This window comes from Bubalus bubalis, chromosome 3 (assembly GCF_019923935.1).
Source record: "Bubalus bubalis isolate 160015118507 breed Murrah chromosome 3, NDDB_SH_1, whole genome shotgun sequence".
Classification (NCBI taxonomy): domain Eukaryota; kingdom Metazoa; phylum Chordata; class Mammalia; order Artiodactyla; family Bovidae; genus Bubalus; species Bubalus bubalis.
This window is the reverse complement of record NC_059159.1, coordinates 1,777,365-2,049,263: the sequence shown is the minus strand read 5'-3', so window position 1 is coordinate 2,049,263 and position 271,899 is coordinate 1,777,365. Positions and strand designations below refer to the sequence as shown.

The following is a 271,899-nucleotide window of genomic DNA, read 5'->3' as shown; positions in this document are numbered from 1 at the left end:
ACCGCTGAGTCACCAGGGAAGCCCCCAGGAGAGCCTGAGGCGCGCCGTTTCCAGCCACCTGGGCGCCGGGTGAGAGCCGCCGGCGAGACGGGAGCGCTTTCGGCCACCAGGTGGCCCCAGCGCGCCGTGCCGCGGGCCGCGTCCTCCCGGTGGAGTCTGCCTGCGACGCGGGACACCCGGGTTCCATCCCTGCGTAGGAACGTCCCCTCCAGAGTTCTCGCCTGGAGAATCCATGGACAGAGGGGCCCGGCGGGCTCCAGCCCACGGGGTCAGAGAGCGGGACTCGACTGAAGGGACTTGGCACGCACGCGTGCAGGGACACGACTGAGCCACTACCACTAACTAACGCGGGGGCCCAGGAAGAGCCCAAGCTGGAGCCAGCGAGTCAGCCTGGACGCTGGAGGCTGCGTCCCGCGGAGTGAAAGCGTCGTCCTTACGCTAGTTCACGTGGGAAAGAGGCGACCCAGGGTTCAGAGCGTCGGAACAAAGGACAAGAAAAGCAAGGGAGCCAGAAGGCGCCCCAGGCATCCGTCAGAGGGAAGGGGCGCACAGCCAGGGCGGGAAGGACCCCACTCGTGTGCGGCCCATCTCTGGCCTTCAGTTACATCGTCAGCGTTGATTCCCCTCCTTAGCTTTTCTCTAAGGAGCCGCGAAATAAAGCCTTCCAAGTCCTCTGGGCAAAGTCCTCTATGTTAGACACTCCAGTCGTGTCCAACTCTGCGACCCCCTGGGCTCCTCTGTCCATGGGATTCTCCAGGCAAGAATACTGGAGTGGGTTGCCATTTCCTTCTCCAGGGGATCTTTCCGACCCAGGAATTGAACTGGAGTCTCCGGCATTGCTGGCAGATTCTTTATGTCTGAGTCACCAGGGAAGCCCTGCTGAAAATCCTCTATCATTGTCTCTTAAACAAAAGTGAATTTTATTGATAACTAGGAGGCAGATGGGCAGAGACCGTAAAACAAAGCCTCCAGGAAATGAGTTCTGGGGGAGTCGTTGGTAATAAAGATATGATCACAGCCTGATTTTTACTGCTTCAAATAGTAAAACTAGTGATACATACTTGAGAAAACTCAGAATTTTTTTCCCATATAAACGAGGACTTAGGGATGTTCATGATAATTTTCAGATGGGGGAAAGAATCAATATGAGTCAGAAGTGTCACTTTATTGGAATATTTTCTTTGATCATTTAAAAAAATTATTTGACCATGCCAGGCCTTAGCTGCAGCGCTGGGGATCCAGGATCTTCAGCTGCAGCAGGAGGGTGCTAGTTGCCCTACCAGGGATCCAACCTGGACCCCCAGCGTTGGGCGTGTAGACACTTAGCCACTGGACCACCAAGGGTCCTGTGATGTACTTTTGCGTAAGAAATCACCCCAAAATGTAGCATCTTAAAACAATAAAGATTAACCAGTTCACAGTTTCTATAGGTCAGAAATTAGAGCATAGCTTAGCTGTATGCTTTTAAAATTAATGACCAAACAGGAAAAAAAAAGAGGCAATTTGAGGTAAGGGAAAAATGAGGAAGGGAATATCAAGGATAAAAGATGTAATACAGAGCCACAAAAGGAAATAGGAGATTATTAAAAAAAAAGAGAGAGTCAGAGGATGAGACCTACATCATGAACGAGTCCACTTTATCCCAGGAATTCAACTTCAGAGAATTGTAAGGATTATTAGAAAACAGAAATCGTAAAACATTAGAAAACAGAAATCGTAAAACTGTGTCAACACAGATGAACATATTGTTTAGAAAATTCAAAAAAAATCTCCAATGATAATAAATAAAAGAGCTCAGCAAAATTCAAAGTAACATGCAAAATTAACCCTGCTCCAATGGCGACCTGCTCCAGTATTCTTGCTGGAGAATCCCACGGGCGGAGGAGCTCGGTGGGCTACAGTCCACTGCTCGCAAAGAGCCGGACACAACTGAGCGGCTTCACTTTCACTTTCTAGACAAGTAGCAATTCATTTGTTTAGTCACTGGGTCCTGCCCAACTCTTTTGTGACTCTATGGGCTGTAGCCTGGCCAGACTCCCCTGGCCATGGGATTCTCCAGGCAAGAATGCTAGGTGGGTTGCCATTTCCTTCTCCAGGGGCTCTTCCTGATCCAGGGATGGAACACATGTCTCCTGCAGTGCAGGTGGATTCTTTACCTCTGAGCCACCAGGGAAGCAGTAACTAATTAGAAAATGGGTTTGTTTTTATTTTTCTTAAAGATCCTATCACGTTAGTAATGGGAAGTTTACACTATGTACCAATGCGTCTTGCAAAAGACAGGGAATAATTTTAGGGTAAAGTATATGCATTTTATTGAAAGACATAAAAGTGACCTCAAAACAGAGTTTCATCATATTAGGAGAGGGCACATTTAATATGATAAAGAAGTAAGTTCTCCTACAATTCAGTTATAAATGCAAACATCAGCTCTTGGTAGCAGGATGGGTATGTGGTTCATCAGGAGGAGATGACGGCTGGTTGAGCCCCACTTCGCGAACCTTCCACGTCCCATCCCTAGGAGTGGGGGAATGGGCTGCCTCCTTCCTGCTCCCGGGTTCGGGTTCGGCCCGTTTGGTTCCAAGCAGAAACTCGGGAGGTCGTGACCAAGCAATGACTCCGTGGCCACACGGCTCTCACTTTACTGCGCTTGGCAGAAACTGCAGTTTTTTTTACAAACTAAGGTCGGTGTGACAGCGCCGCAGCCCTGGGGCGTCCCTGCCCCGCAACTGCTGGTTCTCGAATGTTCCAGGCCCTGAAGGCTCAGCGGGCGGTTAGCCAGACTTTAGCCATGGAGTCGCTAGGAGTTGGACACGACTGAGCGACATCACTTTCACTTTTCACTTTCATGCATTGGAGAAGGAAATGGCAACCCACTCCAGTGTTCTTGCCTGGAGAATCCCAGGGACGGCGGAGCCTGGTGGGCTGCCGTCTATGGGGTCGCACAGAGTCGGACACGACTGAAGCGACTTAGCAGCAGCAGCAGCAGCCATGAAGTGACCTGATGGGTTCGGGTCTCCGGCTTGAGTTTGGGGCGGGGCGGGGCGCTTTCCAGGGGACCTCGCGTGCACCCCAGAGCAAAGGTGCAGACCAGCGCTCAGGGCCAGAGAGAGGAGAACAGGGGAGATTAGAAAGAGGCCAGGTGAGGCAGCCTCCTGCGTGGGCCTGTCACCTGGTGCTGCTGGGGGGCCAGCAGGGAGGGGCCCAAACACGGTCGCCCTGTGCGCGTGCGCGCAGTCGTGTCCAGCGCTTCCAGACTCTGTGGACTGCTGGGTCCCTCTGTCCGTGGGATTTCTGAGGCAGGAATGCAGGAGTGGGTTACCTATTCCAGCGGCCCTTCCCCACCCAGGGACCCCACCTGCCTCTCTTCCCTCTCCCGCCTTGACCGAGGGTTCTTGACCACCACTCGCGGCACCTGGGAAGCCCAGAGGCGTATATTGCAGAAAACTGTTATCTCAAAAGACACACGCACCTCCCGTTCATTACAGCTCTGTTTACAGTGCTCATTACAGCTCTGTAATCATCAAGAGCTGGGAAAAACCCGAACGGCCATCAACAGACCAATGGCTGAGGAAGATGTGAAATGTGTGTGTGTATATACACGTGTGTGCGGGGGAGGATATTACTCAGCCATAAAAAAGAATGAAATATTGCCATTTGCAGTAACATGGATGAACCTGGAGATAATTATACTGGGTGAAGTAAGTCAGAGAAAGACAAATATTACATGATGTCCCTTACATGTGGAATCTGAAAAATGATTCCCATGAATCCGTACACAAAACTCACTAAACAGATGCACAGACATAGAGAACAAACCTGTGTTTATCCCATGGGAGAGAGAATGGGGGAGGGATAAATCAGGAGTGTGGGATAAACAGATGCACACCACTGTATATAAAATAAATAACAGCAACAACCTACTGTATAGCATAGGAACTATATTCAATATCTTGTAATAACCTATAAGGTAAAAGAATCTTAGAAAATAGAGATAATCGAATCCCATTGTTGTATACCTGGAACTAGCATGATATTGCGAATCAACTATATTTCAATTTTAAAAAGAAATATAAAAAATGGATCTATGAGAAGTGGGGTGATGAGGGCTGGGTTGATATCACATAGCACGGTTACCCATAAACCCCAGTTTGGCGGATTTCGGAATTGTGACCCCGTAGTAGAGCTGCACTGTTACCAAGGCAGAGAAGCTGGACACAGAATAAGTCGGAGCCTCTTATAAACGTCACCTGTCCAAGGCAAGCAGCCGTGCGTGACAGAATTGCAGGTCTCAAAACACCTAACCCTTAAGCGCTTCACTGCACCATATTGGGGACCACAGTCCTTAAAATTATGGAGATGGATGCATTACCCTTTCAGTGTAGGTTACCAAGAAAGCGTGGGTCTATTATGACACGACTTTGGTTGTTTTTCCCATCCATTAAAATAAATATTGTCATTCATGTCTGGGATTGGAACCAGGTTAAATATTTGGTGTTTTCTAGTTCAGGGACTCGTACTTCCAGCAAAGAACGAGTGGGGAAAAAGGAGAGAAGTGTGACTGACGACAGGGAGGGGTGAAACGAAAGTCAAATAAAATGTTTATTTCCATATTCTTTTAAAAAAAAAAATGTCGTTTGACTGTGCCAGATGTTAGTTGGGGCATGCAGGATGTAGTTCCCTGACCAGGCCTCCTGCACGGGGAGTGTGGAGTCTTAGCCACTGGACCACCGGGGAAGTCCTCATTTCCATAATCTTAATGAAAAACGGTAACAGCTGCAATAGTCTGAGCGCCCCACCCTCTCTCTGTCCTTCACTTTTGTGAGTGGTTATTGTGTACACATCCCCAAGAAATGTGCTGATTACAGTTAAAATTGTGAAAGGAGATTTTCGGGGTTGATAAACAGGGGTTTATTTACAATTCTGAGAATGTCCAATATTTTTGTAGCTTAAAAAAATAACCATTCTGCCCATCTAGTCTAAATTATTTGAATTTACTAGCTTTTATTTGAACATCTGCAAATAATGTCACCTTTGAGTTTCCTGTTTCTAATCTGTGAAATGTGTAAAAATATCCTACCCACCTCACAGGTTTGCTTTGAGTGTAAATGAAATAATTCATTGTAAATCCTTAGCATGCTTTCTAGCAGCTTCCCAGGGGACGCAGTGGTAAAGAATCCACCTGCCCGTGCAGGAGACATAGGAGATAAGGATTCAGTCCCTGGGTCAGGAAGATCCCCTGAAGGAGGAAATGGCAACCCACTCCACTCTTCTTGCCTGGAGAATCCCATGGACAGAGGAGCCTGATGGGCTCCACAGTCTGTGGAGTTGAAAAGAGTCAGAAACAACCAAGCACGCTTGCACACGCATGCATACTTCCTGGCCCATAGGAACCAGCCCACCACAAACACCACTTAGCTGCCGTGCAGGAAAGTCTTTGCTCACGTTTTTCCTGTATAAGTTACTCTCATTTCTGAGATCATTCTCACGGCCTCCGTTCAACTTCCCTTCTTTTAAATCTGTTCTCTTCTGTGTTGGCTCTCGAAGTTTTAATCATTCAGAGTTAATAGAGACGTACTCAGGCCTGGGTTTTTAAAAAGCCCTTTTGGAATCTGATTGCTGTTTTGCCTATGCCAGAAAGATAGAGCAATAAGCAAGCACACGTGACAGCCTTGGGCACGGTCCGTGGCTGCAGCCTCCCTGTGGCACAGTTGGACGGGAGGAAAGACTCGGGAGGAAAGCAGCTTCCCAAGTAGAGAATGTGTCTGGCAGGCGCTTTCCATACAGACCATGGCCTGTTTGCAGAAGCCAGACTGAATGAAGACAGCTTTAAGGAAAGCTCTTGAAGGATTTTTTAAACTCTCCCGGACATAGAGAAACCAGGGCATCAAAGGTGCGTCTTAGTTCTTCACTCTTACTTTCCTGACAGTAAGCTGAATGTGTTTTTACCTTTCGTTCCACATAAGGTAATGAGGTACAAAGGGCAGAATCAGGGGCAAGCGTCTTGATTGACATGGTTAAAATTATTATATAGTTGTGATATTTCTAAATTATTCTGTTTTATGTGGTGGACCTGTTGAGGAGTTTCACTTTCTCAACTCAGTAAAATGGTATTGTAGTGTGATAGTGAAGTGCAAGGTAGATCCAGAAACATGTGTAAAGAGTATTCTTTTTCTGTGTCGGGTTTGCCTTGTCTGGTTGGCCATTTGAGAACCTGCAGAGTTTTGTTTCTTGGGACTGTGCATGCAGCAGGACAAGCTGCTTCTCCTCGTGGTTTTTTCTATTTTCTTTTCATGAAGATGAATGTTTTCCCTCAGAAACTTTCTCAAGTTAGAATTTAGAGATTATTTTGGCATTTGGTAGCTTTACCTTTTCCTTTTATCAAGAAAAGGAAATCCAGCAAGTTCTATAAATACTGCAGTTTGTATGTAGCATCAGCATTTATTCGAGTGCATTTAAGTCACCAGAGCTGTGCTACCAAATGATCATCTCTGGCATTTTAAACTGAAAACACAGGACATCCCTCTGACACGTGTGGTGGTTTACACACATCAGCAGCGAGTCGCACTCGCTAGCCGAGGCTTCTGGTTTCGGGCTGTATGTCTGACAGACTTAAGTCCTAAAGGGGGACCCGTGAGTTTCAAGAGTAGAAATGTGCCCTGGGTCCCTGAGAAGGACTGTACAGTGATTGCCTTGGTTTCCTGTGTGTGCGCTCAGTCGTGTCTGACTCTGTGCGACCCCACGGACTGCAGCCCACCAGGCTTCTCTGCCATGGGATTCTCCAGGCAAGGACACTGGAGTGGGTTGCCCTTTTCTCCTCTAGGGAATTATTCCCCACCTGGGGATTGAACCCATGCCTCTTATGTCTTCTGCGTTTGCAGGCAGATTCTTTACCACTCAGTAAGTTCAGTTCAGTTCAGTTGCTCAGTCGTGTCTGACTCTTTGCGACCCCATGGACTGCAGCACGCCAGGACTCCCTGTCCATCACCAGCTCCCGGAGTTTACTCAGACTCATGTCCATCGAGTCTGTGATGCCGTCCAACCATCTCATCCTCTGTCTTTACCACTAGATGTCATCACATCAGCCTCCAAAAGTGTGCCTTTCAAAGTGCAGATCTCCAGTGGACAGAAAACTGGAGGAGGTTTTATTCCTGTTATACACTTTTAAAAAGTACTAAGTCAAGGGCAAATGTGTTTTGGATCCTAAACTTTGTTGTTGTTCAGTCACTAAATCATATCTGCTCTTTGTGACCCCATGGACTGCAGCACACCAGGCTTCCCTGTCCTTCACTATCTCCCGGAGTTTACTCAAACCCTGTCCACTGAGTCGGTGATGCCGTCCAACCATCTCATCCTCTGTTGCCCCCATCTCCTCCTGCCTTCCACCTTTCCCAGCATCAGGGTCTTACATTGCTAATGTCTTATTCTCTGATTTAATTTATTTTTACTGGAGTACACTTGATTTACAATGTTGTGTTAGTTATTTGCTTTAGATTGTTGCAAAGTCAGCATGTGGCAGGAAAATTTGCTTTGGGGACAAAAAGGAAAAGAGCTCCCATACCACAGCCCTTACCTCGTTCATAACCATCGAGCCTTCAGAGAAAGGTCAGCTGGCAGGACATTTTACATTTGTTACCACTTTATACTCTTTAAAAAAACTGCATGTGTGTTAACAGTAATGTCAAATGAGGCATTCAGCCAGGGCACCTGGGACTGTGTGTTCAGGAGCTTTGCTTTAACTGGGTTTTTTTTTTGTTTTGTTTTGGTTTTTTTTTTGCCCTTTTTCTTGACTGGCTGTTGCTGTGTAATATTGATTTTGTCTTCTCTGTTGATGAACAGGACGAAATGATTAAAAAAGAGAGGAGCGTGTGTCAACAAACTTTGGCCCTTCTGCACAAGAATTTCCTTAGAAAATGGAGAATGAAAAAAGAGAGCATGTTGGTATGTTTCACAAAGAAATATATATCTTTCCATATTTAGTGAATGAAAATCCGTCATTTCATATTATGCCATTTTTATTGCCTTTTTATGTTCATAAATTCTGTGGGCTAGTTGATTTGGAGTTCCCGAGGTAATGTTTTGCAAACGTTGCACAATAGGATAATATTTATGGCAAAAAGCGCAGGCTCATATGTTTGCTCCTAAAAAGCAAAGTAGATAACTTTTTATTGAACATAACTAGCCATTCACCAAGTAAATAATCCACTTGAATCTTATGGAGTTATCCTGATTTACCCCAGGCCAACTTTAATGTAAGAAAAAAAGGTTGGGGGGCGGGACGCAAAATGAAGTAGATTTTAAACAGGTGAACCATAGCACTCTACTGGGGCTGTTTTGACAAGATTCTGTGAATTGTTTTTGTTTCATTACGAAGTCCTGTCCGACTCTCTGCAACCCGGTGGACTGTAGCCCACCAGGCTCCTCTGTCCATGGGATTCTCCAGGCAAGATGACAGGGATGGGCTGCCATGCCCTCCTCCAGGGGATCTTCCTGACCCAGGGATCTAAATGGGTCTCCTGCCTCTCCTGCTCTGGCAGGCAGATTCTTGACCACTGAGCCACCAGGGAGGCCCTTGTCAATTCATAGGACTGGGGAAACTGTCTTTGAGCAAAAATTTGGGAACTCTGGGGGATTTCTTTTGAAGATTATGCTTTTGCAAACGTGGAGTAGTTTCAGGGAGCCAGGTCCCTGGCTGTCAGTGCCTTTGCCCTCTGTTCAGTCTCTAGTACAAGGTCAAGGCCATCGAGATGAGGATCTTTGCTGTATGTTCTCACAAAATACACCTGGAGCTGCCTTGACCCCACAGAAACTATGTTCTGCTGAAAAACAGCAGTTCTTTTTTTTTTCTATTTTTAAATTTTTTTATTTAAATTTTTTATTTTTTATTGAAGCACACGGGTCATCCTTAGCTCTTGAAGCATTCAGTTCTAATATTTCAGTTGCTGTGTTGATAAAGGGTAACCTTTACAGTGATCGTCCAAGTCAATTTTTAAAAAGCTTACAAAAATGTTTAAAATCTCAAACGTAGGATTACTGGCCCAGTGAACTCACTTCCTGTCCGGTTCATCTACAGCCTGGGTTTGACACCTGTTAGCATCTGCCATTGTGGCTTCATCTCTTCATCTTCCTCAGCTCCTCTCTTAACACATATGACACGACCGCTGAGGCTTCCGCTAGCATCCACGAAAATTAAGGACAGGCTCCTTCGTAACCGCAAGTGCGCTTCAGAAACTTTGCGGTAATTGCATATAGTCATCTAATTCCATGTCGAAATTCAGTTTCCTAAAATTTCCTCTAAAATATTTCGTAAAACATTTTTTTGACTGTGCGGCCTCTGGAATCAAAGTGGGACATAGCGCCTGGCCCCTGAGGAGACGCACGGAGCCTCAGCCACTGAACCCTGGAGAACTCCCCGGAATGTCTCTTAACGTTGGTTTGCTCAAACCAGGGAGCCCAACACTGTCCTCCTGTTGAATACCCGTGTCGTGCGTTTGCCTGGCGCTTCTTCATGCTGTCATTTAACTCATTTCTTTACCATTTCCATTCCTTTTTTTATTTTTTAACTTTTTTAATTAAAAAACATTTATTCAAGTATAGTGAATTTACAATAAGGGCTTCCCTGGTGGCTCAGTGGTAAAGAATTCGCCTGTAATGCAGGAGACCCGGGTTCAATCCCTGGGTGGGGGAGATCCCCTAGAGAAGGGAATGACAACCCACTCCAGTATTCTTGCCTGGAGAATGCCCACGGACAGAGGAGCCTGGCCGGCTACAGTCCATGGGGTTGCAAAGAGTCGGACATGGCTGATTTACAGCCATCTGCATTTCTCGTAAACAGTATTTACATTAAAAAATAGATTTTTAACTTCAGGTTAAACCCTTTGACAAAAGTATCTCTTATGGGATGCTGTGTACTTATATTTTATTCATATGAGGGTGAATAATCGGGAGTATATGAGGGGGCTATGATTCTAGGTTAAGATTAATGGACATACTTGGCATTATCTCAAAGCTATCTTTGGAGATAAATCCATCCCATATTTGCTACATACCTCAAAGCTTTTTTGGAGATTAAAAGGTTTTTTTTTTTTAATTGGTGTATAGTTGCTGTACAACGTTACATAAGTTATTACAGGGCTCCAACCTAGTGATTCACAACTGTAACACTCCACTTGTTATAAAATATTCGCTATATTCCCCGTGTTGTACCATATATCCTCGTAGCTTGTTTTATTTTATTTTTAATTTGTTTTCATTTGAAGGATAGCTGCCTTACAGAGTTGTGTGCGTTTCTGCGGCACATCAACATGAATCGGCCTTGGGTACACACGCGTCCCCTCCCGCCTGCCTCCCTCCTCCCGCCCCTCCCGTGCCCTCGGGTGTCACAGGGCCCCGGGCTGAGCTCCCTGGGTCAGGCTGTCGTCAAGTGAAATGGTGGTCTGCTTAACAGACGGCTGGTAGCTGAGAAAGGCAGAACGTGGGCGAGTGAAGTGAAGCCGAGCTCGGTGATGCCTCCATCTAAAGCATGCTCGCCTGCCCCTCCGTGTCTGAGCGCCCATGATGACTCAGCCCCTTTCTCTTTTGTGCGCTGCAGGAGTGGACCATGGTGCTGTTCCCAGGGCTTGCTCTCTGCCTCCTTGCAGAACTCTTCAGAGCTACTCATTTCCTGGAACAGCCGCCTCAGGTCCTGGGACGTGTGGATGAGTTTAATGACTCCGACCCGGTGCTGGTGGCCTACACCCCCGTCACTAACGTGACCCAAAACATCATGGATAAGGTGGCTGCAGCTGCCTTTATGAAAGGTGTGTTGCTCCGCGGCCCATGCTTCATTATTATGCAGCCTATTTGCATTTAATTTGAAGTCTGTTTTGCAAGTTGAGTTTATTTACCCAGGCTGTGAGTCACTGGTTTTCAACTGGGGCAGGATCCTCATTTCACATGGGGTGGAGGGCTTGGCGTGAAGCTCCAAGTAAGGGTAGGTCTCAAAGAAACATAGATTTTGTTGTTCTTGTTCAGACACTGTCATGTCTGACTCTTTGCAACCTCATGGACTGCAGCACACCAGGCTTTCATGTCCTTCACCACCTCCCAGAGCTCGCTCAAACTTATGTCCATTGATGCCATCCAACCATCTCATCCTCTGTCGCCCCCTTCTCCTCCTGCCTTCAATCTTTCCCAGCACCAGGATCTTTTCCAATGAGTCAGCTCTCTGCATCAGGTGGCCAAAGTATTGGAGGTTCAGCTTTAGCATCAGTTCTTCCCATGAATATTCAGGGTTGACTTCCTTTTGGATTGACCGGTTTGATTTACTTGTTATCCAAAGGACTCTCAAGAGTCTTCTCCAATACCACAGTTCAAAAGCATCAATCCTTTGGCGCTCAGCCTTCTTTATGGTCCAGCTCTCACATCTGTACATGACTACTGGAAAAACCATAACTTTGACTATATAGACCTTTGTTGGCAAAGTAACATCTCTGTTTTTTAATATGGTGAACTCATTCATTATAAATGTTGTATGAGCTTAATTCTTAAGATAGTGTCCTTGACTCCAAAGAGCCTGGGTGGGTTCTAACTTTACCTCTGATTTTGTACTCTGATTCTTTGTGTGCTGTTTATTACTTCTGGTGTACTATCTTCATATGATAGAAATCTGCTTATAATCTTGGCAGAGAAAAACCCCACCAAATTCTGAAGTACTTTTAATTTTAAAATTATTTTAATTGCCAAAGTAACAGCCAGCCTAAAACAAGTTAAGCAGTACAAACTTGTCTGAAGCAAACAATGAAAGCTTTTGCCTTCATTCAAGCCACCATTTCCTCCTCTAAAAATTCGTGTGTATCTTTCTAGGATAATATGTACACACATACACACACGGTCACATATGTAGGCATGCGTGCACATAGACGCACAAATTCAGTTTTTCTTCACTTCAATGGGGATTATGATTATGCTAAATTATTGGGAACTACTTTGCATATAGAGGAAGCAGGATTCCAAGTTGCTCAGCTAAGATTTTAACAAGCGGCGGAGGAGTTATGTCCAGGCACCCTTAGCTCTAGGCTCTTTGCCCTCAGCTAGCATTCTCAGATTTAAAGATGCTAAGGTGAAAGAGACCAGATGCTTTTTCCCCTCAGTGGACACAGTAATCTGATTTACCCTGACCCAGGCCCCACTCTACATAACTGAGGACCAGGCGCTGTTTTGGTTCTGCTCCAGATTCAAGTCCTGGAGGGCAGTCTGAGCAACAGCACTGTGAAGGCACCAGCCTCCGAGCCACAACGTTAGGGAAGCGAATCCTTAGATAAAGAAATGGGCCCAGATGCTGATGCTCCCAGACATCCCTAAACCCCACAGCAAGCCAGGACAGCTCTTGCTTGGAAAACACAGTAGACGAAGGAGCCTGGTGGGTTACGGTCTGTGGGGTCTCAAAGAGTCAGATACAACTGCGCACACACATACAACTGCTTTTTTAAAAAGAATGTGGTTGACCCCTGAACCTCTGCAGGGCTAGAGGAACCTACTCTTCAGGAAGTTGAAGACCCGAGTAATTCCTGGTTGGCCCCTGTATCTGTGTTTCCTCAGCATCTGAGCTCCCTCCATTCAGGGTTCTGCAACCTCACATTCCACCAGTGCCTGGAGAGTACAGTAATGCAGCATTTACTTCTGGGAAAAACGCACATATGAGGGGTCCCATGCAGCCCAAACCTCTGGGGTTCAGAATCAGTGGCATATCATTCACATCTTCTCACGTATTTACATTGAGCCTTAAACAACAGGAAAGACTTTCAGCCCTTAACTTAGAGGTACCTACTTGGTGATACCATAATATATGGCACCAGTGGGCTACCCCAGTGGCTCAGAAGGAAATGCGGGAGACCTGGGCTGGGAAGATGCCCTGGAGGAGGGCGTGGCCACCCTCTCTGGTATCCTTGCCTGGAGAACCCCATGGACAGAGGAGCCTGGCAGGCTGCAGTCCATGGAGTCATAAAGAGTCGGAAGCGACTGAAGAGGCTGAGCACACACGCACCCATGGCACCAATAATTGTATGGGAAACCTAAGCGATTGCTACTGGTCTTGTGTCCTCTAGTAATAAAGTTCATCTAATCAGTCATATTTTTCACACCTGGCAGGAAGAACAATACTTGGGATCCCTAATGAAGACGCCATGGACAGAGTACGCCCAAGAAACGACTCTGAGATGGTGGGAATTGTGTTCAATGACACTTTCTCATACCGGCTGAAGTTCAGCTGGGGACACAGGGTCCCGATTGTAAGAGAGCACTTCGAGTACTCAGGTAAGTGCCTGAGAACTGACTGAAATGTTCTTTGCTGCTTTGTCCAGTCCTCTATGGGAAATGCCTGATGGGAACGTTAATAAAGTCAAGAAAAGAAGCAATGTGCTTTTCATTTCTGAACTTCAGGATGTTTTCCTTACAGGAGGAGTCTCACTATTTTGTCAGCCATGTGATGCTGTGCTCCTTTGTTGCTGTTTTGCTTTAAAAATGCTCTGGATTTGGTCGTCATGGACTTTGAGCAGACACTCAGATAGTTCACTTTAGAACCGGGGTTACTGTTTTCATTCCGTTCATTGATTCCCATTGCGTAATGATGTGCATGTTTTTCTTCTTTAAAGACCACTGTTGGGCTCTACGTGATGAAGCTTTCTGTCTCTTGTCAATATACTGGCAAAACGGGTTTGTGGCTTTTCAAACTGCAATTAATGCTGCAATTATAGAAGTAAGTAAGTGCCCAGCCTCCTAGACCTGTTTGAAATCTTCTGTACTTCTGCCCCGCGTTTCGTGCCTGCCCCCTCCTCCATCCTGCCCTCTCAGGAGAGGCTGCTCCGTTTCTTTCCCCTGTCGGAGCGCACAGCCTCCCGCTTCCCAGCATGAACGGTGCGGAACCGCCCTCCGCCGCCCTCCCCCTCCGCCCGGTCCTTCCGGCCCCGCCTCAGCGCCCGGGCTGGAAACACGATCTTTGCGCACAGTGTCAGGAGCGTTGCGCGATGGGTGTTCAGCGCCGGGGCTGAAAACACGATCTTTGCGCACAGCGTCAGGAGCGTTGCGCGATGGGTGTTCCCCTTCACAACCTCTTTCTTCAGCTTCCCCTTTTCAACAGCATTCTTCTCTTCAGTACTTACAGTGATCAGTTTCTTTCCTTCTTATCAAGACCTTCTCCCATTCACAGTTCCTCCTCAAACAAACACCCTCTTTCCCCTTAACATCTTTACTTCTTGAAAGCACTGGCTTCCTTTGAACTCAACTCAGCTCACTAAAATTTCTATTCCCACCATGCCACCAAAATGATTTTTCTGAGGTCAGTAACAACGCTCATGTCAGTAACACTTGACATTTTCCTTCCTTGTCTTACTTGGTCTTTTAACTAAACATCACAGCATTCACCTGGTTTTCCTTCACTTTTCTAGCAATTCTTCTCAGTCTTCTTGCAATCTCATCCATTGTTACACTCCCACCTCTTTCAATCTGTGGTTCTCAGGTTGTATTCAAGGCATTTTTCTCCATATTCTCTACACGGTGTCATCCTTTATCATACATTTATTTACAGTTTACATGCTGATAACTGTAGGAACCCTGCTTTAATTGTTGACCAGTAAACTTGTCCTTTAAAGGACCAGAGAGCAAGTATTCTGTGGTCTGGGGGCCAAACAGTTTCTGTTGCAAATACTCAACTTTCCATTTTTAATGTGGAAGCACTCATAAACCAATGTGCGTGGCTACATGGCAGTAAAACTATTTACAAACACAGCTGATGGACAAGGTCTGCTCCACTGTAGTCCTGAGTAGCTGACTACTTATTTTGACGCCCTATAAACAATTCAGATTTGTATGTTCCAAACTGAAAGTGGGTGTTTTTTTCTAAACGTGACCCAGTCTTTAAAAAATTTTCTCCATCTCATGCATGCATGCTCAGTCACGTCCAACTCTTTGAGACCCCGTGGACGGTAGCCCACCAGGCTCCTCTGTCCATGGGGATTCTCCAGTCCAGAATGGGTTGCCATCTTCCTGACCCAGGGATTGAACCTGCGTTGGCAGGTGGATTCTTTACCCACTGAGTCACCTGGGAAGCCCTTTCTCTATCTCCAGTGAATGCCAAAGCCAGTCACTTAACTGAGGAGTTATCAGAGATCACATCCTCTGCGTCAACATTACATCTTCTCTCTCATCCAGCCCTGTTAACTGTAACCTCAGCTCTACTTACCTCTCTTCAATTCTGCCACCAGCGTTTATTCAGGTCATGGTCATCTCTTGCCTGAACTGTGAGAGTCATTTATGTATCCAGCCTCAACTTCCTCCCTCCACCTCTATCTCACCATATTTTAAGCTGCTCAGTTCAGTTCAGTCGCTCAGTCATATCCGACTCTTTGTGACCCCAGGAATCGCAGCACGCCAGGCCTCCCTGTCCATCACCAACTCCCGGAGTTCACCCAGACTCACGTCCATCGAGTCAGTGATGCCATCCAGCCATCTCATCCTCTGTCGTCCCCTTCTCCTCCTGCCCCCAATCCCTCCCAGCATCAGAGTCTTTTCCAATGGGTCAACTCTTCGCATGAGGTGGCCAAAGTACTGGAGTTTCAGCTTTAGCATCATTCCTTCCAAAGAAATCCCAGGGCTGATCTCCTTCAGAATGGCCTGGTTGGATCTCCTTGCAGTCCAAGGGACTCTCAAGAGTCTTCTCCAACACCACAGTTCAAAAGCATCAATTCTTCGGTGCTCAGCTTTCTTCACAGTCCAACTCTCACATCCATACATGACCACTGGAAAAACCATAGCCTTGACTAGATGGACCTTTATTGGCAAAGTAATGTCTCTGCTTTTCAATATGCTATCTAGGTTGGTCATAACTTTTCTTCCAAGGAGTAAGCGTCTTTTAATTTCATGGTGGTAATCACCATCTGCAGTGACTTTGGAGCCCAAAAAAATAAAGTCTGACACTGTTTCCACTGTTTCCCCATCTATTTGCCATGAAGTGATGGGACCAGATGCCATGATCTTCGTTTTCTGAATGTTGAGTTTTAAGCCAACTTTTTCACTCTCCTCTTTCACCTTCATCAAGAGGCTTTTCAGTTCCCCTTCACTTTCTGCCATAAGGGTGGTGTCATCTGCATATCTGAGGTTATTGATATTTCTCCCAGCAATCTTGATTCCAGCTTGTGCTTCTTCCAGCCCAGCGTTTCTCATGATGTACTCTGCATATAAGTTAAATAAGCAGGGTGACAATATACAGCCTTGACGTACTCCTTTTCCTATTTGGAACTGATCTGTTGTTTAAGCTGCTAGAAATATATAAATTCTTCTGTATGAAAATGAAAAAAACAATAAATGTGGTTTTCTAGTCTATTTCTTCTATAGTTAACCTAATGCATTTGTTTGTTAACATCCCAATTTAGGTCACAACGAATCATTCTGTGATGGAAGAGTTGATATCAGTTGTTGGAATAAATATGAGGACACCCCCTTTCATTTCTAAGGGAGAAAGTATAAACGAATGGTTCATTTTTATTTGTATTGTTTATTTCTCCCCTTTTGTGTATGTTGCATCATTAAACATTACAAAGGAACGAAAAAAATTTAAGAAGCTGATGACAGGCATGGGTCTTCAACAGTCAGCATTTTGGTGAGTTAACTGTGTATCCCACATTAATACCTGGGGGAACTCATTGGAAAGGACCCTGATGCTGGGGAAAGATTGAAGGCAAAAGGAGAAGAGGGTGGCAGAGGATGAGATGGTTGGATAGAAGCGCTGACTCAAAGGACATGAGGCTGAGCAAAGTCGGGGAGATGGTGGAGGACAGAGGAGCCTGGAGTGCTGCAGTCCACAGGGTTGCAAAGAGTCAGACATGACCTCGTGACTGAATGACAGTGACAATGTTATTTTTAACCTTCATTTTGTGTTTGTTAAGATAATTTTAATAATTGCTAGGCAAAAGTCTTCATGGGCATTATTTCATTGAATCCTCAAAACAACCATATGAGATAGTTAACACAATTAATCCCATTTTACGGACGGAGTGAGAAAAGAGGCTTGCCCCTGATCACACCACAAGAGTGCACAGAGCCACACGTCGATAATAAACTTGACTCCAGTCTGTTCATTCCCGGAGTGTGCGCCCTGAACTATCATATACCGCCTCTCGCATGTTTGCGGACGTGCGACATTCTGAATTAATCCTCTGCTTCTACCGTAGGCTCTCCTGGGCATTGATGTATGCTGGCTTCGTCTTTGTTGTGTCCATTTTCATGACTCTGGTCATAAAATTATTCCAAATGGTTATCCTTACTGGCTTCGTGGTGGTAGTCTCTCTTTTCACCCTGTACGGCCTGTCTTTGGTGAGTTGGCAAATATTCATTTCTCATCCTTCTTCAAGTCTCAGATATGTGAGCCCGTAAACAGCACCCCACTCCAGTGTTCTTGCCAGGAGAATCCCAGGGACGGGGGAGCCTGGTGGGCTGCAGTCCGTGGGGTCGCTAGGAGTCGGACACGAATGAGTGACTTCACTTTCACTTTTCACTCTCATGCATTGGAGAAGGAAATGGCAACCCACTCCAGTGTTCTTGCCTGGAGAATCCCAGGGATGGGGGAGCCTGGTGGGCTGCCATCTGTGGGGTTGCACAGAGTCGGACACGACTGAAGTGACTTAGCAGCAGCAGCCATATTTCTTCAAGGTATTGGTAGCCTAGAGCTTCTCATTTTGTACTCTGGTTTCTGTATGTTTTTGAGAAAGTTTTTGTTCACGTGATGAACGAGTGAATATTGCTATTCATGATTCTCAGAGGGAAAAAATACACCTTCTGGAACTTTCTTTCTCCCTTCAGATAACACTGGCTTTCCTCCTCTGCGTGCTGATAAAGCGGCCCATCCTGACTGGCGTGGTTGGCTCTCTCTTCACTGTGTTTTGGGGCTGTCTGGGCTTCACTGTGTTGTACAGACAGCTTCCGTCGTCACTGGGATGGGCTTTATGTCTGTTTAGCCCTTTTGCCTTCACTGCTGGGGTGGCTCAGGTAAGAACACAGCCATCTAGTGACTATTTATTAGAGTTTCAGCATTACTGAGACAGTTTGGTACTTCCTCAAGCTTAATGATCAATCACCCTGAATCTTAAGAAATTATGCTATTGAAAAGTTAAATAAAAAATATTATCGGGACTTCCCTGGTGACCCAGTGGTTGAGACTTCAGCTTCCAGTGCAGGGGGTGCAGGTTCCATCCCTGGTCGGGGAGCTCGGATCCCACAGACCTCTCGGCCAAAAGAAGAAAAGCAAAAAGAAAGCATAAAACTAAAGGAATATTGTAACGAGTTCAATAAAGAATTTGAAAATGGTCCACACCCCAAAAAAATCTTTAAAAAAGATCTTATCAGAGTTATCAAACAGATCATTTGTAAACTCTTGGGAAATTTAAATGAGAAAAATAATTGCTCAGGACCTGAGCTGGGCTCAGGGCCAGGCACCAGGAATTAGGCTCAGTTCTGTCACTTCCCGCGGAGTCACCTTGGGCGGGTCACCGGGCTTCTGCAGTTTCTCGTTGCTCGTCTGCAAAGTCAGGATGTTGGAATCGAGCTCACGGGTAATTGTGCTGTTATTTATGTATGAGGCTAGAACAACGTGCTGTGAAGCTTAGCTATGATATTTGTGATCTGTTTTATCTTTATTACCCTTAAAATCAACCTCTTCAAGTCTTCAGTACTTACGTAGTGTTTTAACACATCTGCAACATATGAACACTTGGGGTTTTCATACTTCCTTCAAATGGCCTCTCACTTCCCTGCCATCTCTGGGTTTCTCTTCCCAGAATAAATTATTTTTGGTTGCTTTCCCACTTCTCTAAATCCCCTTCCTGAAGATTTCTGATTAATGAATCAAATAAGTTTCTGTTCTTCAATTGTCCTACCTTCTCTTAGAGCATTTCCCACTCGGTGACAATAATTTTATTTGTCAAAAGCAACATTGCTACTCACAACTTCACGATGCAATTTTTAAGGAAAAGGAATATTAAAATTAAAATTGTATTTGCCTATGCAGCATCATTAAAAGAACTTCAGTTTTATCAGTTTGTCTAACTTTGACTGTGTTTTATTCTTTGTGGTCTCAGATTTCGCATCAAGAGTATCACGTGAGTGGTGTTGTTTTCCCTGATCCCTCTGGGGAGTCATACACAATGATAGTGATTTTCTTCCTTCTGGCATTTGACACTCTGCTCTATTTGACATTAACATTATATTTTGAGCACGTTTTGCCTGGTAAGTAATAGTGTAATGTGATTAGAGTTGAATTTAAAGTAATTCTGTGTCTTGAAATGTTGTTGACCTGTCTTTTTAAAAGCATTTCTGATTGCAGAGGAAATGAAAAACATCCAAAACAGTAGGATTTCCTCATTTGCATCTCACTGTTTAATGATCTGAATGGAACTATTTTGTTGAGACATTTTAATGAAAAACCACTTGCATTTCTGTTGGTTTATATCTTTTATAAAAGTAAGAAGTAAGGAGTGTGTGTGTGTGTGTGTGTGTTAACGGGAGAGGAAAGGAGACACCTAAATCAACCATTAGAGAACACTGCTTCTTAGCACTTGAGTTCACAGCCGTAAGATAAGATAGCTCATCACATCACTCCTGCTAATATTTGCCTCTAGTAAACTTGTTCTTCTGCATCTCAAAATATTAACATTTACAGTGCAAAGTTAACAGATAACTTCTCCCTTTTGTGAAAAAAATCAGTCTAACGGGAATGCTTTATATAATGTTCTACAAATAAAATAATAAACTCTATAATCAACTTTTAAATAATTATTATAAAACGCAAGTGTAGTCTACACAAATAACCCCAGGAACTAATATACCTGTATTCCCTTTGTGTGTGAGCTCAGTCACTCAGTCATGTCTGACAGTTTTGTGACCCTGTGGACTGTAGCCCACCAGGCTCCTCTGTCCATGGGATTATCCAGGCAAGACTACTGGAGTGGGTTACCATTTCCTCCTCGAGGGGATCTTCCCGACGCAGGGATCAAACCCAGGTCTCCTGCATTGCAAGCCGATTCTTTACTGTCTGAGCCACCAGGGAAACCCCTTGGTGGCCCAAACAATTTAACTATATGAAAAAATTTTTTCTCCAATACTTCCATCTAGAATTTAATTCCTATTTTAATAGGTGGCATTTCTGTTCTTTCTTATTAAGTCCTCCACGCGTTCATAATTACTATGCTTTTCTTCTCCGAATGAAATGAATTCTCGTGAAGATGCATGTATTTCCCAGTTTTCGTTTCCCCGCTTTTCCTGTTGCTTTTGCGCAGCGCAGCTCCCCTTTCTGGCCGGCTCACCTCTAGCTATTTTCGGCGCAGGTTCATCCTTGAGCCTCTCCTCTTGCCCACATTGAGTTTCTGAAGGCTCATCGCTCCCTCCTTTCTGTCTCTCTCTGCAAAGACCCGTTTTCCAGCTCTGCTTTTCCCTTATGTTTCCTCCACGTCCCCAGCATCTTTCTTTCCTGCACGCGGCTCCGTGTGTATCTCCCCCGCATTGGTCCCTCTCCTGGCGTGGCCCCTGTGTCTGCTCACAGTGCTGGCTTGCAACAGGGCGTGACATGCAGAAGCTCTGTGCTGCTTTCGTTCTCCTATGGTCTCTGGAAAAGCCTATTGAATTTCCTCTTCTTGTCACCAGTAAATTCATGTTCCGTGGATATATCATTAAAGTTCCATCTCATTTTATTTTTTCTGATGCTTTAGATCCAGAGCTGCCCTTTCTTTTAACCGTTGCCCTATATTCCTGTCTCTTATCATTAGAATATAAGTTCATTTAAATGTCAAATATTTTAATTGAGTCTACCATTCATATACAGGGGTATATGGAGGTATGAACTTCGCTGGTGGCTCAGTGGTAAAGAATCCGCCTGCCCACGCAGGAGATGCAGGTTCGATCCCTGGGTCAGGACAATCCCCTGGAGCTGGAAATGTCATCCCACTCCAGTGTTCTTACCTGGGAAACCCCATGGAAAGAGGAGCCTGGTGGGCTGCAGTCCATTGGGGTCATAAAGATTTAGACACGACTTAGTGACTAAACAACAAAAACAGCAAAATGGAGCTATATGCAGGGAACGGGAGGAAGGCAGTCAGGAAGTATGAAATCCCAGTTATAAATAAATAGTGTCCATGCGCATGATGACTGTATGTGACATGTGACATGCAGAAAAGCTGTGAAGAGCATAAATCCTGAGTTCCCATCACAAGGAGACTTTTTTTTTCCTTCTTTCATCCTATCTCTCTGAGATGAAGGATGTTAGCTGAACCTATTGTGGTCATCATTTCACACTATTTGTGAATCAAACCATTATGCTGTACTCCCTCAACTTATATAATTATGTATGTCAGTTATTTCTCAATAAAACTGGAAAAAATGAATAGAAGTCATTCATGTGTAGAAAAAATTGCCGTCAAGCTGCACTATGACAGGTGTAGTTCTTCACTGATGCTCTTTGCTTGACTCAACATGGAATCATGTCTTTATGGCTCAGATGAAAATGGCCAGCGGCATTCACCACTGTTTTTCCTGAAGTCTTCCTTTTGGTCCCAACACAAAAACACTCACCGTGAAGTCTTCGGGAATGAAATGAATTCTGAGCTCTCCTGCGATGATTCTTTCGAGCCAGTGTCTCCAGAGTTCCATGGAAAAGAAGCCATAAGGTGACTTAACAGTTTATGTGACTATGTACATGTTTAGGTAAATGCGTGATAAGTTAACTTGCGGCAAGGACGACCACAGGTCCACTGTTATGGATGATGTGGTTTTTTAAGATTTATTTATTGGTAATTGCAGGATAACTGCTTTACAATGGTGTGTTGGTCTCTGCCATACATCAGTGTGAATCAGCCGCAGGCACACACGTCCCCCCTCCTGAACCTCCCTCCCACCTCGCACCCCATCCCACCCCTCTAGGGTGTCACAGACCAGCAGGTTGAGCTCCAAGTCATGCAGCAAGTCCCCACTGGCTATCCACCCATTCTACACAGGATCCTGTGTGTGGTCAGAGCCACTCTCTCCATCTGCCCCACCCCTTCCTTCCCCCAGTGGGGCCACAAGTCTGTTCTCTGCATCTGCGTCTCTGTTGCTGTCCTGCACATGGACTCATCAGTGCCATCCGTCTAGATTCCACATATATGCGTTAACATGCGGTATTTGTCTTCCTCTTTCTGACTGACTTCACTTTGTATAATAGGCTCTAGAGTCGTCTACCTCGTCAGAGCTGCCTCAAATGCATTCCTTACAGCTGAGTGATATTCCATTGTATGTATGTACCAGCGCTTCTTTATCCATTCGGGATGATGTGCTTTCATTCTTTTAAAATTTTTTTTTAATTAGAGTATAATTAGTTTATCATATTGTGATGGGTTTTGCCATACATCAACATGAATCAGCATTAGTTGATGATGTGTTTTTGAAAGTTCCTTTCTTTCAGATATTTTTGCTTTCATCCTGAAAGACTTCTTCTTAATTAGTGGCTCCGTGACTTTCTGGTAAACTCTGAGCTCTCCAAGCCTCATTTCTTCCCAAGAAATATGTGATGTAATTCCATAGTACAGTGGGTTCTTCTTGAGTCAGTGAGATAATTAAGCAATATGTCTGTTACATAAAAGGAAGTGTGTACAAGTCAATTTATTATCCATGCGGGTTTGATATCCATGTACAGATATATAATAGAAGGCTGAGTTCATAAATCTGAAGCTTTGAAGAAAGATCTAAAGACACAGACTTGACAATGAGAATTTTTGGTAAGAGAGGAAGCAGGAAGAGGGGGTGATACTGTATGGCAACGATCTGAGAATAAGAAAAATAGCTGGTTGGTATAGAGTCCAATTTAAGGAGTCCATAAGGTATGCCCAGAAGGAATATTGAGAATGAGGTGGAAACCAGAAGCGAACAGAGCTGAGGACAAGAAGACAAGGGTGTGCAATTGTCAAGTCAGTGATGAGGTTTATGAAATAAGGGCTGAAAAGTGACCGCTGGATGTGCTACTTAGGACGTCATGGGTAACTTCATTGAGAATGGCTTCAGAAGCGTGGTGGAGTCCCAGGCTCTGTGTCTTAGGCTGGGAATGAAGGTGGGGAAAACAAATGAAACAGAGAGCAGAAGCCACTATTATTTTGATAAATTTGCCCGAGGAAGAGAAGAACGATCGAATAATCAAGAGAGAGGAAGCCTCTCTCCACTGCTCCCCCTCCTTGGCTTCTTCCTGGCTTTCTTCCAACAGTAGCTCCCCTTCATTTGCTAACGCAGCTGGAAGGCATGAAATGCCGGCTTGGTGTCCGTAGAAATCGCCTTTGGGCCAGGCAGGGGCTTTTGCCCTCCTCTTCCCGTTAAGATGGATCCTCTTACCAGTTTGTGGGAAGCGGGTCCCACCTCCACCCCCTCGCTCAGCCGGTGTCTCCCTGTGCTCCTGAGAACTCCGACAATAAATCCCTCCTGTGGGGAAGGTTACGGTCAATCATGAGCAGTAGTGTTGGCCGGCGGCGTCATCTGCGTCATCAGAAACTGTAATCACCTCATAGTCTTCAATCTTCTTTCAGAATCAGAAATCTTAGAAAAGAATATAAAGGAAAGCCTGAGAAAGTAGAAGCATTGCAAGGTAAAGAGAACAACTCCTTGTTTTGATGTTTCTGATTTTAAATGTTTTTCATTTCTTGAAAATACAAATAGTCATAATGGAAAATTAGAGAATGAATATAGATAAAAGGAAACTTTTTTTTTTTAATTTCTACTATGAGGCATAATCACTAATACATATTTTTCTATGTATGGATGAGACAGTTTAAGATATGGGATTGTACTAATTATGCCAGTGTGTAATCTTTGACACTAGCTTGGAGCATCACCAGATTTGTTGGTGTTAACATTTTCATAGGGCTTTGCATCATCTGTTTTGGGCTGTGCTTTGCTTTATTTTTGATTCTCTTACAATTTAACCCCACGATTTACATTTTCAGAGAGTCTCTTAACAATTCTGGGATGCTCATAGAACTCTTTGCTGCTTCCCAATGGAGTTAGATAATTTCTCAAATGTTAAAACACTGTCAAATCATAAGCATGCATGTATGAGGATGCCCGTGACGTGTGCTGGAGCCCAGCAGCCCTCTCTGAGGCCACGCCCACACTTGTGAGACGGGTCAGAAGCTGACTGCTGCCAGGGAAGCTTGAGCACCCTGTCCTTACCGGCCCCCTTCCCTACTAAGACAGAGCAGACAGCATACGCTGCTCCTTTGCCTCTGGCTCTGGCTCTGGGACCCTCAGTGAGACTGCTTTTTAGTAGAAATGGAGACTTGCCTTTTCCAGGAAGTATTAATACATACTCTGCTTCCTCTGTTTTTATCCTCATATCTGTGGCTATGTTTTCTAATATTAACTGTATATATCCTTTGACATTCAAAGTATTTGTGGTAGGGAGGAAAGTGGGAATTTATATTTCCAGTCTTGATCTAATTTCTTCAGAGGAAGTGAGGCTTTGTCTTCATAAATAGACACAAGTAGATATATAATTGTAAAAAGTCATATTAAAATACAGTGAAATGAAATGAAGTGCGGAGGTACACTTTACTCTTTCAGTGTTTTTTTTTTTTTAAGGCCCACTTCATTGGAGTATAATCCAAAGTCTAACTTTCAGATTTTATCCGGAAACAGGCATATGTCTTGATGTCTATGAAGGCCAGCTCACAGCGATTCTTGGCCACAGCGGAGCTGGCAAATCCTCTCTGCTGAGCATTCTTGGCGGCTGGTCTGCTTGCACTGAAGGTGAGAAGAGAATTTTACAAACCAAGGTGGCTGCTGAACAGCTTCCTCAGTCTGATTATGTGAAAGAAAAATGTTTCTCAGAAAGAGGCTTTTTGCAAAGTTGAGCCATTTAAAATGGGAAATATTTATTTCGTGTTTACATAAACTAGAATGCTTCTCTCTTTTTTTCACTATTATTTGTCATTCTGTATATATTTTGCATTGCTTTAGACAATGGTATTTATGTCAAGAATATTCTGCATCTTTTCAATGTATTAATTACATAGCTATAAAATGGGAGTTTCTTCAATGAATATCGTATATTATCACTCTGCATAGAGTTAATATCCTGGTGTTAAAGACTTACATTTTTTTATCTATAGGATCTGCCACTATTTACAACACCCAACTCTCTGAAATAATGAACATGGAAGAAATCAGAAATTACACTGGATTTTGTCCACAATTTAATATCTACTTCGATTTTCTTACTGTGAGAGAAAACCTCAGGCTATTTGCTAAAATAAAAGGGATTCCACCGAAAGAAGTGGAACAAGAGGTAGATGAACATATTAGAATTGATGACTTTGGAAATAATGTACTTAGTTTGCTCCTGATCATATTTTTGTTCGACTTTTACTCTTTCATAAATAAAACTTAATTAATGGAGTTCTAGAATCAATTCCTTCTAACTATTAGCAAATTAAGACTGCTTCGGGTAAAATGTTTTCTATTAATGTAGTTTTTTTGATAGGTAAAAGGCATTACGATGGAATTAGACATGCACAATATTCAAGATGTCATCGCTAAAGAGTTAAGTGGTGGACAGAAGAGAAAACTCACATTTGGGATTGCCATTTTAGGAGATCCTCAGGTAAGAGATAAAAATATCTTTGAGATGAATTTGGATTGAAGGATGTAAAATGATTGTTAAAGTCCAGACTGCACTTGAGTTGCCAAACGTGAGAGTAAATTTGTAACACAGGGCCACACGAGCCTGTTGGGGATCCGATGAAGGGCTCTGTTTGAACGCAGACGTCATACTGGGTTCCGTGTTGTTTTCGGAAGAGCCTCTCTCTAAACAGAAGGTGCTTTCGCGTGCTCTCCACTGCAGGTTTTGCTCCTGGACGAGCCAACTGCTGGACTGGATCCTTTCTCAAGGCACTTCATGTGGAACTTCCTGAAGGAGCGGAAAAATAACCACACGATCCTTTTTAGTACCCAGTTCATGGACGAGGCTGACATCCTGGCTGGTGAGTCTTGGGTTCTTTATACTGACTCGGTATTCAAGGGCTTAATACGAGAGAGATTCTCTCTAACTTCTGTTGGAAAGAAGAGAGTCTCGTTTGCCATGCGTCTGAGAAAGGGCATCTGAAAGTGGCACTTGGTGTCCAGGCATTCTGACCCCCTTGAGTTCTCAGACTCACACTTTATGTATCTTCCTGTCTGTAACTTTCTGGGCTGTTTATATTAATCACAAGTGCATATTTTTAAAAATTTGAAATGCCAGTGTTACTTTCTATGTGTGTGCGTGCGTGCTAAGTAGGTTCAGTCGTGTCCGACTCTTTGTAACCCCATGGACTGTAGCCCGCCAGGCTCCTCTCTCCATGGGATTCTCCAGGCAAGAACACTGGAGTGGGTTGCCATGGCCTCCTCCAGGGGATTTCCCTGACCCAGGGATCGAATCCGCGTCTCCTGCACTGGCGGGCAGGTTCTTTACTACTAGCACCAGCTGGGAAGCTCTATTGTGTGTGTGTGTGTGTGTGTGTGTGTGTATATGGGTATACAAAAATATGTGTCTTCCCACTGAAGTGACTTAGCACATGCACATACAAAAATATATATTTTTTGTTGAGTAGAAAGGAATGTTTAGCTGGGAAAAACTCTTTTTTAAATTTGCAGTCCTTTGTGCCTTTCTAGGGAGATCCTTTCTTTACTGAATGAGGTGTCGGGTGTGAAGTTGGGAGAATTACAGAGACAGCAAACATTTTGCCTCGGAAATCTTGGCATGTGGGGAGGACAGTTTCAGTGAGGCCAGAGATCATGTAGAGAAGGAATCTGGGGAAAATGAGGTCAGAAAGGGTCTCAGGGAAGGGAGAGAAATTTTTGCTGTTGATGTGCCTTGTAAGAGTATCTGAAGTTTCCCGCATGAAATCGAGGTTAGATGCACTTTATCTCTTGTGTCAGTTGTCTCCTGCCTCAAAACTGCTGTCACAAGCCATCTCGAAGCTCGGTGCCCTAAATCAATAGGCATTCACTTAGCCCGTGTGTTGCAGAGTTGGCAGTTCAGCTGGTGGTTGAATGGCCATTGGCTTTTGCTGTTGTCGCTTAGTCGTGCCCGACTGTTTGCGACCCCATGGCCTGCAGCACGCCCCGGCTTCCATCCTCCGCGGTCTCCTGGAGTTTGCTCATATTCGTGTCCACTGAGTCAGTGATGCCGTCCAACCATCTCATCCTCTGTTGTCCCCTTCTCCTTCTGCCCTCAATCTTTCCCAGCATCAGAGTCTTTTCCAATGGGTCGGCTCTTTGCATCAGGTGGCCAAAGTTTTGGAGCTTCATCTTCAGTATCAGTCCTTTTAATGAATATTTAGGGTGGATTTCCTTTGCGAGGGTGACTTAGGTAACTCGGCCCCCTGTAGGTGTATTACATCTTCTAGGAGGCATGGTCCAGGCAGGTTCTCATGGCATTGACTGAGCCCTGAAAGTGCAAGACCCAGTGCATCAGCCCATCTCATGGTCCAGGCAGGTTCTCATGGCATTGACTGAGCCCTGAAAGTGCAAGACCCGGTGCATCAGCCCATCTCATGGTCCAGGCAGGTTCTCATGGCATTGACTGAGCCCTGAAAGTGCAAGACCCGGTGCATCAGCCCATCTCAAGCCTCTGTGTGCCCAGGTCACCGCTGTCAGTCCCAAGGTGGAGACTGGTGTCAAGTAGCAGCATCTAGGAACTCAGTGGTACCAGGGTTGCATTCATCCTGAAAAATCCAGCCAGTTTTGGTCTCCAGAGAGAATGTTCTATACAAGGAGTTTACAAAATTTACTCTTTCTCTCTTTCTACTCAGATAGGAAAGTGTTTCTGTCTAACGGGAAGCTCACATGTGCAGGGTCATCTTTGTTCCTGAAGCGGAAATGGGGTATTGGATATCACTTAAGGTAACGTATTCTGGGTGTGATTGTTGTTGATAAGACTGTATCCACATGAGGGGTGACCATATTGTAATTCCATGTAATCTTTAGAACTGTAAGAAAAGTCAGCTTCATTTGGAGAGGGGATTGATTTACAACAGACACTACGAAATATCTTGTTAACATTTTCTTATTGGTTACACCTTGGTTTTAAGCATGCACATTTCTAAAAATGTCTGTATCTTTCAATACAACATTTTTGGCAATATTTATATAGGAAAAATCTGCAGTTGTGTCCCCCTAAAAGCAGTCGATCATTTTTAATAAAACGGTTTGTCCTAAAAGTCTAAAATTGTATTCCAAATCCACTTCCTAGAATGTCAGAACCGGTTACTGATGTTCGCAGGGTATGCCTGTAATATATACAGACTGTTTAACCAAAAACTGTCTTTTAGTGATGAGTCATATTGGAGAAGAACTTGAAGGACTCATGCCTCTTTTGAAAATTTAGTTTACACAGGAATGAAAGGTGCAATACGGAGAGAATCACATCCCTCATCACACAGCACATCTCAGATGCCAAGTTAACAGCAGAAAGTGAAGAAAAACTTGTGTATACTTTGCCCCTGGAGAGGACAGACAAGTTTCCAGGTAACAGACTGTGTGACCACGTAGAGCACGGCCCCTGGCCCACAATGACTCTGACTGCATTTTCCACGGCTCCCCAAGTCCTGCTCCGAAGCTTCTACATGAAAGTATCCATAAGCACGCTCCCTCCCATGTCCAATGTAATGAAGTGTGTGACTTGGACATGGTTTTGATGAGAGAGCATCTAAGTTTCCCTGAATGTAGTCCACTGAGAAACTCGGGTTTGCTCTCTTCATCAACGTTAAACGAAGCTTTGACATATATCTTTCCTGAAACAGCAGAAACCTTTCATTTCTGTTTGAGATACAGGCTCAATAAACCTTATTTTTAAAACATTTGCAAGCAGGTCTATAGTTTCTTGGTAAATTATAATTTTAATTATGAATGTAAGATACTGATTATAAAAAAATTTGGAAAGTACAAAGAAGAAAATTCAGTTTATTCCATGCTGCCTGAATGTTTACTTTGAAGTTTTTTGAGTTTTTAAATAGACATACAGATACAAACACACACATGGCCATAGAAATGCAGGAGATTTTAAAGTTTATGAAACTATAATAGAGATGTAAAATAACAAAAATGATTTGAAGGACAAGAGAACGCCTTATGGGAATGTTTTCTTGAATTGCTGGCATCTCTAATGTGAAAATATTTTCAGATTTATCTATCCTGAGTAATTGTTAGCAATTAGTATTTTAGTGTACTCTTTACCAATAATAATTGCATTGTTTTGTTACTTTGCTTTTTAGATCTTTGCAGAGACCTTGAAAACTCTTCTGACCAGGGCATAATGAATTTTGGTGTTTCCATGACAACTCTAAATGAAGCATTCTTGAACCTAAAAGGCAGATCAGCAATTAATGGGCCAGGTATAAAAATGTGTGTCTAGCAGGAAATTAAGGAGAAAGAAAATGACCATGTGTTAATTCATATTTATAGATTTTTCTGTGGAATTCTAACTAGAAGGTGAATTAGGCATAAAGGGGGCCATCCACCTTTTAAGGTATCGTGAATGTTTTATAGTAATGTCATCAGGCTTGGGGCCAGACCCCGCTCCTTGTGACGCTGTGCGCCCCCCTGTCGGGTCTAACCTCTTCCCTCTGCAGTGCCCACCACTATCCCTCAGTAGCTCTCTGCTAACGTCCTAAATCCAGGTTTGTCTCTTTCTTGCCATTCCCTGTAAGAATGTTCTGTTGCCTAGCTAACCAACTCATTCTAATTAACATATTCATGGCAGATAATTAAATAAGATGTTATCTTCTCTTACTTTACAGTAATAATAATTTGAAGAATTTAGAAGCCTACTATGTGCCAGACATAATGCTCAACTGTTGGATTCTGTTGGGTTTTTTTTTAAACCTGATTTTATTTTTATTCTTTAAAAGTATTTATCTATGGCTGCACGGGGTCTTTTTTGCTGTGTGTGGGCTTTCTCTACTTGTGGCGAGAGGGGCCTGCTCTCCAGCTGTGGGGCACGGGCTGCTTCTGGTGGCAGCTTCTCTTGTTGCAAAGCATGGGCTTCGGGGCACACAGGCTTAATTGCCCCAAAGCTTGTGGGATCTTCTCAGATTGGGGATCGAACCCGTGTTCTCTGCATTCCAAGGCAGAGTCTTAATCACTGGACCACCCAGGAAACCCAGGATTCTGTTGTTCTTAATCCCCATAAGTTATTTTATTTATATTATGACGTAGGTGAGAAAGTGAGATTTACACATTTGAGCGATTAGCCGTAGTCATACGGCTCACGTGTGGTGTGGGTGGGACTCAAACAGGGGATCTTCATGGACTTTCTCTTACTTAACACCATGGTGGCTTGAAAAAGTCACTGAATGTCAACCGTCAGTGATAAACTGATCCTCTGGAGAAGACAAAGGAAGGAGGAGAATTTTTAGGAAATTCGGCTGTAGAAATTTATCATGGTGTTTTTGCGTAAGACACGCTCTGCACAGATCCCTCAGTGAAGAGCTTTCGCTACAGATACAAATGAAGTCATGCTTCTCTAGACGCCTAAACCATGCTCTCAAACTGACTCCCTCCCTCCCCGAAACTGCATCCATTACATTTGTTTGAAGGAAAGATTTGAATGTAAAAGTTATGGCTATCAGCAGTCGATGTGTTAGAAGTGTTGTTTCAAATAGTCTAACATCATTTCTCAAAGTTTCTAAAGAGAAAATGTAAGTAAAGTAACCTCTTGTAATAGTTTATCACATGGTTACAGATCCCGGTGTCGGGGGACCGGCGGAAATCGACGCGACCCAAGACCCTGGAGCGGAGTCTGAAGCCCAACAGGCTCTTCGTTCCCTTCCGGAAGTGAAACAGGCCGCCAGTTCTGCAGCTCTGTGGAGACGCCAAGCCTGTGCGGTGGCGAGACTCCGCTTCTTAAGGCTGAGGAATGAGAGGAAGATTTTCTTGTCCTTGTGAGTATTGCACTTTTTAAGAAATTTTTTTGTTTTGTTATTTTAAAAATATTTATTCACTTACTTTTTCTTGTCTCCGTGCGGTCCTGGCTGCAGGGCGCGTTCTCTCCCTGTGGCTGGCATCTCTCCAGCTGCAGTGCTCAGGCTTAGTTGCTCCAAGGCACGTGCGATCTTAGTTCCCCAACCTGGGATTGAACCCGAGCCCTCTGCATTGGAAGATTTGGTCTTAATCACTGGACCACCAGGGAAGTCCTTATCAGACTCTTCAAGTCTTTAGTCCATATATGCATGCTGCTGCTAAGACGCTTCAGTTGTGTCCAACTTTGTGCAACCCCAAAGATGGCAGCCCACCAGGCTCCCCCATCCCTGGGATTCTCCAGGCAAGAACACTGGAGTGGGTTGCCATTTCCTTCTCCAATGCATGAAAGTGAAAAGTGAAAGTGAAGTCGCTCAGTCGTGCCCGACTCTTAGCGACCCCATGGACTACAGCCTACCAGGCTCCTTTATCCATGGGATTTTCCAGGCAAGAGTACTGGAGTGGGGTGCCATTGCCTTCTCCCCATATATGCATAAAAGGTCCCAATGTCAAGAAAATAAGTCTACTGATTTCTTCATTCATGTAATGGATTTGTTTTGAGTGCCTGCAGTAATGGCCTGCGGTAGTAAATACCAGTGAAAAGGCCTTGAGACGGACGATCTTGTCAGGGAGAAAAGCACCAATCAAGTCACTGCCCAGTAACCATGCTGTTTGTTCAGTACACCACAAATCTTTACTGAAGCCTGTAAACTGTTCTACACGCTTTGATTAGATCTGTGCCCTTCTGGTAGTGTTTACCTTCTGATTGGGGGAAAACGTAAACAATGATAAATATAAAAACTAAATACATTATATAGTAGTTTATACAAAGTAGAGTACACCAAGAAGCTGGGGAGAGAGCTAGGGTTCATTCTCGACAGGTGGGTCAGTGTTGGTCTCATTGAAATGCTCACCTTTGAGCCAAGACTAGAGAACGGGAAGGGATTAGCAGACAAGTGGTGGAGGATGACGGCTCAGAACCGAAAACATCTGTTTTATTTGGCAAAAGGGAAGTCCTTCAGGTTTTACGAAGAGAAAGCCTGAAAGTAGATAACGCTTGTGAGGTGCTTGACCACAGAGGGAATTTCTACTGTTCTATGATCAGTAGCTGAAGGGAGACTGCAGTCAGAAGGAAATTTCATTATTTCTTTATGAAGAGAGAGAGAACATGCTTTAGGGATGATGGGAATGAGCCAGTAGCAGGGACATCACGGGGGATGAAGGAAAGATGAACTCAGTGTGGGAGGTCCCGGGAGCGGGGTGGAGCAGGTCCAGAGGAGCACTGAGGCCCGGCCTGTGATGCGAGCAGAGACGTCGCCCATGATACCAGAGGGGTGGAATTGGACCTCGGGCGCGTCCTTGGATCTGTCTTCTTTGTCGTTGATAAGACCGGAGGGGAATCCTCTCTGGTGGGCTTCGTTGTTCTTTCTCTAGGAGCCTCGAGGCTGATAGAGCCTGAGGTCTGATAGGAAGGGGATTGTTGAAAAGAGTGGACGCACACACTTGCTAGCAAAACAGAAAGACGGCTTGGAAGTGTTTTACTCACGGTCGTTGGAGTGAGTTCTAGGATCTGAAGCTGGCGTATTCAGTGCTGCATCTGGGTTCCTCAAAGTTAAGATACGTGTCAAGTAACAGCGGGCAGAAGCTCAAGCGTCCCTTGAAATCGTGCTCGTGGCGCACTTGGAGCCACAGCGTGAAGCACGGCTCCTTGCCCTCCAGAACTCCCGAGACAGGCCCTCTGACTCCATCACACTTTTCTATATCGGATAAATCTTTATTGTGTTGAATTGGTCCATAGTGCTTTTCAGGTCTACTGTTAATATATCCTACTTTGCTATCTATTCTGTTCATTTTTGAGACTTTTAATACTGAAACCCCAGCTAAAAATCTTAATTTATCTAGTTAAAAAGTAACTGTAATGTATAGTGGAGCTATATGTCACTTTGTATTTTCCAAATCTCCTATAAATGTGTTGTCATGCTTTTATAATTTAAAAATAAAAATGAAAGAAGAATGAAGCAACAAGAGTAAAGAGATATTTTAAAAGCACCCCCTAGGTAGGCTGTCTGAGGTCCCGCAGACTCTTCCACACGTCCTGGTGAGCCAGCACGCCCGCGGAGGAACCTTCTGGACCTCACCTCCTCCGCTGGCCCTCCGTCCCCCTCGGACACCTGGCAACGTGATAGGAATCATGCAAAAATGTGGGCCCACTTTCAGATTAATCCCACTCCGGGTTTCATTTTGTGTAACTAAATGGCATATCTGCGTGTTGAATTTCCATAGGTTGGCCTTTAAAGAGCGTGTCTGTGACTTAATCAGAGGGAACCTGTTTTAGATTCACGGTTTCATTTTCTCTGACTTAGGTTAGTGGTGTTCGGAATTGCCTTAATCCCCACTATCTGTGAGAAGATCGTGTATTCAGTGTATTTTCGTGATCATCGCTGGGAGTTTTCACCCGGAATGTACTTCCTTTCTCTGGAACAGCTCCCTCAAGCGCCTCTGACCAATCTATTGATCATCAACAATACAGGTGAGAGACAGGCCTTCAGTGCAGTCTCAGTGGGTTTTTTTTTTTTTTTGGCTATGCCATGCAGCTTGTGGGATCTGAGTTCCCTGACTAGGGATTGAACCCATGCCTTCAGCAGTGAGAGCATGGAGTCCAAACCACTGGACCAGCAAGGAAGTCCGTAGTCTTCAATTTTCACTATCAAAGAACTTTGAGGAGTGCAAAGTTGAGAGGTGACAAACCTGTCTTGACAACAACATGAGGGGCGGAAGCAGTGCCTGTCTAGCCTGCCTCATCTTCAGGTTGAGGAAACTGAAGGACTTGTTTTCAAATCAAGAGAAATAACGGAAGAATGGAGAATATCAAGCTCGCTTGATTCTGTGCCGGTCTCGTGACTCAGTCACCAGGGCTGTAAGCATCGTGCTAGGGTACCCTAGTCCCCACGTCTGGGTCCTGAGGGGGGGATTTTGTGTGTATTCTTTGTAATTACAGACATTGCGGAGTTCTGGAAAGTCTGTAACATTCACTAATAAAAAGTTTTATTTCCGTGAGAATCACAGATTTCTCAGGAAATAACTAAGAATTGCAAGAGAATGAACACTTTCTGGAGAGGGTCGAGAGCGTAGGCTGGAGTCTTAGGTCCCAGAGTCTGAGTGCGCTTCCTGAGCTGGGAGCGTGCCGGGGGCTGTACCGGGACAGGCGCACTATTCCTTCACAGAAGAGGAAGCTGTTATCCTAAAGCTTCGACACTGACCTTCCTGGTCTTGTTCTGCCTTCTTCTCGGCTTCCTCAGGATCCAGTATTGAAGATGTTGTGCAGTCCCTGGAGCACCAGAATCTAGCTTTGGAAGTAGATGATGCCAGAAACAGAAACGGCTCAGACGACCCTTCCTACAATGGAGCCGTCATCGTGTCTGGTGGCCACAGGGTACGTTTGCCTCCGTGTACTTTTTTAAAAAGATTGTCAAACCAAATTTTATTTTTAAATAGATTTTAAGTGGGAAGGAAAAAAGATCTACTTCTGTTTACCACTAAGTACCTTTGTCTAAAAGACATACACATTCAACAATTCAAATTATAATTCCAAGGAAAATAATATATCTGAATCTTCTTTTTTTTTTTTTTGCCTCCATGTACTTTTTATCATGCATGGATTTTTGCCACATCCAAATACTTGTGAATCATAGAAAAGCAGCTCAATTATTCTATAATCAATACAACTTGAACACTGCTTTGCCACTTTTAGAAGAAGGTATGAAATTTTAATCCTCTACAGGGCACAGTTTCCACCTTCTTTAATTCTTAAAAGGATCGTTTTTAATTAATAAATTTTATTATTATTATTAATAAAGTTGTTTAAAATTATTTTATTCATTATAAAAGCAAAGTGTCTTTTGGGGACACCATGGATGAGCCTGGAGGGCATTATGGTAAGTGAAATAAACCAAACAGAAGAAGACAAATACTGCATGGTACGACTTAGAAGTGGAATCTTAAAAAAAAAAAAGACCATCAAGCTCATAGAACAGAGAGTAGAAAGTGGCGGCCAGGGCAGGTGGGGGAGTAGGACAGCGTTGGTAAAAGGGCCCAGGCTTTTAGCTATAGGATAAATAAGATCTGAGCTTTAATGTGAGTTTGTGACTGTAGCTGGTAACAGTGTATGGTGTAATTAAAATTTGCTAAGGGAAGAATTTAAATGTTTTATACACATATGAGATACTTCCCTGGTGGCTCAGACGGTAAAGCGTCTGCCTACAATGTGGGAGACCCAGATTCAATCCCTGGGTCGGGAAGATCTCCTGGAGAAGGGAATGGCAACCCACTCCAGTATTCTTGCCCCCCCAACAAAAAGCGGCTCAAAGAAATATATACACACACTCACACACATATACATGTGCAGTATGGATGTGTTAGTTAACTTGATGGGAGGAATCCTTTCACAGTTATATGGGTATCAAGTTGCGATGATGTGCACTTTATTTATTTATTGGCAGAACTGCGTGGCTTCAGGGATCTTAGTTCCCCGACCAGGGATTGAACCTGGGCCACAGCAAGGAGAGCACACCACTAGACCACCAGGGAACTCCCACTGCAATGCACACTTCAAGTGTTTTAAATAACTTCAGTTTTATTTGCCAATTATACCTCAATAAGCCTTCCTTGATAGCTCAGCTGGTAAAGAATCTGCCTGCCATGCGGGAGACCTGGGTTCGATTCCTGAGTTGGGAAGATCCCCTGGAGAAGGGAATGGCTACCCTCTTCAATATTCTGGCCTGGAGAATTCCATGGACTGTATAGTCCATGGAGTCACAAAGAGTCGGACACAAGTGAGCGACTTTCACTATACCTCAATAAAGCAGAAAAAAGCAATACTGTTTAATAGATTAATTCAAACGTTACTGGAGTATGTCACATAGAAGGTAAAATTCTCTTCATAATTCCATTCATTTTTCCGTATTATATTCATATTAATGCATTTAGTAATTATCTTCTACACTCTTTTCCTTTATAAAAACACAACTCACTATGTCTAGAATGATCTCACGTTCAGAAACATATTTTCTAAATTGAAATCATATTAGACAAGTCCTACGACTTCCCTTGTCACATAGAATCTAGATCTTTGACATCTTTCCATGTTCGTGAATGTCCATTTATTTCACGTATAGAATAAGTCACTTGAATTACAAAAATAAGGCATTCTTGTACCAATTCCAGTAGGGAGAAGTGTCAAGGAAAAGCTAATTGTCTCCCTATCATAATTCCACCCCGATAGTTTACAGACTCTGCAATAAGGGGATTTACTCTACGAATTTAGAGCGTATATTTGTGTGCCTTTTTTTTTTTTTTTTTAAGGATTACAGATTTTCAGTTGCATGCAATACCAAGAGGATGAACTGTTTTCCTGTTCTCATTGGGATTGTTAGCAATGCCCTGCTAGGAATCTTTAATGTCACGGAGGTTATTAAGACGGAGAGAAGCACGTTTCCGCCCGTAAGTAGAGGGGTAACTTCTGTGAGAGGCAGTTCAGCTGGGACGAAGGGGCAGGGGCACCAGAGCCTGTACCTGAGCGTGCAGCCTGCTCCCTGCGAGCCCTCCTGCTTCCTGGGCCTCTCTAAGAGCGGGATGTCCTCACACCTCCTGTGAAGCTGTGAGGGTCAAGTGAATTTATTAGGTGCCTGCCACAGAGCCTGGCATGTACCGTCTTCATTCCTTCTGCAAGTGTTTCCTGAGCGTCTGCCAGGACTGGCTGCTTCTAGATGCTGGAGATACAGCGTACAAGGCACAGGAAAAAAAAAAATCCACCTTAGGAGGGAGTTACATTTTGCAAGGGGAGAGTAAGCATTAGATACATGCTTGCCATTATTCTGAAAGATAAAGAGTTTTTCAGCTTACTTAATGTTTAGCAGAGACATTATTTTGGCAACAAAGATCCGTCTAGTCAAGGCTATGGTTTTTCCAGTGGTCATGTATGGATGTGAGAGTTGGACTGTGAAGAAGGCTGAGAGCCGAAGAACTGATGGTTTTGAACTGTGGTGTTGGAGAAGACTCTTGAGAGTCCCTTGGACTGCAAGGAGATCCAACCAGTCTATCCTAAAGGAGATCAGTCCTGGGTGTTCATTGGAAGGACTGATGCTGAAGCTGAAACTCCAGTACTTTGGCCACCTCATGCGAAGAGCTGACTCATTGGAAAAAACTCTGATGCTGGGAGGGATTGGGGGCAAGAGGAGAAGGGGATGACAGAGGATGAGAAGGCTGGATGGCATCACCGACTCGATGGACGTGAGTTTGAGTGAACTCCAGGAATTGGTGATGGACAGGGAGGTCTGGCATGCTGCGATTCATGGGGTCGCAAAGAGTCGGACACGACTGAGCAACTGAACTGAACTGAGTGTTTAGCCTCATTACCATTTTTAAAATGTTTATGGGAAAATGTAAATGTATAATAGAATTCTAGTAAGTCGAATGTTCCCTATTGTTTTCGACCCTTTAAGTGGCTCTGTTTCTCCATTCATTTACCACACTTAATACACTATCATGCTCTATCACGGGCCCCACTCTTGCAGTCTAAAATTGTGTCTGGTTAAAAATTACAGCCAGCTCCCTAAGACATAGTACCTGAAAGGGCCAAGATCCTAAAGGACATGGAGACGTCAAAAATGACAGAGAACTGTTAAAGAATCATATTAGTAATTTGGGCTTTCTTTGGTTCATAGTCTGGAATAGCTTTTTATACTTCTTAGGTACCCAATACATATTTTCTGAAATTAATGAATGAACAGATTTTCTTGGAAAACCTAGAACACCCAGAGAAGCCTCCAACCCAAATTCTTAATCTTATGTCAGATTTCCCTGGGGGAATTTACTGAGCATTTCATAGTTGCTGATTAAAGCAAGTGTGGAATGTGTGGTCCAACCCTGAAATTACGATTCTTTTTACAATTTCAGTGTTCTCTCTGTCACTTTATATATTACAGTGTCCTTTGGGGTCTTGGTTGTTTTGTCTTTTATATCTTGTGGAGTACAGTGCAACTTTTGATCACACATGATTTTAATAACCACTTCTCAGCCTTCAAGTGTTTCCTAACAGAAGTGTTTGATTATGGTAGATATGGAGCTAGTGGTAAAGAACCTTCCTGCCAGTGCAGGAGACATAAGAGACACAGGTTCGATTCCTGCCTCGGGAAGATCCCCTGGAAGAGGAAATGACAACCCACTCCAGTATTCTCGCCTGGAGAATCCCATGGACAGATGAGCCTGGAGGGCTGCAGCCCATGGGGTCGTATAAGAGTCGGACACGACTGAAACGACTTAGTCCTCATGCACCAGATACAAATATGCAAGAGAAACTGTTGTCTGTCTTCTTAACACAGGCGTGTAAAATTCAGATTTTAAATTTCTTTTCAAATCGTGCAGTTCCTGGGAATGGAACCTGCCTTTAAGGGTAACAAACATGTTTGCGTTTTGTTTGCTTCTTAAATCAGGTATATCCTTCCATTCGGACATTTTCACCCTTTCCCTAAATGTATTTGATCCTTGTGTTTGATTGCGTGATTGGTAACAAGCGCAGTAGCTTACGGATGTGTTTGGAACTTGCAGGATCACCCAAGATGGGGAATGGGCCTTTTGGATTTTCTTTTGTTGCTCATCGTAAACTGCCTTTCTCCTTACATTGGGATGAGCAGCGTCAGTGATTACAAAGTAAGAGGCTGGGTGAGGGTAGGGGGCGCATGGAGGGTGGGTGGAGAAGGAGAGATGATTCTCTCTGGCTTCAGTAAGCTGGAATTTTATTGTCTTAGACAAGAAAATGTTTACACATGAATTGTATTACTCTAATCTAAGTATGCATTTTATTAAATTGTTCATCGTGATGTCAAAGAGGTGAGAAAGTTCATGACTGACCACAGTAAAGTAACATTGGTTTTAAAGGGACTCACCCTAGGGACTTTGCTGGTGGTCCAGTGGCTAAGACTCTGCACTCCCAATATAGGGGGCCCAGGTTTGATCCCTGATCAGGGAACTGGATCCCACATGTTGGAACTAAGAGCTCACATGCTGCAACCAAGACTCAGCACAGCCAAATACATACATATTTTTAACAAGGGAATCGCTTCACATCAACTTCAGAGGTGAAAATGCACTACTTTTTGACTTGTGTAGTTAATCTACAATTCTAAAGGGAATTGTTTAGTGTGAAATATAAGATATGTCATATTTCCTGATTTTTGACTCCATTCTTGTAAAGGGGGCACAGGTCAGACGCTTCCTGCAGGGCCAGTGGTGACCCCATCCTCCTGCCCCAGCGGGATGGCAGGGATTTTGGAAAATGCTCTTTCTGGCCACGTGCCATCTGTGCTCAGTCGTGCCTGACTATTTGCGACCCCACGGACTGTGGTCCACCGTGGTCCTCGGTCCATGGGGTTTCCCAGGCAAGCACGGTGGAGTGGGCTGTCCTTTCCTCCTCCAGGGGATCTTCCCCACCCAGGGCCTGAACCTGCATCTCTGGCATTGGCAGGTGGATTCTTTACTGATAGCACCAGCTGGGAGACACGCTATTTTCCCTGGGATAGTGTTAGTGTCTTAGTTGTCCTGTGGCCTGCTTCCTAAACCCAGGCTAGCAAATTCCTGAAGGCAGATTTGCTATATAAAAGAACATGGACTTTTCACCAAAAAAAGTAGCTGCTGCAGCATACTACTTCTAAAATTTACTAAAAATTAACATCTTCACAGAAAAAAAATACCTCTTCTACCCACCATCTCAGCCTCACCTATATCCCTTCTGTTTCTTCACCAGCAAAAAGCCCAATCTCAGTTACGAATCTCAGGCCTCTGTCCTTCAGCATACTGGTGTGGACAGGCCCTGGTGGACATCCCATTTTATTTCGGAATTCTTGTTTCGATACATTTAATGTACTACATATTTTCGGAATCCACAATTGTACTAGAATTCATGTTTGCTCTGGTAAGTGATCATTTTCCCCCAAACTCCCCAAATATGATAATAGAATCAAAACAAAAAAATTCATTTTCGTTAACGCTTTGTCCTTAACAAAAGGCATGTGCAAGAAAATTGCCTTTGACAGCTTTGGGACCTGGGATCCGATCCTCTGCCTGCCCCTCACCCCGTCCGTGACCCCGTCTCTAACCTTGCTGTTAATCTTGTGTGGTCAGGTGGTTTGCGTGGCCGGCTGTGCGGCGTGTCTCATACTCCTCACGTACGTGATTTCATTCCTCTTTCCCAGGGGAAGGAAAAATAACGGCTTTTGGTCCCTCAGCTTTTTCCTTGTAAGTATCTGAAAATGTACACACATGCATATTTATATGAAGTTTTCCTGAAGTTCCTTTTCTAAAACTGGAGAGTTAGGCATAAATACTTAGGAGGAAGAGGAACTACTTCTTTCACACTTTGGTCATTGTTTGGCCATGTTCGTGGTTTGACGTTTCAGTTCATTTTCTTCTTTTTTTTTCTTTTTTCTGTTCTCAAAAGTCTCTTTGGCACTTCTGTTTCTTTGGAAAGAGATGAAACAGCTATAGAAATCCTGACGTGTCCTAGCTGAAAGGCTAGATCACTGCGGTCAGTTCCCTCATTTGATAGAGTGGGAGAAACTTTAAAGGATTAGACCTGAGCCCAAGCCTCTCAACTCAGGGAGGTTTCCTCCTTCCTTTATTAAAAAAAAAAAAAAAAAAAAAAAATTGTGCTAGGTGGCCATTGACTAATAACATAAGCAAACAAGTAAACAGAGAAAAGTTTTATTAAGAAATAAAATTATTAGCCACGTCAGGCATATTCTGCTCTGCCTCCTCCCCCAGGCCTTGCTGGCATCTTGAGCAGGTCAGCATGCCTTTCTGACCGTTTGGGATATTAACACAGTCTTGTTTCCTTGCTTAAGATTTGCTTTAAGTACTAAAAAAGGCCAGTCACGTCCAAAACGCAACTTTAATCTTACAAACAATGAAACTTTCCTTCTCCAGCTGCATTTCAGGCATGCCCTTAGTTTGAGGACCCTTGGTGAGAAAAGGAAAGATGTTCTATCCTTTCTCTCTTTCTTGTGGACTCGCCTTTCTCCTGTCTGTTTTGGGGACGAGGTGGAGGGATTGGGTCAGGAGACCAAGGTCTTGCTTCTCTAAGGCCGTGAGAGCTATGCTGGTGGTCGCTGTGGGTGGTATCCAAAGATTGGGCTTAGTGTGGGCAGAAATGTCCAAACACAACCAGTTCGAGAATTCATTGCAACAGTAGACATCCTAAAGGTGATTGAGTTGCTTCTGAGCTTCTAAATCTCATCCCTGTAGACCTGTAATTCTGAGTCAGTTTTATTGGTGGTTGTGATAGTTTGATTGGTGGTTAAATGTCATAGCACGGTAATATCTCCTTAACCGCTGGAACTGGTCTTTATCTCATTTTTTTCCTCATGCATCCCAATAGAAAGGTAGATTTGTCGGTTTTACCCTCTAATTAATGTTGCCATATATGTTTTGAGACTATTTTATTGGGTATGTTTAAGTCTGGAAACTTTATGTGGTGATCCTGTTTATTCTAACAGCGGCTTTATGACCAAAAACCATTCGACTGTGTCTAAATTATCTTTAATCTTTGGCTGATTTTTAAAACCTCAGTTTTGCTTTTCAGAACTCTGCTTCTGTTTCAAATTTCCTGAATTGTTCCTCACAGCCTTTGGTTACTAGTTTGTGTTTTTTTTTAATTTCACATGTAATTTATGTGTACATTTAATTGAAACATTTGTATTTGTTGTTTGATAATTCTAGTAGCTAAAGTCTTCAGATAGTTTTAATCTGTATTTTTTCCCCTTCTCGACTCACTCTTAGTGGACTGTTGCCTTGCCTGTTTGATTTTTTTTCTTTTAATCAAGAGTTCATATTTGGTTGACCTTTAAGTACGGAATCCTAGGACTTCCCTGGTGACTCAGATGGTAAAGAATCCGCTTGTAATGCAAGAGATGTGGGTTCAGTCCCTGGGTCAGGAAGATCCCCTGGAGAAGGGAATGGCTACCCACCCTTCAGTATACTTGCCAGGGAAGTGCCGTGGACAGAGATTGTACCTATTGCTGCTTGTTGGAAGGAAGAGTTAATGGAAGGATTATTTTAATTTTTCTAATGGGTTAGAAACGATGGATGAGCTAATTTGTGCAGTAAGAGAAAAAGAAAGGGGCCTTTCCAGTGATTAAGAATTTGCCTTGCAATGCAGAGGACATGAGTTCAATCCCTGGTCCAGGAACTAACATCCCACAAGCCACAGAGCAGCTCGGCCTGTGCTGCACAGCTAGAGTCCCTCAGCCCCAACGAAGACCCGATGCAGCCAAATAGATGATTCTTTAAAAAAAAAGGTATAAGAAAGGGATGGAGAGGAGGAAGTAGGGTGGTGAAAGGTAAGTTCTTTTCCTGCACTCTTAGGTTAGAGAGCTTGGCTGCAGGTCTCCGTGAGACAGATGATGCGCTGACACACGTCTCACTAAAGCAGCGCTTCTCATAACCGTGACGGTATGGCCAGGGAACCTTTCAGGAGATTCTGATTAAGGTCCTAAAATACGCTGATGAACCCTCAGATTATTTCCGTTTATATTGCTTTTTCTATGAGAAAATATTTCTTGTGCTTGTGGAGAGAACACTTTAAAGAGTTTTTTTTTAATTCTATGATCAGTTTCATATACTTAAAATCTTGGTACCTGACGCATTATAGGTTGACTCATTGACTGGATGTGTGGACAGCTGACTCATGCAATATCTCCTTAATTTTTTTAAACTTTTGTTGTTGTTCAACTGCTCAGTCGTGTCTGATTCTTTGTGACCCCATGGACTTCGACACACCAGTCTTGCCTGTCCTTCACTAGGTCCTGGAGTTTCTTTAAACTCATGTCCATTGAGTCAATGATGCCATCCAACCATGTCATCCTCTGTCGCCCCCTTCTCCTCCTGACCTCAATCTTTCCCAGAATCAGGGTCTTTTCCAATGAGTCATCTCTTTTTATCAGGCAGCCAAAGTATTGGAGCTTCAGCTTCAGTGTCAGTCCTTCCAATGCATATTCAGGGTTGATTTCCTTTAGGATGGACTGGTTGGATCTCCTTGCAGTCCAAGGGACTCTCAAGACTCTTCTCCAACTCCACAATTTGAAAGCATCAATTCTTTGGCTCTCAGCCTTCTTTATGGTCCCACTCTCACATCTGTATATGACTACTGGAAAAACCATAACTTTGACTATACGTACCTTTGTTGACAAAGTGATGTCTCTGCTTTTTAATATGCTGTCTAGGTGTGTCATAATTTTCTTCCAAGGAGCAGGCATCCTTTAATTTCATGGCCACAGTCACCATCCACAGTGGTTTTGGAGCTCAAGAAAATAAAGTCTGTCACTGTTTGAATTTTTTCCCCATCTATTTGCCATGAAGTGATGGGACCAGGTGCCATGGTCTCAGTTTTCTGAATGTTGAGCTTTAAGCCAGCTTTTTCACTGTCCTCTTTCACCTTTGCAACCAGTGCACGTCTGATGCATGAAGCAGGGCCCCCACACCAGTGCTCTGGGACAGCCCAGAGGGATAGGGTGGGGAGGGAGCGGGAATCAGGATTCAGGTTGAGGGGGACACATGTATACCTGTGGCCGATTCATGTTGATGTATGGCAGGAACCATCACAAGATCGTAAAGTAATTATCCTCCTAGTAAATAAATTTTAAAAAGAAGAGGTTCTTTAGTTACTCTTAACATTCTGCCATTAGAGTGGTGTCATCTGCATATCTGAGGTTATTGATATTTCTCCCGGCAATCTTGATTCCAGCTTGTGCTTCATCCAGCCCAGCATTTCGCATGATGTACTCTGCATAGAAGTTAACTAAGCAGGGTGACAACTTATAGCCTTGACGTACTCCTTTACAATTTGGAACCAGTTCATTGTTCCATGTCCAGTTCTAACTGTTGATTCTTGGCCTGAATACAGGCTTGTCAGGAGGCAAGTGAGGTGATCTGGTGTTCCCATCTCTCTAAAAATTTTCCATAGTTTGTTGTGATCCACACAGTCTAACGATTTAGTGTAGTCAATGTAACAGAAATAGATGTTTTTCTGAAATTCTCTTCCTTTTTCTACGATCCAACAGATGTTGGCAATTTGATCTCTGGTCCCTACCTTTTCTAAATCCAGCTTGTACATCTGGAAGCTCTCAGTTCATGTACTGTTGAAGCCTAGCTTGAAGTATTTTGAGCATTACCTTGCTTATCATGTGAAAAGAGTGCAGTTGTGAGGTAGTTTGAATTCTTTGGCATTGGAATGAAAACTGACTTTTTCTAGTCCTGTGGCCACTGCTGAGTTTCCCAAATTTGCTGGCATATTGAGTGCAGCGCTTAGCAGCAGCTTCTTTTAGGATTTGAAATAGCTTAGCTGGAATTCCATCACCTCCACTAGCTTTTTTCGTAGGAATGGTTCCTAAGGCCCATTTGACTTCGCACTCCAGCATGTCTGGCTTTAGCTGAGTGATCACACCACTGTGGTTATCCAGGTCATTAAGATCTTTTTTGTATAGTTCTGTGTATTCTTGCCACCTCTTCTTAATATCTTCTGCTTCTGTTAGGTCCACAGCATTTCTATCCTTTATTGTACCCATCTTTGCATGAAATGTTCCCTTGGTATCTCTAATTTTTAAAAAATATTTATTTATTTGGTCATGCCAAGTCTTCAGTTCAGTTCAGTTCAGTCGCTCAGTCGTGTCCAACTCTTGCGACCCCATGAATCACAGCACGCCAGGCCTCCCTGTCCATCATCAACTCCTGGAATTTTCTCAAACCCATGTCCATCAAGTTGGTGATGCCATCCACCCATCTCATCCTCTGTCGTCCCCTTCTCATCCTGCCCTCAATCTTTCCCAGCATCAGGGTCTTTTGCAATGAGTCAGCTCTTTGCATCAGGTGGCCAAAGTATTGGAGTTTCAGCTTCAGCATCAGTCCTTCCAATGAACACCCAGGACTGATCTCCTTTAGGATGGATTGGTTGGATCTCCATGCAGTCCAAGAGACTCTGAAGAGTCTTCTCCAACACCACAGTTCAAAAGTATCAATTCTTCGGCGCTCAGCTTTCTTTATAGTCCAACTCTCACATCCATACATGACCACTGGAAAAACCATAGCCTTCACTAGACAGACCTTTGTTGGCAAAGTAATTTCTCTGCTTTTTAATATACTGTCTAGGTTGGTCATGACTTTCCTTCCACGGACTAAGTGTCTTTTAATTTCATGGCTGCAATCACTATCTGCAGTGATTTTGAAGCCCCCAAAAATAAAGTCAGCCATTGTTTCCCCATCCATTTCCCATGAAGTGATGGGACCAGATGCCATGATCTTCGTTTTCTGAATGTTGAGCTTTAAGCCGACTTTTTCACTCTCCTCTTTCACTTTCATCAAGAGGCTCTTTAGTTCTTCTTCACTATCTGCCACAAGGGTGGTGTCATCTGCATATCTGAAGTTCTTGATATTTCTCCCAGCAATCTTGATTCCAGCTTGTGCTTCTTTCAGCCCAGTGTTTCTCATGATATACTCTGCATATAAGTTAAATAAGCAGGGTGACAATATACAGCCTTGATGTACTCCTTTTCCTATTTGGAACCAGTCTGTTGTTCCATGTCCAGTTCTAATTATTGCTTCCTGACCTGCATACAGGTTTCTCAAGAGGCAGGTCAGGTGGTCTGGGATTCCCATCTCTTGAAGAATTTTCCACAGAGGCATATAGTATCTTCAGTCTTCTTGCAGCATGCAGAATCTTACATTGCAATTTGTGGGATCTAGTTCCTGGGCCAGGGATTGAACCTGGACCCCCTGCATTGGAAGCAGAGTCTTAACACCTCCAGGGAAGCCCCCAATCTCTTCTTATAAAAGTATGGAGGGTAAGAATTTAGGCTCTGAAGTCAGACAGCCCAGGTTTGGATTCTAAGTCGGCACTAAATAGCTGTAAGATATTGGGCGAAGTTACTTCAGGTTTTTGAGGTTTAGTTCTCTGAACTCAGAGAATGTGTATATAAAGCAGTAGCACTTTACAGGGTTAGGACTGAGTCTCTCCAAGAGCATTCGCTATCACAGTGCTGGTAAATTGCTCATCAAAGTACTTGGTAAATAGTAGATGCTAAGAGAAGTTTCTATTCCCTTCTTTATTCTCTTGTTATTCCTAAAACTATGGTGCTACATGTACCATTCGCCAAGAAGTTAACTGTGTGCTAGTGCTGAAAGCATATGAGGATTGGCGTTCATAAAGCAAAATAATGTTATAGTCCCTTTTTTAAATGGTTGCTGCATGTCCATACCAGATAGCGCAGCAGCTTTTAGATGTTTATGTCAGACTTTAACTGCAATCATGTGTTTCAGTTGTAATGACGCTTTGATGCTTCTTAAAGAGGCGGTCTTCTCGATGTTGTTGTACGTAAGGTGAAAATTGAAAATAGGAATATCTTTCTAGGAAAACAGATTACTTATAGAGAACATCTTACGTTAAATATGACTGAGCAAATTATGTCTGTGGATTTTTTCCCCTTTAGATCTCATTATTTATGCTCATCCTCCTGGGACTAACTCATTCTGAAAATATTGTAATTATATGTATAATTTTAATACCTTCGTGCACTTCAGTTTTTTTCCTTGCCCAAATGATAGAGGTAAGCAGTTTTACCTACTTTATTTTTTACCTTGACCATGTAGCTTGTTAATTAAATCTTTTCTGATAGGGGAGCAGGTACATTTAATAAAATTTTAGAAATTATTCAATTGCTGGTAAATTCTGAAAAGAAGACATGAAAATTGTATGAAGTTAAAAGTTTCAAATACCCAGAACCCATTATTCACACCCGGAAGGAAGCAGGTAAATCCATTAAGAAATGCAACAGGAAACCCAACTGTGGTTTATGAATTCCAAGAGGGGATTGTAACTGATTATGTTTTTCCCACTGTTACAGAACTCTCTCTTCTCACCATGAAGTGGAAGTTTCCCATTTCAATTTTGATAAATATCTGAAATTATTTTTGTGCTTAGCTCCACCTTTCCCTGTAACAGAGGACTACAGGGAAGATGTGATGTTTTATGCTCTTTGTACCACTAAGAGTCAGTAGATTGCTTTGGGGGTGAGTGGTTGGTGCAGGAAGGGAAGCAAGATACTGTTAGGAACTTCTGGGAGGATCCAAGTACCGCTGAGAATTCTGGGGACGTGACAGCAGATTTCAACTACTTCACATTTGTGTGTTCAGTCACTTCCACTAAAAAGGAACTTGTGAATCCCTACTGCACAGACCTGGGGCTTCCCAGGTGGTGCTAGAGGTAAAGGTCTTGCCTGCTAATGCAGGAGACATAAGAGATGCGGGTTTGATCCCTGGGTCAGGAAGGTCCCCTGGAAGAGGGCATGGCAATCCACTCTGGTATTCTTGCCTGGAAAATCCCATGGACAGAGGAGCCTGGCGGGCTACAGTCCATGGGGGTCACACAGAGTCGGAGACAACTGAAGTGACTCAGCACATTTGCACTCACGCTCTGCACAGAGTCAGAGTACAGAAAGTACTGGAGATTATAACCAAGGAAGGGTGTCACCTCCCGACAGATTTTAGTGTCATAGAACAAGTCTTGTCCCAATTCACGGAGCATTCCCTCGCATCCTGTGAACAGCAAGTCATGTGATACAGGTGTATTTAGCATAAGAACGTTATATTTGTGATGCAGAGAAATTTCATACAGCCCTTGCTTTTCTTCAACAGTTGTCCTCTATGTATCACAGAAGGTCCGAGAGTCAGGACTCTGAGAAGAGTGCAATTGGTGAAATGATTCTACCAATCTTCATAGTAAGAAAATATTTCTATCTGAATATATACTACATAGGATTTATAGCCACATGATGCACTTGCTCTTATTCAAAGAATGGCAAATTGAAATGCTCGCCCAAATACCTGCTCTTCCTGTTTCTACGGGCTTCCCTGGTGGCCCACTGGTAAAGAATCTGCCTGCCAACGCAGCAGACAGCCCACTCCGGTATTCTTGCCTGGGAAATCCCATGGACAGACAGAGGAGCCTGGCGGGCTACAGTCCGTGGGGGTGCAAAGAGTCGGACGTGACTGAGTGACGACCACTACCATCACCACTGCTGTGTTCTATAATCAAATATACCTTTAGGTATATTTTTCTGTATAGAGTGTATTTTTCTATATAGAGCGTATGCTTAGTCATTCGGTCATGTCTGACTTTTTCGGACCCTGTGGACTGTAGCTCACCAGGCTCCTCTGTCCATGGGATTTTTAAGGCAAGAACAGTATAGTATATACCAGAAATTCTAAAGTCTAGATTGCTGTTATTACTGCTATTACTATACATTGCTGATATATGTATCCAAAGACAATTTGAGGTGGTTTATAAGAAATACCAAAGGTGCTGTGTGCCTAAAAATCATTTCAATATGGATTAAAACAGAAGATAATTTGAATAATGAAGAATAAAGAGAGAAAAGTAAGTGGAATTTTCTACTGGGAAAAGATACTGAAGCAAAACGTAAATATTATTTCTGTGTATTATGGTAAATGAGGAGTAGGGGGAAAGAGTGGACCACAGGCTTCTTGTTTTCTCTTTATGGCAGAAAAGGAGTTTAACAAGGGAGAACATTTTCTAAATTTTTATAAATTCATAAATGTATAAAATGTATGCATTGCACACAGATGTTTGTATACTGAACGTTTCTTCCTTTTATTTCACCGGTGTGCACGGAGACACATCACACGTGGTGGTCTTCTGCTGACCGTGAATAATGCCAAAGTTATGCAATTATCTAACCTCCACATCGTTGTGTTTTTTTGCAACTTTTCCCCTTATAGTTGATTTCTAGTCTCAGAGAGTCATGGTTGAAAAGGATGCTTGTTGTGATTTCAGTTTTCTTCAATTTCCCAGGGCCTGCTTTTTGGCCTAGCATGTGCTCCGTTCCAGGAATGTTCCATGTGGGCTTGAAAGGAATATATTCTGCTGCTTTGGGATGAAATTTATATGTATATATAAAGTCCAATTGATCTAATACATGACTTAAGGCCAATGCTGGTTTCTTTGTTTTCTGCCTAGATGATCTGTCCATTGATATAAGTGAGACATTAAAGTCTCCTGGTCCTGGGGATTCCCAGGTGGCCCAGTGGTCAAGAATCCACCTGCAGTGCAAGAGATGTAAGAGCCGTGGATTCAATCCCTGGGTCGGAAGATCCCCTGGAGAAGGAAATGGCAACCCCCTCACCCCAGTATTCTTGCCTGGGAAATCCCACGGACAGAGGAGCCTGGCAGGCTACAGTCCACGGGGTGGCAAAGAGTCAGACACGACTGAGCACGCGTGCATCACATATCACTATTATTGTGTCAGCTTCTCCTTGTGTGTCTGTTAACATTTACTTTATTTAGGCGCTTCTACGTTGGATGCCTATATATTTACAGTTGGCGTCTCTTCTTGTTTGATCGATCCCTAAGTCCTGAATGTCCTTGTTTGTCTCATATCACCGTCTTTGTTTAAAGTCTGTTTTGTCTGATGTGAGCGTGGCTGCGTTTGCATGTGAGCCGTCTTTGCGTTGCAGGGAATACCTTTTTCCATCCCTTTAGTTACAGTCTGTGTCTGTCTTTAGCTCTGAAGTGAGTCCCTTGTAGGCAGCATATATATAGGTTGGTTTGATAAACTTCTCCATGTGAGAAGCATTTTATAAGACTTTTACCAAATTTGTAAGAAAATGATCAAATCTCCTATGGCAGAAGGCATATACCGCCCGTGGAGCTTGAATCCCAAGATGATACTAATATTCTAATCATTTTTCATTGCCTTTAGCCGTACCTTCAGATCATCATTTTTCTTTTTATTATACGGTGCCTGGAAATGAAGTATGGAAAAGAAACAATGAGGAAAGATCCATTTTTCAGGTTGGGAGAACATTAACATCTGAATATAATTTAAACATGTAATGTGTATAGCAGTTCTTTTAACATCATTTTATTAGTATGGATTTACTATCCAAACTCTTGGCTAGGCCCACTGGGAAATATTATTCTGAAAAAATAAAACAAAAACAAAAAAAATGAGGATTACTTTGAATGCAGTAATACAGTTTCGACACAGGTCTTGTGATTTTAGGCAAGTTGGGTGTTTGTCATGTGAGCTGCTCACGCAGTGGTTAAGCATCAAGCATTGTTTTTTCTCCCACTTACGGGAAGAACAGGTCTCTGAGTAGAAGACGCAGTAATGAAAAATGAGTTCATTGTGAAATGTTCTGAAAAGGCGAGAGAGGCCAGTTTTGGTGATCGTTTATGATGCAACGGGATGATGACCTAGATGGTAACAGACTAAAAAGACTAAGTCTGTATTTGAGAGGATTTAAAGAGCTGGTCAATGGATGGGATAAAAAATTTTAAAGAGAATAAATAGTCAAAGAGTATTTCATGGGACTTGGCTACTGGAGGGAGTTATTACTGTCAAGGAGAATCTTGTATGTCATTAAGTAATCATTTACATTCTTGTAAAACAGAGAAAAAGAATTAAATCATTGAAGCCATATTCTCCTGGTAGTGGTTGTACAGTTAGAATTTCATTTTAATGTTTTTATTTTCTCTGTAGAATCTCTCCAAGAAGAAGGGAATATCGTCCAAACCCAGAAGAACCGGAAGAAGAGGATGAAGACGTTCAAACGGAAAGGGTGAAAACGGCGAACGCACTCACTGCGTCCAGCTTGGATGAGGTGAAAGCAGGCGCCTGAGCCTCTGGTGAAGTACTGAAATGGTCAGCTTGTCTTGTAGAGTGGACAAAGTGTTGGCTTGTAGTGTGAAAACCTGCGATTGCATCCTCAATCCTTCCATTTGTAGCTCATATTCAGGTCATTACCTTTTGAAGAATTTATCTAGTCATCACTCTTAATTTTCTCTTCTTCCATTTTTTTGGTGGATTTTAATCTTCATTCATCAGAGCAGTTCAAGAATTCTGATATTCTTTATCAATGTTTAACAAAATCCCACACCTTGAAGAGTTTCAATACCATTTTGCTATATATTGAAATTGTCATGTCAATAATTCTAAATAGCGTATGAAAAAGAGTAGGTGAATTTATACTGCATTAAAATTAATAAGAAGGACAATTAATGCCAAAGGCTAGGTTAGCGTAACACAAAGGAAATACATTTGCTTAGGAATTAGTTTCATAAGAAGTTGATAAAGAAGTCCTCAATTGTAAATGTACATTTGAGAGTTTTATTTGAAACAAGAGGCTGAATTACTATTGGCACAAAAACCTGGTTAAATTCATAGCGTAGGAAATGAAAGGTGAAACATGAATGCACAAAATATGAAATATTTAAGAGGAAAATCATGCTCTCCCATGTTTTCTAGAAGCCAGTAATAATGGCAAACTGTTTACACAAGGAATATAAGCAGAAAAAGAAAAGGTGCTTTTCAGCAAGAAAGACGAAAACAGCCGTTCGGAATGTTTCCTTCTGTATTAACAAAGGTTTGGATAATGTATTGTTTATCAGGATGTTCCTTATTCTCTAGTTTTAGCACTATGAAGGGAATGATTTTCCATTCTTTCAGTCTGTTCATATATCTCAGTTAACACGTAATTATAAAAATACTTGACTTGCTGGCAGAGAGACGTTTTTATTTCAAAATCCTGTCCCAGATCAAATGTCAAGAAAACCAACTGATCTTGGATCCAGATGTCCAAATTCTTCTCATGTAAATCCGCAGTCTTTTCATTCATATATAAATGACAAAGATGCTGTCTGAAAATGCTATTTTATTTCAAACATTCCTGAGCTAAGTGATTTTACGTTAGTCAACTTTTTAAGAACAAAAAGTGATGGTGAGCCTTTTTCCAGGTGAAGTGCTGGGATTGCTGGGGCACAATGGAGCTGGGAAAAGCACTTGTATTAAGATGATAACTGGAGACACAAAGCCGACCGCGGGAGTGGTACGTGGCGTGGGGGGCGGCCCAGCTCACAGCCGGGAGAAATGTCCTGTTCAGTGTCAGCGGCCTCTTCTGTTGTTCTCATCAGTCAGTCAAATGGTTTCTGTTTTACTGAAGTATAGCTGATTTAGCGTTGTGCCGATATCTGCCATGCAGCAGTTCCGTTCAGTCGCCTGGTCATGTCCGTCCCTTTGCGACCCCAGGGACTGCAGCACGCCGGGCTTCCCTCTCCAGCAGCATGACTCAGTTATACACACATATGCATTCTTTATTTTTTACATGCTTTTCCATTATGGTTTATCACAGGATGTTGTATATAGTTCCCTGTGCTCCAGTAGGACCTCGCTGTTTATCCATCCTGTGTATATATTTTTATATATGTATATAGTTTGCTTATTACCAACCCCAAACTCCCAGTTCACCCGCTCTCTCCCCACGTCCTCCTTGACAACCACAAGCCTGACCTCTATGTCTGTGAGTCTCTAGATAAGTTTATTTGTGCCATATTTTAGATTCCACACATAGGTGCTACTGTGCAATATTTGTTTTTCTCTCATGACTGACTTCACTTAGTGAAATAATCTGCAGTTGCATCCATGCTGCTGCGCATGGCATTCTTTCGTTCCTTTTCGAGGCTGCACATCCATCGTACGTGCGTGCCCCATCCTCTCTATCTGCTCCTCTGTTGATGGACGCAGAGGTTGTCCCTTGTCTTGGCTGTTGTGACTACTGCTGCCCTGAACATAGGGCTGCATGTATTTTTTTTTTGATGATAATTTCATCTGGGTATACGCCCAGGACTGCAATTGCTGGACCACATGGTAATTGTCCTTTATGTTTTCTGAGGAGCCTCCATACTGTCTTCTGTAGTGGCTGTACCAGCTTGCATTCCCACCAGCGGTGTAAGAAGGCTCCCTTTTCTCCACACTCTCTCCAGCATCAAATGATTTTTTTAAAAAAAGAATAAACAGATGAACTTATAAACCCCTCTTGCATGCTGAAGAAGGGCTGTGGCTGAATGGTCGTTTCTCCCTCCTTCAGCAGTGGGAGGAGGGTCGCAGCGGCAGGCAGGTGACGCTGACGTTCGCTGTTCGATGCAGGTGGTTTTCAGGGACAGCGGAACACTTCCGACACGACAGGCAGACAGCGGCTTCAGGCATCTGGGGTACTGTCCACAGGAGGACGTGCTGTGGCCCGACCTCATGGTCCGAGAACACCTGGACTTGTACTCGGCCGTGAAAGGCCTGACCAAGGAGGAGGCTGCTCTCAGCGTTTCAAGGTGCAGCACAAAGCCTCCAGCACGCGGTTTGTAGCTGGAGGAAGGGGGGACACAGAACTTACTCAGGAAACATGGAAAGGAGATGATGAACCGTGCCTCTAACTTCCATGCAAATAAAATGATTGAAAATCTGAACGAGAACCAAGTCATGACACGTATTGTTTGGGGCTCTGTGAATGAGGCTTCATGCACATCTCTCCGACTGAAAGTGCTGGGGTGCCCTAGACGTTTTGGGCACGGACGTAATCAGAGTGCTTCCCGCAGGCTGGCGGACGCGCTGAAGCTACAGGACCAGATGGCACTCCCCGCCAAGGCCTTACCCGAGGGGGCCAAGAGAAAGGTAGGACCGGGCCGCCCCCCGCCCCCGCGCGTGCCCAGGCCAGCGCCAACGCGGCTCCTTTCTGTTGCAGCTGAGCTTCGCACTGAGCGTCCTGGGGAGCCCGGCCGTGCTGCTCCTGGACGAGCCGACCACAGGGATGGACCCCGAGGGGCAGCTGCAGATGTGGTGAGGGGCGTCATACGAAGTATCGGTGCCAACCGTCTGAGTCTAGAGCGATGGCTCATTGAGTTTTCATGTTTTCTCCACTAACCTTTGAGGCTCAGACCCTCTATTGTTTGATTCACTGAAACTCAACATATTGATGGCTCAGATGGTAAAGAATCTTCCTGCAATGCAGGAGACCCGGGTTCTATCCCTGGGTCAGGAAGATCCCCTGGAGAAGGAAGGGCAACCCACTCCAGTGTTCTTGCCTGGGGAATCCCGCGGACAGAGGGGCCTGGTGGGCTACGGTCCATGGGGTCACAAAGAGTCGGACCCGACTGGGCAACTACCACTCACTCACTCAGATTTCCTCAAGGAAGGCAAAAATTGACATTTTAAGAATCAAATGGACTCTTGAAGGCACTCGATCGACTTCTTTCTCTTGCTGGTCCTCCCGCTGCCTCTTTCTTCCTGATTTGTTTTTCAGTTGTTGAAAACCCTGCAGTGTGGTGTTCTCCTGCTCTTCAAACAAACACCGAGTCAGGCACACTTTTAAGACATCTGCTTTTCATTCTAAGAGCCTGTTGACGTGATGATATAATTACCTAACACATGACAATTTTTCTTCTTTCTCTCCAAAGATTTTTTTTTTCTTGCAACGTAATCTAAGCATTCTCTGTTGAGCCTTCCTTGGTCATTCCCGTTCATCTATTTTCCCAGATGACTTTTGAAGTGCAAACAGTCCCTTACTCTGTCTCTAGGCAGGCAATCCAGGCCATTGTTAAAAGCTCGGCGAGGGGTGCCCTGCTGACCACCCACTCCATGGCTGAGGCGGAGGCCGTGTGCGACCGCGTGGCCATCATGGTGTCCGGGAGGCTGAGGTGGGTGCCTGGGTGGCGCGCGGACCCCTCCCCCGCATCCGCAGGGGCGGAGAGCCCAGGAGGCGTCTCTTGTCTTTCAACTCTTCTTTCCCTTCCCTGGACCAGGTGTATCGGTTCCGTTCAGCATCTGAAAAGCAAGTTTGGCAAAGACTATTTACTGGAGGTGAAGGTAAAGGCGCTCACCCTGGTGGAGCCTCTGCACATGGAGATTCTCAAGCTCTTCCCCCAGGCTGCTCGGCAGGAGAGGTGAGGGCCGCCCCAGGTGCGAGGCCTCCAGCACTCACGGCCTCCGCTCGTCCAGAGGGCGGGAAGAGGGAGCCCCGGCGGCCTGTCGGTTACAGACAGGCTGTGGAGGGGCCACTAGGAAGGAGGAGGGGCCTCCCTGGCCGCCCAGCCATAAAGAGTCCGCCTGCGATGAGGGCTTTGATCCCCGGGTCGGGAAGATCCCCTGGAGGAGGAAATGGCAACCCTCTCCAGTATTCTTGCCTGGGGAATCCCATGGACAGAGGAGTCCGGCGGGCTACAGTCCATGGGGTCACAGAGAGTCAGACACAACTTAGCAAATAAACAGCAACAAGGACGCACAGGAGACAGACAGCAACTGAAAGTTATTCTCAGTGAGTGTTTCGTGTTAACGGGTGGACAGTATGCATGTCCCTGTGTGTAAACTGTGGAATGACAGAGATTAGGGGGAAAAGTACAAGCTTGATCAATTTAATGGTTTTTTTAAATAGACAATGAAAATTCTGTATCAGTCTATAACATTTTACCAAATACGAAATTACACCAAGAGCTCGAACAGACTCACATGCCTCAGAAAGGCTGACTTTACCTTAATGGGGGTTTAAGATGTCCCTGGGGATTCTGCAGGCGGGAACGCTGGAGTGGGATGGTTTCCTGCTCCAGTTGGGGTTTGGATTTATCTCTCCCACTGACTTCTTTGGCCCCATCAGCTCTTAGTCACAGCCCACAGGCTCTTCCCTGACTCACGTGGACTCTTTCCTGTGGCCCGCAGACTCTAGCTTTGGCTCGTCGGCTTAGTTGCTCCTAGGCATGTGGGATCTTAGTGCCCAAATCAGGGATCAAACCTGAGCCCCCCTGCATTGCAGGGTGGATTCCTAACCCCTGGACCACGGGGAACTTCCCTGACTCTATCTTAAATTAATTGATTATAAATCATTTGATCCTCCCTATAGTTCCTTTGGGCTTTGCTGGTGGCTCAGATGGTAAAAAATCTACCCGCCATGTAGGAAATCCAGTTCCTATCCCTGGGATGGGAAGATCCCTGGGATGGGAAGATCCCCCTGGAGAATGGAATAGTTCCTTTGAAGTTGTGTGAGGTCAGCTGTGAGTTACAAATAAAGATAAGCAAACCCAGGTGAATAGCAGACTGAGCCGGAATTTCACTGAAAGGTGTACAAGGTTCTTACAGTGCTTGAGGCCTTTTGAGGAAAAAGTATTAGCAAAGGAAGATGCAAATGAATGAGGGAATGACATTAAGGGCGGACTTTAAGGCTGAGCAGGTTTGGCCGGTGGAAGGATGGGGATGAGAGTCACTCTTTTGAGAAAACATCACGTGTAAACGCTCAAGTCAAGAGTAAGCTCTGTGCGCAGAAGACGGAGAGAAAGCTCACATCCATGATGTGTAAAGAGATGTCTGTACATTTGTTCTCTACCTGTGTCCCTGTTTCTGCTCTGCATATACGTGTCTGTACACTTGTTCTCTACATGTGTGTCTCTGTGTCTGCTCTGCAAATAGGTTCATCTGTACATTTGTTCTCTATATCTGTGTCTCTGTTTCTGCTTTGCAAATAGGCTCATCTGTACCATTTTTCTAGATTCCACATACATACGTTAATGTACGATATTTACTTTTCTCTTCAAGGGGGAAGGGGCTGTGGGGTGAATCAGGGAGATGACTGATAGTATGTATAAAATAGACAATTAATGAGAACCTACTGAAGATCATGGGGAACCCTACTCAGTGCTCTGTGGTGATCTAATGGGAAAGAAATGCAAACCAGAGGGGATAGTATGTGTATCCATATGAGGCTGATTCATTCTGCTGCACAGCAAAAACCAACACAACAGTGTAAAGCAACTGTGCTCCAGTAAAAATTAACTTAAAAACCCCTGAAGACATAATAAATAAAAAGGAGAAAGTTATTAAGTGTGTGTGAATTTAATTCTTTTGAGAAGTCTAAAGGAGAAGGACCAAAGAATGCTCACTGAATTGTGCAACACGAGGTCCTGGATGAACATATTTGGGAAGGCTAGAGGTCAGGGAAGAATTTTTTAAAGGGAGAGAGCGATACAAGTTTTAATTCTTGTACAAAAGATCGAAAACAAGAAAATTTGATTAAAAGGTTCCAGGGAGCATAGAAAGATTGGCTTTTGAGAGGAAGAAATAAAATATAAAAGAAAGACACCACAGGCTAAGTGTGAAAGCATATCAGAGTGATTTTTCAGAATTTATGTTGAACAGTAAGTTACGGGCAAGCAGATTTTTGTCCTAATCAAATTTTTATGACGAAAGATAATTTTTTGGCTCAGATTCATACTTTATCAAATTAAACTATTTGCTTTTTATTTAAAGGAAACTTTTTTAAAATTCTTGGGTTATTTTAGCTGTCAAGGCCTTCCCAATATTGTAATGTTGAAGGATAGTAACTCTCACTCTTTCCTCCTCCCAGATATTCGTTCGTGATGACATATAAATTGCCCATAGAGGACGTTCACCCTCTGTCTCAGACCTTTTCCAAATTAGAGGCAGGTGAGTTTAGACTGTTGAAACTTAATGTACTGTAAATATTTTCATGTGGAATGAATATCACATAACTTCAAGTACAAAATGTATAGCATCAGTCAAGCCTTGGAAAATTTCCCCTGGAATAGTCTTAAAAATCTTAAAGGGAATGCATGGGCGACCCTAGACTTGGCTTCACATCACCCAATTCCCCCTCTGCTCACGAGGAAATAAGTCAGAACACTCTGTCCTGGTTCCCTTGCATACCATTGGAGCATAATTATCGTTGTGGCATCCCAAAGAACACCAAGGCGAGCTTCTGGCAGCTCCGGGTTTGTCAAAGTCAGAGGCACAAGGAGCAGAAACTTGGAGCCACAGATTCAGTCTAACTGTGAATACCTTCTACTCCACTGATCCGTGTGCTTATATCGGTGTTGGGACGACTGAAAACACGCAGGGACGAGACTGGCGAGTCAGGGTCGGAGAGGCGATTCTGAACTGGTTTCAGAGGCGCTGATCACAGCTCACGCTGGGTGTTTCTGGTACCTTGACATGTGAGAAGCATGGCGTTTACTGAATGGGGACCGGCAGGGAGTACACTCCATGGATCTGTAAATACAGACTGAAGGAGCAGAGCCTGAGGTGGTTAGATGTATCACTGACTCACTGCGGGAGACAGTGAAGGGCGGGGAGCCTGGCGTGCTGCGGTCCACGGGGTCGCAAAGAGCTGGACACAACTTAACCGCTACACAACAACAAAGCGATGCTCAGCAGTTGATTTGGAGGCCAAAGCACACAGGCACAGAGACTCAGAAGGCTACACGCTGAAATAGCACACACGGTTCTCGGTAACGAGAAGGAGGCTTACAGGTCATTTACACGTGAATGCAGTGCTCTTTTGACTAGCCGTATCAGCACTCTTTAATTTATCCTTCAAGAAAATTCAGTTTACTTGGCCCATATCTTAAAGTATCTCCTGGATTCGAAATTGCTGTTAACGTTGCCGGCTTTGAAAATACTTCTGATGACAAATGTGCCGGTCCTAACATCAGCCCCTTTACTCGCAGTGAAACAGGCCTTCAACCTGGAAGAATACAGCCTTTCCCAGGCCACCTTGCAGCAGGTGAGGTTTTCAACCCTCGAGCATCAACCTAGGGCATCTTTGTGTAAGTCTCTGGGTACTCCCACCTTTCAGAAACACCCTGACATGGTCGTTCCCTTCTTTATTTTCTCCGACTTAGGTATTCTTAGAACTCTCCAAAGAGCAGGAGCTGGGGAATTTGGATGATGCCGTGGATACGACAGTCAGATGGAAACTTCTGCCGCAGGAAGGGTCCTAAGACCCTGAACCTCCTCGTGTCAGATGTGAGCTCTCACTGCATCCTCAGTTCCCGTAACTGTAGAAGAAGCTCTTGTTACTGAAGTTAACAGAGCATTCAGTAGTTTAGACATTCAATAATGGTTAAGGCTTTTATATTTTTTTATTTGATGTGGACCATTTTTAAAGATCTTATTGAATTTGTTACAGTACTGCTTCTGTTTTATGTTTGGGTTTCTTGCCCCTGTGTCACATGGCATATCTGCTCCCGGGCCAGGGATGGAACCCACACCCCCTCCATCGGAAGGAGAAGTCTTAACCACTGGATCTCCAGGGAAATCCTGTGATTAGGGTTTTAAATGGCTTTTTAAATTTTAGAATGGAGAGCAGAGGCAAAGATAGGGAAACGCAGCAGACAAAGTTAATGTAATCAGACGCTACACTGATCAGGCCTGTTTTGTGTTTAATTCATAAATCACATGATGTTAACATGTGCTGTGTTGTTCAATAAGGCTGACTGCTCAGCACGTGTTACAAATAAAATCTTGTAGGCTTTTTAACCCTAGACTTTAAGCTTTAATCTTTTTAAAGCATTATTTACTTAAGTGAGTGAAGTTGCTCAGTCGTGTCCGACTCTTTGCGACCCCATGGACGGTAGCCTACCAGGCTCCTCCATCCATTGGGTTTTCCAGGCAAGAATACTGGAGTAGGTTGCCATTTCCTTCTCCAGTGATTTACTTAAGTACCAACTTAATGTGATACGGACCGTCAGAAGATCTAAAAAGCTGATAGATAAAAGGACACAGCTTTTAGACTTAATCATATAATCTGATTATAAAATGAATAAATGCTGGTTTCAGGGTGTATAGAAATTATGTGAGTGAAGATAACAGGAATCTGTAGTAAAACCACAGTAAATATTTTGGCTGACTTATGTTCAACATGCTTTTCAGAAATACTTTTTCGAAGTTGGCATCAGTGAGCCTAGTAATTCTTTATATTTCTCACTTACCATTTCCGGGATGTCTCCCATGTCGTTATAACCCTTCTGCATTCTGTAGCAACTTCATGGCATTCCTCTGGTGATCTACCATGTCAGCCTTTTTCCTGTTCCCTGACAGTCTGGTTCCATGCACATTTATAAATAAAGCTGGGATGACCTGCGTTGAAGTCTCATTTGATATAGTCTTAAGAGTATGGAGCTCAGATATCAACTCTTAGCTCTCTGCTCTGTGAGACTTTGCTGTCTGTTCTCTGACTCATAGAAAAAGTCAGTGTCCATCCTCGGCTTGCAAGCCAAGGAAGCAATAGGAACTTTTCATCTCAGGCTCCTTGACTCTGACTTTGCTCACCTGCTGATCTCTCTTATCTGCTCTGTGGTCAGCTCCTTTGTCTCCAGCTTGGCACTGACCTAGAGGTAAGATTTGTCCCCTTACCTAGACTCTTACAAACGGCTCTTTCCACCACTATTGGGGGGATTTGTTTCGTGGCTGTGATGGATCATCACCATTGGTCAAACGAGGAGCTCAGTGAAGAGCAGCAGCTTCCTCCTGACCCGGGAGAGTGCTCAAAGTGTGCGTAAAAATTTGACATGTATTTCAAGCCAGATGTTATTTCATATACATTACAGTTAGTCCCCTAGACGTGAATGAGTTCCATTCCAAGAGCATGTTCGTACATCCAATTTGTTCAAAAGTCCAACACAGGTAGCCTAGGTACCCAACTAACACAGTCATCTGTACAGTCCTGTACTGTAGCAGGTTTATAATACTTTTCACACAAATAATACATTAAAAACAAAAGTAAAGCACTTTTAATCGTACAGCACAGAACGTTGAAAAGTGCAGCGGTACAGTATGACAGCTGGCACACAGGCTGCCATCAGTGAACGGGCAGGACGAGCCACTGACTGGGGACACGGAGGAGGGGACGGCAGAGCTGAAGGGTCGCCAGCAGCAGGAGGCGGGGGCCGAGCTGCAGTGCTGCCCACGCCTGTTGGTGGCACAGTGTCTGGTTCCTTAAAAGAGGAGCCCGGCGAAAAGCAGCACCCGCCACTGTCCACAAATGTTCTCACTCCAGTCGGATGGGAAATGGTCAAACGAGATGCAGCAAGCTGGGCGATGTCCTCGGACGCAGCTATTTGCCAGCCGACACCGTCAGCTGTCAGAGAAAGTCACCTCCTCTAGCAGATTTCTTTAGCTGCTTTGAGCAGGGTGCCCTGGACTTTGACTTTGTAAATTTCCTGCTGCTTTAAATGGAGACCATGCAACTCTGCTCAGCTTCATTCCTTCTGCCCTTACAATGGTGCCTTTCCGGCCGGTGCCCATGGCCACAGAGAAGGCATGGTAGGACCACCAGGAAAGCACAGTTTGGGAATAGTAGGTAGAACTTCTCCATGTTTTCAGCACAATGTCTTAACTAATTGCAAAATCCTCACATCCTTGGGGATTTCATATTTCACAAATGTCTACGCCTGGTAGCATTTCCTGGGTTCCTGGGTTTCTCCAGTGGCAAGAACTGGACTCACACTTGCTGACTCAGGTAAGGAGGGGCTTGTTGTAATCCCAGGCGTAGCCCAGAATAGCAGCAGGCCTCTAAGAGCCGTCCTGAAGGTCTTCCTGCAGGCAGATGCCCCCGTGTGTCCCTGACTGGGAGCATGTGCGGCCTCAGTGGCGCCCCCCAAGCCTTGCTGTGCATCATGACAGGCTGACCTCCTCCTCCAGGTGCCCAGCTCAGTGCGTCTGCACCCAGCCTCCTCCTGCTTAAAGTCCTTGTTTACTTCAAGTCTCACCTTACGCCACGGCCTCCTCTGTTCCTCCTGCCTCCTCGCCTCTCTCCGTGGTCCTTGGCTTCCTCTGTTTCCCGGTTCTCATCCCAGAGAGCTGAAGCTTGAGGTTGGCTTTGCTTCTACTTGGACTATCTCTACAACCAACAGCACACAGGCTAAATGCGAGGCCTCGGATCCACCGTACAAATGACGGTCAGCCCTCCGTTAAGAACGACCCTGGGGCCTTCCCTGGCAGTCCAGTGGCTGAGACTCCGTGCTCCCAACGCAGGGGGCTCAGGCCCCATCCCTGATCAGGGAACTAAAAGTTTGCACGCCGCCACAAAGATCAAAGATTCTGAGTGCCACAACTAAGAGCCGGAGCAGCCAAAGAAATGAATAAATAGATGTTTTTTAAAAGAAGCGCCCTGGCCTTGTGCCTCCAGAGGGCAGTGTCCCCTGAGGCAGCTCTGAACCACTGTGTTCATCATGTTCAATAAAACCCATCAGAGTTCAACTCCTACATAGAGTGTGTGTCCGTCCACACAGCCCTCCCTCCCATTGCAGATGCATGAAATTTCAGGTGAAATAAGACAAAACCACTTCAATACCTTAAGTTCAATAAGCTTCAGCCTGTGTCGCAGGGACCCAGCATCATACTGAACCCAGATATCAACCACCAAGAGTGCGAATAGAATGTGTGTGCCCACCTGAGACGCAGTGGTTTATCGTGGGTGAGAAGCAAGGACTTAGGACGATTCTGCATGAAGCCGGCTCCTGTGAAAGGCCACTCAGGCTGGGGCAGGGGACGCCCGCCACCTGGGAAGCTGGTCCAGACACTGGCTAGAAAAAAAGTCCGAACTGTACTCAAGTGGCAGGACAAGAATTTATCCTATCCATGGGGTCCAGGAATCCCAACTGAAAAAGCCAACCTGTGTCATCAGAAACACGAGTTAACAAGTATTGGCGAGGATGTAGAGAGACGGGAGCACCTGTGGGCTGTGGTGGGGACCTCAGCTGGGGCAGCTGCTGTGAAAAACAGGATGGAGTGGCCTTGAAAAGTCAAAGCCAGAACAATCGTATGATCCAGCAAGCCCACCAGAGGTTGCAGATCCAAGGGAACTGAAAACAGGATATTAAAGAGGTGTCTGCCCTTCCCCGTTCACCGCAGTGTCATTCACAAGAGCAATGATGAGGAAACCACCTGAGTGCCCTTTCGCAGATAAAGAAGGTCACACACACACACACACACACACACGAGGAACACTACTCAACCACAGGACAGCGGGATATCCTGCTGCTCGTGGCAGCATAGAAGGAACCTGAGGGCATTATCCTAGTGAACCTAGAGAAAGACAGACCTGTGTGATCTCACTTAAATGTGGAGTCTAGGGAAGCCAAGCTCACAGAAGCCGTAGAGCGGTGGTCTCCAGGGTGGAGGGTGGGAGAAATGTGGAGACACTGGTCAAAGGATGTAGACTTCAAGTTATAAATGAATACTCCTGGGGATCTAATATGCATCAGGATGACCTTCGTTAACAATATTACATTCTTGGCAGTTGCTAAGAGGGTAAATCCTAAACAGTCTCACCACAGAAAAGAAATGGTAATTATGTGACGTCATGGCAATTGCAGGACGTTGTGTTAGCTAACACACATCATCATTTTTTGATACAGGAGTGTATCAGATCAGCACTTTGTATATCTTAAAAACGTACACAATCCTGTATGTCGGTTACATGTCAATAAAGCTGGGGGGTAGTCAGCCTAAAAGGGGCCAGTGGAACAGCTAGGAGGCACAGGAGGTCAGGCAGACAATAAGGTTAGGCAGACAACAAGGTCTGTGCAAAATGTGGCTTGTTCCCAAAGCAGCAGGAGAGCCGACCGACACAGAGGCCTCTCTGAAAAGAGAGGAAGCAGTGAGATGGCAGGCTGGCCGGAGGCAGAGCTCACGGGCATTGCCAACAGCCAGATGTTCGTAACACGCAGCGTTTGAAGCAGAGCAGATGCTGATGGGTTGAATACAGAAGCCAGTGCCTCTGATGATGTAGCAGGATGGCTCTAGATGGGACTGAAAATGCTCACGGTCTCCATGGAGCACTGAGCTGAGCTCCCTGTGCTGTGCAGGCTCCCGCTGGCTGCTTTACACGTGGCAGTGCTCATAGGTCTGGGGGTGAGGGTGGGAGGGAGCGCCACGAGGGAGGGGGTGCGTGTACTCACATAGCTCACTCACGTAACACAGTACCTGACACAGCGTCGTGAAGCAACTCTACCCCAGTAAAGATATAAAACGAATGGCTGCGGATAAAATGAATGGACATTTACTGCCTAGACATTCTCACTCCATCTGGTTTTTAAAAATTGGTGTAAAATATATGTATAAGATTTGCTTGAAATAAAGTAGACACAGGTATTATAGGAATAGGAACATTTATAGGAAATACCTAGAACAGGCAATTTCACAGAAGTGGAAAGAATAATAAAGGTTCAGGGTGAATGGGGAGTTAACAGTTTCAGATTTCCTGTTTTGGATAATGAAAGAGTTTTGGGACCAGATAGTGATGACCACTGCATGACACTGGGAATGTGATGAATGTCATGGAATTGCACACTTAAAAACGGTTCCGATCGCACATTTAATCCTGCTTTCTAAAATACAATTTAAAATAATTCTGACATAATACATGATTGCTATAAAAAAAATCGTACACTGTAAAGCCGTCTAAGCTATGGAAATTCTCTTGCTTAGTTAATACATTTTTCTATCCTATACATGTAGGATAATAGAAACTCACTTGTTTTGAAATTGTCTTATTTAACAACATACTATGAACATCACACCTTCTCATTTGATTGTGTTTGTATGTCATTGCTCGTGACGCCTGTGTGTTAGTTCAGTGTTTGGATGTACCCACAAGGTTTAGTTGGAAATTGATTGAAAGATATTTAGGTTCTTTCTAAACCTCCCTTTGTAAATAACGCTGCAACTAAGGCGGTTGCTCGTGGTCTTTGGTGACCGTCCTCCTGCTCCCTTGGAGTCTGTTGCTGGAATGCCTGGGTCAGAAGTTTTGTCGGTGGCTAGGCTTTCAGCCTGAGGCTCCCCGGAGTGTCTCAGGTACTCTGCAGACAGGTGCCCGACTCTCCATCGAAGTCAGCCCCTCTACAGCAGCAGTCTCCCGATAAAGGAAGGGATTAGAATCTGCTGGCGATCAGGACAGCTCAAGTGCCCATTTCCAGAGCTCACTTTGCTGTGTTTGTTGTTGTTATTGTTGTCTAGTCGCTCAGGCGTGTCTAACTCCTGCGACCCCCTGGTCTGCAGCCCGCCAGGCTCCTCTGTCCATGGATTTCCCAGGCAAGAATACTGGAGTAGGTTGCCATTCCCTTCTCCAGGGGATCTTCCTGACACAGGAATCGAACTCAAGTCTCTTGCATTGGCAGGCAGGTTCTTTACCACTGAGCCAGACCTTTATTCTATTTGCTATAGATAAAATGAAAAAAAGAAACCAAAAAAGATGGCATACATAGATTGCCATCTCCGATAGATGAACGGTGTGATCGGTGGAAAGGGAGTGGCATACATAGATCGCCGTCTCCGATGGATGAACGGTGCAATCGGTGGAAAGGGAGTGGAATTTGAAAACCCCTGTTCTGTTCTCCCTCCTTGGGGGAGATTCCTGGAAGCATGAGCAAGCTACGGGGACGTCCCACCTGGCACTGAAGCGAGGTGCTAGGAAAAGAATGTTCCTTCTCCCAGGGGCATGACACTGTATTTCTCCCTCCTCAGAGCCAGCCTGAGGATCACACGGAGTGGAAAAAAGCGTCTCATCAGTTAACACCACCACTGCGATGACCACATAGCACATAATGAAGCTACAAAAAAAAGGAGAAAAGTAACCATGACCAAATCGGCTTCCAAGAGGGTCCACGACAACTGACTGTTGTGCTGAGCGATCTAGACCTCTGTGTGATATGGAAAACTTATTGGCCAGAAGAGGAGAATTCGACTAGAGAAAGATTGAGCCTTAGTAGAATAGTCAGCAAAGCTCTCTACAGAGACGAACACAAACTCCAGAAGCAGGGACATTCTTAAAAAGTGCTGTTGTGAACTCTGCGTGAGTCACATTCAGAAGCGCTGGCTGAGCTCACATCAGTTTCCCCTTCTGCGGGGCTAGCTTATCTCCTCTCGTCAGGCTCACGGGCTGGGCCCATGTGACTCCAAACCGAGGATAAGAGAAGCCTGGAGTGCGGCCAAGCCCGGCCAGAGCCCCCCAGAGGTCCGAGTGAGCGCTGACGTGCAGGCAGCTGGGGAGACTTAACAGACGCACCTACAAGCGCCTCGTGCTGAAATTCTGTCCTCGGGCAAAGCTGTTACAGTCCTGACACTTGATCCTAGAGATTCCGGCCACAGGTAGGTGTCTGTATATGTTCTTCATAAAGCAGGTAAGCAAAATGTGGAAGCGTGTACGAGAAAAGGCAGAAAAGGAGAAGAAGTAGACGGATGGCTGAAGCGACTGCTGCGGCTGAAATTCCAGAAACCCCGTGGCTAGAGCTAACAGGCCGCCAAGGTGCTGAGCTCTAGTTTACTCGAAAGCTTCTTTATTTAGAAAGTGAGCCATGACCACGTATTTTGTTTTGCTTCATTCAGGTTCGTTTATAATCTTGGAAAACCAAGCCACCCAAAGCTTACCCTCTTTCTGAACACACGGAGAACACTCTCTGCCATGAACCTGAAAGCTTAATCTGGGAGCCAGCGGACCAAACCACGCTGGTAAGAAAGAAGCGGCACCAACCGTCTCCACGTAGGGGTCCCCCATGAGGAGACCCTTCCTCATATAGACCTTCAGTGCCTGGCCTCTCATTCTCTATCACAGTTGCCAGGCAACACCCCAGTTTTGGTTAAACCTGTACGACGGAGATCAGCACTGGGAGAAAACAAACGTGAACAAGATGAATAAAAGGACTCTATTTTTTGTACTTATTTATTCATTCATTTGGCCACATTGCATCTCGTCGCAGCAGGCAGGATCTTTCGCTGCCACGCGTGACTTCTCTAGGTGTGGTGCCTGGGCTCAGTGGTTGCAGTGAGTGGGTTCTCTGCAGTGACTCATGGGCTCCGGAGGGCACGAACTCCACAGCTCTATGGCATGTGAGATCTTAGTCACCCACCAGGGATCGAACTGGCGTCCCCTGCATTGCAAGGCGGATTCTTAACCACTGGGCCACCAGAGAAGTCCCCCAAAAGCCTCATTTTAAGTGAATGAATGTGCCTTCATGTGGAGCCATAGTCTGCCTGCCAACTCCACTGCACCCCCCGACATAGTCGCTCTTTCACTGAATTGGATAACCAACTCAATGACTTCGTCAAATACATTGCTTCTCAGACTCAAACACCTCATTCTTTTCTTAAACTCTCGGGAGAAGACATTGTATTCCTCTTGACTGTGAAATGAAAGCAATCACAAGAGAATGTCTTCGCATACTTTCACAACCTCAGCATCCAACCAGGCTTCCTTGGGCTTCCCTTGTGGCTCGGATGGGAAAGAACCTGCCTCCAATGCAGGGGACCTGGGTTCAATCCCTGGGTTGGGAAGATCCCATGGAGGAGGGCATGGCAGCCCACTCCAGTATCTTGCCTGGAGAATTCCATGGACAGAGGAGCCTGGCGGGCTACAGTCCATAGGGTTGCAAAGAGTCAGACACGACTGAGCGACTAAACCCAGCACAGCCCATTGACTTTCTTCCCATTAATGTGAATATCATTCCCGTTCGTGTGGTGAAAAACATTCCTCCGTTTAAGGCCAAGATCCACACCTGGGCTCCTGGCCCCACCACATTGCCGCCCCCTGCCCCCCTTATTCAAGCACATTCAAATGCCCGACCACCCACAAGGGCTGCTTGTTAGGTGAAATGGAGATTCCTAGTGGAGGACAGTAACCCAAATAACTTTGGGTCCCCAAGACAACCTAAGGGGAAACAGTGGCATGATACACACATGAAATCCTGTTCTTGTCCATTCCTATGTCAACTTCATCTGTGGTCCCAACTAGCAATTATAACTCTACAAAGTCATAGAAATCTCTAAGATTCCTAAATCTCTAAGAATTTCTCAGATTCTAAATTGCTAAGATTCAGCAGATCTGAGGAAATGTGTAGTGGACCAAAAGCTCTGCTTCCTCTTTCACAAAATTGTTTACAGTAAATGAATACTTTGTTGTTGTTGCTCAGTCGCTAAGTAATGCCTGACTCATTGTGACCCCATGGACTGCAGCCTGCCAGACTTCCCTGTCCTTCACTATCTCCCTGAGCGTGCTCAAACTCATGTCCATAGAGTTGGTAATGCCATCCAGCCATCCCATCCTCTGTCGTCCCCTTCTCCTCCTGCCTTCAATCTTTCCCAGCATCAGAGTCTTTTCCAATGAGTCAGCTCTTCGCATTAGGTGGCCAAAGTATTGGAGCTTCAGCTTCAGCATCAGTCCTTCCAATGAATATTCAGGGTGGATTTCTTTTAGGATTGACTGGTTTGATTTCCTTGCTATCCAAGAGACTCTCAAGAGTCTTCTCCAGCATCACAGTTTGAATGCATCAGTTCTTCAGCACTCAGCCTTTTTTATGGTTCAACTCTTACATCTGTACATGACTATTGGAAAAACCATAGCTTTGACTGTACAGACCTTTGTTGGCAAAGTGATGTCTCTGCTTTTTAATATGCTGTCTAGGTTTGTCATAGCTTTCCTTCCAAGGAGCAAGCATCTTTTAATTTCATGGATCAGGAAGATCCCCTGCAGGGGAGCATGGCAACCCACTCCAGCATTCTTGCCTGGAGAATCCCATGGACAGAGGAGCCTGACGGGCTACAGTCCATGGGGTCGCAGAGAGTTGGACATGACTGAAGCGACTTAGCGCAGCACAGCACATGTTTTGAAAACTCACAGCAAAATAGTTGTTGAAGTTTTGTTTGTTTTTAGTTCTGCATAGGATACACTGATATTCTAATCTGAGGACTCACATCTTCAATTCCACAAAAATATCATACCTGTGCTTATTTATTCCCTGTATGTTCCCTGTTATAAAATGCCTCCTGAGTACTGTACAGTCCTGTGAAGCTTCTCGATTCATGCAGAGCCATGCGGTCCAGCTTTATAACCTGTGGCAGACAGGGTCAAGGTCATGGGTATGGACGCACCTCTTTGGACTCTTGTATTTCTGAGGTAGCATTCACAGTGTTGACTCTAAGTTTTCTCATTTTTGCCCGGTAATGATGTGCCTCCATTTCTTTCTGTTTCTTCTGATTATTCTTCCTTATTTTCTTCTGTTTTTTCTTCTCTTTTAAAGTTTGGTTATACATCTGAACTTCCATGTTTTATTCTCTATTTCGATGTGTTTCTGGCTGGAAGTCGGGCCTTTCCTCATCACAGTAGGCCATACTGACAGTGACTGACTCAGGTTTTAGTAAGGAAAATAGCACCCCTGCCCCAAATAAAAATAAATCAGAATAAGGATGTCAAGAAAGAGGAATAGAAAGAACACTCAAGAAGCAATGATAAGAAGTGAAACCAGTAAAATACATGCAACTAATTATTGATACTGTAGTTGTGAATCTTAACGTAACTGTAAGAAGTGAAGTGAAAGTCACTCAGGCGTGTCCGACTCTTTGTGACCCCATGGACTATACAGTCCGTGGAGTTCTCCAGTGGGTAGCTGTTCCCGTCTGCAGGGAATCTTCCCAGCTCAGGGATCGAACCCAGGTCTCCCGCATTGCAAGGGGATTCTTTACCAGCTGACCCACCAGGGAGTCGATAGGATCTAAAACAACAAAATTAATAAAAATCCAAAATATATTTCAGGCGATTTAAAGGAAACTTAGATTTTTTGTGTGTGTGGGTCATTGATCTTTCATTGATACAAAACTTTTAACAGTGTTTACAAACTTCTACCCCATCCCCTTTCCCTGAAACATTTAGAACATCTGCATTTCTATGTTTTTGCCAGTTTTTAGTGTAAAAGACACATACTATTTCACTGTTGACTATTTTCAAAACCAGAGCTAATTACCAAGGAGAGAAATGTCTATACAAAATATCATGACTTTAAATGTTTGTTTTAAAATTATACCTCTTTTCTCCAGAACATATCTCAGATTCATGAATATGAACATCTGTGCCTTGGGAGCTATGTCAAATATTTGAGATTTCCCAATTCACAGACTTTGCTCTCTTGTTTTGTGGTTTACTTTGGCGGGTCAAGAAAAGTTTGTCACTCTTTACAAAGATAGACGATATAACAGGAATTGAATATATTTCAGTTTTTCCCCTAGCTGTCATGTATAAAAATTGACCTGAATCTTTTCCTAATTTTTTTTCCCATCTTTAGCAATCCACTTACTTTTGTTTTGCTCAGATGCCTTATGAAATCCTGTATCCATGATGCAAGGAGCAGGAGAAAGGAATTCGTTCATAATTCTTCCTTAGTCCAACTTAGATGTTTCTCCAAGGCAGACTATGGATTGCTTAGCAATCCAATTGTTTTTTAGGGAAAAAGAAAAAACAAAACAACTCAGCTCCCGCGTGTTCTGTAGTGCGTGTCAGTCAGATATGTCAATGACAACTGTGTTTAGGCATTAGTAGTGAAAAGAAAAAAAAATAAAACGGCTAAAGATTTCTCATACAAGTTTAACCATTTTGTGTGGTTAGTTGCTCGTTCACTGCCTTTTATCCCATCTTGGTCTCATCACAGTAGCAGAGCTAATTTTGTTTTCCTTGCTTACTGTCTCCCCTGATCCCTGGAGTCGAAAGGCCAAGCGAACAAACACAGGGCTTTAATTCCTAACCAACCACTGACAGTCATTTCCCTGCAGGATAATTGGCTTGGGGAAGAAAAGGCAGAAAACAAAACAAGCTCATCACATGCAGCTTGGTCTGGCCCCGCCCCTTCTCAGAAACCAGCTTGGGCAAGAGCTGCTGGGAGCATGCCTTCATTGAAGGAACATAGGAAGAAGTGGCCATAAAGACATTTAAATTGTTGCCTCAGGCAAAAAGAACTGTGCTTTGACCCTGTTTCCAGGGCATTTTTTCTCTCATTATCCTGACAGTAAGTAGAGCTCCGTTTTGTTGTGTTGTGACAAATATTCGGGTGGACGCTGCGAAAATCAATCTATTTTCCAGATGTTTCCAAATACTTGTGTGTTCTGTACTGAAGACCTAACAACAAAACGTTTGTTTTTTCCCAGCCAACTTTCATTGTGTAGATAAAATAATAGAACATAGGAAAACAGTAGAATTTGCTTCTGTACCAGCTAAGGGAGACTCATCTGAGTATTTCGATATGAAAACTGAAAGATATTTTATTTGCAAACATTTGGGCAAAATTACTTTGTGTGATTTCTTTCCTCTTTCTCTCTGTTTCTTTTTTCTCTTTCTCTCTCTCTTTCTTTTTTCCACTTACTTTATAGTTGTTTTTTCGTCAGTTATTCAAGGACTTGTGAATTCTGAAAATTGAGGTAAATTGTTTTATGCTTCCTGTTTATCAGAATCAAGCTTCAAGTCATTTGAGTCTGGATAATTGTTCCATGGCATAACTCTTTGGATGAAAGTTGCTCGATTCAATCAGGAAGGTAAATATCAAAAGAAAGTACTTCCTTGGGATTGCTTCTAATAGACTTAATTATTTAGATGAATTTACGTTATCAGAATTTTTGTTAATTAGCTATGGAATTTCTTTTTAAAAGAACAAAAATTATAATTCAGATGAGATACTATTCAACTGTTCTATTCATATAATTGAATTTCTTTTATAGAATGTCAAAATGGGAAGCATCTTACAGGTTCAGAATTTAATTCTGTGTTTTCCATTGTAATACTCAATGTTATGGTAAAATTGTGTAAATGGTCCTCTCTACTTCCTTACCAGTACTCATCTCCCAAACAGCATATATTTGATGTAAAATTTTATAATCATGATTATTGAACTAATATTTTAAATCCTTTTTTGCATTTCCTAAAGGCAGGAAATATTTTCCCTCAAAATGTGACCAAGGCTTTTTTCTTATTACATTTATTTTTCTAGCTTATACTCCACCATATCTACTTTCTCTTTATTTAATGAACAGGCTAAATGCATATGAAACAGAAAAGTGTATACCAGCAAACTCAAGCACTTCTGTGCAAGAATCTACTGAAGAAATGGAGGATGAAAAGAGAGACCTTGCTGGTATGTTTGACCGTTTGATCCTTTTCACAGTTAGCAGTATTCTTTTATTTCATTGCCTCATGGTTCTCTTATATTTTAAGTAGCAGACTGCATTTATTTTGTTTTTTTGAGGAGCTGTAAGGATGTATTTTGTTTTATTGAATGAAAGATTCTTTCAATTCTATAGTGCTTTACAATTGTCTAAAGGTTCACACACACAGTTTCACATAACCCTATTTGTTGTTGTTCAGTTGCTAAGTTGTGTCTGACTCTGTGCGACCCCTGGACTGTAGCATGGGTTCCCTGTCCTTCACCACTTCCTGGAGTTTGCTCAGACTCTTGTCCGTCGAGTTGGTGACGCTGTCCAACCGTCTCATCCTCTGTTGCCCCTTCTCCTTTTGCCCTCTATCATTCCCAGCACCAGAGTCTTTTCCAATGAGTTGGCTCCTATAATAACCCTTTTTTTCTCTCACCCCTATATTGCCCCTACCCCTTCCCTCTCCCGACTGGAAACCACCAGCTTGTTCTCTGTATCTGTGAAAACTGCATTTATTGACTTTGAATTTCTCTCCAGTTATCGGAATTGAGAGACTCACAGTAGTCTCTGAAAAACAACCCAGAACTGCAAAGACAATGTTTTCCTCATTTTTTTTTTAAAAAGGAAAGTAACTAAAATCTAATTATGTGGTAATTAGATTATAAGCAATTATTGAGCTTCCTAGGTGGTTCAGTAATAAAGAATCTGCCTGCCAATGCAGGAGACCTGGGTTCAATCCCTGGGTCGGGAAGATCCCCTGGAGAAGGAAGTGACAGCCCACTCCAGTATTCTTGCCTGGGAAATTCCATGGACAGCGGAGCCTGGTGGGCTACAGTCCATAGAGTCGCAAAGAGTCAGAAACGACTGAGCGATGAGCACATAGCAACTATCAAAGCTGCTATCATGGGCAATAAATTTAGAGTCAAGAAATACTAACCACAGCATCTGCAAAAATAGAGGAATTTTAATTGGGGGCATTTATTTTCAAGGCCATAAATTTTCTACACAGAGATTATTTCCAAGAATTATGACCAAGTGACCCCACTGATTGTCAGCGTGCATTAAAGCCCCGTATCTCAATAGCTCAACGCAGCAAAGGTTTGTTTGTCACTCTTTGCAGTCTAAGGTTGGCAGGGAAAGGGACGCAGGTTGGGTCGGCGGAGGGACACAGACACGCAGGGCCCCAGGCTCCTTCATCGACCGACTCCGCCACTGATCGCGCGAGACTTTGGAGATTGTCCCTGGACCCTCAGGACGCGGAAGGACTGAGACAGGCAGAAGGAAGCTTGCGCGGGGCTCCATTAACCAGGCCTGGGCCCACATTCCAGTGCCAGAACTCAAGCGTTTGGTCCCACTGACTTTGCAGAGGCGGGGAAGGCCATCTAGCAACGTGCCAAACAGGAGGAGATGATGGATGCCGATGAGCCACTAGACAATCTCTACCACTCTGCCCCTTCTCATGGATATGGCGGGAGTGGTAATGGTTTAGTTGCTAAGTCAAGTCTGACTCTTTGCGACCCCCACGGGACTGTAGCCCACCAGGCTCCTCTGTCCGCGCGATTTCCCAGGCAGGAGTACTGGAGTGGGTTGCCGCTTGCTTCTCCAGGGGATCTTCCCAACCCAGGGATCAGACCCGTATCTCCTTGGCCTGGCAGGTGGATTCTTTACCACTGAGCCACAGGGATGCCCGTGAATATGACAGCTGACAGACTGTTGCTCTTTGCCCTCCTGAACTCCTTCTGGGGGGCCCTGTGTCTTATAGACTCTGGGACCACCTGCCTGTGCATATAAGGAGTGTTGGCCTGTTCGCTATCCTGGTGGGCTCTGGAATGGCTTCTGCAGTAGTTCATGATTTAATGCAGGACTTTAGTTCCAGCGTTAGAGAATGACCTGTGTGTCAGCTGTCGTGGTGTAGATCTTTGGTTGCGTCCCATTGCTCTGAAGAGTGACGGCAACGAGAAGCCAACTACGTGGTGAAATTGGAATTTGTCTTCAATTGTTCTGGTCTGTTGACTGAGCTCCTTAAGGGATTACAATCTAAATTTGTTCTCTCTCTTTTTTAATATAGGAATGGGGATTCCCGATACTTTTAGCACTTTATATGTGCATATTTTCACATTTAAATGAAAATGTCCATTTTCCTGGAATGCCTCCCCAGAACCTGGGAAGGGTAGATAAATATAATAGGTCTTTTATGGATGTTGTGTACACACCAGTCTCCAACTTGACCCAGCAGATAATGAATAAGACGGCATTTGCTCCTGTAATGAAAGGTAGGTGTGCTAATGGCCAAAAAGTATTACTGATTTGATTATTTTATTTTTTAATGGAAGTACAGTTGATTTACAATGTTGTGCCAATCTCTGCTGTACAGCACAGTGACTCTGTTGTACACACATAATCATACCTTTTTTCTATTCTTTTCCATTATGGTTTATCACAGGATTTTGAATATAGCAGTATGGTAGGACCTTGTTGTGTATCCATCCTATATATAAAAGTTTGCGTCTGTCAATCCCAAACTCCCAGTCTGTCTCTGCTCCATCCCCTTCCTCCTTAGCAGCCACAGGTCTGCTCTCTATGTCTGTGAGTCAGTTTCTACTTCACAGAAGGTTCATTTGTATCCTTTTTTATATTCCACATATAAGCAATATCACATGGTGTGTGTCTTTCTCTTTCTGACTCACTTAGTAGGAGCATCTCTGCATCCACATTGCTGCAAATGGCATTCATTCTTTTTATGGCTGATCCACATTCCATTGTATATATGTACCACATCTTATGTTTTTGATAAAATGTATGCATTTTTAATTTGAAGCTACAGTTAACTATGATGCTAATTATCTAGATAGCAAGATAGCAGAACTTTGGCAGTTCTTTCTCTCACTTAGCCTGAACTATCAGCCTTTTAAACCCTTCTGGTTTGATGAGGATCTACTTCGGGGAGGCCTACATTTCTATGGGAATTTAAATAAAGGAATAGCTTTATAATTTCAGATTTGCAGAATACTGCCTAGGAGAAATATGTTATTGGTGAGTGTGGGTGTTTTTAACATGGAAATATAATGATTAATATTTATAATTTAGGAAAAAACATATAAATAAAAGAAATTAGATATGGTTATTATAACATTAATTTCAGAACTGGGAAAATTAAGGGTGAATAATCTAAGGATATTCTGTCTGCATATGGTGTAATTTGTAAACATCTTTAAAGTCCTTCATTCTAGATTTTTGCTGTTTGGCTACACCATGCAGCTTGCGGGATCTTAGTTCCCAGCCAGGGATCAAGCCCATGCCCCTGAGTGGAAGCATGGAGCCCTCACCACTGGACTGCCAGGGACGTCCCTAAGGGCTTTCGTTCTAAATGAGGCCTCTGTGTAACTGATAGAACCAAAATGTGCTTTTCACTCATGGGCAGGCTGGGTGCAGTCTGGTTATCTACTCTTAAATTCTGGATTTGAACAGGTAAAATTGCTTGCTGTTAAAGTCACTTTGTGTTCTTGGTCACTGTATAAGACAAAGACTATATGAAGTTCGTTTGCTTAGTAAAGCTAAAATCTGGAGTCCTTTGACCACATAATAACTGCTACAGTTACCTCTATTTTTGTACCCCGATTCTCTAATACATACTTATTTCTTGGCATAATCATTTTATATACTTAAAATTTGCCCTAATGCCTGTCATTATTAAAGGAAAACTGTTAAGTCTCATGCATATCTCCTGATTTTAGAATCTAAAATGACAACAAAAAATTCCTTTTTTTTTTGTTTTGCCTTTTGGATAAATTTAATTTAAAGGTAGAATGATTTTAGTTGATTCCAATGGAAAATAGGTGATGGCAAAGTTGAATATCACATTCTGTTTTGGTGAAACTCTAACAATCCTCTGTGTCTTTTTTTTTTTACCATATAATTCACAGGAAGAAGAATTATTGGGGCACCAGATGAGAAATCCATGGATGAAATAATGCTAGACACTTTCTCATACAGTGTGGGAGTCATCTTTAATGACCCTTTCTCTTATAAGTTAAAATTTTATCAGAGATATTACGTTCCCATTTTGAAGGAGGATTTTTTCGCAGGTGACTTTCCATATAAAGTGTGACTGTTGCATTTTTCATGTTTTTGACACAAGGAGTAGGGTGGGATAGGCGGCAGAGGTACCCGCGCTAGCACCAGGTTCAAGAGACGACAGACCCTGCTGACCTTGTTCCAAGCTCAGTCGTCTCTTCCCCCTTGAGGACAGCTCTCAAAAACCCAGTGAGTCATCCAGCAGATAAGCAGTGAATTCCCAAGGGCATGTTGGAAAGCATGCAGAGGTGATTGAGACTGAGGTCCCAGCCTCAGGTGAGTGTCCAGGGTTAGCAGGACAGGCCGCCGGTGAGCAGTTAATGACCAGAGCAAGGAGAGGTGCTCGGGGCAGTTAGACCAGGGGCTCCCGAGAAATCCTGTGATGAGAGAAGCTCTGCCTGGAGAAGTGATGGTTCAGTGAACCCCGGACGGGGTGGCGTGTGTGGGGAGCCAAGGACTTCACCTTCCAGAGAGTAAAGGGGGTTGTGGATGGGGGTGCTGGGGTGGGAAAGAGCATGTGGTATTCGACATGGCAGAGGAGCCGTCCTGTGTAAGTGGACAGAGCGCACAAAAGGGGACGTGGTGGGAGAAGGAGGCTGGCACTGCTTGAGGGCTGAGGCGGTGGAGAGGCATCAAGGTGCTTTGAGCAGGGCAGACGCGGTTAGGTTTCCAGGCCTGAGGGAGCGCTAGCCCCTCAGGGAGAATGAGTGAAATGTACTAGTTCTGCTTCACAATGAGATGTTCATTTGTCACTGCTTGTTTTATTTCTCCCCACTTACATGTTTCCTATCACTCAATGTTACAAAAGAGAGAGCAAAGCGTAGGATTTGATGGACAGGATGGGCCTGCAAGGGTCAGCCTTCTGGGGGGTGACTGTTGCAAGCAGTGAATAAACAGAGGAATTCTGATTTAAACTCCATGTGTTCCCTAGACCAGAGTGATGTCCTCTTTCTGGAGGCCAGGAAAGGCCTGTGTGACGAGTTTACCTTTGTAGAGAGACCAGAAGGACAGGGAGGCGTGAGCCCTGGACCCTCCTGTAGGGAGAGCGTTTGGGCACGAAGCCAGCTCTGGTGCTGCAGTGCCTTGGGCGTCTTGAGACAACGAGGTGCCCAGGATGGGCCAAGCAGAGTGTTCGCTTCCGTCTTCTTTTCATTTTCTGAGACATCCTGTGCATGCCACGGTTTCCATGAGTAAAGTCGCCTTATTTAGAACTTTCATTTGCTCCTTTTTCCTGTGGTTAGAAGTCCTGCCTGTTGAACTTTGGGGTATACGTGTCTCTTTCAATTCTGGTTTCCTCGGTGTGTATGCCCAGCAGTGGGATTGCTGGGTCATATGGCAGTTCTATTTCCAGTTTTTTAAGGAATCTCCACACTGTTCTCCATAGTGGCTGTACTAGTTTGCATTCCCACTCAGGAGGGGGAACACATGTACACCCATGGCCGATCATATGAAGGTATGGCAAAAAACCACTACAATATTGTAAAGTAATTAGCTTCCAATTAAACTAAATAAATTAAAAAAAAAAAAACAAAACCAAAAACAAAAAAAAGCCCTGCCTGATGAAGGCTCCTCTAGAGCAGTTTCTCTTGGATTCTTGTATCTTATTTTCCAATCACCTTACTCCCGTACTGTTGGTCCTGCTGTTTCCTTTTATTTATTTTTTTGAGCCGAAAGCTCATTGCTCCCCCTCCTCATTTCGCTCAGTCATGCCCGACTTTTGCGACCCCATGGACTGTAGCCCACCAGGCTCCTCCATCCATGGGATTCTTCAGGCAAGAACACCGGACTGGGTTGCCATTTCCTTAGCTCATTGCTAGAGTACAGATATTAATGACTTTTCCTTCCATAATGTTGGTTCTGCTTCCTTTGTGTGTGATTATAGCTTACTGCCAGCGTACAAATATTGATGACTTTTCCTGTGCACTGGAGAGATACTGGAAAGGAGGATTTGTGCCTTTACAAGCTGCCATTAATGCTGCTATTATACAAGTAAGAAAAGTCCTAATAATTGAAGTGAGCTAATTCCAGAGGCATCAAGGTTTGATAAAAGATGGTGTCTACTCAGGTCTTCATGTGTTTATATAATGAACTGGGTATCCAAATGGTAAAACTGACATTTAGGTGAAGGAGTACATTTTTTTTAAACTTTAAATTTTCAAGTAGTTTTAGAAACACAATATACAGGGAGGCACCCCCCTGTTCTTCATCTAGTTTCTCCTGAAAGTAACATCTTGCATAACCACAGAACAGTATTTAAAACAGGAAATGTACTGGGGCCCAAGCTCCATAGCTTATTCAGATCTCAGCAGTGTCTATACTTTAATGATTGTGTTCATTTGCATTCTTCTTTAGATGACAACAAATCACTATGTGATGGAGGAGTTGATGTCAGTTACTGCTGTAAATATGAAGACGCTACCCTTTATCTTTAAGGAGAACCTTCAAAATGAGATGTTCATCTTTTACTGCTTGCTTTACTTCTCTCCACTTATATACTTCCTATCACTCAATGTTACAAGAGAGAGAAAAAAGTATAAGGATTTCATGAACTTGATGGGTCTGCAAGATTCAGCCTTCTGGTGAGTGACTAATTCAAGTAGTGCAAGTGAATAAACAGAGAAATTCCGAAGCAGTGGAAGAGTATTACTGTTTTAGAACACTGGAACTTAAACTCGATGCAATGCCTACTTTGTTGTTGTTGGGACTTTTTTATTTAGTTCTTATTAAATTTTGCTATGCAAGATAGTGATTATACTTTTCTGGGCCGTTTTTTTGTGCCAGCATATATTAAACCAACAGAATGATAGAGGTACCGTTAAGATCACAGCAAATAAAAAAGAATTACCCAGTGTCAAAAGGAAGATGTGTACCAGACCAGGTGGTCTAATTTTTTAAAAATTTTTATTGGAGTGTAGTTGATTTACAGTATTGTGTTAGTCTCTGCAGGACCACACGGTGCATCAGACTATACATGTCCACATATCCACTCTTTTTTAGATTCTTTTCCATTACAGAGTCTTGGGTAGAGTTTCCTGTGCTATACAGAAGGTCCTTATTAGTGGTCTATTTTATATATAGTGTGTATATGTCAATCCCAGTCTCTCAATTTATCTCTTCCCCCCATCTGTCTTCCCCTCTGGTAACCGCAGGTTTCCTGCGTCTGTGACTCTTGCTGTTTTGTAAATAAGTTATTTTGTACCATTTATTTTTAGAGTCCACATATAAGCGATATCACACGATCTTTGTCTTTTCCCTCTCTGGCTTACTTCACTCAGTACAATGATATCCAGGTCCGTCCTGGCATGTTTTCCTCCCTTTTGTGTAACTGAGTATTCGTCATGTATGTGTGCCACACGTTCCTTATCCGCTCCTCTGCTGATGGACACTTAGGTCGCTTCCGTTTCCTGGGTCCTGCGGCTTTAGGCAGCTTCCGTTTCCTGGGTCCTGTGGCCTTAGGTCGCTTCCGTTTCCTGGGTCCTGTGGCTTTAGGCAGCTTCCGTTTCCTGGGTCCTGTGGCTTTAGGCAGCTTCCGTTTCCTGGGTCCTGTGGCGTTAGGTCGCTTCCGTTTCCTGGGTCCTGTGGCTTTAGGCAGCTTCCGTTTCCTGGGTCCTGTGGATTTAGGTCGCTTCCGTTGCCTGGGTCTTGTGGGTAGCGCTGCAGTGAACGCGGGGGTGCGTGCATCATCTTCCGTTTTCTCCGGAGGTGCACCCAGGGCCGTGTGGTATTTCTGTTTGTAGTTGTTTAAAAGGAATCTCCACACTGCCCTCCGTGGTGGCGGCACCGACTGACATTCCTATGAGAAGAGTAGAAGGGGCCCTTTTCTCCACACCCTCTCCAACATTTATTGTGTGTGGATGCTTTGAGGGTGGCTGTTCTGACCAGTGGCAGGTGATACCTCGTTATAGTTTTAATTTGCCTTCCTCTAATAACGAGCGATGCTGAGTGTCTTTTCCAGTGCCCTCCCACCTGGCCCACCCAGGATTATCCTTTAGTTTCTCCCCACTTCCTTCTATGAAGAAAGTACAGGCTTATAATAGCTAGTTTCTGTTCAGAGACTAAGTACCAAGCACATATTTTTTTTGAGCAACTAAATGCCGTATATTGGATTTGAGATTGCCTGGAAGGGTGCCCAGTACAGACGCTGGCAGGTAGGAAGCACTTGATAAGAGCACTTGCTTCTTACATTGATATATCTCGCCCCATTTCACAAATGATTTAATGTGATTTTAAAATTTATATTTCAACATGATTATCATATATGTATGTATGTCTCTATTTGTGTATATATTATAATAGCAAATAATAATTGAGTAGAAACAAAGGTTTAGCAAAATAATGAGTAAGATTAACAGATGAATACGCAGATCATACAATCTGCGTGTTAAAAAGCAGAGACATCCCTTTGCTGACAAAGGTCCATATAGTCAAAGCTATGGATTCTCCTGTGGTCATGTATGGATGTGAGAGTTGGACTGTGAAGAAGGCTGAGCGCCGAAGAATTGATGCTTTTGAACTGTGGTGTTGGAGAAGACTCTTGAGAGTCCCTTGGACTGCAAGGAGATCCAACCAGTCCATTCTGAAGATCAGCCTTTGGATTTCTTTGGAGGGAATGATGCTGAAGCTGAAACTCCAGTACTTTGGCCACCTCATGCGAAGAGTTGACTCATTGGAAAAGACTCTGATGCTGGGAGGGATTGGGGGCAGGAGGAGAAGGGGACGACAGAGGATGAGATGGCTGGATGGCATCACGGACTCGATGGACATGAGTCTGAGTGAACTCCGGGAGTTGGTGATGGACAGGGAGTCCTGGCATGCTGCGATTCATGGGGTCACAAAGAGTCGGACACGACTGAGCGACTGATCTGATCTGATCTGATGGATTCTTCAGAATTCATGTACAGATGTGAGAGTTGGACTGTAAAGAAGGCTGAGCACCCAAGAACTGATACTTTTGAGCTGGTGCTGGAGAAGACTCGTGAAACTCCCTTGGACAGCAAGGAGATCCAACCTGTCTATCCTAAAGGAAATCAGTCCTGAATAGTCATTGGAAGGACTGGTGCTGAAGCTGAAGCTCCAATACTTTGGCCAACTGATGAGACATGAGTTTGAGCAACCTCTGGGAAACGGTGAAGGACACGGAAGCCTGGAGTGCTGCATGGGGTCATGAAGAACTAGATACAACTTAACGAGTGAATATAATATCTAAACCTCTAAGAGGCCAAGACTCTTAGAAAATTCTGTGATACCATCAGTTACAAAATTCATACTGTCTAGGAAAAGAAAAAAAAAGAAAAATAATCTGTTTGCTTTACCCTAAAAGAAATTTAGCATTTTTCAGTGTTGAGTCCTGGGAAATATTTCTCTGTATACTCCCCATAGCAACAAAATGCTATTTATGGGTATAGTACTTATCTGGAATGGATGAAGGACTACTTATTGAACAGCTCTTTACAAGAAACTTACTTGCTGAAATAAAATTAACATCTAGGAAATTTAAAGTTTCCTATAAAGTATATTTTATTAACAGTAAGAGTTTTAATTTTAATATAACTGAATTATGAAATAACAAAAGGGGAAAGTGGGTCTTGAAATTTAAAAAAGGAAAGTAATGTTTGTTCAGTGAAACCTTGGGAAGCAGAAAGGAGTAAGTGGTGTTTGTCAGGAGGAAAGAGAGAGAGGGGAACTCTGTACAAATGGCAGTGTCTCTGCAGCTGTTTTAGGACAGGGAGGCACAAGCCAACTCTAGGTTAAAGCCAAGAAGGTGCTGGTTGTTTAGATATGGCTTCATTCTCAGGGTAAATGCTTCTTAGTATGCATGTAACCTAAAATTTAGCAAAATGGATATATGTTCTTAAAACTAACAAGGAAAAGAAAAATCTGAAATGTTCTTATTAAGAACACAATGTCTCATGGTAATAAGTTTTACAACATTCCCACTTTTTTTTTAACTAAGGCAAAAAATGTGAAATGCAGTCAATACTTACTCTAATGATGTCTGAAATTGCTTTGTTTTATCATGAAGTTTTTCATAGATAATTAACATCCCCCCCAACTCCACCCACAACTCCCTGCTATAGATTCCTTTTCTAGAAAGGTTTAACTTCCTTAATCCATAGTCCTCACACCCTATGGCTTTTCAGTTCCTACCTAGAGCAGTTCCCTTCTGTACTCAGGAAGTGAATTCTGTAGAATGTGGCATGCCTCACCAAAAATGCTGATTGTCTAGCACAGTCCAGATCCTTGTAATGACATAAAAGTTTAAAAACAAGTCAAATAAGCAGTAATTAAACATGCTCTGATACACAGAGTGCCTGATGAACTATGGACAGGGGTTCGTGACACTGTACAGGAGACAGGAATCAAGACCATTCCCAAGAAAAAGAAATACAAAAAAACCAAAATGGCTGTCTGGGGAGGCCTTACAAATAGCTGTGAAAAGAGACGTGAAAAGCAAAGGAGAGAAGGAAAGATATACCCATTTGAATGCAGAGTTCCAAAAAATAGCAAGGAGAGATAAGAAAGCCTTCTTCAGCAATCAACACAAAGAAATAGAGAAAAACAATAGAATGGGAAAAACTATAGATCTCTTCAAGAAAATTAGAGATACCAAGGGAACATTTCGTGCAAAGATGGACTCGATAAAGGACCGAAATGGTATGGACCTAACAGAAGCAGAAGCTATTAAGAAGAGGTGGCAGGAATACCCAGAAGAACTGTACAAAAAAGATCTTCACAACCCAGATAATCACGATGGTGTGATCACTCACACTCACCTAGAGCCAGACATCCTGGAATGTGAAGTCAAGTGGGCCTTAGGAAGCATCACTACAAACAAAGCTAGTGGAGGTGATGGAATTCCAGTTGAACTATTTCAAATCCTAAAAGATGATGCTGTGAAAGTGCTGCACTCAATATGGCAGCAAATTTGGAAAACTCAGCAGTGGCCACAGGACTGGAAAAGGTCAGTTTTCGTTACAATCCCAAAGAAAGGCAGTGCCAAAGAATGCTCAAACTACTGCACAATTGCACTCATCTCACACGCTAGTAAAGTAATGCTCAAAATTCTCCAAGCCAGGCTTCAGCAATACATGAGCTGTGAACTTACAGATGTTCAAGCTGGTTTTAGAAAAGGCAGAGGAACAAGAGATCAAATTGCCAACATCCGCTGGATCATCAAAAAAGCAAGAGAGTTCCAGAAAAACATCTATTTCTGCTTTATTGACTATGCCAAAGCCTTTGACTGTGTGGATCACAATAAACTGTGGAAAATTCTGAAAGAGATGGGAATACCAGACCACCTGACCTGCCTCTTGAGAAACCTATATGCCGGTTAGGAAGCAACAGGTAGAACTGGACATGGAACAACAAACTGGTTCCAAATAGGAAAAGGAGTATGCCAAGGCTGTATATTGTCACCCTGCTTATTTAACTTATATGCAGAGTACATGATGAGAAATGCTGGCCTGGAAGAAGCACAAGCTGGAATCAAGATTGCTGGGAGAAATATTAAGAACCTCAGCTATGCAGATGACACCACCCTTATGGTAGCAAGTGAAGAGGAACTAAAGAGCCTCTTGATTAAAGTGAAAGAGGAGAGTGAAAAGTTTGGCTTAAAGCTCAACATTCAGAAAACGAAGATCATGGCATCTGGTCCCATCACTTCATGGGAAATGAATGGGGAAACAGTGGAAACAGTGTCAGACTGTTTTTTTGGGCTCCAAAATCACTTCAGATGGTGATTGCAGCCATGAAATTAAAAGATGCTTACCCCTTGGAAGGAAAGTTATGACCAACCTAGACAGCATATTGAAAAGCAGAGACATTACTTTGTCAACAAAGGTCCATCTAGTCAAGGCTATGGTTTTTCCAGTGGTCATGTATGGATGTGAGAGTTGGACTGTGAAGAAAGCTGAGCACCGAAGAATTGATGCTTTTGAACTGTGGTGTTGGAGAAGACTCCTGAGAATCCTTTGGAGTTCAAGGAGATCCAACCAGTCCATCCTAAAGGAGATCAGTCCTGGGTGTTCATTGGAAGGACTGATGCTGAAGCTGAAACTCCAAACACTTTGATCACCTGATGCGAATAACTGACCCCATTTGAAAAGACCCTGATGCTGGGAAAGATTGAAGGCGGGAGGAGAAGGGGACGATAGAGGATGAGATGGCTGGACGGCATCACCAACTCAATGGACATGAGTTTGAGTGAACTCCGGGAGTTGGTGATGAACAGGGAGGCCTGGCGTGCTGCAGCCCATGGGTCACAAAGAGCCGGACATGACTGAGTGACTGAACTGAACTGAAACATGGTCTATTGGGACATATTCATGCAAATTCCTGATTTTAATAATTTCACTGTTTTCTCCAGCTGTTTCTTATTAGGCAGTTTTGTGTACAAGGAAGAGCTCTGAACTGACGGAAAGCCTACAGCTGCTCTCTCAGTTCCGTTACTGATTTACTGTGGCGACCTTGAGTAGGACCCTTTATCAGGAAGAAGAACTGCCATTTACTCATCTGTAAAATGAGAAGCTTGGGCTAAAACACTCTCCAGGTTTCCTAGATCTAAGACTGACTGCTATTTCTAATACCCACTTCATAAAAATGTGAACACCAGCACATCTATAGCAAAACAGTGTGAAACCGTAAGGGTGTTGCCATAATCTATGTTCAGTCGTGTCCAACCCTTTGTGACCCCCATGGACTTATAACCCCCCAGGCTCCTCTGACCATGGGATTCTCCAGGCAAGAACACTGGAATGTGTTGCCATTCCCTTCTCCAGGTGATCTTCCAGACCCAGGGATCGAACCCGTGTCTCCTGCATTGCTGGGGGATTCTTTATCCTGGAGCCACCTGAGAAGCCCACCATAATCTACATCTGTTTTCAGAAAGAAATGCTGAACAGGAGCAGCAAGCATGCACTGGGCTCAGTGTGGTTATGAGATTCCAACTCTCTGTGGGAGGGCAGGCGGGGCTGCTGCTGGCTGCGGTCCTCAGGAGCGACCACATCATCGGTTGGCCCCCGGTACATCCACGGTCACTGATGGATCAGCAGCTGTTGTTTCCTTCCAGTTTTATAATGAGGACACTTTGGTAATATATAACAAAGCTGAAAACACAAAATGCTTATCTCCTGGAATTCAGCAATTTCACCTGAAAGAAAAATTGTGTGCACTTTCCCCAAAAAAGGCAAAGGCAAGAATATTCTTGGCAACATTGCATTAGAAAGAAAGTCTGGAAACGACCTATGTGGCCATGGAGAGGAGAACACTGAGTTGTATTCACACAGTGAAATATTACGCAGCAGCGTATGATAGCTACACGTTGTGAATAAAGGCAAGTTGCAAAAGAACACAGGCAAGGTGACGCTCCTGATGCTTGTTCATGTTAGTCATGCAGTATGAACACCAAGTCAGCGTGTAGCATGACACCAGCATGGCCATGGTAGTATTTTAGTTTGTTGTTGTTCGGTCACTAAGTTGTGTCTGACTCTTTTCCATCCTACAGACCGCAGCACACCAGGCTTCTCTGTCCTTCACTCTCTCCAGGAATTTGCTCAAACTCATGTCCATTGAGTCAATGATGCCATGCAATTATCTCATCCTCTGTCACCCCTTCTCCTCCTGCCCTCAATCTTTCCCAGCCTCAGGGTGGCGTCCAGTGAGTCCTCTCTTTGCATCAGGTGGCCAAAGTATTAGAGCTTCAGCTTCAGCCTCAGTCCTTCCAATGAATATTCAGGACTGATTTTCTTTAGCATGGACTGGATGGAACTCCTTGCTGTCCAAGGGACTCTCAAGAGTCTTTTCCAACTCCACAGTACAAAAGCATCAATTCTTTAGCACTCAGTCTTCTTTATGGTTCCACTCTCACATCCGTATGTGACTGCTGGAAAAACCTTAGCTTTGGCTATACAGACCTTTGTTGGAAAAGTGATGCCCCTGTTCTTTAATATTCTGTCTAGGTTTGTCATAGATTTTCTTCCAAGGAGCAAGGATCTGTTAATAGGTGGCAGGTACAAAGGTAGCCATTGTGTTATTCTGTAAGTATTTTTGTATGTTTTAAATATTTCATAATGAAGTTAAAACAACTGAAATATTGTCTGTGCTTTTTAGGCTCTCCTGGGGTTCCATCTATGCTGCCTTCATCTTTGTCACTTCCATAATCATCACAGTCATAATAACATCTACTGAAATTATCATCCTGACGGGCTTCACGGTCATATTTACTCTCTTTTTCTTGTATGGCTTATCCTTGGTAAGTTCGTACATTTGCTACCACGGTCTCTGCTTCCGGTCTTGGTTACATGTAACAGAAATAATGTCTGAGCAGGCTCCTGTAGCCCCTTCCTTCACTTTGTGTGTGTGTGTGTGTGTGTGTGTGTGTGTGTGTGTGTGTGTTTGCTGGAGAAGTCTTTATGAGTATGAGAAAATGATGAGACCTAAATAAAATTGAAACTGTTTTTTTTGCATAAAGGTCTGAATTAATGAAAGGATGCATCAGAAAGAAAGAAAATTGTTTTGACTCTAAAAAATACCTAAGATCTTTATAGATTGATGAGAATGTTCTTAAGGACTGGACCCACCTTTTCTTCCCCAAAGGTTCCCTGTCGGATGGCAGCTTTTCACATCTCATCTCCTTGTAACACCCACCCTGGTCTGACTGCCCATGTCACCCTCTCTTCCTTCTCTGAACAGGCTCCTCTGACTTCTTCCACCTTCCAGGGGGTTTTCTGCAAAACACAGTAGACACTCTTTGGTAATATATTAACTTAATTTCTTTCCCTCTTTCCAAGACTGCACTTTTATCCTTTTCTCAGCTCTTCCTGCAGGCTTTCCAAGTAGATAAATGGTTAAGAATCCGCCTGCCAGTGCAGGAGACATAGGTTTCATCCCTGGGTCGGAAAGATCCCTTGGAGGAGGGCATGGCAACCCACTCCAGTGTTCTTGCCTGGAGAATCCCATGGACAGAGGAGGCTGGTCAGCCAAAGTCCACGGGGTCTCAGAGTCGGAAGAGGACTTAGCTGCTATACAGCAACAACAGCTCTTCCTGCAGCCTTTCAAGCCCAGCATTTAAGCAGGCAAATAAAGATTCTCCTTACAAAGAGGGTGAGCAAAATTATCCCTTACTGTTGCTCATCACTGTGTCAGTGATAAATATTCATGTTATGGTACAAAGGTCCTTGTTTTGAGGTGGTACCACTGACCGTCAGCCTGTGTCGAGTCTTGGCTCTTTCAGATCGCTCTGGCGTTCCTGATGACCGTGCTGCTAAAGAAAACCATTCTCACCAGTCTGGTCGTGCTCCTCCTCACCCTCTTCTGGGGGAGTGTGGGATTCAGTGCGTTTTACCAACAACTTCCTTCACCTTTGAAGTGGATTTTCAGTATCTGTAGCCCCTTTGCCTTCAGTGCTGGAATTAACCAGGTGAGATCAGAGTTAATTCTAACCTTGTCATCATTTCTAAGAACCTAGAAAAGACTCTCTTGAGAAACAATTACAACTTAAATTCCTATTATTAAAACATTGTATTTTTAAAAATCAGTGTTCCTTTCTAATATTGCTTTGATTGCTGTAAAATAGAAAGTTCCCCTAAGCGCTTCATTATGAGGGCTTCTTAGAAAAACTGCTTAATGAAGTGGTAGTTCTTGCTGCTACACTGAATTATTTTTAAGTATTTATTATTACTTTTGTTTGAATCTTAGATTATCCACCTGGATTATACTGTGAATGGTGTCATTTTTCCTGACGCTTCTGGAGACTCATATATAATGATAGCTACTTTTTCCATATTGACTTTTGATGCCCTTTTATACTTGGCATTGGCGTTATACTTTGACAAAATCCTACCCTGTAAGTAATTACGGTTTTTTCCTGACCTCTGCTGGTAGTGATCACATTGAAGATGTTTTTCTTAAAGTTATATATTTTAAGAAATAAGGAATGACAAGCATTTCCCATAAAAGACTGAATGATTTCTTTTTCTCTGCTTCATAGCTTTAACGGTCTAAAGGAATTGCTACCTAAAAATAATTATTCTTCTGAATGTGATATAGTGATACACATTATAAACATACGATGATGATCATTTAATTATATTTTAATTAAATATGTTTAATTATAATTATACTTTAATTGTAATTATAATATAATTACATTGTATTATAATTATGTTATAATTTATAATACATTTTAAATATTATACTTATATTTTAAATAATGCTACATTTTTCAAAGATCACTGAAAGTGTTTTCAAAGAATGATATTGCGGGTTTGTATCAGGACAGGTGGGAATAAATTAGTTCTTAAGATGGTTTTGGTTAGCTTAGGGACCTTGCATAGTGAAGTGCCTCCTAACCTTTGTCATGTATCGCTCGTATTTACAGAAGTGATCCCCTGGAGGAGGGCATGGCCCCCCACTCCAGTATGCTTGCCTGGAAAATCCCATGGATGGAGAAACCTGGCAGGCTACAGTCCATGGGATCACAAAAAGTCAGACATGACTGAGTTACTTCACTTTATTACCCAGTTAGATTTTCTTTATCTTGAAAACAACTTAAAATTCCACATAAGTCTAGAATTCCTACACACATACCAGAATCAGGGTGCTTTTTTCCCTTGCATGATCCATTTATATATTTTATTTTGTATTTTTCTTCCACTTTGACTGGATTTAAATTTGTTCTATATATTCCTGTGTGTTTATTTGTATGTATGTCTGTCTCTTTATCACTTCTGGTTAACATCTGAAGACCCTTAGTAACAAATGCTATTCCATTTTTTTAAATCTAGGGAATGACCATAGGTTCATCCTGAACAAATTAATTTCTCCATGTACTTTTTATTGATGTACCATATAGATTTCAGTATTTTGCTCAGTCATACTGTTGAATCACATGATTTCTTAAGTTCACAAACATATTGAAAATTATTTTTATGTGCCATGTTAAGGCTTTTCCCGCTCAATATGTGATTTAATCATTATTCTAAACACATTTCAGAAAGCAATTTATTCAAGCCTTTAATTTATACCTTATCAAGGGTTCTATTATATTGTTTACCTTTTGTAATAATATGTCGTTTCTTTTTAATTTTCATTGTTTCCTTCACTCTCAAAACTTCTCGATAATAGGGAGTTAGAAAGCAATATTTGTGATGCTTAAAAGTCCAAGACATTCTGCACTGCTCTAAGGAAGGCTTATGTGCTCACGTTTCCATGGTACTGAACACATGTTTTACCACCTCTTAACTAGATGGAAACGAGTCCCATTATTCGCCATTGTTTTTCCTGAACTCGTCACCTTGCTTCCAACGCCGGAGGACTGGTAGTCATGTCGCCTGGAAAGACGCGGACCCTGAGCCCGCCCCCGATGAGCACTGTGAGCCCGTAGCCCCAGAATTCCACGGGAGAGAAGCCGTCAGGTAGTCACACGTGTACTGAGACACGGGCACGAGGAGATGAGCTTATTGAAAAAGTTTATTTAAGTATAGCTGGTTTATAGTGTCCTGTGGATTTCTGCCGCACAGTCAGGTGGCTCGGCTACGTATTCTTTCCCACGGTGGCTTATCACAGGATGCTGAATCGAGTTCCCTGCTCTACATGGCAGGGCCCTGCCGCTTATCCGTCCTGTTTGCAATCGTTTGCCTCTGCTAACCCCAAACTCGCAGTCCTCCCCACCCCTCCTCCTTGGCAACCACGTCTGTTTCTGTTTGTGAGTCTGTTCCTGGTTCACGGGTTTGCTCATCTGTGTCCCATTTGAGATTCCACACGTGAGTGATGCACGTGCTGTCTGTCTTTCTCTTCCTGCCTGACTGCGCTCGGTCGTCTCCAGCTGCACGCCTGCTGCTGCAGTGGCAGTCCACCCCCTCTTACGGGCGCCTGACCCTGCGTGCGTGCGCGCACCGCAGCCCCATCCGCTCGTCCGGGCGCCTGACCCTGCGTGCGCGCGCGCACCGCAGCCCCATCCGCTCGTCCGGGCGCCTGACCCTGCGTGCGCGCGCGCACCGCAGCCCCATCCGCTCGTCCGGGCGCCTGACACTGCGTGCGTGCGCGCCCCGCAGCCTCATCCGCTCGTCCGTCAGTGGGCACGGAGGCTGTTTCCGTGGCTCACCTGCTGTCGACACTGCTGCTGTGAACGCTGGGGTGCATGCATCCTTTTGCATTAGAGTTTTCTCTGGATATATGCCCAGGAATGGGATTACTGGATCATATGGCAACTCTATTTTTAGTTTATTGAGGAATATTGCATACTGTGTAGGGCTTCCCTGGTGGCTCAGACGGTAAAGAGTCTGCCTGCAATGCGGGAGACCTGGGTTCAGTCCCTGGGTCGGGGAGATCCCCTGGAGAAGGAAATGACACCCACTCCAGTACTCTGCCTGGAGAATCCTATGGACAGAGGTGCCTGGTGGGCTGCAGTCCCTGGGGTCACAGAGTCAGACAAGCTGAGCGACTCCACTTTCACTTTCCATACTGTTTTCCATAGTGGCTAAAATAAATGGAATATTAACCAGTGGCAGCAGGGTGAACCTGAAGCAAAATACTGAAGAACAGATTTGTAAATGTCACTGAACTCCTCCTCTGTCATCACCTACAGTGTCTCGTACGATAGTGAAAGTCCCATTTGCTCAGCACCGTGCAATGTCGCCGCTTCACCCTCTGTCTAGGCTCCCCCAGCTTCTGTCTGTCCGCTCCAGCCTCTGAGTTTTTGCTCGTCTTAGGGTCTCTGAATCTTTTCCTTTGTACTTTTGACTGGCTTCTACTGTCTAATGGAAGAAGTAAGAAATTTGGAATCAGCGTGTCTGCTCCAAACACTGTGGTTTGTCATCTTGAAATCCAAAATCAACCAGCCTCTCCCAAGTGGAAGTTTATGTATTAAAATAAAATGCTGAGGTCCCACACCCATGGGGTCCCACTATATCCAGAAAGGCAGAAATAAAGTATCTTCTTGGATTCAGCAGCTTTGACGCCTTTTCTTTTAAATCTCCAGACTCTTTGCTCCAACCTGCCCACCGCCAGCATTCCTGGTTGATAAATGTCCTTACCTTTATTCTCATTCAGGGACAGAAAGGAGGGTGAAGTTTCCCTTTGAACTCGAAGATGCATTGCATGTGGTCTTATATGGTCCTGACATTGCTCATCTGTCTGAGCTTCATTCTTGCTTTGCCCTGTATGTGTTGCCTTTGAAATTTTAGTGTGTATTCAAACTTGGTGACCACTGATCTAGAAGTGTGTGTGTGTGTGTGTGTGTGTGTGTGTGTATTTGATGAAGTGATCCCAGATGACACAGTGCTAAAGAATCTGCCTGCCAATGCAGGCAATAAAAGGGATGCGGATTTGATCCCTGGGTCAGGAAGGTCCTCTGGAGGAGGAAATGGCAAACCATCCAGTATTCTTACCTGGAGAATTACATGGGCAGAGGAGCCTGGTGGGCTACGTCCATGGACCTGCAAAGATCGGACATGACTGAGCACACACACACATTTATTTGGCTGCATTGGGTCTTGGTTGTGGCATGCAGGATCTTTCTGTCCTTCTTTGATACACGTGGGATCTATTGTTGTGGCGTGTGAAGCTTTAGCTGTGGCTGTGGGATCTGGTTTGCTGACCAGGGATGAAACCCAGGCTCCCTGCATCGGGAACCTGGAGTCTTATCCACTGGATCACCAGTGCATGCTCGGTCGCTAAGTCGCATCTGACCCTGCAGTCCCATGGACTGTAGCCCACCAGGCTCCTCTCTCAGCCTGATTGTAACTTTCTAAAGGGGCTCTTTAATTTTCCCCCTCAGGGGAAGCGTTTAGTCTGAAATAAGTCTTGGTCTTTCTGAGTAGATTGTTATGTCCTCTCTTTTCACATGAAGTTGGCTGCCTCCCTGTAACTCAAGTTATTCATGATCTGTACAATTTTTACTTTTCTATTGGCTACCTAAGCACCGATTATTTTTTCATTTCAGAATCAGAAATGTTAAAAAAGTATATAAAGAAAAGACTGGAAAAGTGGAAGTATTGAAAGGTAAAGCAAAACTTTCATTGTTTTCATTGACTTCTTAAAAAAATGGAAAAAGTTCAGTGTAAAAAATTACAGATTATATGTAAGCAAAACAGAAAAAAGTACAAACAGCCTACCTCCACTACCTGGAAATTCACCACGATTAAGAACTGGATGTAAAACCCTTCCAGATGTCTCATGGATCTACTTATCTACGAAAATGGAGGCATACAAAGAAAAATGCCACTTCATTTTAAAAGATGACTTTGCTATTAGCAATATTTCATTGTATTTGCACTGTAAGGAAAGAATGTCTAGACTTAACATGGATAAATTTTTATACTAGTCAAGGAATATACATAGCTCATATGTATTGGTAAGATTAACATAAGACCAGGAACACCTTTGTTGTTGCTGTTGTTTAGCTGCTAAGTTGTGTCTGACTCTTTGTGACCCCACGAACTGGAGGCCACCAGGCTCCTCTCTCCAAGGAATTTCCCAGGCAGGAATACTGCAGTGGGTTGCCATTGCCTTCTCCAGGGCATCTTCCCGACTCAGGATTGAACCTGGGTCTCCTGCTTTGCAGGCAGATTCTTTACCACTGAGCCACAAGTCAGTATCCAACAATAACCGTAGTTTATGGTTTCTAGTGAACTGACATATTTGAAACTGAGTATTCTCACAAATATATTTTTCTGTAACAAACATTTAAGCAAGCATCAGAGTTAGTGGTGACATTTCATAGAGGACAGCTTGCTGTTACGGATAATTATTTTTAGGAGGAATATTTTAGAAGAGACAGAAGCCTTAACAGCTAAAAAAGGAAGAGCCGTCAACCCTCCCAAGGTTGCGAGTTCTCAGTCCACTTTGCTTATGTTACATTTATTTTCTAACAAATGCAGATCCCTTAGCTCAATTTTACTTCTTCCTTTGAGAGTATGTCTTTGCTTTGAAAATTTAATGTACTTGTGTAAACATGTTGGGCTTTTTCCTAGTTGATGAAAACTGTTGTTATTATTCACATTCCCTTCTGCATCTTTTAAAAATGTCTCCTTATATTATGCATTTAAGATGGATAAATGGAAAGACTCCCACATGTATTTCTTCCTGACAGTTGATGCTTATTTTTATCCAATACCATCTAGACCTGTGGTTTCTTTTTTAAATTATAGCCAAAGACATGTTAAAGTATTTTTAAATATCTCATTTCAATTTTCAGAGGCCAGTATGAACCACTTTTGCCCTCATCAGTATGTCTAAATAGTTCCAACTTCTGCAAGGATTTGTTCTATTTTTAAAAGTAGCAAAACCTTAAAAAATGTTAAAGCATCAAACATCAATAGGTGTAAAAATATATGAAACAACCCATTGGAGTTGCTCTTCGGGAAGTAAAGATGGTAGCTGTCCCTCTTGTCTTTCTCCCCCCGAGGCAACTGATTCATGCGGCCACTGGGAACGCCTTTGAAAACATGGCCTTGAAATAACTTGTCTGTAGTGAAGGACAGGGAGGCCTGGCGTGCTGCAGTTCATGGGATCGCAAAGAGTCGGACACGGCTTAGCACTGAAGAACAGCAACAGTCTATAGAGTTAAACAGCATTCCCTTCTATGGATACCATTATTTACTGAACTCACACACTTGTGTATGAAATTCAGTTGTTTTCAGTTTCTACACTGTCATAAAAACACTATTGTGAACATCCTTGCTCAATCTTTGTAAAGATTGTTAATAACTTCCTGAATAAAAATTTCTAGAAACAAAATTATTCAAATGGGTCCATATTTTTAAGATTCTTGGTTCAAGTACCTAAGCATTTCCTTCCAAGATTATAAAAATTCATACTCCCACAAGCAGTTATTAACAACAGAAATAATAGTAGCAACGAACACTCAAGGTTTACTGAGCACCTAGTGTGCTGAGAACAATGCTCAGTGACACGCCTGGACTTTTTCCTTTCACCCGTGAGATGCTGACTTCTCTTCCACTTTACATCTGAGGAAACTGAGGCTTCCGTTTCTTTTTTCAGATCATTTGTGTAATTAGCGTCACTTTTATCCTTGAAAACACTGACCTTTCCCCTTTAAAAACAACAAGCATAAGATGTGTTAGTGTGCTTCTTTAGTTTTCTCAATATTGTTTATTAATTAACTCATATTTTTGACAGATTCGAAAGCTTGTTTCATTGATTTTAATTTCTTATCTTGACTTTGGTCCAGTTCAGGTTTCTTTCTGATTCTATTGGTCAGTGTATTCTAGACCAATAATATATTATTTTATTTATTACATTTTCTCCACTGGTAAAACTAATATTTTAATTATTATGGTTCTCAAGTATATTTTAATATCTTGCAGCCAAGACTGATCTGTTACTATTCTGTAGATTTTCCTAATCATTTGAGTTTATTCTTCCAATGACCTTTAGAATCTTTTAGTCAAATTGCAAGTGAGGGTTTAATGGATTTGATTACAACAGGAAGAATTTTCTCTTATAATTATTTTTACTAGTATATTTAATAGCTGAGTAAATTGTCCTTATAAAGTTTTGTCTATCATCTAGATAGAAAATAGATGAACTGAAATTTCAGTCCAGTCATTAAATTCAATATTATTAGAAAGTAGGTCACTTATTTTAATTGAAAGAACTTGATCATTTAGACACAATATTTTACAAGATTCTTAAGAATTTCATCTTGCTCTGTTCAACAACTTTCTGTAATGAAGTTTGGATTTCACATGGTGGTAAAGCAAATAAAGAAAAAATAATATCTCAAAGAATTTTTAGCTAAATGATTTTTCTATTGACATGAAAACACAATACTTTTAACAAAAGAATAGAAAAATGGAGTTAAGGTGAAATACAGATTTTTGGTGAATGTGTTTTAAAAGATAATTAATGCTATGAAAAAGGTTTATGATTAAATATTTGAAAAGGCAGCCTAGAAAAAAATAGAGTACAAAGTTTATAAATATATTTACATATTCATATATGCAAATATACACATGATGCAAATGTATTATAATATGGCTATTGGGAATTATGGTTGGTTTTTGTCTTAAGTGATTGTATTTATTTCTCAAATATTCTACAGTAAAGATATTATTTTAGCAACCAGAAAAATACTGAATATTATGTATTTTAAACTGTTGAAATGCTTCAAATACACAGTTAACATAAAGTGTCTTGTTCTGTTTTTAGAAACAGCCCTATCTATTGCCCTCTTATTTATAATGCTGATGTTTTGTTCTGAAAATAGGCTTGTCCTTTGACATCTATGAAGGTCAGATCACGGCAGTTCTGGGTCACAGTGGGGCTGGCAAATCGGCGTTGCTGCGCATCCTTAGTGGGTCGTCTGTTCCAACAGCAGGTGCGCAAACGATGCTTCCCAAAGGCGGGCAGCCTGAGCGCAGAATGAGGCCTTGTGTGCCTTTTTTGTTTTCAGGTTGTAATTTAACCGCCTTAGAGGAAGTGATGTTCGTTTATCTAAAGCCGTTTACCAAAACTACATGATTTTATATATATTTTCAATTTCCCAAATTTTCATGAAAATCCTGATCTTCAATGCTGTGTGATATTTCAGGGGAGATATTGTGTATACAGTATTCTCAACATCTGTTTATGCTGAGAGTAGTTAATGGTTGTTAATAAATTATAAAATCATCATTTTAGATACTTCTGAATATATGCCAATATTTTCCTAAATAAGATCTACAGACGTTAATAAAATGTATTATCTCACCAATGTTAAATTATTTTTAACTTCTTAGGATCAGTTACCATCTATAATAAAAATCTCTCCGAAATGCAAGACTTGGAGGAAATCCGAAAGATAACTGGTGTTTGTCCTCAATTCAATGTTCAGTTTGACATGCTGACTGTAAAGGAGAACCTCAGGCTGTTTGCAAAAATAAAAGGAATTCAGCCAAAGGACGTGGAGCAAGAGGTACACGGGTGTGCTCAGAGTCTCTGAACTGCCGAACATTTGCCAAGTTAAATCAGTGGTTTACTGCTCTCTTATAAATGAAATGCAGGCAGTGAGACCCTTTAATATATATTATATATATGTATATGTGTATATATATATATATATAGGCTTCCCTGGTGGCTCAGCTGGTAAAGAATACACATGCAATGTGGGAGACCTGGGTTTGATCCCTGGATTAGGAAGAAGCCCTCGAGAAGGAAATGGCTACCGATTCCATATAGTATGAATCATCTTGGATTTCAAGCTTTGTATATTTCTTGTCTAGGTACAAAGAGTTTTACTGGAATTGGACATACAGAACATTCAGGATAATCTTGCTACACTTTTAAGTGAAGGTCAAAAAAGAAAGCTGACCATTGGGATTGCCCTTTTAGGAGATCCTCAAGTAAGTGAGATTATACGTGAGGATTGCAGAGTGAGCGTCAGGACAAGGTCCAGCTCGTGTGCGTGCGTGTGTGTGTGTGTGTGTGTGTAATAAAAACATTTTACTGTATACACAGATGATTCCTCCCCCTCCTCCTTCTTCCTCTTCTTTCTCTCGTCCTTCTTGAAACATAACTGACCTACAACACTACGTGACTTCCAGGTGCCCGGCACAGTGATGTAATATTCCTGTGCATTACACAATGACCACCACGATAAATCTAGCCGTCTGCCATTGTGTAAAGTAACTGAAAGATTATTGACTCTATGCCCCATGCAGCACATTTGACGGGGCTCATTTACTTTGTAACTGGAAGTTGCTGCCTCTTAATCTTCCTCGCCTATTTCATTCATCCCACCCCGCTCCCTTCTGGCAACCACGTGTTTCTTCTCTCTACCTGTGAGTTTGTTTCTGTTTTGCTCTGTTTGCTAGTTTGCTTTGATTTTTAGATTCCACATGTAAATGAGATCATGCAGCATTTGTCTTTCTCTCTCTGACTTCTGCTTAGTGCAGTACCCTCTAGGTCTATCCCTGTTGTCACAAATCCAAGCGTTCATTGTGTGTTTGACTGAGTAATATTCCACTATATATATATATATATATACACACACATATATATATGCCACATCTTCTTTATCCATTCATCTATCGATGGACATTTAGGTGGCTTCCATATCTTGGCTACTATAAATAACACTGCAGTGAATATAAGGATACATGTGTCTTTTTGAATTAGTGTTTTGGGTTTTTTTTGTGTTTTTTTCTGGAAGAATGCTGAAGTAAAATTTCTGGATTGTATGGTAGTTCTATTTTTATTTCAGCTTTTGAGGAAACCCCACACTGTTCTCCACAGTGACTGCACCAATGGACATTCCCAGCAGCCGTGCACAAGCGTCCTGCTTTCCCTGCGTCCTGCTTTCCCCGAGTCCTGCTTTCCCCGCGTCCTTACCAATATTTGTTATTCACTGTCTTTTGGATAATAGCCATTCAGACAGGTGCGAGTGATATCTCATTGTGGTTCTGATGTTCACTCATTTCCCTGATGGTTACTGATGTTGAGTAGCTCATGTGTCTGTTGGCTATAAATATGTCTTCTTTGAAAAATGTCTGTTCAGATCCCTTGACCATTTTGTAATCAGGTTATTTTTTTTTTATGTAGAATCGTGTGAGTCCTTTGTATATTTTGGATGTTAATTTCTTATTGGTCAAATCATTTGCGAATATCTTCTCCCACATGGTAGGCAGCCTTTTGGGTTTTTTGTTAGTTTCCTTCCCCCTGCAAAAATGTTTTATTTTGTTTTTATAGTTATTTCAGTTATCTATTTTATTTTAGAATTTATTCTTATGTATTTTTTAATTTTTTGGCCACACCACATGGCCTGTGAGAGCTTGGTCCCCAACCAGGGATCAAACCTGTGTCCCCTGCATTGGAAATGCAGAGTCTTAACCACTGGACTGCCAGGGAAGTCCCTGCAAAAGCTTTTGAGCTTGATGCAGTCCCATTCATTTACTTTTGCTTTTGCTTCCCTTGGCTGAGGAGGCATATCCAAAAAAATACTAAGACCAATGTCAAAGAATGAAGCTCTTCTTTCACCCCTGAAAGTGATCGAGTTTTCATTATAAAGTATCCAGAGAGACCATACTGTGTGTAGCCATGAGTGTTAATATATTGGATACAAGTGGTGGGCAGTCATTATTTGGCACGGTTTTTATTGTTTCCCATGTTCTACCGTGGAGACAATTAACAAGGTCAAGAGAAATGGTGTCTATATCTTCATCCACTGTAGGTTTTGCTATTAGATGAGCCAACTGCGGGATTGGATCCTTTCTCAAGGCACCGAGTATGGAACTTGCTCAGGGAGCGCAAAGCAGACCGCGTGATCCTCTTGAGCACCAACTTGATGGATGAAGCGGACATGCTGGCTGGTAACTGTCACTTTTACCTCAGTCTGACGATGAAGAATTTGGGAGACATGGATTCCCAGGGCAAGATTGCTGCTCTTGTTCCCTCAGTGTGTCTATATTGTACAGGAATCCCGGGAATGACTGCCATCTAGTCCCACTGTAGAATTCCTCACCAGCTCTGCATATGCTGGACTGTGAGCGCTAATGAAAAACCGTGTTGACAGCTTTTCAGATCAGCTCTTGATTAATTTCAGCATCCCAGTCTTTTATGTCTATTTGGTTGAAAAATGTCCACTCATTTTTTATCATTCATAGTAGAAAATATGCTTATGGAATTTATGGTTTGTTTATTTTTTTTCAAGAAGTATCAGAGGCCACTGAAGTAGACTGCAATGCAGAAGCTCATTTTTTTATTAATTTAATTTTTTAACTTTTTTTCTTCTATTGGAGTATAGTTGAGCAGTTTTGTAATAGTTTCAGTTGCACAGCAGAGAAATTCAGCCAAACATATCAGTTCAGTTCAGTCGCTCAGTCGTGTCTGACTCTTTGCAACCCCATGGACTGCAGCACGCCAGGCCTCCCTGTCTATCACCAACTCCTGGAGCTTGCTCAGACTCATCTCCATTGAGTCAGTGACGCCATCCAACCATCTCATCCTCTGTCATCCCCATCTCCTCCTGCCTTCAGTGTTTCCCAGCATCAGGATCTTTTCTGATGAGTCAGCTCTTTGCATCAGGTGGTCAAAGTATTGGAGTTTCAGCTTCAACATCAGTCTTTCCAGTGAATATTCAGGACTGATTTCCTTTAGGATGGACTGGTTGGATCTCCTTGCAGTCCAAGGGACTCTCAAGAGTCTTCTCCAGCACCACAGTTCAAAACATGCATTTATCCATTCTCCCATGCAGAAGCTCATTTTATTTACTTTTAACTTTATTTTATACACAATAATAGTTTTAAATTTTTTTAAACATTGAGATCATTTTGTGTTGGGGTATAGTCGATTAACAGTGTTGCGATAGTTTCAGGCAAACAGCAAAGGGACTCAGCCGTACATACACGTGTATCCTTTTTCCTCCAAACCGCCTCCCTTCCAGGCTGGCAGAAGCTCATTTTAAATGCGTGCATTTCAGTGCACGTTTCATGTTTTTAAAAGCCCATGAGATGGAGTTAGGCCCCGCAGGACACTTCTTCTTTGGAAATCTGAGTCCTGGCACCGCCCCCCATTTTTTCCACACAGTGAGAAGGTGATGACCCCATCTTCCCTCTCTCGCTTCTTTCTGCTCAGATAGGAAAGTGATCCTGTCCAATGGGAGGCTGAAGTGTGCAGGCTCGTCTGTCTTTTTGAAGCGAAGATGGGGTCTCGGCTATCACCTAAGGTAAAGGCACTGGGGGTGGCCTGGCTCTGTAGACACATCTTCATTGATGGGCTGTCTCCAAGGTAGGCCGCCCTGAGAGAGACTGGGATCTCACGCTTCAGCTCGCTCAGCTGGGTTGGTCCGTGTCTGCCGCGTGCTCCTCTGTATTCTTGTCGCCTGCATCTTCACCAGCGCTGAGGACGGGGCAGATTTCAAAGGGAGAAGCCCTGGCAGACTGATGACTGCCTCCCGGACCCCCTTCCAGGCTGAGACTGTGGGTGGTCTAACCTCCTGGACCCCCGTCCAGGCTGAGGCCGTGGGTGGCCTGACGTCGTGGACCCCTGTCCAGGCCAAGGCCGTATGTGATCTAACCTCCTGGACCCCCGTCCAGGCTGAGGCCATGGGTGGTGTGACTTCATGGACCCCTGTCCGACTGAGGCTGTGGGTAGTCTGACCTCCCAAACCCCTGTCCAGGCTGAGGCCATGGGTGGTCTGACCTCATGGACCCCCATCCAGGCTGAGGCCGTGTGTGGTCTGACCTCATGGATCCCAGTCCGGTCTGAGGCTGTGAGTGGTCTGACCTCCTGAACCCCTGTCCAGATTGAGGCCATGGGTGGTCTAACCTCATGGACCCCCATCCAGGCTGAGGCCGTGTGTGGTCTAACCTCATGGACCCCCATCCAGGCTGAGGCAGTGTGTGGTCTAACCTCATGGACCCCCATCCAGGCTGAGGCCGTGGGTGGTCTGACAGGCCTTGACCTTTTCCTGCCCTGAATCTCCTCAGCTGACCCATGCAGTGCTCGGGTAGATGCCATCCTTTCACAGGACACGAAGTCAAGTCCTTCTAGAAGCTATCGTCAACAGGGAGGAAATCTGGAGACAAAGAGTGGAGACAAAGACACTCCAACCAGCAAGTGTGTCCAGGCCAAACCAATACTTTTTGGAAAAAACTTTGATGATGAAACAAAACATGTGTGAAGGGCAGATTTCCCTATTAGACACTAGTTTTCTAACATCTGCACAGTCTGGTGTAATAATTATTTTCCCTAAGAAATCTCCTGCCTAATGTTCCTGTCTGTCTGTGTTTCTCTCATACTTGATATATCATTTTAATCGCAGTATTTACTTTTGTGTACTTGGAGTTGTTTTGAGCTGATATGTCTCTGTATATATAGATCCCAAGATTTTCCAAACTGATGACATTGTTATTACTGTTGTTATTTCCTCATTTGTTTGCTCCCTAAAGCCAAGTAAACTAATACACAAAGGCTAGAAATCTGACAAGAGCTCTGTTTTTGTGGCAGCGGTAGAGAAAACACAAATGAAATGTCTTTCCTTTTACATATTAGTTTGTACAGAAATGAAACATGTGATCCAGAAAAAATAACATCCCTCATTAATCACCACATCCCTGATGCTAAATTGAAAACGGAAAGCAAAGAAAAGCTTGTGTATACATTGCCTGCGGAAAGGACAAATAAATTTCCAGGTAATTTGGTACAAGTACAAGGGGACGAACGTGGAAACAAGTGCTCACACCGTTGTTACAGCCTTCATATGTGGTGGATTTGGGTTTTGTTTGGGGTTTGGTTTCTTAAGGCGCTGAAGCTGAGATGAGAACTTCCAAGTGGAGCTGTCCAACGGCCAAGCGTATAGCTGGTTATGGGATACAGGAATTCAGAGAGCAGAGTGAGAGCTGAATCTGGGAATCACTCATTCAGTGATTTGGGTTGAATCAATTGAATCTGCATATTAGATGGATTTAATGCAAGGGATTGGATTACTGAGAAGGTGACACAGGACTGAACCCTCGGCAGAGAGTGGAGGATGGGTCAGAGCGTGGTGGAAATCCGGAGCACCCCAGGGCAGTTGAAGGAGAAACAGGAATTTGTTCTTATTAACTCAAGGGAGAAAATGTTTCCAGAAGGAGGATATAGTCAACAGCTTTGAATGTCACTAAATTTTAAAAAGAGGGAGACCAAGTTAAAAGAATAAAAACAAACAACTCCCCCTGCCAAGAAAACGTATGCATTGAATTAAGAAGAAAATTGGAATCACTGATGCTTGAAAACAATAGCTTCTGGGCAGGTGGCAGGGATATAAGGGTAGCATTTGGGTTTGTGTAGGTTATGTGTTAGGAAGTCTTCTAATTTCATTCTTTTACATGTAGCTATCCAGTTTTCCAAGCACCATTTACTGAAGAGGCTATCTTTGCCCTGTTGTATATTCTTGCCTCCTTTGTCAAGAATAAGGTACCCCTAGGTGCATGGGTTTATTTCTGGGCTTTCTATCTTGTTCCATTGGTCTATATTTCTGTTTTTGTGCCAGTACCATACTGTCTTGATGACTGTAGCTTTGTAGTATAATCTGAAGTCAGGAAGGTTGATTTCTCCAGCTCCATCCTTCTTTCTCAAGACTGCTTTGTCCATTTGGAGTCTTTTGTGTTTCCGTATGAATTGTGAAATTTTTGTCCTAGTTCTGTGAAAAAATGCCATTGGTAATTTGATAGGGATTGCATTGGAGAATGGAGAAGGCAATGGCACCCCACTCCAGTACTCTTGCCTGGAAAATCCCATGGACGGAGGAGCCTCGTAGGCTGAAGTCCATGGGGTCGCTAAGAGCCGGACACGACTGAGCGACTTCACTTTCACTTTTCACTTTCATGCATTGGAGAAGGAATTGGCAACCCACTCCAGTGTTCTTGCCTGGAGAATCCCAGGCACAGAGGAGCCTGGTGGGCTGCCGTCTGTGGGGTCGCACAGAGTCAGACACGACTGAAGTGACTTAGCAGCAGCAGCAGCAGGTTATGTGTGAATAGGAGTGACTAATGGAAGACTGCAGAAGAGACCGATCTTTGGAGTAATGAATGCACTCGTGTGGGAGGGGCAGAGTCTGTTTGTTTCGCTGTTGCTTGTCGTGTGCATGCACACGCGTCTCTGCTCAGTGGGTGACCTTACAGCATTTGGGCGTGTGATCTGGGATGGCCTAGTACTTGCAGACGCTGATGATGCCGGAGATAAAAGGAGGAGGTAATTGGGGAGGTCCCTGAGAGCCCCAGAGGGGAAGGGGTTCAGGACCCAAATCAAAGAGGCGGCCTTGGGTGGGAGGAGCTGCAGACCACCCGGAAGGAAAGTCAGGAATAGAGGCAGAAGCGCACGGTGTTTTGAGGAGCCATGGTGATTTGAGGGGTGATGGTCATTTGTGCGGTGATGGTGATTTTAGGGGGCATGGAGATTTGTGGGGCCACGGTTATTTGTGGGACGATGGTGATTTGAGGGGCCATAGTAATTTGTGGGGCGATGGTGATTTGAGGGGTGATGGTAATTTGAGGGGTGACAGTTGATTTATGGGGCGTTGGTGAGAAGGTGGTGCTCTCTCTGATCGCTCATCTTTCCTCGAAGTTTGTGGGTGCATTGTGAGCTGTAGGCAGACAGTGGATGCAGAGGGTTTGTGCACGAGGTGGGCCTCCCTCTTCATGTCACAGAGGGAGTGCACCCTGCTGAAATTTTGCCTCCAAAGAAGGGGGCTTCTGCACAACATTCGGCATCATCGTTCAGATAGTGTCCATTCACTAGGCTTAGTTGTCGACGTGGTATTCAGATGTCTCTGTCCCCTCCTGTTGCCTTAGACCTTTTCAGTGACCTTGATGAGGATTGCAGCCTGGGTGTGATGAGTTATGAGGTTTCCACATCAACTCTGAATGAAGTCTTCACGAAACTGGAGGGAAACTCAATGGCTGAGCAAGGTACGTCCATTCGTATGCGTCATGGGAGACCAATTTGCAAATGGTCGTGTGTCAGCTTAGTGTCTAGAGTATCTTGTGTGTGGCTCTCACCAAGAACGAGGCACAGTCCAGATCTGATTGTGCTGTTTGGGAAGGGCTGTCAGCCTTTTCCTCACGTAATCACCAGGACTAAACACAGGTCCCTTCTTGGCGCATCCCAGACTTCCCTTCAGAAATGAGTTGCTTCTTCTTTTAGCTGCTGTCTCCTCTCCCAGAGAATCCCTGCTTCTTGGATTCTCTGAGGATGTCAGAGGCTCTCCATCAGGGTCATGAAGTCTGAGCAGATATTTCTTGTCAAGATTGCCCTTACCTTGTTCATATGCAGAATTTCATTGAGCCTTAATGGGGAAAAGGATTCAATAATCTCCTAAGGTGTGTTTTGGTGGTGGTGGCGGTTTATTCGCTAAGTCATGTCTGACTCTTTGTGACCCCATGGACTTTATGTAACCCACCAGGCTCCTCTGTCCATGGGATTTCCCAGGCAAGAATACTGGAATGGGTTGTCATTTCCTTCTCCAAGGGATCTTCCCAACCCAGGGATTGAACCCTGGGTTCAATCAATGGGTCTTTTGCATTGACAGGCAGATTCCTTACCACTGAGCCACCACGGAAGCCCAACGTGTGTTTTAACAGACAATGACAAAAAGAGCTGTCATTCTGCAGCCTTTATGGCAGACACTTTGATGGACGTGTGGCTATATTGCAATTACCTTCCTATAAGAACTTTTATGGGCTTTTCAGATGGCTCAGGGGTAAAGAATCCTCCTGCAGTGCAGGATGTGTGGGTTCAGTCCTGGTCGGGGAGATCCCCGGGAAAAGGAAATGGCAACCCACACCAGTATTCTTGCCCAGGAAATCCCATGGACAGAGGAGCCTGACGGGCTACAGTCCTTGGGGTTGCAAAGAGTCGGACACAACTGAGCGACTAACAACAAAATAACCTTTGTGACAGATGCCATGGGCACACTTTTACACGTGAGAAAATCAGGCCAAACAGCAGGTAAATGGTTTGTCCCAAATCATGCTGCTTGTACGGCATGTATTTGGGAATCAGGTACCGATCTGGTGGTTTCAGATCTGACAATTTTTCCGCATAAAATTTTAAGTAGATATTTAGGCATCCATGACTGGGTGTTCCTGTGGAAGAGATTTCTTGAAATTCCTCAGAATATTGTCACATATGGGACCTTCTCTGTCTTTTCAAAGATTGGGCATACTGTGATCATCTTTCCTGAGTTCCACGTTTGGTATGAATTCACCGTATTTTCCCCACTGAGTTTATTGAATGTGGGCATCATGCACCTGATTTGCTTCCAACCTTCTTTGCTTTGTAACCACAAACATTCTAAAACCATGTTTAATATTGTTACAAAGAGAAAGCTGTGGTGCCCATGATGCCGTTAGTAATGTGTGTGTATTCTGTGTGTGTGCACGTGTGTGTAGATTTTGAACAAGTGGAGATGAGCAGGGACACAGGACGGCTGCATGAGATGGATCCACCTTGCCCTTCTGCCCCCGAGATGCAGAAGGCCATGAGCGTCGCTGGCCTCTGGAGGCTGCAGTTCTGGGCGATGGCACGGCTCCGTTTCTTACAGTTAAGACGAGGAAAGAAAGGGCTTCTGACCCTGTGAGTATAGGGGCACGTGGCTTCTTAGACAGTGAGTGTCAAGAGAGGGTTAAACGGGGGGGGAATCTGAAACTAGAATATGATGAAATACTACTCAGCCATAAAAAACTGAATAATGTCATTTACAGCAGCAGATGAGCCTAGGGATTGTCGTAGTGAGGGAAGAAAGTGAAAGACAAATATACCATATCACTTATCTGTAGAATCTTCTAAAAGGTACAAATGAACTTATTTACAAAACAGAAGCAGAGTTTGCTAACTTGTTACAGTTAGCAAAGGAGAAGTGTTGGGGGTGGCGGGTAAATTGGAGCTTGGGATGAACACGCACGCAGTACTACATGAAACATAGATGACTGATAAGGACCTGCCATGCAGCCCAGGGAGCTCTACTCTGTAATGACCTATACTGGAAAAGAATTTTAAAAAGAACAAAAATTAAATTGTTATTTTGGATCTAAAAAAGCGGACAAGCAAACAAAAATCCTAGAACACAGTACCCCCAGCAGCATCCCTGCCAGGGGACAGGTGAATGTCGAGTTTGGTTATACCCACAGTGGGAACACCTGACGTTAGGGCTTGAGCAGCCTTCTCCACATGTCCGTTTAACTTTCATAGTGGGATAGCCTGTGTTTATATCGCAATGCCAGGCTTCCCTCGGGGCTCAGCAGTTAAGAACCTGCCTGCCAATGCAACAGACTCGGGTTCAGTCCCTGGGTTGGGAAGATCCCCTGGAGGAGGGCATGGCAACCCACTCCAGTATTCTTGCCTAGAGACTCCAATGGACAGAGGAGCCTGGCAGGCTACAGTCCATGGGGTCACAGAGAGTCAGACACGACTTAGGACTGAGCATGCACCCACACACGGCATGTGAAGGTGTGACTTGCAAAATTTTAGCACCAATTATAGATGGCACTCAACAAATACTTGTGAAATGTCTGGCTGAATAAATAACACTGTTCTGTCACAGTGGTGTCCATATGGTAATATTGCTGTATTTATAGACTGTTCGTGTTTGGAGTTGCAGTGTTCCCTTTGATAGTGGAAAGCATATTCTATGCTGTGTTGAATGAAACCACTGATTTGGAGTTTAAACCTGAGTTGTATTTCCTCTCTCCGGGACAACTTCCCCAAGACCCCCGTACCAGCTTATTGATCATCAATAACACAGGTAAACAGGAAAACAAAATTTAAATCCATAAAAAAGTGATTTTTATTGTTAAATAGCACAGGTAGGGGGAAGCAAATTATAAGAAAGTAAAATGGGCGTTTAAACCTCACTATGGAAAAGAACTTGGTGAGGGGTGATGCGTGTCTGTGACTTTGGAGCTGCTGGGACAGCCGGAAGGAGACTGAGTTGCCGTGTAACTCATCTGACCTGCCAGTCTGTCCGCCTGAGGGTCCTCAGCTCTTCTGGGAGATGGAGACGGGTTTCTGTACTCACAGAAGCACTCGGTTTTCAGGTCTCTGTGTTACAGCAGCCTAACCCACGCCAGAAACTCTATACACGCCGACTGATAACGTGACAATGGCATTGTTATACACTATATGCCCCTCCAACAAAATCGAGGAAGATTCTTTAAGACCGATTAGAACCCATGATCTTGTTACCCTAAATGATGGGCAATTGGTTTTGCCTAACTGCTTATTTCAGGCGTCTTCCGTGGCTCAGTGGTAACAGAAGATAGTGGAATGGCTTCTCTTTCACGGGCCAGTATTATTATTCCTTTGCTGCCCACAGAGACACGCCTTTACTCGGCATTCTACAAATCTTGACTGTGTGTGTGTGGTTTATTTTTTAAAATGGTCACACGTGTTCTTGCTTTCTGTGGCCTTCTGTTCTGGATTTCATGCTAGAATCAAACATTGAAGATTTTATACAGTCACTGAAGCATCAAAATATACTTTTGGAGGTGGATGACTTTGAAAATAGAAATGGCACCGAAGATCCCTCTTACAATGGGGCCATCATCGTTTCTGGGAAACGAAAGGTATGCTTGCCGCTTGCCTCTTGTGTTTGCTTTTATGAAAACAAGCTAAAGTGCTACATTTTAGCTGATTTAAACACTGTGAAAAGTCAACCCAGCTAGTATACAGTGACAACTCAGAAACACGTGGGGTTATCATTGAATAAACTGTGACATTTAAATAAGTTGTTGTAAAACATCTTTATCTTAAATTTTAAATTAGAAGATTTTTTACATTTGAAGGTACCTAGATGTCATTGCATTATTCAGACTCAATAAAATATTAGACCTTCTGAGTACCAACCCCTACAATTTTGAATTTAAAAAATCCCATTTAATGATGAGCTACCCAAATGATATTTTTATATATTGAGAAAATACATTAAATACTATAATAATCACATGAAATCTCTGGGAGGAAAGTGCTCTCAGTTTATTATTTAATATTTTAATATGTTTCAGTTTGGGTAACAGAGTGCAAGTAATAGAGACCCTCTCACAGGAATAAGACTGTTGAAAAATACATCCCAATCTTCAGTAAAACTCCGAGTTTACATCCCAGTGGAAAGCTGGGGCCGGATTCCATGAAGCTGGCTGTTTCTTTCTTGCTACAAGGGAAATAAAGCAAAAGTTGTTGAAGATGAATCACTAGATCTCCCGACAGCAGGCACTTGGGAAAATGTGTAATCTCTGTGCCGACTCGCGGGAACTCGGCTGCTTCTCAGCGGCTTTATTTGTTCCTGATCTCAGGTGTTTGCTGTGTGAACGACGGGTAACATTGGACGATGCAGGAACAGTTTTAGAATTCTGTGTGTCTCTGGCTGTGCTGGGCCTCCCCTGCTGTGCACAGGCTTTTCTCTGGGTGCAGCGAGTGGGGCTCCTCTCCAGACTCGGCTTCTCTTGCTGGGACCACGGGCTCTAGGTGCGTGAGCTCAGTAGCTGCGGTTCCCGGGCTCTGGAGCACAGGCGCTATAGTTGTGGGCTTAGTTGTTCCGTGGAATGTGGGATCTTCCCGGACCAGAGATCGAACCTGTCTCCTGCATGGGCAGGCGGATTCTAAAGAATCCACTGAGCCACCAGAGAAGCCTGCGTGAGCATCTTTATAAACATGAAGAACATAAAGGTGGTCTCAGAAAGTGTGAAAATGCTTCATTGGCAGTGTAATCCCATGCTTACCTCCTACCCAGAAAATCAGGGTTCCTTTGCTTGGTCTCTGTAAGCTTAGTGTCCCCTTGTCGGGGCCACTGTTAAATCCTGGTCGATAAAACTTCCTCGTAAGCAAAATGAGAACGAATGATTTCAAATCAGTAACACTGATAAAAATGCATATTGCAAGCTCTGCTATCTGCTCCACCAGAACCTAATGTACATGACCTCATTTAAGCCGCGTCCCAGCCCGTTCACTGCCACCCCACAAGAGAAAGGCGATGCTCAGAAAGGCCAGTTCCCTCAGGCGGCCACACAGCCAGATGCGCCGCTGCTACGCTCCCTCGTCTTCAGCGGCGTGGAATCGTCACGTTGTTTGTCTTTGTCTCCCGGGAAGGACTACCGCTTCTCAGTCGTGTGCAACACCCAGCGGCTGCACTGCTTCCCCGTCCTCGTGAGCGTCGTCAGCAGCGCGCTGCTCCGGATGCTTAATCAAGCACAGTGCATTCGGACCGAGAGAAGCGCACCCCATTTGGTAAGCGCTGGGTTTGCTCGTTTACCTTCTTGGGCTGTTGAGTAAGTCCTACGGGTCCTCTGGATCGTCAGAACCATTTCGTCTTAATTTTTCAAACAGACTATATTTAGCAACGTATGATTTTTCCTAAGTTATTACTAAAGGATTTGCATGAGGGGATATTTTTCAGTATTCTGTCATAGTCTCCTAGGGAATCTTCTGAAAAACTACAAGGTTGACTGCAGAAGTGTCTTGGAGACAGAGAGTGAGTGAGTGTGTGTGTGTGTGTGTGTGTGTGTGTACAACGGGTTGGAAGTTGGGAGCCCTGGTAACCAGCTTTAGAATCGTGTAAAGCCAGTATTACTTGGTGGTGGACCTTTCATTGACTCCACGGGTAGCGGATTGACTGAAATGAAGGAGAATCCGCTGGCTCTTGGGCCACCTTCCCTTCGGATCCATCCCTTCACTCATCCATCATTGCTCTGCATCACAAGGGTGTCTGATAACCAGAGCCACGTTCTCAGGGGTCTTTGTCAGCCGGCTCTAGCCTGGATTTAGACAGCAGGAAGCAGAGATTGGAGCCAGGAGGGCAGAAAGGTCGCACACCGTGGGCTTTGGTCACATCACCTCCCCTTCACCTTCTAACCCGGAAGGAACAATGGCTTCCTTACCCTTGATTCCTCCACTCTCCCCACCTGCATAATCTTTGCGTGATTGACTTCCCTCTGTTTTAAGTACTGAAGGTGGTGAAGACTTTCTGATTAGACCCCCACTGGTACCCTAGAGGATCTCCTGAAGTGGACCCTGACTATTCCAAACCAAGAGGTTGCGAGAGCAAGAAACGCAATTGGAGACAGAGCCATCAGAAACATGAGCCCGATCTGTGACAGAGGGCTGAGCTCGGTCTGGGCCTTCACTGCCTTAGTGGTGCTGGGTGCACACATGGGGGAGACGGGGAAGACTGAGCTGAGCTGAAGCTGCCGCTGTTCGTGAGAGCGGGGCAGTGGCCGGACAAGGGGGTCTGAAGGGATCCTGTCAACAGAGGAGCCGCTGGCTAGACTGGGGGGGCTGCAGCCCCTCTTGGTCATTGACTTTCCTCATTTTATTGCTTGTTTGTACAGGATCAAAATGGACCGAGGCCCCATGGTTATTCTCTTAGACATCCCCAGAGGGGCATACCTTTCTCCCTTCAGCCATTCTCAGAAAGACGGTGATGCGTTCTCCCTGCTGAAACATTAGAATTTGTAGATGTAGCTTCCAAAGCCTGAAGGAAAGTTTGAGAATGATTTTGAGACAGGCTACTGCCCTGGCCTCCTGTAATTAATCCTGGAGGCAGCCCTGTACCTGGGTGTGCTAAGTCGCTCAGTCGTGTCTGACTCTTTGTGACCCCACGGACTGTGGCCCACCAGGCTCCTCTGTCCATGGGATTCTCCAGGCTAGAAGACTGGAGTGGGCTGCTATGCCCTCCTCCAGGGGATCTTCCGGACCCAGGGATCAAACCCAAATCTCTGACATCTCCTGCACTGGCAGGCAGGTTCTGTACCACTGCGCCACCTGGGAAGCCCGCCCCGAGCTTAAGGCCAGACTCAGACACCGATTTGGGGGAAGTGAGTTCAAGTTTCTCTCTTTGATGGTGGGCTTAGTGCAGCGAGGTTTCCTTTCAAGTCTGTGCTTCAGAAGCTCCCACTCAGCTACCAGTATCTTCACCTCTTCTTCATCACTAGGTTTGCTGGGGAAGACGTTTGCTCAGGCCTGAATTATCTACTTCTCTCATCATTCCTTAATTATTAGTTTTTGTATTGTGGTTTAAAAAAAGCCCCATAACACAAAAACTTACCATCTAGTCATGTCTTACAATGTCTTTATTTTTGATTGAAGGACAATTGCTTTAAGGTATATTGTTGGTGTCAGCACGGAGCAGCCGTCGGCACACATAGACCCCTCCCTCCTGAAACAGCCCGGCTCCCACCCACCGCACCCCCGAGGCTGTCCGCTCTGTTTCAGCTCCCTGAGGCACACAGCAGATTCCACTGGCTGTCATTTCATCTAGGCGTTTTTAAGGGTACACTTCGGAAGTGTTCAGTATATTCACACTGTCGTGAGTCACATCTCCGGAACTCTTCTGTTCTGCAGAATTAGCACTTTATCTCCATCAAACAAGACTCCCTGCTCCCCGCCAGCCATGGCCCCTGCTGACCCCCGTTCTGTGGCTCTTTCTGGGAATCTGACTCGTGTCAGTGGATCACTTACCAGCACTCGTCTCTCGTGCCTGGCTTCCTTCCCATTTCCCTGACACCCCTCAGTTCACGCGTGTTGCAGCATGTGACAGCGCTTCCTCCTTTAAGGGTGAATGATTCTGCTCATGCATACCCATTCATCTGTCTGAGGACTTGTGGCTGCTTATGTCCCTTGGCTCGTGTGAACAGCACTGCTATGAACAGTGCAGACAGGTCTCTGCTTTCAGTTCTTTTCGATACACGCCCTGAAATGGTTCTGAGTCATTTTTCACTTGTCTTTTTTTTCCCTCGGAGTTGAAGCTTCACGTTGAGTGATCAGGAACTTCTACCCCTCCCCACCTCCGTGGGTGGAGATCGATGAACCAGATGTGCGTGTTTGATTTTTCAGTACTTCCAGAAGCACGTGCTTTTGTGAAGATGGGTATTTCTTTGCCTTTTTACAAATGCTCACTGGTTTTAAGCACTTTACTATATGGATGTGGTTAATGAATTGTTTTGTTGAGGTGGCATCGACTTAGAGCGTTATATCAAGGTTTTCTGGTGTGACACTATGCTTCTGCTCGTGTGCCCCACCAAGCGCATCCTCTGTCTGCAGGGCCACATGCTGCTCCGGACGGGGCTCCCCCACGGCTCGTTCTTCTTGTTTCTCGTCACGTGCAGCCTGTGTCCTTACATCGCCATGAACAGTGTCAGCGATTACAAAGTAAGAAGAGGGAGGAGGGAAGAAAAACGCGGGGGCCTCAGCCAGTCTGTGTTCAGTGCTGTGGGTTTTCTCACAGGAAGACAGTGTAGCGTGTTTAACTCAGATAATACAGTTCGATATCATTTCTATCAAGTCAGAAAAGTTCAGAGAAGGCAATGGCACCCCATTCCAGTACTCTTGCCTGGAAAATCCCACGGACGGAGGAGCCTGGTAGGCTGCAGTCCATGGGGTCGCTAGGAGTCGGAAGCGACTGAGCACCTTCACTTTCACTTTTCACTTTCACGTATTGGAGAAGGACATGGCAACTCGCTCCAGCGTTCTTGCCTGGAGAATCCCAGGGACGAGGGAGCCTGGTGGGCTGCCGTCTATGGGGTCGCACAGAGTCCGACACGACTGAAGCGACTTAGCAGCAGCAGCAGCAGCAGAAAAGTTACTTCTAAGAACACAAAGTGCTTGTTACTTCAAAATGATAGGAAAAGGACAACAGTCTGGCGGGCACTCAAATTAATCTAAGCCTTCAAAGGAGAATATGATAAAATTTTCAACCACACTATTTCCTAACCACAGGGAAGAAATCATTGATATTGAAATCGAGGACCACAGTTAAGACTTTAATCCACTTGCCATTGTGCAGAATACAGTTTTTTGGTTGTATTTGTGTTGGGTCATGCCCATTATGGAGGCAAGATAATCCCATCAGATTTAACAAGTCATCTCTTACCATCTGAGTCAGTAATTATCCAGGAGCATATTTATATAATGGAGAATTTACTGTTCTTCAGATGACAAAATAGCATTTCTTTTGAAGGAGACTGATTCAGGCTTTGATCATTAGGAGGCTACTGTTCTATTTATTCTTCAAACCTACCAGATAAAACAATTCTTATGTTTAAACGTCCACCGTGATGCAACTGGCTCTTTTGTCATTGGCCTCCTAAAAGCGGTGTACACGTAATTAAGATATTGAAAAAGTGAAAGTGAAAGTCACTCAGTCCTGTCTGACTCTTTGTGACCCCATGGACTATACAGTCCATGGAATTCTCTAGGCCAGAATACCAGAGTGGGAAGCCTTTCCCTTCTCCAAGGGATCTTCCCAACCCAGGGATCGAACCCAGGTCTCCCGCATTGCAGGTGGATTCTTTACCAGCTGAGGCACAAGAAATGCCCAAGAATACTGGAGTGGGTAGCCTATCCCTTCTCCAGCGGATCTTCCCAACCCAGGAATTTAACCAGAGTCTCCTGCATTGCAGGCAGATTCTTTACCAACTGAGCTATCAGGGAAGCAGATTAAAATATTAAAATTTTAAAATATTAGACTTTTAAAAATTTTAGGGACTTCCCTAGTGGTCCAAGTGGTTAAGACTTCGCCTTCCAATGCATGGGGTGCAGGTTTGATATCTGGTCAGGAAGCTAAGATCCCGTGTGCCTGACAGCCAAAAAAACAAAATATGAAACAGAAGCAGTATTGTGACAAATTCAATAAAGTCTTCAAAGAATGGTCCACTTCAAGACACTTAAACCTTTTTAAAAATGTATTAGAATATTAGATTATATTTACCTTTGAAAATCACCTGATGTGGTTTTTTGTTTGTTTGTTTGTTTGTTTTGTATTTGAATTCCAACTGAATCCATGTATCTGCTGTGGTTTTCCATCAGAAGAGAACCAAGTCCCAACTGTGGATCTCTGGCCTCTTCCCCTCTGCGTACTGGTGTGGGCAGGCGCTAGTGGATGTCAGCCTCTACAGTCTCATGCTCCTTTCCATGTATTTGATTTTCTACCTAGCAAACAGAGAGCACATTTATCTCACAAGTCAAGTTGTATTTGCTTTGGTAAGTAACAATGGCACAGACAGTATCTTACACAGCAGTTCATGGTGAACTTTCACACTGATGCAGTTTCATACAGTCGTGACGTTTCCATTCTTAGTTTGTCACACACCCAAACAGAAACCATGCGGAGAGCATGTGTGACGAGAAGCGTCAGCAACGCTTGTAACCTCTCCCTCAGTTAATGTTTCATTTTTTTGACTTTGGTGTTTCTTTGTATTATCTTCAGGTTGTCCTGACGCTTGGTTATGCAGCTTCACTTGTCTTCCTGATGTACGTGATAGCATTTATTTTTCGTAAGAGGAGAAAAAATAGCGGCCTCTGGTCATTTTGCTTCTATATAGTAAGTATTTACACAAACAGTTCTTTTTCAAACTTTCAGTGTAACATTAAACACAGTCGCGTTTGCCTGGAGCAATGGGGACAGTCAAGACCTTAAAATCACACCCGAGAAAGGGGAGCGAGTGTAGCATGTTACAGTCAGTGATGTTCCTGGAGAATTCGTGTACGACCTTGACTCGAATTTACAGAGAAGGTTCGTGTGCTATGCCTGCTAAGTCGCTCCGTCCTGTCCGACTCTTGGTGACCTTGCTGTGGCCCGCCAGGCTCCTCTGTCCACGGATTCTCCAGGCAAGAACACTGGAGTGGGTTGCCATTCCCGTCTCCCCTATCCAGGGATGGAAACTGTCTCTCTTGCGTCTGCATTGGCAGGTGGGTTCTTTAGTAGCACCACCTGGGAAGCCCCTGGCGTCGCAAAAGAGTTGGACATGACTGAGCAACTGAGCACGTAAGATCACTGAAAACTTGGATGGAAATGTTTATCAAAACTCTGGGGTTGCCTAATCTCAGCATTTCAGGTGCCTTTTAGTGAACTCCTCAGCTGCTGGTGGAATGTCTGTCTTGCATACACAGCTCTCAGTTCTTGGAGTAGGAGTCTTGAAATCACAAGAGGAACCCAACCAAAGTCCACCTGCTAAGAAAATGTGCATGATGTCATCCACTGATTTCTGTAAGAAGTTGGCAGCGGATTGTCCTGGTCAGCAGCTAGCTGTTGACTCACCCTTTCTCAGTGGACAGCGTTCTGATTTGGCATCTCTAGGTAGTATTGGGTTGGCCAAAAAGTTAAGATGTTATGGAAACACCCAAGCGAATCTTTTTGGCCAACCCAGTATTTCTCGGTATTCAGCTGGTAGTGTCTGTAGAGATACTTTTATTTGGAGGACTGATTTTGAGACAGTCATGAAAATCTGGTGCACCAAAGTCTTTCCATTCGTACTTTGCCATGAGAACTCTTTTTTTCCTCCCCCTCCCCCAGCCAACAGACTTAATAATACTGCACAATGTAAACCCAGAAGCTGGGTAAGCAGAACAGATGTCAGTCTGACTGACAGTTGATTTCTTTTTAGCCCGTACTCTTGGTTTGCATACGTCCAGAAAAGATGGACAAAAAATTTGTGCACACACTTTGTGTTTTTTTGTCGTTTCGGCTGTGAATAAAGTCTCTTTCAGGGCTGATGTTCAAGCGATGTCAGGGTTATTGGCCAACAGGGCCTCTGATAGGTCTGCTCCTGTCAGAGTGAGTGAGGACCCAACTATCCTGGTGTGAGCAACCTCGGAGACACTCTTTGAGCTTACTGGTCTTCAGTCCTAAGTCATCAGCAGCCCGGAGTCGTGCTTCCTTTTTCTTTATGTCTTTGCCCACTCACTCTGTTGGCTCTCGTTGAGCAGAATCCACTCCAGGCTGAGATTTAGTAAATGCTGCTGCTGCTAAGTCACTTCAGTCGTGTCCGACTCTGTGCGACCCCGTAGACGGCAGCCCACCAGGCTCCCCCGTCCCTGGGATTCTCCAGGCAAGAACACTGGAGTGGGTTGCCATTTCCTTCTCCGGTGCATGAAAGTGAAAAGTGAAAGTGAAGTCACTCAATTGTGTCTGACTTATAGCGACTCCATGGACTGCAGCCCACCAGGCTCCTCCGTCCATGGGGTTTTCCAGGCAAGAGTACTGGAGTGGGGTGCCATTGCCTTCTCCGTTTAGTAAATGCACTTCTAGACGAATGCCCGCTGCAGTGTGTCGAGTGAGAAGGCAGCCGCTGGGTTACCAGGCACTCCCCACTCACCCTGTCTGCACAGATCAGACAGCCTCTCAGATGAGGACTCACTCAGCATCTCCGGTAGAACCACGCCTCCCCCTCAGCTTTCGCTGTGGGAGTGGGCCGGGGAGGGGCTTTCCTCACGGATGAAGGCTCTGCAGTGATGCTTTCAGTTGGGAAAAACGAGAAAGAATTTTCTCAGCAGATTTCAAAGTGCGTCAACTCCAACAGCAGATGACAGCGCTTCCAGAGCTCGAGACGTCAGACTCTGCCGGAGCAGAGCGCCCGTGTCTCTCCACTTAGAGAGCAGAGACCCTCCCCAGAGCGGAGCTTCCATGTGTCTCCACTTAAAGAGCAGAGACCCTCCCCTTGTCTCCCCGGCTCTCGCCCGGTTCTGTACATAGTAAAGCATGCAGGGCAGGTGAGGGCAGGCTTCCTCCAGCACCTAGTAGAAGCAGACTGGAGTCTGCACCGTCTTACTGTGAATTCCTCCTGCAGAATTCCTCAGCGGCAAGTGAATAAATGAACAAACAAGGAAATTTGGCTTTGTCATTTCTAAGGAGAGTCATGATGATACCAAGGCGTTTTCTGTTAGGTTTGTGGATTAATATGATGACTAAGACATTCCCACTCTCATGTGAATAAGTAAGCCTTAGCAAATAAAGAACCACAGCACAGAACTGAACTTTTGACACTGAAAAACTACATTTTTCAAATAAAAATATATCTATAAATTATTGGAGATCTTTTTTCTACAAATGATTGGAGATCTTTTTTCCCCTTTATTGCCAATTAATTTTAAATTCATTATGGATTAAAATAAGACAAAGCAGTATTGCAAAAACAAAGCAAATTTTGCAAACTAAAAATTTCTTTCTTCACAATATAAAAAATACACCATAGTGTTACAGTGTCATACTTGTTTATGTACTTTCGGATTATTTTCCTTTTTCTTTGCATTTGTCAGTTTCATTTTTTATACCACTGAAAAGTAACCACATATTTACGGAATATTGAAATGCCAGATTTGAAAAATAATTAAGATTATCTAATATAATTCTCCTCATTTTATGGAGGGAAAAAATTAAGTATTCTGTTTTTGGATTTTTTTTTCTTTGATGCTTTAATCCTTTATAATTTCTTTTTTTTAATTTTTTATTGAAGTGTAGTTCATTTGCAGTGTTGCGTTTAATTTCTGCTGCTCAGCAGAGTGACTGTGACATGTGTCCTTCCTTTCCCGTTGTGCTTGATTGAGGCACATTGACTGTAGCTCCCTGTCCTCTATAGCACGACCTTGCTTATCCGTCCTGGACATAACAGTTTGTATCTGCTAGTCAAGTAACCTATTTAAAGTCACACAAAAATTAGTGACAGACTCGGGATAAAACTGAGGTCTCAGTGAGTCTGTTTGAACAATTTAGCTCTCACTTTCGTCTCCAGATTTTCCCTCTAAGAATTTCCTGTTGGGAGCGGAAGGTCATACACTTTCTGATAACAAAATCTCCTCCCTTCCCTTCTCCCTTGGAAAGGAGTGTGCCTGCACGAGGTGAAACTCCCATGTATTTGATCAGAACACCCGCATCTCACGTATTTCCTCAGATATCAGTGGACCGAGCGTGTGTGGCGCTAACATGCTTCCCCTTGCCTCGTAGGTCACGATCATCACATTTGGCATCATTGTGCTATTTGGCTCAGGCGTCCCTGTCCTGATACCTTGCATGGCTTTAGCTCCCTCAGCAACCTTGATTGGATTTATAGCTTTTTTGCAAGAGGTAAGAAATGTTATCAAACGTGCCATTAATTTTGAATGTGCAGCCCATTAAAGTGCTTTGCCTAAATCTACGAAAACAGACAGCAGGCTGGTGTTTTCCTGGAGCCGAGGTGGGAAAGGAGTGGGTGTCTCTTTGGGGTGGTGGAAATGTTCCTAAGTTAATTGCGGTGATGCTCTTGCAGCTCTGCGAATTTACTAAAAATCTTTGAATCGCACACTTAAAATGAATGAATTTTATGGCATGAGAATTTACCCACAATAAAGCCGCTTTGAAAGCTTTGCTGGGAGTTCCCTGGCGGTTGGTAGTTAGGACTCAGCACTTTTGCGGTGGAGGGCCCAGGTTCAGCCCCTGGTCAGAGAACTAAGATCCCGAAAAGCACACCAGGCAGCCAAAAAATAAAAATAAAAGCTTCTGCCATATGCACTTTACAAAAGGTAAACATTGTCAAATGTATTTAAAATGAATGCCAGATGGAAGCACGTTGTCTGATTCCATGGTATTCATTATCCAGTGTGAGCATATACTCACATACAATAACACTTACTCACTGAGAAACAGAAGTAAACTGATGCTGAAGCGCCAATACTTTGGCCACCTGATGCGAAGGTGGTCATTTCCAGTCTTTGGAAATGACCCCGATGCTGGGAAAGATTGAGGGCAGGAGGAGAAGGGGACAACAGAGGATGAGATGGTTGGATGGCATCACCAACTCAGTGGACATGAGTTTGAGTAAACTCCAGGAGTTGGTGATGGACAGGGAGGTCTGGCGTGCTGAAGTCCATGGGGTTGCAAAGAGTCAGACACGACGGAGCGACTGAATACCAAACAATAACAGCTTTGCTATGCGCTGTCCCAGTAGTTAAGGCACCACAGCAAGCAGGGTAGCACTGGTCTTCCTTTCACAGTTTAGTGGAGACAAAGACAGAGCAGCCTCAGCCAGTCAGCGCCAGGGGCCTCGAGGTTGCCAAGGAGACGGCGAGGGGCGAGGGGAAGGTTCCGAGCCCAGCTGGGTCCCTGGGGAGCCCGAGGACCCTGCTGGGTCCTGAACAGTGGGCGGGGGCGGGCGGGGGAAGCCAAGGCCGGGGTGCAGGAGAGGGTGCATGGGGCACTGAGGAGGCAGGGGCACTTCACGCAGAAGAGCTGCACGGCGAGGCGCGCAGAGAGCTCGGCCAGGAGCACACCGTCTTCCAGGAAGTGGTGGCTTAAAGGGAGTCGGAGGGCTCCCCTGACCCCGTGTGCTCCCAGGGACCCGGGAAGTCGGCTGCAAAATGTCCTTTCCCTTCACTGGCACTGCCTAGAATTCCCTACTGCAAACTCATTCCTTCACGCAAAGCGTTTCTCTCCTGAGATGTAAGTCGCCCTGTCAGGCGAAATATACCAACCCACGTGTGTCACGCACGGTTGGGAAGGAATGAGTGGTTTCTGAACGTGTCGCTGATGAAGAAAGAATCACAGGATGGGACTAATTATTGTGGTGGAAACAATCGCCCCTGGGACCCAGGACAGCTCCTGGGGCCATTTAGGGCAAAGAAGGTGGAGCCCTAGAATCATTCACACTGTAGACCCCTCTGTCTGTTATGCTTGAGTAGACGGTCAGCAAACATTAAACCAAAATATCAAGGAAAAATAGAAAGAAGAGATGGACAGACTTAGGTCACCTCCTTGGAGAGGCAGGCAGGGTTGGGTAGGGGTCCTCTCTTTTCTCTGTGAGGAATTGCTTGTCACCAGGGCACAAAGGGGGAATCAAACTTAATGAGGGAAATCTCCAATATGTAAAATTCCGTGTTAATTAAATGCAAATAAGAATGCTGATGAATTTCCATTGAGCCTTTTTTTGTTTTTTTTTTTTTTTTTGGTCTTTGCAGAGAATCCGTCGATACTGGATAAAATATCAAGAGGCAAATTACGACCTGAGTGCAGCTGACTTTCTAGTGTGCCTAATAGTAAGACGGCTTTTCTACCTCATTGCCTACTTTTTTGGGGGGTTATCATTTACTATAGTAAATCTTTGATCTTTTCTGAAGTGGGCCAACTTTGAAAGTGTTTTTAATATAGTCTTACTCCAGTACTCTTGCCTGGAAAATCCCATGGACGAAGGAGCCTGGTAGGCTGCAGTCCATGGGGTCACTAAGAGTTGGGAACGACTGAGTGACTTCACTTTCACTTTTCACTTTCATGCATTGGAGAAGGAAATGGCAACCCACTCCAGTGTTCTTGCCTGGAGAATCCCAGGGACAGAGGAGCCTGGTGGGCAGCTGTCTGTGGGGTCCAACAGAGTCAGACACGACTGAAGCGACTTAGCAGGAGCAGCAGCAGAGAAAGCAATTACATTCAGATACGATTGCTTCTTATATGCATGAATAGACTGTGTAAATCCAGGATGCAGTATAAAATTAGATTTTCTTATTTATCCTATCTACTTCCCCCTCCAAATTTGGGAATTTGTAAAGAAACCCATGCAATACAACTTAAATCCTTTGCAATTAGAGATAAACAAAGCAAAAGTTAAAAAAAAAAAAATGAGAAGGGAAAGTGATTATACTGGTGTATATCGGCTGAAGAAAATTAGTGTCTTTGCATATGTGGCAGTACTTTTCTAGGCATACATCAAAAATAGTAGTCCTTGCCCTCATGGGGCTTAAATTCTGGTGGAAGGAGGCAGATAATAAACTAAATAAATAACATGCTGTGTGAGATGGATGGACTTTAAAAATAAAAACCCGCAGGAGGCAAGGAAGCGAGCTGTGGGGACATCACGGGGAGGAATATTCCCCAAGTAGCAGGGAGAAAAGTGACCCTGGCTTGATCCAGGGTCAGGCAGGTGGCCAGGTGGTTGGGGCAGGGTAGCCACAGGGGAGAGTGAAGGTCACAGAGAGAACCGAGCTGAGTGTGGGTGAGCAGAGTGGGTGGCTCGGTGATCCTGGGTCACGTCCAGGACTTTTATCTTCCTTTGTGAGAGCCAGGAGCCAGCGGAGTTTTCAGGCAAGTGCTGTGATCTGATCTATGCTCAAAATACAGCTCCCATTGCTCTGTTGAGAGTAGATGTTTGGGGCAAGGGAAGAAGAGAGACCCACAACCAGGGGCTGCGGTGTTACTGTCAGTGATTACGGCCCAGCAGGGTGAGGGGCAGCCCTAGGTTCTGGGTAACTTTGAAAAGAGAAGCAGGTCACACGTGCTGCCAGACCGGATGTAGGTTGTACAACAGGAAGAAAGACAGGAGGAGGGTTCCCCGAGTTGGATTGTTACTATAGAACTGATCTGTATGAATGCTTCACGCCTGTTTTATCTGAAGACAAAAGACCCAAACTATGATTCAGATGTTTCTGATGTGAACTCATCCCTCCGTGTAACTGTTTCTTTGCTCCTAGCCTTACTTCCAGGCTTTGCTCTTCATGTTTGTCCTGCGATGCCTAGAAGCAAAATGTGGAAAGAAAATAATGCAAAAGGATCCTGTTTTCAGGTTGGGATAAAAGTCAATTTCATACTTAATATTGCATTTTAATATTTCTAGGGAGTGGCTGCACCCCCAACCTCTTAATGCTGACTTGTATTAACAGTATAAATAGCATGGTCAGTGGATTTCTGGCTGAACTGCCAGGAAACGGGACACCCAGGCAGAGGCTTCCTTTGTAGCTCAGTTGGTGAAAGAATCTTCCTGCAACGCAGGAGACCTGGGTTCGATCCCTGCGTCAGGAAGAATTCCTGGAGAAGGAAACGGCAACCCACTCCAGTATTCTTGCCTGGAGAATCCCAAGGACAGAGGAGCCTGGTGGGCTACAGTTCATGGGGTGGCAAGAGTCGGACACAACTTAGTGACTAAATCACCCCCACCAGGCAGAGTTCTGCCATTAATCAGCTGTAGGGAGCTTTCAAGCTCTCAAAATTTTAATGAGAACTCAAATACTTGTTTGACCTAGTATGAATAGAATGCTAGATTTCTAACTAAAAAAGATAGATATTCTATAAGCAAGAAAGGTTTACTGTATAGCACAGGGACCTGTGGTCAATATCTTATAATAAGTAACAAGGGAAAACAATCTGAAAAATAATATACGTATGTACGTGTAACTGAACCACCTTGCTGTGCACCTGAACCATTGTAAGCCAACTGTACTTCAGTAAAATATGTATACTAAGAAAGCGTTTTAGTGAGAGCTCAGACACACCCTTTCCCACTCAAGAGGATCATACGTGCCTGACCAGAGCGACAGGATGGAGTTGGTTCGGCAGCACGACTCAAGTGTTTTAGCAGGGGGAGACTCTAGTAAGGGTCAGCAGTCAGGACAGGAATCCTGGAGTGGGCGGTTGCCATTTCCTTCTCCAGGGGTCTTCACCCAGGGATCGAACCCAGGTCTCCGGCACTGCAGGCAGATCCTGAGCCACCAGGGAAGCTCCAAACAGGGAAGGGTAGCAGGCAGATCCTGGGCGTGAGTAACACGGGCTCAGAGTCAGCAGAGAAGAACGCAGGGGACCACACGGCTCAGCATCAGCGGAGAAGAACGCAGGGGACCTGATTCTTAAAGCAGCGGCAGTACTTGCTGAGAAATTTGAAAGGGTCAGAGACACTCAGGAGAACAGCAGCAGCACCGAGAAGGGGATTCGTCTGCAGGGGTGGACGTTCCTGGCAAAAGAAGACTTGCCATTCACAGTCAGCCTCATCACCAGTTTGTTGAAAGGACCATGGTGAAATCACAGAGAAGCTGATTTTTTTTTTAGCTTTTCACTTTGCATTATGGTGTAGCCGACCACAATGCCATAGTTTCAGGTGAGCAGCAAAGCGACTCCACCCAGCACGTACCTGTATGTATTCCCCCTCAAGCCCCCCGCCTGTCCAGGCTGCCACATGACGAGGAGCTCCTTGTGCCTGCAGTAGGAGCTTGCTGGTTACCCGTTTTAAGTATAGCTGGGTGCACAAGTCTATGGCGGGGAGTGGAAGGGATAGTTAGAGAAGCTGATGTTTGATACATCTTTGACACCTAGCAAAAAAACCCACATGCTGTGTATTTCATCTTTTCTGCAGAATTTCCCCCCAAAGCAGAGACGCTCATTCAAATGCAGACGAACCTATAGGTGAAGACGAAGATGTTCAAGCAGAAAGAATAAGAACAGCCACCGCCCTGAACACATCAATAGAGGAGGTAGGGATGCAAGTGGCAAAATGGGTGTTAATTAATGCTCAGGAGCTCAGGAATCGAGGTTGATGTGCTGGGTTTTGTTTAGAAAGTCTGGAGTTGGGTGTGTGTGCGCGCGCTCAGTGGTGTCTGACTCTGCGACCCCATGGACAGCAGCCCGCCAGGCTCCTCTGTCCCTGGGATTCTCCAGGCAAGAACACTGGAGTGGGCTGCCATGCTCTCCTCCAGGGGATCTTCCTGACCCAGGGATTGAACACGCATCGCATGTGTCACTTGCATCTCCTGCACTGCAGGCGGGTTCTTTACCACTGAACCACCTGGGAAACCATGCATTTAAGTAATTCCTAAATATGCAGGCACTTCTTTTGAAGTCCTTGATGCTCAAAGAAGAATGCAAATCACACTGGTTTCATCTTGTTTGTTTGAGAAAAATGGCCTTGGATACATAGAGCTGCAATTTCAAACCCCCAGTTTCATGAGTCAAAGAATTTACGTGAGATTTGTTATAGAATGCCGGGTAGAGATTAAGATTTTAAGGATTACTCTTTGATTTTGATGTGGGAGGTGTTCACATGAGTCTAGATATTTCTGTTACTGGAAGACAAGAAGCCAGCCTGAAATGATGCTGTTTACTCAGTCCATTTATTTTTTGTTTGTCTCATAGATAAGTTTATTTGTGTTATAGTTTAGATTCCACGTATAAGTGATCTCATATGATACTTGTCTGTATCTTTCTGACTTAACTTCACTTAGTGTGATCATCTCTAGGTCCATCCATGTTGCTGCAAATTACCTGATTTCACTCTTTTTATGACTGAGTAATATATATATATATATATTCTTTATTCATTCATCTGCTTTTAGCAAGAAGTATTGTCAACATCCACCAGCATGTTACATCTGAGACAGGTAATGTGGATTGCCCTCGACGCAAATATGGATTGGTTCATGACAGGGCCAAGAGAGGTTCCAGGAGGCAGAGCATAGAAATGAAAAGTGACTGCTGCTTAAGAGGAAAATCACTCTGTTCTCTGTTCCAGAAACCGGTCATAATTGCTAGCTGTCTTCACAAAGAGTATGCAGGCCAGAAGAAACGGTGCTTTTCAAGAAGGAGGAAGAAGACCGCAGTGCGAAACATCTCCTTCTGTGTTAAAAAAGGTCTGGAACAGTCACTGCTTAAATTCGCCGTTATTTTTAGAGATACCCACTGAACATCGAGGTTATCGACACCGTTGTACTCGCTGAAGCATTCATTCACTCATTCAGCATATGTTTTTTGAGTGTGCCAGGGGCTGTTTAAGAATCCGGAAATATAATTATGAAACAAATAGACAAACGCATGACCTCATAGCTTTTACATCCCCGGAGGGGTCAGCAAACAGCAATGACTTATCAAGGAGGTTTCAGATGTCACACTGGCCGGTTCTGTGGGGAACATTCGAATATGTGAAATGACCTGAGTGGCTCAGGGCCACATTCACTTATGGTTGGAGTCTGAAAGCCTCAGCTGCTCAGTCGTGTCTGACTCTTTGTGACCCCATGGACTGTGGCCCACCAGGCTCCTCTGTCCATAGATTCTCCAGGCAAGAATACTGGAGAGGGTTGCCATTCCCTTCTCCAGGGGATCCTCCCAACACGTGGATTGAACCCAGGTCTCCTGCATTGCAGGTGGATTCTTTAGTGGGAAGCTTAGGCTTAGGGAAGCCTTTTCTTGAGCAGAGACAGTTAAGCCAAAATCCAGGTGATAGCAGGCTTCAGGCTGATGTAGTGGTAAAGAACCCACCTGCCAATACAGGAGACATAAGAGACTTGGATTCAGTCCCTGGGTCAGGAAGATCCCCTGGAGGAGGGCATGGCAACCCACTCCAATATTCTTGCCTGGAGAAACCCACGGACAGAGGAGCCTGGTGGGCTGCAGTCCTTGGGGTCACACAGAGTCAGACACGACTGAAGCAACTTGGCACAGCTCAGCACTGGGCGATAAGAAGGTACCAGCAATGTTAGCATGCAGAGATAAGAGCATCCCAGATGGAGGAAACAGCGAGGGCTCAGACCCAGGCATGCCTTTGGAGTGGGTGAGGCGCTCAGAGAGGCCAGCAGATGCTCTGTGAACAGAAGGGATGCTCTCAGAGGCGAGCAGGGCCCACGGGATCCAGCGTGAACAACAGCAGAGTTTAGATTTCAGGCCAGTTGAGCAGAATGCCTCTAGTGGGTTTTTGTCACCATTTAATTGATACTTTGAAAAATGTTTCACCCTGGCTATTATTTGTCCATGAATTTGGGTAGTGGACAAGTTAAGAGGCTTTCATATCATCGTACCATCTCAGATGAAAGATGATAATGACTCAGACACAGGTGGTGGAGTTTGAGACGGAGGAAAGGTGCCTGACTCCCTGGGTTTAGGAATTGCTTAGGTCCTCAGCAGGCCAGCCGTCTGCCCTATAAAAAATTATGGGCACCTTTTCCCACTGGAAAAGTAATCTGAAAAAGGACCCATGTATGGACAGCAAATGTCAGTCTCTAAGCTTTTTTTCCAAAATGTTTTATATAATTATAGGGGCTAAAGAACATGTTTTGGCAACACAAATTACATATATAAATTTCAAAATGGCAATGGAGATGAACATATATCTCAGAAAGTTGCTGAAGAAGCAGATTTATGTTATTGTTTTACTTCAATACTGATGGCGGGTGCCTCTCTTTCAGGAGAAATTTTGGGGTTGCTGGGACCTAATGGCGCTGGTAAAAGTTCGTCTGTTAGAATGATATCTGGGATGATGACGCCAACAGCTGGACAGGTAGTGCAAACGAAGATGAGGTTTCCGTTCCCCAAATAGACGTGCTATAGTAGAGGTGATGTCCTTGTGAGGCTGTACTGTGAGTAGTTTATATAGTTTTCTGTAATAAATATACGGGGTAACTGCTGTAATATTTCTTCCATGTTCACAAACTCGAGGCATTCATTAGTCACAAGTCAGTTTCTTGAGGAATCACGTGGCTGAAGACGGGCTTGCACGTTTCTGAAACCAGCACACTTTCTCAGGTGGAGCTGACGGGGTACGGTTCGGATCTGGATCAGCAGGGGGACACCAGCATCCGGTTCCTGGGCTACTGTCCCCAGGAGAACGTGCTGTGGCCCAGCCTCACCACGCGCGAGCATCTGGAGGTGTTCGCCGCCGTGAAAGGGCTGCGGCGAGCGGACGCCCGCGTGGCCATCTCACGGTACTGTGCGCCCATGAGGCTCCTCTGTGCTGTCGCTGATAAGGAGTGGGGAGTAGGGGGACATCTCCATCTTCCGGGAGCAGCAGGGGTCGAGTGGGGATGGAGGCCAGGGGCCAAACCCTGCACCCCCGGCTGGGGAACCTTTAAAAGTTAACGGCGCAGAATAGTTGTCAGTGTTCAGTGATACATAGGGTATCACTTACACGTGGAATCTAAACTGTGGCACAGATAAACTTACCGAAGAAACAGGAGCAGACTCACAGAGAACAGACCTGTGTTTGCCCCGGGGAACCCGAGATATGGAGGGATGGAGAGAGAGTCTGGGCTTGGCAGGTGCAAGCTCTCACACATAGAATGATAAATAACAGAGTCCTACTGTGCAGCACAGGGAACTCTATTCAGTATCCTGGCTTAGACCATAAGGGAAAAGAACATGACAAAGAAAGTGACAGGTATAGCTGGTGCACTTTGCTGTACGGCAGAAACTAACACAACATTGTAAACCAGCTACCCTTCAACAAAATAAATTGAAAAAATGGTAAGTGAATGAATAATCATCTATTTCATGAGAATTCAAGTTAGTTTTAAAATTTTTTATGAGATGTAAATCTTTCATGTTCAGAGTAAACTTTACTCTCTGATGGTTAGATTTTAAAATTTTTTTTTAAATTGGGGGAGAATTGCTTTGCAACGTTGCGTTGATGGTCAGTTCTGAGAGTGACGGTGCTGAGGAGGGGACCCAGGGCCGTCACCCCTGCGTCTGGTCTTCCTTCTCCCCACATCCTCTCCTGATCTCGCCGTCTGACCCTGTTTCCCACCAGGCTGGTGGACGCCTTCAGGCTGCACGAACAGCTGAACGTTCCTGTGCAGAAGTTATCAGGAGGGGCCGCCAGAAAGGTGTGTGTGTCCCTCGGGCTTCCTCTGCGGGTGGCGGGCGGTGGCAGGAACAGCCTGTGTCTCTGCCTTGCAGCTGTGTTTTGTGCTGAGCCTCCTGGGAGACCCGCCCGTCCTGCTTCTGGATGAGCCGTCCACAGGCTTGGACCCCGCGGAGCAGAAGCAGCTGTGGTGAGCAGCCCCCGCAGGGCCAGGAGGAGGGGCCTTCCGTGAAAGGAGCGTTTTTAAGCTGACCTTGGAAAAGCAGATCCACTGACCCCCTACCTGAGCGGAGACAACTCACAGTACCAGGGAAACCAGTGTTTAATGAGTAGATTCTCTCGGGGGCTTCCCTGGTGGCTCAGCAGTAAAGAACCCGCCTGCTGATGTAGGAGACAGGGGTTCGGTCCCTGGGTCGGGAAGATCCCCTGGAGGAGGGCATGACAACCCACTGCAGTATTCTTGCCTGGAGAATCCATGGACAGAGGAGCCTGGCGGGCTGCAGTCCGTGTGGTTGCAATGAGTCGGACACGACCTAGCAACTGAGCAGCACATCCCCTCATAGGGCACCAGCTTCAAGCGGCATTCGCGTGGGGTTAGAAAACCTCTCAGGATCTTACTGGCATTTTAGGTATTGCGATTTGGAATGTAGATTAATTTTGCCAGTTATTGAGATGTCTGTAACTTTTTCCTTAGAAACTATTAGCTTGCTAATACATTTTCCTCCTTTGCTTCGCCCCCCGTCCTCCGCTGCCTTTACCTAACCTGTCAAATTTGTTGATATAGATTTTCATTTAATAGTTTTTAAATTCTTCTTATGTTCCTATCGAGGACTTTATATTTGGAGTTATAAAATCCTCCAACCCACTTTCATATTTGTGTCTGTCCAGTATTTTCCCAACTTTTTAAAAGAACTTTGTTATGGAAATTTTATACAAATGGAAAGAGAATCATGTATGACTCTATTAAGCCAAATGTTCTCCATGTAAGGCCAATCTTTCTTCATCTTTGCCTCTACCCACTTCCTTTTGCTGCTTTCCAATTATTTTGAAGCAAATACTAGGCAGCATATTCTTCATTTATAAACATTTTGATTAACTTCTGCTAAAGAAATGAAACTTTCTTTCTTTTAACTTAACCAGAATGCCATTAACACACCTAAAAACACCTAAAAACTTTTATCAAAACCTTCTAAGTAATCACATTTTCCTGTTTGTTTTTTTAAATTTAGGATTTAAATATGATTCATGAATTGTATTTCATCCATAAAATTTCCCTTCCATCTCTCTTTTTTCTCACCCTTTTAAAATACGGCATTACTGTTGGGGCTCATTCAGGCAGACGGTCCAGAGAGCCGTTAGAAACACGGCGAGGGGTGCCCTGCTGACCACCCACTCCATGGTCGAGGCGGAGGCCGTGTGTGACCGCGTGGCCATCATGGTGTCCGGGAGGCTGAGGTGGGTGCTGGCCAAGCCTGCCCTGGAATTCTAAACGAGACTTGCTGTGAAAGGGCCAGGCTTGCCCAGTGGCTCAGCGGTAAAGAATCCGAGATGCAGGTTGGATCCCTGGTTCTGGATCATCCCCTGGAGAAGGAAATGGCAACCTGCTCCAGTATTCTTGCTTGGAGAATCCCATGAACAGAGGACCCTGGCGGGCTACAGTCCATGGGCTCGCAAAGACCTGGACACAACTTAGCAACTAACACAGCAACGACATGAAAAGGGCAAAACCACTGTAACCAGCTGACACTCTTCCCCCCTCCCTCAGGGACCCCTTTCCCTACATCTGAAATTTAAGAATAACAGGACAAAATCCTAGGGGCAAGATTTTCCCAGCGTGTCTTCCTTCTTGTTCGCAGATGCATCGGCTCCATCCAACACCTGAAAAATAGCCTCGGCAAGGATTACATTCTGGAACTGAAACTGAAGGAGGCTTCCCAAGGGATGTCAGTCCACACGGAGGTCCTGAGGCTGTTCCCTCGGGCCGCCCCGCAGGAAAGGTGAAGCCGCTCTTGGTTGTGGAGGAGTAGGTTGGCTTTTTCCATCCGCGGTTCCTTCTCTGCTCTGTGAGCACTTCAGGGCGATTAGACTTCAGCATCAAGGGAGGGACCTCAGAAACAGATTTAAGTCTTCCTGATCATAGGAGATTTGTGAGAGTCCCCAGGAAGATGAGTTCCCCCCAGGGAGGCCTGGGGACACCGGCCTGGGCCTCCGCGGCCACCCAAGGCTGGTCCTCAGGTCTGGAGCGGGACTTGGAAAAACCGGAGAGGAAGTTCTGATGACCTGAATCTGCACAGAAGCACAGCCAGCCCGGGACACCTTCCCCAGGCTTCCCTGTAAATATTTAAAAGATATAAATATTTACCATTTTAAAGATGCAAGTGTTTAGGGTGAACCAGCCCCATCAGAAACAGCAATCGGGATCATCAAAGCGTGTGCCTTTAGTGGGGTTTTCCTGCCTCACAATGAAGAACGGAAGGGAATGTGTCTGTGAGCATAGAGGCAGAGGGGTGTGGTTTTTTAAGGGGAGGGCAGGGAGCTGGAGCAGGAGCTGAATTTGAAATTCCTTGTGGGGAGAAGCCATGGAAGAAGCAGGGCGTAACCCCCAGTACAAAGTAACGGAATTATCTAGCGGGGTGCAGGGACACGGACTCAGTCCCATTCCCAGACCCTCAAGCCGCGGCTTTGATGTAGATGAAGAGGCAGGAGAGCCAAGCTGGGTGGAGACCAGAGTCTGAGCGGCTTTGGGGCAGCCGGGGGCTTCACAATCTGTCGAGAACGAGCCATGCGTGGGGCCTGAGGTCTCAGCAGAGGTGGGACAAGGGGACCGGGGCAGAAATCAGCCCCGGCACTTCCTCTCCTTCAAGCTGGGTCAACTGCAGGTTGGCAGAAGCCATCGGGCTGCCTCCCTGCGGACCTCCAACGCCCCCGAGAGCGTTCCCAGGGGGAGGGCAGGCATGCGGCGTCTGTGCCCCTGGGAAACAGCTCCGGGCCTCAGATGGTTAGATGTTCTCAGGAGCCCATTTTACGAGCCCAACTCTTGCACCTCCCCAAATCTAGAAAAGCACCAACCTCCTTCATGGCGATGACGGCTCCTCGTGGTCAGCAGCAACTGTCACGAGACCAGCGGAATCCTCTGCAAAGAAACACGTGCCCGATTGCACGTACCCTCCCCTCCACCAGAATCACCTCCATACTGGCCTTGCCCCTCGGCCTCTTGGGAGCAGTGTCTCAGCGATCTCAGGCGCTGTCTCTCAGGCTACAGTCCTCATTCTGCCCCAAATCAAACAACTCACAACTCTCACGTTGTGCTTTTTTTTTAAGTGTAAAGCCGTCTCAATCCCTCACTATTATGACCCTCACTCTCAACCATGTCTCTTGCCTTCGCTTTCTGGTTACAAGGATGAAATGTTGGGATTAGTTCTAAATTATTCAAACTCATCAGAGGGATTCATTCAGAATGCCTATGTTCCACGAGAAATAGGTTTGAATAAACTAAACTGAGCATTGTGTTGCTCAGTTGCTAAATGGTGTCTGACTCTTTGAAACCCCGTGGGCTGCAGCACGCCAGACTCCCCTGTCCTTCACTATTTCCTGGAGCTTGCCCAAATTCATGTCCATCAAGTCGGTGATGCCATCCAACCATCTCATCCTCTGTCGCCCTCTTGTCCTGCCCTCCGTCTTTCCCACCATCAGGGTCTTTTCCAATGAGTCAGCTCTTTGCGTCAGATGGCCGAAGTATTAGAGCATAAATGTGATTAGAATGGATCATTTCCAGGAGAATTATCTCCAACCGCCAGCCAACAAAGCCACTACAAGAAATATCTATTGAAATTTATCTTATTGTTTCATATTGAAGCCAAATGTTAATTTGTATTCATTTTATCTGTTAATAAATTTTTTAAAATAATAAAATATGTTTACTAACTTTTAACATCAGCATTTATTTTGATGGTCATTTTCCCCCTTGAAACTCAAGATGAAGCGTGACCGTGTTTCTGTCTGCAGGTACTCCTCCTCCTCGACTTACAGACTGCCTGTGCAGGACGTTCAGCCCCTCTCTCAGGCCTTTCACAAGTTAGAGACAGGTAAGCATGGCCATTTTTAAATAAAACCTTTGAAGAATTAGTTCTTACCTTAATTATGTTCATTTTTCAATTGATGTACAGCTGATTTACACTATTATATTTGTTTCAGGCATACAAATTAGTGGTTCAAAGTTTTTGTAGATTATACTCCATTTAAAATTATTATAAGATGCTGGCTGTATTCCCTGTGCTGTACAGTATATCCTTGTAGTTTTTACTTTATGTGAGATATATATATATACACAGCACACCTTCTTTATCCGTTCATCTGTAGATGGGCACTTAGTTGGCTTCCATATCTTAGCTATTGTAGACAACGCTGTTTTTGAACATTGGAGTGTATGAATCTTCTTGAATTGGTGTTTTCATTTTCTTTAGCTATATATCCAGGAGTGGGATTTCTAGATCACAGAGTAGTTCTATTTTTAGAACAAGCTGCAAGCTAGGAGACGTTGGTAAAGCTATGTAAGCCCTGTGTGTCTAGATGGCTCGTCTCTAAGTGAAAGGTGGTGTCAGTGGCCACTTGGCAGGATTACTAGGAGGACTGAGTAACCTCACCTGGAAGAGCCTAGAATGGTGCCCGACTCCTCATGTCTGAGACGGAAGAACTCTCCGGCTTGCTTTCTTGCTCTTCCTAACACACCAGACACAGCTGCCTGCCCCTGCGCAGGGCTTCACACTCCGATCCTTCTTCCTGGAATTCTTCTCCTTAAATGTCCAGGCTGTTCCTCACTTCTCTTAGGTTTATGCTCAATTATCACCTTATTACTGTGACCTTCCTTAAAACCATCCTGGAAACATCTCTTATTTGCTAGATGTATCTTTTCTCCAGAGGAGCTACTCTTATTTACTTTATTACACGTGTAAGTGCTTCTTTAGAATGCAGACGGCATGAAGGCAGAGGTTTAGGCTTTGCCTGATCTCTCCTGCTCCGTCCCTGGCACCCAGGAGTGGCTCGTGCATAGAGGATCCTCAGTGTGTAAACGGTGAACCGTGCACCCATGAGTGTGTGTGGAGTGCATCTGATGGCCGGTCTCACGCAGATTTGCTGGTGGGGAAGCCCAGTAGAGAGACGGGCCTGGAGAGGAACTGGCTGTAGCACAGAGACGCAGGACTTTGAGATCTTTTTAAAGGGAATGAGATGGAATTGCAACCTTCCTCTGTGTAAGAATGTATCAGTGAGTTCCTCAGTCCCTCAAGGAACTTAGCTGTCTCCCCAAGATACACCTGCTAATAGGTTGGCTATGAAGTTCGTTTGTGTTTTTCCATAAGATGTTATGAAAGAACTTTGTGGCCAACCCAGTAATAAACCATATTATCAGTAAGTAATGTGAGAAAATTCTGATGTCAAGATGAGTTTAATATGCGTTTATACCGCTACTATGACTTCTCACTTCATTCTTTCACCAAGCATTTGTTCATTCTGTTCTGTGTTCCATTTATACTCATTACTGGCACTTTTATTTTAGATGACTTAGATGGTTGGTAATAAATAAATTGTAAACATCTACTACCAGTCTATTTTTTCTTTCAGTGAAACGTAACTTTAACCTGGAAGAATACAGCCTCTCTCAGTGCACCTTGGGAAAGGTGAGTCGTCCCGTGTGGTCTGGCATCCTTCCTGTAAATTTCACGTAAAAGTCCCGTGTATATTGGCTGTTTCTTTTGAGGCCAATCAACAGCTTGCTTATTGTTTTTCCTTCTTCTTTGCCTCCCATTCAGGTGTTCTTAGAACTTTCTAAGGAGCAGGAGCTGGGAAATGTCGATGAAGAGGTTAATACGACCATGAGATGGAAACTCCTCTGCCATTCTGAGGGCCCTTGAAGCCTCCAGCTTGATCATTCTCTGTTGATGTTATTTAAGCTCATGTCATATGTAACAATTAGCAGTATATATAATTTTAAAACGACTTCCCAGTTGGTGCTAGTGGTAAAGAACTCGCCTGCCAATGCAAGAGACACAAGAGACGCGGATTCAATCCCTGGGTCAGGAAGATCCCCTGGAGGAGGGCACGGCAGCCCACTCCAGTGTTCTTGCCTGGAGAATCCCACGGACAGGGGAGCCTGCTGAATAGCACAGGGAACCAGTACTCAGGGCTCTGTGGTGACCTAAATGGGAGGGAAATCCAAAAAAGAGGAGTTGTATGTATATGTATAACTAACTCTCTTTGCTGTACCGTGGAAACTCTAACAACATTGTAAAGCAACTATACTTTGATAAAAATGAGTAATAACAAAGACGTAGATTTTATAAACAAAAAATAAAATAAATTTAAAATTGTGTAGTGGAAAGGTTGTTTATGTGTGGTGTGAAACAGATTGCTTCCAATTTCAAGATGGTAGTTAGGCAAAAGGTAAGACCGGGGAAATATATCTCAAAGACCTAGTAAACTTCCAGTTAAAAAAAATTGACTAGAAGGCAGGCCATATTTGACCAATGTATTAGCTGAAATTTTCCTAGAGCTTAAAAACAGATACAAGTTCTTTGACTTTTTTTTAATGGAAGTATAGTTGATACATGGGGCTTCTCTGATAGCTCAGTTGGTAAAAAAAAAAATCTGCCTTCAATGCAGGAGACCCCTTTCAATTCCTGGGTCGGGAAGACCTGGAATAGGGAAAAGCTACCCACTCCAGTGTTCTTGGGCTTCCCTTGTAGCTTAGCTGGTAACGAATCCGCCTGCAATGCAGGAGGCCTGGGTTCGATCCCTGGGTTGGGAAGATCCCCTGGAGAAGGGAAAGGCTACCCACTCCAGTATTCTGGCCTGGAGAATTCCATGGACTGTATAGTTCATGGGGTCGCAAAGAGTAGGACACAACTGAGTGACTTTTACTTCCTTATAGCTGATGTATAATATTAGTGTCATGTATATAATGTAGTGATTCAAAATTTTTACAGATTATACTTCCTTTAAAGTTATTGCAAAAGCTTGGCCCTTTCCCTGGGCTGTGTAGTGTGTCCTTGCAGCTCACTTATTCACACAGTGGCTTGTGCCTCTTGACCCCTTTTCCTTCCTTACTCCCCTTACCCCGCTGGTGACCGCTAGTTTGCTCTCTATATCTGTGAGTCTGTTTCTGATTTGTTTTATTCAGTCATTTATTTTTTTAGATTCCACACATAAGTGATCACATATTCCTCCTTTACTACCCTGTCCAACAAACCCTAAATTTAAAAATTCTGTATGACCCCGTTGGATGCTGTTGTGTTCTCTGACACTTACAGGTGAGGAAAGTGAAGTTTCCAGAGAAAATCGCTTGCCAGCACTGCACAGCCCGTAAGAAGCAGGGCTAAGGTTTCAAGGTCAAATGTGCTGAAGGACGTCCTCGGGGGCAGGAAGGGAGCACGGTGTCCAGCTCAGGCCGTGGAGGGAAGACAGGTGGAGACGCTGAGTGTTAACATCTCCCAGAGAGCGTAGGCTTAGATACATGGGCCAACGTTAAAAGGTGAGCACCAGTAGGACAGCATACCGGGAGGTTCTCACTCAGAACTTTCCAGAAGAAGAGAAAACAAGAGCAAGGAGAGGAACAGAGGGAAAACACAATCTGTGTAGGAATGGGGAAGTGGAAAACCACAGGCAAGCTTAATTTAGACACTATCCCATCAAACGCCTGGGTGAGGTGGACTGCTGATCCTACGACATACATTCCTTGTGGAAAGTAAAAGATTTGCAGAAGAGGTGAAAGAAAAATAAAACTATTCTGCTCCATGAGACATCCCAGAGGCAGATCATGTTGTTTAGTCACTAAATCATGTCTGACCCTTGCTACCCTGTGGATGGTAGCCCGCCAAGCTCCTCTGTGCATGGGATTGTCTAGGCAAGAATACTGGAGTGGGTAGCCATTCCTTTCTCCAGGGGATCATCCCAACCGAGGGGATTCACCTGCGTCTCTTGTGTCTCTTGAATTGGCAGGCAGGTTCTTTACCTCTGAGCCACCTGGGAAGCCCAGGCAGATCACAGAGAGAGGCTAAAAGATGCCCAAGAAATGGGACCGCAAATAAGATTGGAGGACAGTAATATGTCATACAAAGGGTGTGGCAAGACAAAAAAAAAAAGTTCATAAAGCAGGACCAAGTAAAATATTAGTATCTACCAAAACCCAAATGTAGGCAGTGCAGCTAGGTCAGGAAGGGTGAAGGGCCAGAGCAGCAAAGACTGGAAAAGAGCAGCGTCCCCACCTCTCTCTCTCAGGCTCTGGGCTGCTGCGTGCTCTCTTGGCAGATCAGGTCCTTACACTTTGACCTGGCGCAGTTTTGAGGGCTGCACACAAGTCCCACAGCCCCAGGTACTCTGCACAAATCGCCAGGAGAGTGTCCAGGAGGAGGCGTTAGCTCCATGCAAAGGACAGCATCTGACGTCCAGCCCTGGAGAAGACTGCTGCAAAACACAGGAAGCAAAGTCAAGGAAAACCATAAAACGCACGCACCTCCCTGAGACTCGCGGAGGGAAAAGAGACATACGGAGGGCTCATGACACGGCACTTGTCATCTGAGCTCCCAGGCTGAAGGCGGGGTTTAACCCAGGTTCTGTTGCTCGCCAGCTGTTTGATTTTGTGCAAGTTATTTAAGCTCAGGGACTCACTTTACTCATCTGTGAAATAGGAGTGATTGGGCTTTCCAGTGAAGGGGATATGCTATGCATAGCCCTGTGCTATAATTAACGGGGCGTCTTTGAAAAATAAGAATGACTTTCTCATCAGCCCCAGGCGAAGGGCTGGGAGCAGTAAAAAGTACGTCGTGGAAAGACATCTTGAAAACAAGATGTTGAAGTACTGATGTGACTGATGGAAAACCATCAGTGACTGTTCCCGTAATCAGAGCCTCGAGGGAGTTGCTGAGAAAGGGCATCACTAGCCAAAAAGCTAAACAAAGTCCTGAAAGGCCTAAAGGTTTGACATTGAGGACTGTGCATTGTATATCTTTATCCCCGATCTGAGATTGTAAAGAACAGATATCTCTAGAGCATGAACAAGGAAGTAGAAGTTAACAGTAAAAGACACATGAGGATCAGGATCTGGGTTTTGCCTGAGAGTGCCATCAGCCCTCTGATCCCCACCTTATTTCTGAGTCTTCTTTTTCTTTATTCTTCTGCGGCACCGCTCCCTCGGGTCGGTTTGTTGTTGGGCTGATCCCGACATCCAGGTGGCTCAGAGGTGAAGAATCTGCCTGCCAATGCAGGAGACACAGCCCTGGGTTCCATCCCTGGGCAGGAAGATCCCCTGGAGGAGAGCATGGCAACCACTCCAGTGTTCTTGCCTGGAGAATCCCACGGACAGAGGAGCCTGGTGGGTTACAATCCAAAGCGTCTCAAAAGAGTCAGACACAACTGAGCAGGCACGTGCATGATAATGCCCACCTCGTGAGATTCTTATGTTTATTCAATGTGGCAATGTTTCACTGTGCCTTGCACATAATAAATACCATATGTGATTGCTTCATAAGGACATTACGCTACAAAATTAGTGCTATTCCACTTTTGAAATCCCAACAGGACAGTTGTTTTTTAATTGGGAAGCGGAAACCAAAGCTTATTTAGAAGAGTGCAGACATGACTTGATCAAGAAAATGTTGAAAAAGAGGATTAATGAGGGTGTGCTTGCTGTGTTACAACACTATAAAGATTACCACATGGTCAAGGAAGAGGCCAGCGTGTTGAAAGGAATCCAGTCCAGAAGCCAACTGGGGTCAGAAGACATAATCTCTCTCCTAGATACAAAGTTCATCTGAAAACAAAATGTCCACATTATATTCTCTGGCAGGTGTTATTAAGTATGATAATTTTGTATCTTCTGCAGAAGACAGCAGCCATACAGAAACAATCAGAGCCTGTCTTTGTTTGACAGTCGTAGGCATTAGTGAGTTCAATCTGCCTCTATTTTGCTAGCCTAGCCATTTCTGGACTCATACAATTCGCAAGAGAATAAATATGAGAGAATGGGAGGTAAATGAGGAAGATCTCATGTGATTATCACAGCCCATAGGAAACGGATGAGCCTACTTGGTTTGAGAATTACCCGCACAGCATATACCCTCACGGGTGTTTTCAGGAAGCAGTTACAGTACAGGGGGACGTAACAGACCCACACAGCGAGCAGAGACACGCTGGCCCCTACTCACCTTTCTTCTCCACGAATTATACTTTCATGAAATTACAATTTCATGGAATTTCATGAGCAACTTTCTCACTTTTTTTTAGAATTGCCTCATCTTTGATTTACTTGAAATGCTCAAAAAAAGAACGGCAGCTCTTACCTGTTAAAAATGTTTCTTCAATAATATGAAAAACAAGATGTCCTAAAAACCACCGGCTGCTTACAGAGAAAGTAAAGCCGCTTTACAGAGAAAGTCTGCCTTCTGGCACTTTTGCAGAAACAAGAAGCTCGTAGCTCTTGGGAGGGCAGGTGCTTTTAGGTGACGTAGCTCTAAGGACTCTCGTATTCCCCACTGCAAGAAAGATGCCGCAGGTAGCTTGCATGCAACACAACTCAGATGAAGATGAAAATTCAGTTCATTTTGTTCCCTTAAAAAAAATTACATTCTTCATCGCCATACTTCTATATCCAGATTTTAAGAACTAAACTTCAATGGAGACTTTTGAGTTGCTTTCTGGCCCGTTTCTGTATTTGTCTTTTTTTTTTTTTTTTTCGAATGGGTACATGAGTGCTTCTCACAGGCATCCCCCGGGCTCAGCACAGTGTGTGTGAGTGTGTGTGTGTGTGTGTGTGTGTGTGTGTGTGAGCTGCTCAGCCGTGCCCAGCTCTTTGCGACCCCATGGACAGTCGCCCACCAGGCTTCTCTGTCCATGGGATTCTCCCAAAACTACTGGAGTGGGGTGCCGTTCCCTTCTCCATGTCATTTTTTTTTTCTTTTTTACTTGTCTCTGCTCTGTTCCGAACTGTTTCTTTACTTATGTTTCTTTAAAAGACTGTGCTGGGAGTCAGCTCTCCCATGAGGGCCTTGCGTGAAAAAGCGAATTGGAAAAGACTAGCTTCTCTTTGATTTGATAGTACTGAGGCTCGCTGGGTCCAGCCAGCCATCTGCAGCCACGAACTCCCTGCTGAGGAGCTGGCGGGGAGACAAAGAAACGGGAAACTGTAGAGAAGTCGCCACGTGATGTGAGCAGAGTTTTTGGCAGTCTGGCTGAATTAAGACCATAGTCCTTTTCAGAAACCGTTCTACACGGAACTATTCACAATAAACATGAAATTAAAAGCGTGATGTAGCAGTGACCCAAAAGGAGTGTGAATTGTTCCCCAGGACCCGAGGAGACCCGTGGAGGAACTGTTTCTGGAGTCTTGCTCCAGCTTTCCTGAGAGTAAGGTAACCTCTGAAAATGTGGTTTTGCAAATGAAAATATAACGTGTGACTTCGAACAGGGAATGCCAAACACTTGGATGAAAACTGTAAGATGCAGGATGTTGTTAGCAAGTCATTTCGATTTTTCAAATTATCTGAGTATTTCATATTGTATTGTAAATAACCACTTGGAGAACCAAGATTTATTTAAATTTTTACCCTATGACTAAAGCATGTTTGGACAAATAGCATGTTTTGTCTAAGAGACTATTGGATAAGCTGAAAGGAATGAGACTTTATGTTGCCTCTTTACAAGGATGAGCTATATTTCTCAAACTGTAAGAATTACTTATTCTTTTTTATTCATTTTCAGTTTTGCTGCCAGAGGCTTTATATGCATTGGGGGGATACATGATTTTCTGAGTATTAATTTTTTTTTTAACCAGAGACCTAAGGTTCTGAGGATTTAAATGATGTAAATGGCTTCATCAAGAAACCTTAAGGCTATATTTTCACTGACCTTGTTTATCATTCTAAATTTTTGTGAAATTTGTTGTGTAACATGTTTATTCTCTGAATACTGGGAATTCTGTCTGAATAGGAAATGACTGGCTTTTATAGCCAAGTTATTATTTCTAGATCACACGGGCTCCTATTCAGAGCAATTTAAGCTAAATAGATGTTTTGTGTAACTACAGTGAATAGTATTTTTATTTCTGACCAGGACATGCCGTGGGGAAAAAAAAAAATCAGCCTTAACAGTTAAAAATGCCACAATCATGACTAGATCATGTTCATCATTCTTTAAAATGTTCTCCAGCACACGCATTCATCCACAGCAAGAAAGTAGAGGAGGCCCCAGTGTTAACCCTTCCAGACACCACAGTCTACGGCACCACTGGTTTCCTAACCAGAAGTGTTTCATATCCGTGTATATTTTTTTCCTTTTTGTTTGTTCCTGGTGCACCGGGTCCTTATTGCCATGCAGGCTTCTATCGAGCCGTAGCCGGGGGCTTCTCATCACACTGCTGTCTGCTGGCGTCTACTGTCGTAGATCACGGGCTCCAGGGCCCTCGGGCTTCAGTGTTTGCAGCTTGCAGGCTCTAGACACAGGCTCAGACTCACAGGCTCAGTGGCTCTGCACAAGCGGGATCTTCCCAGACCAGGGTGTGAACCAGTGTCCCTTGCATTGCAAAGCAGATTCGTAACGACCGGGGTACCAGAGAAGCCCTGGAAATATTTTGGTTTGGTTTTAGTCACAGTCTCCAGCTGCCACAGTCTGCTCTGATGCTGACATTATAATCAGGAACTCATCCACATAGCTTCTAAATCCTTCCTTCCTTACTGGACAGGTTCTAAACCTGAATCCATGCCCTCTTGTGTTCTACCAACAAGGTACAGCCGAGACGGAATCTCCAGTCACCTTCTCTGTGTGTCCCGAGGCCCTCGTTCTAGACCAACCAACTTTAGGGTCTCTTCCGTCTTATTCCCTGACTCCATGTTCTCAGACTCCTCTTTTGCTCCCGGTGTTAGTTTTTTTATCGCTGCTATAAACAAATGGCCACACACTTAATGGCTTAACACACAAAGAGATGTATCACTGCACAGCTCGGGAGGTAAGAAGTGGGACCTGAGTGTCACTGGACCAAAATCAAGGCGTTGGCAAGGCTATGTTCCTTTCTGGAGGATGTAGGAGAGAATTCTGTCTTCTTATCTTTCTTGGCTTCTAGATGCATCTGTGTCCCTGGCTCATGCCCTTCTTTCTCCATCTCAGAAGCAAACAACAGGTTGAGTCCTTGAAACAGCACTTTAGGGGTTTCCCAGCTGGCGCCAATGCAGGAGACGCAAGAGATGCGTGTTCGATCTCTGGGTGGGGAAGATCCCCTGGAGGAAGAAATGGCAACCCACTGCAGTATTCTAGCCTGGAAAATTCCATTGACAGAGGAGCCTGGTGGGCTACAGTCTATGGGTTTGCAAAGAGTCGGACACGACAGAGTGACTGAGCACACACACACCACATCGCTTCACTCTGACCTCCTCTTCTGCCTCCCTTTTGCACGTCTAAGGACCCTTGTGGTGACGCTGGGTCTGCCCTGATGATCCAAGCTTATCTCCCTGATTTGAAGTCAGTTGGCTGCCAACCTTACAACAGACTGCTGCCTTTACCCTCCTGTGCCCCAGGCGCATCGTTTCGTAGCAAGGTCTCAAGAACTTGGCAACCTGGGTTAAATCCCTGGCCTGTGGACCTGTGTTTGAGCCTCAGTTTCCCCATCTGTGGAATGGGGAGAATAATATCCCAAAGATTTATTGGAAGGGTTGAACTAATTTTAATAAAACACTTGGCGCTACCTGGAACATAAAAATAGCATCATTAACTATAGTTAGTATTATTTCCTTCCCAATCTCTTATATTCAAACTACTTCCACTTGCTCATTGTTTCAGCTGAATGATTGAATGATTGGTTCAAACAAAGTTCCTGGCTGTTTTGATCATTTATTTTCCTGAGTTTAAAACTCCCGTTTCATGTGCTACCTCCACTCCCACCCGTTTTCTAAGTGAATGAAAGATTCTTTAAATTCAATGGTTGTTGTTGTTCAGCCCCTCAGTCATGTCTGACTCTTTGTGATCCCATGGACTACAGCACGCCAGGCCTCCCTGTCCTTCACCATCTCCTGGAGCTTGCTCAAACTCCTGTCCATTGAGTCGGTGATGCCATCCAACCATCTCATCGTCTGTCGTCCCCTTCTCCTCCCGCCCTCAGTTTTTCCAAGCTTCAGGGTCTTTTCCAGTGAGTTAGCTCTTTGCATCCGGAGAAGGCAATGGCACCCCACTCCAGTACTCTTGCCTGGGAAATGCCATGGACGGAGGAGCCTGGTAGGCTATAGTCCATGGGGCCGTGAAGAGTCAGACACGACTGAGCGAGTTCACTTTCACTTTTCACTTTCATGCATTGGAGAAGGAAATGGCAACCTACTCCAGTGTTCTTGCCTGGAGAATCCCAGGGACGGGGGAGCCTGCTGGGCTGCTGTCTATGGGGTTGCACAGAGTCGGACACGACTGACGCACCTTAGCAGCAGCAGCTCTTTGCATCAGGTACTTTACAGTTTTCAAAAGTTTCACACACATTAATCATACACTCCCATGACCACCCTTTCCCCTACCCACTCCCCCGTGTCTCCCTCCCCTTTCTCCCCACTGGCAACCACTAGTTTGTTCTCTGTATTTGAGAGTCTGTCTTTTTTGCTTTATTCACTAGTTTGTAATATTTTTTAGATTCCACATACAGTATTTGTCTTTCTCTATCTGCCTTATTTTACTTAGCATAATGCTCCCAAATCCATCCATGTTGTTGCAAATGGAAAATTTTCATTTTTTATAACTGAGTAATATTCCATCCTCTTTAGCCAGCCTCTGTTGGTGGACACTGGGCTGCTTCCACACCCTGGCGACTGTAAATAATGCTGCTGTCAACACCGGGGAAGTGACAGTGAGAGTCGCCCAGTCGTGTCCGGCTCTGCGACCCCATGGACTACACAGTGCATGGAATTCTCCAGGCCGGAATCCTGGAGCGGGTAGCCTTTCCCTTCTCCAGGGGATCTTCCCAACCCAGGTCTCCCACATCACAAGCGGATTCCTTACCCAGCTGAGCCACAGGAGAAGCCCGAACACTGGGGTGCGTGCATCTTTTCAAATCAGTGTTTTTGTTATTTTCAGATAAATACCCGGAGCAGCACCGCTCAGCCATACGGTAGTGCTGTTTTTAGTTTTGCAAGAAACCTTAGCAGGACTCTCCTCAGTGGCCGCAGCCATGAACGTTCCCAAGCACAGTGCTCAAGGGTTCCCTTTTCCCACACCCCCATCAACATTTGTAATTTGTGGTGTTTCTGATAATGGCATTCTGACCGTGGTGAGGTGATATCTCATTGCGATTTGGGTTTGCCTTTCTCCGATGATTACCGATATGATACTGAGCGTCTTCTCTCCTCGCTGGAAAAAAGTCTCTTCAGCTCTTCTGCCCACTTTTAATAGGGTTGTTTGTTTTTGGGGGGGTTGAGTTGTAGGTGCTGGTTATATATGTTGGATGGCTATTGGTCACCTTTTCATTGTCCTGGATGTTCTCTACTGCACGCAGTATTACTTAATACGAACTTCCCAGGTGGCTTATTGGTAAAGAACCCACCTGCCAATGTAGGAGACGCAGGTTCAGTCTCTGGGTCGGGAAGATCCTCTAGAAAAGGGAATGACGACTGACTCCACTATTCCTGGGAAATCCCAAGGACAGAGGAGCCTGGCGAGGTATAGTCCATGGGGGTACAAAAGAGTCAGATAGGACGGAGCAACTGAGCATGCATGCATTAATTAATATAAATGACATAGTGGTATCACTTTCAACCTTCTTTTCCAGTTTTTAAATTGGCACTGTATTTTAAAATCTCTTCTCATGGATCAGTGGGTACTGATTTACCGCCTCTGAATCCTACCTGGTATGCTATGAACTGTATCCATTCCAATTTGATGGCATTGCACCCCGATACTCTACATTATGAAGGGCATCCTGGTACAGGCCCCCACGTGCACACATGTGGGAATTTCCTTGGCATACACACCAGGAGCAGTACTGACAGGGGGATGTTGCTAAGCAGTAACAAGCTGGTGATGAATCACTAGAATGTCTGTGTGGCCTTCTCCCGCTGGCAGTAACGTTCCTTTATCCCTATTAAAGAACTGAACACTTGGCTCTGTTGCACTCTCTAATTTTCTCAGCCTAATGAGGAATCAACGTGCAGTAGGCGTGCGCACACTTGTTTGGAGTCTTCTTCTGTTTGACCCTGAGCGGCGTCGTCCCTTCGCGTGCTCTTCAGCTCTCCTGGCTCCCTTTGCTCCTCACGCGATTGGGAGCAGCTGCTGTGATGCTTCTCTCTGGCTGCGTTGCTCAATGTTTTCTATGCCCAGCCCTCACATTTTCTCCCTTTACTTTCTCCTTTTAAAATAAACAGGTCAGGATGAGCAAGAGGCACTTCAGCGTGGGCCAGCAAACGAGGGCGCTTCTTGGCAAGAATTTTCTTAAGAAATGGAGGATGAAAAGAGAGACCTTATCGGTACGGTTCAGAGTCTATGTCATCTCATATTTAAAAGAGGACAGCATACCTTTTTGGGCACAAACACTCTCTCTGTTTTCTTTACTCTTTCATAGACATTTTATTTCTAATTAGCAGGCTGGATTTTTTTTTTTCAAATTCTGAGTTTTGCTATTATTTCAAGTGAGATTTCTTTCAAATATGTCATTACGACACATCTTATTGGAAGAATTTTGTAAAGAATTTATACTCAGAAACTCCATGAAAAATAAAGTTATGAAAATAAACTCCCATAAAAATAAAGCCTGAATATTTATCCTACTGAGGTACCAATTACATTTGAATTCATTTGAATCTCATAAAGGAATAAGTACAAAAATTCAGCAGGAAAGTGAAAGAAATTTACTTAACCCAGAAACTAATCAGAACTTAATCCAAAAAGTAATAGAAAATTTAAAAAAAAATAAAACCTCCAAGGATAAACTGTAGCACCTGCACACTGTTGTACTCTGGACGAGATGATGTCGATTCGAAAGAAACCATGAGCAGAAAAACAGAGAGGAAAGGAAAATGGCATTTGAACTCTTGCTTGTAGTAAGCTTCGTAAGGATGATCGCATGCTATTCATGTAGGAACTTTAATAAATTCAGAAAAATCTAATTTAAAATCACTTGTAAAATACCCGTATTTCAAGAGTGGATGTATTAACATTTCACTTTCTGAACATTGCGAGTGTGCACGTGTTCTTCCAACCAATATGCACGGAGTGCGTGAATTTGCAGTGATCAAAGTACACAAAGATCCCTGTGTGGAGGAAGGATTATGTACATATAAAAGCTGGAGTCTACGCTATAGAGATGTTTTACGTCTTTTTATCTCTTTTAGTATAAGGATTATATCTGTCAATTTATTTATCTAAACAGATATAGATATAAAAACAAACCAACAAAAGAGTTAAAGTATGATCATCTGGTGAATAAGATATATACCTCTTTTAAAGGCTGTGTATTAGAATTATGGGCTTCCCTTGTAGCTCATGGAGAAGGCAATGGCAACTGACTCCAGTGTTCTTGCCTAGAGAATCCCAGGGACGGGGGAGCCTGGTGGGCTGCCGTCTATGGGGTCGCACAGTCGGACAGAACTGAAGCGACTTAGCAGCAGCAGCAGCTCATAGCTCAGACAGTAAAGAATCCACTTGCAATGCAGAAGACCTGGGTTTGATCCCTATAACTGAACAATAAATTGTGTTCTTATCAGATTTCAAATGCATTTGCAATTCTGGTACATTTCCAATTCCAGAATGCTATCACAATGACAAAGGCTTTTTAAAGTCTTTTCGGGAAGCAGTGTTTTGGAGTATATTTCCAATTCCAGAATGCCATCATGATGACAAAGGCTTTTAAAATTCTTTCATGAAGCAATGTTTTGGAGCTATCTTCTTTTGCATTTGGGCAGCAGAAAATAAATATACCACTTCGTTCCTGATTATGGAGACGGATTGTCTATTTCATTCCAATGAACATTTCTTTATCATTCTCACTCAGGGTCAACATGACCATTCATGAAGCAATCCAGCCTTTAACACTTGCATCCAAATAAATAAACTTAAATTATTAGTTATAATTGGAATTGACACTACAACTCTGTCTTGAGGGATGATGTGCATATTTCAAAATACACAGATTAAAGGACAAAAGAAAGTCGAAACATTTAAACACTTAAACACTTAAAAACTGGAAGAGAGGGAAAAACAATGCCCAAGCAACTCAACAGAATTAAGAGTTTTTAACTCGTTTGTCTCTGATCGATCCATGGTAGAACAACTGTTGACTTGCTTCCTTTTTCTCTCCCTGCTCTGCAGGAATGGCTCTTCTCCTGTCTTCTAGTACTGTTTGCTCACCTGTTTTCCTCTAATTTACACCAAGTTAATGACTTCCCTCAACTGCCCGCTGTGAACTTGGGACGGGTAGATAATTTTAATGATTCTGATTATATTATTGCATTTGCTCCTGAATCCAAGACCACCCAGGAGATAATGAACAAGTTGGCTTCTGCCCCTTTCATAAAAGGTATGTTTTAGGCAGTTCGTGGTAATTTCCTTATTTGCAAAATACACAAATTCATTTGCAATTTCTTTGATAAACTGTGTTCAACGTTCAAGTATCTAGATTTAATTAATATTAATTCATATTCCTCTCGAGTATCAAGGAGATTTTCTTACTGTTTACTAGTCTTCTATTGAAGAAATTTTATATTAAAAAGGTGATCCTCATTGTATTCCTTATCAAAATGAGACAGTCCAGGACCATCCAGACATATGTTTGTGAGAAGACTCTGGGAAGATTGGGAGGTGGTGACAGCGTGCGTTTTTAATCTCTTCAAATACTTCTTTTGGGTTTCCTCTGGCGCATCACCTTGCTTTGCCTGGTTCTGAGTCTGTATTCGGCTTCCCCCATGGCTCAGTGGTTAAAGAATCTGCCTGCAGTGCAGGAAGCCCAGGAGGCATGGGCTAGATCCTGCGTCAGGAAAATTCCCTGGAGGAGGGCATGGCAACCCACCCCAGTCTTCTTGCCTAGAGAATCCCACAGACAGAGGAGCTGGAGGCCTCGGTCCACGAGGTCACACAGAGTCGGACACGACTCCGCACGAGCCCCAGTCGGGGTTGGTCTGTCTCTGGTGCTCCCACGCGTGCCCGCCTCTGTTGGCCAAGACGGAGTCTAGCGATGAGGCCTATGGGAAGGCTGACGTCACTCCCTTTTGACCTCCCAGGAGCCTACCCATGCATGTGTAGTCAGGAGGGTCTCCCTGAGCTCAGGAATGAGGAATCTGCAGTCTCTTATCTCATACGCAGACAGGACTCTGCTTCTCCTCGCTCCTGTTGCTTTGGAGAGGCTGTCTCCACTGCTCCAGCGGGGGCCCATCCATCTCCTGCCTCAAAACCAAGGGCAGCGTGTCCAACAAAACTAGGTGACAAGGCTGCGACCTCAGAATGGCAGGGGTAGGGGTAGGGTCTCTGATGGACCCGAGGAGAGAACAGGGACCCTGTCAGAGGACAGCAGCAGCCCCTGCAGAGCAGAGGGGCCAAGGCTGGGGCAGTGAGGCTGCCCCAAACCGCAGCCACAGCGCTGCCTCTGGACCACACAGAGAGCTCAGCCGCTGTCCCCTCCTCTCACTCGGCAGGAAGGACCATCTCGGGCTGGCCTGATGAGCAGAGCATGGGTGAGCTGGAGCTAAACTATTCTACAGACGCGGTGAGAGTCATCTTTAACGACGCCTTCTCATACCATTTGAAGTTTCTGTGGGGACATAGAATCCCCACGGTGAAGGAGCACAGAGACCATTCAGGTAACCTTCCTATTGGAAAAAAAAAATCTATTTTTTGCTATATTGTCATTAGCCACAGGGAGGCCTATGTGACAGTAGATGTCTACTGTCTACAAACATATACAACATAAAGTTTAATTTCTGAACATACGTGAGATTCATTCTTATTAAATAAAGCCTATGATCTTAAGTGTATTTTTTTAAGAAATTATATTGCTATCATTCCTATGCTACTTCTAAATAAAACCTCAAGAAAAGGCTCTTGCTCAGTGATTTCCAGTCATTAAAAAAAGTAGTGCTTTATTGGCACAAGCAACAGAAGAACAAAACAACAAAAATTCTCAACTAATGGAGAGAATGGATGATAAGATTTAATGAAAAGTTGTTGAGAGCGGGTCTTAAGAACATTGGTAAAGCATGTCTGGTATATTCTCCTTGGGTGAACTCCCCTGAGAACACTTACCATCCATTATATTATTGTGGACCAGGAGTGTATTTTGGAACTTTTGAAATTCTGATTTTCCCTGTATCCCAGACTACCCTATCTCATCATAATAGGTGTTTTCTTTTTTTATTTTTTTCCCCCTAAAGCTCATTGTCAAGTACTGGATGAAAGTGTCATTTGTGAAGGTTCTTTGTTCTGGGAGAAAGGCTTTGTAGCGTTTCAAGCCGCTATCAATGCCGCCATCATAGAAGTGAGTATTGAGTTCAAAGAAACTAACTGCTTTGAAAATCTGGTTTTCATAGAGGGTGATCGAATCAATCTGTCATTTAATTAATTCAGTCACTTGATATGGAACAACACTCTGAGTAATTACTCTGCCTAAACCTTACACCGAGCACTGAGGATTAAGAAAGAAGTAGAACGCAGGCACCTTTCTCCAGGGATCCTGGATCATGGGGGAGAGAAATATGAATAAATAGTTGTAGTGAGAGTTCCGGCTCTGTCATGGAACGGAAGTGATGGTGAGGCAGGCCACGGGCAGAGGAGTCTCTGGTGAGATGTATCAGAGAAGACTTACTAACCAAAGTGAGACCGCAGAGGTGACTTCACATGTGTGTAGAATTTTATTCACTGAAGATACTAAGTGAGGATATTCTAAGGAATTGAGACAAAATCTAGTATATTCCAGGATTTACAAGGGGATGAATCATGATGGACATACATATACAGTAAACGTGGAGGTAATGCACATAACTTCTATAATTGAGACCAAATGCACGAGGCTGTAATTAGCTTAATGCTAACACTGTGCTCATCCATGTCTTTCTTTAGATCACAACGAATCACTCGGTGATGGAAAAACTGATGTCAGTGACTGGTATAAATATGAAGATACTACCTTTTGTTGCCCAAGCAGGAGTTATGACTGATGTTTTCATTTTCTTCTGCGTTATTTCTTTTTCTGCCTTCATATACTACGTATCAGTCAGTGTTACACAAGAAAGACAGTTCATGAAGCCGCTGATGGCGGTGATGGGACTTCGAGAGTCAGCCTTCTGGTAAACCCCATGGCTACGATCCATCCTGCAACACAGAGAGAACAAGTTAGCTGGTCGGACCCCCTAGACCTGAAAAGTGTCATATTTAAACCTGACGCTGTCATGAAGTAGTGCCTTGCGTAGGAATGGTTGAATGGGCCTGTAGGTTCCATTACAAACCGGTGGCCACATTAAACGCATAAAATACAGCACTTCATTTAATTATCTTATTATTTTTTCAGCAGAGGATAAGGAAGTTTAAACAAAATAAGTAACTACCTTCAGGGTCAGATAGGTACAGTATAGCAGAGAAAGCTTAAACCAGCTTCACAGAAGGGGAGAGTTTATTCTTTCCCTTATAAAGAAGCTTTCTTCCTGATTCTTTGAAATCAATCGCAAAAAAATAATAAATAAAAAGACAAACAAGACTTATCTTCATTTCCATCTAAATACGTGTATCTATCTATATCCAACGTCTGTGTGTATAAACGTCGTTCAGTCTATATCTAGTCATCTGTGTCAGGGGCTGGCAAACGGGTCCATTTGTTTTTACAAAACGAGGAACGATTGGAGGCAAAAGGAGAAGAGGGCAGCGGAGGATGAGATGGTCGGATGGCATCGCCGAGACAGCAGATGTGAATCTGAGCGAACTCCAGGAGACAGCGAAGCAGAGGGAAGCCTGGCATGCTGCTGTCCAGGGAGTCACAGAGAGTCCGTCGTAACTTAGCCACTGAGCAGCAACAACAAAACTAGGAATGGCTTTCACCCAGGTTTGAAAAAAAATCATAAAACAATAATATTTTATGGCACCAAATCTTTATATGAATTCAAATTTCAGCATCTACAAATAATACATTTTTGGTGAAACACAGCCGTGGCCAAACTGTTGTGTTACGAAGGCAGTACCGTAGGAGCCGCAGGGACTGTGGTCTGAAAAGCCTGAAATAGTTACTATCTGGCTCTTCAGAGGAAACGTTTGCTGGTCCCTGCTTCATCACCTGTTTTGTTTGTTTTGGTTTTGGTTCCATGATGTTTATGTAATTACTGAAAGAGGAAGTCCAGAACTGACAAATCAATCATCACAAATGCCTTCCATTGGAAACCTCTCCCATTTACTCTTGTTACAATATCCAGCTTTGTTGTTGTTCAGTCGCTCAGTCGTGTCCGACTCTCTGTGACCTCATGGACTGCAACACACCAGGCTCCTCTGTCCTCCACTCTCTCCCAGAGTTTGCTCAAACTCATGTCCCTTGACTCAGTGATGCCATCCAACCGTCTCATCCTCTGTCACCCCCTTCTCTTCCTGCCCTCAATCTTTCCCAGCACCAGGGTCTTTTCCACTGAGTTGGCTTTTTGCATCAGGTGGCCAAAATATTGGAGCTTCAGCTTCAGCATCAGTCCTTCCAATGAATATTCAGGGTTGAATCACCTTTAGGATGGACTGGTTTGATCTCCAGTTTATTTGTCTTATTTTGAAATCAGCCGCCTATTTTACCCATTAACTTGTTTTATTGCTACCTTCTCCAGTAGAAGATGAAACTCAGGGGCAGAGAAGTTTTCTGACTTACAAGATGTTGAGTTCCCTTTACTCTTGGTAAACGGCAAGCTTCACAAGAAAGCTGCTGAAAAATGAACGAATTGAGGGATGAAACAGCAGCGCTTTGAACTGATGCTTACTTTCTATGCCAGGCTGTCCTGGGGTTTGATGTACACGGGCTTCATCTCTATCACGGCCACTCTGATGGCTCTTATAGTGACATATGCCCCGGTCGTCATCCTGACTGGCTTCACGGTGGTCTTCACCCTCTTTCTCCTCTACGGCCTATCTTTGGTGAGTTGGTGAATTCTCTCTCTCTCTCTGAACTCTTGCTCAGAGAAGACTACCAGTCATTTCTCACTGATCCTGATCACATATCCTCTGTTCTGTTTGCAATATTTGAGTCGTTGCATGAGAGAGTATCTAGAGGTTGGGGGCAATGATGAAATATACTTCTGCAGGATGAAATTCTTTTCTATTATGCCTCTGATGATTCCCAGCGGATTGTGGACCACCCGGAGTCTTCCTCTCCTTTCAGATAACGTTAGCTTTCCTGACGAGCGTGTTGGTGAAGAAACCCTTCCTTACGGGTCTGGTGGTCTTCCTCCTCACTGTCTTCTGGGGGGGCCTGGGATTCACAGCTTTGTACAGACACCTTCCTGCGGCTTTGGAGTGGACCTTATGTCTTCTTAGCCCCTTTGCTTTCACTGCTGGACTGGCCCAGGTAAGAGTTCATGAGACTATTTCACTATTTCACTTATTATGTGTGTTAATCACTCAGTCGTGTCCAGCTCCTCTGTCCATGGAATTCTCCAGGCCAGAATACTGGAGTGGGGAGCCGTTCCCTTCTCCAGGGGATCTTCCCAACCCAGGGATTAAAGCCAGGTCTCCCGCAATGCAGGCAGATTCTTTATAGTCTGAGCCACCAGGGAAGCGACTAAGCACGTTATGATGTTGTAACTAGAATTACATTTTCTGAGAGGAGGTCAGTCTTGTGTAGAACTAGCCAATCAAGAAATAAAAATGTGCTCTAGGATATCGCTGGTGGTCCCGTGGTTAAAAATCCGCCTGCCAATGCAGGGGACACGGGTTCGATCCCTGGTCTGGGAAGCTTCCACATGCTGCAGAGCGACTAAGCCCAGGAAGCACAACTGCTGAGCCTGTGCTCCAGAGCCCGCGCTCAGCAACGTGGGGGCCACTGCAGTGAGGGGCCCCGTGCGGCGGTGAGGAGGAGACCCCGCTCTGGCCACGACTAGAAAAAGCCTGCCACAGCAATGAAGACCCGGCACAGCCCCGAATACATAAATAAGTGAAGCTTAACAATGTCTCTAGGGAGTTACTGGTTTTCAAATACTGCTGATAACATGAAGGGTCATGCTTCCTGAGCATTAAATGAAATAAACGTTCTTTGGGGGACAGCCCTATAAAAGTAAAAGCTGACCACACCAGCAATGGGGTGTCAGTCTATATTAATCAGATCTAAAAGAAAATGGATAACGCTGAGAGAGAGAAAGAAAAACCTTTCCTGTCTTTTCAATCTGCACCTTCACAAAAGCAAATGAGAATTTTAACCTTTAGTATGTCACGTGAGTTATCTAGGGGGAATGGAAAAACCTTCCCAGGTGGCACAGTGATACAGAATCAGTCTGTACTGCAGGAGACACAAGAGACATGGGTTTGATTCCTGGTTAGGGAAGATCCCCTGGAGGAGGAAATGGCAACCCACTCTAGTATTCTTGCCTGGAAAATTCCATGGACAGAGGAGCCTGGCAGGCTACAGTCCATGGGGCCACAAACACCTCTACTAAGAAATTATGCTTCCGTCTTCTGCCTGACTGCAAACGTACTTCAGCCCTCTCCCTTTCACTCTCAAATAGCGTCCCCCCTCTAGAACTGCCCCCTCTCCTCCACCGTCAGCCTCATGAAGCCCCCAGGCAGCCCTGCTCCAGTATCAGCTTCCTGGTTTTCACTTCTGCCTGGAGGACGTATCTGTTGCAGAGCGTGGCCTTCTAAACTCTGAGTACCACCTTCACTTACTCCGTGAATTGCTTTGTGGTTAGATGGTTTCCTTCCTGTATCTTCCAACAGATTAGAGCTCTATGAAGACAGAATCATGTTTCATTTATCTTTTCAATTCCAATGTCTAGCAGAAATAAGACAATAATAACTTTTAATGCTCTGGCATCCTTTTTCAATTCCACACATGTATCTTTTTTTTTTCCAGCTTATCCATTTGGACTACGACATGAATTCTAACATCCATTCAGATTCTCCAGACGACCAGTACCTCATAATAGCTACTATTTTCATGCTGGTTTTTGATGCTCTTCTCTATTTGGTATTGACATTGTATTTGGACAGAATTTTGCCCAGTAAGTAGTAACATGATTGCAATTCAACACAATTTCATTTCTATTTCTTTAAAATAACTGTCTGCAACATCTTAGATATAAATTATCAAGCATTCCCCCTCCTCCACCAAAGTTTCTAAAATAAGCCATAGCAGTATTCTGCATTTAATACCACTTTCTAAGATCTTGTTGGACCATAACATTTTAGCTGGTTTCTTTAAGAAAAAGGCCCTTATAGATTAAGGATAATTTCTAGATCAAGGATAATAGACCCAGGATAACTACACTGTTAGGGCTTGTCTCAGAACCGGCCAAAGAATGCTAGTTCCTAACGCTGGGTCTGAGGAATCCCTAAACCTTCCCAGACGGGTTGCACTGTCTTCTGGCCGCTCTAGCGCTCAAGGCGGTGACTGACCCAGTGCTTCCTTACTGCCCGTTCATGTAGCTGAATACGGACGTCAGCAGCCTCCCTGGTTTTTCCTCAAGTCCTCTTCTTGGTTCCAACGCCGAAGGGCTGATCGTGCGGCCCTCGAGAATGACATCGATCCAGATTCTCCACCCAATGACTCCTTTGAACCAGTGTCTGCAGAATTCCACGGGAAAGAAGCCGTCAGGTAATGAAAATACCATGTGGGGCTGAAATGGAGAGCAGGTCCGAGAGCAGAGCTCTATCGGGCAAGGTCGCAGGGACAGAGTGCCTCTCAGTGCCTCTGTGTACCCACCCTGCCAGGATGCTACACTCGTGAAAGACTACACTCGTTTTGGGGGGCCACACCGCTACGCAGCTTACACGACCTTAGTTCCTCACCGAGCAGGGGAACTCAGCGGGGAAAGCTCCAGGTCCTAACCGCCGGACTGCCTGGGAATTCCCAAGGCTAGCCTCGCTCTTAACAGCACTGTCTTATCTTGTCCGCATTTGCTTTTACTAAAATCTTACAACAGGACGACATCCGTCAGCGAAGTGATAGCCTTCGTATTTCCGTTTTCGTCATCACCTCTCTTTTCTTTTGCCTTGTTTTCTCTGTCCTTTCCCTTTACGACAGACACAGTCCTCATCTTTGTTATTCCGAGCCCCCTTTTCTCTGCAATTCACTTTATCTCTCGTCTTTTGCTTCCTGATTAATAAGACCAGAAGGGAGCAGCAAGAGATACAGACAAGGGGAGACGGAAGGAAACCCAAGCCAGGGGCCCTCTGGCACATCTATCTTCCCTCTGAGATAATATGTGTGCTGCAGTCAATCCTGACGGCTCCATTTCCAAACCACCAGAAGCACCTAAACTCCCTGGATCTCTGCTCAAAATTTGCCCATCTATGTCGCCTTTGTCTCACACCTAAACAAAACCCTTCTGGTCCACTGCCTCCACTAGCCTATTTTAACTCTGAACATTTATGATACATACAGTCTCTAAATAGTAACTTTTGAAAACAAGGGTCCAGTATGAACACACACCAAAGAGTGGCGTTCTCTCACTCCTGGTGTACCAGGACTGTTTCATCGAGAATCGTGACCTCCCTGCAAACTGGAATTTTTACGTCCTTTCCGAGGTCTGGGCCAGAATTAGGGGCCATCAGAGGACGCGTAGAAAGTCCTAAATGCTCAGGAGGCATTTTGTCTTCCCCAGTGGGCAGGGAGCAGGGTTTTGATGATTTGTGAGTTACAGTTAGCCAGAGCAGCTCTATGCTCTGGGAAAAACATCCCCAGAATGAACAGAGGGTTTGGCGGCAGACAACCTCACATATTTGATCATGAGATAGTTTAGGAGTTTGAGCTATGAATTGGCAACCCTGGGCTATAGGTCTTGCTCCATGGCTTTGCCCTGTGCTGCAAACAACAGGTTGTGTGTGTGTGTGTGTGTGTGTGTGTGTGTGTCAGCCGCTCAGTTGTGTCTGACTCTTTGCAACCCCGTGGACTGTAGCCCACCAGGCCTCTGTCCATGGAATTCTCCAAGTAGGAATACAGGAGTGGGTTGCCATGCCCTCCTCCAAGGGATCTTCCCGACCCAGGGATCACATCTGCATCTCCTGCAATGTGTCACTAGAAGCCCCGGTGAAAAAAAGGTCATGCAGATGAAATCCACAGGACCCGGCTTAGAACGAACCTTCACTGTGCTTGAAATTTTTTTTTCTCTGTACTCTGTTTTCTTATCTTTTTCCTCTTCTCCCATCTTCTTGGGAAGTGTCTTGTCTCCCAGGCATTTTTCTTCTCTGCACACAGGATCTTCTTCACTCTACAAATCCACCACACGAGAGAGTTAATGTCATTCGCATTTTACTGCTGAGCTCAGTGAGGTTTGAGTCCACGGATGGTGTGCGTGGCACACGACTCTGTGACTTGGCCCAGGGAGGTCTGACCCCCAAAGCCGGCGTGTCTCTTTGCGGGCTCACTGCTTGCTTCTGTCCCCCACCGGAGTGCGGGTCCTCTACACGCCATCTCATCGCCCGCTTCCTCTGGGCCAGTCACTTCTCATCGTCCTCGCGGCACTCATGGACTCACGCTGCCTGCAGGGAGTGAGCTGCTCAGCGTGGGACGAGGATGGAGGCAGGCTCCGATGAGGAGCCGAGAGGTTTCTGTCCACCCGCAGACCTGCGTGAAGGAAAAGGACCTCCAGCTTTCCTGACAGCCTCGGCGGCTTGACTCAAGAGTTCTCTGTCCACCTCTACCATTCACTCAAAACGTCTTCCTCTCTTTTCAGAATAAGAAATCTTAAAAAAGCATATGGCAAAGGCAAGCACGAAAAAGTAGAAGCTTTGAAAGGTAATGAAATAGCCTCATATGTAACCTAGCGATGTGACTTAGCGACGGCCCCTCCCTGTTACACTGTCTCACCATGATTAAGAACAGATATTCCAGATACCATGACTTGCCTTTATTTGAGCACATCATGGTTTCTTCCAAGTAAACTTCAAAATCTTGTAATAATTTTAGGAAGTCGAATGCACCACTGATAGCTTATGGGTTTGAAGGATACAGGATAGCATGATACTGTTTATTTTCGACTCATGGTATTAACCCTAAAGCTGTCTTTATTATACTCAGCCTATCTTTAACGACAAGATTGCTTTCATTGAAAAAAACATTGTTAATCAGATAATAATATATATCCTGACAACACTGCATATATACAATGTGTATCATAGAATGTGCAGTTTTATTTTTTTAAGATTTTTCTGATGTGGACCGTTTTTAAAGTCTTTTTTGAGTTTGTTACATATTGCTTCTATTTTATGTTTCGGTCCTTCCACTGGGAGTCAGTGTGGGAACCTAGTTCCCTGACCTGGGATTGAACCCACACCTCCCACACTGGAAGGCAGAGTTAACCACTGAACTGCCAGGGAAGTCCCAGAAGATACCATTTTAAAGGAATGAATTTGGGGGTGCGTTTCATTTTGAGTATTGCTAGCCAAATATACAGATGCTGTGAGACTTTATAAAAATTTCAGAGACTGTAAAGTTACCATGCAGGCTCTGAGTGTCATCTTCTTGGAATAATGCCAGGCCTGGTATTGGACGTATACGAAGGCCAGATCACGGGCATCCTCGGTCACAGTGGAGCTGGGAAAACCACGCTGTTAAATATACTCAGCGGACTGTCGGCCCCAACGTCAGGTGAGAAGACAGGCACGGCAGGACACGAGCAGGGGCAGGTGAACCCACTGTGCTTTTCATCCGCTCCCTAGTTTCAGTCACAAACTCCAGCAAGCAGTTTCATCAACTGATAGCCACACTCAGGCACTTGAGAGACGATCTTTAGAAGGTCCTTCAAGTTATTATTTGACAGATTTACGTTGAACTCATTTAGGAGAATCTTTATGGCTTAAATAGGTCATGATAAGTAGCTCTTCTGCTTCCTAACGGGCTTGGATGTATGGAGAACATTAAGTTTTAATTCATCAAGAGTGTACAGTACTCCTTTTAGGTAAAAGGAATATGGATAAAGAAAGTATGAGAAAGTAGAAGCTTTGGAAGGTAAAGAAATAGCCTCGTGTGTAACCTAGTGATGTGATTTAGCAACGGTTCCTCACTGGCAAACTGTCCCGGTTGCTATTAAGAACAAATATTCCAGATATTATGCCTTGCCTGTATTTGAACACATTATTTTTATTTGAGCACATTATTGTTTCTTCCATGTAAACTTAAAAGCCTTGTAATAATCTTGTTACAATGTTTAAAGGACTTTAGTATCGACACACGTTGCTCTCCGTTTTAAAATCTCGCACACGAGACCAGGATCTTTATCCTGAGGCAGATCGTTTCCCTTCCAGGGTCCGTCACCATCTACAATCACTCACTTTCGGAAGCAGCTGACCTAGAACACATCAGCAAGCTCACTGGCGTCTGTCCACAAGCCAACGTGCACTTTGGCTTCCTCACCGTGAGAGAAAACCTCAGGCTCTTTGCTAAGATAAAAGGGATTCAGCCACATGAAGTAGAGCGACAGGTAGATGCCTACGCTAGCTGTCAGCCACGAGAATGGAACTGCTTACCTAGAAAACCCTAAATGCGGTTGTGTTATTTCCACACAATTCATCCTCAAAAGGTCCAAAAGGCCCTTTGCAATGAATGGCAAAGTGGTAGGTCTTTAAGAGAAACAGTCTAAGTGTGGACTCAATGTCCTTTGTTAGGTCCAACAGATTCTGGAGGATCTGGAGATGGGAAGCATTCAAGACGTTCTTGCTCAAAATTTAAGCCGTGGACAAAAAAGGAAACTGACGTTTGGGACTGCCATTTTAGGAGATCCCCGGGTAAGTCGACCTGAACTTACTGGTGAAATCAGGTGGAGGGTTGTGAAACTGTGGTGTGCAAACACATTTAATTTGTAATTGATAAATGGAAGAGAACTGTTCCAATGAAGAGTTAAGTGCTAAAATATTTCTCCTAAGTAATTTTACAAGTACGGTTGAGTCTTGAACAATGCAGGGTTCGGGGCGGGAGGTGGTGGAGGTGGGGGGTTGCTGAGCAACCCTCCGCACGGTGGGAAATCCTAGTAGAACCTTCCAGTCAGCCGTCAGCACACACGGTCCCGCCTCTGCAAATGCATCCAGCCTGGGACTGTGTGCGCCGTGCTGTGCGGCGAAAACCATCCACGAAAACGCAGACCCGCGCAGTTCAAAGCTGTGTTGTTCACCAGTTCGCGGTATATTGCTCTTCATTTTTTGTTCTTTTTTTTTTTATTAATTGATTTTAGGTGTTCTTATTTGCTGAGCTATAGTTGCTTTCCAACGCGGTGTTAGTCTCCACTGTGCAACTGTGTCCATCAGCCGTGCGCATACATGCGTCCCCTCCCTCTGGTAGCTCCCTCCCCGCCCCCCGCCCAGGTCATCACAGAGCTGAGCTCCCTCCCCGCCCCCCACAGGTCATCACGGAGCTGAGCTCCCTCCCTGCCCGCCCACCCCCCACCAGGTCATCACGGAGCTGAGCTCCCTGCGCTGCAGCAGCTTCCGCTAGCTGTCTGTTTCACACTGTAGTGTATACATGTCCCTCCTAATCTCCTGACTCACTGTATATCGCACCAACGGGGAAAGCGATTTCAGGGGCTTTCCTGCCGTGCAGGTTTTGCTGTTGGACGAGCCGACTGCGGGGTCAGACCCTCTTTCAAGACACCAGGTGTGGAACCTCCTTCGAGAGAGGAAGTCAGACCACGTGGTCCTCTTCAGCACCCAGTTCATGGATGAGGCTGACGTCCTGGCTGGTGAGCTTTGGGTTTCCTTCGTGTATCTCAATGACGACTTAGGGACCCAGGTGGAACGTGTGTAGCGAGGCTCTGGGCCAGCTCTGAGCATGTGTCTCCCTCGACCAGGGGGAAGGACAGTCCTCTGGCCTATCCGAGTGTCTTCATCCCCGAGGGCATTGTCCCAGAAAGGATTCTGATCCTATTGCAAAGCACCTCACCTGCTATAAAATACAAAGCATACTCCCCAAGATGTGTTATGATTTATCCTGTATGAAGGGGACTTCCCAGGTGGCTCAACGGTAAAGAATCTGCCTACTATGTAGAGACGCGAGAGACGTGGGTTCAATCCCTGGGTCGGGAAGATCACCTGGAGAAGGAAATGGCAACCCTCTCCAGTATTCTTGACCGGAGAATCCCCATGGACAGAGGATCCTGGCGGGCTACAGTCCATGCGGTCCCAAAGAGTTGGATACAACGGAGCATGCATGCACACATTCAGTATATTCGGAATATCAGTTGACTTGAAACATCCTTTTAGTACATGACAATTTTTCTAAATATACTCAAGAATAAACTAACATATCACTTGATTTATCAGATGTCGAAGAATGTGGCTTACTTATGGCCAGAATTAGGATGTGCCTGTGTTAGCAAGCGGTGCTCCTAAAATACACTGTTTGTTGATGAATTTGGTTGTTTTTTTTTTTAATAAATAGTGAAAAAACAACCTCTGAATACAATTTATTTCATTCTTCCAACTTAGATAGAAAGGTGTTTATGTCCAACGGAAGGCTGAAGTGTGCGGGCTCTTCTTTATTCCTGAAGAGGAAATGGGGCATCGGCTACCATCTAAGGTACAGCCCTTGCTGTATGTTAGAATGTGCTGGAAATGTCAGGGACATGACATCACTGTTAGCATGTTAACGTAGGTTGCTCCATTAGTAAGACCATTTCGAGAGAGCTATGTTAGAACACCACCACAACTGCTCTCTTTCTTAGCTAGAATGAATGATTTATGGGATTGCAGACATTGAGAATATACGAATGATTAAACCAAGTCTGTGGGTTTCCCTTGTGGCTCAGTGGTAAAGAACCCGCCTCCAATGCAGAAGACGTGATTGGATCCCTGGGTCAGGAAGATCCCCTGGAGGAGGGCATGGCAACCCACTCCAGCGTTCTTGCCTGGAGAGTCCCACGGACAGAGGAGCCTGGTGGGCCACGGTCCATGGGGTCGCAAAGAGTTGGACATGACTTAGAGACTAAATAACAACAACCAGTGAGATTTAAATAGTGTCTGGAAGATATGTTCACAACCCAGTGTTTGCTAAGAGAAATTTATTGACACTCCAGCCTCTCTCTTATCCTGTTTCTAATGTTTATTTTTGCCAGTTGTAGCAATTTCAATCGGAGAAGGCAATGGCACCCCACTCCAGTACTCTTGCCTGGAAAATCCCATGGATGGAGGAGCCTGGTAGGCTGCAGTCCATGGGGTCGAGAAGAGTCAGACACAACTGAGCGACTTCACTTTCATTTTTCACTTTCATGCATTGGAGAAGGCAATGGCAACCCACTCCAGTGTTCTTGCCTGGGGAATCCCAGGGATGGGGGAGCCTGGTGGGCTGCCGTCTATGGGGTCGCACAGAGTCGGACACGACTGAAGTAACTTAGCAGCAGCAGCAGCAATTTTGATAGCTTCCTCTCTGTTCTCCCTGACTTCCTCTTCCCTGTCATTTTTTTCTGTCTCCTTTTAGCACTATTAAGTAATGTCTATCACTTACTAAGCGTGGACTATATTTTAGGTACGTCCAAAGATATTTACATATGGAATACTCATATAATCATACTTAATTCCCCAAATAACTTTAGAAAGATGGTATTATTATGCTTCTTTGACAAGTCAAAGAATTTTAATAATCCGCCCACTCTCCCGTCGTTTATACTGTGCTTAGTCGCTGAGTCGTGTACGACTCTTTGTGACCCCATGGACTACAGCCCACCAGGCTCCTCTGTCCAAAGGATTCTCCAGACAAGAATACTGGAGTGGGTTGTCATGCCCTCCTCCAGGGGATCTTCCCAACCCAGGGATCAAACCCAGTCTCCCACATTGCAATTTGGGCCAAGATTATAGATGTGATGTAAATTACTCCCTATACTTCCCAGTAAAGTGTAATATTTCTTAAAAAGTAATTCAAGTCATTCCATCCCCAGTGGCTAAATGGATCCCACATTATTCACTCCAAGTGCTTTGTCGTTGCTCAGTCCCTAAGTCGTGACTGACTCTTTGTGACCCCATGGACTACAGCATGCCAGGCTTCCCTGTCCTTCACCATCTCCCGGAGTTTGCTCTAGCTCATGTCCATTGAGTCGGTGATGCCATCCAACCATCTCATCCTCTGTCACCCCCTTCTCCTCCCGCCTTCAATCTTTCCCAGCATCAGGGTCTTTTCCAATGAGTCGGCTCTTCACAACAGGTGCCCAGAATAGTGGAGCTTCAGCTTCAGCATCAGTCTTTCAAATGAATATTCAGGACTGGTTTTCTTTAGGATGGACTGGTTGGATCTCCGTGCAGTCCAAGGGACTCTCAAGAGTCTTCACCAACAACACAATTTGAAAGCATCAGTGCCTCGGTGCTCAGCCTCCTTTATGGTCCAAATTTCACATCCGTACATGACTACTGGAAAAGCCATAGCTTTGACTAGATAGTGATTAACCACTATATAGTGGTTAAATGGATCTCACATCATTCACTCTCAAGTGTTTAACTTGATCTAATTTATGATCCACCATGATTTGGGGGCAAGAGCTGATTGAATAAATGCCTCAGCTAGAACCAACACAGGCTGTCCTCAGGGGCCCCCACACTGTAGTGTCCTGACTCTGCTTAAGGTGGGAAGTCTGTGTGCTGATTCTTCCTCTGTCGCATTTTAACCGTGTTCAAATCTTATCTGCTCTTTAAGGTCTTCTCTGAATGTCTTCTCTTGAACAATAAGCATCCTCTTTACTGCAACCCTGAAAGCACTATTTTGCATTGTTTCCTGAGGCATCGTAATTAACTTCTTTGATCCTCAGTTAAAAAAGTGAAACTATAATACTTACTTTACAGTGAAGGCTAAAAATATTGAAATGAATGCCTGACAAGGAACCAGCTGCTCACCGTCCCTCCCCCTTCCTCCTGTTACGCGCCGCCTCATATCTCTGTCATGTCCCCAGCTCCTTTAGGGAAGCCACCACGTTCTCCCTGTTTGGTATCCTGAAGAGTGAGTCACACAGGGTCTTATAAACGCAGAATACTTTTAGCTACAATTGATTTTGGGGGGTTTGTCTCACCAAAGTCCATTACGACGCCCTTGTCATTGTACAACCTGTCTTTTTCTTTTTAATGTCAGATAAAGTTTCTGACTTTTTCTTTAAATTTTAATATTTACTTATTTACTTGGCTACTCCGGGTCTTAGTTGGTGCACGTGGGGTCTAGTTCCCTGACCGTGGATCGAACCGGGGCCCCCTGCATTGGGAGGGAGCATAGAGTCCTAGCCAGTGGACCACCAAGCAAGTCCCAGCCTGGGTAAATGTCAGTGGATGTGACTAATAATAGGGTTTCTTAAATCTAATGATTTCATAAAGAACTTTATATGTTCTCATCAAGAAGATGGACCAACTTTGACTTGAATAAATTTTGCCCCCCCAAAAGATAAAATTAGCTAACATATTTTGAGGTTTACATGTTGCCAAGACCTATATGATTCCATACATACTGTGTTTTGTTATGTTTTCCAAAACTCTTGGAGACCTGAGTATTATTTCCAATCACAGAGTAGAAAATAGATGCTCAGAGGCCTAAATCTGGAATATGGACCCATAGGACACGAGAACTGTGTTCTTAATGACTGTAGCAAATTAACACTCTTTGTTCCTACCAGCTTCACTCTGGTTTGTAGAACTCATACTTTACTGCAAAGAGAGAATTCAAAAGTTGAGATTTTGAATAGACGGAGACAAAATCACCATTCCCCCACCTGACTCCAGTCAAGATGGAGCTGGATATCTCTTTCTCCCGAACAGCAAACCTTGAGCCTCCTTACCTGTCCTTAAGCATCCCTTACTGCTTCTCCCTCTGCAGGTTGTGTAGATTATACAGCTTGGGCTACACTGATATTTTTAAGTCTTGCTTCCTCTATTAGATTATACTGTTTTGTCTCATAAATATTAATGAAGCAAGAAACACAGGCTAGGGTTCTTTGTATAGGTGGCGTTGGATAAAAACAGCCTTAACTTACTCCTTTTAAACATCAGTTTGCATCTGAATGAGACGTGTGATCCAGACAGTGTAACATCGATTGTTAAACACCACGTCCCCGATGCCAAATTAACAGCCCAAAGTGAAGAAGAGCTGGTGTATATTCTGCCTTTGGAAAGGACAAACAAATTTCCAGGTAACAGAATGCAAGAGACCACAGAATTGTTTGTAATGATGTTTAGAATGATGGCTGACATTCGCTGCTTGCAAAGTAGTAGCACTGTGAATTATTTATGACTTATTGTTTAATATTCCAACAGCACTTATGAGTACACTGAGGCAGGAAAATGCTAATTATGTTTCAAGTTACAACATGTGCGGCCAAGAGATACAGGGCGACATCAAGCTACAAGGAGAAGCATTAGGGAAATTTGCGTCGGGAATGCATGAGAAGGAGGTCCAGGCAGGGAGAGGTCTGGGCACACCCCGGCAGGGAATCGGATGGGAGCTCAGGGGGCATGCACTGTAGGCAGATGGTGTTATAAGCACCGCGACATAATGTTACAATCTTCACAATTCAACAGTGATCATGATCAGCCTGTATGAAAATCAAGAGCTTTGCTGCAAACACGAATGGCTGGAGAGGCATCGCCTTTACCCCTCTTCTGTCTGATTTCCCAATACGCTGTTTCATTCCCCAAGCATTCTGAGCTGGATTGCACTAAAAAGTGTAACCCATAAAAATGTGTTTGCTTTATCGCATTCCAAGAACTTGCCAACTGTTAATGGAAGGTCTTGGGGCCAATCTGCATGCTTGAATTAATAAGCCTGCAACAATTGGGGCTAATAAGGAAATACAGCACCAGGCAAGCTCGGCCGGCAGAGCCAGACTAGCTAGATTCAAAGCCCAGCTCTGCAGGTACTCTCCCTGCCACCCCAAACAGGTTATATTAGTGTACTCTACCTCAGTTTGACCATTTGTAAAAAGCGGTTCATATTAGTACAAACTTGATAGGGTTTTATGAAGCTTTAATTCATTTACATTTATTATAAAAGTATTAACTATAAATCAAGCACCTGGAAAGATATCTGACAGGTAGCATCTATGGTATTTTAGCAAGTTTCAGACACCCTCAATTTCAGAACATGCCACCAGGGAAGAAACAGAAAGAAACAATGCTGGCATTTAAAACATGACCGCCTAGTATTTATGACACATGCTCGTTTCAGATGCATTAAAAGTTGATGAAATGTATTCATTTTAGAATCAGTGAAATAATGATCATATTAACTCAAACAATGCCTTTGATATGTATATGGTTTGTGTGCATACGTGTTAAGCTGTGTCCAACTCTTCTGCAACCCCATGGAGTGTGGCCCACCAGGCTCCTCTGTCTATGGGATTTCCCAGGCAAGAATACTGGAGTGGGTTGCAGTTTCCTTCTCCAGGGGATCTTCTGGACCCAAGGATGGGACCTGTGTCTCCTGCACTGGCAGGTGGATTCTTTATCACTGAGCCACCTGGGAAGCCTAACAATTGCATTTTTAAAAAACAGATTAAATAAAATAGAATATGTTTTTTCCCAAAACCCCCCACATGTGTAGTATTCTAGGCATGAAAACAGAAATTTCTAGACTCTTATACCCAAGAAGGTCTGGAAACTAACGCACTGTATTGTTTATTTTAGAAGTGAGGGACTGTCTACAGCACAGGTTTGTTTCTGATGAGTGTATTGGTCCTATCACAAGTGTTTTCTACTTTGAAAAATATAGTTATTATCAATCTCATTACAACTGATATTAATTTAGTACATTTTTATGCCTATTTTTAGACCTCTACAGGGATCTTGAAAGCTGTTCCAACCAGGGCATTGAGAATTATGATGTTTCCATGACCACACTGAATGAAGTGTTCTTGAAATTAGAAGGAAAATCAGCTTTTGATGAATCAGGTAATAAATAATTTTTTACCTTGAAATTTCTCATTCTGTGCTATATTTTGTCCTGAAAACACACTTGGAATGATGAAGTTACATGATTTCCGAGGTGCGATGATTCAATATGATCTTGGAAAAAGTTAGAGCAGATGAGAAGTCTATTTCTTGTTTTCTTCCCTCTTCTCTCAATACTGGTCTCATCTCTTGAATTCTGTATTTCGTCCCAGACATTTTACTAAGCCTGTGGAACACAGACTAGGTCTTTATGCAGCAGACATAAATATGCAATATAGTGTTTTTTGAATGTAACTGCTATGGATAAAAGAAAATTAGAATTGTAAGTTGAAAGTTATTTTCTTGACATATGTGAGGACATTATTTCACTAGTAGGCTTCTCTGGTGGCTCAGTGGTAAAGAATCCACCTGTAGTGTAGAAGGCCCGGGTTCTATCCCTGGGTCAGGAAGACCCCCTGGAGAAGGAAGTGGCGGCCACACCAGAATTTCACTATTGCTGTTGAAAGATCTGCTGTCAGTCTAACTGTTACTCCTTGGAAAGTTCTCTGCCTTTCTTCTCTAGCTGCTCTAGGCTATTTCTTTTGTCTCTGGTTCACCTTCATCCTGCTGTGTTTAGTCTGGCCTATGCTCTTGTCTTCTTTTTTTTTTGGTTGATCAGGTGGGAAGTCTTTTTTATATACTCCATAACTTTTTTAAGTGATGTAATTCACTTTTAGGGAACATACATTCAAAGCATCAATTTCTCTAGGCTTCTCTTCCAAAAGAGGTAACTTTATCTAGTTTTCAGGCTTCCCTTGTGGCTCAGATGGTAAAGAATCCAGCTGCAATGCAGGGGACCCAGGTTTGATCCCTGGGTTGGGAAGATCCACTGGAGAAGGGACTGGCAACCCACTCCAGTGTTCTTGCCAGGAGAATACTCCCAGGCTCACATAGACAGAGGAGCCTGGCGGGCTACAGTCCAAGGGGTCACAAAGAGTCAGACATGAATAAGCGATGTTCACTTACCTAGTTTTCAGCTCTGGTTATGTTAAAAATATTATCTCAACCAATTTCATATTCTTCTGTTCTTCATATTCTTTCATATTCTCCTTGGTCAAAAATACTAAGATAGTTTGTCTCTTGCAATAGATTTTTCCAGGCTAAATATGGATTTCTGTTCATTATGTTCTCTAGAATGAATTCCGTCCTTTAAAGCTCTGGATACAGAGCTATTTTTTTTTTTTTTTCAGAAAATACAAGATTTCCTTTTATTATGTCGTTATTTCTTCTTCCTGTATTGTGTCTTTATATCTTTTTATTTTTTTGCTGTGTTCCTGTCTCCTTAGCAGTTTCTCTAGTGGTGCCCTGAATTAGATTATTTGCATCTTTGCCCAAGACTCTCTCCTCTGACAACAATTGCTGAAAAGATGATCCTAGGAAAATCTAAATAATGCACGTTGGCATCACTGACTCAAGGGACGTGAGTTTGAGCAAACTCCGGGAGACAGTGAAGGACAGGGAGCCTGGTGTGCTGCAGCCCATGGGGTCATGGAGAGTCGGACACAACTGAGCGACTGAACCACGGCAAACGGCTCTTTACAAATGACTGGTTTCATCCTTTGTAGGACCTGCAGTTTTGGAGCAGTTGCAGAGTGGCAGGACCAATGACACAGGCAGCCTTGTTGAGCCGGAACAGGTCGTGTCGTCCTTCAGTGAAGCAAGCAGCACGGTCGGCGGCCTGGGCCTCTGGAGGCAGCAGCTCTGTGCAGTAGCAAAAGTCCGCTTCCTCAAGTTAAAGAGTGAAAAGAGAGCCCTGCTGGCCATGTGAGTACCTGCGAGTTTCAGGTTCATATGAGCAGTGTGTTGTCAACAAACTCAGGAGAGAAGAACTGCGATGAAAGAAGTTCCAGCAACTGCATGTGGTCTTTTTAACACAGAAACCAGGGTTTCGTTAGCTTTTCATTTTCTATTGGAGCGTGTTGTTGTTGGGTCGCTGAGTCCAGTTCTTTTGTGACCCCGTGGACAGAAGCCAGGCTCCTCTGTCCGGGGGATATAGCCAGTCAACAACTCTGTGACAGCTTCAGGTGGACGGAGAAGGGGCTCAGCCATGCGCACACATGTGTCCACTCTCCCCCAGACTCCCCTCCCATCCAGGCTGCCAGGTGACACTGAGCAGAGTCCCCTGTGCTGTACAGCAGGTCCTTGTTGCTTATCCATTTTAAACAGAGCAGTGTGTTCGTGTCCATCCCAAACAACCAAGCATCCTTCCCCTCTTCTTCCCCTCTGGCAACCATAAGTTCACACAGAAATCAATTTTAATTGCTTTGGTGGATATGTAATTAAACCAGATAAAGTTTGGGGTTTTTCTTTTAATTTTGACAGGATCTGCTATGATCAGAGGGTTCAAGCAGTTTTTCAGAAGCTTGGAATTCAGGCCCTAGGTTCTAAGGATTTGCCTCTTTCCCCAGAGTGGCTCTGTGCCTGTTTTATTTTAGCACAGAATTCAAGTCATTTCCTGGAACTTACCTGTAGAGTTCCAGGCCCTTTGTTAAGTAACACCTCCTTGCATGACTCCTCTCTACCCAGGACACATAATCATTAAAAAATACTTGTGAGTACTCCTGTATAACACTCTCTGCTAAATGTCTTATCGAATAAACCAGACATGGAGGGTGGAGGGTGATCAGAAGTACACTAAAGAAGCATAACGCAACAACAGCCAGGAGATGGAAGCCACCTAGCTGTCGTCGACAGATGAATGGATAAAGAAGTTGTGGTCCCTACAAACAATGGAATATCACTCAGTCATAGAAAGGAATGAATCTGAGTCTGTGCTAGCGAGGTGGATGAACTTAGATCCCTTATGCAGAGTGAAGTAAGTCAAAAAGAGAAAAACAAATACTGTATATTAATGTGTGTGTATATATATATATATATATATATATATATATATGGAATCTAGAAGGATGGTACTGATGAACCTGTGTGCAGATGAGGAATAGAAACACAGACATAGAGAACAGAGTCGTGGGTGCAGCAGAGGAAGGAGAGGGCGAGATGAATTGAGAGCCGCACAGACACATACACCCCACAGCGTGTGAAATAGAGAGCTGGTGGGAGCTGCTGCATGACCTGGGGACCTCAAGCCGGTGCTCTGTGACAACCTGGGGGGTGGGATGGGGAGCGGGGAGAGGGAGGCTCAAGAGGGAGGGGACCTGTGTATACTCATGGCTGATTCATGGTGTTGTACAGCAGAAACCAACACAACATTGTAACGCAATTATCCTCCAATTAAGAAAAAAAAAGCAGAGTGCACAGTTAGACAATATGGTCAGCTGTAGCATTGATACAAGAGAAATGATGTCCAAATGGGGCTTCCCAAAAAAGAACCTTACATGAGGGAGAATTTGAATTTGGTGTAAGGAGATGGAGCATGTAGCTAAGGAAGGAAAGGAGGATGAAAAAGCAGGCAGAGGAAGCAGCTTGGGGCATGGAGATACATGAGGAGAGAGAAAGAACTGGAATTAATTTGAGTTAGCTGACATCCTGCAGCAAGGGATGTATGAAAGAGTAAGAATAATGTTGATATACATTAAATAGAGCTAAGGAGTGTGGGCTTTATACAAAGTAAGGAACTAATGAGGTTCTTTTATTATTTTTGAATGGGTAATTGGTATAACTAGGACAGAATGCCAAGAAACTTAATTGCACAACCGTGCAAAAAGATTTGGAAATGGTAGGCACTGGAACAAAGAAAAGAGACCTTGAGGGCAGCTTGAAAGAGGTCAGTAAACAGCTCATTCGGGTCCAGATTTGCAAAGTAGGAGAGAGGTTTTGGAGGCAAGCAGTAATGATGATATGATAAGCAGAAAATTTCGGCCATTCGGAAAAGGGACATAAGGGAGAGCAATGAGTAGAAAGAGACTGGGGTTCAAGCTCGAGCAAATGAGAAAACGTCATTTACAGAAACTGGGAGCAGGAAGGGGAGGAGGTTCGGGCTGGAGGAAGCCTGGGTGCTGGTGACGTGCCAGCTTGCAGCGTTCCAGAAAAAGATGGCAAGCAGGGCTGAACAGGACGAAGAAGTGGGCACTAGAGAGAGATTTCAGAGTCATCCTCAGCTGACTTCGTCAACTGCAAAGACGTGTTCAGAGGTGGAGGGGGAGGTGGTTTAGAGATGCACAGAGACCAAGAACGGATGCACACGAGCCACCTCACGTCAGAAAAAAGAAAAGAGCGGGCAGAACACGTTCGTGTGCTTCACTAATGTTTGTAACTTATTTCTATTTTCGCACTGTTACCTGCTTGGACTGGAAAACCCACAATAGTTGCTACAGATGAATTGTTTTCTTTTCCATTTCCTCCTTGTAGATTACTGCTTTTCGGCATTATCTTTGGTCCTCAGCTTTTGGAGCATCTGTCCTATCGGTTACACCAAAAAAGCTATTCTTGGGGACTGTCTCCGAACATGTACTTCCTCTCCCCGGGACAACCACCTCAAGCCCCGCTGACCCGCTTACTGGTCATCAACAGAACAGGTGAACGTGGGGCTGGACACACCGGCTCAATGTTGATCGTGTTGAGAGACTCCCCTAGACCATATGAACCACGAGGGGAAAGGAGTTCTGTATGTTTTAGAAAACTGTAGGTGAGGCCAAACAGGAAACGCATTCCAAAGGGAAAAATGCAAGGTAGGGAGTTTGTTTTTAAAAACGCGTTTTGCGAGTTTACTTAAACTCTGAAGCATGCGGCACACAGCAGCACAGGAATTTAGGAAAGGGGTTACTGACTGGTTTCTGAGGTCTTCTACAACATTTTTTAAGTACTATGCAGTTGTGAGCTTTGGAGAAAAAAAATACTTTCCACATTGCTAAGATGGAAGTTTTCTGTGGTCGAGGATTTGAATGTTAATTTTAAGTAGCAGTTGCACACAAACAGAAATGATAAGTAAATGCTTCAGCTGTAGGTAAAGCAAGTTTGACGTTTCCTTGACACGAGAGTGGATTTTAGTCCCACAGCATTGGTTCTGCCTTTGTAAGGAAATCCTTAGAGTGCTTATTATGGTACACTTTGAGTGACATCATTTAATGTTTTAAAAAATATTCCCTTTTGTGTTTTACTTCATTTTTGCTTCTTTTGATCTTACCCGCATGGTAGGGTCACGCATTGATGACTTCATACATTCACTGAGGCGCCAAAACATCGACTTAGAAGTGGACGCCCTTGGAACAAGAAATGGCCCCAGTGCGCCATCGTACAACGGGGCCATCACTGTGACAGGCGATGACGAGGTATGCCGGGCTGATGCCCTCACATCAAAGACGGGCGGGGACGTGCGGTTTGAACAACGCACACCAACTGACACAAGCAGATGGGATATTTCTCATTTTTAGAGGTTAATTCATTCTGCACATTCTTTATTTGAAAACTGAATGCATCACAAACAAAGCCTACTGCTGTGTTTAAGTGAAGGTGCGTTATGGAGCTTTATAGTGAGTGTTTAAAGTGAAAGTCGCTCTGTCGTGTCCAACAGTTTGAGAACCTACATGAAATTCTCCAGGCCAGAATACTGGAGTGGGTAGCCTTTCCCTTCTCCGGGATCCTCCCAACCCAGGGATGGAGCCCAGGTCTCCTGCATTGCAGGCAGATTCTTTACCAGCTGAGCCACAGTGTTGCTGCTAAAAATCACGTGATGTATTTTGTCTTAGTTTAGGCATAAACAGTCACACAGCTAATGCTGTTGCACTTGGTACAGATCAAAATACTGAACTCCTTGCCGTATGTTGGGAATTAATTGAATAATATGAGTGATGGTTCACGACACTTAGTGCTTTAGCCTTCCTGTGTTGTCCATCATTTGAAAGCTTTTCTACCATGTACTTTCATTAAATTTTGTATTTGCTTGCTGAGGACTTAGAATGCATATTTGCTATGCTTTAGGATCCCAGATTTTCTATAGCATGTAACACCAAAAGGCTGAATTGCTTTCCTGTACTCATGGACATCATTAGCAATGGGCTACTTGGAATGCTTAATTCTTCAGAACACATTCAGACGGACAGAAGCACGTATTTTGAGGTAAGTGTAGTATTATCTCACTTTTCGTGGGTCATGAGACGTTTTCAGGAAAATACTTGAAATGCTGAAATAACAGGGTAGTTTTTATGAACTTATTCTCGAATGTTTATGTTTTATATGCAACTAAATTAGCATATATATTTATATGTACACACATACGTGTATACATACACATGCAATATTTAGCAATCATTGCAAAGCATTGTAACTTTAATTGGATGACAAGGCCAACGAACAACAGAAATACAATTAATTGGAAAAAAATGATGAATTTTGGGCTTAGATCTGTTACCATCTGTGGCCCTCAGTAGTGGGACCTAGTTAAACAGCCAGCATCTTAAATGCCAGGCTTTGTGACCTTGTAACAACCAAACTTTGGTAGGTCTAGGTTCAACAATCCACAAAAAAATGCAGATAAAAAGTTTATCAAGGGGCTTCCCTGGTGGCTCAGTGGATAAGAATCTGCCTGCCAATGCAGGAGACATGGGTTCGACCTCTGGTCTGGGAAGATCCCACAGGCCACAGAGCCACTAAATCTGTGGGCCACAACTACTGAGCCTGTGCTCTAGAGCAGGGAGCTGCAACCCCTGAGCCCACGCGCCCAAGCTCCACAGCAGGAGAAGCCGCCGTGGTGAGAAGCCCGAGTGCCGCACTTAGAGAGGAGCCCATGCGGCAACAAAGACCCAGCACAGCCACAGATAAAAATAAACAGGAAAAATTATAAAGAAAAAAAAAAACTTGATCACAAAGCTCCCTTAAGAAGGAAACAAGACAATGTTGGCAGGAGGAGTGGGGGCTGAGTTGCTATAAAGACAAGTGATGGGGCACATGGAAAACCAGAGGCGCTCAGTAATTGCACTTACTCTCATTATTGAGGTTAGTACTGTTTTTCTTGGGAATTCTTCAGGTTTCCATGAAAGAATGTTCAGCTGTGACTAGACCAGGGACCAGCTGAATTAGAACTAGAAGACACGCTTGTATAAAATACAATTGGCCGGCCATGCCTGGATCCCGAGTCAGAACCTCCACAGGGGGTGTCAGTGTGCCGATCTGTATCTTCACATCACCCCTTACGTCCCTCTCTGTGTTGAGTCTCCCTTTGCCTCCTTTAAATGATGCCTTGGGCATACTCTGTAGCTCACTGGTCACTTTCTGTTGTCAAAAATTACTCCAGTGCTGTCCAAAACCTCAAGTTCTTGTCCGGTTCAAAGACATCCCTCAGCAGTAGCCTCGTGGGGCTGAGAGAGAGTAAGCAGCTCTCAAGGCTCAGGGTCCCGACCTCAGAGATGAGCAAAGCAGTGAGGCAACCAGTCACCGATGAGATCAAGGCTTCGAGCCAAACCCAAAGCCCTCTTTAACCTGTACAGGGCTTTGCATCGCTTTAACTCAATGCTTTTATGTGGTGTGTGGGCTGACCATTTTTCTCCAAGCCCAGACACCTACCTACTCAATAATTCATACCCGCCAGCACTTTGAAGGCATTTGAGCTTCCTCCATTATATTGAAGGAGAGAAATGGTTCCTCCTACATGTTGAGCTGAACTGACTTGGTCTCAGGTTCTGAAGGTACCACAGTGGCTCCGCCGTCGACAGCCCACGACCTCTGTGTATTAAAAGTCAGCCTGGATGCAGTCAGCGCAGAGCTGGGGCAAAGAGCCTGTGTGGTTACGTCTCCCGTTGCTAACCACGGAGCGTATCCAGTTCAGGCGATGCAATGGAGTTTGCTTCTTCATCAATCAAGATGCACGTTCCAATGTCCCAGCCGCCTTAACACACGACTAAGGAAGCGAAGTTTCAAACAAACAGGACCTTGGGAAGTGCTCTGGGTAGTTAGACCACTTCACGCATTGAAATGATTTGGTTTAGAAATAGTATAAATGAAGCCTATACCTGACCGCCCACGTGTTCGGCATGATTTCAGGAGCACACGTCTTACGAGCACGAGTACCTGGGCATGGCCTTCTTCTGGATCCCTGGGGCGGCCTGCTTCACTCCGTACATCGCCATGGGCAGCATCGGTGACTATAAAGTAAGAACAGCTATGGAGCCCCTGTCCTGCTCCGTACCCTGTAACACCCACACGGAGAGTGAGACGAAGTAGATACAGGCAGACGGACGACTGAATCACTCCGCTGTATGCCTGAAACCAACACGACGTTGTCAACCGACTATACTCCCATATAAAATAACAATTAATAAAAGCCGAGCAATAAGAAAAAATGCAACAAAAGGGATTAAGTCAAATTTCTCAAATTTTCCTCCCTGAGGGAAAAAAATGTTTCCTATACTAAGTAGTAATGATAATAAAAAGCAAAAGTCCTTATATGTTCTTTTATATTTTTTTATTGGAGTATAATCGCTTTACCACGTTGTGTTGGTTTCTGCTCTACAAGGTGATTCAGCCGTATGTACACATATATCCCCTCCTTCCTGAACCTCCCCCTCCCCATGCCACCCCTCCCCACGCCACCCCTCCCCAGGTCACCCCAGAGCCCCGAGTGAGCTCCCTGCGCTGTACAGCAAGCTCCCGCCAGCTCTCTGCCTCCGCAAGCCACCCCCTCCCCCCTCCCTCCCTACCTCACCCCTCCCCCCATACCTCACCCCTCCCCCATCCCACCCCCTCCCCCACCCCTCCCCGGGTCACCCCAGAGCCCCAGGCTGAGCTCCGTGCACTGCGCAGCAGCTCCCACCAGCTCTCTGCCTTACACATGGTAGCGTATGTGGGTCAGCGCTACTCTCCCAATTGCTATGTTCTTAACACCCTGTGACCCCGCCCCCATCTTATGACCACACATGTATATGTGCATCGTGCACCTAATTTAAACAATGCTTGAAACAATGGAGGGTCAACCATTTGAATAAAAGCTTGGCAAATATACGGAATATGCTATTTGCCTTAAATGAGAGACCTCAGGAAGGATAGCTCAGAAGGTACCATCAACTGGCTGGGAACCGCAGATTCTGTCTGGTGGGTTCTACTTCCCTGCTGACACCATCCCATCCCTGTTCCCAACGGAGGCGAGGTTCTCCGGTGTAACAGCCCTAAGCAATATACCAGAGTACTTTGGCTTATTGCTGGAAAAGAGTGTCCCTTTAAAGCTTCTTTTTGTGAAGATTCTATAAAAATGTCAGGAACCCACGGTAGACTTTCTGTGCATCCATGGTGCTTCCCTGCCACGCAAGTTCCCTCCTCGTGTTTCCACGTCCTTAGCGTCCTCTGCTGGGGTTCCCTCTGCACCACTGAGCCTTGTGAAAGTTCAGCAGGTGCTGCTGGTGGACTCAAATTAATTTTCACTTACCCTGCTCTTAAACTATCCTTCTCTTGAGCAATTTCTCCCATAAGAAGCAAAGCAAGATGCCAATTATAAGTGTGCTGTTTACATTCAGCATAAAGCTTAAGAATCTTCCAGGAAAGTGTGCACCTCCTTCTCCTGAAACTCTGTGCATCTTGCAAGGCAAGTGTCAGAGGCATCAGTAGCTTTGACAAGAAAAGAATAAGAATCTTCTCACCACGGCAATGCTGTGTAGATCCCTTCTTCCTGGAGACAAGGTGGCATACAGCATTATCAATGCCCCTGAAATAGGAACAGGGCAAGTCACAGTGTCACTTGCTAAATTAGCATAATATATAAGAGAGACATAGGGGAAATGAATGCTTTTGTGCTGCATATTTGCAATTTCCCCAGCCTAAACTATTCAAAACTTTTGATGATTCTTTTGCTTCTTTATCAGAAAAAAGTTCACTCCCAGCTACGGATTTCAGGCCTCTACCCTTCCGCTTACTGGTTTGGGCAGGCGCTGGTGGACATTCCCCTGTACCTCTCGATCCTCCTTCTAATGCAAATAATGGATTACGTTTTTAGCCCAGATGAGTTTGTGTTTATCATTCAAAACCTGGCAGTTCAGGTAAGTGGCAAAAGTTATCAAATGGCTTTCCTAGACTACTTTTCATAAATGCAATTGCATTATTCATCTTCAGCCAAAGAGCCTCCCATTATGTTTGTTATAGCTTAGATCTGGAAAGCTGAGTTTGAGTTGTTGTTCAGTCCCTAAGTTGTGTCCAGCTCTTTGCAACCCCATGGACTGCAGCACCCCAGGCTTCCCTGTCCATCACTATCTCCAGGAGTTTGCTTAGATTCATGTCCATTGAGTCAGTGATACCATCCAACCATCTCATCCTCTGTTGTCCCCTTCTCCTGCCTTCAATCTTTCCCAGCATCAGGGTCTTTTCCAATGAGTCGGCTCTTCGCGTCAGGTGGCCCAAGTATTAGAGCTTCAGCAACAGTCCTTCCAGTGAATATTCAGGGTTGATTTCCTTTAGGATTGACTGGTTTGATCTCCTTGCTGTCCAAGGGTTTAAATATAAATATGTATTTAGATAGCATTTACCTTAGGTGACTGTAATATTTCTATTTTCAGACCCTGTGTATAATTGGCTATGTCTCATCTCTTGTTTTCTTGACATATGTGATTTCATTCATTTTCCGCCATGGGAGGAAAAATAGTGGCATTTGGTCATTTTTCTTCTTAATTGTAAGTATGCATATGGTGTATGTTATTTTATTTTTAAACTATTTTTAATAGTTCTGAGAATGTATATTTCAATCTTTGTAGTAAGCATGGTGGTAAATTAATATTGCTTTCAGAATGTTATACTTTGCTGAAACTATGCTCTTTTTATTTTAGGTCACCTTCTTCACCATTGTTGCTAATTATCTGAATGAATACGGATTCCTAGGGCTGTTTCTCTGCACCATATTAATACCACCCTTCACACTGATTGGTGTTCCACTCATTTTTTCTGAGGTGAGTAATTTCACATCTGTTCTGGGCTCATGAAATGTGCTGCCGTTGGAGAAAACTTTGGATATGATACAACGTACGTAGAGCCCTCAGCTGGTCAGCATTCGATGCCTGTCTTCAGAAGATCACTTCACGTCCCACAGGCGAGGGTCACAGTCTCCTTCAGGAGGAAGCCCCGGCATTCTTTATCAAGGTCAGAGGCAAAGGCACAGTGGTGGAATTTTGCAGTTCTCTTGGTCACTCTCACACCTGGGGGCAAAGAACGTACTGGGAGGTAGCAGAGATGCCCTTTTTCTATTCATTCCAGACACATGAAGTTTAAAGTTCCTAAGAGACGTGCAGTGGGAAATGGCAAGTGGTCACTTGACATAGGAGCCTGAAACTCAGTGTGTGTGTTCAAAACAAAAGCTGAACCCTTGAGATTCACATGCTTATGAGTGATGTTTAAAGCCACAGGACTAGCTTGTATAATCTACAGAGTAAGCGTTGTTAGATTGAAAACAAGATGAAGCATTTGTCTTTGAACTACAAACTTTAAAGATTGGGAAGAGGAGGACTCCACAAACCAGTTTAAGAAGGAGCCTGTGAGGGAGGAGAAAAAAAGGAGGAAATTTGTGCACCAGAATCTCATCTCTGAAACCCACCCTGAACACTTAGGGTAAATAAGAATGTGTGTCGGATGGCAACAAAACATGCTTCAAAAAGGATGGAGGGATTCGTCTAATGAGCGGTCTAGAAAGATGATAATTGAGAAGAAACTGCTGGGCTGGACCACATTAGAGTCCTTGGTGATGTTCACAAGACAGGTTTCAGTGGAAGGGTGGACACAAAAGCTTAGAAGGAGTGAGCTTAGTACAGAATGCAGAGTGAAGAGCCAGTGAGGTGGTCATAGACACATAGTTCTAGGAGCTTTGCTAAAAAGAGTACCAGTGAGATGGAAGAGTGGATGAGTGAGATTAGATTTAGGTTTAAGAAAGGAGATACTGTGCTGATGTGAGAAAAATTTTAGATGAAAGAAAGACGGAAGCCAAGTCCTTGAAGATCTGGGGAAAGATGGCATAAAGAGTACAAGTTGCAGGGGGTGGGAGGGCTCCCGTCACTAAAGCCGGAGTCTTCCAGACGCAGATGGAGAGGATGGACTTGTGCACCCAGGGCGGGGCGGTGGTGGGACGGGAAGGGTGGGGCAAGTCGAGAGAATGGCATTGACATGTACACACCAGCGCGCATAGGACAGCGAGCTAGCGGGAAGCTGCACAGGGAGGTCGGCTCAGTGCTCTCTGAGGACCTAGAGGGTGGGCTGGGGAAGGGGGCAGTTCAACAGGGAGGGCATGTATGCATATTCATATAGCTGATTCACTCCATTGGCTGGCGGAAACCAACACAACATTGTAAAGAGATTATACTGATCTTTGCCCGGTCCAATTTAAAAAAAAAGACGCCACAGGAAAAAAAAGATCATGACCAGAGCATATGGAAACTGAAATAGTCTCCTTTCTTAGGGAGAAAGGGTAAATTATCATCTGAGTGAAGTGAAGGGAGGTCTTGGGACTTTGAAGGTAGAAGAAAAGATGTGAAAAATTGTTTCAGAGAGCAGGTCAGCAGAAGGGAGACAGTGCTAGAGGACACCACCCCCCCCCCCCCGCCCCGCCGACCCTACTTTCCAAGTGAAGTCAGCAGAGTTAAGTTTCTGCCATCTTGTCTGCTTCTCTTGTGTAACTCAGGAGAAGCGGAGAGTTAGGTTTGACCAGGGTTAGGGTTTTGCCAGATGAGTTGATGAAGCAAAGGGTCAGAGGCAGCGTTTCTGTATAAAGAGAGTTCATGACAACGGACCGTGGCGTCTAAGTTCGGGAATGAGGAAGGGGAGGAGACAAGGAGGGCGTCTGTGGACAGAGGAGTGGTGGGTGGAGCGTCACCAACTCCAAATTATAGAGAAAGGATGCTCAGAATAAAATGGGTGGCCGACAGGGCAAAGACCAGGGAGCCTGAAGTCGATTTTGGATATGATCCAGTCCTTGGATGTTAGCGAGATGACGTCAGGATCCTGGCAGGTCATCCAATATGAAAACAATCATCTTAGATGGTGGATGGCTGTGTTGGTTAGAGATTTACTACATCAGATTAAAGATGCTCAGAAAAGAAGTCTTGGGAAATACAGCTCAAGAAACAAAACAGATCCTTTGCCCCTCATTCACAAAAGAGTTGGGAGACCTTTTAAATAGTACTGATGAAAACCACGCCTTTGAGTGTGTGCAGGTGAAAGCCCAAGTGAAGAGCTTTGTCTTCTGGCTGAGGGACGGTCACAGGTATTCCCCAGAGCAGGGGGAGCGGGTGACGGAGCAGCGCGATGGTTCTATAGCCACAGGTGTGGCGAGAAAGGCAGCGGGCGGGGGGTAAGTCCAGGCACGTCTTGCCCTTGGCTTCAGTGGGTCCCACAGCACCACCCAGGTTTCTGCTAGCAGAGCAAATCCTGCTCAGTCCTGCACAGACGCATCTGAGCTACAGCCAAACTCAGGTTAGCAGGTAGGTCGCCAAGTGACCTTGGAAGCGAGGAAGGTGCGCAGTTAGGAACTGACTCTTACCTGATGTAGAAGAGGACTCACGTAAAATGCAGGCGAGTCGTTTAATGGGCATCATTTTTTGTGGGAAGAGATTCACACACAGATCAAGGTGCATCTAAACACCCCTTTCTCCTCGTTCCACAGATTTCTCCGGACTCTGTGGATTACTTGGGGGCTTCAGAACAGCAGGTTGCATTTCTGACGTTGCTAATCGTAAGAAGATGCTTTCATTTAAATGTTCTTGCCTGAGGGGACAGCTTTGTATGCTCTGTGTTAAATGAACAGTTTTAATTTCGCCACTTCAGTTTTAATTCCTCACTTCCGGCATCTGGCCACTAGTTAATACTCATCTGACACTGAGTGGGAAGCCCGACTCTCAGTGCTGTGGGTAGCGCTAGTAACAACTCATTACTATTTCTTTTCTTACAATTATTTTATTTATTTACTTAAAAATAAACAGAGAAGCCTGCATGGGCTCTCTCTGGTTGCAGAGCTGGGGCCGCGCTCTAGCTGTGCCGTGTGGGCTCCTCACTGCCCCGGCTTCTCTCGTGGTGGAGCACGGGCTCTGGGCTCTCAGGACTGAGTGAGCTGTGGTTCCTGGGCTCAGCTGCCCTGTGGCACGTGGGATCTTCCCAAATCAGAGATCGAACCCATGTCCCCTGCACTGGCCGGCAGATTCTTCCCCACTGAGTCACCAGGGAAGCCCAGCTTACTATTTCTGTCATGATTTCTCTTAAGTACAGTAACACAGACTAGGAGAGCTTCATAAAATATTAACTATATTATCTTTCAATCTTGTGAAAATGTTACCAAATCCTTAAAAGCCTTGTACATGATCAAGCTCCTTAAATCAATTCCAGTATGGAAGTTGCTCTTGTACTGATGCTCACTGTGATTGTCTTTCTCTCCCCAGCCTTACCTTCATTTCTTCATTTTCCTCTTTATCTTACGATGTCTGGAAATGAAATTTAGGAAGAAACCAACGAGAAAGGATCCTGTGTTCAGGTTAAGAAAATTCAAATACTATTTCATGTCTTATCTTAATACTCATTGTTTGTTGCTAAGTTACTTCAGTCGTGTCTGACTCTGTGCGACCCCAGAGACAGCAGCCCACTAGGCTCCCCCGTCACTGGGATTCTCCAGGCAAAAACACTGGAGTGGGTTGCCATTTCCTTCTCCAATGCATGAAAGTGAAAAGTGAAAGTCAAGTCGCTCAGTCGAGTCCGACCCTCAGCGACCCCTTGGACTGTAGCCTACCAGGCTCCTCCATCCACGGGATTTTCCAGGCAAGAGTACTGGAGTTGGGTGCCATTGCCTTCTCCGACTCATTGTTTAAAGACATTTTAATATGTGTAATTAATTGCATAGAAAGTCTTATGTAGAATTGTTCTGAAGGGACTATGTAGAGTTGCTGTTCAGTCGTTCAGTCGTGTCTGACCTTTGTGACCCCATGGACTGCGGCACGCCAGACTTCCCTGTCCATCACCAACTCCTGGGCACATCTATGTAAGCAGTTGGATAAGTCTAGGCATCCAGGAAGGAGGAGTAGCTGAGCAAAAGGATGAAAGTTGGAATAAACACCACCTTGCTGCAGATTTAAGAAGACAGCTGGAACGAACTTGGAGGCCTGTATTGCAGGACCATGAAAAACTAAACTGAAGCCCGGTACTGGAGGGTCTTGGGTAGAGAAGCTTAGGGAGGGTTTTGAAAGTTACACCGTGGAAGATGAAGACAGATGTGCTTTGAAAACCTCGCCTTACTCAGAAGAGGAATCAAGCTCAAGTCCAGCTTAAGCAAGCAGAGCAGGAGAGGGGCGGGGAGACAGCTCTGTCTTAGGGCATCGGCTGCCAGCGGAAGTTTGGGAGAGAGACAGGGAGCAGCCGTAACCAGAGGTGTGGGATGATGGAGGAGAGGATTCGGTTGGTAGCAGTTGGAAAAGGGTAATTCTGACACACATTCCCAAGAAGCGACGGTGCTCAGTTACTGGTGAGTCCGAGTCCTGGGGTCTGAAGGTCATGCCTCTGATGATAAGCATTTTGGTCCACTGTTGCCACAAAGCCTTCAGAATTCTGAAGTATCTGTGCTAAAATTACAGTTCCTAGGTTCCTTTCACATGCAACCCTGCCTCAAAATCCTTTTCCAGAGAAGTCACGACCGATAAGGAGGGTTATGCTCAGGCTTAAAAGCCAGGCTGAAGTGAAAGTAGCATCATTGATGGGAGCAAAGCTGTTTGAAAGGAAAAAGGTGTCGACTAGAAACTTAGAGAGTCTGCTGTGGATTCTCTACCATCTGAGCCACAAGGGGAGCCCCACAGCTACTCAATCTGTCCAAATAATTGATCGCAGTACATACAAAATTCACCATTTTGGGGACATGTTTCCCACTGGAAACCTCTTGGATTCGCACTGTTTTGCTTTTAGAATTTCGCCAAGGAGCAGTGCTGTTTTTCCAAACCCAGAGAAACCCAAAGGAGAGGATGAAGATGTCCAGACGGAAAGAAGGCGAACAGCAGACGCCGTGGCCACCCCGGACGCGGAGGAGGTAGAGCCGTGAAATCGCGCGTGGACACTTGACTGTCAGGGCAAGGGGGCCAGTCGCAGTCTTACTTCTCTGAAAACACGTGAGGTTCTTTAGTCGTTACACATGGAGCCCATCGTTTGGCTTCTGTGAGTATGCAATGCCCACAAAGATGAGAGAACCGACTTCTTCATGCCTTTTTCAGAGTCGTAGTTTTGGCAAATAAAGCTAATCATCACAAAACCAAAGCGAGACTTTGTAAGTTTTCTAAACTGAGTAGTTTACTGCAAGCAGTTCAGGGCAGAGAGTTCATCTGAGTGTGTATGTCTTTGTGTGCCTGGGTGTGTCTGTTTGTGTGCCTGTGGGTGTGTTTGTGTGCCTGTGGGTGTGTGTACATGAACACACATCTTCACAGACCTACTGGTTGAATGGATGTCTCTATTCCAGTCTTCGGAGGAAGAGCAAGCAGGAATCGTATGCTGCAGTACAGATGTCTTTTCCCTGAAGGAATGTATAAGACTGGGGGAGTTTGCTGGAAAATGGCAGTTTCTAGGGGGGAGGGCTGGTCTGACTCATGGCATCGAGCAGGAGAGATCTGGACCCGGGGAGGAGGGGACATGCGCTCGTTTCACGGTGAGAATGAAGCTGCATCGGACTTTCCTTGCCTTTCCAGAAACCTGCCATCGTGGCCAGCTGTCTACGGAAGGAATATGCAGGCAGAAAGAAAAACTGTTTTGCCAAGAGGAAGAAAAAAGTAGCCACAAGAAACGTCTCTTTCTGTGTGAAAAAAGGTGGGAAGCAGTCGTTCTGCTGGCACCGTGAGGTCTCCTGAAGGGCCTGGCAGGGTCTGAATCCGGGGCTGTCTGCGGATGAACCCAGAGGGCAGCCAGCCCTCCTCCACAGGCTACGGCCGAGCCAGCCTGTGGAAAATCTCAGCTATAATTACAATGGTGTTTCCTTGCATAGGAAGACAGTTCTGTTCCATTCAGACAGACACGCAGGAAAGAGCAACGATGAGAAAAATGACCAAAAAGGAGGCGGTCCTTCTGTTAAGAAGGCTGGGCTTATTTTTTAAGTAATATAATTAATTTCACAACAGGGATTCGTTCCCAGGAAGGCACCCCCTGGGGTACCACAGTGCATCCATCCTCACAAACGGCATGTTCTGCAGCGTGTTGGTTAAATGCAAAATGCGCTTCAGATTCCAGCTCAACCTCAGACTGGCTGCATGACCCTGGTCATTTTGTTCTCAATTCTCTTTGCATCTCCATTTCCTTGCCTGCAAAATGAAGCTAGTGACAACACTCAGGGGTGTGTGCGAAGAATAAGTGAAATAATGCCTATGGGTTGACACACGGTGAGCCATGAAAGAGCATTTGTGTTACTTTTATTGTAACAATTTGCAGGGATAATTCTGAGTGTACCTGTTTCTTTCAGGTGAAGTCATAGGGCTCTTGGGACACAACGGAGCCGGTAAAAGCACAACCATCAAGATGATAACTGGAGACACGAGACCGACCGCAGGGCAGGTGAGTAAGCACACGGAGATGCGCTCCTCAGTGCTGCCAGAACAAACGTTTCCAGTGACCATAGATGCCAATCTCAAAAATATATATCTGGTCCTTTCTTATTAATCATTGTGACTTATGCATTGAATGAAGAGGGCTAATGAAAAATGTCTCCCCTTAATTCCAAAAATAGTTAGGCACCGAAGCCTATGTATTATCTATTCTATGCCTTCTACTGAGTGAAAAATAGACACACTCACAGGAAACATTTGGGAAAGTAAAGCTAAACATTAGCTTTGTTCACGGTCAGAAGTCTTTCTTTTTTTTTTTTAAACTTATGTATCCTGAGAATTTGCTGAATCGGACTGCCAAGATCCAGGATTTATTCAGAAAATAGTACTCTTAGATTAGTGAAAAATTGTCCATGTTCCAAAGCAAAAAACCACAATAGTATATGAATACAGGGGGGTGCTATGCCTGGGCCAAGTTGTGTAAAGTAATGGACAGAGGATTGAAGGATTGCAACTTTGTCTTTTTTGTTGTTCTTTTTTTAAAATAATATTTATTTATTTATCTGCAATGGCTCTTAGTTGCAGCATTGAACAGGGATTCAGGGATTGAACCTGAAGTTATAGGGCTCAATCCCAGGTTCAGGGATTGAACCTGGGCGCCCCCCCACATTAGGAGCACAGAGTCTCAGCCCCCAGGCCACCAAGGAAGACCCACAGTATCACACGTTTGAAGGGCAGACGCTGTTGACACTGGTCAGAAGGTGAAGGCCAGAGGGCGTGCTCACCACGAGAAGCTGATGGCACTCTTGGTTTCCGTTCCCCTCTCACTCCTCGGCAGCCAGAGCGGTCCTTAGAAAAATGCAGAAGTGCTCATGCCATCACCCTGCTTATAACCCCGCAGCTGGAGTGTGTCCAGAACCTTCACCGGGGCCGCAAAAGGCCCTGTAGGGTCTGGGCTCCGTTGATGACCTTGGCTCCCACTGGCCTTTAGTGGTCTTCCCATTGTGAGACCCTGGGGTGTACTCTCCCGGGGGCTGGAGTGCTCTGCCCTCGGCTCTTCGTGTGTCTGCTCATCTCCTTCTCATCACTTTAAAATCCACATCCCCAGAGGCCTTTCCCTGTGACACTCGGTGCTAACACCTTTATTGCCCTGAAAGCGATCAGCGGGCGCTGCGATTCACTCACGTGCATGCTTGCTGATGTGTTTCCTGTTTCTCTCTCTAGACTGAAAGTTCTAGGAGGCCAGGTTAGCGAGGGCTCTCCTCCTCAGTCCCGGGCAGAGACGACACAGCCCCGACGTCACGGGCTTGCCGTCCCTGGGCAGGCCCCAGTTCCCACTCCCAGCTCCACCTCAAACGGCCTCCTGCACGATTCCAACAAAGGAGGCTTGTTTGTTTCCTCACGTGTGAAACAGGACTATCCAGCTAATGCCCCAGTCGGGTCGGGTTTTTCTGAGGCCAAAATAATTTAAAACACAGAAAATGTAAGCACTGGTACACACACCTGTTGTTATTATTATATGGCACAGTATCCAGCTCATAAAAAATAATAAATGCATGTATTTATTGATTCCTATGTGCCAGACTAATGCTGAGAAGTTTCCATTTACCTTAGTTCAGAATTTCTCAGGTTTGGCCCTGGGGACATGTTGGGGTTTGGGGGGCCAGGATGCTTGTTTTTGTTGTTTGTCTTCTCTTTTTTTAAACTTAAAAAATATATTTTTATTTCACATTGCCAGTTAACGATGTTGTGATAGTTTCAGGTGAACAGCAAAGGGACTCAGCCATGCATACACATGTATCCATTCTCCCCCAAATTCCCCTCCCATCCAGGCTGCCACATAACACTGAACAGAGTCCCCTGTGCTGTACAGCAGGTCCTTGTTGGTTATCCACTTTAAGTATAGCCACGTGTATGTGTCCATCCCAAACTCCCTAACTATCCCTTCCCCCAGCCCATCCCCCTGGCGACCATAAGTTTTTTCCTGCATCTGTGAGTCTGTTTCTATTTATCAGTTCAGTGCAGTCACTCAGTTGTGTCCGACTCTTTGTGACCCCATGGACTGCAGCACGCCAGGCTTCCTTGTCCATCACCAACTGCCCGAATTTACTCAGACTCGTTTCCATCAGGTCGGTGATGCCATCCAACCGTCTCATCCTCTGTCGTCCCCTTCTCCCACCTTCAGTCTTTCTTAGCATCAGAGTCTTTGCCAATGAGTAAGTTCTTTGCATCAGGTGGCCAAGTTATTGCAGTTTCAGCTTCAGCATCAGTCCTTCCAATGAATATTCAGGACTGATTTCCTTTAGGATGGACTGGCTGGATCTCCTTGCAGTCCAACAGCCCAAAGGACTCTCAAGAGTCTTCTCCAACACCACAGTTCAAAAGCATCAATTCTTCGGCGCTCAGCTTTCTTCACAGTTCAAGTCTCACAGCCATACATGACCACTGGAAAAACCATAGCCTTGACTAGATGGACCTTTGTTGGCAAAGTAATGTCTGTACTTTTTAATATGCTGTCTAGGTTGGTCACAGGTTTTCTTCCAAGGAACAAGTGTCTTTTAATTTCATGGCTGCGGTCACCATCTGCAGTGATTTTGGAGCTTAAAAAAAATAGTCTCTTGCGGTTTCCATTGTTTCCCCATCTATTTGCCATGAAGTGATGGGACCGGATGCCATGATCTTAGTTTTCTGAATGTTGAGCTTTACACCAATTTTATCATTCTCCTCTTTCACTTTCATCAAGAGGCTCTTTAGTTCTTCTTCGCTTTCTGCCATAATGGTGGTGTCATCTGCGTATCTGAGGTTTCTGTTTTTAAATAAGTTCATTTGTATCATTTCTTTTTAGATTCTACACATAATGTCATACGATATTCCTCCTTCTCTGTCTTACTTCACTCAGTATGACAATTCCTAGGTCCATCCATGTTTTTAAGCTTTTTATCCCATTTTGGCACAGTGGTTGATCAACAGTCTGACACCTGTGTCATTTTGGACCAGATCATTCTTATTATGAAGGGCCGTCCTGTGCATTGCGGGATATTTAGCAGCATCCTTGGCCTCAACCCCCTAGATTCTCAATCAGGACAACACAAGTGTCTCCATACGGGCCAGGTGTCCCCTGGCAGCAGGGCTGGAAAAAACTAGCGTATTTAATCTTCACAATATACTTGTGAAATATCCCGTGATTGTAACGATTTTAACTTTGGAAAAACAGAATCTTCAATAAATACCTGCTCCTATGGATGTTTGGATCAGTAAATGAAGTCAAGCATTGGACAGCCAGGCTTACCAGGTGGCTCAGTGGTAAAGAATCTGCCGGCCAATGCGGGAGACAGACTAGGGTTGGATCCCTGGATTGGGAAAATCCCCTGGGGGAGGATATGGCAACTCACTCCAGTATTCTTGCCTGGGAAATTCCATGGACAGAGGAGCCTGGAGGGCTAGAGTCCGTGGGGTCACAAAGAGTCAGGCATGACTTAGTGACTAAACAACAACAATTGGACAACCAAATAAGTGACCTTGAATTCTTTCATGCACTTGGTAACGAAGTCCAAACTGTGATAGAGAACCTGTCCTGCAACAGTGTGGAGGGTCTGCCTTTTCGTTTTCAACCATCTTTTCCCCAGAGCTAGCGATCACCCGCTCACTTCTGGACTCTTGGCCCTGTGTGAGCAGGAGGACACCACTGAAATAACGCTCATCGCCTACACACGTGGTTTTGGAGGGAATGTGAGAATGACCTTGTCTCTGCAGGTGCTGCTCGCAGGGGGCAGCGGAGGGGCGCCCCCGGGGTTCCTGGGGTACTGCCCCCAGGAGAGCGCGCTGTGGCCCGGCCTGACGGTGAGGGAGCACCTCGAGGTGTCGGCCGCTGTGAAAGGGCTGCGGAGGGCGGACGCCGAGGCCGCTATCACCAGGTGCGTGGGGGGGCATCACCTGCTCCCCACCTGGGCTGAAACACCTTCACACAGGATGAGGCGGGCGGTGCTGATAGCTCCATACTTGTTGATCGTCTAGACCCCAGTTCAGTGTTTTCGCTCTCTTTAAGCCTGGAGAGAAAAAGGCCATGCGTTTTATTTCTTAACTGATGTATAGTTGACTTAAAATACGGTGTTAGTTTCAGGTATACAACAAAGTGACTCAGTCATATTTTTTTTCAGATTCTTTTCCATCATGGGCTATTACAAGATACTGAATACAGTCCCCTGTGTTATACAGCAAATCCTTGTTGCATAGCAATTTTATGTATAGTAGTTTGTATCTGTTAAACCCAAAGTCCTGATTTATCCCGCCCCTCACCCCTTTCCCCTTTGGTAACCCTAAGTTTGTTTCTCTAGCTCTGTGAGCCTATTTCTGTTTTGTATATAGAATCATTTGTATTATATTTTTAGATTCTACATATAAGTGACATCATATACTATTTGCCTTTGTCTGACTTACTTCACACTAACTTCTCTCGACCTATCTGCATTGCTGAAAGTGACAATATTTCATTCTTTCTTACGGCTGAGTAATCTCCCATTGCTTGCGTGCACCACACCTTCTTAAACCAGTTGACCACTGATGGGCATTTGCGCTGTTTCCATGTCCTGGCTACTGTAAATAGAGCCTCAGTGAACGCTGGAGTGCATGTATGGTTTCAGATTGAGAGTTTTCGTCTTTTTTGGATGTCTGCCCTAGTGTGGGATTGCACGATCTTTGCAGTATCATATAGGATCATATACTCACTGTTCTCAGTACAGAAAGAAGGCACTGCAGATATGAGTCTGGCTGCCAAGAAGGGTTCATAAAACACCCTAGGTGGTTTCAATTTTAGGATCACTCTGAGCCTCATTTAAACTCTCTGCATCTGTTCTGACTTGCTGGTTCTCCCCCACGCATCCCCGCCCTGAGCAGGGTGCTGTGGGTTTGACTCCTCCTGCTTCCCGCAGGCTGGCAGACGCGCTGAAGCTGCAGGACCAGATGGAGCTCCCCGCCAAGGCCTTACCCGAGGGAGCGAAGAGAAAGGTAGGGAGGGGCCGTCCCCCCCCCACACCACCCTGCGCGCGCCCCCAGGCCTGCGCCGACGCGGCTCCTCTCTGTTGCAGCTGAGCTTCGCGCTGAGCGTCCTGGGGAGCCCGGCCGTGCTGCTCCTGGACGAGCCGACCACAGGGATGGACCCCGAGGGGCAGCTGCAGATGTGGTGAGGGGCGTCGGGGCAGCCCTGAGCGAATGTGTCACCTGTAACAGCTGGCCCTGAAAAGCCCTGCTGGTTCTGTTAGATCGGCGGTGAGAGGGGTGGTTTCTCCTGTGCTGACAGATCCTTCCCCTTGGGCTCACGTGTATGAACGCACCTAGGCAGCCGCTTTGCAGCTGCCATTTGGAAGTCTGAAATTTCCCACTAAAAATGTCCTTGACGCAATAAAAAAAGACAAAAAAATTAAACCGTTGTTTATAAAGGGAAAGATGTCCACATTACCAGAAAAAAACAGTATGAAGAAAAAAAAATGCTGATGTCATATCACATCCGTTTTTATTAAGGAGAAAAAGGTAATTGTAACTCAATCCTCACTCTAAAAATTTCATGTTCATCTTAGCTCTTCCAAGTAAGTATTCAAGACTCACTTTTATATTTAATCAGATCAATCTATTATTAAGTTTAAATCTTTTGCAACATCACCTGATACATAATTCTTATGGAGGGAAGAATAAATTCATGTATTCTCTTTTTTGACATGCAAATTATTCATTTTATCTTATTTAAAAATTCTTTTATTGACGTATAACTGATGTATAATATTATATTAGTTTCAGTTGTACAATATAATGATTCAAAAATTTGTTATAGATTATACTCAATATATTCTCCAATCACTTGAAGAATTTTCTGAAATCTGTCATTCTGTGCTTTGGGGCATATGTCATTATCATCACGCTTGTACGTAAGGTCTCCTCTTTCCTCCTACTGCCTTCTCATAAATATTATTGAAATGCAGCGTCTCTGTAGACAAGCTTGTACCTGCTATCATTCCCTGCATTCAGCCGAAGCCCTGCTCCGAATGAGACACCCTGTCTGCTTGGTTCTTTCCATGCCTGTTGTCCCTCCGAACCTCCTGTCTTTGAGGAGTGAATCTGAATTCGCTCTGTTTCATAAGTGCCCGTGGAAACGCCGTTATGTTGTTTTCACACCGTCTGGAGCATCCCCACTAGTTGACGTTTATTTTCCTTGGCCTCACTTCAGGCAGCTGATCCGGGCCTCCTTTAGAAATACAGCGAGGGGCGCCCTGCTGACCACCCACTCCATGGCCGAGGCGGAGGCCGTGTGCGACCGCGTGGCCATCATGGTGTCCGGGAGCCTGAGGTGGGTGGGTCCCTGGGTGCGCTCTGAGTGAGGGCATCTCCCCGACACGGTGGTCTCTGCGTGGAGCTGGGCTGGCCGGCTGCCCTGGTCCCAGGACCCCGCGTCCCCAGCGGTGGGTTTCCCCTCGCTTCCCCTGCCGGCTGACCCTCCTCTCACCTCCAGGTGTATCGGCTCCATCCAGCATCTGAAGAGCAAGTTCGGCAGAGACTACCTGCTGGAGATGAAGCTGAAGAGCCTGGCCCGGCTGGAGGCTTTGCACGCTGAGGTCCTGAGGATCTTCCCCCAGGCTGCTCGGCAGGAGAGGTCAATGCGGGCTCATTCTGATTCGTCCTGGTCTTTGCTCTGTTTTTCTGTGATGGCGAGATATAAAAGCTTTATCTTCCCATTCTTTTTTTAAAAAAAACTATGTGGGAATCATGAGGACTTCAGTGAGTAGTTCAGTTCAGTTCAGTCACTCAGTTATGCCCGACTCTTTGTGACCCCATGAATCGCAGCACACCAGGCCTCCTGTCCATCACCAACTCCCGGAGTTTACTTAGACTCACATCCATCGAATCAGTGATGCCATCCAACCATCTCATCCTCTGTCGTCCCCTTCTTCTCCTGCCCCCAATCCCTCCCAGCATCAGAGTCTTTTCCAATGAGTCAACTCTTGAGACATCCAATTCCAAGGGATAGCACAGGCGGGAAATAAGAGAACCAAGTCCTGGTTTGGAAGCTGATTCTTGTAAGGGAATTAACATTCTTCCTTTTTCTTTTCTTTTAATTTTCAAGGGCCTATTTATTTATTTTATATATTGGATTGCAGCTGAGTTCACAATGTTGTGGTAGTTCTAGGTGCACAGCCAAGTCCTGGACGAGCCTGCTGCCCCTTCCCAGACGTGGCACCCGTTCGCGGCTGTGCCTCTGGGTCCTGAACTCAGGTCTCTCTCCTCGCCCCCAGGTTCGCCTCCCTGGTGGTCTACAAGTTGCCTGTTGAGGATGTACACCCTTTATCACACGCCTTCTTCAGTTTAGAGACAGGTGAGAGTGCCTGCTGCAAGTGAGCCTCTGGAAACCGATCACGTTCAAGTCTTGCATAAAACCAGCATAAGAAGTATCAATACATGGGCCCAAAATGTGACATTATACTATTTTATACGATAAGGGCTTCCCTTGTGGCTCAGCTGGTAAAGAATTCACCGGCAATGCAGGAGGCCAGGTTCAATCCCTGGGTCTGGAAGATCCCCTGAAGAAGGGAAAGGCTCCCCACTCCAGTATTCTGGCCTGGAGAATTCCAGGGCCTATATAGTCCATGGGGTCGCAAAGAGTCGGACACGACTGAGCGACTTTCACTTCACATACTATAAATAGTAAGGTTTTAATCCAGTGGTTCTCAGCCAGTGATTTGGCAACTTCTGGGGATACAGGCAGACCTCAGAGGTATTGTGGGTTGGGTTCCAGACATCACTATATATTGAATGCTGCAGTGAAGGAAGTCTCATGAGTGTTTTGGTTTCCCAGGGCATATAAAAGCGATGTTTAGGGGACTTCCCTGGCAGTCTAGTGTTTGAGACCTCACCTTCCAATGCAAGGGGTGCAAGTTCGATCCTTGGTCGGGGAAGCTAAGATCCAGCATGCCTCAAGGCTAAAAAGTCAAAACATAAAACAGAAACAATATTGTAACAAATTCAATAAAGACTTTAAAAATGGTTCACATCCAAAAAAAAAAAAAAAAGGCTGTTTACACTGTACTATAGTTTATTAAGTGTGTGATAACATTATTTCTAAAAACTGTATTAGTTGCCATAATTTAGAATATTTTATTGCTAAAAAAATGAGAGCCTCCGCCTGAGTCTTAAACGAGTGGTAATCTTTTTTTTATAATAATATGGAAGATCATGGATCAGCATGAAAAATAGAATCCGAATGCAACATTTGAAATATCTTGAGAATTAGCAACATGTGACACAGAAAGACAAAGCGAGGAAATGCCGCTGGGAACGCAGCGCCACGGTCGAAACAGGCGCAGGGCGGCCGCACACCCATGGTTTGTGAAAATGCAGCTATAAAATGGGATCCCTGCGTTTTCAGCTTTCACAGCTGGTGGTGTGGTTGGGGGTATAGTTGGCATCTAGTAGGTCTTCTAGGGGCTTCCCAGGCGGCTCATTGGTAAAGAACCCGCCTGCCAATGCAGGAGACGTGGGTTTGATCCCTGGGTCGGGAAGAACCCCTGGAGAAGGAAATGGCAACCCACTGCAGTATCCTTTCCTGGGAAACCCCACAGATGGGGGAGCCTGGCGGGCTACTGTCCATGGGGTCACAAAGAGTCAGACACGACTGAGTAACTAAACAGCAACAACAAGGTCTTCTAGAGGCCAGGGGTGATGTTGATCTAGTAACTAACTGTTGTCTAGTAACTAACTGTCCACGAGAAATCGCGACTCTCCAGGGTCTTCTTTCCACTCGTGGTTCTTCTCTCATATGTATTTGCATGTTTGGACTTTCAGTCACAATCCATGTGGGTAAAAGGCAGTGAACTCAAAAATAAGATTGACTTCCCTGGTGGTCCAGTGGTTGACTCCAAGCTTCCAGTGAGGGGTGCACAGGTTTGATTCCTGGTCAGAGAAGATCCCACAAGCAGCCAAAAAAAAAAAAAAAACCCATAAATTTAAAAAATAAAAAAGGATAATTCCAGGAACTTTTGTTTATAAAGGGGGTCTTTGGCAAGGTGCCAGGAACAGTGCAGTTACCTGAGGCTTGACACCAGGGTTCCTGTTCTCAGGTCCAAAGGGATGAAGTGAGGAGGTGGTGACGGGACCCTGGGAGTAGAGTCGGGTAGAATCTGCCATCTTGAGGGAAGAAGTGACCTTGAATCAAAGGACATGCCTGGGGTCAGGGAGGAAGTGGAGGGATAAAAGCTCCATCTCCTCTCTCTCTGTCCCTCCTCCTGGGCTTTCCACTGGCGGAACCCCCCAGGTGGAGCCCACCAAGTCGGGCTCTGGAGCAGAGAGCAGGGTGGAGGAGAGTGAGGGCGGATGCAGAGCGGCTGGAGGCAGTGGTCCAGCCTTTAGCGCAACCCGCATGGGCAATCCAGAACCTCGCATCCTGTTTTCAGTCTTGTGGCCCTTCTGCCCAAGCTCTAAGATGATGAGAGAGAGGACCACGTGGTGAATGTGCATTCCCATATTTAATCCAAGTTTATTACCCACCTTGTGTATTTAAGATCTGTCCGCGTGTGCCCTTGGTACATGACTTGGCAAATTTATAAATGAAAGACATTTGCAGTCCTAATACACATCCATCCTTCTGCAGTTAAACAGAACTTCGACCTGGAGGAGTACAGCCTCTCCCAGTGCAGCCTGGAGCAGGTGGGTCCATTTTGCACATCCCACAGCATCCCAGGTGGCTCAGACGGTAAAGCATCCACCTGCAACGTGGGAAACCGGGCTTCAATCCCTGGGTTGGGAAGATCCCCTGGAGCAGGAAATGACAACCCACTCCAGTATCCTTGCCTGGAGAATCGCATGGACAGAGGAGCCTGGCAGGCTACAATCCTTGGGTCAGACAATCCCAGAGAGTCAGACATGACTGAGTGACTAACACTTTACTCTTCATGGAATATAAAGATACCATGTGTGGACACACTCTGCACTCACTTGGGGCTACAGGAAGCAGTGGTCACCCCATCTCTTTATTTCTTCCTCTGTTGCAGGTTTTCCTGGAACTCTGCAAGGAGCAGGAGTGGGACGATTCTGATGAGGAAGTTGATCTCTCCATGAGGTGGAAGCTCCTGCAGGAAGAGCCTTAAAGCCCAAATCCACTATTTTTAAGACCATATTTTATAGCGTTAATATACCTTGGCTCAGATATGATTTCAAAATGCTTTTGAAACCCACGTCATCACTTTTCTCAATAACATGATGGATAGTGGGACTAAGGAGTAAGGTCAGAGCACTGATGCTCAGCAGACCAGGCAGCCTCCGAAACAGCAACTGAACCCAGTGTTTCACATGGCAGCAGATTTTTTTTTAAATGCACCTGATTAGGGAATTTTTATGTTTCTGAGAATGATACAGAAATTAAATTAATTTAAAGGTCTCTGACCTTTAAAATCTTAACTATTTTCTCTTTTTAAGTAGGCAGGTGGCTAAATGGTAAAGATTTCGCCTGCCGATGCAGGACACACAGGTTTGATCCCTGGGTCGGGAAGATCCCCTGGAGAAGGGCATGGCCACCCACTCCAGTATTCTTGCCTGGGAAATCCCGTGCACAGAGGAGCCTGGAGGGCTACATAGGCTCACAAGAACTGGACAAGACTAAACAATGATCAGCCCTGGGTGTTCTTTGGAAGGACTGATGCTAAAGCTGAAACTCCAGTACTTTGACCACCTCATGCGAAGAGTTGACTCATTGGAAAAGACTCTGATGCTGGGAGGGATTGGGGGCAGGAGGAGAAGGGGACGACAGAGGATGAGATGGCTGGATGGCATCACTGACTCGATGGACGTGAGTCTGAGTGAACTCCGGGAGTTGGTGATGGACAGGGAGGCCTGGAGTGCTGCAATTCATGGGGTTGCAAAGAGTCGGACACGACTGAGTGACTGAACTGAACTGAACTGAAACAATGACTGAAACAACGACAGGGACAAAGTGAGACCGGACGCTGAGAGTTTGCTGTACGGGAGGCGGAGTCTAACGATTTCACGGCAGCACAGGCTTGCTGTTTTCATTTCTTCTTCACCTGTTCTTAATTTACTCATCTCCCTTTCCTGTCACTTCTCAGATTTCAGATTGTACAGTCATGTTTTATCTGTTGTGATGATACAGGAAATGTGAAACCTGTTAAAATGGTCGTACTGAGAATTTGAATGATCAAGTCGAGGAAGGTTTTAAAAAAATACATCTTGCAATTTTGAATCACAACAAACTGTGGAAAATTCTGAAAGAGATGAGAATACCAGACCACCTGACCTGCCTCTTGAGAAATCTGTATGCAGGTCAGGAAGCAACAGTTAGAACTGGACATGGAAGAACAGACTGGTTCCAAATAGGAAAAGGAGTACATCAAGGCTGTATATTGTCACCCTGCTTATTTAACTTATATGCAGAGTACATCATGAGAAACGCTGGGCTGGAAGAAGTGCAAGCTGGAATCAAGATTGCAGGGAGAAATATCAATAACCTCAGATATGCAGATGATACCACCCTTATGGCATAAAGCAATATTATTTTGGGGGGCTCCAAAATCACTGCAGATGGTGACTGCAGCCATGAAATTAAAAAGACACTTACTCGTTGGGAGTAAAGTTAGGACCAGCCTAGACCACATATTAAAAAGCAGAGACATTACTTTGTCAACAAAGGTCCGTCTAGTCAAGGCTATGGTTTTTCCAGTGGTTATGTATGGATGTGAGAGTTTGACTATAAAGAAAGCTGAGCACTGAAGAATTGATGCTTTTGAACTGTGGTGTTGGAGAAGACTCTTGAGAGTCCCTTGGACAGCAAGGAGATCCAACTAGTCCATTCTAAAGGAAATCAGTCCTGAATGTTCATTGGAAGGACCGATGCTGAAGTTGGAACTCCAATATTTTGGCCACCTGATGTGAAGAACTGACTCATTTAAAAAGACCCTGATGTGGGAAAAATTCAAGGCGGGAGGAGAAGGGGATGACAGAGGATGAGATGGCTGGATAGCATCACCAACTCGATGGACGTGAGTCTGAGCAAACTCTGGGAGTTGGTGATGGACGGAGAGGCCTGGCATGCTGCAAAGGCCTGGCATGCATGTTGCAAACAGTCAGCCACGACTGAGTGACTGAACTGAACTGATAATTTTGAAGCATGTTTTTATTTTCTGTTTCTTATGATGTGAGGGTCTACTGAACAGTGCTAGAACTTTATAGGCACCGCTTTCTTCTGTCTGCATATGCTGTGACCTCCAAGTAACCGTCCTATAAACACTTTGCAATTGATGCGGTTTTCTGGTACGTTCTTACTCAGCTGAGTCGTTCTTGTTGCTGCTCTCCTTGCTGCTTCTGGTCGTGTTCTGAACTGTGTTCCCCACAAACTCATAGATCCATTCTCCAGGGTGGCTGTGTTTGGAGGTGGGGCCTGTAAAGAGATAATTCAAGTTAAGCGAGGTTGTCAGGTGGGGCCCTAATCTGAGGACACTTGTGTTTCTCTAAGAAGAGGTACAACAAAGGTCCCTCTAGTCAAGGCTATGGTTTTTCCTGTGGTCATGTATGGATGTGAGAGTTGGACTGTGAAGAAAGCTGAGTGCCAAAGAATTGATACTTTTGAACTGTGGTGTTGGAGAAGACTCTTGAGAGTCCTTTGGACTGAAGGGAGATCCAACCAGTCCATCATAAAGCAGATCAGTCCTGGGTGTTCATTGATAGGACTGATGTTGAAGCTGAAACTCCAATACTTTGGCCACCTGATGCAAAGAGCTCATTTGAAAAGACCCTGATGCTGGGAAAGATTGAGGGAAGGAGGAGAAGGGGACGACAGAGGATGAGATGGTTGGATGGCATCACCAACTCAATGGACATGGGTTTGGGTGAACTCTGGTCCGCTTCTGTCTAGACTGCCGCTCAGCTCATCCAGCCACCGCAGGCAGATTCTCCTCCCAGTGAGGCACTGGCCAACTTGCCTCCTGTCAGCACTGCTCAGCACCTCTCCTCTGAGCTTTGCCTCCAGGAAACAGCACCGACCGGAGCATTGTTCTGCTCGTAACCAACAAGATGAGAGCTCTGGGCAGCAGCCAGCCTGCTCCGGGCCAAGGGACAAGGTTGTGGCGGCCACGTGGTTTCTCTTCATGGCCAACGTGACCCACACAGGAGATGGACTGGTCACTCCAGGTTCGGGACTTCAGGGTCACGTCCGGGGCAGGCTGCTGGCTCCCTGCTCCGAAGCCTTGACTCATGTTTTCAAGTTCCATCCTTGGCATGTTTCCCAGAACACTGAGGCCTGTTCCAGATTCTCTTTACTTGCTAAAATTCCGCTGAGACACACTCTGTCTTCCTGCAGTGAAGAACCTTTGGGAGCAGTCAAGTCCTGCCGATTTCAGGAGAGGCTCAACAATACATAATTGTGTGGCATTGGTTGATCAGCTATGGAAAGGTGCAATATTATTATTACGCACGAAGCATCAGGAGACTGCTGCAATGAAATGAAGGAACAAATCTCCTACCTAATCACCAAACTGCCCAGACATATTCTCTGTCTCTCTGTCTCTCTGCTCAAGGTTGAACGCGCTAGAGCTGTGACTTGTGGCTTATCCTCCTCCCCTGTGGATGCCGGTGCAGACCTCTGGAAAAACAATGCTGCCCTTTGCAGGCAATTTTAGGTAGAGTCCTTGGAATATTTTCACAGTGAATTCACCTATACACAAGTCCAAGGGTGCTGGTTTTTTAACCTGCTGCTGCTGCTAAGTTGCTTCAGTCGTGTCCGACTCTGTGCGACCCCATAGACGGCAGCCCACCAGGCTCCCCCATCCCTGGGATTCTCCAGGCAAGAACACTGGAGTGGGTTGCCATTTCCTTCTCCAATGCATGAAAGTGAAAAGTGAAAGTGAAGTCACTCAGTCATGTCCGACTCGTAGCAATCCCATGGACTACAGCCTACCAGGCTCCTCTGTCCAAGGGATTTTCCAGGCAAGTATACTGGAGTGGGGTGCCATTGCCTTCTCCTTTTAACCTGCTAAAGCCTCTCAAAGCCCAGTCGAGGTGGAGTTCCTGCCTTCCATCTCAAGCACAAGCTCAAGTGTATTACAGCCTCACCATAATATCCTGCACTCACCTAGAGCCAGACATCCTGGAATGTGAAGTCAAGTGGGCCTTAGAAAGCATCACTACAAACAAAGCTAGTGGAGGTGATGGAATTCCAGTTCAGCTATTTCAAATCCTAAAAGATGATGCTGTGAAAGTGCTGCACTCAATATGCCAGCAAATTTGGAAAACTCAGCAGTGGCCACAGGACTGGAAAAGGTCAGTTTTCATTCCAATCCCAAAGAAAGGCAATGCCAAAGAATGCTCAAACTACCACACAATTGCACTCATCTCACACGCTAGTAAAGTAATGCTCAAAATTCTCCAAGCCAGGCTTCAGCAGTACATGAACCGTTAACTCCCAGATGTTCAAGCTGGTTTTAGAAAAGGCAGAGGAACCAGAGATCAAATTGCCAACATCTGCTGGATCATGGAAAAAGCATGAGAGTTCCAGAAAAACATCTATTTCTGCTTTATTGACTATGCCAAAGCCTTTGACTGTGTGGATCACAATCAACTGTGGAAAATTCTGAAAGAAATGGGAATACCAGACCACCTGACCTGCCTCTTGAGAAACCTATATGCAGGTCAGGAAGCAACAGTTAGAACTGGACCTGGAACAACAAACTGGTTCCAAATAGGAAAAGGGATACGTCAAGGCTGTATATTGTCACCCTGCTTATTTAACTTCTATGCAGAGTACATCATCTGAAACTCTGGGCTGGAAGAAGCACAAGCTGGAATCAAGATTACTGGGAGAAATATCAATAACCTAAGATATGCAGATGACACCACCCTTATGGCAGAAAGTGAAGAGGAACTAAAGAGCCTCTTGATGAAAGTGAAAGTGGAGAGTGAAAAAGTTGGCTTAAAGCTCAACATTCAGAAAACGAAGATCATGGCATCTGGTCCCATCACTTCATGGGAAATGGATGGGGAAACAGTGGAAACAGTGTCAGACTTTGTTTTTTTGGGCTCCAAAATCACTGCAGATGGTGATTGCAGCCATGAAATTAAAAGACACTTGCTCCTTGGAAGGAAAGTTATGCCCAACCTAGATAGCATATTGAAAAGCAGAGACATTACTTTGCCAACAAAGGTCCATCTAGTCCAGGCTATGGTTTTTCCTGTGGTCATGTATGGATGTGAGAGTTGGACTGTGAAGAAAGCTGAGTGCTGAAGAATTGATGCTTTTGAACTGTGGTGTTGGAGAAGACTCTTGAGAGTCCGTTGGACTGCAAGGAGATCCAACAGTCCATTCTAAAGGAGATCAGTCCTGGATGTTCATTGGAAGTTATGATGCTGAAGCTGAAACTCCAGTACTTTGGCCACCTCATGGGAAGAGTTGACTCATTGAAAAAAACTCTGATGCTGGGAGGGATTGGGGGCAGGAAAAGGAGACGACAGAGGATGAGATGGCTGGATGGCATCACTGACTCGATGGACATGAGTTTGAGTGAACTGTGGGAGTTGGTGATGGACAGGGAAGCCTGGCGTGCTGCGATTCATGGGGTCGCAAAGAGTCGGACACGACTGAGCGACTGAACTGAACTGAACTGATAATATCCTGCATAAACCACTGAACTGTTGTTGCTCAGTCTCTAAGTCTCATCTGACTCTTTTGTGACCTCATGGACTGTGGCCCACCAGGCCCCTCTCTCCATGGGATTGTCCAGGCAAGAACACTGGAGTCAGTTGCCACTTCCTCCAGAGGATCTTCCTGACCCAGGGATCAAACCCACGTCTCCTGCATTTGCAGGTGGATTCTTCACCTCTGAGTCACCAGGGAAGTCCAAAATCAACTATACTCCAATTTAAAAAAAATTAAAAAAGAAAGAAAAGTAGGTGGAAAGTGAATTTGGCAAATCTGTACCAGGACCGGCTCATCTCCATCCCAGGGAATAAGGACCCTGAGCCATCTCAGGCTGCTCTCCTTCCCCTGTTCTCCTTGTGCTCAGCCTCTTGTTGCTGCTGTGGACCCCCCTCATTCATTCGCTCATTCATTCCCTCAGCCCACCCGCCCGGAGCGATGGCTCAGCCAGCTTCCACTGGCCACAGACGCACCAGCCTCCCTCTCTTCTCCTCTGGTCCCAGGTTCTTGTCTCTGACGGTCTAGGAGCTACCAGTGGAAGATGCTCCACTTTTAGCCCAAGCTTCCTTCAAATGAGAGAAGAGTAAGAGCTATAAGCTTTGAAATAAGGTCCCAGCGAGCGGATCGTTCCAAATCATAAGTTAATCCATCAGCATGACAAAAAATGGGACGTGACGGACTGTGTTCAATTTAAAAGTTAAACTCAGAATGAATTTTAGGACCAGAAAACCAAGGGGGTTGAGAATCCTGAGTGCGTGTTTGGGGGCCAGTGGGAGTGAGTTTTGCTTTGAGGGGTGTTTCTATGCATTTGTGTGTGTGTCAATAAAACGATACTAGTCAAAAGTCAGTAATATCTGCATTTAAGGAGAATATTAGTATTTCTTTCTGGAATGCAGATGCACATGTATTTAGAATTAAATTTTATCTGGATGTGTGTATTATCTTATTGCCTTAGAAGCTGACCTGTTGCCTGGTCCCTAAGACAGCCTTCTTGTGTCCATTACACCATAAAACCAACCACATGGCCCCTGCCACCACCTGGTTCGGGATGCCTTCTCTATCCAAGCCCATTTACTCTGCTTCTCTGAAGCATCCAGGATCCATCGGTATTCTCTTTTCCTTGTCACGGCTCAGAGATTATCTTTGCTTCTTTGCCAGCTTTCCTGAGGAAGGGGTCTAACCTCCTGGTTCTGGGAGACTGGTCCCACTCCTGTCCATAACGTCCATGGTCCATGACACAGCCTCCTTCCATCCTGGGAGCCGAGCATCCGGCCACCTGGACCGCGGTCCCTCCCAGCTCTCTCCTGATTTGCACTGCGGCCGGCACCAGCCTGGTACTGCTGGGGACGCATCACCTGTCTGCTGGGCACTGATCAGGGCTCTTACCACCTTTCTCGATCTACTTTGGTCAATGAGAAGGGTCTTCAGTCCAATTGAGGGCATGCTGGCATGGTTTCCGGCAAGAGGTCACAAGCATCTTTCTCTATAATCTTCTTATACAACCCTTTCCAGAAGGCATCTTCCTTCCACCTCTTCCCTCTTTCCAGTCACATGAGGGGCAGAAAGCCTTCTCAGCATCATTTATCCCTTAAATGCACCTCTCAATAACTGTGCAGCTCACAGACATAACACCAGCCCTTCGTCCCCAAACCCAAGTGAATGGACTGGTGTATTTTCAACTGAGTTCTGTGCTTAAACCATGAACAATGATTATCTTAACTTTTTTATTTAAGATTTTTTAAAAACTGATTTGTACTCTCAGTCTAGTTCAGTTGCTCAGTTGTGTCCAGCTCTTTGTGACCCCATGGACTGCAGCATGCCAGGCTTCCCCGTCCATCACAAAACTCCTGGAGGTTTGTGTTATATGCTGACTTATAGGACCATCTGGATGTAGAACTACGTGGACCCCTAACATACCTCCTTCTCTGCTCAGTTGGACAGAGCTTTGACCTGGAGGAGCACGGTCTCCCCAGTGCACCCTGGCACAGATGGGTACCATCCCCGGAACATGAAGGCGGAAGGTGTGCACACGCTGGGCACTCACTTGGCACCATGAGAAGCAGTATGACACTCCTATCTCTATTTCCTCCCCCTTTTCAGGTATTCCTGGAGCTCTCCAAGGAGCAGGAGCTGGATGATTTAAAGGAGGAACTTGACCCTCAGTGAGGCAGAAGTTCCTCCCACAGAAAGAGCCTTGAAGCCCCAAACCCCCCATCTTCCCCTTTGAGCCTGTGGTTGTTTTCTAAGACATTCATTTTTATAGCATCAATGTCATATTTGTAGAGACCATAGTGTAAGCATTGATATGGTTCTCTGTGGGTGGAGAGGAGGTGCGAGTGCTGGATCAGTGCAGTGATAATGTGGGCAGAGGCATGTGGCTGAGCCCAGCCTGCGGGAATGTCTTAGTGTCTCTACAGGTTACCCTGATTCCATTTCTCTGTATAAATGCTGAATAAACAAGGATACTTTTATAAGATTGTTTCAGTGTCTGAGTATGATAAACAAATTTCTTTAATTTTTTTCTTTTATCACAACCTTATAAAAAAAAAAAAAAAGCTTACCACCTCACCTAGACCCCTTTCCAATTTGGAGAAGGCCAACACCAATAAACTATAAGATAATTATTTTAACTGCCTAGAGGATTGGAAGATGGGGGATTGGGAAGAAGAGAACAGAAGACTTCCCAGAGCCCTTTATTTTCAGAACTGCCACCTGGACCAGTTTTTATAGAGAGATCATGGCCATGCCATTCGGTATGAGATTCTATTGGACTTATTGCAAAAATGCAAACCACAGCTGCTGGGCATTTAGTTCCAGCTGTCTCAGCAATGTCACATCCAGTTTCTGCTTGTTGGAAAGTCCTTCATAAAAGGCCATTTCCTTCCTTTTCTCTGATGAGGGATTTTGAATAGCAGAGATGCTTAAAAACAAATACAGAGAGATGGTTATGTCTAGGTGAACGCAAATTTCTGGAACTCTATGCTGCATATCTACCATTCAAAAGATGAGAAGTTATGGAGAAATGGTGTTCTGTGTTTCAGAAAATTGAAGAGCCTAGTTCCTTTAAGAAATCCCAGCAGGGCAAAAAGATGTTGGTAAAGAATTCAGAGAAGGAAGGTATGACTTCTGGGAGGAGAAGGATGGTGCTGTTGGCGAGAAAGAGGTTTCATCTACTCCTCAAAGATTCTCTCAGATGGTCTATAATCAAATTGACACGTGGCAGAGTAATAACAGGAGAAAAACAAATGTAGCTTCATACATACGGGAATCCTACATACCCAAGAGGTTCAAAGACAAAAGGGTAAGATGAGGAATGAATATATATGCCCTCCTGAGCTAAGAAATGGTCAGGGACCTGGGCTTCCGAGGGGAGGAGGCAGACTCGCAGGATGAGCAGAAGAGCAGGTGTTGAGTGATTCAAGGTGGGCCACTCAGATAAAAGGGGTCCCTGGCAATTGTTCTCCTCCTGGAAAGACCCCCTTTTCCATTTTCCTAGGTAACGAACAGAGGGGCCAATGTTTCTCTTGAGACCGCAGGGTCTCAGCTGCCTTTGGCTCAGGATGACCCACGTGCCCAGATGGCACCTGTTGGAGATGCTCATTCTGAACTCCTTTGAGGGGCTGCTGACAAGCTTCCTTCTCAAGTATTTCCTCTCTTGGGATTTTTGTGGGAATCAGATGCAGAAAACATTACATGGCTTATGCGTTAGATTTTAGTCACCCCGTACAATGAACGTGCCTCTTAGCTTAAACGTACAAGGATTTTAAAAGAAAATGATCAGGGACTTCCCTGGCGGTCCCGTGGTGAAGACTTCGCCTCCAAGTGAAGCGGGTGTGGGTTTGATCCCTAGTCAGGAAGCTAAGATTCCACCTGCCATGAAGCCAAAAAACCAGAACAGGAAAAATGGAATCGATACTGTAACAAATTCAACAGAGACTTTTAAAATGTTCCACATCAAAAAAAGACTTTAAAAAAATTTTCAAAGTAAAAGAAAATGATTACATTACAGAATACAATATTCTCAATTATTATTCATTGCTCATATCATCTCATCTTGATTGGACTTCCATGGTGGCTCAGACAGTAAAGAATTGCCTATAGGAGACTCAAATTCGATCCCTGGTTTGGGAAGATCCCCTGGAGAAGGGAATGGCACCCCACTCCAGTGTTCTTGCCTGGAGACTTCTCCGGATGGGCTGAGGAACTTGGAAAACTATAGTCCATGGAGTCGCAGAGTCAGACACAACTGAATGACTAACACTTCACTTCACCTCATCTTGATTAAAGGAGTTGAGACAGCTTACAATAAAAATAAAGTATAATAAAGACTATTAGTACATGAGCAAAAAATTAAAAAAAAAAAAACAGGAAAACTAACTGATACCGAGAAAACGGATAGTGAGAAGAGAGAAAAAATGGATAAAAATGTAGGCTTATGTAAAATGATACACATTTGTGAAAATGGCTTTAAAATGGAGTGAAATGATTTTTCATTATTAAAAGGGCTGCAGCCGTATCTGAAAGGAGTTGGTCACGTCTGGGCAGATTTCACAGTGAACGGACGCTGGCAATGCTCCAGCTGCAGGAGGCCTCTGGGAAAGAGGGCGCTGTGCCTATCAGTCTAGAACATCCCACAAAACAAAGCGGAAGTTAAAAGGTGTCCACTACGAAAACAACTCCATCATGCTGACATTCTATTAAGAAAAACTTTTTTTTCCTGTAAACTGCATGAATGCTGGTATATGAGAACGTGACATCACATAAAAATTCATCTGCCTTGTCTCATAAACCACAGAGCAACCATCACACCACTTCCGATAGAAGAAGAATGAGCAATCAGATGATTCTCCTTCATAAAAAAAGGCATAAAACTGGACAAAAGTGCAGTCAAAACTTGCAGTGTCTGTACATTCTTGAGTCAACTATTGAGCATTTTCTTCTACAAGGGATCTTCTATAGTTTGGGTAATGTGCCAAAGCGAAGTTATTCAAGGTCAAGGGAGGAATTTGAAATTTCACAAACTTTGGATAAATATTCGAGACTGATAAAAGAAAATCTTCACAGTACTAGTTGCTTTACAGTTGCTCACTGGGAAGCTCAGTAGCCATGCTGTTAAGGTCTGAGTATGACTTCTTTTGCACCTTTTCCAAGTCAAAAGAATAGGCTTGGCTCTGAACCTATTTATCTTTGATAAATCCTGGAAGGAAAACGAACCACTTGGGCTCTTCCAAAAATTGTCTTTTTTTAAAAAAATCAATGAATAAAGTGTGTTTTCTCTTTTTCCTGGTTCCGGAGACTTTGGTGCAAGGAAGTCCAGTTTTCACCACTCCATCCCGTGATGACTTGAAGAACTCCTCCCAGACACTCAAGGTTTTGCTTCAGAAGGATAATGGCGCCTCGCTCCACTGCCACAGCTTACCCCAGTGTTCAGTAAAGCCTTTATGAAGAGTAGCACACCCATTCCTTCTCAAATATAATAGGACGTGGAGAGTCTTGCATCAGAAGTGGAAAAGGGTTTCTTTGCTGCTTGGATTCTCTGTTATTTGCTGTCTCAATCTTTTAAAAAATACATTATTTATTTGTTTATGAGGCTACACTGGGTCTCAGTTGTGGCACGTGGGATCTTCCATCTTCGATGTGGCACTTGGGATCTTTAGTTGTGGCAAGAGAACTCTCAGCTGTGGCCTGGGACCAGGGATCGAACCCCTATCCCCTGCATTGGCAGGTGGATTCTTAACCACTGGACCACCAGGGAAGTCCTCAATTTTTATTGGGTCACTAACATGCTAAATTCTGAGGTTATACACATGAATAAGATACAGTCTCTACTCTCAAGAAACTCAGCTGAGTAGGAGAGAGAGAGACAAATTAGGTGACTCAAATAAAATATAACAGAGGCTACAATTCATGGGTGTCTAGTGTGTTGTGAAAGCAAAGAAGAGGCTAATAGTTCTTTCTGGGGACCATTCCATCATCACTCTCCCCTAACTGACCATACTATTGAAGGAGAGTGCAAATTTTATTATACAGTATCTTATTAAACACATCTTATAATACTCAACCCAAATTAAAAGAAAACGTGAATTTAAAGGCTATTTTTTAAATTATGCAAATATCTTTGAAGCAGCCTAGGATTTAAAAAAAAAATCACCAAGGCATGGGGGACAAATAAGTGAAATAATTTTACTACCAGACGTGGTCATTCTTAAGTTTTACTTGTAGTTTTTGCCTAACAAGTTACCTATCAGCTCCCATAAAATATAGTTGCTTCAATTATTATAACAGCAAATTCCAACTTTGCTAAATCATTCTTTATCTTTTTTATTTATTTGATGTGAACCAGTTTTAAAGTCTTTATTGACCTGATTACAATATTGCTTCTGTTGTTTATGTTCTGGTTTGTTTTGGTCGTGAGGCGTGTGGGATTCTTAGCTCCCGGACCAGGGATCCAACCCACACCCCTTCATTGGAAGGTGCGGTCTTAACCAGTGGACCACCAGGGAAGTCCCCATTCCTTCTTAGTAATTTATTCTTTCTCCTGTGTACCTCTAAGATGACATCACCTGATACTTTGCTGCACAGACAATTCCTGCCTCTCACAATCCAAATTTTCTGTTAAAATGTTAATCCAGCTGCATTTGAGCTTTGGGGTATGAGGAAGCACTGGCTTATAGCAGAGCACAGGGGCCTGTGGCTGTCTTACTGGATTCAGAAATCGGCGCGGGTTTAACACTGCCTCCATCTTGCAAGAAATAAGTAAACAGCTGGACCTCTGACACCTCACGGAATCGATGTGTAACCAGGAGGAGCCTCTCCTTGGCACTGAAGCTACACTCTCTGAGCCACTTGGGAAGGCAGAGCCTCACATCTGCTTCGATTCACGATGCTGGACTCGAAAAACATTTTGTTGGTCTGTTTTTTGGTGTGGGAATTTAGTGTACTGTGGTCACCCTGGACAGATTAAATACTTGTGATGTTTCCCATTAAGTTGTTGACTTCCTGCAGCTGTCGAAAAATCTCTCATTAACACTGGCTTCAAACGTCAGAGGCCAGGCCCTCCTCTTTATCATTCGCATCTTGCTTGTCACTGCTGCGTGGAGGCAGCAAGTACACCCTCATGTCCAGCCAGGTTGGCCATTTGGAAGTTTGCAGGTCCAAACTGATATCGTGCTGTTTAAAAGAGGCAGCTGATCAAAATAATCATCCATTTTGCTTCAAAATTCACTCAAGAAAGTTTTGCTTGGAGAACGATAAAATACGACCTCGCCTGTTCTTTGCTGTTGTCCTTCAGTCGCTTCAGTTGTGTCCAATTCTTTGCGACCCCGTGGACTGTAGCCCGCCAGGCTCTTCTGTCCATAGGATTTTTCAGGCAAGAATACTGGAGTGGGTTGCCATTCCCTTGTCCAGGGGAATCTTTCTGATCCAGGGATCGGAACCGAGTCTCCCGCGTCTCCTATGTTAGCAAGTGAATTCTTTACCACTGAGCCACCGGCGAAGCCCTCTTGTGTTCTGCCGCTGGGGACTGTGAGGATGAAAAGGTACTGAAGGGAGTAATACAGTTAGGTCCTTACTGACGCCTTCAGGTCCAGTGACCAAGGCTTGTTGGAGCATCTGTAAAAATAAAACAAGAGGAATTCCTTGTGGAAAGAGCCTAAAAAATGGAGCTGGTTTGGCACCAAAATAAACTGGAGCCAGGCAGGCAGAACAGATCTGGGGTTTTGTTCTGTACTTTGTGTTCTTAGAAAGCCACAAACAGACAGCTCTAAGGACTTCTAATTCTGCGCAGGGTCCCACCTGGAAAGCCCCCAAGAGAGGCTCTGAGGACAGCCAATCACCAGAGACGTGAGGTCAAGCTGTGAGGCCTGTGGCCAGGCCACGAGGGCCACCCTTTCCAGGTCGCCCAACTGTGACTTCTGTGGTTTGTTTATCAATCCCTTGCCCACCTTCCCACCCCCGTTTACACACCTTTGCAAACAATAAAGCTGTCCTTTCGCTTTAAGACAAACCTAACACTTTAGCAGGATTTACTTCTGATTTGGGGCGACACAGCCCTTAAGGAGAAGTGTTTATCATTTGCTGTCGCTTTGTTCTTCAGTGCCTGTGACCAGCATCCCTGGGATCAGCAGCCTCTGAGTTTCTTACCACCTACCTACCCCTGCCAGTTAAGTGTTCCTCCAAATGTGGCAACTGAGAATAGTTTTTTCAGTAACAAACTTCATTCATTGACTCCTTGGGCTTGTGCAGGTCAAACAGAGCCCCACAGTGTCCCGGATGCGGCCTGTTCATCTTTGGGTCCCAAGCAAACACTGATGAAGATTTCACTGGAGACACTTGATGGAGCGGACAACCCAGTCGTCATCCTCTGCACGGACGGACCCTGAAAACAGGGAGGTAAAAGCAGGAACTCAAGAAATGGAGTCACAAGGGGAGCTGAGCCTGCCGGTGGAGTCTCGGCCGACCCCAGGGTCGCCCCAGCCAGAGTGGCTTTCTGCTCTCCACCCTCTTTCCTTGGGTCTTCACCCCAGACCACCCTCCAGCTCGGACTGCCCTTTCTTAGGCACAACAACTACTATTCCATTGTATGTATGTGCCGCATCTGCTTTATCCTTTCCTCTGCTGGTGGACATTCGGGTTGGTTCCATGCCTGGATCGCCACCATTTTTAAACTGTTTCAGGCAGTCGGTTAAACAAGTATAGTGAGTAACGGACACGCTTAGATGGTGATAAGTATAAAGAGAAAACATGGAGCAGAGTACAGGGTGCTGAGAACAAGGGCACAGAGCAAGTGAATCGCTCTTTCAACCAGAGTGGTTGGCACATCAGGTGAGATCGGGGCCAAGGCGTGAAGAAGGTGAGGAAATGAACTGCATGCTGGAGAACAGGAGTGCTGGAAGGACGTGTCCTGGGAGCATGCCTGGGAAGGGCAAGGGACAAAGGACCATCGGTGGGGAGGCACCGAAGAGGAAGGAGAAGAGGGCCAAGGTCAGGGAAGGAGGGGGGCTGTAAGCGCTTAGACCTGGACTCGAGTGGATGGACAGTCCCTGAGGAGGCTGAGCCCGATGCCAATACACTGGACGTATTTTGAAAGGGCCCCTCTCGCTGCGGTGTGAGCAGTAACCTGTAAGTCTCAGACATGGAAAACTGAACTCCTCTGATACCCAAGAAAAAGTTGTTTGAAGTGGACAGTAACCAAAGACTCAGGAAAGGAGTATGTCAAGGCTGTATATTGTCACCCTGCTTAATTAACTTATATGCAGAGTACATCATGCAAAATGCCAGGCTGGATGAAGCACAAGCTGGAATCAAGATTGCCAGGAGAAATATCAAAAATCTCAAATACACAGATGACACCACCTTTGTGGCAGAAAATGAATAAGTAAAGAGCCTCTGTATGAAAGTGAAAGAAGAGAAAGAAAAAGTTGGCTTAAAACTCAATATTCAGAAAACTAAGATCATGGCATCCGGTCCCATCACTTCATGGCAAATAGATGGGGAAACAATGGAAACAGTGACAGACTTTATTTTCTTGGGCTCCAAAATCACTGCAGATGGTGAACGCAGCCATGAAATTAAAAGATGCTTGCTCCTTGGAAGAAAAGTTATGACCAACTTAGATAGCATATTAAAAAGCAGAGACATTACTTTGCCAACAAAGGTCTGTCTAGTCAAAGCTATGGTTTTTCCAGTAGTCATGTAGGAATGTGAGAGTTGGACTATAAAGAAAGCTGAGTGCCGAAGAATTGATGCTTTTGAACTGTGGTGTTGGAGAAGACTGTTGAGAGTCCCTTGGACTGCAAGGAGATCCAACCAGTCCATCCTAAAGGAAATCAGTCCTGAATATTCACTGGAAGGACTGATGCTGAAGCTGAAACTCCAGTACTTTGGCCACCTGATGCAAAGAACTGACTCCTTGGAAAAGACCCTGATGCTGGGAAAGAGTAAAGGTGGAAAAAGAAGGGGACTGAGATGATTGGATGGCATCACCGACTCGATGGACATGAGTTTGAGCAAGTTCCCGGAGTTGGTGATGGACACGGAGGCCTGGCGTGCTGCGATTCATGGGGTCGCAGAGTCAGACACATCTGAGCGACTGAACTGAACTGAGAGACTCGGAAAATTACCCGATCTTCATGGAAAAGAGAAAAGTATTCCTCATCCTATTCCCCAGAAAATCCTATCTTTGTAATCAACCTGTGGGGACATATGGACACAGTAACTCAATGGACATGAGTTTGAGCAACGTCTAGGAGATGGTACAGAACAGGGCAGCTGGTGCAGCAGTCCAGGGGGCGCAGAGTGTTGGACACAACTTAGTGACTGAACAACAACAACATATGGACACGAACCGACCTTGTCTTCCTCCTCTGACCTTCCCACCTTGGCCAGCTGAGCGCCCTTCACAACTTCCTGCCCATTTGCAAGGGTCCAGTACTCTTGCCTGGAAAATCCCATGGACGGAAGGGCCTGGTGGGCTGCAGTCCATGGGGTAGCTAGGAGTCGGACACGACTGAGCAACTTCACTTGCACTTTTCACTTTCATGCATCGGAGAAGGCAATGGCAACCCACTCCAGTGTTCTTGCCTGGAGAATCCCAGGGACGGAGGAGCCTGGTGGGCTGCCGTCTGTGGGGTTGCACAGAGTCGGACACGACTGAAGCAACTTAGCAGCAGCAGTAGCAGCAAGCAACTTACACAATCTGTAAAGTGATCCCACAGCCTTGACAGCATCTCCAAGCTCTGCCTTCCCCTCTGGACCCTGGACTCTGTCTTTTATTTCTCAACTGCATTTCACCTCTCATATTGTCCTTTGGGATCAAAGAGCAAGTTGGACTACATGGCTGGCTTTTCTATTTTGGATTCTTCATAAGATATCCTGTTTCCATCTCTCTTAACCCACATCCTCTGAGCCAGGAGCAAATGAGTCTTTGCTCCCTGGCAACAAACAAATGTAGGTATTTGGGTGAATGGGACATGGGTTTATTTGGAAAAGGAATAATAATGAAACCAACGTTCTCTTTCCCAATTGCTGCTAATACTCCAAGCAAAGCCAGAGGGGTCCCTGGGGCAGAGAAGGGTACCTGAAGGCTGTAAACTGAAACAGCGGGGGGCTTCCCTGGTGGCTCCGCCTGCCAAGCAGGAGATGTTGGTCGAAACCCCTGGTCCCGGAAGATCCCACGTGCACCACGACTATGGAAGCCTGAGTGCCCCAGAGCCTGTGCTCCGCAAGAGAAACCACTGCACCCAGAAGCTGAGCCCTTCGACCAGAGAGCAGTTCCCCATCGCCGCAGACAGAGAAAAGTCCGCACAGCGACAGAGGCCCAGCACAGCCAAAAAGAAATCAGTTTAAAAATAAACAAACCAAGACTGTGGCTTCCCCAAACTTGGGAACAACATATTACTTTTACATTTTTTTTAGCTGGAGTATAATTGCTTTACAGCGTTGTGTTAATTCCTGCTGTACAACTCGGGGAATCAGCTCTACGGATACACACGTCCTGGCCCTCTTGAGCCTCCCTCCCGCTCTAGGTCATCCCAGAGCCCCCCTGAGCTCGCTGTGATGTACAGCCACTTCGCTTCAGCCCCGAGCTGAGCCCACCGTGATGTACAGCCGCTTCGCTTCCCACTAGCCGTTTTACGCGTGGCAATGTGAGTGTATCAATGCGCTCTCTCAGTTCATCCCACCTTCTCCTTCACCATCTGTGACCGCAAGTCCATTCTCCACATCTTCCTATTAAAGAAAGAGAGGAAGTGAACTCGCTCAGTCGTGTACAATTCTTTGGACCCTATGGACTGTAGCCCACCAGGCTCCTCCGTCCATGGAATTCTCCAGGCAAGAATACTGGAGTGGGTTGCTGTTTCCTTCTCCAGGGGATCTTCCCGACCCTGGGATCGAACCCAGGTCTCCTGCATTGCAGGCAGACGCTTTACCATCTGAGCCACCAGGGAAGCCTACTCCTGCCCTGCAAATAGGTTCATCAGGACCAATTTTCTAGATTTCATATATATGCAGGGAACAGCATGTTCGTCTTTAAAACTCCTCTCTCAGGCCCCTGAGAAACGGTTGATGAGGCAGCGGGCCCTAGGAGATGAAGCACTGTCCTCAGAAATCGTCAGTGAAGGGCACCGTTAGGTCTAGGAAGATGGAAACGTGGAAGGGAGGTCTTCCCAATTTTCCAACCCACGCAACGGCTAAATTTTGTGTTTCTATATTAGGGACCTATCATATTTTCAAGACATGGATACAAAATCCGAATACCATCTGGGTTACAGCCAAAGATATTTCTACATGTTACAGCTGCTAAACACGGCAGGATTTTAACTGAGTTCTTGGACTGGGCACTCTTGGTTTCCGACAAGAAGACGTAATTAACCTTAGGGCTGGGTACTAGAAAGTCGATCACGTCTCCATGCAGCATTGGTACAGAAGTCTCAGGGCTGACAGCTTTATTTTACTTTATTTATTTTACTTATTTGTTTTATTTATACTTATTTTATTTTATCTATTTACTTATTTACTTTATTTTACTCTTTAGCCAGGAGCTATTCTTACCTAGTAAAGAAAGAGTGGAGAAAGAAAACCACAAACGCCTCTGACTCCATCCTGCTATTTACATCAACCAAAAAAGCTTTGTTTGAAACTTTCTTTAGAACACTGTAAAATGTCTCCAACTTTCCCAGAAAGCACATGAGATTCTGTTGCCAACTCGTCAAACCCGAAAACAATTTCACAAGAAAAATCCCTCAAACCATCATTAAGATGTCACCATAGGTCATCAACAAAATGCTGTTCTTTTCCAAGCTTGCCTTACATTTTGGAATCGACATAATGAAAACCTTTCTGTATTTTTTTTCTTTTTATTTGCCAAGCTAAATTTTCAAAGAGTGCCATCTTTGGGTTTTGTTTTTTTTTAATATCCATGGACGTCTAAGTTAGAATGCTTCTAGAAGCTCGCTATGCACTGGCCCTGCACAGATAGAGAAGTATTTGCTCTCTACTTCCAGCCACCTGGGTGGCATCAAAAGTCTCAATCTCAAGTTCAGTGTCTGAGAACTCGACCCAAGCTTCTTGACGAGCTCAGGCTGGAAATCATTCCAACAGGATGGGCGTTGCAAGAGTGTAATGCTTACAGACTGGGAGGCCCTGTCAAGTGTCAACTTTGTGTCTGGCAAATACACTTAGTCTCCCACCCCAGGGACAGTTTGCTGTCCCTCTTTTGCCAAAGGAACCAGAGCTCCACACACCACGGACTTTCCAGCTCTCATTCATATTCAAACTGGCATCAACCCTGGAACCTGAAGCTTACTTATTCCAACATAAAATACTGCAATTTCTCTTATTTATTTGAGTCACTAAGAAATTTACCACATCAAATGTCATTTTTTGCAGTTTTTTATTGAAGTATAGTTGATTTACAATCTTAATTTCTGCTGTACAGCAAAGTGATTCAGTTATACATATGTATATGTATTTTTAATGTTCTTTTCCACTGTGGCTCACCCGAGGATGCTGAATTCAGTGCTCTGGGCCTCCCCTCATGGTTTATCCATCCCACATATCAGAGCTCACATCTGCTAATCCCAAACTCCCACTCTACCCCTGCTCCACCCCCGTCCCCCATATCACATCAGATTTTAAACCTCTGACTTACTTTTCTGAGTGCAATATACAGCTTGAATCCACCCAAGAGGATTCAACATGTATCCAACATGACAAAGTAGTTTTATGTCCAAATAACCCTCCTGATGATAACAATCTTAAAACTCAGTGCAAATATTCAAAAGCAGTGGAGAACAACCAGAGCATACAAAACCTGGATGGAATATGACCCTTAAAAAGAAAGGGATGCTCCATATGTGTCCAGCTTTCCTCCTGAGGGAAATCTCCAATACTTACCAATTCCAGGAATTGAGCCTAAGCGGAAAGTAGCAGTCATAGTGAATTCAGGAGACAGAGTCCAGAGTTCACAGCTTTAACAGCAGCTGGAAAATAATCCTAGAAAGGAGGGAACCACAGACTGTGAGCCCCCAATTCCATACACAACAGCCCTGTAATAGTCAGGTGTATGAGAAGCCCATACTCTTGCCAACCCAGGAGACACGGGTTTGATCCCTGGGTTGGGAGGATCTCCTGGAGAAGGAATGGCAGCCCACTCCGGGATTCTTGCCTGGGAAATCCCAAGGACAGAGGTGGGCTAAAGTTCATGGACTCACAAAGGCGTCAGACGCAACTTAGCGACTGAAACGTTGGTGTATACCTGAGCAGCCTGTGTGTAGATTAGAGCTCAGAGAAGTCTGGTGGAAAGCAGCAGAGAGAGGGCTTGAGCTGCTCACGGAGATTCAGAAGCTACCTTGTACTTGAAAAGTCAGCAAGGTTAGAGGGGGTTTTCTGTTGAAACACAGAAAAGCAAAACAAAAGTAGATAGGCCCTTACAGAACTCACCATCAAGGTGGACTGCTGGGTCTCTACCTGCTGCCAAAAGAAAACTCATTTGGAAGGAAAAAATCTTCCAGAGACCCTAAACTTATCAGTCAAGGATAAAAAGAGAGTCAGCTGACTGTCAACAAAGAGAGACAGCCAACAAGAGAACTGGGACCCAATCTTGTCTCATTGGCAGGAACGTAAGTTTGAACCGTATGGAGCTGCCATTTCTATAGGTTAAAAACAGTCAAAGTGAAAGTGAAAGTCGCTCAGTCGTGTCCGACTCTTAGTGATCCCACGGACTGTACAGTCCATGGAGTTCTCGAGGCCAGAATACCAGAGTGGGTAGCCTTTTCCTTCTCCAGGGGATCTTCCCTACCCAGGGACTGAGCCCAGGTCTCCCACATAGAAGGTGGATTCTTTGCCAGCTGAGCTACAGGGGAATCCAAAAACAATCAAACACTGGCAAGTTCATGTAGTTCTATCTAACAGGCAACACACACATGCTGCAATGTGGATTTTGAATTTTCTTTCCCCTCTGTGCTCACATCTGTAAGACGTAAATAAGTTGTTTGCTTGGAAAATTAAAGCCCATCAAACCTAACGCTTTGCATAAGGGAGACAAAAATCCATGAATAATCAGGTCTGCAGGCATTTTTGTTTTGTTTTTGTTTCTTTAACTTTTCGGCCAATTCTCTTCATGGGCGTAAACACTTCCTCCACCCTGTTCCCAGCTTTTTCCCAGGTGGCTTCTCTTTCTGCTCTTGGCTTTACCAGCTCTCTGCCTTATTTCCATCATTTTCTTTCTAGTTCGCTTGTGTTTTGTTTTGTTTCCCGACCCTTAAGAGACTACACAAGGTTCCAGGTTGCATGGTGGTGAGAGTATCGGGTTGTTCTGTAAACAATATGGAGAAACAGAGAGTAGGTGGGGGTCCTGGAAACCCTGTGTGCTCGAGTCTCAGAGGGCGTTCTGTGCCCGAAACTCCCAGTGAGAACATCTGGGGCTACGCGCAGCTGCAGAGAGAGTGGTTTGTAAAGGAGGGACAAAGCCCTTTTATCTCAGGGGAAACCGTGGTTTTCATCATTGCAGAGTTACAAGTGCGCCCTCTCCTGTTGGCCTGTTGTGCCTTCCCGGCCACTCTGCACATTCAGGGGAAAAGTCCTCAATGTAAAGGAGAGAACCCTGCAGGAAGGGCTTCCCTGATGGCTCGGAGTCCACCTGCCGATCCCTGGGTCGGGACGATCCCCTGGAGGAAATAACAACCCACTCCAGTATTCTTGCCTGGGAAATCCCACAGACAGAGGAGCCTGGCGGATTACAAGCCATGGGTTCTCGAAGAGTCAGACACGACTGAGAGACTGAGCACATGCAGGTTTAAAGCATACAGTGCAATGATCAGGTATACAGACGTGGATACATCGTGGACACGTAATCACATCTTAAGTGGAGAGACAGTTCCAAGCAGGAGACGCCTTGGGAAGCACTACAGAACCGGGCTTTTCATTAAGGCTTAAAAACAACAGCAACTATTCCCATCCATTGCAGAAGAGGAGTAAAAACTCTCCGAGCTTCTCATTTTATTCTCTGAATCCCCTCTTGTGGAAAGGGTGGAAATGTTGGCGTTTGGGGGGTCTGGTATCTCATGTTTTTGAGCTGATGGCATACAGGAAACAGAGAGCCGCTCTCTAGAGGAAACCGGACCTCCCTGACACTGGGCCACGAACCAGCCGTGTCGTCACACCCCTTTCACTTCCAGGGCTCGCTGTTGCAAGACGCCTCCAAGCCAAGCTCCATTAACCAAATGTTGACACAGCCAAACTCTCCCTCTGCCCGAAAGATGCCTCTGCCTCAGTCAGTACCCTCCTCCTGAATAGGGACATAATCTGAAGACTCAGAATTTCATACAGAAAAGCTCTGTGGTCATTTAAGTGTTTCTTGGGTTTATTAGAATGTGATTCTCTCCCCTAACAGTTGGCACTCAAATCACGAAGATCAATTCACAGTACCACATACTTTAAAACTTCTCATTCAATGGCATTAAAACATGTATAATAAAAAAAAAAACATGTATAATATCACATAAGAAACAAATCGCTAGTCCAGGTTCAATGCGGGATACAGGAAACTTGGGGCTGGTGCACTGGGATGACCCAGAGGGATGGTATGGGGAGGGAGGTGGGAGGGGGGTTGAGGATGGGGAACACGTGTACACCCATGGCGGATGCATGTTGATGTATGGCAAAACCAATACAATATTGTAAAGTAAAAAATAATAATAATAATAAAATTTAAAAATTTTTTTTAAATTCTCATTCAATATTTACTTTTACTGTTATTTTTACTTTTATTGTTTTCTTAGTAATACAAGTTCCTGTGTTGGTGTGTGGAGGTGTTTTCCAGTATCGTGGCAGTTAAGGGACAAAGAAAACGATGGAAAATCCAGGATGTTGCTTAGAAGCAAATGATCAGCTGAACAGGCCATCACACGTTCAGGTTGTCTGGGTCTCGGCGACCTGTTTCTGCAACCAGGGAAGTGGTCCCCAACTGGAAGGATTGTGTCCTTTGGGGCGCAGAGTTCCCCTGGAAAGATTTCTTATTATCACCACTTGGGGAAGGGTGGTACAGCTGGTGTGTAGCATATACAGGCCAGTGACACCATTAAATAGAACCGCCACCCACACCAAGGAGCCACTGTAGAGCACAGGGCACTATTCAACGCCTTGCAGCAACCTTGTGTGTGTGTGTGTGTGTGCGTGTGCGCGTGCATGCTAAGTCACTTCAGTCATGTCCTACTCTGTGACCCCATGGACTGTGACCCACCAGGCTCCTCTGTCCATGGGATTCTCCAGGCAAGGATGCTGGAGTGGGTTGCCATGCCCTTCTCAAGGGGATCTTCCTGACCCAGGGATCGAATCCGCGTCTCTTGCTTCTCCTGCCCTGGTACGCGGGTTCTTTACTAACTGTGCCACGAAGCCATGGGTAGGTGCCAATTAAATAAACCGATATTCACTTGATAAGTGGATTGTGAATGAGTCAAGTGCTCAATAAGCGGTGTTAGGAGTGACAGCCTTGACGACACCCCGGCTGAAACAGCAACCTCACCCGTGAGTCCCAGAGTGAAGCCACCCTCGTGGGACCTGGACATGAATGCAGCTTCTACTATCTGCTACCGAGGTCGACTGATGTGCTGGGTAAAGCTTGGACTAAATGTTCTCAAAGATCCTTTCCAGTTCCTAAATTCCATGAGAATAAGAACTGTCAAATGGTCCGATTGTAGAAGTCAGGAAGTTTCTATTCCTTCAGGGCGGCCAGAAAGGTCATGGAACTGGAATCGTGAAGCTGTTTCCAGAAGAGGAACAGAACGCCCCTCTCCCCAGCTGTACCCCCGCTTGTTATTTACAACACAAGAGCGCTTTGTTCCTGCACCTTTCTCTGAAAGAACATGTGAGGCTGTCTCTAAAATTCCCAGGATGTACATCCGAGATTTCTTTTGTCTGTTCCCTGCCCCGCCCGCCCCCCAGACCCTCCCAAAGAAACACCCAAGGATGGCAAGAATCTTCAGGATGTGAATTATGGCCTTTGACAATATTTGGTCTTCTTCCAGTTCTGCTTTGGATCTTTGACCTCGATGTGAAAAACAGAAACGCCTTGTTTCTACTGAAAGAGGAAATAGGTTTTCTTCCTTTTTTTTTTAACTTTTCCTTTTGTGTTGGGGTTTAGCCGATTAACAATGTTGTGATAGTTTCGGGCGGATAGCAACAGGACTCAGCCACACGCACACACGTGTCCCTTCTCCCCCAGACTCCCCTCCCGTCCAGGCTGAGTTCCCTGCGCTGGACAGTGCGTCCTTGTTGTTTTCCTTTTTAAACACAGCCGTGTGCACATGTCCATCCCAAACCCTAACGGTTGCTCCCCCCCAACCTTCCCCACCTCCCACCAACACAACCGCAAGTTCCTTCTCTCCGTCCAAGTCTCTATGAGATGAGGACGCAGGCTTGCGGCCGGCGCCACCTCCTGGCCCAGCGTGGATGCTAGCAGGGCAGAGCCCTCCTTCGCTCTCAGCGTGGCCACCAGGGAGGCAGGAGAGGAAACATCAATATTTCAAACAGCAACAGGATCGTAGTGCAAGATCCCATGGACGGAGGAGCCTGGTGGGCTGCAGTCCATGGGGTCGCCAAGAGTCGGACACGACTGAGCGACTTCCCTTTCACTTTTCACTTTCATGCATTGGAGAAGGAAATGGCAACCCACTCCAGTGTTCTTGCCTGGAGAATCCCGGGGACAGGGGAGCTTGGTGAGCTGCCGTCTATGAGGTCACACAGAGTTGGACACGACTGAAGTGACTTAGCAGCAGCAGCAGCAGCGGAGAAACACATCAACATAGATCTTTTTAAATTAAAAATAGAGTTGGCATATGATCCTGCGATCCCAAGCCTGGGCAATCTGGAGAAAGCTCTAAAACATACATGCATCCCTACGTTCACTGCAGCACGAGTCACAGCAGCCAGGACCTGGAAGCCACCTAGAGTCCGTCCACAGAGGAGTGGATAAAGAAGTGGTCCCTACATACAGCAGACTATCACTCCGCCATAAAAAGGAAGGAAACACGTACAGAGTGAAGTAAGTCAGAAAGAGACAAACAAATATCGCATAATTAATGAGATATGAGGAATCAAGAAAGATGGCACTGATGAGCCTGTATGCAGGGCAGCAAGGAGAACGCAGACGTAGAGAGCAGCCTTGCAGGCACTGGGGCCAGGAGAGCGCGGGGTGAACTGAGAGCAGCATTAAATAGACACATTGCCACGTGCAAAACAGCCAGCCGGGGCGTGTGCTGTGCGGCACGGGGGCTCAGCCCAAGCTCCACAACAAGCTAGAGGGGGGCGATGGGGGGTGGGGAGGGGGCTCAAGAGGGAGGGGACAAGTGCATACCTATGGGAGATTTGTGCTGACGTATGACAGAAACCAACACCATATGGTAAAGCAATTATCCTCCAATTAAAGATAACTTCTTAAAAAAAGGAATGACATGATGCCATTTGCAGCAACATGGATGGACCTAGAGATGATCATACTAAGAACTGAAGCAAGTCAGAGAAAGACAAATGCAATATGATACCGCTTACACGTGGAACCTAAAATATGACGAAAATGGACTTACCTACAAAATAGAAACAGACTCACCGCCCAGAAAAGAGGCTTGCGACTGCCATGGGGGAGGGAGCGTGGGGGGAGGCGCGGACGGGAGTCTGGGATTGGCAGACGCAAGCCATCGCCTATGGAGTGTATACGCAGCAAGGCCCGCTGTGTGGCACGGGGAACTGTATCAGTATCCTGTGATCCATGAACAATCACGGGCTCGAATCTGAGAAAGAATATATACAGCTGAATCACGCTGCTGTACAGTAGACCTGAACACAATATTTAAATAGTAGATCAACTCCAATAAAATTAATTTAAAAAATTTTTAAATTAAATAACTGCGAGATTTAAAAGAAACAAAAAATATAGAGAGACATTTTTAAAAGAAGCATGCCATCAAGACATATTCATAATAAGCTTATCTCTGTACCTGATTTATCACAAGGTAAATTCTTGGACTATGTTTATTTGCTGTTTAACAAAAGTCTACATGGACACCTCTTTGCTAGGCTCCCCCCCGCCCCCTGCCCCAGGGATACATAGCTGCCAAGAGAACAGGACCTTAAGGGACAGAGTGAAGTAACTCAGCCTTTCCCAAAGTGTGTTCCCTGAAACACCAGTTCTTTAAGATGTTCGGTGGGAAAAAAAAGAAAAAAGTGTCTTTATCCCAACAATTTGGAGAAATACTGTGTTGTATTTGCCTTCTAGGATGAGGCACTGTGCATACGAGCTTATGAAGGATTGAGACACTTGGAAGTAAAAAAAAAAAAAACTCCAGCAGATTAAATTTTGCTTCCCATCAAAATTTTCAAACTTCACACACCAAAGAATATTTATGTAGAGGACTGTGTAACAAGGAGCACGCAGGAGTCCGTGTTCTAAGGAACACGACACAGAACACATTGCTCATAGAAAAGCTGGTGTGTGAGTTTTTTGTTCTCGTTGATAGTAGTTTCCCGGAACCAGGAGATGGGCCTCAGGATGGACCTGACACGTGGCTGCTGGGTGACAACGTGAGCAACTCTGTGAGCTGAGAGCAGAAAGGAGAGCTGACTCAGTAGGTCCTTGAATCGCTGAGACCCCATCTTTATCCTCCTTCCCTGGTGGCTCAGACAGGAAAGAACCCGCCTGCCAATGCAGGAGATGCGGGTTTGACCCCTGGGTGGGGACAATCCCCCAGAGAAGGGAATGGCAACCCACTGCAGTGTTCTTGCCTGGAGAAGCCCATGGATGGAGGAGCCTGGTGGGCTACAGTTCATAGGCTGCCAAGAAACGACTGACACAGCACAAGCGTTGCCCATGACAGCTATCTGAGCTCCAGGAAACGAGACGGCAGTTGTCACTAGGACAACAACAACAAAACCAGCCTCCCCATAAACCACTGAGGAAGTGAATCAACCCTCTGGTATCTGAAGAGCTTTGCGACCCCATGGCCTGTAGCCCGCCAGGCTTCTTGGTCTGTGGGATTCTCCAGGCAAGGATACTGGAGTGGGTTACCATTTCCTCCTCCTCGGGATCTTCCCGACCCAGGGATGGAACCCAGGTCTCCTGAGACTCCTGCATTGACGGGCGGATTCTCTACCACTGAGCTACCAGGGAAGCCCATCTGAAGGGCTGGATTCTATTTATTTACTTATTTATCTTTGGCCACGACTTCCCTCATAGCTCAGTTGGTAAAGAATCTGCCTGCAATGCAGGAGACTTGGGTTCGATTCCTGGGTTGGGAAGATCCCCTGGAGAAGGAAATGGCAATCCACTCCAGTTTTCTTGCCTGGAGAATCCCATGGACAGAGGAGCCTGGTGGGCTACAGCCCATGGGGTCCCAAGAGTTGGACACGACTTAGCGACTAAAGCACCACCACCACCACACTGCACAGGCGAACTTAGTCGCCTGAACCAGGGATCAAATCCAAACCCCCTGCTTTGGGAGTCTTAACCACCGGCGGGGAAGTCCCTAGCTGGCTTCTAACGTGACTATTGGAATATTTTGTCTCTGCTAAACCTGGTAGTGTTCTTGCTGTGTCTATCACTCTTCCAAAAAGGATGGGGCCTTTATTTCTTCTCTGTCAAATGAGAATGCCTGTGTTGGACTTGGCTTTCCAAGGCTCTATCTGCCTTTAAAAAAATTGTTATACAAACAAGTTAAAGAGAAATTCATCACGTTCTCCTGCTTGACGCCTCTATAGAATTTTAAATTTGTAAGAAACCTCTTTGTATGTTTTCCATACTAAACATAGCTCCTTTTAATTTCTTGGTCACTGTTGTGGGATACTGTGCTTTCTGCTTTGGAGGAGAGAAAGGATGATATACCATAATCATCGTCTGGGAATTTGCAAATGGGTTTATCTGGCTGAACTTTGTGGAGGGTTAAGCAAATCTTCTTGGAGAAATGCAGTGCGCTTTGCCCTCAAGAGTAGCAAATTATAAACTGACCACATTTCCCTTTCCACTTGATCTTCATCCTCCACAGACAATTCTTCTGTAAGGATTCGGCTCCCTTTATTTTGCTACTTTAAGCAAAAAAAGATTTAAGCGCCATGCCCCAGAAACCTTCTCTCCTCCTTCTGGGTGTTTGAAGCACTCACATCACACTGAAATCCATCAAGGGATGTATTGTGGGGACTTGTCACGTGCTGTTGAGATCAGAGGTCCCACCTTCTTTCTCCCAATAAGTTCAATCGCAAGCGTCGTCTCCCAGGGGCTTCCCTGGTGGTCCAGTGGTTAAGAATCCGCCTGCCAAAGCAGGGGACACGAGCTCGACCCCTGGTCCGGGAAGACCCACATGCTGCGGAGCACGAAGCCCGTGCTTCACAACTACTGCGCCTGCGCCCTGGAGCCCGGGAGCCGCCACGACTGAGCCCGCGTGCTCTAGAGCCCGCGCCCCGCAAAGAGCGAAGGCACTGCGGTGAGAGAACCGCGCACCGCAGCCAAGCATAGCCCCCGCCCGCCGCAACTAGAGAAAGCACACATGCGGCAACGGAGACCAGCACGACCAAAAATCAGTTCAGTTCAGTCGCTCAGTCGCGTCCGACTCTTTGCGGCCAAAAATAAATAAGTAAATTAAAAACAATCTTTAAAAAATATAAAGTATCATCTCCCAGAGGGCAGTGCTCATTTCAGTAAAATCCCGAGGGACACTGCACTCCTGGTTTCACACAAGGATGCTGCACAGCGTTCCCCATCCCCCCACACCGCGCTCTGGAAAATCTGTCTACAGTCAAGGAGATGCGCGTGGTCACTTCTGCCACGCTGACCTAAGGGTCCGGGGATCGCTGTCATAATTGCTACTGCTGCTGCTGCTGCTAAGTCGCTTTAGTCATGTCCGACTCTGTGCGACCCCATGGATGGCAGCCCACCAAGCTCCCCCGTCCCTGGGATTCTCCAGGCAAGAACACTGGAGTGGGTTGCCATTTCCTTCTCCAACGCATCAAAGTGAAAAGTGAAAGTGAAGTCGCTTAGTCGTGTCCTCCCAGCAACCCCATGGACTGCAGCCTACCAGGCTCGGCTGTCCATGGGATTTTCCAGGCAAGAGTACTGGAATGGGGTGCCATTGTACTAGTGTGCCTCAAAGTCAGAGATTTGAGACATGGGAGTGTAAAGGTCAAGTTGAAATCCAAAGAGCTTATCTTGGACTCCCTATGAAGAAGCCAACTTGGCATTGCCAGCTAGTAAGGCTTGTCATGTTCTGTATTTAAGCTACTTCTAGACTTTTTGGCAAAGAGGCGACTCATTGGGAAAGACCCTGATGCTGGGAAAGATTGAAGGCAGGAGGAGGAGGGGACGGCAGAGGACGAGATGGTTGGACGGCATCACCGACTCGATGGACATGAATTTGAGCAAGCTCCGAGAGATAATGAAGGACAGGGAAGCCTGGCACGTTGCAGTCCACGGGGTCTCAAGGAGTCGGACACGACTTAGAGACTGAACAACAAGAAAACTTTTCCAAAGAAGTTCCTGCCAATCCAATTGACTCCACACATGCCTCCAGGACCTTGGGCAACTGCAAACGTTCTGAAAGGGTAGACACGCTGGTCTGACCGACGGCCGCCATGCTGACCTTCTTGTTCATCTAGCTGCGGCTGCGGCAGAGAGACGGAGACCAGGGTTCAAAGTGCTGGGGCACACTGCGTCTTTTTTCTTTAGAATCCTGAAAAAAAAAAAGGAAAAAAGAGGATACTGAGAGTTGAGCAGGAACAAGATCCCTTCAAGTAAATTTTCCACTTTATTCTCCACTAAAATGGTGACTCTCCAAGGATTATAGAAAGTTCCATCTCAGTTCCTGGGCTCTAAGGCCCAGGACCCCCAGAGTTCCTCTCCTCCAGACTTGAAATGCCACCCTTTGTTGGCATCAGGCGTGAGGCAGGCAAGGGTGGCAGAATTCTCCCGCAGGCGTGGGCCAGCTCGCTTCTTTACCTGACGTGGAGACTGTGGTAGTTGCTTGGCCTCGTGAGGATCTCAAATCTCGTTATAAAAGTCCTCCTGCTGCTCCTTACCGGCTTCCCTCTTTTCTCACCAGCCCCCTGCTTTCACTGTCTCCGTCTTTACTTAATGTGCAACCCTCAGGTCCCAGGGAAGCTCAAGAAAGGGCTTGTGGCATACTCCAGGGTCTCATCAAGGACTTCTCAGTTTCAGGGGGCATTTGTGGTCAACATGGAACCCTAAGCTACTCTTAATTTCTGCCCTCTTTGACTGTAGCTACTTTGCCTTATTGATGTGTTGAAATAGTAAAAACAAAAACAAAAACAAAATTAAGCAAAGAGAAACATCGCCCTCTACAGGGCAAGTGAATCTCAGACTTTCATAGGCGATCACTTACAAGCAAAGAACATCTTTTTTAAAATGGAGTCTTCAGGAAGGAGATTCAAAAAAGAGGGGATATATGTGTATGTGGCTGAATCCCTCTGCTGCACAGCAGAGACTAGCACAGCCATACACGCTCAATCGCTCAGTCGTGTCGACTCTGCGACCCCGCAGACTGTAGCCCACCAGGCTCTTCTGTACATGGGATTCTCCGGGCAGAAATAGTGGAGTGGGTTGCCACTTCCTTTCTCCAGGGGATCTTCACGACCCAGGGATCCAATCTGCATCTCTTGCTTGGCAGGCAGATTCTTTATCACTGAGTCACCTGGGAAGCCCCTAAAACAACTATACTCCAATAAAAATTAAATAAAATAAGCAGTGAAATGCTTGGTGTTAGCCCAGTCTGATAAAATGATAGGATAAACGGAATGTTCACTCTTTTCTCCTGTGACATCGAGGTGATTGAATGCAGCCTGCAGGCGGTCTTGTTTCCACCGTTTCACTCAATCCTCAGGCAATCATGGACGGAATCAGAAGCGTCTGGGGGACGTGCCCAGGGCCTCCCAGCCCACCAGTTTTAAAGGACGGTGACCCAGCCGAGGCCTGTGTGAATCCCGTCCTTCCCAGTGTTTCCCTCTCTCTCCCAAGCAGATCAGTACATGGAGCCTGCCTGAGGCACAGTGTGAATGGGGCCATGTTTCTGCAGTCCTCCTGCTAAATTAGGCCATATAATTTGCAGTTGATAAAAATAGCCCTACAACAAGTCTCTCCACCCCTGCTGTCCTTTGAGCCATTGAGACGGCCCCTTTCACGCTGATCTTACTGAGACACCAATCTGTGCTTCCCACACGCGGAGTCAAGGCCGCAGCACTCGACCTCGAGCCCCGAAGCCCCTCCATCCTAACACAACCCGGTCACGCCTGGCTTTGCTCCGCAGGCCCCACCCCCACCCCGCAGGCCAGTGGGGACGTTCTGCTCCTGAAGCACGTGGTTGTGCCCTGTCCAGCTTTGAGCGAACACCCTGTGCTGGCAGAAGTCGTCTCTTCTTTTTCCTCTTCCCTCCGCTTCCTTTAAGAATGACCTCAAGTGCCCAGCGTCCATCCCTGAGATTCCCAGGGCCCTGGAGTCAGACTCCATTCACCCCAACTCCGCCACTTTCTGGCTGGGTGTCCGTGGACAAGTCACTTAACGTCTCTGTGTTTCATCGTCCTCAGCTACAACATGAGCACTAACATGAACACTAGTACCTTCCTCTAAGAGGTGCTGTGAGAATTAAGCAAGTTACTATACGATACTTGAAACAGTGTCTGACATAGTAACTGCTCTCTAGATTTAACTGTGACCAAAAGTTTCACCATCATCAAAAAATGTTTCATCATCCTTATCAGCATCACTTCCTGATCAAACTTTCTTTAGATCTAGTACCTCAGCCGAAGGTGTGCACTCAGTCGTGTCTGACTCTTTGCGACCCCATGAACTCTGGCCCACCAGGCTCCTCTGTCCATGGGATTCTCCAGGCAAGAATACTGGAGCGGGTTCCCATGCCCTCCTCCAGGGGATCTTCCCGACCCAGGGCTCAAACCTGAGTCTGCTGCATTGCAGGCAGATTCTTTACCACTGGGAAGCCCCTCAGTAAAAGAGGTAAAAGCCAAAGTCCCACCTACAATGGTCTGTAAGCCTGATACAATCAGCCCCTAATTACCTCCTTGACCTCGAACACTACGCATGTTTCCCCACGCCCAATCACTCAGCTCACCTGTGCCGCTTCCCCATCACTTCAGATATGGTCTCACCTCAGGGTCTACGCACAGTCTGCTCTCTGCACCCCGAAACCTCTCCCCTGAATATCTCATGGCTGGTCATCTCACCTCCTCAGGTCTTTGCCCAAATCCTGTCTTTTTAGAGGCCTGCCCACCCACTCCAGAGAGGATCACCACCTCCTCTGTCCCCCAACCTGGCTGTTTATCCTGAGGGTCTCCCCACCTTCTCATATAACAATATCCTGCCTTGTAAAGCTCCCTGCTGCCTCCTCCGCTCTAACAGGAGACCCACGGGGCAGGGATGTTTCTTCTTTCCTGTTTGCGGCAGATCCCCAACATAAGGAACAGACACTGACGGGAGGCAGGAGCTCAGTCAGTGTGGCATGAGCAGGACTTCCCTGGAGGCCCAGTGGTTATGAATCACCCTGCCAGCGCAGGGGACCGGGCTAACCCCTGGTCGGGAAGGTTCCACCCACCAAGAGGCAACTAAGCCGTGCACGACTCTGGACGCCTGCACGCCTGGAGCCCGGGCTTCTCAGCAAGAGAAGGCGCCGCAATGAGCAGCCTGAGCGCTTCAGCCAGAGGAAGCCCACTCGCAGCAACAGACCCAGCACAGCACAAATAAAACACAAAGACCATTTCAAAGCTCAGAGTGAATAAGTCAGGAGAGCTGAGGCTCAGTCTGGGCCATGTGAGTTCTTCTGAAGGCACCGTGGTGCCTGCATGGCCCCTCTGATGCTAACTGAACCTAAACATGAATCTCCAGTAGCCAACGTTGCTGGGCACCACCGTCACCTGTCCTTTGGCTGTCTCTGCTTAGGCACATCACAACTTACTGATTACCTGCCAGGATCATATGGCTCCTATTAAGACAGTTCTAGGTAGAGAAGGTGAGCAGGCAAGCATGTGTTTGCTTCATGATAACATGGACACAGTCAGAAGCTGGGGAGAAGGCAGGTGACCAGACAGGGACAAGTCAGGGGGCAAGCCAGCTGGCCAGAAGCCCCGGGAGACGGCGCCTCTAGTGTGGGTTTGGCTTGATTCAGTCACTTCTTTGCTGTCAAAAACTCATGGATCCGATCTGTTTTTTTTATATTGGGGCTTCTCTGGTCGCTCAGATGGTAAAGATGCCTGCCATGCAGGAGACCCAGATTCTGTCTCTGGGTCGGGAAGATCCCCTGGAGGGTGGCATGGCAACCCACTCCGGTATTCCTGCCTGGAGAATCCCATGGACAGAGGAGCCTGGCGGGCTACAGTCCTATGGGGTTGCAAAGAGTCGGACACGACTGAGAGACTAATATTTTGCACGATCCAAGTCATACGAGCGAACATCATTAACCGGGAGGCCCACAATGAAGATGGAAATCGAAATGGTAATTTAGAATTCAGGGTTTCCAAGGAGTGCGGAGACTTCCAAGGGCATCAGGCAATCAGCGTCTCCAGCTCCCATCTCCAAAGAGCTCCATCTCCAAAGAGCGCCTTCAACGGGCGCTGCAGTACTCACGAGAGACTCAGGGTGGCGCTGCTGCTCCGCCCAAGAGAGCCTGGCCTCCTGCCGCAGGAGGAGGCTCCTTAACTCAGCCTGCAAGACCGCCCTCAGCATACAGGAAGCATGCAGTTGCTCCTGTACACAAGCTTGCCATCACCACCAGCACGCAAAAAAATTACTTTTTGGATGCATCCTTTCTTAGGTGTTCCATCTCTTTGGTAGGATTTGGAGGCTCCAAGCAGATAACCAAGGCTTCCCTGGTGGCTCAGTGGTAAAGAATCTGCCTGCTAAGCAGGAGACACAGATTCGATCCCTGGGTCAGCAAGATTCTAAGGGAATGGCAACCCACTCCAGTATTTTTGCCTGGAGAATCTCATAGATTCTCCAGGTGGGCTAGTCCATGGGGCTGCAAAGAGTCGCCTGGAGTCGGTCATGACTTAGGGACTCAGTTTAGTTCAGTCACTCAGTCGTGTCCGACTCTGCGACCCCATGGACTGCAGCATGGCAGGCTTCCCTGTCCATCACCAACTCCCGGAGTTTACTCAAGCTCAGGTCCATCGAGTCGGTGATGCCATCCAAACATCTCATCCTCTGTCACACCCTTCTCCTGCCTTCAATCTTTCCCAGCATCAGGGTCTTTTCAAATGAGTCAGTTCTTCACATCAGGTGGCCAAAATATTGGAGTTTCAGCTTCAGCATCAGTCCTTTTAATGAATATTCAGGACTGATCTCCTTTCGGATGGACTGGTTAGATCTCCTTGCTGTCCAAGGGACTCTCAAGAGTCTTCTCCAACACCACAGTTCAAAAGCATCAATTTTTCGGCACTCAACTTTCTTTATAGTCCAACTCTCACATCCATACATGAGTACTGGAAAAACCATAGCTTTGACTAGACAGACTTTGTCAGCAAAGTAATGTCTGCTTTTTAATATGCTGTCTAGATTGGTCATAGCTTTTCTTCCAAGGAGCAAGTGTCTTAATTTCATGGCTGCAGTCACCATTTGCAGTGATTTTGAGCCCCCCAAAATAAAGTCTCTTACTGTCTCCATTGTTTCCCCATCTAGACTTTGGGACTAGACGACAGTAAAACAGATAACCACTCAAGCAGTCCCATTAACCCACCAGAGCACAGGACACCCCTCGGCTAGTAGGAGAGGAGGGGGCCATGCTGGTTGGAGGTTGGCCGACCGTTGGGTCGTGTTTCTGCCTGCAGCAGGAGAGAGGCCATCTGCCCACCATTCTGGTGTTCTTTCTTTCCCAGTCTTCGGGGCTGTCTTTTGAAGAAGTCACTGGAGCCTGAGGGCCCAGCAGGCTTGCCTGCCCGATCCTGCACCCAGGGCGTGACTCACTCCGACCCCAGGACGTCAGCTGCCCGCAGTTCTAGCCGAACAGACTCTGTCTGTGCCTGGCGGGCAAGGCCCTCAGTTAATCCTGCTGGTGGTCAAGACCATACCCTGTCATTAGCCCATGTACTTGACCACAGAGCTCAAAACATTTTAACAGCATGGGCTTGTTTAATCCTTGTAATCTTTGGTAAGTCTGCGGTGACCTTACTTTTCAAATTTCTGCTTTGTGTACAGGGAAACAACCAGTTGTGTTGAGAGACCCTGCAGAGGTCATCCAAGGATGCAGAATTAGAGTCCTGGACCCTTGACCTTCAATCAGGGGTGCTGACTTCTCTAAATCTCTGCCACAAATCCCTCCTTATCCCCCAGCCCTCAGCGCCCAATCAGCCTTTCCTTGTGGATATAGTGCTCATTTTGTTCTCTGTTGTGGCTCTTGTTGGTTAGTGCTGTTGCTTCTGACTCTTTGTGACCCCATGGACTATGCAGCCTGCCAGGCTCCTCTGTCCTCCCAGAGTTTGCTCAAATTCATGTCCACTGAGTTGGTGATGCCGTCCAACCATCTCATCCTCTGCCCTTCTTTCTACTTTGCCTTCAGTTTTTCCCAGCATCAGGGTCTTTTCCAGCTCTTTGCATCAGGTGGCCAAAGTATTAGTTTCAGCTTCAGCATCAGTCCTTCCAATGAATATTCAAGGTTGATCTCCTTTAGGATTGACTGGTGGGATCTCCTTGCAGTCCAAGGGACTCTCAAGAGTCTTCTCCAGTTTCATAGTTCAAAGGCATCAATTTTTCGGTGCTCAGCTTTGTTTATGATACAACTCTCACACCCATACATGACTACTGGAAAAACCATAGCTTTGACTAGACGGACTTTTGTTGGCAAAGTGACGTCTTTGCTTTTAATATGCTATTCAGGTTTGTCATAGCTTTTCTGTCAAGGAGCATGTGTCTTTTAATTCCAAGGCTGCAGTCACCATGCACAGTTATTTTGGAGCCCAGGTAAATAAAATCTGTAATTCTTTTTTTTTTTTAAAGAGTATACACATTGACACACGTACACAAATCATATCTGTTTCTGCAGATTTAAGCCATGTGCCAAAGATGGTCTGTTCCTGGTACAACCCAAGAGTTACCACAACCATCACATACCTTTACATTGCAACCTGACTTCCGAAATATACACATGATCTCCCTTGTTGACATACACAGTTCAGGATAACCGATGAGAAATCCTGTAAAAACGCAATGGTTTTATTCATTTAACCACATATTTTCCAAGCTGCCTTAAATACAGGTGACTATGCTCCTTGGAATCCCCCTTTGGAAATGATGCATAAAATCAATCTCTTTGGAGCCTAGGGTTGGGTGTGCAGGTGATGACCTCCACTCCTCGTCCACCTTGCTACACTGGAGAATTCCCAAGTCCACGCAATTAGTCTTCTTAGAGACAGTGGGATTTCTGCGGTCTCCAATGGCACACTGATGGTTGACGAAATCCAGGCCCCATGGCAGGTTCCCCAGCCTTAGATTATGGAGCAGAGCGCAGCTTAATTGCCCTTCTCTCCTCCTTCTGAATCAGCCCTGGATATTCACTGATGGACTGATGCTGAAGCTGAAGTTTCAGTACTTTGGCCACCTGATGCGAAGAGCCAACTCATCGGAAAAGACCCTGATGCTGGGAGAGGTTGAGGGCAGGAGGAGAAGGGGGTGACAGAGAATGAAGTGGTTGGATGGCATCACCAACTCAATGGCATGAGTTTGAGCAAACTCAGGGAGATGGTGAAGGACAGGGAAGCCTGGTGTGCTGCAGTCCATGGGGTCACAAAGGGTTGGACAGAAGTGAGTGACTGAACTGAACTGAACTGATGTCTTATAGAAACAGTCAACAAGCCTCCTTCCAATGGGCCCATCCCACCCTACCAAATCACCAGCTGTCTCTGCCCAAGGCCCCTGGACCCCACCAGCTGTCTGGCGTCAATGAGGACTTCCTATTCCCAGCCCACTGAAAGCAAACCCGTCAGTCCCTTGAAGGTTTGATCACCAGGATAGTTCTACAAACCCCTCGATTCTTCACCTGTCTCCAAACCAAAATCGTAATAACCCCGAGGCAGTAATTTCTCTTTTTTCTACAATGAGAAAAATCTCAATTTGCTCCAGGAACATGTTTTTCATTCCTCTTATTTGTTCAGAAGAGCAGGTGGCTTTGCCCCCAAGTTGAATTTCCTCCACCACCCCTGGTAGCCTTTCATAGCCAGAGGAGCTAAGAAAAAACATGGACTTAGTTTGAAGTCTTTGGGGAACAGAAACCTTACAGCAATGAGCCTACATGCCATTTGTTGTTGAACGTAACTGCTTGGGTTAGTTTTCCAGTGCTGTGGAAGGGTCCTGGATCATCTCAGAAAAATGCATTGACTTAGAAGGAATTAACACGCTGGGCTAGGGTGATGGTTCCATCGTGCCATGCTGGGCGATTCTCTCTGGCTCCTTCCTGAGCTTTGGGACCAGCAACGAGCCTTGTCTTCACGTTGTGACTCCTGTGGACATTGGTCTGAGGATAACCACCTTAGTTCTTCCTTTAACAATTACACGTGCCAAGCCTAGAAGGGCAAGGGGGCCTGAGAGAGTCAGCCCCTTTTCTGTGGATCAGATACATTCTTTAAAGAACCAACCAATCCCCCAGACTCACAATCACACACACACACACACACACACACGCACACACACACAAATGCACACACACAAACACGCACACACACACACACACACGGCCATATTGCTTACAGGGTTAGTGCCTTCTCCATCTAGAGACATTCAGGATAGCTGCCTGAACCTGACGGCCCACATTAACCAGATCAGCTCCCTCAGGATTGCGTGGGTGGCAGGCAGTGCTGTTCCCCTATGTATTTAGGTCAAGCCTTGCAAAGGGTGCGTTCTTGTTTTTACAACTATTTTTAAGCTGTGGTTATGTATCACCATCCAAACACACCAGGCACTGACCAGATTCTTTACTGTCCGAGCCACCTGTCCACCTATAGAGAAGGGAAGGGAAGGGGTTTTAACTGAACTGAATTTGATTTCAACCTTGAAACAGGCTAGTGATTTTTGTTTGTTTGCAAGAATGTAAGGTGGCCACGTCTCCTAAGCTGTAAGTGTACCTTAGAAACCACCACACAGGATTTCCCTGGTGGTGTAGTGGATAAGAATCTACCTGCCAATGCAGCGGACACAGGTTCGATCCCTGGTCCGGGAAGATTCCACATGCCTCTGAGTAACTGAGCCCGTGCACCACACGTACTCAGCTTGTGCTCTAGAGCCTGAGAATCACAACAGGGGAGACCACTGCAGTGAGAGGACCATGCACCGCAGCGAAGAGTAGCCCTGGCTCGTTGCAACCAGAGAAAGGCCGCACGCAGCTACAAAGTTATTTATATAAACAAACAAATAAAAACTCACCCATTCAGTCAGCTCAACTGGCAAACATTTATTGGTTATCAACTGTGGACCAACAGCTAGGTGCAGAAATACCAAGTTCTAATAAGATGTGGATGCTCCCCTTTGGGAACTTAGACTCAAGGACACCCATCAAAGACGCCGCTGCTGCCGAGGGAGAAATAGACATTGTTCAATGTTCTCTGAGTCCTGTTAGAAGTCACACGTTCCTAGCTTCGTGGTTAAAGAATACAGCTTCTAGGATCAGAGGGTCTTAGCCAAGACCCAGCTCTACTCTCTGCTAGCTGTGTCAACAAGAGCAGACTATTTAATCTCTTTCGGTTTTGGTTTCCTGACCCACAAGGTGGATGTCATCCTGGCCCCTGTCTCTAACTTGCTGCAGGATTAAATCAGACAGTGCACAAAAACCACTCTGAGCGACACCCCGCAGAGAGCTAGCTCTCCACCAAAAGCAGCGCTGACCTCCGTCTTCTCCCCTTCCCACCCCAGGATGTAAAACAGCCAGCTACTTTCCCAGCTGCTGCTCCATGTCCAGTCTCTAGCACGAAGCCATTTCCTGATGCAAAACCTACAAGAGAACCAGATCCCTTCCTTCTCTGCCAGCCTCCACGGTCAGCATCAGATCAGATCAGTCGCTTTGTCATGTCCGACTCTTTGCGACCCCATGAATTGCAGCACGCCAGCCCTCCCTGTCCATCACCAACTCCCGGAGTTCACCCAGACTCACATCCATCGAGTTAGTGATGCCATCCAGCCATCTCATCCTCTGTCGTCCCCTTCTCCTCTTGCCCCCAATCTCTCCCAGCATCAGAGTCTTTTCCAATGAGTCAACTCTTCGCATGAGGTGGCCAAAGTACTGGAGTTTCAGCTTTAGCATCAGTCCTTCCAAAGAAATCCCAGGGCTGATCTCCTTCAGAATGGACTGGTTGGACTCCTTGCAGTCCAAGGGACTCTCAAGAGTCTTCTCCAACACCACAGTTCAAAAGCATCAATTCTTCAGCGCTCAGCCTTCTTCACAGTCCAACTCTCACATCCATACATGACCACAGGAAAAAACCATAGCCTTGACTAGACGAACCTCTGTTGGCGAAGTAATGTCTCTGCTTTTCAATATGCTATCTAGGTTGGTCATATGGTCAGCATGACATTGACCAAAAGACAAAAACCAAAGGACTAGGGGCTTCCCAGGTGGCGCTAGTGGTAAGCACCTGCCTGCCGAGGCAGGAGACATAAGAGACTTGGGTTTGATCCCTGGGTCGGGAAGATCCCCTGCAGAAGGGCATGGCAACCCGCTCAAGTGTTCTTGCTTGGAGAATCCCATGGACAGAGGAGCCTGGTGGGCTACAGCCTATGGGGTTGCAAGGAGTTGGACACCACTGAAGCGACTTAGCATGCACACATACAAAGGACTAAAGCAAGGCTGAGATCGAGGTCTGATCCACCCCAGGTGCCTTGAGAAGGCCAGTGTCCATTTACACATCTTTGTATCTTGCACTTTCCTGTCCTGGGGGAGAGCTGAGCCTCCGGGAGGGGCTGAGGGCTCTGGACAGCATGGTGTCCTTGCATCATCAGCCACCCGCAGCCCTTCTCCAAGGACATTGCACAGACATCCCGGGAGTCCCCATCTCTGAAGTTCAAGGGCAGATTCTCAGTTATTCCAGGGATGCACTGAGCGAGCTTTGCTTTCACTGGTGCTGGATGGTCATGCAATATGCCTCGTGCTTTCCCAGTGAGGAAAGAGTGAACTGCTTTCTTTTAGGCAAAAGCAGAGAAAACTCTATAACTCTCTCTTTAGGGTGTGCTGCCTAGCACATCACCTGGAGAAGCGTAGCAAACCCTGCACAGGTCTCGTGCCAGGATTCCCAAGTTCATTGTTCATCTTCCTGCTTCACCCTCAAGACACCAGTGCCACCAGACAGTTAATCAGAACATGCTCCGGTGCAGAAGCGATCCTGGTTCAGTTGCTTAACCATACTCTGTACTCAAGTGCCCTTAAAGAGAAGCAAAAAGATTTGAAAATAAAATCAAGCCAATATGACGTTTCCAAGATGGTGAAGGGTCCAGGATCAGAGCGTCACAGCTAATTGGTAAAGTTTTCTTAAAAAGACGCCTCCATAGTCGTTCATCATTGATCAGGTTTTGCTGTGTTCTAGGCACACAGCACCTTATGTTCTATGCTCAGCACCTTACTTAGGTTTTTCTCCGCACATCCTCTCACACTCTTTGCAGAAGGTGCAATTATCTCCCCTGCTTAAACCCGAAACAACACCAACACTTCAGTGAGGTTTAGCAATTTACACAAGGGCATGCAGTAAGTTTTTGGACCCTCCTCATTTCTAAAAAACAGCAACAACAAAAACTGTATCATCTGGATAAAGTCAAGTTTTGGCAACCTCAAAAAGAAAGAAAAAATATAATCTCAACATTTCTCGGATTGCCTCGGCAGTAGAAGGGCTGGTTGAATGAATCTGATCTCAATACCTTTAGCTGTTTCTGGTTGAACCATCTTCTTCGAAACCAACCGTTTCTGAAAGCTGGATTGACGTAATCAACCAATTCTGAACATCAACACGAGGTTTACGTGGTTTTACGGCTGTTCCTCTTCCTGCCTCCCAGGCTGGTGCGATCATCTACTAGCAGAGAGGAAGACCAGGAGGTCTGAAGAGCAGAACAGAAAAGCTCAGCCATCTTCCCTTCCTCCTAAATGAACGTAAGAAACCATCATGGTGTGATCTCGTTTTCTCGTTTGAAGTGTAGACATAGCTCCTTCTCAGTAACCAGAGCCCTCGAGGTCCTGCTGATTCCAAAACAGAGTCACAGCATCATCACAGGTTATGTTCACACAGGCGTCCCATCAAGCTAGACCCTCTACACTCACCTTCCTCTGCTGGCCATCACGTACTGGGCTTAAGAGTTAAGTCTCCCCAGGAGTGTGTACTGCGTGGGCAAATGAAAATGGTAACGGAGAACCAGGCTTCCCAGGTGGTGCAGTGATAAAGAATCTGTCTGCAATGCAGGAGACACACGAGACATGGGTTTGATCCCTGTGTCAGGAAGATCCCCTGGAGGAGGAAACGGCAACCCACTCCAGTATTCTCGCCTGGAAAGCCTGTGGACAGAGGAACCTAAGAACACAATACACACTTTCTCTTTCTTAGGTGATGAAGGTTTGGGACCCTCTCCGCCACACAGGCCTGCAAACCTGCTGAAGAAGTCTTACACCTCACTGGGCCGCCCCTCTCCTCTGGTCTCCTGTCCTATGTCCACCTGCTCAACTTCATCACTGAGCCCAGCTGCACCAAGACCCCACGCTGTGGGCCTTGTTTGTACAACCACAGGTACCACCAGGCCAGACGCCATGACCGAGACCCCTTAGGGCTCTAGGGCCATGCTGACAGACCACACAGAGGAGATGGCAAAGGGCAGATTTGGCCTCCAGCCAGCTCCTTGATTGTACTGACCACTGCTGACATTAAAGTCCATCCTAAAGGAAATCAACCCAGAATATTCATTGGAAGGGATGATGCTGAAACTGAAGCTCCAATACTCTGACCACCTGATGTGAAGAGCCCACTCATTGGAAAGGACCCTGATGCTGGGAAAGATTGAGGGCAAGAGGAGAAGGGGACGATGGAGGATGAGATGGTTGGATGGCATCACTGACTCAATGGACATGAGTTTGAGCAAACTCCAGGAGACAGTGAAGGACAGAGGAGCCTGGCAGGCAGCAGTCCATGGGGTCGCAAAGAGTGGACACAACTGAGCAACAACCTCTCTCTTGAACCTGCCACCCACCCCCCACCCCATCTCACCCTCCGTGGTCTCGGGGATGGGGTAGGGAGATTCAATCTCACGCTCTGCACCCCCATCCCCCACACTTCCAGAAGAGACCCTGATCTTCCAGCCCTTCTCCACCGGGATCCGTCCCCACCTTAGGGTGTCAAGCCCTGAGGCATCTGTTGCCTGTAAGGCATTGACTTCTCTGCTTTGCCTCTATAAACCACCTAGCTTTGTACTTCCCTTGGGAGGACTCAACAGAGTTACTCAATTCATTTTTCTGTAAGGATTAATGCTTTTGTGGAACTGGGGTTGAAAAAGCTCCCACATAGGAGAGTGGACTCTTTTTTCTTTCTTAACAAGCATAGCTTGTTTTAAGCAACCCAGACTTTGGAAAATTTTCACTGTGGATCCAGAAAACTAAGACAATTGTGTTTTTGTTGCTTTCTTTGTAAAACTATTAAAATCTCGGTTAGATATATCCCTAGATTTTGTTTAATGTTTTTGATGTCAGCAAAAAAGCACCATTTTAAAAAAGTTTATTATCTAATTGTCTTTTTGTACTACATTGGAGGGCTTCCCAGGTGGCTCAGTGGTAAAGAATTCTCCTGCAACGCAGAAGATGCAGGTTCGATTCCTGGGTTGGGAAGATCCCCTAGAGGAGGAAATGGCAACCCACTCCAGTATTCTTGCCTGGAGAATCCCAGGGACAGAGAAGCCTGGCAGTCAGTGGGGTCATAAAGAGTCTGACAGGACTGAGTGATTAAACAACAATAACATTACATGGGAATCCCACTGATTTCCCAAACTGACCTCGTATCCAACAAACTTGCTTTTTCTTTTCTTCCTGAAGGATGTTTTCCCTGGATGCAGAATAGTGAATTTATAGCTCTTTTATTTCAGCACATGAAAAATATTATGCCACTTCCTCCTGGCTTCCGTCGTTTCCAGTAAGAAGCCATAGTTAAGGTGCTACGTCTCTCTTGCTGTTTTCAAGGTTTTGTTTGTTTGTTTTCTTTGTCTTCACGTTTCTGGAGTTTGGCTGTTCTGGGTCTTGGAGTTCCGGTCTCCTGGGTCTTGGCAAAGACTCCTTTGGTGTGAATTTCTTAGGATGGTGCACTGGATTTGGCTCCCAGGACAGAGTTTGGCAATTCCCACCTGGATCAGATGTTCTAATTTTACAAGAAAAACTAGAAATACTGGAGTGTTTTTTTAAACTTTAAATCCCCTGGTTTTTCAAAACTCTCAACAAATTCTAATTTGTTTACGCCAAAGTGCTGGATTTAAAAAAAAAAAGAAAGAAAACAAAAAGGAAAACAATCTTCCCAGAGCCAGAGGCCTCAGGACCTATTCGTTAGCCCTTAAATGTGATTTAAAACAGTGAAGTACCCTCTTTGTTTCATTTAATGCTCTTCCAATACTTTAACTTTGACACAAGGATGAAGATTCATACTGTGTTTTAACTTACTTTTTGCCTGCCGTAACTTTCCCACTCTTTACATTCAACCCCTATGAGTCACTTTGTTTTCCAGTGTCTCTTTTCTCAGCTTACGGTCGGGTTCAGCTTTGTGATTCCGTCGTGTTTTAGAAACGATGCTACTTAGCCCACTTACTGTTATTGACACACTAGATATGATTCATCTTAATTTGCTTCCTCTGTGATGAGTGTCTGGGCTTCAGAAGGCACAGACGCAGCTACAGAACTACATTCCAGCAAAGATTTAGAAAAGCATGTGGTCGCCATGACTACGTTGATAGGATTTCATATGTCTAATCCTCCGTGGGATGTCTAACCTCTGATAACTCAGTGCTTAAAAGATCATCCTCACTTATTTACAGGGACAAAGATTCCCCTGAGAGAAAAACCTTTGAAGAAAAAGGAATTTCCGCTCCCCTTTCTGTCTCCCTTTGGCAGCACGCAGAGGAATGTAAAGCCAGCGAGGCCGGTGGGGTTTTCTCTTTCCCGCACACAGCGGGCGCCCCTCACTCCAGAGCTGCCGGCTGTCCAGCAGCTGGCCCTCATTCCAAGAAGCGGACGCTCAGGCATGTGACCCCGGGACTCACTCGGCTGCCCCCAGAAGCAACTGGAAAAATCTGTTCGCTCGGACTCTCTTGCAGTCTTGCAACAACTCAAGCTGCCAAAGATCAGAAAAGCATCATGAGAAAATGCCCTGCTTATTGCTTCTGCGTCCTAAACAGGGATGACGGACAAGGGAGGGGCCCCCACCTGGGTCCGAGCCCCATGTCTGTATCATGGACCCAGTATCCATCCTGCCCCCCGCACTTCCCAAGCCCCATGTTTAGACTGAGAGGGGCAGGACTAGAGGGCACAGCGGCCGCCAGGAAACTCTGAGAAGGAAAGGAACAGCAGAGCATCTCTCTGGCAGTCCAGTCACGGGATAATGGACTCTCCAGCTGAACTTCCAGGCACCTGGGATGGAAACTGCATGTCTCCTTGCATCGAAACTGAAGCACCCAGAAGGATCAGATCACGCTGGTCCAGCCAACCTGGGCTGGCCAGGACCGAGGCTGCGATTTCTCAGCCTTGAGGGCCAGCTGTGTCCCAGACAGCATGGCCCAGGGAGGCAGCCAGTCCAGGGACTCATGTCTCCAGTAGATTCCTTGTCAGCTTCCATTAGGCTTCACAGACAGAAAGCCAGGGATTCAAGTTTGAGTTTGCCAAAAGCCCTCCCGGACCCTAAGCGGTGGCGTTTGCTGAGCAGAGTAAGAGACTTGAAGTCAGGCTTAGATTTGAACGTTGTCTCTGCCACTGAGCATCCACGTGACCTTCAGTTATGCTCCTAAGAATGAGATGAGGGATTTCCCTGGTGGTCCAGTGGCTTAGACTCTGTGCTGTCCATGCAGGGGCCCAGGTTTGATCCCTGGTCGGGAAACCAGACCCTACAGGCCGCAAAGAAGATCCCACATGTGGGACCTAAGACCAGATGCAGCCAAACAATAAAAAGAAAAGGAGTAAGTCAAAAAAAGAAAGAGAATGAAATGAGATGTGCATAGAATACCTACTGCGTGCATGCTAAGTGCGTGCCCAACTCTTTGTGACCCCCTGGACTGTAGCCCACCAGGCTCCTCTGTCCATTCTCCAGGCAAGAATACTGGAGTGGGTTGCTGTTTCCTCCTCCAGAGGATCTTCCCGACCCAGGGATCGAACCCACGTCTCCTGCACTGGCCGGCGGATTCTTTACCACTGAGGCACCTAGGAAGCCCCTTAGTTCCCACTAGGGATCAAACCCAGGGCACCCTGCCTGGAAAGTCAGTCCTCACCGCTGGACCACCAGGAAAATCCCTTATTATGGATATTTTAATTCAATTAATGCTTAGTAACAAATCCATGACATAAATACTTTTATTATCCCCATTTTATAGATGAGGAAACTGAGGCACAGTGAACCCATGTCTATAGCCAGTAAGTGACAGAGCCATTTTTTAACCCAAACTAACTCGCTCCAGAGAAACAACTGGCTTAGAAATAATGTTTTCAAAGCCCTAAAAAGTGGACGTGTTTAATCGCTTTCAAGAACCCTCCCAGAACTAGACTATGCACTTGGTGCGTAGAAACAGACAAGGCACCCTGCCTGTTCGGACCGCTCGGATGGCTCTGCACGTCTGTACACAGGATGAAGTCTGAACACCCCTGCGTTCTATCGAGAGCCATCAGGACTCTTCCCAACTTCATGGAGAACCTGCCAGCGGTCTTCCTTCCCACACTGGACGACTCAGGACCCTGCACGTGTGGAGCACCTCCCTCCCTTTGCAGCTCCGCCCCCATCTGTTTACGCGGGGTGACCCTGCTCCCACGGTTCACCGTCCCAGTTAAGCCTACCTTTCCGGATCCTGCTGAGATCTATCCGGCCAAAGCACTCTACCCACGCTTTCTTTCCTCATCACATGCATTTCCCTCTCCCCATCCAAGATGGATCTGTGGGGGATCTCCTGCCGGTCCAGCAGTTAAGAATCTGCCTCGCAATGCAGGAGACTTGGGTTCGATCCTTGGTCAAGGAACTAAGATCCCAAGGAGCAACTAAGCCGGAGCACCGCAACTATTGAGCCCCCCACACCACAGCCAGAGAGTGCACTGCAGCAAAGATCCCACGTGCTGCAGCCAAGACCGCCGCAGGCAAAAAATAGACAAATGAATAAATGAAGATTTTTAAAACGTCTTAAAAAAAAAAAAAAGACGGATCTGTGATTCTGTCACCGAGAGTGACGTGCATTGAGGGGCTTCCTGGTGCCGGTGAGACAGGTTCCGGGCGGGGGCTGGGAGGCTGGCTGACACACGCACCCCACCCGCTTCCTCGCGCTTCAGCTGAAATGAAGCCACCGCTTCTTATACGGGCCCTTGGAGGGCGGGCGGCGGGTGGGAGGCGGCACATGCATCAGAAAGGAAAACAAACGCTGAAAACGACGTTTCACACTCACAAATAATGCTAGAAAGATGATGAGGGGGGATTATAAAAATAACTCTCAATCCATTCAAACTTATTTTTTAAAAAATAAGTCATCCTCATTTGGTACTTTTTTATTGATAAGAAATTGCTGATGACATGTTTCAGGACTAATGGTGTCCACCGGAGGGTGGAAGGCTGGGGCAAGGCGGGAGAGGCTGCTCCTGGGTCTCCTTTGACTTGAAAGGCTCTGGAGGCCGGAACTGCATCCTAGTCACTTAAAGAGGCAGCTCCGAGCTCAGATCACAGCAGGAGCTCCTTACCGCGCCTGGCACTGACCAGACTGCCTTGATCCGGTGTGATTGAAGGTTTGGTCAGACCAGCTCCCAGAGTAGAATACTCTGGTAAATAAGCACTTCTGCACCCGCTCCGGGCACGACGTCTTGTGAGCAGACACTTGAATAACAGTTACGAGAGAAGACGCCCATCCCCAGCCTTCAAAGAGGGCGCCTGGGAGGCAAGACCCACAAATATGTGGTCAGCATAAACATGAAGAGAAAAGTACAGTCATCCCAGGAGTCTGCTGAGGGGAGAATGAGTGGCCAAGGTGGAAGACATGAACCACAGGGTCCCCGGGCGAGCAGACGCTGGCTGCATGTCTGGTTCACCCGGGCATTAGTCGCCCGAGAAGAAAAGCCAGGCAGCACTCTGCACCGGGTCTCCAAGCACGTTCTCTGCGGTGGGGAGAAGGGCGGAGACCCGCGGGGCCCTTCTCTGGACTTCTTTTCCCAGAGTGCATCTGGTAGGGGAGCTGTCAGGCTCCCCCTGGTGACCCTGCAAGAATGACCTACCTCCCTGGGCACCCAGATTAGGGTCAAACAGGACCAACGTGCAACATAAGGAGGATTCAAGCTTGCAGAGCTGGTGTGGGTGGTCCAAGAGAATCCAGTTTAACACCAACTCTCAGAATGTTCTGATAGGCGTAAAGCTCCCAGAATGGCTCCTGGAACACCCATAGCAGCTTCCATACCATCTGCCTGGAGTAAGGGGCTTCCCAAGGGGCGCCAGTGGTAAAGGACCCACCTGCCAATGCAGGAGACGTAAGAGACACGGGTTCCATCCTTGGGTCGGGAAGATCCTCTGGAGGAGGAAATGGCAACCCACTCCAGTATCCTTGCCCGGAGAATCCTGTGGACAGAGGAGCCTGGCGGGCTACAGTCCATGGGGTCGCACAGAGTCGGACACAACTGAGTGACTTAGGATGCATGTGCACACCTGGAGTAAGAGGGCCAGTTGCAGTCCACACAGCGATTCTCTGGCCCCACCTTCACCCCCAGGGAACTCCGATCTCCTTCCAGGCCCTTCCAGAAAGGCCTGGGGGTCCCCAGGGGGGGTCCCCAGTGGGTGTCCCCCTGCACCCCTGCTTAGTACTCGCTCATGGACCTCCAGCAAGCAGACCCACCTCGTGGCGCCCCAGCCCTCCCAGAGCCTTTAACACCAGAGTCAGCGTGGTATCACTTGCCGCATCAGGACTTGGCTGGATTGTGGTAGCTCCCCCCACGGGAGAGAGCCCTGGCACTTAGAGCCAAGCTTTCAGAGCAGCCTGACCCAGAATCCAAGCCAGGCAAAGCCACTTACTCACTCCGTGATGCTAGGCTGTTTGCCCTTTTTGAGTCAGGTGTTCTTTGTAAATAATAGTAGCTATTCAGAGCCCCAAAGATTTTTCTTTTACCAAACACACAATTTACTAAGTGCTTATCAAATACGAACCTATCTAGTCCTCCAAACAAGCCTATGACGTCGGTGCTATGATTACCCTCATCTTACAGAGGCCGCCGCAGAGCAGAGGGGTCAAGTAAGAGGCTGAAGGTCACACCTGAACTAGCAGAAGCAGGATGCAAACTCTGGTGTTCCAGCTGCGGAATCCTTGTTCCTAAGCACCATCCCACCCAAGTGTTAACAGTCAAACAACTATTTTTCATACTTCTGTTGAGATGAGAAATTTCAAACACACAAAAGTAATGAGGATCCCCTGTACTCAGCATTCAACCTAAGCAATCAACAACACTGCGCTGTTTCAAAGTCATTGTTAATTTTCTTCTTAAATTGCAGTAATACATTTTTTCCATTCTTTTTGATCATGTTTAACTCAACAGTCACATTTCAGTAATTTCCTTTAGTTTCCTCCAACAATCATAAAATTAAGACATTGGGTTCTTATGTTTATAAAGTACATTTAGAATACCATTATTGTATATCTCTATGTATAGCTTATGGAGCATCTTTACTCGATTACTTCATTGGATTTTTCAGCAACCTCTGAAGGCAGGCAGTGAGATTGCTAGGATTCCACTTTTAGAAATGGTCAGATGAAGCCCAGAGACCTTAAAGAAATTACTCGAGTTCACACAGTATGATTTTTTAAAGTTTTCAGTTGATTGGTTCCCTGAACATCAATATATAGTGGAAAAAATTAATGGCTCTGGAATTCAGCAGCATTCAATTAGTACAATATATGATGTAAAATCAAAATAGTAATGTGTAGATAATGTGTGTGATCAAATATAGATGGATGTGGTCCGTGTGGGGGGTGTGTGTGTGTATCTGTGTGTGTCTGTGTGTGTGTGTCTGTGTGTGTGTGTGTGTCATGACTAACCCACTGAACATACATTCCCTTTCCCCCTTTGAGATAGGATCACTCAGAAAAAAAGTCCCGATTACTCAGGTCACCTTCAATCCTTTCAAATCTTGTCAGCACCAGGATATTCACCAGAGTCCTGGATGCTCCTATTTTCCCCCAAAATTGTTGGCTTCTCTGGTTCATGGGTGAGGTTGTCTCAATGTTATCAATGACACGCTTCCCCTTTTAGGAAAATCCAAGGAAAACCTCCATGATTTTATTTGAACTCTGTTTCCTTTTGAGGGCCGTGTTGGAGATTTTATGATACATTTTTTATAAGAAGAATCATTTGGGTATTATCACTAAAAAAAAAAGAATGTGCCACCAAAATTGCTCCCCCCACTGCCACAAAGCCTTTTCTCATTAAAATAAACACATTCATGGCTCCATGTCTTCCTTCCGTATTTACCAATTAAGTTTATTAAGAACATCGTAGATAATTCATTTTTGGTTCAAGTCCATTAGCCTTGTAGCTTCCCTGGTGGTTCAGATGGTAAGAATCTGCCTGAAATGCAGAAGACCCAGTTTCAACCCCTGGGTCAGGAAGATCCCCTGGAGAAGGAAATGGCAGCCCACTCCAGTCTTCTTGCCTGAGAAATCCCAAGAACAGAGGAGCCTGGCGGGCCACAGTCATGGGGTCTCAAAAAGTCAGACGCGACTGAGTCACACACACACACACACACACACACACACACGGTCTAGGGAGGCCTAGCTTTGGAGCTAGCACACGCATGCTTCCACATCAGACGTAAACAGCGAAGGAAAGTTTGTCTTCTGTGACTGGAAAAATCATCTAAGCCATGCTTCTGTCTTCATATGTTTGCATTTAAAGTTTCCATGGTTTCCGTGGAAACTACACAGAGACTTTTAAAGAAGAAATTCAAGAAAAGCCGTTCCTTTCACGCGTCCCATTACACGATGCAAGTCCCTGACTTCAGACCATAAGGCGCAGCGCCTGGAGCAGGGTTGGAATGTGGTGCATTTTGGTGAATAATAAATGAATGAATGGAATCATCTAAGCACCTGGTGAAGTGTATGGAGTGTCACATCCTCAAGACATTTGTTAGGACTCTTTTTCCACATGTGTGTGCAGTAATTTCAATTAGAGATAACAGGTTTTTCAAATAGTAATACCTTGGGAACCTGTTTTAATGACTAAAGAGTAATAACATTGGATGAAATGATTGATCATCTAAGGTTTTTGCTCAGTTGATAAGCTGTGTCCGACTCTTTGAAACCCCATGGACTGCAGCACACCAGGCTTCCCTGACCATCACCAACTCCTGGAGCTTGCTCAAACTCACATCAATCGAGTTGGTGATGCCATCCAACCATCTCATCCTCTGTCACCCCCTTCTCCTCCTGCCTTCAATCTTTCCCAGCATCAGGGTCTTTTGAAACGAGTCAGCTCTTCACATCAGGTGGCCAGAGTATTGGAGCCTCAGCTTCAGCATCAGTCCCTCCAATGAATATTTAGGACTGATTTTCTTTAGAATGGACTGGTTTGATCTCCTCGCAGTCCAAGAGACTCTCAAGAGTCTTCTCCAGCACCACAATTTAAAAGCATCAATTCTTTGGTGCTCAGCCTTTATACAAATAGGCATTTTTTAATAGAAGAGATTTCCTGTTTTACTTTAAGTGTCTCTCTCTCATTCCTGCTTTTATCTTTTTTAAAACAGAAGATGAAGGTAACCTCAGCTTTTCCCCATCTACAAAACTGTGACTGGAGCAGGGGATATATTTTGCTTCCTGCTCATCCCTCAGTCCAAGTAAAATCCTGGTTTTCAATAAATGTTTATTCCATAAAAGGATTGTTTCACTGCTTGAGCCTCCACGTATCAGAGAGACACATCCTGATTTTGCTCCTCTCTGAAACGTTTCTGTTCTTGACGGGAGGTTTTCTTCCCTCTCTAAGGCTCTCTGATTCTGACTCCACGGATAACCAGCATCGGCAACATAGCGTCAAAATAGGTTGAATCCTGTGCAGTTCACAACATTTGATTGGCTCACAAAAGCAGTCATTTCAGAGAGATTAAAAGTCAATAGAATTATGACATAGAATTTCTTGAAGTGTGATTTTAACATCTGTCTGTTACAAACTGATCAAGTGATCAAAAAATAACAATGATGTTGGATATTGGAACAGTGTGATTAAGACACTGTATGAAATTCACACATTCAGAAATTTATTTCAACTCTTTTAATCTGGATTCTTATCAAGACTTTGAGAAATATTTCTAAAAATTGAGCACTCACTAGGCCTTAAAGGATATCTCAACAGGTACCAAAGAACTGGTAAAACATATACACTACATTTTCTGACCATAATATGATAAAATAAGGATTCAATTTTAAAACTAGTCAAAGTACTCTTGTATATTTAGAAATTAAAAATGGTACCACATCTTGTGTGTATGGGCCAAAGAGGAAATCATGCTAGAAATTAGAAATAATGCCAGGCTCAGCCTGGACGGGAGGGGAGTTTGGGGGAGAAAGGATGCATGTGTACGCGTGGCTGAGTCCCTACACTGTCCACCAGAAACTATCACAGCACTGTTTATCAACTGTACCCCAGCAGAAAATAAAAAGCTTAAATTAAAAAAAGAAGTAGCGTCGAGTTGCTTTGTCATGGCCTGATTTTTCCCATTTTATTCAGGATGCTTTACCATCTGATGTCACTAGTAATGGAGACTGAGATGGTGCCCCACTCCAGTACTCTTGCCTGGCAAATCCCATGGACAGAGGAGCCTGGTGGGCTGCAGTCCATGGGGTAGCCAAGAGTCGGACACAACTGAGTGACTTCCCTTTCACTTTTCACTTTCATGCATTGGAGAAGGAAATGGCAACCCACTCCAGTGTTCTTGCCTGGAGAATCCCAGGGACGGGGGAGCCTGGTGGGCTGCCGTCTCTGGGGTCGCACAGAGTCGGACACGACTGAAGTGACTCAGCAGCAGCAGCAGCAGTCGCTAGTAAAGCTAACAGAGCAGACCTCAGGAACAGAAAAAAAGCCTGGTTTTTAGTGGGGAAAACTATAAAGTTTTAATGAAATGGCTTATTTTTAATAGCTTATTCATTTCACTCATTTGTCCATAGATTCTGTGTCTAGATTTTTATTCAGATGATAAAGAATCCGCCTGCAACGCAGGAGACCCAGGTTTGATTGCTGGGTCAGGAAGATCCCCTGAAGAAGGAAACGGCAACCCACTCTAGTATTCTCGCCTGGAGAATTTCACGAACAGAGGATCCCAGTGGGCTACAGTCCATGGGGGTTGCAGAGAGTCAGACAGGACCGGGCAACTGATGCTAACGCTTCCTGCATTTGTCTCGCTGGGGCTCAAGTAAGAACAGCCGCTTCCAGCACATGGAAAAGTCAGTCCATTCCTGTGTGGCTCCAAGGCTGCCTCCAGCGAAGGCCCTTCTGGAAGAACCTGCAAACTGTGGACAGCAGAGGGACACCCCTGGGAATATGAGAGACAAACAGATGGCATCTCAAGATACCAGCACGCTCCATTAACAACAGGGTTCCCAACGGCAGCATCATATCTGGATGAACCTGCTAGGCAGTCCTATTGAAACAGGCATCTCCACTACGAGTGGATGGGCTTCCCAGGTGGCTCAGTGGGAAAGAACCCACCTACCAATGCAGGAGACTCAGGTTCAATCCCTGGTCTGTGAAGAGCCCCTGGAGAAGGGAATGGCAACCCACTGCAGTGTTCTTGACTGGAGGATCCTATGGACAGAGGAGCCAGGCAGGCAATAGTCCGTGGGGTCGCAAAGAGCTGTGTGTGACCTGAGCAGATCTGATCACGTTTCTTTTCAGATCCAAGTCAACAAAAACACAGGAATAAGGCATGGTTCAGAATAGCCAAAGCGTCCCACTCACAGCTACACACACCAGAGCAGGGAACGAATTTTGCTTCGTGCTCATCCCTCAGTCCAAGTAAAACACTTCCCCACCGTCACGTGCTTGAATGCACAAAGGAGCGAAAAGCCGTGCAGAGGTCAGCAGAGCTAAAATCTCTTCTTCAGGACTCCAGTTCCAAATGGCTTAGGAACTCCATTGGCAACATCACAATGTCAACATTCCAAGGCAGTCCAGAGCCCCCCGAATCAAGGGCTAGGATGCCAGAGAAAGGATGGAATGCGATCCCCGTGAATCCTGGGATTTGGTGTAAGGGCAAAGGCTAAGAAGCCGGAAGTGAAGAGACAAATTCCGGCCATACTACTGAATCTGAACACCATCCGAAGAATGTCCCGTTTCAGTAACTGGAAGGCCTACCAGGTCAGCAGAAGCTTGATGCCATATGACGACATCAGGTAATTATCCGTCCCTTTCTTCCTTTATGTCCCTGGAGACCCGCTCTGGGTGTCGGTAGCCGAGCTGTCCTTAAGCAGAGGGTTTAAAAAAGCTCACAGCTGCAGCAGCAGTCCTTTCAGTTCAGTTCAGTCGCTCAGTCGTGTCTGATTCTTTGCAACCCCATAGACTGCAGCACGCCAGGCCTCCCTGTCCATCACCAACTCCCAGAGCTTGCTCAAACTCATGTCCATAGAGCCAGTGACCCCATCCAACCACCTCATCCTCTGTCGTCCCCTTCTCCTGCCCTCAATTTTTCCCAGCATCAGGGTCTTTTCAAATGAATCAGCTCTTCACGTCAGGTGGCCAAAGTATTGGAGTTTCAGCTTCAGCATCAGTCCTTTCAATGAACATTCAGGACTGATTTCCTTTAAGATGGACTGGTTGGATCTCCTTGTAGTCCAAGGGACTCTCAAGAGTCTTCTCCAGCACTACAGTTCAAAAGCATCAATTCTTCAGTGCTCAGCTTTCTTTATAGTCCAACTCTCACATCCATACATGACCACAGGAAAAACCATAGCCTTGACTAGACGAGCCTTTGTTGGCAAAGTAATGTCTCTGCTTTTAATATACTGCCTAGGTTGGTCATAATTTTTCTTCCAAGGAGTAAGCGTCTTTTAATTTCATGGCTGCAGTCACCATTTGCAGTGATTTTGGAGCCCCCAAAAATAAAGTCAGACAGTGTTTCCACTGTTTCCCCATCTATTTCCCATGACGTGATGGGACCAGATGCCATGATCTTTGTTTTCTAAATGTTGAGCTTTAAGCCAGCTTTTTCACTCTCCTCTTTCACCTTCACCAAGAGGCTCTTTAGTTCTTCTACACTTTCTGCCATAAGGGTGGTGTCCTTTAACAATATAAAAAATAAGAAAATCGTTTGTTTTTTTTTTGAAAGTGGATGTCTTTGCAGTACGGTAGAGGGGATGTGGACATTTTTCTTTCCGTATTAATTTCGTTTAAAGTTATTAGAGTAAAATTAACTAAGTAAAAGTCGTTGCAGTAGGTGAAGTGCATTCAGCACCACTAATCTGACTCAACGTGGCTCCAAGGCCACAAGTGAAAAGTGACAGTGAAGTCGCTCAGTCGTGTCTGACTCTTTGCGACCCTGCAGACCAGGCTCCTCTGCCCATGGGATTCTCCAGGCAAGAACACTGGGGTGGCTTGCAATTTCCTCATCCAGGGATCTTCTCGACCCAGGGATCAAACCTGGGTCTCCCACATTGCAGGCAGACACTTTACCTTCTGAGCCACCAGGGAAGCCCCAAGGGTCTCTTGTAAAGAATCCCTCTTGTAAGAAAGGCTCAGAGAGGGCTTCGGAGTTTACCCAGAGCACAGGGGAGTGGAGGAAAGGAAGTCGTTCGCACCAGTGTCTTGCTCTGGAGTTCCCGGTCCTCCTGATGGCCGAGAAAAATCAAAACTCCCCGTGAAGGGGAACTCACTCTATTCTTGTTTGAAGCATTTCACCTTGAGATGAACTCATCTTCCCTCAGGGGAATGAAGAGTCAGCTCGAAGGCTTTTCTCCCTCGAGGGGTCACCCCTCCCGCCCCTTCCCAACTCGGAGCAGAGGCAGGGCAGGCGCACAGCCGGGCAGGGTCCTCGGCCACGGGCGGCGCGCTCAGCACCTGGACGGGCTCGCTCAGGTGTAGCTGCCCTCTCTGCCCCGTGGCGCCCTGCTGGCCTCCACCGAAGCCCAAGGACCCTGCAGCCCTCAGATCACCTAGTCCCTGTGCAGGGCGGGCCCCTGACCGAGCGCTCAGCACCCCGGCGACCTCTCGGCAGGGCCAGAAGGGTCCCAGCATCCAGCCTTCTACCTCCTGCAACCCCGGCAGATACAGGGGGCCCGGGGTGGACCACCCTGTGCAGACTCTCCCGAGTCTGACTCTCCGTCATCCCACCCGGTTTGGCTAAACCAGGTGGAGTCGGGGAGGAGGCGGCTGGGGGACCTAGCCGGGGGTTAGCATCCTAGCTCTTGCCTCCCAGACACGCCCCCGCGTGGGGGATGGTCTCCACTTCCTCTTCCTATGGGGTGGGCACTTCCCCAAAGCCATTTCCTCCAGCTGCTCTGCACTATGGCTTTTTTAAAACTTATTTTTTCATTGGAATATAATTGCTTTACAATCCTGCATTAGTTTTTACTGTACAACAGTGTGAATCAGCCATAAGTATACGCATATCCCCTCCATCTTGACCCTCCCTGATCTCATTCAGCTCTGTATATGTTAAAGGAAACCCTTAGGCATTTAGAAAACCCTTTCTCTCTTCACAAAACCCAGTTTCTACCTAGCTGTGGATTCCTTGCCAACGGGAGATGAGGACTTTAAAATGACTTCACTCTCTCCACTTTCTGCTTCAATAACCCTAATTGTCTCCAGTTCAGTAGAAGCCACATCAGCTGATGACTTACTGGATGTAGGATAAATCAAAGCGGCTTTACAAAGTTATGGGAGCCACACAGGGAGCAGGATTAGGGTTAGGGTTACCTGAGGCTGGCAACCGTGTAAACATCACCGCCTGGAGATTCGAGGCCCGACAGCCCGAAGGCAGGCTTACCAAACCCAGACACACAAAGTGTGTAAAGAGAGCAGGTAACCTTCAGTTCAGCTTCCCAGGTGGGTCAGTGCTAAAGAACTCACCTGTCAATGCAGGGGACACAGCAGATGCAATAAACGGGGGTTTGATCCCCGGGTCAGGAAGATCCCCTGGAAGAGGGCACAGCAACCCACTCCAGTCTCCTTGCCTGGAGAACCCCATGGACAGAGGAGCCTAGCGGGCTATGGCCCATAGAGTTGCAAAGAGTCAGATGTGACTAAAGCGACTTCACGCACGCGTGCAGCCTTCAGCTGAGATCTCAGGAGGCTTGAGACAGCCTCCCAGGGGGGAGCCAGCCCAAGGAGCAAGTACTGCCGTCACTTTCCCCTTCTTTTCACCCCCCACTGAGCATCCCATCTGCCTAAACGAACTGGACGCCAGAGGCAAGGGCTCCCTTGATAGAATCCACCCGGCAGCTCCACGATGGGGAAGGATGGACAGTGGATGGGCTGGACGAGAACCAGTCTAAAAGCTTTTCCTGAAACAGCATGGGGAAGGGATCAAGTACAAGTGGATGAAGCAGAAAATCTTACCGGTATTTTTCAGAGATATGATTTCCCTATAACTTATGCCTGTCATATCCATAGTTCCATTTCTACCAGTGTCTAAGTGTCTGCTTCACCCATCCAAGTATGGATTTCAACCAGATGCCCACTGATCTGTCAACTGTTCCAGTGAGGATAACCATAGCTGGCCCCAAGGGCTTCCTGCATGCCAAGCACTGTGGGAAAACATATTATTTCCTCCTCAAAAGAAACTTCAGGGGTAAGACTTACTATCAGCATCTCCATTTTACAGATGGGGAAACCGAAACTAAAAGAATTAGAAAATTCGTCCAAGGTCCTACCAGCTGGTCCACAGTCCATGAAATAAAAGGCCAAGCTCTCCAAGATGGGTGGGCTTCCCAGGTGGCTCAGCAGTTAAGAATCCGCCTATAATGTGGGAGATAGGATTCTCTCCCTGGGTCGGGAAGATGCCCTGGAGAAGGAAATGGCAACCCATGCCAGTATTCTTGCCTGGAGAATCCCATGGACAGAGGAGCCTGGTGGGCTACAGTCTATGGGCTCGCGAAGAGTTGGACATGACTGAGCAACTAAACAAGAACAACAACTCCAAGACAGGCAGGGAACCGGGCAGGACACACGGACCTTGACATCAGCGTCTGGATCATAGCGCCAGTCGCCAGCTGCAGTGGGGGGCCCCGGGCCACCAGACGGTTTTTCAAGAGAAGCTTGTAATCCATGTTGCATAGGAAAGTTCCCATTTGTTGCGAAATTTACATTTTTTGTTCAAACTGATTTAGAGTATACAATCAGGAGGTCCAGTCTGCAAACCTCTGCTCGATTGTAACAGAGAAAACCCACCCAGGACCCCCGCACCTCCCCCCCCAACACACACACAACTGCAATGCTTGTCAACAGCCTTTCAAGAGCTGCAAACCAGGAATGTTTGTTTCCTGTCCAATAGGCAACCATTGTGTTTGTAAATTTGATAATAAAAATGTGATAGACAGTTTGTGGTGACCAGCATGAACTGTCTCATGCTAAGAACGTCACGTGTCGCTTCCTTTTGTCTTCACAACTACTCTGCAGTTTACATATATCTCATTATTCACGCCTTCCAGACAGAAACAGAGTTCAACGATATTTTCAGAAATACTGTATGATATCACTTATACATGGAATCTAAAAAGTACAACAAACTAGCGACTATAACAAAAAAGAAGCAGGCTTGCAGATGTAGAGAACAAGCCAGGGGTTACCAGCTGGTAGAGGCGGGGAAAGGCGAGATGAAGTGGGGACTAAGTGGTACAAACTGTTAGATAAAAAATAAGCTACAAGGAAAAAGTAATAAAAGAAGATACAAGGATATACTGAACAACAAGGGGAATATAGCCAATATTTTTCAAAACTCTAAATGGAGTATATCCCTTAAAATTGTGAATTACTGCATAGTACACGGTGTTGGAGAACACTCTTGAGAGTCCCTTGGACTGCAAGGAGATCCAACCAGTCCATCCTAAAGGAGATCAGTCCTGGGTGTTCATTGGAAGGACTGATGCTGAAGCTGAAACTCCGATACTTCGACCACCTCATGCGATGAGTTGACTCATTGGAAAAGACCCTGATGCTGGGAGGGATTGGGGGCAGGAGGAGAAGGGAACGACAGAGGATGAGATGGCTGGATGGCATCACCGACTTGATGGACATGAGTTTGGGTAAACTCCAGGAGTTGGTGTTGGACAGGGAGGCTTGGCGTGCTGTGATTCATGGGGTCACAAAGAGTCGGACACGACTGAGCGACTGAACTGAACTGGACTGAATGCCTGTAATTTGCCCAATATTGTAGAGCACTTATGGGGCTTCCCAGGCGGCTCAGTGGTAAAGAATCTGCCTGCCAATGCAGGAGACGTGAATTCGATCCATGGGTCAGGAAGATCCCCTGGAGAATGAAATGTTACTCTTACACTTAAAAAAAAAATGCTTATCATAGTCCTCAAGTCTTAAACTAGATGACCGTAGAGCTAAGGACTTGATTGAAGCTCTCTGACTCCCAAAATTAAGCTTTTTCTACCAAAAGTAGAAGACTTTCCCCTGCACGGCTCTGAGATTCTAGGCACACACACCAGAAATCCGCTGGGACAAGTTTTTCTTCCAAGCAGGTCACCAGTGATAACCGCAAGTGAATGCATTTTGCAGTGCAGGCTGCTCACCAATCATTCAAACATCACACTCCCTAAGAGCACCACAGACACCTTTAGAACCAAACAGAAAGGGAGATAAGCAAAGCAGAGCACGGAACAGCCTGTTCTCGGACGCCAGCAAGCTAGTGGAAAATCAAACAGACTCTGCTGAAAATTAATAGGAAGGCAGAGACCTACCAAAGAAATGTTATAAGAGCAGCCTCTGTACTTTTTTGGCTTTTTTCAATCCCTCATATACAGAGAAAATGTCATTTTTAAAGAGTAGCTTTAAAAAATGGGTTCCACTTGCTGAAACTGAAAGGATAACATTAAGTAAGTAGCTTGGATCATCCCTACTGGGCTTCCCTGTGGCTCAGATGGTAAAGAATCTGCCTGCAATACAGGAGACACTGGTTCAGTCCCTGCGTTGGGAAAAGCCCCTGGAGGACGAAATAGCACCCCACTCCAGTACTCTTGCCTGGGAAATCCCATGGACAGAGGAGCTGGGTGGGCTGCAGTCCATAGGGTTGCAAAAAGTCAGACACAGCTGAGAGCCTAGTTTCTCTCTGAATGGCTTGTTCTTAACCAATTTGTTCTGGGGGGGTCACACTGCCTCACGCAGGATCTTAGCTCCCCAACCAGGGATCAAACCTGAGCCGTCCGCAGTGGAAATGCAGAGTCCTAACCACTGGACCGCCAGAGAAGGGCTTGAATGTCTCACTCTTATCATTCAGGCCTCAGATCCAAATTCTCTTGCCCAAAGAGGTAGACCAGTAAATTCAGAAGCTTGTTGCTGTTCAGTCACTTAGTTGTGTCTCTTTGCAAGCCCATGGACTGCAGCATGCCAGGCCTCCCTGTCCCTCACCGTCTCCTGGAGTTTGACCAAGTTCATGTCCGTTGAGTAGGTGATGCTCTCCAGCCATCTCAGCCCCTGCTGCCCTCTTTTCCTTTTGCCTCCAGTTCCCCAGCAATTCAGAAGGTGGCCCTCACAATGACTGTCTCTCTCCCTTGTTAGTTTCCCTTCCAGCACTTTTCACAAAGGACAACTTCTCTCTTTAGATATTCACTCACTGATGCTCTGTTCCCACTCCATCCTAACACCCAACACAGCATCTGCAACCCCACAGGGAACAGAAAACAAGTGCTGGATAAACAGAGCCCCAGGCCCCGTCCTGCGGCGCCGAGAAAGCACACACCAGACTCACAGCGAAGGGAGCCGTGTCACCACCTCGAGCGTGAAAGCAAACAGCCAGCTCCACTTAGAAAAACAGGCTTTCAGCTAAGATCACAGGAGATAGTTCCTAACTGATTATGCTGAGCTGGGGAGTGAGATGCAAAGATAATAAACACAGTTAATTGAAAACAGATGCAGAGCAGCCCGACCCCATGGGTGACTTGATGGAGGGCCCTCAGACTACTCTTCTCGCCAACATTTTATGAGCATAATTTTATATGCCAGAATACATTCTCATGAGGGGACATCTCTGCCCCCACCAGCAGTCACTCAATGGTCAATCCATCTTGACAAGGAGTCCTGAGGGTCCATGCTCATTTGCATTTCACCCGGGTCTGGTAACTGGTACTGCCCAGCTCCGACTTCATAAATAAGAATCCGTAATAGAGGGACACGGTCTAAGATCCTTGAATAGGGCACCAGAGACACTATAATAGTATCTTTATTGAGTGTTGATTTCCTTCTTGTGCCAAAATGCGCCTCCGGGTGATCGGTTCAAATGATACAACTTGCTAGCAAAGCTGGAGGTTTCTGGTGGTCCGACACAGAGCAGACGTCCCCTGAGTGCAAGAATGTTGTTTTTCTAAACAACTGCCCCGAGACGCACAACAGCAGCACACAAACTGCTGAAGCTGCGTCTTCGCAGAGGAGCAGCAGAGAAGCCCAAGTGCACAGAGGCTTCAGAAGCCAAGTTCAAACTCATCAAAGAAAAGCCGCACGCTTTTTTAAGGTGTGGAGAAAATTCCAGGTGCCCGTCCAACCTCAGGGAGGACAGTTCGATGCCTGGTGTTAACCAGGGCTCCCAGAGGGACACGGTGGTGTCTAAATCTTAACATTCTCTTCTAATTATCACATCCAGGACGTTGGGTTTCAGAGGCAACATCTCTGGCTTTCAGGGAAGAACTTAAGCTCGCCAGACATCTTGCCACTTAGTGCTTCTTCAGATGAGCCAACCACAAGATGCAGACGCAAAATCATGTCCCCTTTTCTGAGCCTTTAGTGTAGGTGGAGGCTCGATGAATCTCAGATGCAACCTTCGTTCGTACAAGCAGCGCCCTGACTCTCTGCTCCTGACCGACTCTGGGTGTCACTGTGGATCTGAGGTGTATTAATCATGCCTCCAACTCTCTTCCACATAGTTCATATTTTTGATCTACTGTCTTTTATTCTCCTCAACCTTTACCCCATATTTTGTCCTCTACCCATCCATCTATCCATCCATCCACCCAGGCATCCACCCATCCGTCCATCTGTCCGCCCGCCTGTTCACCCACCCATTCACCCACTCACCCACCCATCCATCCCTTAACCCAACCATCTATCCATCCATCCACTCCTCCATCCACCACTCACCCACCCATCCCTCCATCCATCCATCCACCCAGTCATCCACCCATTCACGAACCCATCTACCCACCCGTCCATCTGCCCATATGAACTTAGTGTCTGTCTCCTGACAGATACAGAGCTACGTGCTGGGGGTGCGCTGGTGAACAAGACGGAGTCTAAGCCCTCGTGGAGCATAGTACCTAACAGTGGAGACAGGCACGAAGATGGATCGTGTATTGCGCTTGCGGTCATTACTAGAATGGAGATGCTTGAAAGGGGCTGGGGACCAGAGGGAGGGCAGGTCTACACGGATGGGTGGGAGGCGGGAGGTGTCATGGACCACTCCATGGAGGACTGGCAAGGAGGAGGCCCCAGGAGGATGGGAGCACAAATGAGGAAAGGGGAGAAGTGTGACATTCCAGGCAGAGTGAGAAACACAACCGGAGGCACAGAAACCTGGGCCTGGATGCTCAGCGCTGGGGGTGGGGAGGGGCGGGGAGGAAGTGGGCAGGGCTGTCAGGAAGCTCCTGGTGGGTCTTGCCAAGAGGGATGACTTGGAGGAGAATTGTGTTTGATATTCCCCCAAAATAACCTGCTTTTCAACTGGTCTGCCTGCAGTGCAGGAGACACAAGAGACATGGGTTGGATCCCTGGATCAGAAAGATCCACTAGAGAAGGAAATGGCACTCCAGTGTTCTTGCCTGGGAAATCCCATGGACAGAGGAGCCTGGCGGGTACAGTCCATGGGGTCCCAAAGAGTCAGACACGACTGAATAACTAAATAACAGCAAATATTAAGCTTACCCCATAAAAATGAAATACTAGCTCATAAGAACTATTTTCTTTCATTCATATACATGAATGTGTATAGATATGTGTGTGTACACACGCACACACGCACACACACGCACGCACCTGCTCTCCGATCGCCCTGCTACTTGGGCACTGGACATGTCTACTCATCTCTCCCTCTACTATGCTGCTAAGTCACTTCAGTCATGTCTGACTCTGTGCAACCCCATAGACGGCAGCCCACCAGGCCTCCCCGTTCCTGGGATTCTCCAGGCAAGAACACTGGAGTGGGTTGCCATTTCTTTCTCCAATGCATGAAAGTGAAAAGTGAAAGTAAAGTCGCTCAGTCGTGTCCGACCCTCAGCGACCCCATGGACCACAGCCTTCCAGGCTCCTCCATCCATGGGATTTTCCAGGCAAGAGTACTGGAGTGGGGTGCCATTGCCTTCTCCACCCTCTACTATATGCAAGGATAAGGGATCGCATCCATCCATTTTCTCTCCAGTTTACATCCTTTTTCCTGAAGTTAGGCTCTCCGTTCACTGCCTTCCACTCAAGCCCATAGGCCAGGCCCCACGTTCAGGGGCAGTTGATGCCCTCAGAGCGTCGGCGCTGACGGGGGTTTTGTGTTTAGAGCGCCCAGTGAGAGGAGGAAGAAGAAGGAAGCCCTGTCTGAAGAGCAGCCCCAGGCCCTTGGTCAGAGGCTGCTGAAGGGAGAAGGGGCCCAGGTCACGGGCAACAAGGCCAGGGATGCCGGCGACGACAAGGCCGCGGAGGACAGAGCTTCTCTTGGCAAAAGAGAGTCCCGGAAGGACGCCAGGGGTAAGGCCAGCCGTCCTGGGGAACCTGCGGGCTATTTTCCATTTCAGGAACTGGGGCCCGGGGGCGAGGGTAGAGCTGATGGGATGGGACCCAGGGAATGGAGGCGAGTGAATTCAGGTTATAAAGTTCAAGTCTGCAGAGCTACAGTGCTCAGGACTTAGCGTCCGACCCCCAAGGCTCTCACTTCTGCGTTTAGGTCAAACCCAGGGTTGGGAAAAAGCGGACCACTCCCAGGGACACCGATGGCCAGGCAGGGCAGGGGGCTCAGCAGCCACAGATTGCAGGTCCCTCGCCCTCAGGGAGAGAGTCTGCTTCTGGCCAAGGACACACGAGCCCTTCCCCGACATGCTGCCTTCATGTCTGGGAACTGGGCTCTTCCTGCAAAGCAGGGACCGAGCCGGGCACACCTCATTCTGGCAGGAAGAGATCGGCTGCCAAAGAGGCATCTCTTCAAGAATGGGGGGCAGACGCATCCCTGGTGGTCCAGCGGAGAAGCAACCAGGTTGCAATGCAGGGGACTCAGGTTCCACTCGCCGCAGGGCCGCCAAGCCCGCCCACCGCGGGGAAGATGCCCCAGGATGCAACGGAGACCCGACACAGCCAAACTTTTAAAAATAGAAGAATGGAGATGCGTCACCTAGTGCCAGCGGCAGACACCAGAGCGGGGCGCGGTCGGGAGCGGGAGCTCAGAAGAGAGAGGAAGACAGGAAGGCAAGTCATCTCCGCAGTTCCATCTCCTGCTGTAGGCAAAGAAGCCACACCTTCCGCAGAGACATCCACGTGATGCTTCTGCTCAGCGTGCCTCCTGGGTGCAGGAGAGAAAAGCGGGGGGTGTTTTTAAGGTGAAAAGTTATCTTCAAGCCTCACTACCTGGATGGTGCAATCCTTTTTGATCATTAACTCAGAGCTGTCACTTATACCGAGTCCCAAACAGAGAGACAAATTCCAGTTGCCAGAGCCAGGGTTACATAAGTCCTGACTGCCTCCTGTTCCCGCTGTCACACAGAATCAGGAAGGGCTCTTAGTGATGCAGACCCGGCTCACGTTTTGCAAATCGCTTTCTAGTCCCTGAAAGTCTTCTTGGTTTCAGTCACGTGGAAGCCAGTGAAAACTGTGAAGACGTGAACCAGATAAAACTGAGCTTGGAAAGCTTTTGCAAGCTTTGCCAAGTCTGGTCCTGCTCCCCAGCACTGAAACTAGTCCTCAAGAAGCTTTGTGAGGGGACTTCCCTGTGGCCCAGTGGCTAAGGCTCCATGCTCCCCATGCAGGGGGCCTGGGTTCAATCACTGGTCAGGGAACTAAGATCCCACATGCCACACCTATGACCTGGGGCCACCAAATAAATAAATTAAAAAAAACATTAAAAAAAGGGAGATTTGTGGGAAAGGGAAAGACAAGAAATACAGCAAAAGTAGGAGAGAGGAGACAACTTATCTTAGGATAACAACTCCAACTTTGAAGCAAAACAAGTGCAAACTCTTCATTGCCAACGGAATTCAGGATGAGTGTCAACTTCAAAGGCACAGGAGACAGACATCTGGCTCCTCCTGCCTCCCAGCTCAGACGCCTTCTGAGGGTCTGCACACGAGCCCACAGCATCCCAGACCCCTGCACGCAGCTGAGTCGATTCTCCCCGGGCTTCCAACCTTCTCTTTCACCTTCCCCTCCAGCTCTGCTTCGAGATCAAAGCCTTGGGGTCGTGCACCACCCATGTGCACAGTCAGCTGCGTGACAGGGACTCTAGGAAGCCTGCAGGGCACAAAAGTGGGTTCATTCTGTCATTCACTATGTGGTGAGCACCCACTCTGCTCCAGACACTGTTTCAGGTGCTGGAATGAAAACCAGTGAATGAAAAAACTCAGTGAATGAAAACCAGAGGAGATCGTCCACAACACAAATGCAGAGATCATTCAGATGAGAGACGAGGGTAGCACGGACCTGAGTGGAAACAGTATCAGGTCCCCCTCTGAAACACGTGGTGCTCCGGGAAGGAGTTCAAATGGAAGCCCACATGTGTTGGGCTTCCCAGGCGGCTCAGATGTTAAAGAATCTGCCTGCAGTGCAGGAGACCTGGGTTCAATTCCTGAGTCAGGAAGATCCTCTGGAGAAAGGAAGGGCAACCGACTCCAGTATTCTTGCCTGGGAAATCCCATGAACAGAGGAGCCTGGTGGACTGCAGTCCATTAGGTCATGAAGAGTTGGACATGATTGAATGACTATCCTTTCACTTTCACACATGTTAAATATTATTGTATGTGCCTAGATGCTCTGTTGATAGACTGACAATATATGCATGATTAACGACATAAAATATAAAAATTTATACTTTATCATTAAAAAAGGCTTCCCAGGTGGTTCAGTGGTAAAGAATCCACCTGCAAATGCAGGAGATGCGGGAAACATGAGTTCAGTCCCTGGGTCAGGAAGATCCCTGGAGGAGAAAATGGCAACCTATTCCAGTATTCCTGCTGGGAAAATCTCATGGACAGAGGAGCCTGGGGGCTACAGTCCATGGGTCACAAAGAGTTGGACACGACTGATCAACTGAGCATATCATTAAAATAGCACACCAATGCAGAGAATGCACTTATGGACCATATTCTATTCTCCAACTCATCTCCAGCCTCTCGGAGCAGTGTGGGCAGAGGGAGAATTTGAACGCCACTTTCATCTACATATGCTCCCATCTGGGCTGAATCAGTGACCCCCGAGAAGGTCAGGGCTTGGTCCCCAAGGGGCCGGTGGAAGCTTTGGAAGCCGTTGTGGGAGCCTGCAGCTCAGGCCATGCGAGCCGGGCTGTGTCTTACTTTCCTCCCACTTGAAAGTGATCAGGACTTTCTTCCATTTGGGGTTTTTTACCCACTTCTGTCCCTGGAAGGCTCCGGAAATTACACAGCAAGTTTTCCAACAGATGCTCCTACAGCGGCTGGCAGTCCCTCACAGCTGCCCGGCTGCCCTCCCCACATGTCGCAAGCCTGACGTGGCACAGCGGAAGGGAGACTCGAGCCGCAGGCCCTGCCGCCTGCGGAATGCCCAGCTCCAAAGCCAGGTTGTCCCTCACGGCCTGGGGAGGCGCCTCTAAACCGCCAGGGGTTCCGCCAGGCAAGAGATCCCAGCAGGAAGTACCAGACATGTAAGATGTCAGGGCGGAGTGGTGGGGAGGGGGAGACGGAGAAATGTTCCAGAAGAAACAGCCTTGCTTGGAAAAGTGCGGTTTCAGCAGCGATTTTTGGAACCTCAGTGCAGAGAATGCCGGGAGCGGCTGCATTTGGGGAGCGGCTGCATTTGGGGAACCGGCACTCCCCAGCCCCGGAGTCACGTGCGGCATGAAATCTGAACCACAGCCCTTGCGTTCAACCGCCTCTGCTCGGGGGTATCTGAGATCTGGAAGACTGCAGATCAAAGGAGCGCTTGCTCCAGTGTGTCAGGGTCAGGGGAACACAGCACTCAGGCCAGCACTGCACAGTCCGGCCAACGTGCTTGAGACTAGATGGCTGAGCAGAGCTTGGCTCGGTTTTCTTGAAGAGCAGACAGTTGAACGAGAAATGAGAGCAGAGAGCAAAGGCTCAGAGAGGGTGAAGGTCCACCCCTCACACATGGCTTTGTTCACCTCATCCTACATCTTGCGCCCTGGTTCTTCTTGGGCAATACGGAGCTCACTGTGCTCAGCTTGCAAAGTCACTTCAGTCATGCCCAATTCTATGCAACCTTATGGACCATAGCCCTCCAGGCTCCTCTGTCCATGGGATCCTCCAGGCAAGAATACTGGAGTGGGTTTCCATTCCCTTCTCCAGGGGATCTTCTACACCCAGGGACTAAACTCGGGTCTCCTGCATTGCAGGCAGATTCTTTACTATCTGAGCTGCCAGGATGGGACCATATGTAGACAAGATTGGTATCCAAATTCTCCCTCTGCCCACACTGCTCTAAGAGGCTGGAGACAAGTTGGAGAGCAGAACATGGTCCATAAATGCATTCTCTGCAGTACTGTTGCTTTTTTTAAACCAAACCTCACCCAAACCTGCCTCCCTGCAGCTTCCTTTGTTGGTTCTAGTTCCGTCCACAGGGTCTGGTCAGACGAGCTTGACCCCTCTTCTTCATGGCAGCCTTCAGATATGTGAGAGTGACTGCATGTCCCCCACCAGATTCATTCATCTTCTCTAACCATTCCCACTCCTTTCAGTCATCCCCAAAGAACAAAGAGTGTTTTAGGGTTTCCACACCATCGTCACCACTCTCCTCTGAAGGAGCCACGGGGCTTCAGGTGCCCTTGAGCTGAATTCAAGGGTTCACCTGTGATGAGACCAAGGAGAAAAAACTGGGTCCATTCCCTTCTTGTTCCAGATTCTTTGTCTACTGATGTAGGCAGGGGCCTTGCAGATAGGTTCTTAGTCACTCTGCTGCTGTTGCTGCTAAGTCGCTTCAGTCGTGTCCGACTCTGTGCGACCCCATAGACAGCAGCCCACCAGGCTGCCCCATCCCTGGGATTCTCCAGGCAAGAAGACTGGAGTGGGTTGCCATTTCCTTCTCCAATGCATGAAAGTGAAAAGTCAAAGTGAAGTCGCTCAGTCGTGTCTGACTCTTAGCGACCCCATGGACTGCAGCCTTCCAGGCTCCTCAGTCCATGGGATTTTCCAGGCAAGAGTACTGGAGTGGGGTGCATTGCCTTCTCCATCTCAGTCACTCAGTCATGTCTAACTCTTTACAACCCCATGAACTGTAGCCTGCCAGGCTCCTCTGTCCATGGGACTTTCCAGGCAAGAATCCTGGAGTGGGTAGCCATTTCCTTCTTCAATCCACTCACACAGTTCAGTTCAGTTCAGTCCCTCAGTCATGTCCGACTCTTTGTGACCCCATGGACAGCAGCACGCCAGGCCTCCCTGTCCATCACCAACTCCCGGAGTTCACTCAAACTCATGTCCATCGAGTCAGTGATGCCATCCAACCATCTCATCCTCTGTCATCCCCTTCTCCTCCTGCCTTCAATCTTTCCCAGCATCAGGGTCTTTTCAAATGAGTCAGTTCTTCACATCAGGTGGCCAAAGTATTGACTGGAGCTTCAGCTTCAGCATCAGTCATTCCACTGAATATTCAGGACTGATTTCCTTTAGGATGGACTGGTTGGATCTCTTTGCAGTCCAAGGGACCCTCAAGAGTCTTCTCCAACACCACCATTCAAAAGCATCAATTCTTTGGTGCTCAACTTCCTTTATGGTCTAACTCTCACATCCATACATGATTACTGGACAAACCATAGCTTTGACCATATGGACCTTTGTCAGCAAAGTAATGTCTCTGCTTTTTAATATGCTGTATAGGTTGGTCATAGCTTTTCTTCCAAGGGGTAAGCGTCTTTTAATCTCATGGCTGCAGTCACCATCTGCAGTGATTTGGGAGCCTAAGAAAATAGTCTCTCACTGTCTCCACTGTTTCCCCATCTATTTGAGATGAATGATGGGACCAGATGCCATGATCTTAGTCTCCTGAATGTTGGGTTTTAAGGCTCACACAGCAGGCAGCAAATTTGTCCTGCCACCTATTTTCCTGAAGCTTGCAAACTAGGAAGTGTTTTCCTGTTTTTAACTGGTTGACGAAGAAATCAAAAGAGGACTATTTGGTGACACAGAAGAATGACCCAAAAGTCAAAATGTATAAAGTTTTGTTGGGACACAGTCAGCCCCACCCGCTCATTTGCATGTTTGCACACTGTCTGCGGCTACTCTGGGGCTGTGATAGACGAGATGGCCCACAAAGGCTTAAATGTTTATTATCAGGCCATCAACAGAGAAAGTTCTCCGATCTCCACACTCAAGTCAAAGAATAATCCTGCACAAAGGCAGAAAAGTGAGAGGCTTACTTAAGTCATCCTTTAATAAACCAAATTAAATGACCATGTCAGAGCCCCTAAGAACCTTCTCTACTCAGTTAAACCCCCAGAGCAAGAATCAACTCAACCTGTGTGGCCTCAACTCACGAAAAACAAACGTGGCCTGAGACACATCCACAAAGCTGGTCACATTCCAGAAAAGCAAATCGGAACATTGTCACCAGGCTTCCGTGGATCTCCTAACAAGTGCTTTCGTTCTGGGCCCTGGGGTGAGGGTCTGCTTCTTTCTCAGCCGCACAAGCCTCCTCCTGGTTATGCTGGGGTCAAACACGGACAGATCAGCCCTGGTCGCGGCCGGAAGGAAGGGGTGCAGTGCCGGGGTCCTCCGCGGTGCCCTTTCTCTCCTCACCCCCCAGGAACAGACTGGAAGCTGCCGGTCCCCCTGGGACCTGTTTATCCACCTTTGGTCTCGAGTCTGAGCTCCGTGAAAGCCCTGGGACGAAGCTGGGAACTGACTCCTCCGACAGCAAACAGGTTCCGAATAAACGACGTGAGTCTCTCAAGGGTCCCTTTCCTCCTTCGTCCTTTGCAGACTGAACAGTGAGAATGGGCCCCGTCCAGGGGTGGGCTGAGCAGAGTGCTGAGGCCGGTGCAAACCAGAGGGACAGGAGCGGGTGGTGTCTGCCTCCCCCAGGGCCTGTCCAGCCCTGATACCTGGTGAGGCCAGGGCAGGGGAGAAAGGGAACCCTGAGTGCAGGTCCTAATGCACCCAGCATGACCCTCATCGGGGATCCCTACAGAGAAAAGAAAAGTCCTCAAAACCGGGCAGTCTCCTGATGGTCCTAATGGTTTCTTCCACGTCAGGCCTGGTCTGTTCCTCCCCCTGCCAAAGCAAACTTATGGTTACCAAAGGGAGAGCACTGGCCGGGGGAGATAAACTGGGAGCCGGGATGGACGTTCACACTACTATACACAAGATAGACAACCAAGGACCTTCTGTGCAGCACAGGGAACTCTGCTCAAGAGTCTATGATAAACTATGGGGGGAAAGAATCTGAAACATAAAAAGATGCATGTTTATGTATAACTGAGGGCTTCCCCGGTAGCTCAGTTGGTAAAGAATCTGCCTGCAATGCGGGAGACCCGGGTTCGATCCCTGGGTCGGGAAGATCCCTTGGAGGAAAAAATGGCAAGAGACTTCAGTAGTCTTGCCTGGAAAATCCCACCGACAGAGGAGCCTGGTGGGCTACAGTCTGTGGGGTTGAAAAGAGTCGGACACGACTGAGCTACTAACACTTACGTATAACTGAATCACTTTGCCATACAGCTGAATCTAAGACATCGTAAATCAACTACACCCCAAATAAAATTTTAAAATAATAATAATCTGCCACAGAGGCGGGTGGTGAGTGGAGGTCCCATAGAGAGAGGCGGGATCATCACTAGAGCTCGCGCCCTGAGCCTCCAGCCACTGACCCAGACCCAGCGACACATAGGGGGTTAGTGTGTGTGGGGGGTGGGGGGTTGGCCCTTTGATCTGCATCCCGGGGATACAGAAAATGAAGAGAGGTACCCGGAAGCCCAACTCTTGCATGAGAGGCCTGAATGAGAGCTGCCCCTTCTAAAAAGCCCCCCGCCTGGTCTCGCCGTGATCCCGTGGCGCTCGGGAACCTTCGTTTCTTGGATTTCTCACACAGGTGCATGCGGCCCACCTGCCTCAGCAGGGCCCCTTCCAGAACTTCATGGACATGAAGACGGAGAAGAGGCTGGCCGGCCGCAAGGAGCGTCGCAGCCGCTTTGGAGACATCAACACTCACAAGTGCTATCAGTTTGGACAGGTTTTCTGCCCTTTCCAGGCCCTCGCCACCACGGTGAGCAAGCTTTTCTTAGCACAGGGTTGTAACGTCTTTTAGTAAGAACTGGGACAAAGCCCAGGGCTTCCTTTCTTTGGAGGGATTCATTAGTCAGTTCCGGCCGCAAAACAAATTACCTTAAAGCTCAGTGCTTACGGCGGCAAGCATCTTTGTTTCTCCCTCACTAGCTTACAGAGAAATATATTCGTTCCACTTTTGCTCACTGCAAGTCCACAGGGTAGGAAAAGTAAGAATTGAGAATAATCCCAACTGTCACAAGAGACTAAATCCAGTCTACCCACAGGTCTGCACAGATTCAGGGAAAGAGCTGAAGGCAGATGTCCACACTTGTGTTCAGAAGCACAGCCATTTCCAGAAGAGGGAGAGGTCTGGGGAGAGGGGGATCTTTTGTGATGATGGTTCTGGCCCCTCCTTCCTCACCTGTCACCTTCAGGACCCAGGTCAATTCAAGTCGGACTGTTCCAGGAGGCAGGTCCTTGGAACTCTTACTGTTACATCTTTGTGGTACTTCCTAGAGCTGCACTCTTACCATTCTAAAGTTTGAGTATGCATACGAATCACTTGGGGGACATCCCTGGTGGCTCAGAAGTAAAGACTCCGCCTGCCAGTCCAGGACACACAGAGACGTGGGTTCAGTCCCTGGGTCGGGAAGATTCCCTGGAGAAGGAAATGGCAACCCACTCCATTATTTTTGCCTGGATAATCCCATGGATAGAGGAGCCTGGCAGGCTATAGTCCATGGGGTTGCAAAGAGTCAGACTTGACTTAGGGACAAAAACAACAGAATGAATCACTTGGGAAGCTTGATGAACATGCAGATCCCCCAGGCTTGCAGTCGTTACCATAAAGGGGTCCTGGGTGTCTTGGGTGGGGCCTCAGAATTTCCCTTTTTGATGAGTTCTCTATGCCCCATATTTATGTATCATCACTCAGCAGGACTTCCCATCCGGGCTCACTCCATCAGTGCCCCTAGGGCTGAGGGCCAGTATGCCAGGCCGCCTGTAACCCATTCTCAGCTCCAGCGTGTACACCGGAACCCGGGTCAGAAACTTCTACCCATCGGTAGTTCCCAGACCTCCCTGAACCTCACAGTCACCCGGGCAATCACGCTCCTCCCCATCTTCCCTCCCCCAGAGCAGAGATCAGAAGCTCTGGGGGTGAGTCCCCGGGCAGCAGCATGCTGTAAAGCCCCACTGGTAGAGTGGCCAGTTCATCCCAGTTTCCCCAGGACTGACTTGCTCAGTTTTCCTGGGACTTTGTATCTTTTAACACCAAGAGTCCTGTCCCAGGACCCTGCAGTCCTGGTTTTAAAACTGAGTATCTCAAGTCCCTGGAACTCATGCAAACCTCATGGTTAGTCACCTGTCCACCCATGATTCCAATGTGCAGCCACACGGAGAACTCTGCACACCGACTTTCCCACGAACCAGCCCCAGCACCTCCTCTCACAGGTCACTGCTGCCCATCTTCCCAGCCACTGACCAGTATTCCCTCCGGAGGGTCCACGTGCCCAGAGCCAGGCATGCTGGAGCATCCAGACATGGAATTTCAACCCCACCCTCAGGGAGGGTGAGCAAACTGAGCCACATGCTACAAACACGAGCAAAATGGAGCAGTAATAGCAGCACCATAAGCTGATGGGCCCAGAAGGAGAGGAGGGCTATCCAAACTGGAGATGCTTTCTGCTAAACCCAGTGCCCCCCCTTCCCTGAGGCCTTGCTGAAGGACGATGATGTCCCCAGGTAGGGACGGCCTCTCGACGCACAGGGCACCTGGGAGAGTGGATCCCCATGAACCGAAGACCATAGGATCCTTGTGTGGACTCCTTAATGAGGGGCAGGTATGGTGCCAGAGCCCTCACAAGGCCTTGGGCTTCATGATCTCATCGTGTGAGCATCATCCTCGCTTTATCCATGAGGAAACAAAGGGCTAGACGTTAAGGGATTGGCCCAAGACGGCTGCTAGTCAGAGCTGGAGCCGGGACGTGAGCCTGCTGTGCAGAGCAGGCACCCCTGGGCCCCCACACTCTAATCTATGTTTTTTAATTAAGGTACGTATATACAGTGGAATATTACTGAACCATAAAAAGAACCAAATAATGTCATCTGAAGCAGTATGGATGGACCTAGAGATTATCGTACTAAGCCAGACAGAGACAAATACCATATGATATCATTTATATGTGGAATCTAAAATCTGGTGCAAATAAACTCATCTGCAAAACAGGAACAGCCTCACAGACACAGAGACCAGACTTGTGGTCGCCAGTGGGGAGGAGCTGGGGAGGGTGGACTGGGAGTCCGGGGTCAGCGGGTGCAGACTAGCACACAGGGATGGTAAAAGCAAGGTCCCACTGTGGAGCACGGGAAGCCGCTTCTTTTCCGTTGTTTCAGTTTAAACTTTTCATTTGATATTGGTATTTGGTTCTTTATTTGACATGACCGATCAGCAATGCTGAAATAGTCTCTGGTGGACAGCAAAGGGACTCAGCCATACACATGCACATTCCCCAAACTGCGCTCCCATCCAGGCTGCCACGTAAGACTGAGCAGAGTTCCCTGTGCTGTACAGCAGGTCCTTGTTGGTTACCCACTTTAAACAGAGCCAGGTGAAGCTGACCATTCCAAACTTCCTAACTATCCTTCCCCCCCAACTATGAGCAGGGAGCTCCTGTTTAGCCATTATTCTCTGCCCGACAGGAGATGCGAAGACTGGTTTTCCCCCGAGACCTGCCCCTGAGCCCACACATGCAGAGACTGGGCGTCTCCTGCCCCACCGAAGCGGGTCTTCAGGACTTACCCTTGTCTTCCGCAGAACTGGGCTTGGGGAAGAACGCCAACAACCATGAAAAGGAGAAACCGTCGAGCCACGTGAAAACACCTCTATTCCCCCCAATAGTTAAGGCAACAAATTCTAATGACAGGAGATAATAAACATTGCAAAACTGCATGTGGCCTCTTGCTGTGAGGGTTAAAACAGCTCCCCAGGACTTGAGAATTGCTCATTCTCTAACCCAACTTAAGGCATTCCATCAACACGCCTCTCTGAACAGTCTGGGAAGGATGAGCCACTTAGAAGCTGCAGTGCCCAATGAGAACCGAATCCTCCCTGAGTCCACTTGTCTCAGATCTCTGAAGATACATGGGAGGAGGTGGGTACAGGTCAATGAGTCAAGGACCCCACTCTTTCCATCCTTCTGGTCTACCAGCACCAGAGTGCTGTATGGTGACCTTGGGGTTAGCTCCTCGTGGTCACCAAAGAGTTGGCACTGGACCAACACCACATCCTCACAGGAGCACGTCTGACCCCGAAAGGCTGAAGTTTCTGCCCACAACACACACACACACACACACACACACACAGCCAGAAGGAGAACCTCCCCCAGCCACCACTGAGCAGATTTCCCAGCAACTCTCCTTGGCAAGGATGTGGCTTGCCCATGCTGTGACCACAAGGGAAGCTGGGAAGACAAGTACTGGATATTTGCTGGGGGCAAGTTCTACCATTAGGAAAACTGCTGATAAGCAGTGAGTGTCTGCTACCCTGGGACACTTCCTAGTTTGTAGCTCAGACCCTTAGAGTGAGAAATTCCTGCTTAGGCTGAGTGAATACCTGGCTTCTTACAGTTTCTAAGCATACATCTAAGGTTGCTCCTCCATGTTAAATAGCTTTCATTTTTCATTTTAAAAGTAACGTATGTTTATAATAAAAGTTACTCAAAAATACAAATAAGAAAGGGCTTCCCTGGTGGCTCAGTGGTAAAGAATCCTCCCACAAAGCAGGGGACTTGAGCTCAATCCCTGGGTCGGGCAGATCCCCTGGAGGAGGGCATGGCAACCCACTCCAGTGTTCTTGCCTAGAGAATCCCATGGACAGAGGAGCCCAGGGGGCCACAGTCCATGGGGTCACAGAGAGTCGGAGATGACTCAGCGACTGAATGGCAGCAATAAAAAAGAAAACAACTACCCAAGTCACAGCACTGAGCAACAACTAGCGTGTGCATCTGGAAGCTTTTAGATCGCTTTTCAGTCTTCTGTTTTTATTGTTCTCCGGGCCTGGATCCGTTTTCCAGACTTACTTTCTGGTTGCCCCACAAGGCATGTGAGATGTTAGTTCCCCGACCAGGGATCCAACCCCTGGCCCTGCACTGGAAGCCCAGAGTCTTAACCACTGGACAACCAGGCAAGTCCTGCCTTCTCTGCAGTTTTGTCTGGGTGGTTTTTTGCCACCACTGCCCAGCACCTCTCAGAGCCAAGGGCCCCCCTCCGGGTCCCCTTCCAGGTGAGTGTGGTCAGCAGTCACGGCCCCTGTTTGCATTACAGCTCTGTCCCCAGGCAGGGGGTCTACCCTTTCCTTTGAACTTTTGGCTATACTACACAACTTCCTCCAAAACTAAAAACAAAATCTATTCCTTCTTTATTTGTAATCTTTAGCCTTTTTTGCTGATTCCCAGAGCTTAATTTTTTTCACATCAGCAAGTTTATTTCTGAGCCACAGGACAGGCACACACGGCACAGTCCCCTCCTCTCTGGCACACGCCCCCTTCATCCCAGGCAGACAGCTCCCTTTGCAACTACACTGATTAATTCAATTGTCTACTTGTTTTTCCTCTGACTGCTGTGATTCACAATGACATAGGCAGAATTTTATATTTTAGCCTTTCCCATCTCTCTTAAGCCAGGGATTCACACACTACGGCTCTCAGGTCAAACCTGAGCTTCCTGGTTTTTTATATAAAGTTTTATGGGAAAGGCAAACACGTGCATTTGTTAGCACATTTTTTACTGTGCCTTTGGGGCCGTAGCAGCAGAGCTGACCAGTTATGACTGCGACTCGACAGCTCAGAAAGCCGAAAATATTCACTCTCTGGCCCCTTATAGATAAGGCTGTCTGGCCTTTCTTAAACCAAATTCCCCTTCATGATTTCCAACCAAGGGATTCTACTTCATTTATCTCCACTTCATAAAAATATCCTTGAAATCTGGAGTCCATGACCACGTCCATCAACCAGCAGAGGAAGACAAGAGGTATCCAGGTCTCTTTCTAGGAGGACGTGGGGTCGACAGCTATCCGATGCTGCCCCAGCACACCCTCCCTGCACACAGGCTAGTGTGACTTCTGGTGAAGAAACCATCCGTCGTGTATCATGTGTGGCCTGGCAGTGTGTGGAGAAGCTTCTGTTTTTCTCTCTTTTCATTCTAACCATGAGCCACCACTTCACACCAGCTTCCACTTCCAGGTAGAGAATTCCACACAGAAAGACCGGCTCTGTATGGATGCCGGGGAGGGCTTAACCTCAGCCACCCGACCTGGTTTCTTTTATGCAAGATGCAAACTTCCTCCCAGACTCAAGCAGAGATACAGCTCCAGACAATCACAATGGAATGCAGGGAGAGCGTGAGACCCAAGGAGGAGACTGCCCACACTCAGACCACGTGCCCAGGCATGAAGAGGAAGAACTACCAGTGAAATCCACAGCTGACAATGAATCTGCTTTACATCCACCTTTGCAAAAACCCATTAACGCACTGAGCAAATCTACACAGACAAAGCTTTGCTCTAGGACTTGAGCAAGGCAGGACTCAGATGAAAATAATAAAAACCACACCACCAGCGTATCCTGAGTAATTACTTTGTTCTACACACTGTAGTCAAAGATTTTGTGGGGCTTCCCTAAAAAAATTAGCATTATTTACCTCCTGATGAGTTGGGCTTCCCCGGTGGCTCAGAATCTGCCTGCAATGTGGGAGACCTGGGTTAGATCCCTGGGTAGGGAAGATCCCCTGGAGGAGGGCATGGCAACCCACTCCAGTGTTCTTGCCTGGAGAATCCCATGGACAGAGGAGCCTAGGGGGCTGCAGTCCATGGGGTCACAAGGAGTCAGACACGACTGAGCGACTGAGCACAGCACACAGCACATCTCCCGAGGCGCGGTGGTAAAGAATCTGCCTGCCAATGCAGAAGACGCGGGGTTTGAGCCCTGATCCGGGTAGATCCCACACGCAACGAGGCAACTGAGCCCCTGTGCCACAACTATCGAGCCTGTGCTCTGGAGCTCGAACTGCAACTTCTGAAGCCTGTTTGCCTAGAGGGTGTGTGCTCTGTGACAGGAGAAGCCGCCGCCACGAGAAACCCGGGCACCGCAACTAGGGAGGAGCTCCCACTCGCTGCAGCTAAGGAAAAACCTGCACAGCAACGAGGACCCAGCACAGCCAAAATAACACAATTATATACAGTTTAATCCATACTGTTATTGCCCTAAATTAATCCACCATCATTAAGGATGAGAAAACTTTAAAGAGATTATAATGGCATCAGGCAGGCACTGGGCAGGCAGCCTTGACAGCCCAGACGCGTCCCCCCAGGCTTGCCCCAGGACAACAGCCGCATTAGCATCATTTATCTCACACACTTGTTTAGAAGCCGCTGCACATGTCCTTACCCTCTCCTGCCCTGTGGTTTATTTGTCCTCTGCTCTTTCCTGCACTCTCCTGATAAAATAACCCATGCATATGTGACAAATGTTAATGGAGTCATCTGTCACTGCTGGTAGATAACGTCTTTCAGTTTTCGCTGCTGCCTCCTAGACCTGATGCCTCAATGTGAGCGCCTCCCCTCCTGGCCTCAGAGGGGGTGCGGACCCAGAAGGGAGACGCTGGGCTCTTTATGTGCAGGGTCCCCAGAGACAGGGCCCGGGGTGGACGGACAGAGAGGAGGGGAGCTCTGGGTACTGCCAGCAGCTTCGAGCTGGTTCAGGGAGAGCTTTGCCACTCAGGACAGGACAGCCTTGGGCATGATGCCTATGCAATGTTGAGGAGGCCAGCTCCTGGTGAACAACCTCGGCGTGATTTCTTAGGCCTGGCCATCCGCAGTTGCAAGGCTTTTCCTGGCAGGTCCCAGGCCAGGCCTGCTGGCAGCCACGCACCACAGACTCTGAAGGGTCCCCCTGGCCTGCTGGCATTTCACTCCCTTGTCTCTCAGTGTCTGGAGGGGGAGGCTCGGCTCCAGGACCCCCTGCGGATGCTAAAATTATAGGATGCTCAAGCCCCTTACTCAAAACTCTCTGCTTGTGACCTTCACACACCCTCCTGTTCACTTCAATCATCTCCAGGTTAATTACAGCACCTAATATACTGTTGACGCTATGGGAACGGTTGCCAGTGGGGAGGGAGGTTGCAAATTCAAGTTTCGCTTTTTGGAATTTTCTGGAGCCTTTTCCCACAGTGAGTTGAATGCAAGGATGAGGGATACGCAGACACGGAGGGCCCACGGTGCTGGCAGTCCCAGCCTTGGCGCTTCCTTTCCTGGTGTCTCTCTCCGCAGCCTTGGGTGGGGACAGGCTTCTTCAGGAGATAGGCTTCCTCACAGGACAGAAGCCGGGGGGACCTTGAGACCCCGCCACACCCTGAGCCAGGACACCGCCCACTCCCCGCCTTCCCCTCCCCTGGCCGTCCCTGAGCCAGCCTCAGTGTGCCCTCACAGAGGCACGGCCCCTGGCCCGCTCGCATCCAAACTGGCGATCACTGCTGCAGGGAGGAAGATGGGACGGGGGTCAGCCTTTCCTTCGGTTTCTGTTTCTGGGCCCGTCGCAGTCGTGTCTGAAGGCTTCACTCCCTCATTCTCGGCTCCTGCCCTGGATCAGCGGCTCAGCGTCCGTGTCCAGTTCCCTGAGCTCCAGGCAGACGCGCCAGCAGCCCTTCTCCAGAGACGAGGGGTGACGGGGAGCCTGAAGGCATCCAGCGCAGGACAGTTGCTACCATGGCTTTTTCCTCACCTTTTCCAAGGCTTGATTCTAAGCCTCACATCCAGACCTCTGTGCACATGTGTGCACATGTGTGAGTGTGTGTGCACGTGTATGTGAGTGTGTTGTGTGTGCGCACATGTGTGTGTGTGTGCGTGTGCACGTGCATGTGTATGTGTGTACATGTGTGCACGTCTATGTGTGTTGTGTGTGTGCGTGTGTGTGTGTGTGCTGTGCTGTGCTGCACTCACTCACTCGGCTGTGTCTAACTTTTTGGGACCCCATGGACTGTAGCCCACCAAGCTCCTCTGTCCATGGGGATTCTCCAGGCCAGAATACTGGAGTGGGTAGCCTTTCCCTCCTCCAGAGGATCTTCCCAACCCAGGAATCGAACCCACGTCTCCTGCATTGCAGGCGGGTTCTTTACCACCTGACTCACCAGGGAAGCCCAAATTAACTATACTTCAATTTAAAAAGTGAACTGAAGAACAAAAACAACAAATAGCTATCCCATTTCTTTATGATTTTTTTTATCAAGAATTTTCAAACAAGTCTTGCTCCTCATTAGCAAGCCTGGGTCTCACATTATCCACATCCTTGTGAAGCCAAACAAAGCAGGCAAAAAAAACAAAGCCAAGACTTGCTCACAGTTTTGTTTTGTTCCTATTTTTTGCTGACTGGGACTAAATGCTGCCATATGCTGAGAAAACATCCAGCGCTTGCATGTCGGGCTTTTTTTCTTGTTTAGTTTTATCTGGTCGAGTCACGGAGCCGTTGGCTAAGGAGGCCTATAATCTGTACTTGGTGAATAACCGTGTAATTGAGCGATTGCAGTCACGGCTGCGGGCTGCTGTGTGGACAGTAGTCTTTGGGGTTTTTTCTAATTTTTTTTCTGGAATGCCCAGAAAGGGAGCATGCGAGTTGTTTCTCGGGGCTCCAATCCTGGAATCTGCAGCCTTCTTCCAGGAGTGATGAAGGTGAGGAAACAGGGCCTCAGGAGCCCAGGGAATCCAGCTTGGGAGAGTTTCCCAGGGTGATTTTCTGGGTTAGTTGGTTTGTTTTGGTTGGGAACTTGGGAAAAGCTAGATCTGTGCAGAACCCACTTCAGTGTTTGGAAGGGTCTTTTCAGAGCTCCGTGTCATGGGAGTAACTGTGTGCAGACAGGCTCCTCTCCTCAGTGCACAAACACAAGCCCACTGCTTGGTATCTCAGCACATAGAGTGGTGGGTGGAGGGGTGGAAGGGTGGGTGGATGGATGGGTGGGTGGATGGATGGGTGGGTGGATGGATGGGTGGAGGGGTGGGTGGACGGATGGAGATGTGGGTGGGTGGATGGATGGGTGGATGGGTGGGTGGATGGATGGAGGGGTGGGTGGATGGATGGATGGGTGGAAGGGTGGTTGGATGGGTGGGTGGGTGGACGGATGGATGGGTGGATGGGTAGATGGATGGATGGAGGGGTGGGTGGATGGATGGAGGGGTGGAAGGGTGGGTGGATGGGTGGGTGGGTAGATGGATGGGTAGACAGATGGATGGATGGGTGAATGAATGGATGGGTGGGTGGATGGATGGATGGATGGGTGGGTGGATGGATGGGTGGGTGGGTGGATGGGTAGATGGATGGATGGAGGGGTGGGTGGATGGATGGAGGGGTGGAAGGGTGGGTGGATGGGTGGGTGGGTAGATGGATGGGTAGACGGATGGATGGATGGGTGAATGAATGGATGGGTGGATGGATGGATGGATGGATGGGTAGATGAATGGATGGATGAATGGGTGGGTGGGTTGATGGGTGGAAGGTTGGGTGGATGGATGGGTGGGTGGATGGATGGATGGGTAGATGAATGGATGGATGAATGGGTGGGTGGGTTGATGGGTGGAAGGTTGGGTGGATGGGTGGGTGGGTGGGTGGATGGATGGATGGGTGGATGGATGGATGGGTGGGTGAGTGGGTGGATGGATAGGTGGGTGGATGGATGGATGGGTGGGTGGGTGGATGGATGGGTAGATGGATGGATGGGTAGATGAATGGATGGATGGGTGAATGAATGGATGAGTGGATGGATGGATGGATGGGTGAATGAATGGATGGGTGGATGGATGGGTAGATGGTGGATGGATGGATGGATGGATATATGGATGAGTATGGATGGATGCATAAATGGATGGACCACTGAATATTCTCAGAACCCAGAATTGCTTAAGTTAATCAGATACATGAGAAAATTATAATGCTTCAAGGTGCCGATATTTCAACACTCCAAGTAACACAATGATTCAGCCCAAATCCTCAGTATTACTTTAAAGAATGACAGTCATGAGTGAGATGTGAGAGTGTTCAGAAGGTTGCAGGCATTGACATTTTTTGGTCCCAAATGACACCAACTCTGCCTGCATAAAATACTAGTCCTGGCAGGAAGTACCAGCGGCTCCTCACCACTTAGGAATGAAAATAAGTGGCAAACAGGAAACCACGTTTATTTTTTACTACAAGTCAGCCAAACTCCCACCTGTGCTGTGCATTTCCTCTGTTGGGCGTCACAGAGGGCAGCAAGGAAGTGATACTTGCCTCCTCCCTTTCTCCCAAGAAGCCGTCTCTCTGCTGGGTAGCGCCTGTGAGGGGAAGCAGGGGAGCGCAGCTGAGACAGCGCAGGGAAAGTCTCCATCCCCCAGCCCTTATCCCTCAAGAGAGTCACGGAGCAGCTGGCCCTCCCAGGGATGCTGGGGCTCCTGGCAGTGGCTGTGGGGACAAGGTAGCATTTGATGAAACACCCCATCCAGGACTCAACTGAGTCCCAAGGCAGAACAAGTTGCTGCTGGAAATTACCCTGTGATTTGGAAGGAAGCGATCGGCCCTAAGAGCCACTGGCCGCGTTCCCTGCTTCTCGCTCACCGGGCTGGATAAGGTTTGCCTTCAAAAGATGACTTTGCCCACGATTCCTTCAGGAAGGTTCTTTATCCCGGGGAGCCTCTTCTTGAGAA

The 271,899-nt window shown here is 45.9% G+C and overlaps 4 protein-coding genes and 2 long non-coding RNA genes across 31 annotated transcripts; 5 read left to right on the top strand and 1 right to left on the bottom strand.

The window, feature by feature from the left end:
- Window positions 1-5,483: 5,483 nt before the first annotated feature.
- On the top strand, window positions 5,484-59,841 carry LOC102413990 (ATP-binding cassette sub-family A member 10). Of its 8 annotated transcripts, none has more exons than XM_025279361.3 (39): window positions 5,485-5,890; window positions 7,837-7,938; window positions 10,589-10,796; window positions 13,126-13,290; window positions 13,629-13,732; window positions 16,404-16,630; window positions 17,202-17,343; window positions 17,830-18,015; window positions 19,104-19,251; window positions 21,515-21,683; window positions 23,565-23,623; window positions 24,616-24,783; window positions 25,146-25,321; window positions 25,517-25,636; window positions 25,877-26,015; window positions 27,825-27,915; window positions 28,400-28,539; window positions 29,286-29,405; window positions 30,755-30,953; window positions 33,393-33,559; window positions 34,329-34,462; window positions 36,391-36,528; window positions 38,635-38,736; window positions 39,830-39,997; window positions 40,207-40,320; window positions 46,560-46,676; window positions 47,764-47,847; window positions 49,848-49,939; window positions 50,631-50,751; window positions 51,399-51,513; window positions 51,884-51,975; window positions 53,073-53,251; window positions 53,516-53,591; window positions 53,662-53,756; window positions 54,494-54,613; window positions 54,719-54,859; window positions 57,307-57,386; window positions 58,427-58,482; window positions 58,601-59,841. In XM_025279361.3, exons 2-39 carry the CDS (start codon window positions 7,843-7,845, stop codon window positions 58,697-58,699), a joined length of 4,947 nt encoding a protein of 1,648 aa, XP_025135146.3. In that variant the 5' UTR covers window positions 5,485-5,890; window positions 7,837-7,842; the 3' UTR covers window positions 58,700-59,841. The 8 variants fall into 8 exon arrangements, with proteins under 8 accessions (XP_025135149.3, XP_025135146.3, XP_025135148.3 ...); XM_025279360.3 differs by having other exon boundaries at window positions 5,486-5,890; window positions 51,396-51,513; XM_025279362.3 differs by having other exon boundaries at window positions 5,488-5,890; window positions 24,673-24,783; window positions 51,396-51,513.
- A 5,373-nt stretch (window positions 59,842-65,214) lies between these two features.
- On the top strand, window positions 65,215-132,371 carry ABCA6 (ATP binding cassette subfamily A member 6). Of its 10 annotated transcripts, none has more exons than XM_025279367.3 (42): window positions 65,218-65,849; window positions 66,087-66,209; window positions 70,296-70,528; window positions 70,968-71,051; window positions 71,504-71,647; window positions 73,732-73,936; window positions 75,587-75,748; window positions 77,620-77,726; window positions 78,090-78,316; window positions 85,845-85,986; window positions 86,968-87,153; window positions 87,432-87,579; window positions 88,981-89,149; window positions 91,678-91,736; window positions 94,966-95,076; window positions 95,477-95,652; window positions 95,960-96,079; window positions 97,906-98,044; window positions 99,309-99,399; window positions 100,728-100,867; window positions 103,007-103,123; window positions 104,606-104,789; window positions 105,791-105,957; window positions 106,644-106,777; window positions 108,297-108,434; window positions 111,246-111,353; window positions 113,010-113,183; window positions 113,410-113,523; window positions 116,923-117,042; window positions 118,908-118,985; window positions 120,411-120,502; window positions 122,063-122,180; window positions 123,215-123,332; window positions 124,881-124,972; window positions 125,218-125,396; window positions 126,218-126,293; window positions 126,367-126,461; window positions 127,607-127,726; window positions 128,128-128,268; window positions 130,277-130,356; window positions 131,891-131,946; window positions 132,079-132,371. In XM_025279367.3, the coding sequence occupies exons 5-42, from the start codon at window positions 71,552-71,554 to the stop codon at window positions 132,178-132,180; spliced, it is 4,881 nt and encodes a 1,626-aa protein (XP_025135152.3). In that variant the 5' UTR covers window positions 65,218-65,849; window positions 66,087-66,209; window positions 70,296-70,528; window positions 70,968-71,051; window positions 71,504-71,551; the 3' UTR covers window positions 132,181-132,371. The 10 variants fall into 10 exon arrangements, 9 of the variants coding, with proteins under 9 accessions (XP_025135156.3, XP_025135154.3, XP_025135153.3 ...); XM_025279366.3 differs by having other exon boundaries at window positions 65,219-65,849; window positions 71,547-71,647; XM_025279369.3 differs by lacking the exon at window positions 95,960-96,079 and having other exon boundaries at window positions 65,216-65,849; window positions 71,547-71,647.
- Window positions 132,372-133,070: 699 nt separating this feature from the next.
- LOC123332491 lies at window positions 133,071-137,141 on the bottom strand. The gene is made up of 3 exons (XR_006549259.2): window positions 136,603-137,141; window positions 135,407-136,073; window positions 133,071-134,728 (listed from the first exon to the last, which is right to left on the bottom strand). It is a non-coding gene; the product is annotated as an uncharacterized LOC123332491 (long non-coding RNA).
- A 209-nt stretch (window positions 137,142-137,350) lies between these two features.
- Window positions 137,351-191,501, top strand: ABCA9 (ATP binding cassette subfamily A member 9). Of its 10 annotated transcripts, none has more exons than XM_044938495.2 (39): window positions 137,351-137,665; window positions 142,645-142,746; window positions 144,587-144,794; window positions 145,870-146,070; window positions 146,641-146,744; window positions 147,326-147,552; window positions 149,221-149,362; window positions 149,607-149,792; window positions 151,293-151,440; window positions 151,865-152,033; window positions 154,114-154,175; window positions 154,917-155,027; window positions 155,684-155,859; window positions 156,044-156,163; window positions 156,972-157,110; window positions 157,856-157,946; window positions 161,384-161,523; window positions 163,160-163,279; window positions 164,884-165,082; window positions 167,627-167,793; window positions 168,413-168,546; window positions 169,196-169,333; window positions 171,254-171,361; window positions 173,065-173,238; window positions 173,752-173,865; window positions 174,019-174,138; window positions 176,838-176,906; window positions 177,607-177,698; window positions 179,114-179,234; window positions 179,884-180,001; window positions 180,648-180,739; window positions 184,483-184,643; window positions 185,658-185,733; window positions 185,814-185,908; window positions 186,947-187,066; window positions 187,229-187,369; window positions 188,010-188,089; window positions 190,361-190,416; window positions 190,761-191,501. In XM_044938495.2, the coding sequence occupies exons 2-39, from the start codon at window positions 142,651-142,653 to the stop codon at window positions 190,854-190,856; spliced, it is 4,911 nt and encodes a 1,636-aa protein (XP_044794430.2). In that variant the 5' UTR covers window positions 137,351-137,665; window positions 142,645-142,650; the 3' UTR covers window positions 190,857-191,501. The 10 variants fall into 10 exon arrangements, with proteins under 10 accessions (XP_044794430.2, XP_044794429.2, XP_044794437.2 ...); XM_044938494.2 differs by having other exon boundaries at window positions 137,351-137,670; XM_025279376.3 differs by having other exon boundaries at window positions 137,353-137,670; window positions 145,906-146,070.
- A 5,034-nt stretch (window positions 191,502-196,535) lies between these two features.
- On the top strand, window positions 196,536-198,887 carry LOC102394806. Its single transcript, XR_327842.4, has 2 exons — window positions 196,536-197,742; window positions 198,509-198,887. It is a non-coding gene; the product is annotated as an uncharacterized LOC102394806 (long non-coding RNA).
- A 44,236-nt stretch (window positions 198,888-243,123) lies between these two features.
- LOC102395016 lies at window positions 243,124-264,239 on the top strand. The gene is made up of 5 exons (XM_025279358.3): window positions 243,124-243,989; window positions 253,289-253,476; window positions 259,720-259,853; window positions 261,001-261,174; window positions 263,877-264,239. The coding sequence occupies exons 1-5, from the start codon at window positions 243,922-243,924 to the stop codon at window positions 264,105-264,107; spliced, it is 795 nt and encodes a 264-aa protein (XP_025135143.3). The 5' UTR covers window positions 243,124-243,921; the 3' UTR covers window positions 264,108-264,239.
- Window positions 264,240-271,899: the final 7,660 nt, after the last annotated feature.

Bases quoted from the DNA above. Each gene is read 5' to 3' on its own strand.
- ABCA6 (XM_025279367.3), top strand. From the start codon at position 71,552: ATGCATATGAAACAGAAAAGTGTATACCAGCAAACTCAAGCACTTCTG. The intron at 113,184-113,409 runs GTAAGTAACAAT...TATTATCTTCAG, and splicing joins GTCAAGTTGTATTTGCTTTG to GTTGTCCTGACGCTTGGTTA. The intron at 113,524-116,922 runs GTAAGTATTTAC...CTTGCCTCGTAG, and splicing joins GGTCATTTTGCTTCTATATA to GTCACGATCATCACATTTGG.
- LOC102395016 (XM_025279358.3), top strand. From the start codon at position 243,922: ATGTCCCGTTTCAGTAACTGGAAGGCCTACCAGGTCAGCAGAAGCTTG. The intron at 253,477-259,719 runs GTAAGGCCAGCC...CTCACCCCCCAG, and splicing joins GTCCCGGAAGGACGCCAGGG to GAACAGACTGGAAGCTGCCG. The intron at 259,854-261,000 runs GTGAGTCTCTCA...TTTCTCACACAG, and splicing joins ACAGGTTCCGAATAAACGAC to GTGCATGCGGCCCACCTGCC.
- ABCA9 (XM_044938495.2), top strand. From the start codon at position 142,651: ATGAGCAAGAGGCACTTCAGCGTGGGCCAGCAAACGAGGGCGCTTCTT. The intron at 168,547-169,195 runs GTATGCCGGGCT...GCTATGCTTTAG, and splicing joins CTGTGACAGGCGATGACGAG to GATCCCAGATTTTCTATAGC. The intron at 174,139-176,837 runs GTGAGTAATTTC...CTCGTTCCACAG, and splicing joins TTCCACTCATTTTTTCTGAG to ATTTCTCCGGACTCTGTGGA.
- LOC102413990 (XM_025279360.3), top strand. From the start codon at position 7,843: ATGATTAAAAAAGAGAGGAGCGTGTGTCAACAAACTTTGGCCCTTCTG. The intron at 17,344-17,829 runs GTGAGTTGGCAA...TTCTCCCTTCAG, and splicing joins CCCTGTACGGCCTGTCTTTG to ATAACACTGGCTTTCCTCCT. The intron at 58,483-58,600 runs GTGAGGTTTTCA...TCTCCGACTTAG, and splicing joins CCCAGGCCACCTTGCAGCAG to GTATTCTTAGAACTCTCCAA.